Below are 261,724 nucleotides of genomic sequence, written 5' to 3'. Positions count from 1 at the left end.
TGTACAAAACCTAGGTAACAGCAAGATAAAGGGAATTTCCCAATGTAAAGAAGTTAGACTATTTAACAGGGCTTGAACTCATGAACAAAAAGTGAACATATTCGCATCACAAAGAACAGCTTTCTTAAGGAAGTGTGTCGCAGAATGAAGCAGTTAGTCCACTTTTGTGTTTGGCAATACTGTACCATCCACATGAGCCAAAGCAGAACAAAAATCACCTCAGTTGTCCCAGATGGCTCAGCCTCAGGACTTGAGATAAATTCCTTCAAGAGATGCAAATTACAGTGCATTACCCAGATGAAAAAATCAGGCACGTCATTTCATTATTTCCAAGGAGTGGAGGCTGGCATGCAGTTTTGATTGATACTTGGAAAAGGGCCAACAAAACCCTACACGAAACAAACAAACAAACAGAAGTCTAGTGTATGGCAATGCATTAAGAGAAGCACGGTGGAAACTGGTTAGGTCACAGGATTGGAGCCTCCTCCAGGAGGGACCGGGACTGTATGGTGGGGGTGTGGTAATGGAGGGCTGATGGTTCCTTTCCCTCTGAGACCAGGTCTGCACCATTTCTTACCAGTTCTTCTGCCTCATCTCATCTCTTTCAGCAACAATGGAAGAACTATAGGCAGAGGGGATCATTAACCTTTCTCATCCCAGAAATTACCTTGGGTATTTGAGTTTGGGTCTCTGTTCCAGGGCTGGGTCTCTGCTTAGTGTTATAAGCACCTCTGGTGTGATTATGAGCTTCCTGAGGGGTTCCCTACCTCGGCTTTTGTACTGAATGTGCTTCCCCAGATCTTTGAGTGCCTCGTTTCATCTTTTTCAGATCTCAGCTTGCATGTCACCTCAGAGATGTCTTGGCTGACAACGTGGCTACCCGCCCCAGTCACCCTCCCTGTCATGTTTTTGTTTTCATTGCTTCACAGCACTTATCTCTGATATTGTATTTTTGTTTAGCTGTTTACTGCCTGTCTCTCCCTACTGGGATATAAGCTTCATGAGAACAGGGGCTTGTCTAGCTTGTCCATCCTCAGGACACAGTACAGTTCCCGTTATACACTCATCATTTATTGAACTCCTGTGTGAATGAAACAGTCCCACCATCCCTGACCTATCAGTGACTTGCAAAAGGCCTTGCCTTGGGAATGCCTCAGCAAATTTTTGCTGAACTTAAGTTCATTGGTTTCCAATTTGTGAAATCAACAGGAACTACTTGCCTCATGGGAATGGTTGTAAAGGTTGGATTTCAAACAAAAACAGAGTTAGGCAGCATTATAGGTTTCTCGGAGATAAGTAATGTAGGTTCACATTGCTCCTGTAACCACATTGTCATCACTCTTCTAGACTGTTCTTTGCCAGTCTTTTCTATACATTGGAAGTCGATATACTCCCTTTAACTGAAACTGTGATTTTTAGCTTGGCTTTGGCCCCTTCTACATCACGTGCCAATTATGCACTTGGTTCCTCAACCTGTTGGAGTCTCTGACACGTGTTGTTTCTAGGTTGCCAAAATTAAGCATAAACTCAGACTCCCACAGGCAGAAAGATCTAGTCATTCCTATGTAGAAATAAACCTATGCCCAGTTTATTTTATGAACTACCTATGCTTCTCGTGCAGGTTAAACAGTAAGAATGGGTTTTAGAAATACTTTCACCAAGGATTGCAGTTACAGTCTATTAATTGAGTACAGGGAGAGGAAAGAGAAGAGAAACTGTGATTCAGAAAGATGGATGATTTGATCAAAGAACCTGAAAGGAATTGATAAAGGAGGACGTTAGCTGGTAATAAGCAGGCGAGTTTAAAAAGCCTGGCAGACAGAAAAGGCCCAGTAGAAAGAGTGACTTTGTGAAAAAGGCCAGAGCCAACTTTCCAATCCTCTATAGCCCTCCTGTAAAGCGATGGAGATTGCAAAAGGCAGTCTGTTCCATATTTGGACAGCTCTGATCATGAAAGCAGTCTCATTCTGGGCTGCATCCACCTCCCACTAGCTTCTCCTATACATTGGTTCTTGTTCAGCCCTCTGGAACAATTCTGAATAAGTTTAATTCCTCCTCTGTGTGAGATCCTTTTAAGTATTTCAAGATATCTATTGCGCTTTATAAAAGTCTCCTCTCTCAGCTAAAAAGAACAGTGGTCCCTGAGCTGTTCCTCCTGTAGCAGGAGTCTGCAACCCCTCAGTATCCTCCTTGTCCAGTCCTGGAGACACCCAATATGGAACACAAAACTCTAGGCAGTCTCGCAGTGGAGTTATCACTGTCCACCTTTGTGCTGGATGCTTGCTCCTCACACCATTTATTTGTGTTAACAATCAACTCAACACTGAGTTCTGTATATATAAACTGCAGTCATGTGAAATCTTCCCATTGTGTCCTTGAACTGTTGAATTTTTTTTAACCCAGGCACTGAACTCTGACTATTGTGTTCATTTTGGCCCATCTTTGCCGTTTGTCGTGGTCTTTTGGAGTCTTCATCTTCAAGTGATGTTTTAGCTATATGTTCTGGTTTGGGTGACACACAAATTTGATAAGCATGACTTATGACTTCTATGTCTTTACCCAATAGAACTTCTAGACATTCATTCCAGATTAGAAAATAACCAATCACCTGGATTTAGTTGTTCAACTGCTGTACGAGTTGTGATCAGATAATACGGTGAATGTTTAAATAAAAAAATTATTACAGTAAAAGGCACATTGCCATCAATCCTCCTCAAAATACTCCCCCTCACTTTGAACATGGGATAAGTCATCATTCTTGCCACTTTCTGAAGCAGTTCTGGAAGTCCTCTTTTGTGAGTGCCTTGAGTTGAGCTGCCATCGTTGCCTCGATGTCCTGAATTGATTCAAAACGTTTACCTTTCACGGTCATTTTGACTTCGGGGAAGAGCCAGGAGTCGCATGGTGCCAGATCTGGTGAATAAGGTAGATGAGGACACATTGCAATGTTTTTATTTGATAGAAATTGCTGTACCAGAAGCGGTGTGTGACATGGAGACTTTTCTTTGTGATCACAAAATATGGTGAATGCTGTTGCCAAATACCATCCCACGGAAAGGCAGGGACCTTCAATACAGGAAGCGGTGCATTGAACCTTGGTAACTGTGTGTGACGAGTTTCAACTTGTTCAGTCTGTCAGATGTGAGCTATGGTTGTCAGAAGGTGTGTTTTAAAGTGTGCTGTAAATCATCCTCCATCATGACAACTCTCCGTCACACATCACTTCTGGTACGGCAATTTCTGTCAAATAAAAACATTATGGTGTGTCCTCATCCACCTCATTCACCGGTCTGGCACCATGTGACTTGTGGCTCTTCCCCAAAGTCAAAATGATTCAGGACATCGAGGCAGCCATAAAAGAGCAACTAAAAAGACTCTCACAAAAGAGGACTTCTAGAACCGCTTCAGAAAGTGGCAAGAATGATGGGCTAAGTGTGTTCGAAGCGAGGGGGAGCATTTTGAGGGGAATTAATGGCAATGTGTCTTTTACTGTAATAATTTTTTTCATTTAAATATTCACCGTATTTTTTGATCATATCTCATAAATCAACTTCACCATAGGTTCCAAAGTCAGGAAAGTGAAAATCTTATAAGGCACTCTGCCGCCTCCTTATCTCCCATAATACTTTATTATACAGCATTAGAACCGACCATTGCTTTGGTTGAGCACCTGATGCAGCCAGCTTAAGGATTATGTTACAAGAAAAATACATATTTATGTGCTAGATTCAGAACTGGCACAGTAAGGTGTTTATAATGATAGGCAGGTGGGAGCTAAGGCCATCCAACTTAATCACATCTGCCATCTCTTACTCTGGAACACATGCTTGTTGAGTGGGCAGAGTTGCCTGCACTGTTTAAATTCTTTGTTATGTAAATTAAAGTCTCTTAAGGTGATTATGGGATGTTAGTCCACTGCACTATTAACCAGCCCACATTTCTCTACTTGTCCATAAGAACTTTCAAGGACTCTCCACTGTGTTGCTAAAATCTAGGTACATTGTCTACAACAGGCTCCAAATCCATTCTAGTGATCTTTTCACAAAATGTGTCTAGTTTAGCATGGCTGGTGTTACTGAGCACATGCCAGAATCTAGTGACTACATTTTCTACATGCCCACAAACTATAATTTTAACTTCTGAGAATTTGCCAAACTTAACAGACTGTCTTTTCTAGATTTGCCTCCCTACCTCCATTAGTAAGCATTCTTTTGATGGCTCAGGGTCAAAAAGCCGACTGACTAGCTTATGCTTTTTAAAAAAGGACTTATTGGAACTAGAACAGCTTGATCCAGCTGCTCAAATGAAGTCACTGAGAATCTCTATCTCTGGGCTCTGCTCCTTACCTTAGCTTTTTTGCTCTCAGGCGGGCGCGGGCGCTCACCAGGTGGTAGCAGACATGGTTCCCAGCATCTCCAATTTAGAGTCCACCAAGTTTAGCAACATCTATGAAGGGAAAGGCCTAATACTTTCTCAAGGCCATGAGCCCCCCACTGAAGAAGGAGCTGTGTTCAGCCCCACCTGAATTACATGGGCTGAGAGTGGGGAGGAAGTGACTTCCTAGAGCAGTGGTCATCCAACATTGGCATGCACCAACCTCACCTGGAGGACTTACGAAAACACAGACTGCTAGCCCTATGTCCAGAATTCTCATTTAGCAGGTCTGGGATGGAACTCAAGAATTTGCATTTCTAACAAGTTCCCAGGTGACATTAATCTGCTAGTTCAGGACCCACACCCTAAGAAACAACCCCCCAAAGGAAAATCATGGTGCTGGTACCAGAAGGAGGGGAATAAATGTTGGGTTGGCCAAACAAAAGATGTCCACCTCACTGAGGAAAGTCAAAGATCTAACTGGTTTGAAGGAAGCAGAAGCAAGTAGCATGGAACACTGGAAACCTGGATTGAAGACACCCTAGATTCTTCCATTGCAGTTTTCAGTTTCACCTGCCACCACATCCTTCCCTCCAGTTCTAAGCTCCTGCCATAATAAACCGTTATCCGTGCCTCTGTACCTTCGCTCAGGCTGTTCCTGCTGCTTGGATCTGCCTGCCGAGCCCCTAATCATACTTCAGGATGAAGTCTCAAATCCCACCCACTGTGGGAAGGCTTCCTTGAGAATGGCGCTCTTCATCACTTCCATCCGCACTACCCCAGGTATGGGCTGCTACTTCTATGTCCCACACAGCATTTTGTGTATCGCTCCACTATAATACTACAGTAACTCGGGCTTGCTTCCTACTTCTCTGGCTGATGCTTTCAGGCTTTTCATAAACCTCCCATCTTCTACTCCACTTGAAACGTGCAGTGGCCCAGGACTTAGCACTTGGACTTCTTTCCTACTTACAATCTTCCCTTAGGCCCATTGCTTTTAAATCCCACCTAAATATTAACATTTATAAGTCCAGACTCCTATACCCAGCTGTCTACTTGTCCTTGCCCCTTGACTGAGATGTGGACACACATGTGAGAGTGACAGGCGGGGGTGGGGCAGTAGGATGTTCTCCTCTCTCTGAGAAGGGAGCCATGACTCATATACAGTCATTTGCATATTCCGAGCTGAGAAGAACAGCATTTGGGGCAGAAGGAAGAGCAAATGGCAAACATATGAATAGTACTCTTTCTTTCACAGCACTTACCACCTCAGTCACTTATGTATTGTCTGTCCTCTTCTATCAGATTGTAAACTCCAGGAGAACAGGAATCATATGCACTTAGAAGGTGCACAACAATGAAGGAATGCATGATAATCATTTGCTTTGAGGACTTCGAGTCCCATATTTGCTTTGTGTCCCCAGTGCCTAGTGAGGGGCATGTACCAGGCGCTCATTCTGTATCCACTGAATTAATTCACTTCCTTTGCAACTACTGCTCTGAAAAAAATGTTGCCATTGAAAAAAAAAAAAAAAAACCCTGAAGAAACCCATGCAGCAGTGCCAAACAAAGTACTGTGGAATGGTTTTCAAAACCATAGCTCCCTGATGGGATAATGTAGTTTAAATATAGAAACTGTTTCCCTCCAGTCGGTTTGTTCTTTGATTTTCGGGGAAAGATTTCAAAAGTCTTCCTCCACTGCCCTCTTTCCTCACCCCTTAAGGTGCTCAGACCTTCAGCAGCAAAGCACTTAAAATGCAGGGATGGCCGGGCCTCCTGAGCTTGGTGGAAAAATGAACAGTGATTAGATGTGATTTTAATTTTAAATGACGAATTGCTCAGCCTCTCCCGTCCCTGCTGGGTGCCAGGGTGCTGCTCCAGCAGTGGCGGTGGCACAGTGAGCAGGTAGAGTTTCCATCGGGCAGACGTCCAAGGACTGAATGCAGTGGATAGGGTTGCAGTGGACAAATTCCTACAATAGGATCTTTGTTCTCAAGCTGACCAGCTCGCTCCCTTGATGTCCCACAATAGAAAAATAAAGGGGGGGGGGTGGAGTGTGGGGGGTGGAGGCATGTTTAGGTCTCCCATTGTGATCTGGCTGTAGTTACTTGATAGTTCACAAAAGGTCCCAGGAGGTTAACTGCCCTCCCAAGTCACCTTGTGATTCTCTCCTGATGTGGGAGAGGGAGAGGAAGGGGGACACGGTATCCTGAGGGAAGCATGTCTGACAAGCCTGATCTGTTCCATCTGGGAGGAGGCCCGAGGAGCCCCATGTGGCTACAGCAGTCGCTGAGGCTCAGGCCGTGGTGTCTCCCAGCACACCCCACCCGCTCCTGTCCCCCTCCAGCCCTCTCAGCCTTCACCTTCTCCTGAAAGAAGAAGCTCCCACTTTCTCTCAGTGGCAAGACTACCCTCTCTTCCTAGCCCTTGCCTTCTCTGCTGCAGTCCCCTTGGCTCCTTTCTCCATCCTTCTGCAGACGTGGGGTTAGCTGGAAGTTCTCTCACGAAGGTCCCTTGGGACAGCTCTATTCATTCACTCAGTCCTCCTGCCACCACCCAGATCGTGTCCTAATTGGAAGACAGATACACCCATCGTAAGGTCTTGTCCTGCATCTCACATGCTGGCGTCCAGAGGTACAAGACAACTGCCTCCCCTTCTTTTTGCTGCTTTCCATTTCAAACCCATGCCTTCTGCTTTAGCCTTCAAGGGCAACATTTGAAACTTCTCAGGTGGGTCCAATCTCTGCAAAGGTGGGGGATGGGTGGAGTAGGAAAAAGCAGAGGCTTGGCTGGAGACGTTTGCAAACGTTTCTCTTCCATGAGTCATATCGGAGGAGAGCAGAGTCCTCCCTCTTCCTGGAATGCAGCAAACCCATAGCCAACTCCTACCCCCACCCCACCCCCAAAATAAAACAACCCACACAGTGTCCTCAAAAATCACATTTCCCTCAAAGATCTGACATGGCTGCTTGGGGGGGGGGGAGCATTTTTGAGGCTTCACACTAACGGCCTCTAAGGGCATTCTCTGACCTGGGGACAGAGGGAGCTGCACAAACAGCCTAATCATTTGAAAGCAAAGAAAGTGTCTGTATTGTTAGGATGGGTCTTTTCGAGAAAGGTGCCTTCACCGTCCCACTCCCTTCTCCCAGCCTTTCTACTCAGTAGCTCCCTAATAGAAAACCTTGGATAGACAACCTTAGGATCATTCCAGCTTGGCTTGATTTCAGTAGTACATAAAAGAGTTCTAGGGAAAAGAAAAAAGAAAAAAAAAAAGGCTGATGCAGATAAAAAGGAAGGAAAATGATGCAGATAAAAAGAAAGGATGCAGATAAAAAGGAAGGAAAGGAGACAAAAAGGAACACATTATTTATTGAACATGCATTTGCCATGCATGCAATGTGTTAGGAACTTTTCATGTGTTGTCTCACTCCATCTTCAGGACAAGCCTGTCTGGCAGGTATCATTATCATTCCTACTTTTCCAGATACTGAAAAATGATTCTCAGAAAGCTAAAGTCATTAGCTGAAGTCACACAATTAGAAATCACTATTCAAATAAACAGTGTTGAGAATAGATTATTTGTATAGAGAAGAATTAGATTGGATCCATTCATTCCTCACACCATGAAAAGCAGTAAATTTCATATGGGAAAGAGTTAAACATTAGAAAAAAATCTGTAAAATAAAAGAAGCAACAAAAGCATATATGTATGGAAAGGAGATACATTTCTAAATACTTCAGATAAACAAATGTTTCAGATAAAGAAACATTTTAAACTTGCATAACAAGACATTACAAAATAAATGGAGGGAATAGATGCAGTTTTGGAAACAAACTAGATGATTCCTGAAAAACCTTTAATGCAAGGAGTCTGTGATTCTGTGACTTTCTCAGATAAAGACACGTGCACACAGATCTCGACTGTAGCAAACATCTCTGGGGCTGGTCCTTGGACCAGTTTAATTTCCTGGTCCCAGACTGGTCCCTTCTCCCACTATGGTAAGGGGAGGGGATCATTTTGAGTCCCACAGAACTGTGGCCTCCCCAGGGTGGGGAAGGGACATCTGTTTAATTCACTGCACATGGAGCTGAGAAAGAGGCAGAGTTCCATCCACTAAAAACTGCGCGAGAAGGCTTCCGCCAGCAGAATGCGGTGACCTGAGCTGGAATTCTGCCAGGACAATGGGATTAACTTTCCAAGCGCTGGCCAAAATGGGCCCCAGGATTTTTATTTTTATTCGTTTTCCATTACAACTGCACAGCAACGCAAACAAGCCCCAAAACAATGTGAGCCACCCAGAGTCATTTTCCCTTGCGGGGTGTCATCTCAACAGCACACACATCTTGCTGACCTTATCTTACCGAAGTTTTAAAACTGAGAGATTACTCACTTTCCCACCAATGATAATGGGGAAAAGGCATTATGATTGCCTGATTAAAGCAGTGTGCACACAAAAAGGGAAATAAAACAAGATGTGCCCATAGGAAACAGGAATAATAACTTGAGAAGTCAGTGGAAATCTAAGAAGACAGCTCTTCCAGTCCCTCAAGATCAGGGGGCCAACACATTGGTATTGAAAGAGATTTGACTGAAGGCAACTAAATGTCACTTAAGAAGATCCCAGGGTCAGGAGGGAAAGGGAAAGGCTTAGTGCCTTACACCCAGACTTCAGGCTAATGATACTCTCAGAGGATACTTTGTACTTGTCAGACATTAGGTATGTTTTCACTTGTGATTTGCTGTTCTTCCAACTGCATGATTCCATGTTATCACAGATCTTCCACGTTTCACCTTTTGGAAATTATAGGGAAACAAATTCAGAGAATTGCAGCCATCTGGTAACAAACGCATGCTCTCAGGCAAGCTACTTAACCCATGTTCCTAGTTTCTCATTAGTCAAATGTGCATAATAGAGTCTACCTCCTGTGGCTTTCGTGAGGGGTAAAGGAAAAAAGAAGCCTTGGGAAGTGCACAGCAAAGCCCTTGGCAGAGCTGGTAAGAGACTTTATTTTAGGCTCATCTTAAGATCCAGCCCTCTTAAAACAAACCATCTGGTTCAATCTCACAACAAACGCATCCATTAACATTACTGAGGATATAGATACTTCATATTTTTCCTTTTTTTAGTAAGAATTATGCCAGACATAAAAAAGTACAATAGGGGCTGGCCCGGTGGCTCAGGCGGTTGGAGCTCCGTGCTCCTAACTCCGAAGGCTGCCGGTTCGATTCCCACATGGGCCAGTGGGCTCTCAACCACAAGGTTGCCAGTTCAACTCCTCGAGTCCTGCAAGGGATGGTGGGCTGTGCCCCCTGCAACTAAGATTGAACACGGCACCTTGAGCTAAGCTGCCCCTGAGCTCCCGGACGGCTCAGTTGGTTGGAGCTCGTCCCGCAAGGAATGGTGGGCTGTGCCCCCTGCAACTAGCAACGGCATCAGGACCTGGAGCTGAGCTGCGCCCTCCACAACTAAGATTGAAAGGACAACAACTTGACTTGGAAAAAAGTCCTGGAAGTATACACTGTTCCCCAATAAAGTTCTGTACCCCTTCACCAATAAAAAAAAATTTAAAAAAAAAGTACAATAATTATAATAAACATCCAAATAGCCACCATCCAGTTCAAGATATACAACATGATTGGTATAATGGGAGTTCCTTGAGAGCTCCTTCTCCTCCTTGCTTTCCCAGTGGTAACCTCTATGCTGAATTTGGAGTTTGTCATTCTCATGCATAGTTTCATATATTTACAAACTGTAATGTTTTCATTTTTCCAACTGTACATAGACCTTACCCATTCTGTACATCTCTTTTGTTTTTACTCACCATTGTGGGGTGTTTATTTTTTTCAGGTTTATCCACATAGATATATATGTAGCTTTAGTTACTTCATTTCTGTCGTTATATAGTTACATATAATTTTTAAGTAAACAAGTGAAACAACATAGAAAATGCTAAAATCCTCATGGTTGCCTTTCTTCTGCAGTCTCTATACATGTAGTTTACAATGTTAGGTTTCCCAGAGAAAATCAAAGATGAGGATATCACTTTCTCTCTCTTCCCCAAAACACTTAGCTCTGTCTGTTCCTCTGCTTCCAAAATTGATGAGACTTCATTTACGGCTGCCAATTTTCACACAGCAGGTGCATGTAAATAGATTGGTTTGCCCTGTAGAGAATTCATCTTTGTGGCACAATCAAGTCCTACCCACCTCCTCTTTCAGACTGAAGGCTGCTCCTACCTTGAAGAAAGCTGAAGCCAGCATTGCCATGGGATCTGGGCTGATGACAAGTTCTCAATTGTCTGGCTTTTGATAGAGCCTTAGTATTAAAAGAGAATAGAGTAAAACCTGCAGGTCGGCAGGAATTTTTCACTTACAACCCCACTCCCCATTAGGAATATTTCACAGTTATCTTAAAGGGAGAATGGTATGAATGCATGAACATCTGCATATAAACTTTCTGAGATATCTCACTAATTCTAACAGTGTAGTTTGCCTGAGAATTAGTATATGGGAGGGTTGTTTACACAAAATCACATATAGTGTACTTTGTTGGCAATTTAAGGGACTTTCAGGGGTTGTTTTGACTATGGTTAATTTCCACCTTGCTCATCAGATATCACGTCATTCCAGTGTTGTAAGTTTTCAATAAATGCTAGTTATTACTATTGTGATGATTGGAGAGGCAAAGTAAGTACCAGATTTGCAAAAATATTGGAAGGACAAAACCAGTTTGGGGTATTATGGAAAATGGCCAATGGGTATGAAGATGATGCTTTGGGTCTTCTAGATAATGTGTTCTAGGGTGGAACAGGTGGCTTGGTGAGGTCTGACAGCGTGCATGTCATGCCCCGTGGGTGGGGTACACCCACACAGCAGTCAGGCTTCCGCCCCAAGAATCTGTACTGAGCTAACTAACCTTCAGCCCATGCATAATTGGAGCTTATCGTGCCCCACCTCCATTGTTTTTATTGTGGTAAAAACAATAACATACAATTTACCATCTTAACCATTTTTACATGTACAGTACAGTAGTATCGACTATATATACAATTGTCATGCGACAGCTTTCTAGACCTTTTTCATCTTGCAAAACTGAAACTCTATACCCATGGAACAACTCCTCTTTTCCCTCCTCTCCCCAGCCCCTGGCAACTACCATTCCACTTTCTGTTTCCAAGAGTGTGACTACTTTAGATACCTCAGTATTTGTCTTCTTATGATTGGCTTATTTCATTTAGCATAATGTCTTCAAGGTTCATCCATGTTGTAACATGGGACAGGATTTTCTCATTGTTTTTAAGGCTGTACAATATTCCATTGTATATATACACCACATCTGTTGATGGGCATTTTGGTTGCTTCCACCTCTTGGCTATTGTGAATAATGCCGCAATGAACAGAGGTATATAGGCAGAAGGAGGGTTGCTGGGTCATATGGTAGTTCTATTTTTAATTTTTCGAAGAACCTCCCTACTGTTTTCCACAGAGGCTGGTCCATTTTCCATTCCCCTCAAACGGAGCACCCATTTCCTTTTAGATCCTTTCTATATTGTCCTGCTTTGTCCCACCAGTTTGGTGAGCACACCTTTTTACCTGTGCTCTCTAATCCTGCTCATTCAATTCTGGGTACACTAGAGGTTCGGGGCTCTGGCAACTCCTCCCCATTCAGTCCCTTTTGGATTTGACACCAAAAGCAAAGGCAACAACAGCAAAAATAGACAAGTGGGATGACATCAAACTAAAAAGCTTCTGTGCAGCAAAGGAAACCATCAACAAAATGACTTTTCATTTCAACCTACAGAATGGGAGAAAATACATGCAAATCATATATCTGAAAACAGGTTCATATCCAAAATATATAATGAACTCATACAACTTAATAGCAGGAAAACCAAGCAATCTTGATTTTTAAATGGGCAGAGAACCTGAATAGACATTTTCCCAAAGAAGACTCACAAATTTCTAACAAGTACGTGAAAAGACACGGAAAAATCCCTAATTATCAGGGAAACGCAAATTAAAACTACAGTGAGATATGGCCTCACCCCTGTTAGAATGGCTGTCATCAGAAAGACAAGAAAGAACAAGTGTTGGTGAGGATGTGGAGAAAAGGGAACCCTTGGGCGCTGTGGTGGGAATGTAAATTGGTGCAGCCACTATGGAAAACAGTTTGGAGGTTCCTCAGAAAAATTAAAAATAGAACTGCCATATGATCCAACAATCCCACTTCTGGGTGATTATCCAAAAGAACTGGAATCAGGGTCTCAAAGAGATCTCTGCACCCCCATGCTCACTGCAGCAGCATCCACAATCGCCACGACACGGAAACAAACTACGGGTCTATCAATGGATAAAGAAGATGTAATACACACACACACCCCAGAATATTAGTCAACCATGAGAAAGAAGGAAATCTTGTAACCTGAGACAACATGGATGAACCTCAAGGGCATTATGTTAACGTGAAATAAGCCAGTAGGAAAAGAGAAATACTGTGTCGTCTCATTTATATGCATATGTGGACTCTAAAAAAAGAAGTCAAAATCAAAGAGTAGAAAAGTGGTTGCCATGGACTAGGGGGTAGGGTTAGGGTGTGAGACATAGGGACAGGTTGGTAAAAGGGTACAACCTTCCAGTTATAAGACAAATAAAGTCTGAAGATCTAATGTATAGCATGGTGACCATAGTTGATAAACACTGTTAGATAATTGAAATTTTCAAAGAGAGTAGAACTTAAATATTTGCAATATATATATGTGTGTATATATATATATATATATATATATATATATATATATATAAAAGAGAGATGATGGATATGCTAATTAACTAGATGAGAAGGAATTCTTTCACAATGTATAAGTAAACACATCAATTCGATTTGTCAATTATACCTTAGTAAAGCTGAAAAACAACAAAAACCCAGTGGACTTTAAGTAAATGAATGTATTCTAGATAACCTGGGTGGGCCTCATCCAGTTGGTTGAAAGACCTTACGAGCAGAGCTGAGGTTTCCTTGATGGAGAAGAAATTCTGCCTGTGGGCAGCAGCTTCGGTTCCTGCCCGAGTTTCCTTCCAATCTGCCCTTCCTGATGGCAGGCCCTGCGGAGTTCAGCCTTTCCTGGCCAGCTCTCACTATCACATCAGCCAATTCCTTCCAATCAATCTCTTACTGTACATCTCCCACTGGTTGTTGTTTCTCTGGTGAACCCCGATGGATATGGTACCCTGCCCGTGTGTTCTGGGGCAGCGAGAATGACTTCGCCATTCCCAAGTGTGCCAGTTGCATTTCTACCTCTGTGTTCCAGTTTGTTCCTTACCCCGCGCTGGAGAGTCCTCTTTCATGAGGCCACTTTTCAGGTCTTCCGTCTTGCCTTCAAGGTCTGGTTTGCAGAGCTGCCTCTGTGAAGACTGCCTGCTGCCTCGGATCTGCCGGCACTTCCTCCTCTGAATTCATACAGGATTGTGGGTGACTCCTTGCCTGCCCTGAAGACCAACCTGATCTTGTTACGACTCCGTAAAGGATCAGAGGCATGACTTCGACATCTTTATTTCCCTAATCTTAACTGCTGTTCTACCCAAAGATGATGCTACGAAGCTCTACCCGCATAAACAGAGGGGCATCTTGGGCTTTTTGACGCTTGTCATCATTCAGTCTCTCCACAAGTGCCATCCTTTTCAGGGTGTGGTGCACCCCACCCATCTTCTGGGGCTCTGAGATGCTAGAATAACAGAAGGGGGCCCTTTGAAACATGACCCCAAGTAGAGCTGAGGACACGACTTTGATGTAAAGACACACAGGAGTTACAGCGAGAGGCTGAGGACAGGTCTTATTGTGCCGTCCTTAGGCCAGATTTCCACTTTCTCCACTTCCCTGACCTGCGAGAATGTGAAGTCCCCTCTGGCTCATGCAGGCAAAACCTGACAGGACCTGAGCCTAAGTTCCTAGGTGGAGGTGAACAGCGGGGACAATGGGGGCTAAGAGCTGGAGCTTGCCAGAGGAAAGAGTCCACAGAAAGGAGAGTCCCAAGTTCTCCAATGACAACAAGCGGAGCACCCAAAGTGAACACACTCTGTCTGGACAGGCATTTCAGCTGAGCCTAAAGCCAGGCAGTCTGTGCAAATTTCTCCTGGACTCTGAAGGTGCACATGACTAACTGTCTCTCCCCGGGCACTGGGCTGCACCACCTCTTGCTCTAGGGAGAAGAAGGGGTTACATAACCCATCGGAGATGATGGTGCATTCCTATCTAGCTCACAGGTTGGCAGGGCACTTCAAAGACAGGGGTCCCTGTCAGAAAGCTCAGCCGGGGGCTCATGAGAAAACGAGTTTCTTCTGGCCCCCATCCCTTTCTCACCTCCACTGAGAACAAAAGGAATTGAAGTTTCTTGGGAAGAGAAAGCAGAATTCATGGGCCTTCTGGCTGTAGCTCATCTACTTCCCGAATAAAATTATACTGTCTCCAGAATGGCCTGAGATTGCAGATTGACTGAAGGGAAACCTTGAACTCTGGCCTTTCCTTTGAGGTGAGGCAACTCTGAGGGAGCTACCCAGGGTGGTGGGGGTGAGAGGCAGAAGAGAGGGGACAAAAGGGGACACAGGTCCTCATTAAGACCAAAGTTCTACTGGATATGGTAGACATGAAATTTTTCTTTGCTGATGCGCCCCTAAATTATCTGGGTCCAGAGCAAAACTCAAAATCAACAGAGAGAGTGAGTGAGAGTGAGAGAGAAGTGCCTCCAGGACTGACGAGTTGCAATCTGTGACAGTTACTCACGGATCTATGACTAATGAATGCACGAGAGAGAAGTTCAACCCCACTAGCAATCAAGGAAATGTAAATCAAAGAGATACAACTTTTACTGACCCAACTGGATTGTTCTGGAAGAGGACCTTCTCTTACACATGCTGGTGGGAGTGCATACTGGCTTTCTTGAAAGTCACTTGGTAATAAGTAACAAGGCTTTTCAAATGATGACTCAGTAATTTCACTTCTAGGAAATGATTTTAAAGGAATAACAAAAGATGTGAACACAGATGATTTTATGCATAGATGATCATTACTTCATTATGACAGCAAAAAAAAAAAGGAAACAATTGAAATGTCTAAAAGAGAATGGTTAACCATGATGAGTCCATATTGGAGAATTTATGTAATCATTAAATGGGCAATTTGATTTAAAAATATGCGTGAAATTCTGTGGGCATTTTAAGTCTTTATTAGGTAGGACAAGTTCCTTCATCTCTGTAGGGCCTCATTCCCTTTATCAGTATGTACCTGGAAGAGTTGCTGTGAGAATTAAGTGTGATAATTTAACTCCTAGCAGGGTTCCCAGCTTATGATAAGACTCAATCAATGTGAGCAATGATTACGTAGACTGGACATGGATATGATTTTAATAAGGAAAAAAATCCCAATGTGCTATTTAAAAATATTTCAGGAGAATGTTTGATGAGACAGAACACAAAAATAACATACTAAATATAAAAGCAGAACACCAACGATGCATGTGCATATAATTCCACATTTGCAAACGCACACACAGATACACACATGCATTTTAAACCACTTAAAGGAGCTACCTCAAAATATTACCAGTAGTTACATTGTGGATTATGGGTGATTTTTGTTTTCTCCTTTATGCATTAGTGTATTTTCAGAAGTTTCTACAGTAAGTACTTTATCGTTTTAAGAAGTAAAAATTGTCAGAAGATTCTGAATCTGCTGTGGGCAGAACCCAGAAGGGAAAACTGCGACCTCCAGGTGTGAGTGGCCCCTCTGTCGGTGTCATGCTCTACAAAAGCCGAGTCACCCCTGTGGGGCCAGGGTGTCCTGTGAAATATATAGACCAGGGTCAGACCAGCTCATGAGGCACGATGGCCTCGGCAGACCTTTCCGGGGAGTGGGCACTCTGCCACCGGGGCCTGTATCGTAATGAGATAATGTCTGTGAAAGCACTTTGCCAAAGAGAAAACTCTATCCAGATAGGTGATTCTGGGCTTATTCTAGAGAAAGGAGGCCTTCAGAACACATTCCATTAAGGAATTTCACACTCTGCCTTCTCCTCATCCAAACTCTTCTCCTTTTCTCCCTCCCCTGAACAGAAATATATTTAGTAACCCTATCTAAATCCCCTTCTTTCCCTTAATTTGATTAAGGAGCTAGGGGAACAAGGGATGAAGTGGGGGGTGAGGAGAGGGGGAGATTGAGTTATGGGGAAAGATTAGAGGAGCAGAATGGCTATCTCGGGCCGAGTGACGCCTGAGTGTGGACAGGACAAGGGCCTCCAGGATCTCAGTACAGAAGCGCAGAGGACAGAGGGAGGGGACACAGCTGATCACGGAGCAACCGCCTCTCTGGGAGAATGAGAACAACCAAATCAGGGAGGGTCAGGCTTTAAGGATTAACCAAGAGAATGGGGGACATTTCCTAAAGGAGGCGCTGGCATCTTCCTGAGTCTCTCCCGGCTTCCTGGAGCTTCAGGGTCTTCAGATCCTTAAGAAGTTCCAAGAGACGAATGTGTTGAACTCCTGCTGTGTGTTAGGTACTTTCACATATGCCAGCTAATTCACTCTAAAGAAGGAAATTACTATCACTCATGAAGCTGATGCTCAGGAACGATTATTTTGCCCGTAAGCCTACCGTCAGTACTGGGTGGAGAAACTGAGGTTCCAATCCAGCTCTGCCTGCTTCTACCACTCTCCCTGGCAAACATTATCCTCAGGAGGAAAATAATAACAGTCAGCATTTATTTCGCCCTAAGTGCCTTACGAATAAGTGGTTTTGTTTAATCCTCACAAGGTCTCTACGAGATTAGACACTGTTAATAACCCCATTTTACGGATGGGCAACCTGATGCTTAGAATCAAGCTGAAGTTACAGAGTGAGAGGGTGGCGTCTAGATGATCCTGGCGAAGTAAAAGAACGTTGGGTCTGAGGCATTCCGAATGAGAGGGGCCCCTGTTTTATGTGTGTCTGGTCATCCCTCAAAGACAGAGACCTTACCTTGTTTATCCTGTATTCCCAGCCCCGAACACAATGCCTGGAACAAAGGGAACATTTGCTGAAAGAACTAGTGGTACTTGATAAATTTGGCCAAGTGAGTCTCCGCTGGGGGCCAGCGTGGTGAGGATTAAGTGAGACATATTTGTCTAGGGATTTCCAAGTCTGAAATGTCACGGTACAGGGCTTCAGAAAAGGCTCCGTTGGCAGTGGGGATTCCTGTAGGAGGCTTTAAAGGTGACCAGGACCTTGACAATGGGCAGGCCCAGGGAGAGGGCTCCAGCTCCCCTTGTGGGTTTGGATTCAGACCAAAGTGACGAGGAAGGGGTCTGGCACACACTCCCCACTGGTTCCTTCCACAGGGACACCTCAAGGACATCTCCAAACCCTGGGGGATAAAACAGTACTGGAGATGGGTGGGGAAAGGGGTAGGGAGTGGCAGGAAAAGTGCCAACTGGGCAACTCAGAAAGACAGGACAGAGAGAGAAGTGGGGAGATTACTGCTTAATTAACGGAGGCCTTAGACTCTTCCTAAAATAGGTTTGAAAGAATAAAGGGCAGGAATTTGGTCTCTTCCAGAGAGAACTAATATCCTCCAGGAAGGGATGTCAGGCTTCAGCAAGAGTCTCCTTGTTTAATAAATACCCCATTGCCTTAGGGTCTACTGCAGCTTTAGATAAAGCGCTCCTGCTTTTCCTCCTTCTCTCTCCCGTGGGGAAGGCTCCCAAAGGGCAGAGAACAGAAACAGTCACCCAGTTCCTGGGCCAAGTCCAGGCTTCCTGGCCTGTATTCAGACAGCCTCGGCCTTTCTCCCCCTCTTGCAATCGTTCTTGGTGTCTTTACGTGAGCTGCTGATTAACCAGACGATATCAGGACGCTGGGAGAGGAGAGTTGGTGCTGGTTCCCAGTGCGTGTAATTCAGAAACGTAGCGCGGGGCGAAGCTGATGTGTGCAGCTATGTGACAGAGGTGGCCTGGGCAGGATGGAACCAGACTCTGGTCACCACGCTGGAGCATCAGATTGGAGGGTCCTGTGACCTAGGAGAGAGGCCAGGAGAGCCGGGGGTTCAAGGCCAACCCTGTCTGTCCATGGGAGAGTTCCGTCAGCCAGGACGAAGGACCATGGACGGCTCTGAAGGCAGCGGGAGGACTCCTAGTCGGGGTGGGACGAGGCACTGCATTGACACTCTCCTCTCAGAGCAGCACCTGGAGGGAGCTCTTTCCGTGCTATTGGAACTCATCTGCCGTCTTCCTTTCCCAGAGGCGACTTTTCAAAAAGAGGCCCCCAATTACATTCACAAACCCAGGCCATCCTCCGCTCTCTCTTCTGTAAGCTGCAACTGACAGTCCCCGTCTCAGAATTACTACACGGGCTTCATCAGCCAGCTGACCCCTTGGGTTCAAACCCAGGAAGCCGAGCCCCCTGGGGCCCTCAGATGGTTCCTTATCCTAGACCACGGAACGGCTTCCTGCTGTGTCTAAAGAAACAGGGCTTAGCCAGGCTTCAGTTAGGCTGCAGAGCTACGTGTCTTAGGTTTCAAGTTGGTACCAGCTGCATGGAGGGGAAATGGTTGGGGAAGTTCTCCCATCTGGCTTTTTTCCACATGGAGGATGGCTAAAGGAAGAGAGAGCTTAGAGCTGCTGGTGCCTTAAAAATAATGATATAAACACAGCCACAGGAGTCGGCCTGTGGAATCCCTCACGTGGACCCGAGAAGGGTTGTCCTGACTTACCCTTCAATCCATGTTCCGCAAAAAGAAAAGACCCAGCACTCATGTATCACCTCAGAGGCTAAACAACTTCCTTAGATGGCACCATGGAATATAAATCAGCAGGGCCTTAGCTTCTAAGAAACCTGTACACAATGGCAGCCCTCAGAAATACTTGTCCTAGTGGTTTTTCTTCTTCTACTTTCAGGAGAGGGTGCTAGCAAGTCATAATTGTAGATGAATACAGCAGGTTACCTTAAGTATGTTATTCAACTTCTCTGAGCCCTGGTCCTCACCTGTGAATGGGGATCCTGTCATGTCTACCTCGTGGGTTTGAGGTGGAAGTTAAAAAGAGACAATTCAAGTAGAGGGCTCAGTACAGTACGTCGGTGAATGTTAGCTGCTACATCATTGGCTGAAGGCCATTCATTCCCAGGTACAAAGGAAAACAAACAAAAAACAAAATTACCACTTCGAAGTCTAATCCCAAACAAGAAGAGCTGTGTGCCAGAGCCTCCGTGATTTCATAATGCACAAAGCTTCTTCCTCCTGCTGGCTCTCTCGCCAAATCTGTGCCAGACCTGGTTATACTTGGCAACCTCGGTGGCTTCCAACTTGTTTAAATTCTCACAGAGAATCCCAACAGATTCTTAGACCTACTGAAGCAGAGACAAATTCAGACACACTGGGGGTGGCGTGTAGTATAAGAAATCATCACAAGGCACATTTTGCTGAAATCCTGAGTGCCTGAAGAGCTGGGGTGTGCACAGAGAGCCCCCATTTTTCAGACAAGCAGGGACGCTAACTTACAAATCCTTTCCTCTCACACATACTTCCACAATAGCATCATAACATGCATAACAAACATGTTTGGCTCCCAACTGAACAGGTAAAGACACGATAGCACCTCTGTTTTAAAGCTATTGAATGCCAAAGCCTTTGCTTCTGCCCAGGTGTCCTAACCTTCCTGGCCCGGGAACTGGATCTGGGGTAATGGGTGACCCAGCAGGCACAGAGATGACAGATTCCTGCCTCACGTTGCCACACCGGGGTAACCTGGGGCATCTTGCCTGCCAGGCAGGAAGGCAGGCAGGCAGGCAGGCAGGGAGAGGCAGCCTTATGTACACTGACCTTTGTACCTGTTTGCTCTTGGCAAGGGCAGGCACTGCCAGTGCCACTCTCCTCTCTCCATGTCCACTTGGGACTCTGGCTAATCACAATGTTCTTGGGGAGAAGGCCTGACGCTGGCAGGTGGCAGGCGGAGACCTCGTCAGGCAAAGGGCGCTCAGAATCTCGTTCGAGACACGGCAGGCACAGAACTCACAGGCATGGGTGCATGTTTGCCCCCAAAAGAAATCTTTTCCCTTCTGGCTTTTTCCCCAGCTAGAAGGCTTAACATTAACTAGCCGTCCGCCCCTCTAGGAGACTCTGTCTACTCTGGGGCACTCCTTCCTTCAAACCACTAAGGGGTCCAAGGGAACATATTAAAGGACAGTACCCCTGAGTCTGAGCTCAGCAGGGCTGCTGTCCTCTTTGCAGGCTTGTCCTCTGGGGGGCAAATGCCCCTGTATCCGCCGTGCTCACTGCAAATGAGCTGGCCATTCTGAGGAACCTGTATGTTCTTCCTTCTGGCACGTTCTCCAGCCCTCCGGTTCCCCAGGTTGGACACCAGGAGGGTGATGGACACACCTGTCTGGTGGGGAGGTGGGGGCACGCTCGGGTTCTTTCATGGCAAATCCTTTTTAATTTTTTTTCTTAATTTTCCTGAATGATGCTTCTGGGGCTTGAGGCGTGTTGAGCCAGAAAAGCAACCTTTCTTGAGAAAAGTCTGAGGGTTTTCTCTTTTACGTAGGAAGATAGGTCCTGGTTCCCTACCCCCTTCACCTGATGGAGGGCACTGCGCCGGCTGGCTCCCTTCCAGCTGGCAGGGGAGCCCATGGTCCGAGAGAAGCATCCTTCTCTTTCACAAATAAACAAACCCAATCCATGTGCTAGAGGACTTAGGGTATATTAATAGCCAGATATTTTGTTTTCCTATTCTGGTGCTTATCCCCTTCCACGAGTAGGAAAGATAAGAGAACACAAAATGTTCTCCACCAGCCACCCTTCTCCCCTCCCCCACAGCGAACCAAGCCAGTGGGGGTGAGCTATTCTGTTTAAAGCCCTTGCTGATGTCTGAACTCTGAGAAAATAGACTTAAAAGTTTATATTCGGTTTCTCTTAGCTACTGTTGCCGCTCAGCAAAGAAACTCTATATTGTTTAAACCCTCCAGGCACACAGGTTGCAAAGCAACCTTCAAACAATAGAAAATACCCCAAACTAAAAATAAAGGCACCAAAGAGTGGGAAGCATGGTGGTGCTTTGGTGAAGCAATTCCAAAATCAAGGTGAAGGAGAAGTCTATCAACTAGGCTGCTTTTACTCTTGTTAATCGTGTGTCTTATAATCCAGACACACTGGGTGCCTCTTCTGTTTATTTTGGGACTCAGTTCTTCACGGTCATCACCCCATTTCTGGGGGATGGGGCTCAAAAGGCCTTTATGTCGGGCTGCCTCCTGTCCTACTGTCCTAAGTTAAGTTCCAAAGACTCTAACCAACGTACTTCTCACTGGCTCCCAGTCCTGACAATGACTGGAACTCCTGTTCCTGAGAAGTCCTTAGAAACCCAAGGGAGAAGGCCAGGACCCAACTTCATCATAAGGATCCTTGTGCAAGGGAGGAGGGCAGGAGAGTCAGAAATGTGACTACGGAAACGAGGTCGGAGTGGTGTGTGTGGAAGGCAAAGGGACCACAAGCCAAGGAGTGCAGGCGGCCTCCAGAAGCTGGAAAAGGCAAAGAGTAGGCTTCTTCCTCGGAGCCTCCAGAAGGAACCAGCCCTGCCCATACCCTGATTTTAACCTCATAGACTCTGACCTCCAGAAATGTGAGAAAATACATTTGTACGGTTTCAAGTTTGTGGTAATTTGTTACAGCAATAATAGGAGACTAATACAGCAACTGAAGACCCAAGGATCTTTTATAAGGACGAGAAGCCTGCGGGGAGTTCTTGGGCATTCTGTACTCTAGCATCGCAGGCAGATGACTGGGAAACCGAGGTATTTCCTTCCTGATGCACCTGACCATGGGTTACAAGACCATCAGAGGGCAGCGCATCAGCTGAGCTGATTTGCTGTCATATATCATGGTTTCCTTTAAACAATCAAATAAACACAAATCAATAAAAAGGTTCCTCTTGCTCTTACCCACTCACAGGGCAGGCTGATCAATGTTATTACCCGAGAAACAGATTCGAGCAGCTGGGATATTGTTTTCTCCCATAACCTACGGTCCCACCCTAACCAGTGTCAGTCAGAGAGAGATCAGGCCAGAAAGGGAAACTGGGAGAAAGAAAAATAAATCACCTCCCACTCCAGGTTGCTGGCCAGAAACTGCCGAAGGATCTCTTGAACTTCTGTCAGGCAGGAAACTCTTAAGAGACTTCAAGGCTTTCTTCTTTTGAGAGCAGTTTTGCTTTTTTTTCCAGACTATTTTCTGACTAAATGTCTTCGAGGGGCTTGCATGAGAGCCTCAGCAAAACCTATCTCAACAAAAAAGGAGAAAAAACACAGGGTTTCCCTAGTTCCTTGCCTCCTAGAAGCATAAGCACGTGATGGGCATGATTTACTCTGTTCTCATAACATTTCTAGGCGCTAAGAACCATCAGTCAGTCCCATAGTATAATTTGGGACCCTGAATTACAGCGAGGGCAAACAACAGGGAGAGTCACACAGCAAGGCGGAGGAATTCGGCCAAACCAGAACACAGCTCTCCCTCCCGCCTCCCAGACTGGCACTGCCTTCCCGTTCTCAGGCTGTCTCAGGCCCTGCCTAACCAGGTCAGTAGGCTGCGGCCTCTGGGTAGGTGGTCTCCGTCAATGCAAAGATGTAAAACCATTAAACCTGTCATCACAAGGCAAGCTCCTGACGCCCCGGGGAAAGACGTTCCAGACCAGAGCTTTGAGTTGCTGTGTGTGTCTGTTGTATGTGTGTGTGTGGGGGGTCTGGAAGGTAGACAGGGGTGAGAAACGACTGCCAGGCAAAGGTATTTACATTCTACCTTGCATTAGGAAACCCACGGAGAGTCCTCGTTGTTTTCCAGCATCAATACAAATCTTTTTCTAGATTCTCTCACATTCATCCATCCTCTTCCCTCTACCATTCTTCTCAGAGCATGGGATTTAACGTTAGGAGCAAAACTAATCTCTTCCCAGGCTCACTGCAAGGGGGATGGAGCTGGCTGACACTGAATAGCTGTGGAGGCCTCAGGGCCAGAACTCCTGCCCACAGATCTGCGGGAATTGAGACGCTCAGCACGTCCCCTGCGTTTCTACTGCCCTTTCACACACAGGGGGCTCTGCAGAGCCACGCTCATTTCTTGCCACCCACATTTGGGGACTCTCAGAAAACTGTGAAAGGATGCCCCTCTCTTTTCCTTAAGGTACAAAGGAGAATGGAGTGATTTGGTTTAAGTATCTTAAAAGTGCAACAGACTCCTAATGGGGTTGTTGTGGAGAAGTGAATGTAGAACTTAGGCTGGGGTAGCGAGATGCCGGCCCTAGGGGCCCCGAGTGGGCAGAGCCATAACATGGACCCTGCGTCACGTCAGGCAGAGGGCAGAGGACAGCAGCAGACAGAGGCCAAGTCAATGACCTTCCCAACCTGAAGGGAGGAAGGCGATAAAGCAACAGCATGGGGTCCAAGGATGCCAATACAAGAAGAAAGTTAGGACTGGTGTGACATGGCAGGTGGAGATTGGCAGCGTCTCTTTAAAATCTGAGCTATCGGTGGACTCAGGTTTGGGATTGGTTGACTATCCCTCGACATTATACGAGTCCTAAACTAAAAATAACCAATGCCCCCTAATGCCCTTCCCTTATGCTAGATACAGTATGTACACACAGGCATGGTAGGATGGAGAAATGGGTGTTATTGGCGGGGAGAAGTAGGAAGGAAAGACTGTGATCCAGGGCAAAGGGTCACATGGGGACCTTTTCATAAGGTTGACTTCTGAGAAGAAAACGACTGAGTATCCAAAAGGTCTGCCACTTAAAGGCAGACATGTCATAAAAGATGTGTGAGTCAGGTGACTGAGAACTTCAGATTACTGGGGTGACTTCTGCACGTCCCTTAGATCTTTTTATACATGACATGCCTCCCCACCATAGATAATCCAGGGAGAGTGCACCGTATTCAACCATCCTCTAATTAGACTCAAGAATGTGCACCAACAAATGAAGGGATGGCTTGCAGGACATTGACAGAAGGAGGATCACCCCCACCGCAACAGGAATTTGACAGTATTTATATAGCTTTACACAGATGAGGACAGAGACTCGGTCTCCTGGGTCAGTTTTCCCACCACCGCAGAACTGCATTTACATACTGGAAGTAAAAACACCTTGGAGTCTGCAGATACTTTTGCAGGATCCCTGTAAGAGCTTTTGATTACCAACTGGGTGTCTCAGATCCCCTGATAACTGGAAAAGAGACAGCCTGGGAACTAGATAGAAACATTCTGGGCCCTGGAATCCGCTTACTAGATCTGCAAAACAATAAAAAAATTGTGGTAAAATATAATATAAAATTTACCATTTTAACCATTTTTAAGTATAAGTTTGGTGGCATTAGTGCATTCACATTGTTGTGCAACCATCACCGCCATCCTAGATCTGCAAAACTTTTAATCAGACTCTGTAAAGTGATCACAGAAAGATATTGATTTCCCTGGGGGGCCCTTCCTGGCCCTCCTTTATGACATCTCTCTTAAGTTTGAACTATAATAGCCCCCCAAAAGGTACCCCAAATCCTTGAGCTGGAAGATCTGGAAATACTAAGGTGGATAGTAGTAATAAACCCTCTTATGTGCCGTACTGATTCCCCAGTCCACTTTCTTTTCAGGCTCCACCATCCCTACCACGTAGCAATGATTTCTGAGCCGATCCAAACCGAACCAGCCTGTTTCCAAAGTTCCCCTCTGCCAAACCTACTCCTTCCTTTTGCTTTCCCTGGGTAATTGCATATTTTAATATCTAAACGAAAAGGAACACTTGAAAGGTTGAGGGGTAAAGATTTTCAGAGAATGACAACTGTGAAAGGATGCCCCTCTCTTTTCTTTAAGGTACAAAGGAGAATGGAATGATTTGGTTTAAGTATCTTAAAAGTGCAACAGACTCCTTATGGGGTTGTTGTGGAGAAGTGGATGTAGAACTTCTCTGGTCTGGATAAGGGGGCAAACTCTGGTCTGGAGCACCTGTGAAGCTGTAAGGAAATAACTTGAGGAAGACTGGGGAGGAAACCCAAGAGAGCACAGAGGGACGAAGGGGGGGATGGGAAGGGGTGGTGAGACCTACATGGTCTCGATTCTCACATCTTTATTTATCTTTATCTGCAGCCCTGACTCTCCTTGGAACACCAGACTTCCAAATAAATGTAGCTCCTACCAGACAATTCCTCTCGTATGTCCGAAAGGCACCTCAAAAACACGGACAGAGCAGAGCTCTTCGTTTGACCCACCTTACCTAAACCTGCTTCTCTCTTCATTTTTTCTCACTCAGTACATGGCAAAAGTCTGACAGTCATCCTTGACAGCCCTTTCCCTGACCCTCTCGCCTGTGGAAAGTCTTCTTGACTCCACCTTCAAAACACGTCCCGAACCTGTCCACTTTCTCCACGTCCACTGCCCTGTCCTAGTCGAAGCCCTCATCTCTCATCTCGGCTTCTATCATGGCCTCCCTACTGTCATTCCGCAACCCCTATAATCCACTTTCTACCCAGTGGTCAGTGATCTTTTAAAATTCAAATCAGACTGCATCACTTCCTTCTCTGCTGAATAGCTTCCAAGATCTTATCAGTACTTTAAGAATAAGATACCATCTCCTTTCCCTAGCTTCCACACACTTCATAATCTGGACTCTGTATATTTCTCCCATCTCCTCCCTCCCTCCCTCCTTCCTTCCCTCCTTCCGTCTCTTTCTTCCTTCAACTGTATCCTTCTTCCCCAACTCTGTTATAGCACACAGGCTATCGTGTTCGTCCGCAAACACACAGAGCTTCTTCCTACCTTGGAGCCTCCACACTAGTAGTATACTCTGTCTGGAACACTCATCCCACGTATCTGTCCATGGCCGACTCCTGATTTGTATCTTGGCTTAAATGACACATCTTCAGAGAAACTTTCTCTGCACATCTCATCTAACGTGGGCATGAGGTAATTTCTTACTATGTGATTCTTTTTTGCTTATTTGAGGGTCTTATCACACTAGAGTATAAACTCCATAAGAGCAGGGGACTTTGTCTTTTCTATAAGGGATCCCCAGTGACTAAAATAGTGTCTGGCACAGAACAGGTATTCAATAAAAATAGTTGAATAAATAAGTCTAATGTGGAGAAACTGGAATCTTCATACTTTGCTGGTGGGAATGTAAAATGGTGCCGTTGCTTTGACAGAGTTTTGAAGTTCCACAAAAAATTTAAACACAGAGTTGCCATATGACACAGCAATTCTACTCCAAGGTATATGCCCCAAAGAGCTGAAAACATCTACACAAAAACTTGAACGTGAATGTTCACAGTAGCACTATTCACAAGAACCCAAAAGGGGAAATAAGCCAAATGTCCATCAACTGGTGAATGGATACACAAAATGTGGTCCAACCACACAATGGAATATTATTCAGTCATAAAAAGGAATGAAGCAGGAAAGAAATTCTGACACATGCTACAGCATGAATGATAAGTGAAACAAACCAGTCACAAAAGGACAAATACTGTATGATTCCACTCATGTGAAGTACCTAGAGGAGCCAAATTCATAGAGACAAAGTAGAATGGTGGGTGCCAGAGGCTGGAGAAGAGGAGAATGTGGATTTGTTGTTTAATGGGAATAGAGTTTAGTTTTACAAGATTAAGAGAGTTCTGGAGATTGGTGGCACAACAACGTGAATATACTTAAAATACTGAAATGTACACTTAAAAATGGTTAAGATGGTAAATTTTATATTATGTGTATTTTTCCACAATTAAAAAAAAGGAATGAAGTAATGATACACATTATAATATGGATGACCTTGAAAACATTATGCTATGAAAAGAAGCCAGACACAAAAGACCACATATTGGGGCAGCCGGTTAGCTCACTTGGTTGGAGCGCAGTGCTCTTAACAACAAAGTTGCCGGTTCGATCCCCACATGGGCCACTGTGAGCTGCGCACTCCACAACTAGACTGAAACAACTACTTGACTTGGAGCTGATGGGTTCTGACAAAATACACTTAAAATAAATAAAAGTTAAAAAAAAAAGACCACATATTATATAGTTCTATTTCTATGAAATTTCAGAATAGGCAAATCTATAGAAAGTTGGTTAGTGGTTGTCTAGGGCTGGAGGATCCAGGGTAAATGAGGGGTGACTGCTAATGGGTACAGGGTGTCTTTTAAGGGTGGTGAAATGTTCCCGTAATGAATGTGGTGATGATTGCACAATTCTGGTCCTATGCTATAAACCACTGAATTTTTAAACAGGTGAATTATATGGCAAGCAAAATTATATCTCAATATAGCTGTCAGAAAATTAAGATAGGAAGACTGAAAACCGAATGAACTTTTTTTTTTTTAAAGATTTTATTGGGGAAGGGGAACAGGATTTTATTGAGGAACAGTGTGTACTTCCAGGACTTTTTTTTTTTCCAAGTCAAGTTGTCCTTCCAATCTTAGTTGTGGAGGGTGCCGCTCAGCTTCAAGTTGTTGTCCTTTCAGTCTTAGTTGTGGAGAGCGCAGCTCAGCTCCAGGTCCAGTTGCCAGTTGCTAGTTGCGGGGAGGTGGGGGTGGGGGGGTGGGGGGGTGAGGTGGCGGGGGGCGCAGCCCACCATCCCTTAAGGGAGTCGAACCGGCAACCTTGTGGTTGAGAGGATGCGCTCCAACCAACTGAGCCATCCAGGAGCTCAGCAGCAGTTCAGCTCAAGGTGCCGTGTTCAATCTTAGTTGCAGGGAGCGCTGCACACCATCCCTTGCGGGACTCGAGGAATTGAACTGGCAATCTTGTGGTTGAGAGCCCACTGGCCCATGTGGGAATTGAACGGGCAGCCTTTGTAGTTAGGAGCACGGAGCTCTAACTGACTGAGCCACCAGGCAGCCCCTGAATTTGTTTTTAAAGAATTACTATGGTTAGTCTCTGTGACATAACAATACCTAGAGTTGACGGTTGCCCTCTCTGGAGCATGGAGTTGTGGAGCATGAGGCTGTTGCTGTGAGAGAACAGGGGAGGAATGTTATTCACAAACAATACAGCTAACTCAGTCTGAAGAAGTTAGAAAGATGGTCTGCAGGTGTGGAGAGAAAAAATAACCCAGCAGCAGGGATATACAGAGGGTGCTAAAAAAAAAAATGTATACGCATTTTAAGAAAGGAAAAACCTGTATTAAAATTGCAATACTCAATATATACCAATAACAAAAGATGAACAAGTCACGTTTGACTTGGGCAATTACAAGAGGTGCTCAACGTGGTTACCATCAGGGTCCAGACACTTCTGATGACGGCAAACTACTGCTTGAGCAACGTTGACCTAAGTGTCCACTTGTATATATTGTTTTAGCACCCTTGGTATTAGAAGTTACTTTGAAAAAAAATTGTAATAGGTCAAACATGTTTCCAGACAAACAAAAACAACTCAAAACCTTCAACACAAGGGCCTTGCAAAAGATCTTGCAAAAGACGTGGTTGCTAATTTAACATCAAATAGTTTTTCTCACACTGAGGAAGTCCTACAATTTTAATTACTTTATAACCTCTTGATTTCTTGACTAGAGAATTTGGAAGGATAAATGCGCATTTCAACTTGCTTCTCATCATTCTGCATTTGATTGTGCTCTCGGACATTAAAATAGACAATACCTGCAAAGATGTTTAAAATTAAAAGAGACTGCACCATAAAAATGATACTAAAAAGGACAGTGTTCAGTCTTAAAAAGGAAGGAAATCCTGTCACACGCTACAGTGTGGATGAACCTTGAGGACATCATGCTGAGTGAAATAAACCGGTCACAAAAAGATAAATATTGTACGATTCCACTTATATAAGGAAACTAGAATAGTCAAATCATAGAGGCAGAAAGAACGATGGTTGCCAGGGGTTGGGGGAAGTGGAAAGGATAGTTGTTTAATGAATATAGAGTTTCTGTTTTGCAAGATGAAAACATTCTGGAGCTATACTGTACAACAATGTCAACCTATTAACACTACTGAACTGTACACTTAAAGATGGTTAAGATGGTAAATTTTAGATTACGTGTTTTTTCACAATTAGTAAAACCATTTTTCAAAAGGACAGAGTTACAAGCCTTAATAAAAATTTCATTTTTATTCTGCTATTAAGGTATGACTGACATGGAAAGAATTTTCAAATTTGACAAAAAAAGTTGCTGGCTGTGTTTACCTTTACTTTTTATTCCTGCTGGAGAAAACAGATCCTTGGTTTAATTTTGTGATTATTTTTACTTCCTGGTTCCTGCCTGATTATGCAATGCTTTTGGTTACAAATAGGAAAAAAGTAAAGTTTATATGCTAGCCTATTATTTTTACGGTATTACATTAAAGAGGATTGGATTGAGAAATATTCCTACTTATGTCAAGTTTTTATAAAAACTTATTTCTAACTAAATTGAAATATTGAGGCCTGGGCCACGGGGTAAGCTATCTTCCCTAAGGGCTATGAGCTGATACTATTTTATATTTCCAAGCGTATTTTAACTGACTTTACAATACACTTTACAATCGCTTCCTCTTTCAACAAACTTAAAAGCTCATAGAATCTATCTTGAGTAATACATAAAATCTTTCACTGATTTTTTTTATGTGTAACCACTGCTTGGAAATTTCTCTGACAATTTGACACAAGGTAAGCCAAAAAGGACAGACGTTCATTCTAATAATGTCACTCTGAGAACAGCTACTAACTATTCCATACATATACCACGTGCTTTCCTGAGTTATCATCTCTGTTCTTAAGCAGTAATCCTACAGATGCATGTCTAAAGTGTTTTAAAGGCATGATAACATTCACTTTCTATAAACTTTATCCTAGGCCTGATGGGTGTTCTAGTATTGGATTTTGAACACTGAGAATGAGGCAGTGGTTAAGATGTCAAAGTCTTCAGAACATACTGGTGATTATTTCTAATTATAAGGCTGCATTATATTTACTTTATTCTTTATTTGGTTAGCCAAAATGATCCTTGGGCAGTTGTTACAATATGGCTTCCTTGACTAGGGCCTGAATGGCAGCTGGTTTAGCTTTGTAAAAATAATGAGGCAGTTAGCTTGGAGAGGGCTCACAGTATGACCCACCAACTTCATACATTACAGCTGTCCCTTGGCATCCGTGGGGGATTGGTTCCAGGACCCTTTCAGATACCAAAATCCACGGATGCTCAAGTCCCTTATAAAAAATGGCGTAGTATTTGCATGCAACCTACACACATCCTCCTGTATACTTTAAATCATGTCTAGATTACTTCTAATACTGAATAGAATTTAAATACTATGTAAATAAATGGCACTGTTGAAGGAATAATGACAAGAAAAAAGTCTGTACATGTTCAGTACAAATGCAACGATCAATCACCATAGCCTAACTACATATTATACGTCAGTAACAACTTAACTGTTTTTTTTATATTTTCCACCCACAGTTGGTTGAGTCTGCAGATGTAGAACCCACAGGTAAGGAGGGCCAACTGTACCTTATTTGATCCTTTCAATAATTCTTTGAAGTTATCAGAGAAAGAAACTGAGGTCCAGAGCAATTAAGTAATTTCCTCAAGGTCTCAGGCTTTCACTTTCATTCATTCGTTCTTCATTTAACTAGTATTTATTGATCAAAGTTACCTATGTGCCTCAGTAGTGAACACAAACCAATCCTGCATTCTATGCTCTTACAAGACAAAAGGAGAATCAGGTAAGGAAACATGATTACCATACAGGACTTCTGTCTTTGAATAGCTGACCCTGTATGTGAATCACTTGACTGTCTCCCAGGTGGCCACCACACTTTTTGCATGTTCCTATCCTGGCTCACTGATCTCATCTCCTGGTGTGTGTGTGTGTGTGTGTGTGTGTGTGTGTGTGTGTGGTAATTATATATATATATATATATAAACACATACATATATAACATAAACATATATATTTAAAGGACATGTTGTGTTCACTTTTTAAGCTACAGAATTCTATCTTCCATTCTATTAGGGATCATAGAGCTCCCTCTCCGCTAAAAGACCTATTGGCTCGTAGGAAATCCCATCCAGCCTGAGCTCTGGTAGTGACAGGGCAGTGCCAAGGAAAGAATGCTAATGATTTTTCCACTCACTGATCCCACTGAATATTTACACAGCACCTTGATTAAAAGAGCTCAAAGCAGTATTCCAAGTAGCTGAATTATAGCCTCAGCTACTTGGTTATATAAATATTTTGTATTTAAATTACGCAGTATTTAAATACAAAAATAAGCTCCTTTACCACTCCTAATTATTTCTTAAAAACAATCAGAAGATAAATTTCATGGAAGACTAGAAGTAAAGCTGTAAATGGTGGTCACCTCTGGTTGCTGGGATTATAGGTGACTTTAATTATTTTTTTGTTATTCAAATTTTCTACAGTTAACATTATGGACAAGTGTTACATAAGACATTTTAAAATAGGCCATAAAAAAACTCAACTTCGCTAATAATTTTAAAAATAGAAATTAAAATAATTCTTTAAACCTATCACATTGACACAGATGTTGTAAAGCCAGTATACCTAGTATAGGCAGGGGGACAGAAACTAGACAGTCATACACGACTGATGGGATTACAAACTATTACCAGCTTTCTGGAGGACAACTTGGAGATATCTATGAAAACTTCTGAACTCAACAATTTTACTTCTAAGATTTTTTTCTCTTATAGATATACTTGCATAAGGACACAAAGATATATGTAGAAGGATGTTCAATAAGGAACTTGTTAAATTGTACTATATCCAGAAAGTGAAATCCTCTGCAACTGTTAAGACAACTCTATATATACATATGATTATAATTTACTGTTTAGTGCAAAAAGCAAATTGCAGAATAGTGACTTTTTATATGCAATTAAATAGTGACTTTTGTATATACAATTGCATATACAATTAAAACATCTGGAAGACTATTCTAAAACTGAATTGAGGGGCCGGCCCAGTGGCTCAGGCGGTTGGAGCTCCGTGCTCCTAACTCCAAAGGCTGCCAGTTCGATTCCCACATGGGCCAGTGGGCTCTCAACCATAAAGTTGCAAGTTTGACTCCCACCAAGGGATAGTGGGCTGCACCCCCTGCAACTAACAATGGCAACTGGACCTGGAGCTGAGCTGCGCCTTCCACAACTAAGATTGAAAGGACAACAACTTGACTTGGAAAAAAGTCCTGGAAGTACACACTGTTCCCCGATAAAAGTCCTGTTCCCCTTCCCCAATAAAATCTTAACAAAAACAAAAAAATAAATAACTAAAACTGAATTGAAAATACCTGTGAGAAGTGAGAAGACTGAGGTAGGTGAGGGCTATTCATTTTTTAAAACTAATATTCCTTAATATTATTTGAATTTTGTTACACTGAGCATGTAGTTTTTTAACAGCTTTATTGGGACATAATTCTCATACCATACAATTCACCAACTTAAAGTGGTTCTTAGTGTGTTCACACATTAAATGTTTTTTGGTATTCTCAGAGTTAGTTGTACAATCATCTCCACAGCATGTATTTTTTTAAATGAAAAATATTTTTTGAAAGATGCTCCAAAAGTAGCAAGAGAATGTGTGTATGAGATATGATCACAATAAGTTTGAATAGTAAGGGAATGATATACATAAACAGGAAGAAAAAATGAGAACAGAAGAAGATGGAGAGGGTCAGAGACGGAAAAAAAAAGATGTTAAAATGAGTTTTAACAAGGAACATGTTAAATCTGCCTTCACTAAATAAACACATCTGGAGTTTGTAACAAAAAGATCGAGGTAAGATATTTGGTCATGATAAGAAAAAGAAAAGAAATAAAGAAACTCTTAATTTGATGGTACCGCAAATATTTGGATTCTATATAAATCTGTAGACAGCTGGATATGAATGCTGTCTACAGAAGACACAGATAAAAAGAGTTTAGAGAAATATATTTACTTTGTAGTTGCTAGAAATCTCCCGTCTTAGGGAGGATGCCAGAGAGATACTAATTCTTAAGCAAAGAGTGCTTAATGAACATCAATAATGCTCGGATTTGCTTAAGAGTATCGGAGACTATCAGGAGAGCTGGATAGAGAGAAAAGGGCACCTGAAAACACACTGACAAGCTTCAGCACACACCATGCAGGAATATTCTGACTCTTTGACTCCAAGTTTTGTATGTTTTTAAAAGAAGAATGAGAAAACATACATCTGAAAGATAACATTTTATGAACACATTTGGCAAGACTCATAATTAATCTCTGTGTTACTTAAAGTAAAATTACTTATACTTTGAGACTTTTACCTCATTTAAAACCTTCCTTGAGCACTACAGATCTTAGGAACGTTTTGTAGAATATCACTTTTATTTTTCCTTTTTCATACCTTTAAAAAGCACAGCTCAAAAGCTGTGTATTTGGAGGAGTCTCTGGCACCAGGAAAATCGATCTTCACTGCTTATCCTATAAAATCAATTAGCTTGGGTTCTATGAGCTCTTATTTACTTAATTAGGGCAGTGGTGACTGTAGCAATTGCTCTAGTTCAACAGCAATAAAATAATGGAAATGTACACAGAATAGCCACGCCCATGCAAAACCTGTTTTTATAAAGGAGTAAATGTCAGATTGAAAATAAAAGTCACCAGTTTTTGAGTTAGGAAATTGCAAAGTAATGCTGGTGTGATAATTTATAACAATTAAAAACTTAAGTTTGGTGTTATCTGATGGAACAGATCATCTTTAAAAGTATCATAAGTTAATAATAATTTTAAAATCTGTTGACTATCTCTTCAAAAATCACTCACTTTGTGGCTAAAAATTGATGTAATATTTGATTCCAAATCAAGCAATAAGGAATCCTCGAGAACAAGCCATCCTTTGAAGTATTAAAATATGATGTGTTTTTCGATTTCTACCTGTGCTTGTATGTGTGCGCATGTAAGTAACACAACATTTTATTGGGAATTAATGTACTTCCCATGCTGGAGACTGTTGCTAACAACATAATTATCTCTATAAATGCTCTGATTAACTTTTAACATCTTAGGAAACCATATGAAAATAGAAAATGTTACTATCCCTGGTAATATGCCATGTGGGACAATGATCATACTGTAATTCTTAGTTATTTATTTGCTTAAAAGTAAAATCGCTTTATCTAAAAGATTACCTAACTCTTTTCCTGTGACTGAGACAACAAATTAAAAATGGAGCTGCTTAAACCTCCAAAATGGTAACTGAAAGAATGTCACTTTAATGATAGTTAAAACCATTCATTTCCAGGGGCTAAATGTAGATACAATTGGAAGCTACCCTTGGCTTTCAGGCTTGAGGTTAGACGAGGAGGACTTGTATTGTCATCTGGACAGGTGGCAACAACCTTAGACGGGGATGTCAGCCTCCAAAGTCTTCTTTTAGCTCTTACATCAAGTTACAATGAACCCTGGCTTCAAAATAAAATTTGAATGCCAGAAAGCAAAGGTGAAGGGTTAACTGCTTGTTATTTTTTCATTTCTTAGATGCTAAAATGTTTTAAAAAGAAAGGACAGCTCAATTTAGATTACTAAAAGGCACTCTGATGAAAAGCCAATGTGTTCCTAGATATATTTTGAAGTGGATGGTTAGAAAGCTAATACAGAGTTTGTGGTCTAAATATATCATTCTTTTCGAGGCAGAACATACTGCTGGGGGGAGAAAACCCTCTGCCATACGACTTATGGCATATAGTAACTAAAATGTTTCTCCGTTAGTTGAATTTTCAATGTTGGGGAATATTATTCAGTAGACCCAGAGAGAAGTCCTAAATTGGAAAAGCAGCTGAGTCCAAGGTCATCTCTGTTGTTTCCAAATATATCTTGAAACAAATGCAAGAAGGGCACTTTGCTGAGTGTTATCTGGACATATATAGTTTCAATCAAATTCTTCAAGAAGTGTCAGAATAAAAGTTGAACATTTGTTTGACACTGCCAAGTCACTAGCAAGTGGGTCCCTTCAAGGGCTGAGGCTCTCCTTGGAGACTTGGCAATTATTACAACAAAAAGAAGTTCTTTTTCTTACTATCAAGAAGAAGAAATCAAGCACAGTTAAACAACAGCTCTGAATTTTTTCTCACATTTTTTGATATATAGGAAATCATATAAACTTATAAAAAACGTTTCCTGACAAAAATAGGACTTTTAAATATTCTGTTCCCCAGCTAAATTCCTTGGAATTATCAGATCTTTTCACATATCTGGAAATGTTATATGTAACAAAAAAGTGATGGCATAGTGATATAGAGTTGTAAACTGAATCGACAAGTAAAATGCTGATTCTCTGAGTTAGTGTAAAAAATATCCCCCAAATACAATGAAACAAATAACTGGCTTATTGTGTATACTGCTCTCCCTTGTCATAAAAAATAAACCAAACATAGTCCATGACAGCAGTCTCCCTTGGAGATGATCATTTGTCATTCTCTACAATGTATTGTATCTCTCATTTCATCAAGGGTCCAAAAAGAAGCAGGAATATTAAGGACAACTCTGATTATTATATAGCAAATAGACAGTGATTCACAATTGCAGCAACTCAAAACTTGCAGCAGTTTGGTTTCCAATTCCTTTTCCAGTTTCAACTCCCTTAGTCGCTCCAGTCTTGTCTGGCTCGTATCTCAGTGTAGTCCCTTCTTGGGGCTTCCTCTTCTGAGCGAAATTCTACCCATGCTTCCAGAAGGGTTCTAACTTGTACTGTCCAGATTGCTCCAGCCCTTTTTTCCTTTGAATTGCCTTAGGACTATTAATTTTTGATCCCATTCCAAAAAAGCTAAACTGAAACTTTTTAGAGACCCTCAACCCCAAAAAGAGTGTAGGGAAGCCCAACAGAGTTCTGATTTTTTTCTAATGAAAACTCTGAATTCTGAAATAGCAAAACACTTTCAGAAAATTCAGGGTGCATCTGTGTGCCCACTGGATAGTCCAGTGCTGGAAAGTGCTTCGACCATTGCTTACATTTCTCATCTTGATAACTAGACTCTAAGTTCCCTCAAAGGCGGAGTCATGCCTGTACCTGCTTGAACCAGAGCTGGAGGCAGGAGAGGGCCGATGAGTACTTGCTGGTTTCATTCCGGCTGTCCATCCTCTCGAGCGCTCCCATGCCTCTGTCCAAACCTTACTCATCTTCCCATGTCCAGAGCATTTCTCCCTCTTTGACGAAGACTCCTGGACTCTCCCCTCTGACCCTTTCGTTTTCCCTAGATCTCCGCTTAACTGAAGTTCAATAGCATCACAATATCGAGCATGTGGCTATTAGGTTTTGATATATTTGCTGTTGTCTGTTATATTGTTAGTCCTGTTAAATGACAGGGGCCACATCTTATATGTTTACTGTGCCTTTTCAGAGTCCAGCTGAGTGCCCAGCACATCAAACTACAGAGCACAAGAGCTTGGCACACAATTGGAACCCCTTTCCCTCCCGCATGCACCTGGGTAGCTTACTGCGCTATACTAGACTTTGTCATTTCCTGAACATGCCATGTTCTTAATGCCTTTATGGCTTCCACCGTTCCTATGCCTATCAAGTTCTTAACTCACCCTTACAAATCTAACCCAAGTCCTACCTCTTCCATCTTTCCTCAGGCCCCTATGTCAGAATTAATTGCTTTTTCCTCTGATATCCTTGCTCTTTTTATACATAAAGAAAACTTTAAAAATTTTTGCTACAGGATATTGAAGTTCTAGATAGCAAGCTCTTTGAGAGCAAAAATTTTATATTTTAGCACTTAGCACAGCATCAGGCACACAGAAGATAATAAATGCATATAAATGAACTTACAATTTCATTCTCTAATTAATCAAGCAGCATCTTGCTAATTTCCTTGGTCTAGCATGTTCATAGGGAGAAGGCAAGAAATGTGAACAAAATTATTCAGTGGGTTCTGGATTTGACCAAGTTAATTGTGTGGTTTTGCTTAATATTTCATTGTATTTCAATCTTTTTAAAAGTTTCATTGCATTACTACCCATAAAGTAAAAAAACTGGAATTGATCTGAATGTCCAGCAACAGGAGACATATGTGATTTTAACACTTTTGTAGAAAAAGATTTAATTATAACCTACAAAGCTCCCATTTGCTCTGTATCTAAAACTACTATTCATTTCTTTTATACATTTACTTGACATTCATTTTTAGTATAATTCTCTGATCTGGTTGGATGATTTTATTTTTAGTCACTTAGTAAAGTTTGTTCTTCAGGTGTGGTAGGTGAACACATTAAAAGAAAAGTTATAAGAAGCATTAAAAATAACTTCACACATATTACAGTTCATAAATGGACTTGAACCTGTCTACACTTATACAACTATATGTACATGGAACACACTGCATACAGTGCAGTAGTTAGGGGTACAGGTCTTAGACCCTAGCTCTGCCACAATTATTAGCTGTGTCATACTGTGGAAGCCTGTCTGTGCCTCAGTTTCCTCACTTATAAAATGGGATAATAGCACCTACCTCAGGCAGTTATTGGGAGAGTTACGTGAGTTCTTACACACAAAGTACTTAGGACAGGGTCTGCTATGTACTCAGTGCTCAGTGACGGGTTAGCTGCTAGCCTCCTCCTGATCACGACCGTTACAATTAGAGCTACAGGGAGTCAGCTTGTTCCATCTGGCTTTGCCTAAATGCGGTTTAATTTTTTTCTTCCTCTGTAAGTTTGCTTCAGTTTCAGACCAAGGAACGAGTCCGACTGGGCTCTTTCCCAATGTAACAGGCTCCCTCATGGGGAGTGAGCTGCCCTGTGGTTATTCCACCAAGCCTGGAAGGTGATTTGTGACGAGCCCTACAGTACCGATTCCTGCACTGTGGAGAGGCTGAAAGAGATCCTTCAAAGGTCCCAGTCTAATAACTGAGGACACGCCTCATTCTGGGGTTCCTTTCAAGCTTTGGAATTCTGTGACTGTTGATCAGGTTTTCATGTGCCGTGTTAAGCAGGGCCTTTCCAGAACCTGCTGTGACACTGAACTGAGGTGGAAACTAGTACTTTCACTGCAAAACAGGAATCTTTCATTTCCTCCTGTGCTCTGAATAGTGAATTTCCATAGCAGTGAACCAAGTTTGGTGACTCAAGTCTCTCAGCAGTTCTAGAAAGGAAATGGTGCAATTGTTTGCTGAGAAAGTACTTCCACTTGGCCAAAAGAGGGAGCACAGGAGCAGAAAGAGTTTGTGGCCCAATGTTTGAAAAAATACTTATTTGGATTCTATGTTTTCAGTGTTTAATTTCTTTTGCAAGGCTAAGATGGGACTAAACAACAGTTACAGCCAACTTTCTCTTTTCGAAGTTGTCTTAAGATCCGAGGGTCAAATCTTGAAAATATCCAGAGACCTTTGAATGATCCCTCTCTGCCCTCCCCAGACAAAGCGCTCACCTCCCCTCTGGCTTCCACACACCAATCACCTCTGATGAAACCGCTCTCATTAGAAGGAAAAGGAGGAGGAGTTAAGCCAGTAGTTCCTCCTGAGTGGAGAAACAATTGCATATTTAATAAAAATGCAACATTACTTCTCTCTTGGCTGCCATGAATTGTTAAAAAAAAAAAAAAGATTCATTGTATATATAATCTGGTTTGCACCTTCACTAACAAAGGAGAAGTTACTGATAACCAAGTTTACTGAAGGTTAATCATCAGGGTGCTAACTTACCCAGTCCCTAGGGCTAAACACTCCTTGTGCCAAGCAAGACGTATGATGCAAGCGCCTAGAACCTCTGTAGAAACAAGTCTTTGATTCACTCATTAGACACTAATATTTAGTGAGTGCCTCTGTAAGACAAGGAAGATACTATAAGACACACATCTCCACACAAAGTCATTTTTCAATACAAACTTGATTTTACCTTCGCAAAGGCAGATTTGGCTAGTTACGCATTTGTGCATATTTTCAAATTCAATTCAGAAGAATTCTGCAAATTTATATTATTTTTAGTTTGAGCAACATAGTCAATCTCTTATTTTACTCAAATTACCAGAAAGTACTCTGGTATCATGTTAGCCTAAAAACTTAAGAAACAAAACTATTTGGAAAATGCACAGAGGCAAAAAATTTCCAAAAAAATTTATATATGTTATACAAATTAATTAGGTAGAATAATACATTTGGATTTATTTGATAGTTTAATGAAATAGCTTCTTTTATTATTGCTGCCTGCTGAATTAAAGGAAAATGATAGAAAGTATTAGTCTAAAGGAGAAAGTTAAGTGTTCTGCAATTTCTTGAGCTCAGATTTGGTTTCCATATGCCTTTGAACAATGTTCTAAGTCCCTTCCGCTAGTCTGGACCTGGAAAATACATGACCTTAGATTAAATTGTCAATAGGTTTTTTTCTTTTCCCCCCTTCTCCCGCCTCCCCACCCCACCCCACCCCAGTTCAAGCTGTTGTTTCTCAGTCTAGTTGTGTAGGACATAGTTCCCAGGCCCATGCTGGTCTCTGAGCCTTCCTGCTCACGGCAGCTCTCTCCAGCTGCTGGCCACTCACACTGGCCACGGGCTGTTCCTGGCAGCACAGAGCACGCAGCAGCTCATTGCCAACCTCTGGCTGTTCACGGCAGCCCAGCTCCAGGAAGAGCCACTGTTCACAATCTTAGCTGTAGAGGGCGCAGCTCACTGGCCCATGTGGGAATCGAACCGGCGACCTCGGTGTTTGGAGCAGGGCACTCCAACCACCTGAGCCCATGGGGCCGGACCCAGTTGTCAATAGATTTATAACAGAAAAGACATTATCTATTTTGTAAGATTCTTCTTAAAGGACAACCTTTAAAATTGGATTATTTCCTGAACTAATGCAGAAAGCAAGATAAGCAGTGGCCTTTTGAAATTTACAGTTTATACAGTCAGTTCCATGCAACAGTTGGCAACACTGAGTCCTAGGAGAAGGAAATCTGTGAACACAGAAGCAGATTTCACAGACTACATTTTTCTCCTTTATTTGGGCCATCATGTGGAAGACAGATTATTTTCCAAAATGATTAAGTACTCTCATCAACCAGCCAGCTAGAGTGTCAATCCTGAAGAAAAAAATGTACTAAGCTTTTCTTCTGTTAGTGCCAGCTGTCAAAAACTGTTAAGAGTTAGTCAAAGCTTTCTAACGTCACAATCAAATCACAAAATGAGTGGAAAGTCACTGTACAAAACCCATTAAACTGCATTACTAAATGTCCAATGTCACATAAAAACTATAAATAACTTTGTACTTTTGGGCTTATTCTTTTTTTCAATTTGCTTTTCTTAAAGTAATGATGATGTTCTGCTTCAGTTAATAAAGTAATTTTGGAGCTGCTTTAGTGTTTAATCCACATACTCTTTCTCTGTGGAGTAAAGATGGCAAGCAATGATCAAATCAGAATTAAAAGAATTCCTTGGAGTATCTGTCGTTAACAATTTTAAAAATTAAGAGAAGAGCACCAAAGGCAGTGAAGGCTAAAAAAATTAAATACTAGGCATAATAATTTTACAAGTTGACTTTCCTTTGGGGAATCAAATGCTCTTTCTGTAAAGCGCATCTAGTCTTTTTCAAATATTTGCAAAGGAATTCATACTCTGGTTATGAAGGAACATTACTTACTACTGGCTTAAAAATAACAAGCCAGTAGCCAACACTGAATAAATACAGCTAGTTCAGTGTTCAAAAACTGATATTGAATTAAGAAGGTTTTGTTTCCACATACTGAAACACTGCCTTTACTCTTTTAGTATATGGTTGATCTAACAGCTGATCTAAAGGCTCAAATGAGAATGCTGGTAGTTAATACTTGCCCTTATAAGAGACTAAAGCTGAGGACCGGATTCCAACCACTTAATAACACTGAAATGCTTTTCTTCTTAAAATTTGTTAAAAATTTTTCCTTCTACACTTTCCTGGTAAGTTCTTCCTTGTTCTGATGGATCCCATCTCTTCTTGTAATAGCGCCTAGAATTACCAATAATCTCCATGCTAGTTAGTTTCTCTTATTACCAAGAAAGGAGCTTTAAAACAAAAATTAAGAGTAGAACACACTTGGGAACAAAGAGATCCAAAGCCATAATCAGGTTTGTATATTTTACAGCGGGTAGAAACAATTTTCTTCATTAATTCTTCTAACCCAAATGGACATGCTAACAATGTGAAATTTGAGTTTTCAGATCTAAATGAAAAACATTTTGAAATGTATCTGAACACTGAAATGAAGTAAATGGTGGCATATAAATTTAATATCTTTCTTTAATGAAAAATTAAAAAAAAATCTTCAAATACCTTGTACAAATGCAGAGATCAGAAGCACTTTGAACTCTTGAATTTCACTTGGAATCCTGTGCTAACTTTTTAGCACATGATAACATCTATATTCTATGACAATTTTTTGAATTTAAAATAACCGTCCCCAATACCTAAATATTCTATTAGACTTTTGGTGAAAATAAGTGGTAATCCTTAAATTTAATACAATACTATAAGATGAATACTAATTTAAAAAATAAATTTTGACACAATTATATGATTTTTAAATAAATAGCCATGATTTGTGCACTGAGTTTTATTTGCCTTTAAATAATACAAATAGAACAAATGTTATTCAAAATATTAAATTTTCTTGAATTTTACAGAAGAAAAAGAAACTGAAGTGAAACTGTAGGAATTGCTGAACTTCAGATTAATGTTTCTTCAAAACAAGAGATATTAGTTCCTAAAAGATTCTTCTAAAGTTAAAAAAAGATTAAGAAAAACATTAAGCCATTGGCTTATTACATTTAAAAAGAACTACATGTTTCTTAATGGAAATATGTTTACATTTACAGATAGTAAACTTAGTCTCCTGTCTCATAAAACTCAGAAGACACCACTGATGTCTAAACTAAGCAAAAATAAAAGCCTTTTTTTTTTCCATATTAAAAAACTTTGAAACCAAAATCTACCTTAACATTATTTTCCAAGAAGACTTAATAGGGAATGGCTAATCTGAAAGCAAAATGTTGTACAAACCACTTTCAAGAAAAGAAATACAGCATGGGATTATGATCATAGCTGGTTGTATTAACTAAAACCCCAAATGATGACACATGAATTCAGAGTATCAGCCGGTCCTCTCCTCCCTCCTGAATTACCTGACCAATGGAAGTTTGGCTTTGTTGTTTCAGAAAGCACTGCTTCTTACATTCCATCAATTGTTCAAAATCACGCCACATTTTTGCTTGTTTCATATTTGGACCATGACTTTCTCGTACAGCTTTTTGTTTTTCCCGAAGTTTCTATCATAAAAAAAAATGAGAATAATTAAATCTCAGTTACAGGGATTTACTTCTACTGCTATAATCAGAAGAATGTGGTATGCTTTGTACAACTGATGAGTAATAGTTAAGTAAACCAGGTTCTTCTGTGATGAATGAAAACTTAGATTATACAAGTTAATTAAATTTATAATAGATGTAGGAAAGCCTGAAGTTAAAAAGAACAGACAAAAATAAAGGGAATCTGGAAAGTGGAACAGTATCATGGTGTAGAAAAAGAATGCAGATTTTGGAGTCAGAAGACTTGAGTTTCAACCTTGCCTTTGCCACAAACTCTAAGTAAGATACTTAATGTCTCTGGACTTCAGTTTTCTAACTGTCGCTTAAGGCTAATAAGAGGGGATACTTATATAAGTATCTGCCTTATAAAATTATTTTTTCCCGGGACATAATTGATATAAGAATATATAATAAATTATCATTTGTTACATGTGTTATTATTATTAAATATTGTATTCTTTCCTCACTCAGTGTATGCTCTATGTATGCCCAAATAAATCGAATTGTATGCATGTATTTCTCACAGAGAAGGTGTAGTGTTTGTTTAGAAAGTACACTTATTAAACAGGCCCAAATCCTTATTAGAATTGTTGTTGTTACTACTGGCTTATGTGGTTCCATCTGCCAAAACTGTTCTACTCACTGACTCCAAAATTATAAACAGGAATACGGAAATATTTCAATAAATTGCAAAAATATACTTTGGGTCTATATTATGACAAATTGAGGAAGGGGGACTGAAAGGAGGAGTTGCATGAAGTCAGAGACAATGAGAGGAAAGAAAGTAAGGAAGGAAAAAGGGAAACAGAAGACGATAGTGTACACATAAGGGAAACACAGTGTGACCAAAATACATTCACTGACATTGAGTGTGATAAATCATCAAGGACAGAAAAGGAAGAAAAGACACAGAAACGGAGTACCCAGAAACATCCCCATCTTTTCCTCTTTTAGTGTATCGTTGATCTAATAGCTGATCTAAGGACATAAATGAGAAGGTTGAACGTTGGTACTTGCCCAAATAAGAGGCTAAACTAAGCTGAGGACCAGATTTAAACCACTTAACTTACAACTGCCCTCCCCAGCAATGGCTAATGAAAGCAAAGGTAATAGCAAACAGCAGTAGGAAACAAAACAGAATTAAGAAAACACAATTTAAATATAACCAGCAAATTTCTGACATAATACCTGGCATGCAAATACATCTATTTAAGTCTGTGTTACAAATAAAGTATTTTAGGGCAAATATTTTTATCCTCATAAACTAAAACAAAAGAGTGAGTTGGATCAAGAATTTTAAGAGTCCTGAGCATGATTTTAAGATTAAGGTACTACTTAAATGTAACTTTTTTTATATTATTGGAATAATTTCCTTGTCAAAAATTCTAACAACCTATAAAAGTTATTTAAAGAACCAAAGACAGGATGTGGGCACTGTCTTGTGTCAGAAATATTAAACTTAAGTTGCTTCACAACCACGTGTGCTTGAAACCTTTAAGTTTATGAATGCAACTGAAGTTAGTATATAATTTATTTTTAATGTTACTGTCATTTAATACAGATTCATTTTGTTGACAGTTGCAATGTATAAAAAATACCTGTCACAGATTCCATTGTTCTTTAAAGGGGGAGGTGGTAGTGTGGGGAGAAAGCAGCAATGCTCAGTACAACATTCCACAGTCCTTAGTCAGGCAAGCGCTAGTGTATGATAGTTGGAATTGTAGCACTGCTGGTTGGCCTAGTTTCAAAAACTCAGTTGGCCTGAGGAGGTCTATGGATGTCCAGTCGATGCTGGTTTGGAAGGCGTAGGCTATCATCCAGCTGAAAGGCTAGGTGTGTTCTGTTTGTCTCAAAAATGTAGACCATTTTTTTTCCTTTTGAGTATGGCATGTCATCCCATGAACGGAATAAGGGGCCTAGAACTCACAAATTCTCTGATAAAATGGAGGAATAAGCTTTAAGGTTTCCTTTTATTTTTTACTTGCACTACTGATGGACATTTATTCACAAATCGTACAGAAAGAACAGATGGACACTTTTTAGAGAAATGACGGATTCCATGTTTGGGACAGAAAATGTACAGGAACGTTTTGGAACGTTTTGTCATACCAGAAAGTAAAGAAGCCATCAAAGTCTAGCAGGATTGTTTCAAAGGGATTCAGGAGCTGATTTCAAGAGACTTCCACTGGCCAAAGATGGGGCAATTTGCCCACGGCCAGGAATAATAATTGCAGTAGATTGAAACATCAAATATGTTAAATCTGTAAGTCATAAAGATACTTTTGAAGGATGATACAGAACCAATGCATCACTTTGAAAGCCAGCAAATAAGCAAATCAAGCAGAATTCTGCCTTTCTTAAATGAACTGTACCTTAGGGTAACTAAATAGTTGATAAAAAGAAGTGGCTCTTTACAGACTTATTCAGGCCATTAAATGAAAAAGGAACAACTTAACTAGAATGTCACCTTTTTGCAACATCTAATGAATTATTGGATCTAGGAAGTGATTATTAATGGCTGCCAACATTATAAAAAGAGAGCCTCCTGATAGAAGCACATACTACCATTTATGAAGTATGCTCCGCAAATATTGAGTCATGTTTAATCAAGCCTATAGATCTAACTATCAATTCACAGGACATACTAAAAACAGAAGAACATGGTAATAACACCACAAGGATGCCATCAAAAAAGTGCAGGATGTTGGAAACCCATCAGGACAAGTAATCATGTATAAGTTTTCTTCCAACAAATCAATTGTAAAGAAGAAAGATGGAGGAGCAACCTAGAGAAAAAGAGACCTAGGTACAGCAACTAACAGCAATGTATGAATTCTTGTTAGGATCCTGATTTGAACAAATAAATCATTAAGAAATTACAAGACAGATGGTGAAACTGGAACATCGATTGGGTATTATGCAATTATTGTTAAATTATTTTTGGCATGATATGGTATTGTAGTTATGTTCAAAAAGAGTCTTTATGATACACACTGAAATATGACCACATAAAATAAGAAGATCTCTGAGATTTGCCTAAAAATGATATGGGCTGGGAAATGGATGGGATTATAGATAACAAAAGACTGGTAATGGCTACATGTGAGTTCATTACATAATGTCCTCTACTTTTTATGTAGGCTTGAAATTTTCCATAATAAAGAGTTTTAAAGTCTTTCTTTAAAAGACTTTTAAAAAGTCTAGTTAACAATTACTCCATGGTTTTTCTGAAGTTCACCTTTATTACTTACAGGTTTATGGGAGTTAATTCAGTTTTTATGTAAAAGCATAGATACATGTATGTTTCTAATAATGATTCAAACCAGAAAATGTAAATAAGAATGAATAATTTTGCCATCACCAATTTATTGAGTCAGACCAAGAGCTAAATTATGCAATGCATTAAGACTGAAACAAAGTCATATTTTTCATTTGTACTTTCAGAATGGACAAACTTCAATATATGTAATCCTTTCCAGGTTGCAGACTCAAGAATATTTAAACAATGAAATTGGACACCCATATAGTCAATATTTTAAAGAAAAACTGCAGCTAAACAACCCTTACCCATGATGCTATAAGCTTGACACTCTTGTTAGAAAAACTAATAAGAAACCTCAGTTTTCAATAGTGAAACTAAATAAGAAACAGATAAAATGGTGCATAGGGAAGCGCAGTTAGCCTGCACTATGCAACACAGACTTAAAATAACTGAGGATGATCTTGGAATTCACATAATTTAATTAAAAATTTTAATCTACCTATTTTAGTTTAAATGTGAGGAAATGAACTCCAAAGTGGTTAAGGGGTTTATTCAGAACCACAAACTTAGGACTGAAGCCAGCCTAATCCTGAGTTGTTGATAAATATAGATTGTTTTTAAAATTAAGAGAATGACAGAAATGGTGTCTTTAAAATGACTGTCAAAACGTGTTGCTTTATGAAGTCAATTAGGATAAACAACTAGTTGGTCATTTATGCCCTGATTGTCCAGGCCCTTACTGTCTACTACCTCTTCTACTTGGAGTGGCTCAGAGAACTGAGAAAACAAGATTCACTCACACGCCCCTATTTTCAGCAGCCCTCATACAAGACTGGCAGGGAAGGAGCTGATTATCTCAAGGTTTTCTGATTACTTGTATTAAATGAATTTTGCCATCACCAATTTATTGAGTCAGACCAAGAGCTAAATTATGTTTGTAAAATGCTTAGCCCAGAGCCTATGCATATTCAATAAAATAGATGAGTACATTTATACTTATCTCATAAACAGAGACACCTGAGAATAATCTGAAAACTTGGTAATTCATTACACATAGCATTTTTGTTGTGCAGAATCTTCTCATGACTTTTTGCTACTTAAAACTATGTATTTTTTTTCTCCAAAAATCCATGTGCCTTCACTTTTATAAAACTAAATTCGTAAGGAAGACTCTTCATCTTTGAAAGGGATTAAGAAGGATACAATTTCCCCTTGGGAACTGTACTATAACCTTTTAAAAAGAATGAGAATGTCAACCATGTACTGAAAGCCTGAATTAGACACATTTTAAAAAATACATTATACATTCTTACCTTTCCAAGGTTTTCCTGTTCAGCAATATTTTTGGTATACTGTTCCCTAGGGAGTCAACACAATGATTAGTTTCAATTTCCTTCAATTGATTTGATCATACAACTAAATTATAAATCAACTTATCTACCTAAACATATTAAACGATATAGTTTAGAGTACTGGAGTCAGAATGAAACCCATTATTAAATATTCTCTTTCCCCATTTTCAGTCAGTTCATCTAGTAAATAGTAATTTAAGGGGAAAAAAGGCAAAACATTGCATAAGAAATTAAGAGAATTAAAATGTTAAGTGCTATTTCTGGTTAATCTACCCTTAAAACAATGGTAACCCATTTGCTTAAATTACACTTTGTTATTGAAGAGGTTTCCAAAAGGGAGAAAGGATACACATTTTAAATAAACACTAGATAGCATCTACCCCTGGAATTCCACTTCTAGGAAGTCATCCTACAGAAAAAGTCGTAATAACGATAAAAGCAAAAACGTTTACTTCACCATTGCTTATAACAGTGCACATCTGCAAACAAACTAAAGTTGATAGATGGGGAAATGTTTGAGTAAATTATAGAACATCCATTCAAAGGACTAATTTAGAGATGTAGAAAAGAATGAGGGAGATCTGAAAATACTGAAGTGGAAATAATTCTAGATAAATTATGAAGAGAAAAACTGTACATGTAGTTTAATTTTATTTTTGTATATTCACACACAAATTTCCTATGCATATGCTACAACACACACACACACACACACACACACACACACACACACAGCAAATGAATGGGAAAAGAATATGGAATAATGTACACCAAAATATTAACAGTCGACATTTCTGAAACATGGCAATGTGGACATCATTGAATTTTTGTGTACTATATTTCATAATGGTCACTTTTTGTTTTTATAAGTATTTCTTTTGTAATTGAAAAAATCTCACAAGTTTTTAATGTAAAAATACAAATACAAATAACGTATTGTGTTTTTTTAAGTTAAATTTATTGGGATGACAATGGTTAATAAAATTACATAGGTTTCAAGTGTACATTTCTATAATACTACATCATCTATATTGTGTGCTCTCCACCCTGAGTCTGTTCTCCTACCATCACATTGTATTGTATTTTTAAACAAAAGCATTTTAACATTATGTAAGGCAAAAAGTGAAATTTAAAGTGTTAAGGACAAAGATTGAAGGATGAGGACAAAAGAACCAATGACAAAAAGAGAGGCTTTAGACGTCAAATTTGGATGGAAAAATACTATGTTTCTGTGTAAAGCTACACTGTAATATTTAAGAAGAAATTAAACACAAAATTGGGAATCTAAGAAATCATGAACCACAAAGAGAAACCTTAGCAGCTTAAGTGAAGGAAGATAAAGGTGATTAGAATAGAGAGAATGTCAATTAAAAGTAACCAAAGTCCTTACAGAGCTGAAGTGAAGGTAGAATTTTGCACAGGAATGAGGGTTGAAGGGAATACACACCATCTTGATGAACCTTCATTGTGCTCTTAAAATTTATGAGACCCTACATCAAACTGTTGGCCTTCCCAGCTCTCCAATGAAAAACAGCTAGGAGGATGTAATGCATATTGGCTCAAGAAGAATGTATGGTTACAGTTCAGATAGCTTTCAAAAATTCATTTATTACCCTAGGCCTGAGAAATGTCTAAATTGTTTTAGAATTTCCATTTATATTTTATCAAGAAATCAATAGGCTCATACTCTTTTACCATAACACTAATACGTAATTTCAATTTATTCAAGACATAATTATGGAGCACCTACTATGCACCAAGCCTGCCCTGGGATTTCAAGAAAAAAACAGGACAAGACTGGGTCTTGCTCTCCAGGAATTCACACTATGTAATTCCTAAAACACTGCTGCATACATTATATTTAACTTGATCCTCTGTAGTATATATTGTTCACCTTGTTTTATAATAAGGAAGTGATACGCTCAAGGTCACAAAACTAGGAACTAGAAAAACCAGGTTAGAAACAAATTCTGTAGTCCCGCTCTAGTATTGTGAAATAAAACAGGCTGCCTCTTTCAATAAAACTAAAATTTGCAGATGATCTTTCAAAACCAAACTAATTTCTTAGACCTTTAGCCTTCCCAGAAAGTATCTCAAAAGCAGAAAATGCAATAACAATAAAAATATTGTATCTATAATAGTAGTAACATTTTAAATATGTATCAGTGAGTTTAGAGTATAATTAACTCCATTATATTCCTAAATGTACTATTCTAGTCAGGGCCCAATATTTTTTATAGGAAAACTAAGGAATGATAAAGGTATTTTATAATAATTTTTTAAATGATGAAGATGAACATCTGGTTAGAAAACTACTCAGAGAACCAATAGTTCACCCATCACTATTGCATATTCCAAACATTTTTATCACCCTAAATAGGAACTCTTGTAATCATCAATAACTCTCCATTCCCCCACCCTCAGGAATACATATAATTTCATAGTTGCTTTTTTATAAGCACACTGTTTTCTTCTTTACTGTTTTCTTCTTTACTATTTTTGATGAGACCCTACATCAAACTGTTGGCCTTCCCAGCTCTCCAACGAAAAACAGCTAGGAGGATGTAACGCATATTGGCTCAAGAAGAATGTATGGTTACAGTTCAGATAGCTTTCAAGCTATCTGAACTACTTTCAGAGCACTGTTTTCTTCTTTACTATTTATATTGATAATTTTGGAAGAAATGGAACATGATTTCTAAAACTTTTTATTTTTAAAGAACAAAATTAACTTCTCACATTTGTGAAATATTAGCATTGACCATATAGATTTATTTGAGCTAAGTTTACAGTCAATGAAAGAATCTGAATAAGTACATTTAATATGTTTAATGTGTTAGAGTATTAGAAAAAATATTCTATTTATAGGATATCTTCAGTCTGGCTTGCATTCCAGTGTATTATACGAGTATATATAAAAAACTTAAGACTCTGCAAGATATTGTATTTCTTAGATTCCTTTTTAAAAAAATTATATATTTCTTTAGTTACAATTGACATTCAATATCATTTTATATTAGTTTCAGGCGTACAGCATAGTGGTTAGATATTCATATAATTTATGCAGTGGTCCCCCTGACTAGTCTAGTACCCACCTGGCACTATACATAGTTGTTGTTGCAATGTTATTGACTATATTCCCTATGTTGTACTTTACATCCCCATGACTATTTTGTAACTGCCGACTTGTATTTCTTAATCCCTCACCTTTTTCCCCAGATCCCCAATCCCCCTTCTCTCTGGCAACCATCGGTTTGTTCTCTGCATCTGAATCTGTCTCTGTTTTGTTTGTTCATTTATTTTTTTCTTTAGATTCCACATATAATTATAATTGAGGTCATATGGTATTTGTCTTTCTCATTCTGACTTATTTCACTTAGCGTAATACCTCCTAGGTCCATGCTTGTTGTCATAAATGGCAAGATTTCATCCTTTCTTATGGCCAAGTAATATTCCATTATATCTAAGATTCCTTTTCGTAACATCAATGTATATGCCACTAAAAATCTCAACTGAAATCTAGAATAAATGTGAATTCTATACTTTGAGTTCTTCCTGGATGATAAAAGCAAAACATTTGAAGTGTGGTAAGGGGCAAAGAAAGCTTATCTTGTTCATTTTATCACAGCTGGCAATTCAACTATAAATGTAGTTTTTATGGCATCATTTGATTTATTACAGCATGCCGCAAGCTGGGATTACACAAAAAGAAAACCCAAAAAACAAAGTCACCATCTAAGGACTAGTGATATTTACACACCTTTCCTTGTTTTGAAGGCTGACACTCTGCAATCACATGGTTTCTAGCTGAAATGCAGTCACTCAAACATTGTACAATGTCAGGCAGATGACCGGAGTCCAGGCCACGTGGGACTTTCAAAACAGACAAACTTTGTGCTTATAAAAAAGCAACTATGAAATTATATGTATTCCTGAGGGTGGGGGAATGGAGAGTTATTGATGATTACAAGAGTTCCTGTTTAGCGTGATAAAAATGTTTGGAATATACAATAGTGATGGGTGAATGACATTGTGAATGTAATCAATGTAAATGAACTGTACAATTAAAAATGGCTACAATGGAAAATTTAATGTTACAGATCTTTTGCCATAATAGAAAAAGTAAGCAAGGTAGAAAATTATATGTATTCCTATTGAGTTAGCAGGGCTGGACTATCCAGCAGATATTTAACAAGATTCAAACCTAAATAATACCTTAGTATCTGCTCATTTAAGTACTCCAGATTCTACAATTTCACCTTATTTTTAAAACTTCCATAGGTGAAAACATTAAGTAATGCAATATAAAACAATATAAAAACAGTAAAATGACTTGCCTAATTGCCTTTCTTTTTTCTTGTTGATCGGAAGAGACATATGCCTTCATCTCATCAGTAGCACGACGAAGCTGTACTTGTAGGTTCTAAGTGGAAAGACTACGTTTCAGGTTAAGTCCTTGATACACAAAAATCTCAGAGCTAAGTTTTTGATCCACTTTCTTTGTCTTACCTTAGTCATACAATTTGTATAATGGTATTTACTTTCTTCTTGAAGACATTCTTCACGGAGTCCTCTGACTTCCTACAATATATAATTTTAAATGAAAGAATAATCAGATGCAGGGAGGATGACTAGATGTACAACAGAAATACCAGCAGTCATTTCCCCGTCTGACTGTAACCTTACCTACTATAACAGACTGGCCTGCAATCTTTCCTAGAGACTACTCATATCACTCTCAAACCCCAGGCTCTGTTATTTATTTATTAAGTACTCCTGTATGCCTAGCTCTGTGTTAGGTGCTGGAGACACAGCAGGGAACAAGACAGGGTCCTGCTCTCCTTCAAGTAGAGGAAACACACCAACAAGGAAACACATGAGGTTTTAGATGGGGACAAGGGCTATGAAGAAAATGTGACAGTAGAATGGGATAGGGTGACTGAGTGGGCAGCATTAGATAGGGTGATCAGAGATCTCTAGGAGGAGGTGACATTTAGGCTGAGGTCTGCGAGATGAAAAGGAAAGATCAAAGCAAAGAGTTGGGGGCAGAGTATCCCAGACTGAGAAGAGCACACGCAGAGACCCTGAGGTGAAAACAAGCTTGGCCTGTTCAAGTCCAAGAAGGCGGCCAGTGTGGCCGGAGCCCCCTGGGGGAGGAGCAGAGTGCATGGACGTGAAGCTTACGAGGCAGGCGGGGCTTTGGAGACCATAGCGTGGAAGTGAGATTTTAAGTACAACGGGAAGCCTAAGTTTTATACAGGTTTCTTTGGCTGCTCTGTGGAGAATAAACTGCAGGAAGTCAAGAGTGGAAGTGGGAGAGCAGGTGGTGGGTTACTGTGGGATTCTAGGAAAGACATTCTGGGGCCTAGACTTTGGCAGCAGTGGTACAGATGGAGAATTCAAACATGAAGTTTGAAGAAATAAAGAGCTCTGGAACTTAAGAGAAAGACTCAGGGGATGAGGGAAAAGACTTGGGGATCCTTTGACATTGGTGTAGTGAAAATATGCATACACATGCAGTTTCTGCTAAATTGTTAAAATAAAAACTGTCTTCTTACCTGTTCTAATTTGGAACGATTGCTTTCGAGGCCTGCCGCACAGCTGTCATACTGGGATTTCTTTTCATCACACTCCTGGGTTAGTTCCTAGTATAAAAAGGGGAAATGACTGAATAAGTGAAAAACAAAGGACTTAAATGTGGCTCTGACATAATGCATGCCCTTGTCAGTCTTGTAACTTAACTCTAAGCTTCTTGGCATACTTAAGAGTTATTTATAAAACAATCAGACATTTGAGAATTGTGACAGATGAAGGTGCTGATAAAAACAATAGCTACCATGTATTAAGCTGTGTGCCAGGCTGTTTGCTAGGAGCTGGGAATACAACAGTGAACAAACAGCCCCAAACCCGTCCCCTCAAGTAATGTTCTGACAAGTAAACAGGTTGCTCAGTGCTGTGATGGGCAAATGTGAGGTGTTATAGGGGCACGTGGGACTGTCACTGGACCTGACCCAAGCTTGGGGATCAACGGGGACAACTTCCTGGAGAAACTGATGTCTAAGTTGAGGTATGAAGGATTAGTAAGAATAGTTAGGGGGAAAGTGGACAGGGGAGGAGAATGTTCATAGAAAAGGAACACTATGTATAAAGGCTTGGAAGCTAGACGGAAGAACAATTTAGGATGTACAAGTACTTTATTATGCTGGAGCGCATCTGGGAAGTGTGAGAAGAGGCTGAAGATTTCAGTAGGGGCCTGACTGGAACTTTGTAAACCATGTTAGGGCCTCTGAGTTTTACCCCTGACGATAACTAAATCTCACAAAACCCCCCTGAGGTATTAATATCCCCACATCCTGTTTGGAAAAAGTTCAGGGAGGCCAACCACCTCGCCAAAGAGTATAGTGCTTGAAAGAGGTGTTGGGATGCGAATTCAATCTGTTGGTTTCAAACTTTCTTCTAGTGTAATATTTAGAATTAGATAATCTGAAAATCTTCTACTACAAACACCTAGAAATGCCAAAAGTATCTACAATTGCTTGACTAGGTAGAGTAAACATCCTTTCAAATCCAGAGCTGAACTGAACTTTCAAGGAAGTAAGGGGAACTACCGGGGCCAGGAACAAAGGATGACATTCTGTGGCTACTCTTGGTGGAGAGCTGGGAGCGGCCCCTCTTGGTTACCAGAGTGATTATAATGTCCGGGCAGGACCGAGGACAAAGCCCTAGGCCAGTGCAGAGTGGGAGGTTAGGACCAAGGACCCACAGTAAATCCAAACTGTTTTTCAACTGAGGAACCTGTGAGTAAAGGGCCAACCCCAGGCCTGGACTGGTGCAGGCCAGCCTCAGAATGACCTGGGTTTCACACAGCACAGTCTCCTGGCGAACCAGAGAGTGAACATAATTGGGTAAGGCTGTGGGTGTTTCCTTCGTTGCGTGGGACTGCATCTGGTTTGGGTGACTAGCACAGTATAAGATTGGTGGAAAAAAGGAGCGGTGGCTTTTACGTATCAAAGCGACCTACAGACACCTAGGCTCTCCTGGGGGACAGTCATACACACCCTAAGTGGGAGAAGGGGCACCAGAGGCTGTGTGCTTAGGGAGCTTCTGAGATGAAGATACCTGCACTTGAAAGCCTTCTTTTTTGTCTGTGAGTCTGATGGCCAGACTGATCAGTCAATGCAGCTGTGCTGCTGCAGACATAGGTGGAAAAGGTGCCCATCCTGAGGCAGGTCTGGGATTCGACGTAACCCCACCAACATGATCTGAGAACTCCCCAGCTGAGACATTAACTCAAAATTAGCTCCAAGCTGTGATACTCCTAAGACACCCAGCAGAACAACTGCAAAACCAGTCTGGAGGGACACACCTTCCATCCTAGCTGCCAGAATTAAAGAAACAAAACCTCGAGATAAGCTCACAATCCAAAAGTATAAACATATAAGAAAACAATCAATCCATTATGAGTGAGAATCGGACAATATACAAAACAGGACTATACCTCCAGAAACTTTGAATACTATAGATAAGCCTATTAAATAAGTATGCTTAAAATAATTAAAGTTATAAGGGAGGAACTAAAAACAAGAGATTAAAAAAAGGTACAGTGAGTAAAAAGAGACAAAAATGAAAAGAAAGTCATTGAAATTAAAAACTAAGTAGTGGCATAAACATAAGATTAGACACAGCTCTGGAGACAAAAGAAAATAGAGCTGAAGAAATGATCCCAAATTCATCACAAAGACACAAAAAGATGAAAATACGAAAGTGAGGTTAAGCAATAGGGAACGATATAAATATGTCTAACATACATCTAATAGAAATTGCTAGAGAACAGACTAGAAAGACCATGAGAAACAATATTTGAAGATATTATACAGAATGTTTCCATAATTAATAGAAGACAAAAAGCACAAAATCCATCAGGGCAAACAAACCTAAATCTATACTTAGATCATGATGGTGAAAATGGACAACACCAAAGACAAAGATAAAAATATTAAAACCAATTATAGGGAGGGCATTACCTAAAAAGAAATGATAATTAAACTGATAGTAGACCCTTTAAGGCAACAAGAGAAATCAGAAAGCAATGAAAGAAATTTTTTCCTGACCAAGCCCTTACTTAAGAAGAAGAAAAAAGATGGTTTACTTTTACCAGTAATAATGATTCTTTACGGAGAGAATCACTAAAAGAAAACAAAACAAGGAAATTTAATTTCAGGAAGAAGGAAACTGAATCCAGAAGGAAGGATTAAAATACAAGAAGCAATGATGAGAACTGCGAAATATGTGGGTAAACCTAAACAGGAAATGATGACGAAGTAGTAATTACAACATTAACGACCACCATGACAATCACTCTTAGAAATGAAGAAACAAAATGGAAATAAAATACCAGATGATAACACACACGTAGCAGAAAGGGTGTTAAATTATGATAAGGTCCCTGTATTGTTTGAGAGATGCTGATCAACTTTAGACTTTAAGTCAGGAAAATATATGTTAAAAATTTAAGAATTAAACAATATCAGAATAGAAGACAGAAAAAAGAAAATGAAGGGGAAAAAGAAGATAAAAGAGAACGGGATTGATTACAATGGAGGGTAGGGGGGGAAGCACAGTAAATAGGATGCACAAAATAGAAATAAACCCCAATGTATCAATAATAAGAGTAAATGTAAATGGGACTAAAGTCACCAATTAAAAGATTCTCAAATTGAATGTAAAATCTATACCCACACAAAATCCAACTATATGCTATTTATGAGACATATATAGAAAAAAATAAGGACATAGAAAGCTGAAAGTAAACAAATAAAAAGATATATCAAGCAATACTAACCCTAAGAAAGCTGGCACACTCACATTAACAGCAGACAAAAGAAGACACCTAGACAAAAAGAATTACCAACAATATAGGGAGTCAGAAAATAATGATAAACCAGATAATTTACCAGGACGTTTTTTTAAACCTGGAATCTATGTAACATTGTGGTAAAATATACATAACATAAAATTTACCATCTGACCCATTTTTAAGTGTACAGTACGGTAGTGTTATATCCATCCACACTGTTATGCAGCCATCCATCTCCAGGGCTCTTTTCATCTTGCAAAAGTGAAACTCGGGACCCATTAAACAACAACTCTCCATTCACCAGGAAGTCTTGAACAACACATTGAAGAAGCTTGATGTGATGAACACATGGAGAACCCAGTACTCAACAACTGGAAAACACACATTCTTTGGAAGATCAAGTCACTAAAAAAATTAGGTTGGCTTCAGATCTCTCCATGGACACATTTAACTCTCAAAGACCATGGAGCTATACTTTAAAAATCCTCAAGGAAAGAGAGCATGATGTAAGAATTTTATGCTCAGTCAAGCTGTTGTTGAAATATTTAAGGCAACAAATTCTAGAACACGCAAGAACTGATCAGGGAACATTGTTCTTATGAGCCTGTTTTGAGGACTCTACTAGAGGACAAATCAGAGACAATAAAAAGTAGGGGAAAGGGCCGTGAAAGGATTGGTAATGAGCACTGAATCTAACAATCACAGACCTAACACTAAAAACAAAAGAGGGGACAAGGGTAAAAGAACAATGGAAATGTTCTTAACAATGTAGAAATCCTACAATAAAACCAGCAGGGAGGAGACGGGGAGAAGAAAGTGGCAGGCAGAGTAAGCAAGCTGGTTTCCTCACGCTCTAATTGCTGGGGAGAGACAGGTGGGGGATGTCAAAGGCTATAATGCGAAGCTGAGGAATCAAGGCATCGCCTACGCACATTGAAAGGATACAGCAAATCGTAAGAAAGCGTACAATGGACTAGAATCAGGTGCTAATGGAAGGGGAAGGGAGGGAGAAGGAAGAGGACATATATCAATTTCATCTCTGTTCACAGTGTGGATCAATAGATACTACCTACAGAAACAGATGATTAATGGTGGAGTTACAGAACCACTAGAGCAAAACCACAAGCTGGAATACACACACACACACACACACACACACACACACACACACACACACACACAGAGCATGGCGGTGGAGAGGAGAGAGAGAACTAGAATGAACAGAGAACTTTTTCATAGGCTTCAAAATCGAAAGCAAAACATAAAATGCACGGCTAAGGCCAAATATGTCTGCATATCAATAAATACAAACGGGCTAAACTTATCTATTAAAATCACCTTTCGGATTACATCACATAACAAAACCCAATTCAAGATCTATTCAGAGACACATCTAAAACAAGGCAATATTTTTAAAAGTTGAAAGCAAAAGATGGGCAAAAGTATAGCAGGCAAATGCAAACAAGGAAGCAGGCATTTTGATCGTGATATCAATCAAGAGTTGAATTCTAGCCACAAAAAAAGGCTTTTTTTTTTTTAATGAAGTAGAACAAAAGTGTGGAGAGCAAACTTTGGTCGCTAGTAAATAATTACCTATTCATTAATTCTCAGGAACTTTCTGTAAGATTCATAAGGAACTGTTAACAGTTATTACTTCTGGGGAGTGTACTGGTGGGGTGCAGAGAGAGAAATAATTTCTATTCTTTCTTTGAAACAATTCCTTACTGTTTGAATTCTTGCTAATAGCATGGTTTTACCTTTATAAGAAACAGTAATCAATAAGAAATCAGTAATTATCAGATTGTATACTTAAAAATGAGTATTTTAGCCCTTTCCCATGTAGTAGGAATTATATGTCTTATGTCATTTAATTACATATGACTTATAGAACTTCTCCTAAGAAAACAAACATGAAATTTTTCTAGGTGCTACTCTAATTTTAGATAATTATAAAAGATGTAAACATAAGTCATACATCTCAAGTTGCGATGCTCTAATTTTTAAATAATTGTTAATATTCATATTGAGAACAACATGCAAGTACAAAAGAAGGGAAATATAATAATACTTCATTATAAAGTTTCTTAAATATTTGAAATTTGTCCCTTAAAGCAAGAAGTGTGAAGTATTTTTAAGTACTCCTGCCCTTTAATGTATGTATGGTAATACACCTATGTAGTTCCGAGTGTTAAATACACTTAAACAAGTTAAAAATAAATAGTATTCAAAGTAGAGAACAGTTAAGAATTTCGGTTAATATTTAAAAACAGGTTCAAGTAAATGAAGTGGCTGACTTTTTTTCAGTATACTTTTTATCACAAAACGTTTCTAGGTAAAAACAGAACTATATGTGGATGTAGGCGAGTGGCAAAATGAGCATCAGGTACCCACCAACTGCACTGAACTCAAACATTAAAACAAAAGAACCAAACCAGTTAATGCGAAGGTAGGCAAATCCTGCAGTCTCTCTAGATTTTTTTTATTGTGGTAAAATATACATAATATAAAAATTACCACTTAAACCATTTTTAAGTGTGCAGTTCAGTGGCATTAAGTGCATTCACATTGTTACGCAACCATCACCACCATCCATCTCCAGAGCTCTATTCATCTCCCCAAACTGAAACTCCACACCCATTAAATACACTGACTCCCATTTCCCCCTCTTCCCTCTCCCTGGCAACCACTATCCTATTTGCTGTCTCTACAAATCGGACTATTCTAGGTGACTCATATAAATGAAACCATACAGTGTTTGTCTTTTCAACAAGGCAGAAGACAGATGAAAATGCTTAGATGGCATAGGCACCCCTTTGACTTGATGAATATGGAAAGAACTGGAGAGCTGTATTATCTGAGAATGGTGGTGAGACAGCTACATTTCTTTGTAATGGGAAAGGTAGGCAGCTTCACACAGAGAGAAATCTAGTTACATCATGGGAAAATGAATGTCAGGTGTTGGTTGCATTATAATAAATGACTTTATAGAATTTAAGGTCTAGTATATGGTTTTACTTAGAAAACAATTGGGTTGAAAAGCAGCAATATTCCTTCTTTTACAACTATTTTTAATAACTAGAAGGATAAACACCTTTTTAAAAAAGTTCTTAAGTATTAGTCATTGTTGCAAAGTGCCTTATACGTGTTATTTACTCATTACAACCACCCTGTTAAGAAGGGACTAGTTTACAGAGAAGGAAACTAAAGTTTATAAAGTCACTTGCCCAAGGTTATCTAGGGTCTGCCTGATTCTGCAGCCCATGTTCTGAATCATTCTATCTAGATTGTCTCCCTATAATTAGTGCAACTGGTATCATTTGCCTTTCACCTGCTGAAGTGTTTCCCAACCATAGCATGTTGTAAAGCTTATCCTAAATCTATGCTACATATGCCCTTATTGGTCCTGTATTGACAGATGGCACAGTTTAGTCACATACACCAAATGGTTCTTTTATTGAACTAATAAATTAATAGTATAGTTCAAAAGAATGAACAAGTATGGAGAAAAAGGGATTAGTGTGGAGAAAACGGGCTTTGGACTCACTTGGACTGTAGTTTGAGTCCCTGTGCCACCTCTTATACCATCTTAAACAAGTTATTTGAGTTCTCTAAGCCTCAATTTCCTCATCTATAGAATATCTGAAAATATCTAACATTGTGAATATTAAATGTGTAAATGAGACATTGCAAAAGCTCAATAATCATTTAATTCTGTAGAGGTATGCTTCTAGTTCTAGAAGACTCTTGACACATGTATACTTGATTTGAGTTTTTACAAATGCTCTGTTTATTAATTCAACAAATACTTATTGAGCACCTACATTGTTCTAAACTTGGTTCTATAAAACAGACACTTACAATTCTGGTAGAGATTATGGTAAGGATCTTAAAAGGGACATAGCTTTTTTTTTTTATTCCATAAAACCCCTCTAATTTAGTTCACAAAGTAATTTCATTTGCATTACATAGTGTTAAACCAAAATTCACATGGTCTTTCCTGAAGTGTTCTCCTCAGACTTCATCTACTCTCACACCACACTCTGTGGTGATCGCCCCTTCTCCTGGGCTGTGCAAACATCGGATCTAGGCAGATGCTCACATACTTCAACTTGAACCCTGATAGCTCGTCCTGAGCTCTTGTTGGATATTAATGTCTGTGTGTCTATAATGAATTCATCATTCCCTCTTCTTCACCCACTGCCACCACCAAAGTTAGCTCTTCATCATCCCTAACCTGCATTGTCAGTGGCTTCAAACCTCAAAAAAATTTTTTTGCTACCGTGTTTCCCCGAAAATAAGACCAGGTCTTATATTAAGGTTTGCTCCAAAAGATGCATTAGGGCATCTTTCAGGGGATGTCATCCTGAAAAATCATGCTAGGGCTTATTTTCCAGTTAGGTCTCATTTTCAGGGAAACATGGTATCTTTTGTTCCCTTGCCCACAATTAATGTTCTTCCTTATACAGAGGGTGCCAAAAAAATGTATACACATTTTAAGAAAGGAAAACTGTATTAAAATTGCAATAATCTGGAAATGAAGATTGGTACAGCCACTTTGGAAAGCAGTGTGGAGGTTCCTCAAAAAATTAAGAATAGAATATGACCCAGCTATCCCTCTCCTGGGTATCTACCCAAAAAATCTGAAAACATTTATCTGTAAAGATATATGTGCTCCAATGTTCACTGTAGCTTTATTTACGGTGGCCAATACATGAAAACAACCAGTGTTCTTCGATAGATGAATGGATAAAGAAAATGTGGTATATATACACAGTGGAATACTATTCTGCCATAAGAAAAGATGAAATAGTGTCCTTTGAGAAAAAATGGATGGATCTTGAGACTATTATGCTAAGCGGAAAAAAGTCAGACAGAAGAAGTCGAGAATCACATGATTTCACTGATATGTGGTATATAAAACTGAAAACAACAAAGGAACAAGACAAACAAATGAAGAAACAAAAATTCATAGACACAGACAATAGTTTAGTGGTTACCGGAGGGTAAAGCGGGAGGGGGCTGGTAGATGAGGGTAATGGGGGTCAAATATATGGTGATGGAAGAAGAATTGACTCTGGGTGGTGAATATACAATGTGATATATAGATGATGTAATACAGAATTGTACACCTGAAACCTATGTCACTTTACTAACAATTGTCATCCCAATAAACTTTAATTAAAAAAAAAAACTGCCATAATATATACCAATAACAAAGGATGAACACAAGTCATGTTTGACTTCTGCAATTACAAAAGATGCTCAAAGTGGTTCCCATCAGCGTCCAGACACTTCTGATTACGGCGAACTACTGTTTGAGCAACGCTGACCAAAGTGTTCACTTGCATACATTTTTTTTGTACCCCGGTACTGTTCAGATCTATTCCTTCTTGTCCATTTCTTGTACCCTCATTACTTCTAACCTAGACTACCAAAAGACATTTGATGCTACTTTTATTTGTTGAAAGTATAATTATAAAGCCACAGAGTGAACCTGTGAAAATCCTAACAAGAATATGACAAACAAATAAGGAAAACAAAACAGTGAACTATAGACTGGAAAGGCTCAATACATCTCAGTCTTCAAGAAAGGAGGTGCCAAGGAGTGTAATAACTATAGGATTATTACTCTAACTTCCCACACAAGTAAAGTAATGCTCAAGGTGACGCAACAAAGGCTTCTACCTTAGATGGAGGAAGAAATGCTGGATATTTGAGCAGCATTAAGGAAAAAAAAGAGGCACTTGAGACCTAATAGCAGTTATTTGCTGGATACTGGCGTGGTCCTAAGAAGTTCAGAAGAAGGTTGGTCTACATTTTATGGACCACAGGAAAGCCTTTGACTGCATCGATCCTGAAAAGCCATGGGCTGCTCTGAAAGAAATGGACACACGTCAGCAGCCAACTGTCCTGATGTGTAACCTGTGTTGTGGACCGGAAGCCGTTGTCAGGACAGAATATGGAGACAGAATGGTTTCCCACAGGCAAAAGCGTCAGACAGGGTGCATTTTGTCTTCCTATTTGTTTAATCTGTACACAGAAAACATCATAGGAAAAACTGGGCTAGACTCAGAGAAAGGAGGAGTGAAAACTGGTGCAAGAAATATCAATAACTTAAGATATGCAAATGACACCATCTTCCTGGCTGAAAGTAGCAATGACCTGAAATGACTTCTGATGAAAGTGAAAGAATAAGTGCCAAAGCAGGACTGCATTTGAACATCAAGAAGACAAAAATTATGACTACAGAAGAAATACACAGCTTTAACATAGACGATGAAGACATGGAAATTGTTAAAGATTTTGCTGACCTTGGTTCAATCATCAATTCAAATGGAGATGGCAGCCAAGAAATCAAGAGAAGGCTGAGACTCAGACAGGCAGCACTGGAAGGATTAGGAAAGATCACCAACAGCAAAGAGGTGTCCTTGAAGACCAAGGCTAAGGTCATCCACACCCTCGTCTTCCTAATTGTTGTGTATGGATGGGAAAGAAGACTGACAGGAAAGCCATTCATTCATTTGCAAGGTGGTGCTGGAGGAGAGCTCTACAGATACCCTGGACCGCCGGAAAGACGGACACGTGGGTTCTAAACTGGAAACATCGCTGGAGGCAAACATGACAAACCTGAAGCCGTCCTGCTTCTGGTACATCATGAGAAGGCAGGGCTCTTTGGAAAAGACAATAATGCTGGGAAAAATAGAAAGCAGCAGGGAAGGAGGAGGACCAAATGTGAGGTGGATGGACTCCATAAAAGAAGCCGGAGGCACGAGTCTACAGGAGCCTCAACATCCTGCTGAGGACAGGACGTTGTGGACATCACTCATTCACAGGGTTGCACGAGTCAAGCTGACTGCATGTAACACACATAACTATAAAGACTATGGCAAACAAGGGCAATATGACAGAGTAACTGCATAGAACCTTAAAGTAACTGAATGCAATACATCCTACTACGTCACATTCTAACCATGTACAAAAGTATACATGAGAGGACAAGGATAAAATGCAAAGATGAACACGGTTCAGTTGTTAGTAATAGGAGAATGGGTGGTTTACTACAGAGACCAATTAAAGTACCTGACATACGCATAGCCTCTCTAGAGGGAAAATTCTCTAGACAGCCATGCTTGGTACCATGTCACCCTCCTTTCTTCCCACCCTTACCCACAAGTATAGCTTGTTAAACTAAGGATGGACCCCTGACCTGACCTGAGGATAGCCTAACAGTCTTTCAGGTAGTCTGACATGAAAAACTGCCCCAAAAAGAGAGGAGCTGCACTAGGAATTTGAATTAGAAAATGCAGAGAAAATAGGGCAGGTAGTAGTGAAAACTCCACACAAAGGATGTGGTGAGAAAGGCCACAGTGTGAGATATTAATGACGAGGAACCAGGAGCAAGCTGAGGTTACAAGTCTGCTAATTCCAAAGAGCAAGGAGAAAGTGTGAGAGAGAGACGAGAACCAGAAGTGACAAACCTGGCTGGTGGCAGGAACAAAGGGAGACGCCACTGCAAAGAAATTCACCGAGTCCTGTTATTGTTGTAGTATTAGCGTGTAGAACTTGGCTCTGCCCTTTACCAGCTGTGGGCCCTTGGGCAAGTAAGTCCTTTCCTTCCCCGTGCCTTTATTTGTTCATTTGTGTAAAGAGGAGTCCCTACCTTACTGAGTGATTGGGAGGCCAGAATGAGGAATGTAATAGCGCTTTGCACACAGAAAGCACTCAATAAATGTTATTACTATCTTCTGCCTCATCATTATCTAAAAGCTCCTGCTGCTAAGGTTCCTGAAGTTTCCCTGAACCAAAATGCTCTGTGGTTACAGTACCTCTACCTGTTCCAGATAGACTATGCTTCTGATTCTTGGATTTAATGAAAGAGCTAATTACAAACAGATTAATTAGCTTACTGTTAGGGAGAAATGTTATCATCATTAGAAATACACATATCTGGTCCCTTGGGTCTCCAAGTTGCTCACTCAAGAAAAGCATTAAGAAAATCAATGAATTAGAAAGTGACTATGAAAATAATTGTTGATGTCCTCAATCTGAACACTTTGCTCAAAATTCTCCTTTCTGAAACCTTTCCTTTCTGACAATCACTTCATTTGCTTCCTCTTTCCTTACCAGTTAAGTATAAGATTCTGATTGTATTTTGTTCTATATTGTTCTCCAGTTGGGTTATCTTTTGTTTTTCTTGAATTTCTTCATGTGTTTGTCCCATCTCATCTATTAGAGTATGAACTCCAGAGAACAGGAACTTGTCTCTTCCGTTTCTTTTGTGATGGCACTGGTGCGTAATGGAACAAGCAGGAGGTTCGAAATAAGATGATATAGATGCTAGAGCCAGCCCCTAACTCTCACTTCCTACTTCTCTGTTTGTATACGTCACTAAAACCTGTCTCAGACTCCAGGGTATTTTCTATAAAAAGGAAATGATGTCATTCTGATTTCAAAGCCCATGTGATTTTTCACTCTGCTTCTCTGACTGACGGACGCCACTCACGAAGAGTTCTGTAGTTCCATCCTCAGGCACATGCAGTACGGCTCACAGTCAAACCTAAATTACTACAAGGAGAGTGGTAACTACTGCTAACGTCAGTTAGCCACCTGATCTGGATTTGTGAAGGGCATTACCTTCTAACAGTTTATCTTTAAAACAGTGGTTTGAACTAGCTTCCAAGTCATGGTATTTCATCACTTATCATAAGCTATCATAGTTTGCCCCCTGGCAAAGCAAGTTCATTAATCTGAAGTTAACTTGTCACCACTCGTTGGCAGACTTTGAGCTTTTACCTGGCCACAGAAGAATGTGACTTCATATTTATAGCTCTGACATGCATATGATTTAAAGCAAAAAGTTCATCTGGCTGCACTTGTGATTTCAGCTTAAAACTCCTTCTTCTCCTTCCCCCAACAATATATGACAGAACAAGCAGCATAAATTAAACAGAAACCTTTGTAGGTCATATTATTCACTCTCTTTTGCAAAATAATATCAATATGATAGTAGTAGTAATAATAATAATAATGTTTTCTATAAATTACCTAAGTAAAACATTCAGGATTCTAACTACCACATCTCAACAAGATAGAATACTAAAAATATCACAATGTCAAATTCACTTACTTGACATTTCTGACGCAGCTGTCGTAGTTCTTTTATAACTGGGGCTAAAGCTGACTTCTTTTCAGATACCAGTGAATTCAGTTTTTTTACCTGTCATTTAAACAAAACACATCACATCTAAAAAAAGAATTCAAAAGAACAAAAATACTCCATGCATACAGGTATTTACTGAAGTGTTATATATACGTAAGAGTAAAAAAAACTATAAATTACTTCAGTGCCAAACAATGGGGAAGTGATTTAGTAAATCTTGATTCCTTAGTAAGATGGAATGTCATTTAACTATTCAAAATATCAGTTATTAAGACTGCAAACCAATATGGGGAAATATTTATAATCTAACAGTGAATGACCAAAACAAATTACAAAATTGCCTATATACAACTACAATCATGTTGTATTATGTAAAAAACACATAATTACGTAGTTTATATAAAATATACACAAACATGGATGAAGTGATATTAAAAACGGTTAATAACCTGAATGGCATAAGGAATGACCAATCACAATGGACACCAGCCATAGAAGTGAACAGGGTCTCGGAGGCCTCTGCTGTGCTAAATATTCGTCTCTTTAGGAGTTAAGACTGTGGTGAGATCCAGGGGGTTCTGGGCGAGTGGCCAACATGGACAAGACAGCCAGAGGTGGGTATTCTGAGAGTTTGGGGCAGAGCTATTTACCAGTAAGTAAGGAAAGATTTCAACATTTTAATGCCTGATGAGGCTGTACCAGTGAATTCTAGTTAAATAGCAGCCTTGAATATCAAAAGAGACGAAGGACATACATAAAAATAAAACGATTTTATTTGTTAGGGTGGCATGATTTGGGAAAACTTATTTTTTATCTTGAATATTTCTTTATATCGTATAACTTTTACACACCTCAAAAAACGCAAAATATATAAACTGTTATAAGCTGAACAATCTTACTAAAATGGAAAAGTTCAAAACAGATTGATAGAATATAAAGAGATGAAAGAATATAAACAATGTGCAGAAGTGAAAATTTGAATGTTTCACTGAAAATAGGACAAACGCTAAAATATCTGCATTCTAGCTACACAATAAAAATTTTAAAAACCCTAAAAAAATGTGTAATCACCATTTCAGACATGTCATCCAGTGTTCGTCCTTTCATTTCATCAACTTCACTCTTCAGTGCGGATACTCTTTCTAGCTCTTCTTGAGTGTAACTATATCCAGATATACCCCTTTTCTCCTCAGTAGTTTGCTAAAAGTAAAGAATAAAAATAGGTGTCAAAAATGGGGTCCACAAAATGGGTATCAAAAACTTGATGATTCCATAAGAAATATATAGATTTAATACATCACAATAAAGTTGTAAATAAATTAATTTAGAATCCTAAAGGACAATCTTTATTGACTTCAACAATAATTATAAACTTTATGTCATAACCTTACACCTAATTTTATTATCCTCAGGTGCATAGGAAGTATTTCTAATTTTAGACTTTAAAATAATGCTGTGTACAAGTATTCTAATAAATCAAGTTAGAGGTGATGGTAGCATGAATCAGGCATTGAGGTTAGGGGTAATGAGAAGTGGTTCTGTGTATATTGTGAAGACAGAGCCAACAAGATATTGTGGCAGCTTGAATGTGGGGTGTGAGGGAAAGAGGGGTAAGAATGACCCAAGGCTTCTGGCCTGAATAAGATGGAGCTGTCATTTGTTGAAATGAGTACAACTTGGGAAGACCAGGTTTGAGGGAGCAGTGAAGATCAGAAGTTCAATTTTAGACATGTTACAAATGTGAGATGTCTAATAGACCCCCAACAGAGAGGTCAAGATGTTATATGTACAAGATTGGAATTCGAGGAGACATCTAGACTGGAGATACAAATTTGTGAGTTGTCTGAATGGAGAAGGTCTTTTAAGCCATGAGACACGATAAGATTGGAGTGAGGGTAAAGAAAAGATTCAAGGGCTAAGTCTAGGGAACTCCAACATTTAGATCTTGGAGAAATGAGAAGAAATCATCTATGGAGTAGAAAGAGGAATGCTAGTATTAGGTTGTTGGAGCAAAAGTAATTGCAGTTTAAAAGGTTAAAAAAAATTGCAAAACCCGCAATTCCTTTTGTACCAACCTAATATGAGGAAAACACCAGGAAAGCGAAGGGTACTAGAAGACAAGTAAAGAAAAATTTTACAGAAAGAGGGAGTCAAACACTGCTAATAGGTCAAGTAGGAAAAGAGCTAAGAACTGATCACTGGATTTGGCAATGTGAATGTATTGGAAACCTTGACAAGACAAACTTCAGTGAAATGGTAGGTGTGAAACATGATCGGAGAGGGTTCAAAAGAGGACGGAACAACCAAAAGTAAAGAAAGACAAGAAAAAAAAAAAAAAGAAAGACAAGAAGAGAGGGAATAAAATAAGAGTTGGAATTTGGGGTTGCCAATAAGATTGAAACTCCTAAGAAAAGAGTAGAGGGAACTATAAAGTATCAGCCCCAAATTCTGTATGCAATTTCCTCTTTGGCATTACCAAATCCTAAGCTGTGCAGACACAGGGTAAAACTCCCAGAAAACAAGTGGAAATCAGCAGATGGGTTACTAATGAGCTAAGCAAAGATGTCCCGTAGTGCTGGGGAGTCCGAGGTAGGAATGCAAGACTTGTCAAAGTGTAGGCGCCTTGGTAAGTGCTCCAGACTATAGCGGAAACTCCTGACGTTAGTCCTTAGGAGTAAGGGCTATAATGTAGGAGGAAAGTCCCTGCCACAAGAATAAGGGCTGCATCTTAGGGGTAAAACTGGGAAAATACCAGCTCAGCCAACGGGGGAGCACAGCAGTGGCACTAGTGTCAGTCCCTTCCTGCCTGACAGGACTCGGCTAACTGGTAACTGGCTCAGGAACTCGCCATCATCCTGACCAAGACTTTCTTAGAGCTGTGCTGCAGGCTGAGGCCTTTCCTACCCATGCTCCTTCTTGTTCCCTCTCTCTTTACAGATTCCCAGACTTGCATTAGAGCCTAAAGGCTTTCCCTGCCTCCTCCTGCTCCCTTCCCTTTATCCTTCACAACTGTTTCCTCCATTAAATCCCTTCTACATCTAATCCTATCTTGGTGTCTGCTTCTTGGAGGCCCCTAAACTGTCATAGGGATGTGCTAACTGGTACAATGTCACTAGCATTTGAGAAGTATGGAGAAATAGTAACTATACGGACTACAGAATTGGAGTGGCTGTTGCTAAGGTCCATTGACAGCTGAAGAGACAAAATGACAGGCTCAAATCCATTAATTAATCATTTAAAGCCAAGTGATAAGGTCAGAGAACCTCCTTAGGAGCTTTCATGAAACCCTCATTTCCTATGTCTAAAGGGAAGAAGGTGCGGAAAACCAGGCATAGGACTTAGTTGTAAGACTGGCAAAACTTGAGAGAAGGCTGACTATATTCCATAGCAAAGCCAGGACTCCGAAGGGAAGAGAAAGGTGCTGAATCCGGGATGCGGATAACCGGATAGACTCACTTGAGCACCTCGAGCCCCCAGATTATCCTGTATCCTTTGGGCAGTGGCAAATGGCGTGCCTTGTTGGTCAGGGGGCTGGATGAAGCAAGATAGCAAGATTGGAAGATTGGGGCCAAGGAGGTCTGGGAAAGAGGCATGTGGATGGACCCATGTGAGTAGACAGACACCAAGTGTCAAGAGCTTTCCATCACATGTTACCAGACACAGCAGAAGAGGCACTAAACAAGCAACTAGTAAAGATGGTCTGTCTAGTAGCTGTCAGCCGGCCTCTGTCACTGGCCACCCAGTGCTTGGATAATGGGCTCGTGAACAGAATGGCTATGTTGGCAAAGATGGAGGCTAAGCACGGGCAAAACAGCATGGGCTCTCCTCACTAATGCCCATCTAGTCGCTGCCGCCGTCACTACCGAATGTCGGACCTGGCAGCAACAGAGACCAATTCTGAGCTCTGGGAATGGAATCAGCCCTTGAGGAAACAAATCATCTACTTCGTGGCAATTTGATAACAGCAGATCCTTTCTGCTCTGAAAAGAACAACATTTCATTCTGACTGGGACTGGCCCATATTCTGGGTAGGGTTTGATTTTCTTTCCCGCAGCGCTTCTGCCTGCACCACTAAGGGCTCAGAGTATCTAGTCTACTGATGTGGAATCCCACATAATATCACTGAGGACGAAGGGACCTACTTTATGGCAAAGGAGGTACAATGGGATTCAGTCACTGTACCACATACCACACCATCCAGAAAGCTAACGGCCTGACAGAAGAGAGGAACAAGTCACGTGAAGGGACAGCTAAGTTGCCAGCTTGGAAATGGTAGCCTGTGAGGATGAATTCTAGTCTTCAGGATGGAGTGTACATCTTAAACCCATGCCCATTAAACGGTGCTGTGTTCCAAACAGAGAATACCTGGGTCTTGAAACCACGAGATGAACATATGAGATTGGACAATTAAGTTCGTGAACTTTGTTGCAACCATGTTGCTAACCTTTTTTGATATCAGAGGAATTATTCATTATGAATTTGTACCAACTGGACAAACAGTTAACCAACATTACTATTTGGAAGTGCTGAAAAGGCTGCATGAAAAAGCTAGACCACCTGAACTTTTCGCCAACAATTCATGGCTTTGCATCACGACAATGCACCAGCTCACATGGCACCGTCTGTGAGAGTTTTCAGCTAGTAAACAAATAACTGTATTGGAATACCCTCCCTGCTCACCTGATCTGGCCCCCAATGAGTTCTTTCTTTACCCAAAGATAAAGGAAACATTGAAAGGAAGACATTTTGATGACATTCAGGACATCAAGGATAATACGACGACAGCTCTGCTGGCCATTCCAGAAAAAGAGTTCCAAAATTGTTTTGAAGGGTGGACTAGGCACTGGCATCAGGCATAGCTTCCCAAGGGGAGGACTTCGAAGGTGACCGTAGTGATATTCAGCAATGAGGTATATAGCATTTTTTCTAGGGTGAGTTTGCAAACGTAACTGTCAGGCCCGAGGATTCCCACGTATCCACTTAGGGAATTACACTTCCCTTCTCAACAACTTTAGGCTCTGTGGGTATAGATCTTCTGGTTTCCAGAGTGGGCATGCTTCCACCAGAAGGCATATGAAGAGGCACTCTAAACTAAATGCTCTGTCTACCATCTTGTCACTTGGGCTCCTCATGCCAGTGGACCAGCAGGCAAAGAAAAGAGCTATTATACTGGCAAGACGTTATGAGGCTATATAAATGCTGTTATATACCCGGGGGCAGATAGGAACATGTCTGATGCTGAGGTGAGCCATTACGGCATATCTTGGTACTCCCAGGCCCCGCTTTAACAGTAAATGAATAAGTATAGCACCCACAGCCTGACAAGGGCATGGTTACTAGAGTCTCGTACCTCTTACGGAAGAGGCACTGAGTCACCCTACGGAGTGAGCCATCTAGAGCAGTGGAAGTGCTAGCCAAAGGTGAGGGAAATCACGAGTGGATTGTAGAGGAAGGAGATGTTGAGTATCAATTATGTCCTTGGGACCAAAAGTAGCAATGAGTTTTAATTTGTCCCAGAACCCTCCTCCTATAATTTTTCCTAGAAATTGTGACAAATCAGAGTCCTGTAGAAGCTATACCTGGATGAAGTGAATTTAACGTGAGAAACAAGTAGATTTCAGCAGGTCAAGGGGTGGGTGGATTGTAGTGGATGTTGTTGGTGCCCTACTCAGACCTCATCTGCAAGCTGCTATGAGTGTTGACTGCTCCTGGCTCATGGTTGCCCCCTTCTCCAGAGAATGCCCTTAGCCTTAGGGGAGCTGCCTCATCTAGGTGGCTGCACCCTGCCATAGCCAATGATTGATTAATATGGGAGTACCCTTGCCTCAAGGTGGAATCAGCTCTGTGATGCCATTTGTCCTCCAAAGTTCCTCATTGGATCAAAATGAAGCTGTCTATAGTTGGGACTATGTCGTTGCTTGGTTTTTTTCTGCTGCCCCATCTGTTTCCCTCACTCTCTTTCTTCTGATGGCACTCCCTCCCTCAATAAAGCACTTGTACAAAGTATTCCTTCTTAAGCTCTGCTTCTGGAAACCAACTTAATAAATAAAAGCAAAAAGTGATGGAACTAAAAGGAGATGCAGACAAAGCATGACCATAGTTAGAGATTTAAACACATCTCTATCAATAACTGATGGAACAAGTAGACGAAAATATCAATAGAAATATGGAAGATTTGAATGTTATGGTTAACACACTTGACTGAATTGACATATACAGAACACCATTCCCAACCACTGCAGAATACAGAGTCTTCCAACTGCACATGGAACAATTACCAAAACAGAACATATTCTGGGCCATAATGCAACACTCAACAAATTTCAAAGGACTAAAATCAGAGTATGTTCTCTGGTTATAGTGGAAAAATTACCTAGAAATCAGTAACAGCAAGGTAACTTGAAAACCCCCAAATGTTTGGTTTTAAGCAATAACCCATAGGTCAAAGAAATCACAATGGAAATTAGAACATATTTTGAAGTGAACAATAATGCAATTACTACATATCAATTTTAAAAGTGCTGTTAGACTCTGTATTTGATGCACAATAAATTTTCAATCTTAAGTTCCCTACAAACAAACAATATCCAACCACATTAGACAGAAAAGTTCATATTGCCAGCTAACTACAACTGGTTGAAACTTCATTTACCTCTATCAGATTATTGTTAGTTGGTAAACAAACATCCTGATGAAATAATTTCCCCATTGGAGAAAGAAATAAAGAAAGTCAAACCAAGAAAACTCAGACAAACTGGCACCCACAATGAAAACAGCTTTGCTGTTCAAGGGATTACTTTGGTTTTAACTATTCTATGACAACCTAGGCACAAACAAATATGGAACAAGCCTGCAGACAAACTTCCATATAGAACAACTTCCAGAACCTTCCCTGGATATTTCTTTCCAAAGCTCCATGGAAGTGATGGCTTAGAAATTTCTGTCCAGCAGGCCATGATAAATACATATTTTATACTCAATCCTTGGTATGATAATTTTGCTCATATTAACTAGCTACTCAAAAGAAAAAACTACTTAGAATTCAACTTTTAATTCCACCAAAGTCAGCATGCATAAAAAAGTTAGTGCTTACTGCTACATTAAAAATAAATGAATCAGTTCATATGACATCTCTAATTAATCAGAAAAAATTAATAATTTCATGGTTTTTTTCCAGCAGAAACAATGACTTCATTATAAGGCTATAACCCATAAACCTCCTGGCATTTGGACTTTTGGTACCCAAAGATAATACTGTATTACCAGTTGATGTTGAATGTTCTCATGATGTTGCTTAAGCAGTTCTTCTGTCCTCTGCAAGATACCAAACTCAGCTTTAAATTCAGCTATTATCTGATGCTTCTTTTTGAAAACTGTACTCTTGCTTCGAAGTTTACTGACATATCGTTTGAACTGTAAAAGAATACAAAATGTAGTCTAATGAGTAGAAATGTAGTTGCTAAATATCTTGTATTATCTCGATATATTAGAACATTTTTCTTTTCAATTGTCTAACACATGTGAGGTCTGACTTTGGGTGGTGAACACAACAATGCAATATACAGATGATGTATTATAGAATTTTACCCTTGAAACTTATGTAACTTTATAAACCAATGTCACCCCAATAAATTTAATAAAAATTTTTTTTAATTAGAAAAAAACATAAGAAAATAAAACTTGGAAAGACTAATTGCTCAATTAAAATACTTTGTGTATGTTTTCATTTTTTGGACCTCTTTAAATATTGTAAATCCTTTTGTAAAAGCTATTCCTTTATTGCTTCACAAATAAATATTAGGAAAACAAACTCAATCCACCAAAAGTAAAAAGGTTTAAAAAAGAAGAAAAAGAGGAAGAACAATCTGGTTGCAGTCTTAATCACGGTATCTCTTATGTACTGTACTATTTTGGTAGCGTTGGATCTACTGGGATTAATAGCGCCGACCAGAAGTCAATACTTATAGCCACTATTTATCATTTAAGAAATGTACTGTGACTATATACTCTAAGCAGCATGTGAGATTGGGGTGAAACTCATCCCAAATGTTAAAAAGCTAAGAATATTCCAAGTTACTGGGAACTCATAGTTGCTTAATTCAGCTATTTATCTACTAATGATATTAAAGTTATAATTGCTCTATTGAAATGGAAAGACCCCATTATTAAGTAAAACCAAGCAGAGTTTGAAAAAGCAAATAAAATAAATAAAGGAATTCATTTGATAAGTACTATTTATTAACTATTTGGTACTAGGCCCTGTGCCAGACACTGAGAGCACAACCCCAGACAAGATACTCACAGGTCCTGCCCTCATCAAGCTTAAGGAATAGTGGGTAACCGGTATTTACAACCATCGCGAACATTATGAAGAAGTAAAGGGGCCCTGAGAATAAATAACAGGAGTTTAACATGGGTTGGGATGAAGGTAGGAAAGGTGGGGTTGGGATTTAGGGGAGGTGGGTTATGGCAATCTTCTCAAAATAATTATATTTCAACCAAGACTACAGATGTAGGAGTATGTTAGAGGAAAGAGAAAGAGGCAGGGAAGAGCATTCCAGGTAAAAAAAACAGCAGGGGTAAAGGTCGTGAGGCTCTGGCTCAATATGAAAAGCAAATGCCAGAAGCAAATGTGAGAAATTTCTGGTATTTCTGAAACAGAACATAATACTTAAAAAAATCACTTCCTCTTATGTAACATTAGTACTAATGATTTTCAGATATTGTTTACTATATAAGTTTTACTGCTCTAACCATCCTTTTATTAACTACATTATAAAGAAAATGTCCATAGTAAGAATCCGGCCTATTAGGTTTAAACACATCACTTGAAAACAAAAGCTTCCATATTACCCCATATTACCTAATATGCGATAATTCTTTGCCAATCTTAGCCTTTTTAATGCCCAGTCCTTTTAAAGGCTAATTTTTTTTTGGGGGGGGTATTATAAATAGTTTTATAAATAATAAAAGTAATGAATATATTTCTGAAATTTTAGAAAAAAGGAAAAATTCCCTCAAAGCCACTATCCCAATGGAAGCTCTATTGCCATGTTGGTTTGTTTTTGTTTGTTTGTTTTTTCAGCTACAGCCTTGATCACATTTATTCTTCACCTTGGTCGCCCTGGTCTCAACTGAGATTGGAGTTTGACACTGGGGGAGATTTCCTCTTGTTGACCTTGACTGGAGAGGACTTCGCCCCAGGCTTCTTGGCCTGGACTGTGTTCTCTCTCATCCTGGGCGATGAAGACTCCATCATATCCTCACTGGAAGGTTCTTCCTGCCTGGGGTCACTGTAAGTGTCCTCACTCTCCAGGTCTTCCCGGCTGTGAGGCCTGGACTGACATCCTGGCCAACTAACTCCCTTGGGCTTATCGATCTGCTCAAGTCTGGAAGTGAAGATTCCGATTTAACTGGCTTTTCTTCTTACTCAGCTTGCCCTTTTTGACTTTTTTCTTCAGCTTTGCCTCTCTTCCAAGTCCTCCTCCTCGTCTGTCTCTTTTTCCTTTTTCTTCTTGAAAACCTTGCTGCCCTGGGACTTCCCGTGTGGGGCTCTCAGAGCGCCAGATGGTGATGGGAGCTGCCGAGTCCGGGCACCCGTGACTGTGCCGTTGCCTATGCCTGCGTCGGTGGGTGTGGTGCCCCACCTGAATTGGGATGGGAGGCTTGCTCTCTTCCTCCTCTTCCTCTTCCTCCTCCTCACCTTTCTCTTCACTTAGGTCAACTGCCCCCGACTTATGGTGGGTGGGGGGGTGGGTCACTGCCTATTCCTTTGGCACCAACCATACCAGAACCGCTCCACATACTCTACCCCTGGGATGAGATCAAAGCAAGGGGTCTGGATGATGTTGAAACAGGTTGAGCCCACCTCTCGGGAGTAGGTTGGGCCTACATCTCAGGAGCCACTGCTGTCTGTCTTCTCTACACACTCCTTCCCCCTAGAATCCCAGTTGCGGTGCAGGCAGATACAGGTTGTGGTGGCCACAGCCAGAGGCGAGGGGGTGGGCGATGTGCCTGGTGCACTGCTTGTGTTTCCAGCAGCCCCCGTCAACGTCCTTGGATTCACCTTCAGAGGAGAAGGCAGATGCCACAGTGCTGGACGCCAAGCGCTGGGTAACCTGTTTATATCCCTGCGGCTCTCACCCAGACGTTGGCACTGCCCTCAGTCTTTTTCTTTGTCCACTTTTCAACTGTCCTTGTCGTCCCGACCCACGTTGCTCTCAGCCCCGTCCGTCCTCTCTACAAGACTCTTCCTCGCAGAGGTCTGACCCTGAACCGCAGCTTGGCCAAGCCAACAGTGAACGCTAATCTCAGCCCTTCGCCCCCTCCGTCTCGTCCTCCTGCTTGCCCAGCCCTTTCACCACCTCCCCCGCCAGGTACTTTTTTGTTTTTTAATTTTAAGGTTAAATCTCTGGTCAGTAATTCTAAATTTGTAAGGTAGTAAAATAGAAAATATAACATTTCTAAAATATAGGTATTTTATTTTCTTAAAGACTTGATTCATTCCTGAGTATACACAGAATATCCTTAAAAATAGTTAAGATTAAAAATTCTTCACATAAAAATAACCTTCTAATTCCTAGTTTAGACATCATTTTAAACTTGACTTATACTTTGAAAGAAATAAAGAACTCATTGTGTTTTAAATGAAGTTCAAAATATTTTTCCATCCATAATGAAGTTAGTTTTAATATTAAGGAATCCCGCCCCCACACTGTAAATTATCAATGGCTGGATTACAGTAACGGTTTTAAAAATTTTTGTCATACCAATGTACCTAGAGCCTAATAACTTGAAAATTTTCCTTTTAAAGAATAAATGTGTAAGCCTGACAATAACCACAGACTTAGAATCCCTAGAGTAACTATATGTTCTATTAAAAGTGTCCTGGGCAAAATGCCCAGAATGAAATCAACACTGTTCATCTGCTGTCCTCTGTATTATCTAGGCTAATTTTCTCCTTTTCCATCTTGCATGCTCCAGAACTATTTTTAAAAGCTAAAAGCTATAAATGTTTTTGGTGAAAGAACAAAACCCACCAATTACTCAATGTGCTTTATGCTGATTGGTTATGACTTGACATTCATTGGACAAACTACCTAAGGGAAGGGTAGTTGGGGTCAGATTAATGAAGTTCCATACAATTAAGCAACAGGTGGCCATCAAAGCACTAGAAGGGCTCTACTATTATACCCCAAATGATATGGAGGAAAGAAAACACATTACCAATGTGTTTCTTCCATTGGAAGTTTCTTCAGTTAAAAAAACAGACAACAGGCCCAAAAGGAGTCCCTTATGCTCAGCCCCACTCACCAAACTAAGACTTAATACCTAACTTAATTATAGTTTCAGCCTCTCCCAGGAATGGAATCCTAAACCAGTCAATCAGGAATTACCTGGTCAGCACTAATAAGGTAATATGCTAGATCCCTGACATCCCCTGAAGGAAGGTGACCTTGCCACAAACAATCCGCTTTTTGCTAGTATAACTTCCTCGTCTGTTCCCTTCTGCCTATAAAAGTCTTCCATTTTGTAAAGCTCCTCGAGCTCCTCTCTATCTGCTAAATGGGATGCTGCCTGATTCATGAATTGCTGAATAAAGGCAATAACATTTTAAAAATATACTCAGTTGAACTTTGTTTGTTAACACTTCTAACTATAATTTGGATTTAGATTACTTCTGAATTTTCAAGTTATAAAAAATAAAACCATGAGAAACATATTGAAGATAAATCTTCAGACATGTTTGCTTAATCATTTCTATCGGACATATTTCCAGAAATGGTCAAAAGGAAACAGGGTTTTGATACATCCTGAGAAAATGCCCTTCAAAGATGATTTATAGTACTTTCTATAATTGTCAATTTTATAAATAGTATCTCACTTTTTATATGTATTTCTTTATGAAGGAACTTCACTTTTTCATCATGTTCATTGTGCATATGTGGGGATTTCTTTTTGTAATGACGTGCCTGTCTTTGGCTCACTTTTTTATTTAAGCCTTTGATGTTTTCCTGTGGATCTATAACAGCAACTCTCTAACTTTTTGGTCTCAGGAGTCCTTTATATACTTTAAAAATTATTGAAGATATCAAAGGGACTTTATTTATGAAGATTTGCCGGCATGGCAAATTTGAGGGAAAAGAATTAAATTTTCAATTAACAGACCCCTTACAGCATAACATATAAAAATCAATTTCAATTGGATTATAGATTTAAATATGAAAGACAAAACTAAAAATATTTTAGAATATAGGAAAATATCACTATGATTTTGAGATAGGAAAAGATTTCTTAAACAAGACACACAAAAAAAGTATACACTGAAAACAGATTGATAAAAACTTTGCTAAAATTAAGGACTTTGGTGCATCAAAATATATATTAAGGGATTAAGAATATAAGTCACAAGTTGGGAGAACATAGTTACAATACAGTAAGGATTTGTATCCAAAATATATAAATTAAACCTACAAATCAATGAGAGAAAAGCAGATAATCTAATAGAAAAATGGATAAAATACTTGAATAGGCACTTCATAGAAAAGAAAGCCCAAAATGGCCAATAAACATATTAAAAATGTTCAACCTCATTAGTAATCAAATTAGTAATAGAAATTAATACCACAATAAGATACCATTTTAATAGCCACCCAATCAGCAAAAAGAAAAAGTTCTTCAATGCTAATTGTTGGTAAAGATGCGGAGGAAGTGGAACGCCTATACACCCCTGGGAGTGGGGGATATAGAATTTAGAACAATAGATTGGAAAACAATATGGCATATATACTAAAGTTGACACTGTGCTCACCCTATGCCCACCAAATCCACTCCTAGGAATAGCAAGGCTTTTCAAACTTATCTATAGTGTTGGGCCAGTTTTTTAAAATTTCTAATTATTTGTGAACTGGATACTTCATAAGATAATAAAAATGTTTAGATAATATCAAATAACTATAAATGTTTCTAAATGCTTCCTCTCAACTTAAATGGTTGTGGATTAGTAACTAACAGTTTGTGGACTAGAACTGGTCTTCAGACCACACATTGAGTAGCACTACTCCAGAGCAGAGCTTCCTAAATGGGGTATATCCAGTATACTCATGTAGCACAAATATTATATGTGTGCCAAGATATTAATCCACTCAGACTTCGCAGCAGCATATGGGCAAGATATTATAAAGCACTCTCAAACCGGTCATGCTCAGCTATAAGCAGCCTTGTCCTTTTACCTCAGTATGCTAAGCAATGATCATTTTCTGTATGTGTCACATGCAAAAATAGTTAGGAAACACTGCCCTGGAAAAAGTCTTGTTCATGGTCAGTGGGAGACATACATAAGAGTGCTGATAGAAAACTGCAATAGCAAAAAACTAGAAAACAAGCCACAACAAATTACTGTATATTCACACGTATATTCATATGTTATAGTATATAGAATATATAGAGAGTATGCTTCCATTAGTATTGCTTAGGAAAACTAAATAATATATTGTGTAGGGATACAAGGGTGTCGTCAAACAGTAAATAAAAGAGAAATTGGATGGAATAGGGGAGAGGCACACAGAGAATCTCAAAGTTTCTTTTTTAAAGCTGAGTGATAAATATATATATTTTCATGACCTTATTATTCTTTACTCTTTACATATAATACACACACAAACACATTTATAAACACAATTTCACCTACACTTAACATAACACAATTTAAAAAATCAAACACTTAAAAAATAAATAAACATTAAAGAGTCAATCTATAAGGTCCCAATTCTAACCAATGAGTCCCAGGAAAAGCAAACAGAAACAAACAAACAAAAAAGTAGAAACAATACAAGAAAATTCCCAGAACTAAAGGACATAAGATTCTAAATTAAAAGGGCCAGTGAAATGCCCAGCTCAATGAAAGAAAAAAGTTATACTTAACTACATAATCTTAAAAATTTAGAAAACCAGAAGTAAAGAGAGGATCCCAAAATTTCCAGAAGAAGTAAAATAACAATAATAATAAGAGTGCACATCAAAGGACTGGGATTCAGAACAGCCTCAGACAGCAAAAATGAATATTAGAAGACAAGAGAACACCTTCAAAATTCTCAGGGAGAAAGATTTTCAACCAGAATTTATTATCTAGTCAAACTATCAATCATGTATGAGAATGGAGTAAAGACAGTTTCAAACAAGCAAGATTCTCAAAAATTTATCTTCCAAGTATCCCTTTTAAAGAACATTCTCTGTTACAACAAGGAATTAACCAAAAAAACAGAAGACTTGGGATGTAGAAAGTAGGGGGTCCAAAACAGGAGAGTAGGAAGAGAAATTCCCAGGATAATGACTGTGAAGCCCCAGATTACAGCTGTATAGCAAGCCTAGAAATTTACCTCCTCAGCCTGGAACTGAAGGATGAGAAGGGATCCAGGAAGAATGAATCCAAGGCTTAAAAAATGTAATTAACAGATTACTGCGTATGACCATATGCTACACTAAGAGAAATGGCACAGTTTTCTGGAGCTGAGTGAGTGATAGATACATAAAACACTAACCAAACAAAAATAAAAAAGTAAGGTTACAGTATTAATTTAGGGAAAAAAACTAAAGTATGAGAAAGGATATATAATCATAGTATACTACGTGGCTCAGCTATATACAATATGTTTATACGGAAGGTGCCAAAAAAATGTATACACATTTTAAGAAAGGAAAAAACTGTATTAATTGTAATACTCAATATATACCAATAACACAAGATGAATACAAGTCACGTTTGAGTTCTGCAATTACAAGAGGTGCTCAAAGTGGTTACCATCAGCGTCCAGACACTTCTTATTACGGTGAACTACTGTTTGAGCATAGATAGCGTCTCTTAAAACGTGTATACATTTTTTTGGCACCCCTGGTACAATCACCATAATTAACATACTAAATAATGATTTAACAAAAAACTATAATTATATTGGGAGGCTATAGAAAAATGGAAGGATGGGTTTAGAGTGCAGATGGGGAATAGGAGTAAAGGGCTAAATTCTCATTACCTATGGAAGTATGTCTAAAATTGAAAGAAAAAAAAAACCAACAAGAAATTTTGGCATAAACATGTTATTTAGAAACATAGAGGTAAATTCTAGAAGAAACACCTTAAAGCATTAGGAGTAGTTGCCTCTAGGAAGCATGAACTTGGAAGTATGGAAAGGACCATTACTTTCATTATGCGCTTTATAGTACTGTTTTATTTCTTAAACTACTTATTTGTATGAATCAAAGAAACTGTAATTAAATTAAAAGAACAACTCAAAAAGCCCATCACCAACGAAACCTAACAGCTGACAGATTTCATTTTGAATAGACTTTAAGTATTAAAAATTAAATGTACTCATAATTCTGTGTTGCATAACTTCTATGAACAAAAATTCACCAATAATTTCATTTAGAACTTAGTCACTAAAGGTCCTAGGAGCAATATAACAGTCACAGAGACAGTTCAGAAACTTATTAAGAGCATGGGCTTTGCAGTCTGAGAAACACAATTTCAAATCGTGGCTCCCCCACTTAAAGTGACATTGGGCAAGTTACTTCTTTTTCGTCTTTACATATCAATTGTTTCAACTGAAAGAAAAAAGGAGATAACAATACTTGGAGTGATATGAAACTGTATGTAACACAATTAGCACAATTCCTAGTGTAACAGAAGCTATCATTGTAACAATTATGCCAATAATGGTTTAATAAAACGAAACAAAATTTTGACCTAAGTGTCTGCAATTATTAACAATCATAATTGCTACTGTTTAGTAGCCAATTCTTGAATATCCTTTATTACTGTGTAAAGGGTTCTTATAACCTTTGAGAATCAAAACATGTGTTAAACATTATACAATGAATATTTGCCTATAATAAAACTAGATAGTTTTTAAATAAGACCTAAAAATGTACTAAAATTCTATAAAAATTGAATAACGGATAATGATTAATAATGTCTGCCATTCTGTTTGAATACAGTTAAAGAGTACCTAGAAAATGAGATAATCACCATTCTTTCTATGTACTAAAGAATGTCAAGTAATTCAAATAAACAGAAAAGTAAAGATCTAGGTATGATGAATATTCTTTAGAACTAAAATAGAATAATCCCTACTGCAAGCAACTACACACAAGTCTACACACTCTGAGTACAACTATGTGAAAATTTTGTATACATGTCTATAAACCAAGATTAGGAGAGAATTAAGAAATTAAAACAGCTGTTGTGTTGGGCAGGTAGAGTTATGAGTGAATTATCTGAGATTTATTTCTTAAGTATTTAAAAAATTTAAAAATATTGTTGAAGGAACTCTGGAATAGGAAATATGTAATGAATGCTTGGAACATGAAGGGGAAAGCTTTCTGTAGTGCACTACGGCAGGTCAATTAAGTAAATATGTCATTAAAATGACCTGCGAAGCCTGTCACTGTACAGGAAGGCCCATGATAGCAGCCGTTACTAATCATGTGGACCAATATACCTTTGTAATCTAACTTTGTCATTTATGAAAGAGCAGCCATCATTTTAGATGCTGAGATCAGTAAGATTAATGCTTTCTAGTGCTAGCTTCTGGCTTTGGGACCAGTTTTACAGACACAGCTCCTTTGTGATCAAAAGGGAATGTGACAGATGTTCTTTCTCCTCTTGTCCACTTAATATGTTTTCGAACCTTTAATAGAAATGATCAAAATCTAGGCTAGCTTTTTAAATGGACAAGGCAGCTTTTTTCCCTAAGTATGTAACCATTTCCAAATGCTTTCAAAGCTTATCTGGAACTCAAAAGTATTATTGGATTCCAGATATCATTCTGGATATTTATGTGGGAACAGGAATCTCTGCTCCTGCTGCAAATTTTCCACCTCAATACCTGGCGTGAAAATATTTCCACAGTAATCAGCTGTGAGGACTTTACAAGACAACACTATAATAAGGACTTCATATTGTCAAGAACCACAAAGAGCTATTTTTCTCTTTCAAAAGCACTATTCCCCTTTTACAGAGAAGGAAACCTATAGAGAAATTAATACAACTCATCCAAAGTTCAGCAAGTTAGAAAAACTGAGCTAGAATGAGTACTTTTATCCTATTAGTCCAACATCCATGCTCTTTTCCATTTCTTAATTAAATCACATCTTTGTCAGTGATTTCATCAAAATATTTTAAAGCATAGAAACCCACAAAAATAGGCCCCCAAGAATTAGGTATGAGATGACATAACACCAACTATTCAAGAGTAGCATAAAAACACCCAATGGCCACATTTTTTTCTGCCCACTTGTCAGTGTCTTGTATTCTGTCTGAATTTAGACTTGCAGAAAACCTGAAAAGGCTATCGTTGCACGTCACACTTCATGTCATAAATCATTTGGACTCCCTGAAGTCTGGTCTTAGAATTGCTATTTGTTTTAAGGCAAGAAAAATATTTCAAAGCAACCCTTGTTTTCTGCTAAAATGATAGTCGTTTCAAATCACCCATCGTAACTAGTACCACATAGCTAAACACACATACAAATACAATTCTAACCTTTTCCAACCTGTTAGTATTACATTTTTACTTTAAATTAGGAAATATCACCAAGCCAAGCATAAACAATGTAATTACCTACATAAGGTAGTGGATAGTTAACTAATTCTCTTGAGAGAGCCTATGATAAGCAATGTTATATGCTGGTAGAAAACTGGTTTAATAGAAACTTGCGCACAGGAACATCCACCTGTGAGAAACAGTTAATCATACCATCCAAGGTCTCTGTGCTTCTATTATAAATCAAGTCACCACCACACAACTGTTCCTATATCTCTAATGGGTTTTCCAACTGCTGTCCAAGCAGTTCACTCTTAAAAACAAATTCCTGTGAGAAGTTTGCAAATTTTGAGTTAAAATGGTGGCATTACCTAGATGGCATACATAATACCCTGCTTCTATTACAGTGAATTGAGCCAAAGCTGTTTGATTGTTTTGTTCCATCTCCTGGGAAATTTTAGGGGACTTAGGTCCTGCTATGAACTCTTAAGAGGGTAATATGATCTGAAAAGTTCTAAAAATATCACAGGTTTTCCTAGGCTCACTGAGAAGGGTGGATGATTCAATTACCAGTGTCAAAATTTGATTCCTAAGTTTTTGGGATCTGACAACTGCAGTAAATCTTGCCAGGATTCCCTTATTTTCATTGTGTTTGTCTTTGAAGTATTTAAAGAAGATTTCATAATCTTTGCGATTTAGCACTAGGATTTCTGTCAGTAGCTGTAGGATGAATTGGTCGGGCCTTTCTTAAGCTGCTCATAAATATTATTTGACCAAGCCCATTTTTTTAAGTAGCCATTAACTGCAAAACAGCTGATCTTCTTGTAATGGTTAGGAGAGAAAATATAATGGACTCAACACCCATGCACCATAAACCTGGAGTGACCTTGCAATGCATAAAGTGCCAATGGAACTTTAACCACAGGTTCACCTGTTGCTATCACGTTCAGACCCAGAAGGCACGCATTCATCTGAATGACAGTTCTGGGAAGGGTACTAGCACTGCACCACTGGGGCTGATTTTTTGTTTGCTTCTCAAATAATTAAAGCAGAGATTCGGAGATATCAAGGTGACTAAGATGGTAGAGGTCAGCAGTTATGTGGCACTACTACAAGCAGCATAGGCTCTGTCTTTGCTCTTCCATTAAGTGAAACAAAGTCATCCAGCTCAGACTGCTGCCTATGAAAGGGGAAAAAAATCATACCAAAGAAATTGACTGGAGGCTACCATATTACATGGGAAATTTAGGTTTGTGGCCAAGTTTTTAGAAATTACTTTATCTATACAATGAAATAAACAACTATGGTAAGAATGAAGAGTTACCTATAAATAATTTTTCTTATTAACTGAAGTGTCAAAATATTTTTAATATCGTTTCCCCAAAAAGAAGACCTAACCGGAAAATAAGTCCTAGCATGATTTTTCAGGATGACATCCCCTGAACATGAGCCCTAATGTGTCTTTTGGAGCAAAAATTAATGTAAGACCCGGTCTTATTTTCAGGGAAACACGGTAGTATCACTTTTCTAATGAAAAAAAATGTATCTACATTAGACTATACATTTTCGTTCGGGTTTTCTATACATTTACCGAGTGCCTATTACAGGCCAGCTCTAAGTAAATGGTGGCGAACATAAGACCTACCTGTCATCATGGAGCCTATTGGTTTCTCAGGGGAGGCAGAAATTGGACAAGTGATCTTAAGTGTGCTATATGTTACAATACACATGAACAGAGTGCTATGGGAATACGTTTCAGGGTTGTGGGGTGTGAGCTAGGAAAACAGTAATAGGCTGTGCTTCCTGGAAGAGATGTTACTTAAGCTCTTTCTGTTATCTTAAAAAAATCCTACTGTTCACAGCAACCTTTTATTGATAACTCAGCATCACAATTATGACCATTAACTATTCACAAGAGTCAGCATCTAGTCATACTCATGGCTATGCTTTGTAACAGTGAAAAGATACAGAGCAACACCTGCCAAGGAACAAGGGCACATGGGGTGAAGTTTGGAGGAAACCAGGGCAAGCTTCCAGGAGTCTTCCACTTAATTCCTCCAGCAATGAGTCGTAACAATACCTGTGAAATGTTGCCACCCAAGGAAGCGCATTAGAGACACAGTGCCCAGCGTTTTTACTGGATGCGGGTCACGGAGGCATACTCTGTGAAGCCTATACCAAAATTCCAGACTCCCAGAAGGAAAGCAGGCATTCAACATAAACCACACTCCCTGTACAGTGAGCCATTCTTATCAGGGAATGGTGGGCATCCTTGTAAAATCCAAGATCTCAGATGCCAGCCAAGGGCCAACCTGGCAAACAAGCTTTTCTAAGAATAGCAGTTTCAGCCCTGCTAATGTTAACTCTTTCCTGCACACCATCCTTTCCATAATCCTTTTGATATTTAAATGCAATTCTATTATACCTTTCTTTCGTTTTTTTGTTGTTGTTGTTGTTCTCAGTTAATACATAATCAACTCTTTTTATGAAAGTTTCCAGACTTTTCATCCATTTTGGTCACCGTCAACTGGACTTTGTGCCTCTTAAAACATGAAGCCAAAAATGTAAAATAATATCCCAGGCATAATTTCATGATAAATAGGGTATTACATTTTTAACAATGTAACATGGAGTATAATATTTTATTTTTTTAAAGCTGCATTACTAATGAATGATATGTTGAGTTGGCAGACAAAACCTGAATTCTACAACATTATACTTATTAATATAATCCCATTAATGGCATTTTGTTTGTTTAAGCACAAGGCTCCTACCTACCAAGATAATTTTGAATCGTAATTCTATCATCTGTCTCAGGCCGACTGTTCCTTCTAGCTTCCTGTCCTGTGCAAATGATTAAGGGTCCTGGAGCCAGACTACCTCAACTCAAATCACAGTCCTACTTACTAACAAGATCTTGGGTCAGTTAGCACAAATCCTCTGTGTGCCTCAGTCCCCTTATCTACAAAAGCTAGAAATAATAATCCTATCTATTTCATAGAGTTGTTTAAGGAAATAAATGAGATAATGGATATAATAAGCTTAGTATGGTTTCTGGCACATTATAATTGCATGATAAACATCAATTATTATTATTAATCTAAATTACTGATAAGACTAATAAACAGGTCAGGATCAAAGACCAAGCTCCATAGCATTTTTTGGGTGACTTCATTCTGAGATACAGCAATCAAAGTTCTTTGAGAATATCATTTCAACCAGATTTATGCTTAATTATTTTATACTTAAATCAATGTAGATATAAAACAGTCAGATAGTCATTATTATCAAGTTGTATTTATGTTGAGATTGTGGCATCTAAACTTAACCTTTTTATCACCTACCTGGTGTGAAGAGAAATAAATCAAGACAGATTAGACTGGCAAGAAAATCTCTATCACTGAGAAGGTAATTTCAACTACTCAAAAAATTTCTCCCTATGTCAGAAGTCTGGCAGAATAAGATACACATGTTCCTGTACTTGCTCCTATGTATGGCCTTAAGCAAGGCACAATGAAAATAAAACGTTAAAATGATAGATAACTAAAGTATAATGAAAAAAAGAAGCATCTTTAGACATTTCATCTTTCATTAATAAGAAAAACCAAGGGAATGCTAATGAAAAGTCTATGAAGAACAAATGCCTACAATACTTGTCTTCTGCAACCAGAAGAGCTCAAATTCTTAGCCAAATGTAACTTTAACGGTGGTGGGAAGCATCAAAATGCATACTTTAACACTGAACTTCAAAAACTACTAACTGACCTCTAAAAAGAAAATGACAAAGGAATAAAAATCATTATAAGCGTCAGTATCATTACATTTATCCTTATTAACACAGTCACATTCCTAAATTTTCCCAGGAAAAGATTAATCAAGCAACTACATGTGGATAACCAAGGAACGAAGGTTTCCATCCAAACAAATGACCATCACGGTTTCTAGCGAGCTAACACTTTCGGTTAATGACTTGTCTGCAACGCAGTCCTGTTTGGAGTCAAGTCTGAATCTTGAAATGAACTCATTCTAACAGCGCCCTGGAAAGCAGCATAATGTTCTCTCACGCGCACAGCTGCAGAGGCCCTGAGATCAGGGTTCAAATCCTTGCTCTGCAACTCACCGTGTGACTTTGGGAAGTCACTTGAATTCCCCTACGCCTGTTTCCTCAATTATAAAAGGAAGTTAGGATCTACCTCATAGGCTTTTTGAGGGGATTAATTAGAATATATTGTATGTGTGTTTTATTGTGGTTAAATATACAGAATATAAAGCTTACCATTTTCACCATTTGTAAGCGTATAGTTCCGTGGCATTGAGTGCATTCACACTGTTGCATTAATACAAACATCACCAATGATGTGTTTTTAAAGTGCTCAAGACTGAGCACACAGGAACTGCTCAGTGAATGGCAGCTAAAATAATTCATTAGTGCTATCTTCTCAAACCATCTCAAATCTATGTAAATTATTTATCCCTCAACAGAAACTATTTCATACCGTGTTTCCCGAAAAATAAGACCTACAAGGAAAATAAGCCCTAGCATGATTTTTCAGGATGACATCCCCTGAACATAAGCCCTAATGTGTTTTTTGGAGCAAAAATTAATATAAGACCTGGTTTTATTTTCGGGAAAACATGGTATTTCTTTCTATAGAACTGCTCCCCAATCTGGGAAATAACTAATTTCAATTTTTAAGCTATAAACTACATTCCTATCTTTCAAATTCTTCATTCAAGTGAATGACAAAAATATAAAAATGTTAAGAGCTAACACTTACTGAGCACCTGTATGTGCCTGGTACTATTCTAGGCACTTTACATGCATTCACTCATTTAATCTGCACAATACTAATTCCAGGAGGTATAAATATATACTAGCAGCAGTCACATTTCACAGCTGAGTACAAAGAGGTTAAGGAATCTGCCCAAGGTCATCAAGCTGGTAAACTGACAAAGCCAGGACATGCCCTCAAACCACCGAGTTCTGGAGCCCATGCACTTCACCATTCCACACCCTGCCTCTCACACAGGCAGTAACATGCAACCCAGAGGAATGGTTGTTTTCAGGCGTCAGATGTTATATGTTGACGGAGCCTTTGAGTTCTCGGAAGCTGTGACATCCACTATTTCGTGTGTCCTTCCTAACGACAACAAAGAGCGATCACCCCCATTTTACAAATGGGGAAGTGATTTGCTCCAGGTCAGCCGGAACATGTGAGAGAGAACTGCATCCGGCTGGGCCCTGAGCTTCACCCAGTTGTAAAATGGAAATAACATCTCTTACAAGAAGTAAAGGAGTATACGTTTGCAAAATATCTAGCACAGAGCATTGTATGAAAAGTGCTCAATCAACGTTAGCCCCACCTCGTTCTCCTATTTGTGACTCCTGGCATAGAATTCTTTCCAAACCTCATGCTACTACATCCCAATACCCTGTCACCAACTGTGTTGACAGATGGGTGGCAAAGAACTGTTTTTTGGTGATTACCATGTGGTTTTAAATGAAACCTCAGTAACGTCCAGCTATATTATATAATTATAACCAACTTCCTCACTTTTGTCCATATGGCTTATCACTTTATCAAAGTAGAAAATAAAATTGGTCTACCAAGATTTGTTCTTTATAAAATTATGCTTAATGTTCCCCAATACCTTCTGTTCTTTTAGGTGACTGCCAAATGGTTTACTTGATTTGTTCTAGTTTCTGACCACTATTTAAAAATTAAGTTGACCTTATCATTTCCAAAGCTATCTTTCCTCCCTAAAAAAAAAAAAAAAAGCATGCCTTTTTCTGTCACCAGATACTTCTCCTATTCACTACAATTTGTCAAACATAAAGGCTAACAGCTTGGCACTAGGTTTCTTGCCCTCAAATTTACAGAGGGAATAGCTAATACTGAATTATAAGCACAACTGAATTATAAGCACTACTCATGCCAAATGTGGCCATAGTAACTGGGCTATGTATTTCCTTCAGATGGGCAGCATTTTCTTAAGAAAAAGATTTAAAAAAAAAAATGCTAGGAGGTAACATGTTCTCTTATAAAGCAAAATTGCTGCATAATTAATCTTTTTTTTTCCTGGACAACAAGGATGTCATGCATGAAGTATATGTTGTTGGCTTCCAAGTATCATTTTAAATACTCCCATGTCTTAAAGCAATCTGGAAGTGGATATCAAAGGCTGACTTCTGAAATCCACCACTTACTTCCCTCTAAGCTAAAAGGCACATTGGGAGGCCACAATCCAAACTGCCACAGAAAAAAGTGTGTGGCAGTGAAGGCTCTCTGCCAGTTTGTAACAGTGAATTCAGCAACTTTCCAAAGCCAAAACGAAATCTGGACATGAGCAGCTTTTCAAAGTAGCTTTGCTGAGGCCTAGTAACTAATATAAAATTTAAAAAGCTGTAAGAGGTAGTGAAGTACAGGCAATGTTTAGGAATTAAAATATGACCTATCACTTGATTTGCTAAAAAAAAGCTATGAGCTTAAGACAACATATTTTGCTTCATTCATTCATTCATTCATTCTTTCTTGAGCTAACTTAATGAAAAGGAGATGGGGAATTATAGTTTTGGTGCTTAAGGTTAGCCATCCATGAAGGACAATATTACTTGTCCTACTGATTCATGAGTCTGACAAAAGGATCAACGAAATAACAGCTGTTTAAGCATTGTTCAAAATTTTAAGTACATAGCAACACAAGTTATAAGTGTATTTTTAAAATTTGTAAGCATCAACAATGAAGTCATTTTAATGGTGTCAGAGCAACTGGTCAAACACACACTACTGACAAAGTACTTAGTGATGATTTTTCTCAGCCCTTTACGGAATTACATTTATCAACAAATACGAATGTTTATCTTGTCTGTTCCTACTCATTTTGTTTCACTTTTATAACAATACTCAAATAAATCCAGTATAAACCCAGTTAATTAAAAAGTGAAAATTTGGAACATTAGCTCATAAAATCACTAAGATCTCTATCTATTATTATACATCACAAATATCTCAATATTACTGCAGAGTTTTCAGTTTTAAATAAATGGGTTTTATAAAATGAGATTAACTTCCCATCATTGACATTCAAAATAAAAAAATCAAAAACATTAATGGCTTCAAACAAAAACAATACTCCTACCCTTGTCTCATGAGATACCTCAACTTACCTCATCTCCCTTCAAAACTTCAGTGCCATCAAATTCCCGGGTCTGATTTGTCTTCACTGACACCTCTTTCTCTAGGCTGGCTAACTTCTCCTTTGCTTCCTGAAGTTCCTCCGCTTTTGCTTCTTTTTTACGAGAAATGATGGATGCCTAATTGAACATTAAATATGAATGTAAAATAAAACATACCATCAACTTTCTATTATCTTGTGAAATTATCTATTGTTTAGATTTTACCAAGCTAAATTTTCAGTATCATGTTGGTTTCCCCTGACCTATATATAACTTGCCCTGATGCCCACCATCACCAGTTACACATTTAGTATGAGAACGCAATGTACATTAAATATCAACCTAAAAACATTTTGGAAGATCAAAGCCCTGAAAATACAGGACATATTAGCAAAGAAACAAAAATGCAATAGTAACAATATATTAAAATCTTGTCAAGTAACACTCAAATGCTAATGAAAACACATTCTAGGTGAGTACACAGAAGCTAATACTAAGTCTATTGTTTTTCTGCATGGTGGGTTTCCTTTCGTTGGAAGAAAACAAGAACACTTTATTCTCAAACCTGCAACACAGGTCATTTAATCTAAATTCTGTAGCCATACCTTTAAAATGAAATGTTAAAACATCTATTATATATATGCATTTAGGATCTTCTAATAAATAAAATGCAGGTTCAAAGTCACACATCTAACTCACTAGAATTATGCAAATGTTTGCACAATCCAAATGGCTGCTCTTAGTTATGAATGCAGCTTTTTATGTTAGTTAGCGACTCTCGGGGGATTTCCTTAAATGAATCATGGCTGTACTCGTTTAAGACAAACGATAGCCAAACTGTCTTCTTAAGTGAAACAGTACAAATATTTTCTTCAAACAAATTTGACAGGAGAGGGGGAATTTCCAGTGCAAACCTTTTAAAAAGTTCTATTGTCCTTCCTGTTTAAAAACATGAAAAGACAGGTGATAAAGGAATGTTTCTCTTTAGGGAAGTATTCCAGCTAAAAAAAAAAAAAAGAGAGAGAGAAGGAATAAGAGTACCAGGGATTGATGGCGTACTTCCTTAACATGATAAAATAAATATAAACCTTAGCCCAAACCAGGATCTTACTTAACAAAGCAACGTGAGGGTATCTCCCACTAAAGTCTGGAACAAGATAATAATGACCACCACCTCCACTACAATTTAATACTGTGTTGAATGTATTTGCTCATACCATTGGACAAGAGAAAGCAAAAGGAGCATAAGAATTTGAAAGGAAAAATTGGAATTTTCTTAGCATATGATTATGGACCTAAAAGGCCAAAAGAATCTATGAGGAAACTACGGTAAACAAATCAATAGCTTTCATGGACAAATAAATCAGTCAGAAGATAGACATAAGGAAAGAAAAGCCCTCATTTGTAAAAGTAAAAAATAAAATATGTAAGCATAAATTTAACAAGAGAAATTCCAAAGTTTATGAGGACAACTATGAAATGCTCCTGAAAGACACAAAAATAAACTTGAACAAACAGAAGGATAATACTATGTTCTTAGACAGGAAGACAGAATATAGCAAAGATGTAAGTTCTGTGGTAATTGATAAATATAAAGCAACCCCCCAAATTAAAAATTATGTTTTTTCCCCCTAGAACTATACAAGTTGGTAATAAAGTTTATTTGGAAGAACATACAAACAAGAATTGTAAGGAAAACCCTGAAAAATTAAAGCAGTTCGAAATGAAGGTGGCTACTTCTAGTAGATATCAGAACTTGATTATAAAGCTTCTATAAATAAAACAGTTAATATGGGTCATGAACAGACAGGCCAATGGAAAAGTAGAAAATCTAGAATAATCCAATAGCATTTTTTAATTCAGAGTAAAATAAAGGCAGAATTTTAAATCCAGAGGGGAAAAATGGACTTTTTTACTAACTGGTATTGGGACAACTGGATAACTGGATAGCCATATACAACAAATACCATACATCAGAAAAATTCTACACTGATCAGAGATTTAAATATAAAAAAATAAAATCAGAAATCCAAAAAGAAAATTTGAGTAAATTTCTCTGTAACTTGCAAGAGGGAAAAATATCCCTTACTATGACTCAAAATCTGAAATAAAAAGAAAAAGAATTGATAAATTTGATTTCATACAAATGAAGACATTAAGATGACTGTTACTCATGTGAAAAGATATACAACCTTGTTTATGATAAGGTAAATAAAAATTAAAACTATCATAGGATACTATCATCTACAAGAATTGACAAAAATCCAAAAGTTCAAAAACACTGTATTGGTGAGGCTGTGAGGAAACAGGCACTTTGATATATTGCAGGTGGGAATGAAAAATGCTATAACCCCTATGGAGGTGAATTTGGCAACATCTAGCAAACTTATATATGCATTTACCCTTTGATATAGCAATCTTACTTCTGGGGCTATATCCCAAAGATACACTGGCAAAAAATATGCGAAGAAGTAAATAAAAAGCTATTCATTGAAGCACGATTTGTAACAGCAAAAGAATGGCAACAACCCAAATGTCCATTGACTGGGGATTGGTTGAATGAACTGAGGTATACCCACGCAATAGAGTACCATGTGACTGCAAACAGGAATAGCATACACACTAGGATGGTTATAATAAAAAAGACAGGAGAAATCAGAATCTTCATACACTGTTGGTGGGAATGTAAAATGGTGTAGCTGCTTTGGAAAACAGTTTGGTATTTCCTCAAAATGTTAAATACAGAATTATATGAACCAGCAATTCCACTCCTAGGAATATACTCAAGAGAAATGAAAATATATTTCCACACAAAACCTTGTACGAGAATGTTCATAACTATATTATTTATAATAGCCAAAAAGTAGAAACAACCCAAACATCCATCAACTGACGAACGGATAAACAAAATGTGATATATTCATACAATGGAATATTATTCAGTAATAAAAAGGAATGAAGTATTGATACATGCTACAACATGGATTAATTTTAAAAACAGTAGGCTAAGTAAAAGAAGACAGACACATAGGACCACAATTGTATGATTTCATTATATTAAATGTCCATGACACAATTTGATAGTTGCCTAGGGCTGGGGTTTGAGGAGAATGGGAAGTGAGTGCTAACACGTTTAGGATTTCTTTTTGGGGTGATAAAAATGTTCTAAAAATTGACTGTAGTGATGGTTGCACAACTCTGTAAATATACAAAAAAAAACCCACTGAATTGTACATTTTAAATGGGTGAATTGTATGGTATATGAATTTATCTGTTACAAAAGAAGGAATAAATATTATTCTACTATATACCAGCATATATTAAGAATAAAAAAAATCAGAGTCATACAATGTGATATATAGATGATGTATTATAGAAAAGCAGACTTGAAACCTATGTAATTTTACTAACCAATGTCACTCCAATAAATTTAATTTAAAAAATAAATAAAATACTTTTCTCCCCTTCTTCCGCTTTCCCCTTCCTCCCCCCACTTCAGTTCAGGCCGTTGCTTGTTGCTTCTAAGACTAGTTGTGTAGGACACAGCTCCCTGGCCCATGCTGGTATTATGAGCCTTGCACTCCCCCGGCTGAGGCAGTCGGTCGGCTGCTCATAGCAGCAGCTCATGGCAGCTCTCGCTGGCCGCTCATGGCAGCACACGGCAGCCCGCAGCAGCATACAGCAGCCCGCGGCAGCTCATGCCAACCTCTGGCTGCTCACCGCAGCCCAGCTCCGGGGAGAGCCATTGTTCACAATCTTAGCTGTAGAGGGCGCAGCTCACTGGCCCATGTGGGAATCGAACCAGTGACCTTGGCGTTAGGAACACAGCGCTCCAACCACCTGAGCCACCGGGCTGGCCTAAATAAAATATTTTTTTAAATTACAGAGAATAAAAATGTACATAATATGCTCTTCTTTCTCTAAGAAGGAGATATATGAATATATACATACATAATATTATTTTTAATGGAATAAACTATAAACTTCCCCTATAGGGGAAGGAAAGAATAAGGTGGATAGCACAGGGGTAGATGTTAGAAACTTCTTTGAATATGTCTTGTTTGAATATGTCTAAAGTTTGATTTTAGAATCATGTAAATATTTTAAATAATTATAAAACAAATTAATCCCTAAAAATCTAAATGATTTTATATGTATCCAGTTTAATTTGTGGCATAACCATGCAGGAAAATGATTATGACTTTAAAACAGTTATTTGACTGTATATCCCTACTAGGATATATCATAAGACAAAACAAACTAAAAAACAATTTTCAGCAGTAATCACATTCTTGGTGATAATATTGGTACTTTTATGTTGAAACTGTTGTGTATAAAGTCCCAATGAAATAAAGGAAATAATGAATTAGATTTCATTGATATCACTGAGAACCAGAATTTTCAAAGTGTAGTAAGAAGAAAGATGTGAGACTGATGAGGCAAAGGAAAAACCTAGCAGTCTTGAATCTGAACTGGAAGGATTTGTATGAAGTCACGATGTACGTTATGAGAGAGAAAGAGAAAAAATACTTCCTAGTTTTGTCCACTGAACAGACCTTAAAACAATGGCCACCCAGTAGCATTAAGAAGTCCTGATACCCAGATTGTGGTCTCTTAATATCATTTCCTACTAAAATCAAGTGCACAGAAGAAAGTCTAACTCCAGGTTTAGGACGGATAATGTAAAAGATGAGCCTAGAAATATATTACTCGCACCAGAAAGCAAGCACATTACAAAAGACAATAGAGTCCTAAAAGGACACAAACGTCAACTTGAAAAGCCTCCTATTAGCCAAAATGGGACAATTTGAGCATCACTAAAGAAAATGTTTGAAACGTATTCAAATACGGTTACACCTATGATTCATAATGATGTTAAATAAACAAGCAATCAAAAAAAACTGAAAAAACTGAACCCTAATTGATCACTTCTACTGTTGGAGGATAAAAATGAGTTAGAGGAAACCAATCATTTTGAATAAAGGTGAGAATCAAGCATGCGCCCTGTCTTTCTTATATGAACCATAGTTCAGGGTAACCGAATATTAGCTTGGTGCAAAAGTAATTGCGGTTTAAAGGTTAAAAATAATTGCAAAAACCGCAATTACTTTTGCACCAACCTAATAGTTGAGAGGAAGCTTCTCTTTATAGACGTAGTCCAGCTAATAAACAAAGAAGGAATCATAATGTCATTATTTTGTGATCCCTAATAAAATTAATGGATAGGCAAGACTAATCAATGGCTGCTAACATCACACAGAAAAAGAGACAACCAGACATTATTATCTCCAAATGAAAGTACATGATACGACTTAGAAAGTATCAACCCAGAATCTGTTCAAGCTTCCAGTTGTCATATGTAGGAAATACAGGAAACCGACCTTGTTAAAAGGATACCATAGGATCACAATCAGTAAAATACAAACTATGGGAAATGTAGTAAATAGGATAAATTGCAGTAAATAAGTTACAAGAAAATTATTAAATAAATAAATAATATGGGAAAGACAATCTATAGATTTAAAGACACTTAAATATATCAACCAAATGCAGTGTATATATCCTGTATGAATCCTAATTAAATCAAAGCAACTTAAAAAGAAAGGAAAAGAGACAATCAAGGAAATCTGAACACTGGATATTTGCCAATATTAAGAAATTACTAAAATTTTCACCTGTAATATGTTGTTCTAAGTTTTTTTAAAGCCTTTATTTTTCAGAGCTCCATTCTGAAATATTTATAGATAAAATGATATGAAGTCTAAGATTTGCTTCAAAATAATCCTGTTAACAGGGGCTAGGAGGTATACCAGTTGATGAACCAAGAATGGCCAAGAGGGTTTATTGAACTATTTTCTCTAGCTTTGCATAGAGTTGAAATTTTCCATTATAAAAAGGGTTTTACAAATCCTAATATCCTTGAATAATGCTTTGTCATGCAGCTCTCTTATGTATTTTCTGAGGTTACAGGAAGCTCTTCACACTAAAGTCCTCCTGCCTGGGTTCTTTTCAGATAACCCATGGCTTTCATTTGAATCTTTTGTCTAGAAATACATAACAACACATATACCCTCATAATCTAATAGTGTGGATAAAATGATAAAGGCCTTTGCACTAAAATTTAATTTACCTTATACCTGCAAATGAACTTTAAAACTTGAAACAGTATATGGCTTTTAATTCATAAAAGGTTATAAATGTTATGATTTATATCACTTAGAGTAAGCTTTCGCTTAAACAATCAAATTCCACACTCACAGATATAGACACAAACAGCTCTTATCACCACAGTTGGCAGACACTAAGAAAACTAAGCATTATCAGGTGGATTGCATTTCAAATTTGAACATGCGTCTTTTGTGGCTTTTTCAAATTCCTTATTATAATCTGGAGATTAGCAATGACAGAAGAACATTTATTCTTTACTTCCTTCTCACTTTAACACTATAGATAATACAGCCTGTGGTGTTTATGAACATGTTCAGATCTAAATAGGAATGGTCTTACCTGTTGCCTGTACAGTGAGAGTTTGCCCTCAATTGGCTCATTTCTCATCATTTTCTTTTCAATCAGCTGATTGATCTGTGTGTTTATTTCATTTATCTAAAACAGTATGAAAGTAAAAAAGGTTAAAATTCTCTCTATGATTACACAAAGGAAAGAACATATAGGCAAACCAAGCTTTGAATTTACAGTTCCTATCATCCGTGATTTGATGGGAGGAACAGTTCCATCAATGTTATGAGTGGACTGTTATGATTACTTCAGAAATAATGAACATTTCATTATATATTTTTACACAATTTGATTACTTATATGGATTTAATCACCCATGTCTAAATTATCCTGAAGTATTTTACATGAGATATTCATACATTATCAAAAATACAATTTCTAAAAATCGGAAGTTATCCTCTCACCTAGTTGTGACTTTCATCACAGCAAATGATAAAGCAAATCCAGACTAACATTCCTCAGGGATTTAGTACAAGGAATTCATGAACCCAGCTGTGAGTTGACATGAATGACATCTAAAAACCTTTCCTGTTCTAATAATCTGCGATTCTACCATAGCTATCATTTATCCTACTCATTAATCCAAACCTTTCCCAATGCAATAAAATAAAACTGAATAAAGCCAATAGAAGCATGCAGTCTCTCGACAAATCAAAAAAATTACATGGCTTTCAATATATATATATATGTCCTTTGAAAAGACTAGCATTCTGTTAATTCTATGAAATTAGATTTGAGCCAAATCTGACTGAGACATCTAATTTCTATAAGTAAATTAAAAGAATACACTGATCAGAATTATGTATTTAATTGTAGTGATTATTAAGCACATTAAAGGATTAGCACGTCAAGACTGTTCAATCAATTTTCATAATATTTAACTGTTATTTAAAAATATATATATCTGATTAGTGTTTATTTCTAGGGAACAAAAATGTGATAATATGACACCAGGTTTCAATGAACATTACAAGAAAGTTTAGTAATTCCAAAGCTGGCATAAAAGACTAATAACTATTATTAGTTTTAAGTATAAAATTGTTATATTATTCTTAGAAAAATTAATATTTAATATATATATATTTAAATTTGTTAATTATTATGCATCGATTATGTATTATGAATACATAAACCTATGAGTCAATTATATGCATTAATTTATATATCCAAGTTATTTAGTTTCCTAATCAGTTGACTAGATTTTTATATCATGTATATTAAGCACCAGCATTTCATGCTATAATTCCTCATAAAGAACAACTCTTTACAAGAGGTGTCAACTCTTAGCACAGATTAACTTAAGAGTCAAGAATAGGACACTATAGAAAGCAGTTCACATAATTTTTACAGGACTGGTGATAGGATAAAATTGGGAGCTGTAAAAAGATGATTGTCACTTACTTTAGATTCAAGTTCAAGAAGATCAGAATGGCCCATAGCAGGCTCTGAAACCACTTTTTGTAAAAAATGCAATTCTTTTTTCTTGTTCTCTAATTCTTTAGGAAATTTTTCAGTTACCATATATGAATTAAACTTTATCTCCTCCTCTAGTCTCTTCATTAAACCTTTAAAAATAAAATAAATGAATATTCAGCCCAAGAGAATAGATGTAGTGATATTCTGTACACTTTAAAATAAGAGACCCATATAGTAGGATGTATCTGTCAACATACCTAGTATATCTATCTGAATATCATATATGTACAATATCAAGTATAATACCATAAAAGATTGGCCACTGAAGTCTTTTGATGTTAATTAGAATGATAACAAAAAAGGACAATTTACATGGAAGAAATGTTTAAAGTTACAGGAAAAGTAATATTATGATCTTTCCAAATTGCCACCTAATTCTTTTATATTCCACAATATGCAAAAATAACATTTGCAAAGTCAGATATACTATTGGGTCATATTTTGCCTTCTAAGAAATCCACGAACCAAATGACAAAAATCTAACCCAGGTTCTTTCTTCTGTAAGTGATCATTTACTCTTTTTCTTTTGTAATAATTCTGAGGTGATTTACATTTCTATTGTAATACTTTATAAATGGTAATACATTATAATTTGTCAGCTTCAAAGCAATGAAGACATCACTAAAGGTACATGTTAAAATCCAAAAAAGAGAAATTATCTACATTCATAAATGTTTTCAATCTTCCACATTTAGTAGTTTTGATTTTGTAAAGTATTAGTTTATAGTTAGGTGGCAACTTAAATTACAGTGTTTTTTTTTTTGTTTTTTGTTTTTTTAAGATTTAATTGGGGAAGGGGAACAGGACTTTATTGGGGAACAGTGTGTACTTCCAGGACTTTTTTTTTCCCCAAGTCAAGTTGTTGTCCTTTCAATCTTAGTTGTGGAGGGTGCCGTTCAGCTTCAAGTTGTTGTCCTTTCAGTCTTAGTTGTGGAGGGCGCAGCTCAGCTCCAGGTCCAGTTGCCATTGCTACCAGGTCCAGTTGCCATTGCTAGTTGCAGGGGGCACAGCCCACCATCCCTTGCGGGATGCGCTCCAACCAACTGAGCCGTCTGGGAGCTCAGTGGCAGCTCAGCTCAAGGTGCCGTGTTCAATCTTAGTTGCAGGGGGCGGAGCCCACCATCCCTTGCGGGACTCGAGGAATTGAACTGACAACCTTGTGGTTGAGAGCCCACTGGCTCATGTGGGAATCGAACCGGCAGCCTTTGGAGTTAGGCACATGGAGCTCTAACCATCTGAGCCACCGGGCCGGCCCAAATTACAGTTTTAAGATTTAATAGTTTTCTTATTTTGGCAGAGTGCACAAATATACAACCACAGATTTTCAGTGAATAATGGTTTTGTTATAAATTCCCAGCCTAGAGAGCTTTTAAAAGTTTATTTCAGATCTTTCCATTACACATTTACAAATTCTGGCTTGACTTTTTAAAACACTGGATTTCCGGTTTAAGTAATCTACGTATGTAGATTGCATAATAAACCTGGCCCAAAGCCTTAAAATTATTTTTAGTTCTGTTATGCTAACCATATATTAACATGAAAAAATTTATTAATGGCAAATTCACCAATTTTCCATTCATCCCTACAATTTCCCCCCTTTTGTAGGGACTGGGGAAAGAGAGGGAAGAGAAAGTGTTTAATGAATCATACTATAATTAGGCAGTCATTCCTATGTGGTTTCTGATTAAATCTACATCCTGGCTTCTTTGGCTATTAGATGACTAGTTTTTCCATCTTCAAGTTCTGAAACATACTGCATATAATCAGAGATGCAAGGAATCAAAGTCTAAAATGTTTTAAAAGATTTTTAAAAAAATTTTTAGAGAATTTTTATGAGTCTATTTGAGCCAAACTGATGACATATGCCGGGGAGCAAGATCTCAAATGCTTCTGAGAAAAGATTTAAAATTATTAAATGTTCTTTTCCCTATTTTAAAAAAAGTTTCTAATTCTAGAAAACACAAACTAATCTATCGTGACAGAAAGCAAATCAACGGTTGCCTGGGGATGGGTAGAGGGACAGAGAAGGGCAGGGCAGGTATGAGATACAACAAAGAGGCATAAGGAAATGTTTGGATATATTTGGAGTGATGAATATATTTGTTATTGTGATTAGGTTGACAGTTCCATCAGTGTATACGTATGTCAACAGTTATCAAGTGTATACTTTAAATATATGCAGTTTATTATTTGTCCATTTCACCTCAATAAAGCTGTTAAAAAACATAAAAAGAGTTTCCATCACATTTTAAATTCTTCTCTTAAAAATTTTAACTTAGACCTTGAAAAGAAGTCATGCTTCTATGCAGTTTTTAAAAAATTATCTTTTGAAATCCTGGTGAAATTAAATATAAGGTCACTAAGATCTCAGAAACTTTTTGATTAAAAACCCTCTGAAAACATCTCACTGACCCTACTATATAATCAAATGAGTAGGCTCTTTTATGTAGTAAATCTCACAAATGTGTAGAGTATAAAGATGAATGTTTTATAATATGGCTGTTACTCTGAAAGAATACAAACTACATTGTTACACTAAAAATACTTTTTATGTTATCTAAGTAAATTGAAACTTCTTGTAAGCCATTTTTTTGTTACTAAAGAATTTAGATAGATACTATTAAACTAAATACCTAGATCAATTAACATATATTTAATCTACTCTTTTCCTAGGCTACTTAATACAACCCTTAAATAGTTTCCCAGAAAGATGTCAACAAAGCAAGAACTCCTTAACTTCCTGCTCCACTTCCTGTCCACCCACAAAAAACATATACATACACATAGTATCTTATTTCTATATTTCAAATATTTTTTTTTCTTTCTTGGTTCCCTTCCTGTGTGTGGAAAAGATCCTTTTCTTCCTATCCAGGGTTAAGGTCTCTGCTCCCACCTCCCATCTACCTAACAGACTATTTACTAAATGCCTGCTGAGTGTAATCTAGTGTGCTAAGGCCTGGAAACAGAAAGACCAATCACTCTCGGTGACCCGGCCTGGAGCTGAGTTGAGTCAGAGGCAGACACACCAACAATGAACACGTTGTAACTGTTACAGAACATTCAATGCAATGGGGGCCCACAGGAAAGGTCATCAATTCTCACCTTTTCCTCCTGTATCTTTCCTCCCTCATATAAAACCACTCCACACTACCCTCCCTCAATGTAGGCACAGTGCTGTCTCTCGTTGGTACTCTCTCTCTTGCCTTCTTTTCAAGGACAAGCAGTCAGAAGCTTATGCTTTTATCTCTACTTCTTCATCCGTTATTGCTCAGCCCATTATCTTTAAAAGTTCCTTCCGGTCATGGCGCCTTGGTGTGGAATGTCTTCCACTCCCTCACCTTTCCAACTTTAACTTAACTCAGTGGCCACCATGTCCCGGAAGCCATTTAACACTGTGTTAGGGTTTGCTGCTTTGCTTCTCTGTTCTCACAGAACCCTGTGCTGAGACTCCATCAGCACATTCATCACACTGCACTATAACTGTCCACTGTTTGTTATTCCTCCATCGGAGTAGGAATTAATTAATGAATTTTTTATAATTATAAAAAATTAATATTTTCCTTAAAATATTAACAGGAATATTTTTGCTTTCTATTCCTAACACTTAGGACAATACCTGATATGTAGGTGATCGATAAATACTGAATTAATGTACTATTGGTTGGAGCCGATTATTTCTATTACTACTTAACAAAGCAATTGATTTTGTTTAGCAGCATCTACTAACATGTTACTTACATTACTATTTTAAACCAATATCCCAAGAGATGCCCCAAACAGAACTTTGTCCATTTTATTACTAAATAAATAATTATGCATTTCCTGGCCCAAGTTCTATTTACACTAGAAAGCCAAAGCAAAATAAAGACTATCAATTCAAATAAAAATTACTGCTACTGGAAATATCTTTGGATATTCTGTTTAGCTGTCAGAATTAAAACATAATAGCAAGAAATATTTAAACTAATAAAATTGAGGATAATAGATATTACAGAAACACATGTTCAAGCCAACATTTTAAATTGTATCAAACTGTACTGATCAACCAATTATTTTTCTGCATACCAAAATCTTTCAATTCTTACATACATTACCTTCATTTCCCAAAATTCACTATTAGTGGTAAGTTCTAATAATTTCTTAGAAAGAATAGGCTTAGACAAACAAATTGCTTATTGATATTAATTTTTAAATGGCTGTAATTTAATGGATTTCTTTTGAAGATTCATCTCAACGTTTTTAGAGTAAAGATGTGAAGGAATCCACATCAAATCCAAAGAACATATATTAAAAAGATATATGCCAAGGAGAAAAATTATTAAAAAATTTTCTTTTGTCTTGAAAATTAACATTCCACTAAAAAGTGAAAACTTAGTGAATAAAGAATCAAATGACACCAGAAACTAACTGTATGGCAACACCCAGGTATTGCTTGAATCTCAATTCATAATGACTGAGTGAAGATTCTACGGAAAGCCACTAGTTAACATGTATTAACCGTCTTGTAGGGGGTACTGCCTCGGTTTCTTAAATATCAATTAAATATACCATGTTTCCTTGATTTATACTATGTCATCAATTTTAAGATACCATCAACTAAATCACAAATACCATGTTAAATGTACATATTATGTAAGATACATCCCAATTACAACAGGAAAGAATATGTGTCTAGAATCAAGGAAATACTATATTATCTCTTTTTACAGCTTTCTTGAGATACTATTTTCATGCCATAAAATTCATCCATTTAAGTGTACAATTCAATGGCTTTTAGTGTATTTACAGAGTTATGCAATCATCACCACAACCAATTTTAGAACATTTTATCAGCTCCAAAAGAAGCCGTTAGCAGTCACTTCCTTTCCCCCCTCAGATGTCCTTCCCTACAATCCCCAACCATAGGCAATCAATCTAGTTTGATTTCTATCTCTATAGATTTGCTTTTGCTGGACATTTCATACAAATAGGATCATATAATATGTGGTCTTTTGTGACGAGTTCCTTTCACTTAATATGTTTCTGAGGTTCATACATGTAGCATGTATCAATACCTCATTCCTTTTATTATTGAATAATATTACATTGCATGGAGAGACCACATTTTGTTTATTCATTCATCAATTTAGGGATATTTGGGTTGTTTCTACTTGTTGGCTATTATGAATAATGCTGCAATGAATATTGCTGTACAAGTTTTTGTGTGGACATATGTTTTTAGTTCTCTTGGGTACTTATTTAGAAATGGAACTGCGGGGTCGATGGTAATTCTATGTGTAACATTTTGAAGAACTGCCTAACTGTTTTCTAAAGAAGTTACACCGTTTTACATTCCCACCAGCAACATGAGGGCTCCAACTGCTCTCTACATTCTCACCAACACTTGTGATTGTCTGTCTTCATTATTATAGCCATTCTGTATATTGTATTTTAAAGTCAATATTTCATAGACTACTACAGAAAAACGAATTAACTCTCTATAGCTGGGTATTCACAGTGGAGTATTTCTCCAATTCCAGTGGGAGCTTTGCACTGTTCTTCCACTTTATGTAGTCTCCCTTCCGATGAACAAAAACACTTTAAAAATGTCTGGGATGGATTTCGGTGTGTAATCTGGGCTAGCAAAACAATTTATTCTTTATGTAAAGCTAACGTGACAACAGAGCCAGGGATACTCATGTTATTTATTAGCACGACCCCAAATATGAAAAAGCACTCAGTTTTAAGGGTCCAGCATTTTATTCTTTTTTTTTTATAGCCCTGGCTCTTAAACGATGATTCACATTTCTTCCATCCATCTGTTTCTTAACATCCATCTTAAGTACGGCACACACTACAGAGCCCCCCTCTACAACAGTTTTCATTACCTTTCATTACCTTTCAGTCTCTGACAAAACACTGAACAGGAATTTAAAAACCCAGGTGAAAACTTAAGAATGTCTTCACTAGCTAGGAAATGGTGCTCTAAATGCTGAAATATCACTTGACCAAAATTCCCATTAGTTAATTGCTTTACGGAAGATGACTGATGTAAGCTAATGTAATATTCTCTGATCATCTACACCATCTATTAATTTCCACTTACTTTCAGGCTTTGCATCGGCAGCTGCATGGCGCATACTTTTCAGCTGGTTTTGTATTCTTTGCAGTCTCTGCACTGCATGAAATAGCTTTAAAATACAATTCGATCCATTACTTGCTTAGTCTATTAAAATCTAGCACTCATATAGACAAGCAATGAAAAATACAAGTTCCACACAATTCTTGTGATATAAAAGCAATACCTTTTCATGTAAAAAAAAAAATTTTTTTTCTTTAATGATTTGTTGAATTTAATGATCAAGGAAAAATACTTTGTCAAAGAAATATATGCACCAGGCTCTTATTATAAAATGGTTTTCTTAACTTTAAGGAATATAAGCATTCTCACAAATGATGTCTCAGAATCAGAAATTGATGCTAAGCAACCATTCCAGGCCCAGGCAATGCTGTAGTGGAACTACTATGACGCCAAGTCAAGTTCTAAGACAGCCAAACACCTAAACTGTCCATTTAGAAGGAAATGGAGACAATATGAACTATATTTTTAATGTATAAGTCTACTCAGTTTTAAAACAGACTGCTAACAAAATAAAAGTAATATTTTCTGGCCAAATTATTTTTTCCTTAAGGCAAAGTCTAAAAATATGGAATACAGGTGTTTTTGAGCCTTGTCATGGTTTGCTTATTTGCCACTGGAGTGAAGTGTAAAGGATCCTATGATCATTGGAATAGAAAGGATGTTCTCATAGCCCCAGAATCTCAGGACACCCTTGAGAGATTCTAGAATTTTTATCAACAGCAATGAATATTCTGTAATGTTGAAACAACATGAGTTAAGCATAGGCCAAAAGGATAGTCTACAGTTACATACGGAGTATAAAACCCAAAAGGTGGTATTGTTGCTGGTGGCACCACAAAATACTCTTAAAAAAGTTTTTCATTGTGTTCACAATGGGAAACATAAACTACAATTCTAAAATTCTTTCTTCACATTTGAATTACCAAAAGGAACTATTTCTTTCATCATGAGAATATAAACTCTTAGGTGGATACCTGATTCTTTTGTTCCTGTTTTTGTTGTGTAAGAAGTTCTTCTCTCTCTTTTTCAACTCGAAGTTGTCTTGCTATTTTAAGCATCTGTTGATGATTCTGAACTGTCTCCACCTACAGTGAGGAAATAAGTAGTACATGTTACTGTCAGGTTTAAGAAAGAAATCATCATGTCACGTGACTCAGACATCCACTTACCATTTCCTTTTGGTAAACCATACTCCCTAGAGATTCCAGTAAAGCTCCACACCCCAGCTCCTTAAAAACATTTTGGGCTACTGCCTAGGGAGATTCCCTTTCAGTGTTATTTGAGTTCATCCTCAGATGTACACCATGCCTTGCTTAATCTTTATTTGCATTCCTAAGTCTTTGCAAGTGCTTGGGACTTGGGGCCAAAGTCTTATAGTGCTAATTCTTGCCTTACCCTTTTCTTCAAACGTTCAACTCTCTTAATGAGCTGATCCTTTTCTTCCTCCATTGCACTGATATCCTAAAAAATGGTCAAGAAGACATGATAAGAAAAAGTATTTTTTGTAGAATTCAGATAAGAATTTTATGTAATTATGGATCTACCATTTTCATCACTTATAACCAGAGCATTAAGGAACAAAGGTCCTCATTTGGATGAAGGACATTTCTATTTCCCCAAGGGTTCTTTATGCATGGTAATTTATTTGGCAGGTTGGTGTTCATCAAGCAAAGCAATTAAAACAGGTTATAATGTAGCAAGGTAAAGTTGCCAGCCAGCACATTTGTGTTCTGATTCCAAATATGGGCACATGACTTTTCAAAAATCTTCTATAATGAAAAGTGTGTAGGTCTAAAAACATGAACAACAGCTGCTGACATCCCATCTGCTCTGTTAAGTACCAAACTATATATTCTGCCAATTTTCCATTAAAATTATTTTTAAGACTATGGTGTTTTCAAGACATAACTTTGTATCTGGTTTTGTCAATTAACCAATTCCCTTCTTAAAAATAAAGACTTCAGAAATAACCTACCTTCCTTTTAACCAGTTCCATAATATTTTCTGAAGAAATCAAACAAACAAAAGAATCCTTCCTAAACCTAAAAACTAATAGCCTAACTAGCACAGTAATACTAAAAAGGAAAACTATACATAGTAGTCAGTATTGATAGAATTTGGGGAAACAGGCATTCTTACTCACTACTGGTCTCATTGTATGAAAGAACAACATCAAAAGTCTTAAAATAAATGTGTATACCTTCTAGACCAGTATTCTGCCTCTGGGAATTTGTCCTAATAACATATCCACGAAAGGTCACTGAGTTGCTATAAGGATTCTCATAGATGCTAATTATATCTAAAATTTGGAAATGACCCAAATGTCTGAGGATTGTCAAATGGAACTATGGTATAATACAATGAAAGTCATTAAAAATTATGCAGAAGAATGTCTAATGACATGAGAAAAAGTCATAATATGACATTACTTGAAAGCAGCAGATTACAACATTTATATATAATACCAAGAAAAAGATTTAAATAGATTCATTAAAATGTCAATAGCAGTTATCACTAGAGCACGGAATTATAAGTGAAGTATTTTTTTTCTTTTCCTTTTTTTTTTTTTGATGTATTTTATTGGGGAATATTGGGGAACAGTGTGTTTCTCCAGGGCCCATCAGCTCCAACTTGTTCTCCTTCAATTTAGTTGTGGAGGGCGCAGCTCAGCTCCAAGCCCAGTCCCCATTTTCAATCTTTAGTTGCAGGGGGCACAGCCCACCATCCCATGTGCGAATCGAACCGGCAACCCTGTTGTTCAGAGCTCGAACTCTAACCAACTGAGCCATCTGGCCACCCCAAATATTTTCTACCTTTTACTTAATCATATTTTCTACAAAGAATATGTTCAAAAATATTTTCTTTGGTAATAATTAGTGAAATTAAAATTACAGACTCTATGTTATCATTTTTGATTACTCATATGACATAATAGAGAAACAGTAGATGGACATTTATCACTCTTCTTCCACACTATGTTATAAGCGTCTACTTACAGGTCTTTCCCCCCCACGAGATGTGAGTTCATCTTTCATTCCTAACACATTCAGCAAACTCTTACTGAGAACCTACCATTTGCAGGGCACTAGGATAGGCAATGGGAATATAGAGGTGAACAAGATAGAGAGACATGGTTCTTGGCCTCATAGGGCTTAAGTACAGTTGGGAAGACAGAAATTAAAGTAATTATAAGTATAATGAGTGTTATAAAACAAAAAGAACTGGGGGAACTAATCTATCTAGGGAATCAGGGAAGGCCTCCCTGCAGAAGCAACTCCCAGTGTTTCCTGATTGAGTTAGAAGGTAAAGATGGCACTGATGACTCAGGAATCATAAAAACACAACATCCATGAAAGTGAGAATCAGCAAATATTTGGGGAAAGAACTTACATGCCTGGTGAGAATGTAAAACATTTTTTGGAGAACACTAAGTATCATGCATCAAAAGTCCTAAAACTTTTCATGTGCGTTAAAAAAGTAATTCCATTTCTAGAAATGTATTCTAAGAAAATAATCATAGCAAAAAAAAAAAAATTAAAAAAACCAAGAAAAACAAAAATGGTTAAACTATCCATACTATGGAGTACTATTTAGTCACTAAAAATCATCATTTTGTAGAAAGATAACATTCCACCATACAATGATTTAAAAAGCAAAACACAAATAATCATGGATAGTGTGATCCCAAACACACACCACACACATGCATACATGCCTGACAGGATATACAACAAAATGTTAACAACTGGACAATTTTTTCCTCGTTGTTCTTTTCCCTACTTTTTATAATATATATCAGATATCTTTATCTATATCCATGGTAGTGGTCTATAGTACACAAGGACTCATTGTGAATTTACTCTGGCCTCATTAATTTCTTCAGTGAAGAACTAGCAAAAGTCCTACAAAACAAAACCTGTCTTTTGCTATCACTAAGTTTCCATATTGTCTTAAAACTCATACTGAATTAACTAAAAACAAAAATGATAAAGCTAATATTATTCAAATAAAAAAATATTGTATTTTCTTTTCTTTACCCTTCTTATTTCTGCTGTAGAAAATCCAGATGTCTTAAGTTGCTGACATTCTTTATGCAAAGCTTTAAAGGCTTCCATCAATTCTTCATACTAAAAGAACAAGTTAAAAGACTTATAAACTAATGACTAGATCCAGTAGACTTTTCTTCATCAAGTTATCTATTAACTTACAGTAATTACTTAAATCATTATAAAAACAGAATTAAAAATACATCTTTAAACATTTATATAGGACACAAAAAAAGTAGGTCTGTATAATCTGGTCACTAAATACTTCTCCCACTTCCTCTTTGGTTACTTTCCTACCTCACACTCTATATTCTAGCCACATTAATCTTTTAGTCCCTGGAATATTCCATGCTCTCCCCTCCCGTTTACACACACTATTCCCTCTGAGAATATTGTATGACTCTCTCATCCTGGATAACTCCTATTCATCCTTCAGGTCTCAGCGTAAATACCATTACCTTCACGGAAGGCTTTTCTAGCCCTATATCATGATATCAGACTAGATACAATGTAAAATTACAACTGTCTAATTACTTGTCTGTCTCCCTCCCTTAGACAGTGAGAGCTAGAAAGATAAGAATCATATTGATCATGTATACTTTTGTATCCCTGGGGCCTAGCACAGTGCATAACTCATATAAGTGTTCAATAAAAAAATAGATGAATGAATGGAAAAACAATCTCAACTCTTACCCAAAGTTTAAAAAAATAGTATTTTTTTTGTGGACAATGACAGGAAATTAATATTTGTCTTGACTGATCATATCCTACAAATCTATAAATCATTTTAAAATTCTTTATTCAGAGAGATAATCTTCATTTTTTTATTAGGGTCTTGGCTAAATGAGTGGCTAATGTGTAAGCCATTTTATATACAAACCTCAGATATACTTCAAGAACAAATATGTCTTTATTATCATTAATTCTTCCATTAATTAGCTGGGCATATTTAGTAAAAACTATTAATAAACTGCCTTCAGAGGAATTCGTTTTTATCAAATTTATTGTTGGAGGAGTATAGGGAGGAGAAAATATTTCGCATTTACACTTCCCTATTTCCTACATTATATAAAGCTTTCAAAGGTAGGGGCTGAGGTGGTCTCGTTCTGCTATATTTCTCCAATGGCATCTAATATAATATTTGATGTAATATTTGCATAAACCTTTCAACCCCAGAAATGTCTTAAGAGATCAATATTGGCTCTATTTTGAGTTACTGCCATGGCTACCCAAAATAACAAAATATATGGAAGAAAAAACATAGTTATTTTGATGCAATCCAAATTTTGAGCACAGACCATATAGAAGCAACTCTACAAAATCCTGGAGGTAAAAAGAAGATAATAAGGCATGATACTTGTTTTCATAGACTTAACAGTCTATTGGGAGAGAGAGACTGACAAACCACTCACAACTGGCACAAATCAGTCTAGGTACACATTATGGAATAAAAACGCAAAGTAATAAACGCAGGCACTTTTTCGTTTTTTTAAATCAAAATCCTTTGGAATCTGAGTCCTGAATCCTCTCTTTCCATAGTCTCTGATCAGCACTGTACTTTGAATCCCAGGACACAGGAGCCAGACCAGCCAGAATCCTTAGCAGTCATGAGCTTTAAGACCTTAAGGCCCAAACCCAGTATTACCCCCAAAATTCTAGTGAGGAAAGTGTACTGAATTTTCAAAATCCTGGCCGTTTCTCTACCTTCTGCCTGACTGGAAAGTCCTTTGAGATTGCAAGCCTAGCTTCTTTATCTATATACAATCTTTCTGGGGACTTATACATCCCAGTTTATCTGGGATAGTGTCAATTTATACCTTCTGTCCTGGTGTAATTGTCCTGACAGCCCGTTTCTCTCTGATTCGGGTGACAAATTGTACAGTCATGTAACTGATCAGCAAAGTACCTTGCAGTCCCACACCCAAGATCCTGTCTACCCATAATTCTTAAGTAATAGATTATCTTCAAATCCTAACTTCAAGGTTTCTTTTTTCTATCCACAAACCCCTATCACTGAATTGGTGCAAAGTCAATATATTGATACATGATTACAGTTGAACATTAGCTGATAACTGCTTTACTTTTTGGTGCTACCTAGAAACACAGAGACAGAAAATAGAGAGCAACACGTATTTGAACATGTGCACCTTGAAATCCATTACAGATAGTCTAAAAATAATATTTATATATTGACTACCTGTTTATTGGTATCAGCCACAGTTTCATCCTGAAGAAACTCATTGGGTACCTCAAGCTTTATTAAAAAACGGGCTAAATATGCTCTTTTCTTCAGTTCATTAGTCCTCTGAAGAAGCCAGTGGAGCACTGGGTAAATTACAGGTTTACTTCCAATCACCAGACCCTGACGAAAGGTACTCCTATGGAAAGAATACACATGCGCGTGCGCGCACACACACATACACACACACACACACACACACACACACACACAGAGGCTGATAAGTAAACTTTGAAAAGAAGTCGCATTTACTCAAAATCTGATATACAATATGCTGCTTGCTTTCCATGACTATTTTAAAAAGATAAAACCAAAGCTATTCTAAAATCAGTCTGTACATCAACAATAAACATAAAATTAAGCCTTTAACATATGTATCACTAGAATATATGGGAAGGTTGTGTTGGAATCATTAACCAGGAAAGTCAGCCTTAATACTTCACTTCATTGCCTGGACAGGTTTAAGTTACTGTTTTTATCTAGGATGGCTACAGATGATAAAATGTAATAGATTTGCCTGGCTTTCTTGATTAGGAGAACAAACCGACCCTCGTAAGACTTCTGCATGACAAAATAACACGAAAAGTTCAAGATTATTTTGAAAGTCAGTGGTGTTTAGAGGCCATTGATTTGGGGAGACCAGGAATTGCCAAGGAAGACTGACAACACCCTAGGAAGGTTTGGATAGTAGAGCATCGTTTTAAGAAAGCAACAAATGGTCAGATTCTTACATGTCCGTGGCATTTCCTGGAGGTTTATATTTAAGGATACCAAGAAGGTTCAACATCCGTTTGGCTGTCTGCTCTGGCATCTCTTCTCTGATATCAACAACTTGCTAACAAAGAAAAAAATTGAAAAAATAGGTTATTGCTATTATGTCTAACAAAGAACAATATTTAAACTCACAAAATTGTTCTGCTGAAGCATAACAGGCACAATGGTCTCTTCATAGAACAGATTAAGTATGGAGGTCCCCAAATTCCATTCGACGGTGCATACAAGTCGGATCAGGATTCATATTAAAAATGTCACGCTTAAAAGTTTCCAGTGGAAAACGGTAGACAAGAGACATGAGCTGACTTGCAATACAATAAAACCTTTTATAAAAGCATTTTCATTCCAGGACCCAATCTATGTATGTCTGGAAGTAGAGTCGCTAAGGTACAAGTAGGTAATGTAATTTTTGCACTAACGGAGCAAACTTAAAGATCATTTACTACTGCACTGCAAGCATAAGGCCTGTAAAACAAGACCTTATGAAAATAAGGCCTTGATGGTTAAATAATTTGCCATCAAATTACTTGGTTAAATAATGGTTAAATAAAAAATATTTAGAGGCAGAAACTGGTTTTCCTGCTACTTTTTTCATCACAAAGGAAGGAAAAACTCTTACCTTTGGGTCAATCTCAGCCAGAACGTCATTGAGAACTTGTAACAGTTGCATTGGCTCCAGGGAATCAAATGTGATTAAATTATAGTTCTTCCTAAAAGGCTCCTTATTGAGACTGTCCACAATGAATTTGATTTGATCACTCATAATTAGGTCTAGTAACTTAAAGAGTAAAAGTAGAGAAAAAAATGTTTCTTAATATTGACACCAAAATTCTGGAAAAAAACAATACTAAGTTTACAGGAAGTGAGCATGAAAAATATAGTCTACATAACATACAAAAGCTGTGACCAGGGTTATTTTGTTGAAAGAAATCAGAGTGTGAAGACTTTATTATGAATGCTATAATATATACTGTTAATATTTAATGTCAGATGTTTTTGTACATATATCTGGTGCAATAGTAATCACCTGAATTAACACAGACAAATGAATACTAAATCCCACTCCCATTAATATCTCTCCCATTCAGCTCCACAACTTCTACTCAGGAGGAAAAACTTGTTTGTAGATATGCTTCTGATTTTATTATTATTATTATTATTTTTTAGTAGTAGCCCATGTTTAAAAATTGGGAGATATTTTTACATGAAAATCCAGATTTCCACTGTCTCTTGAAAAATCAGATCTGGCAGCCCTAGGCCCACATTTTTGCATGGCCACACCCAGCGGAAGCTGAGTAGAGGCTACAAGCTTTATTTAACCTTTCACTTATTTTGTTTTGGTTTCCTCCACCAAGCACTTTCTACTCGTAGGCATAGACTCTGTCACCATTGAGGAAGTCAGGCCTATGTTAACTTTACCTTCAATAAGGTAACAGGCTCATGCTCCAGGTCCCCACCTCTCCCATTCCAAGTCATTTGTAGGTTTCTCATTGCCTACAAAATACAGTTCAAACTTCTTGGATTTTGAGACACTTCAAGATCTAGCTCGATTTAGCCCTTCCCAACTTTATTTCCAAATCGTTACTTTCCACCCTTTCAAACTTCAGCAGATTGAAATGGTCACGGCTCTCCAGCTGTTCCACCTCTGCCTTCAGTGAATGGTGTCTTCTCTGCCTAGAACTGTTCTTCCTTCTTCCCTCTCCAGTAGTGCAAATCCTAACCGTTTCTCAAGCTCTGCGATCCAAATGCATGTTCCTCCAGGAAATCTTTCTCAAGCTATCCCCCAGGTTCTGCATCAGAATAACAGCGCCTGCCCTTCAAGTTGACCACACTTTTCTATTTTGTACTAGTTACTTATGTCCATTTTCTTTTCTCTACTAAACTGTAAATTCCTTGAGGATATATCTGTGCCTAATTCCATCTTTGAATACACTGCATCTAAAATAGTGATTTCTTCTGCTAGACTCAATGAAGTTCATAGTATGCCCAAGGTGAAAAAACACACATAAGTGTTAAGTAGGTGAGCAGTGAGGACGATCATAACTTAAAAAAAAAATGGAGTACACCTGAAACTAATAAAAAAAAAAGGAATATCTGATTATTTAATTGCTGAAACAGGTTTACCAACGTTCCTAGTGTTTCCTGCATGCAGGTATCACTTGTTTAAGGTGGGAAAAAGTAGTAGAAATTGTGCAGGCAGGCAATTTTTTTAACTAGCAATTTTAAAAAATGAATTAAAAAATGAACTGGTAAAAAAAAAGAAAAAAAATTACTTCAATACTCCTTAATAGTTTTTAACCATGTTAGTTTTTATCCAAGGCATTAGTTGGGGCAGCATGCATATTGCTCTGAAATAGGTTTCTTAAATTCAGTGGTTGGAGATGGATATTAGAAAACATTAAAATGTAAAGACATTAACATTTCTCCATAACCATAAAATTATGAGTAAATGATAATTATTGTTAAAAAGTCAGAAACAGTAGAAAGGATAACCAATGCAGTTTATAAATTTGAAGTTTTTTTTAAGCTGTGAAGAGAAAACCTTTACATAAATTAAATTAAACCCCACATTAAAGTATTTGAAGTGAAAGTCCACGTCATAACCCTCATACACCTACATAATTTTTAGTGATTCTGAAATTTTATATATATATATATATCACATTTTTCCCTTTCAAAAAAACACATTGGAATAAGCGAGTAAAACGTTATCAAGGAGAGGACAAGAAACTAGTTGGGGTTCCCCCTGGTTGCCCACCAGAGATGGTCACCCATTAAGGACAAAGATGCACTGAACAGGTAGGCTGTCTATGCCCAATGGGCTCTGTGCTCTAAAATTAGCAAAAGCAATTACTCTCCTTCTTCCAGCGGAAAGTCGCCACACTAATTCACAAGCACTTACCCTCGTAAGAACCCGAGGGGGTGGGGTGGGGGAAGAATTAAAACCAGGACAAGCGTTTATCTGGCACAACTCGGGACAGAAACCACGCTGCCCTGGTCTCAGGCTGGCACGGCCGCTGGACCAGCACACTCGTAGGATTCCCAAAACTAGTGCCCCCGACCCCGGGGCCCAGGAGAGGAGATAGGGGGCCCACCTCTGACCCAGGGCAAGGCCTGGATCACGGTGAGGCGCCGCAGTGGCCGACCCCCGATGTGGGGCTTTAACTGCTGCGACCCCTTCCCTTGCGAGATGCTGCACTGGGAAGGGGAGGGGAAGGGCGGTCTCTCCTATTTCGAGGTTCGGAGAAATTTCCGACGGCGCGTTGGAGAAGTTACCTCAAATTCTCCTCACCGAACCACTTTCCCCCACCCCCAGGAGGTATCCGGGGTCTAGTAGGTTCCTAGAGACGAACTCCTTGGCAACGGTTGCTAGGCCGTGGCGTGCGTCACTTCCGGCAGGGAGGGCCGGCGCGTTTCCGGGGCCGGGGCAGGGGAGCGCGCGCCGCGGCCGAGGCCCTAGAGAGCGAAAGGCGGAGGGATGAGGGATGCCGGGCCCTAGTGCCGAGTGGGTTCCTCGGTTCTGAGCCACTGTGGGCAGCGTAGAGAATTTGGGGTTGTTACCGATAATAAACCTTTCCGAACGTTCTGCAGTTTGCGTTTACAGATGTTCATTAACCCAAGTTAAATGAGTCTACCCCTTCCTTCCTTCCCTTTTTTCCTCCCTGCCTTGCTTCCAAAAAGGACCAGCGGAATTTAGGTTTAGGAAGCATTTGGCCTGAGCTTCATATTTAGGTTTTTGATATAAGAATCTCCAAATTAGGTCAGACATAGGAATAACTGTAGTCTCTGGCAGGATTAAAAGAAGATACATTCATCATAGATTTCAGTTTCTTTGTCACATTACTGGGCCAAATAGTCTGTACTGGGAATTAAGTTTTTTAATTCCAGTCATTTTTTTAATAGGCTGAGAGCCTGGGAAAAAAAAAAAAGGAAATGCCTAAGGCTCCTTAGGGCTTCTAAGAGCCTCTTTTTAGGCACCTGCAGAAATGAATGAAGTCCTCCTTGCGCCTTCATGGAGATAACGTCCTATGAGGTAAGCAGAAGAAAGATCTTCTGCCCAGATCATAGATGAGGCCAGGAAGTCTACCCCCCCCACCCCCAAAGGACTAACTGGCTTGGGAGAGACCTTACTTGGTGAACGGTATTTTGAACCCCTCCCCCATTAAACTGGAGACCACTGAACTTTTGTGATGTCCAGTGGCAATGAAAAAATGAGAAAAAAAATGAAATTCCTCTCACCCTGAAAATTTAGTTGCTTCCTCAAACATCTTGGAAGAAACCAACTATAGATTTAGCATCAGACTTCTAACAAAACAAATTCCCCATTAGGCTTCTATATGCCTTGTACTGTGCTGGCTACTGGGGATGCAGTCAGGGGAGAGCAGGAATTGCTGGCCCCTGTCTTCTGGAGCTGACAGTCTAGTGCAGGGAGACAAGTGAATGGGCAACACCTAAGCAACTGCGATAAATATAAAAGGACCCAATGGGGGAGCCCAGAAGTTTATTTGGGGCTGAAAAGACCATACTATCAGGAGAGATTCCATCAGACAGAGTGATGTTTAAGGATCAGTAAAAACTAGCCAAACAGGAAAGGGAAGAGTTTATCAAGCAGAGGGAACAGAACACTCCAAGATGGGTCCATTGCTGGCTGCCTTCTGCCCATTGAACTATCAAGTGAAGACACTCTGCAGGGTGCTTGGAGAGAAACTGAGCGCAGTCCCAGCTCACAGATAGATACTCATGACCAGGAGGAGGCAACACTTAAAACCTTGACAAATTACATTACTCTGGGAGAAACAATAAGTTTCATACAAGGAGTTACACAATTAATTAATCCTACTGTGTGTGTTAGGACATTCTCCTGGCTGCCCGGATTTGAATCCTGGGTCTGCCATTGTGTGGCCTTACTTCTCTGAGCTTCGCTCATCTACAAAATATGACTATAATAAAACCTTCCTAAAAAGGGTTGATGTGAGGATTAAGTGAGTTGCTACAGGTAAAGCGACTAGAATAGTGTCTGATATTGGAAGAGCTAAAAACATTTAACCTTTCTTCCCCTCCTTTTTAAAAAAGGAGATGGTTAGATTTGCTCCTTCTATAGACTCTACAGATGTAGGCTATACAAAGATAATAATGGCTTATCTAGTAGTTTCTGGTTCCTCCTCTGCTTATTATTGCTGGTACTGAAACACATAACTGAAACATAACATTTCAGTTATGAGAATACAGTCCTGTGTAAATTCCAGTAAGCAATGGAATCCACTCTTTGCACTCAAACTTGAATGGGTTTTATGCTTAATGTGATTGCTCTGGAACATGGGAAAGAATGCAAAGCACGCTTCCTGAGATCCATATACTGAGAAGTTTATATTTCAACTTGAAGCAAAAAAGAGAGACATAGAGAGGCCTGCACATTGTTGGGTCCCTACCTATATTTAGGGCCCAAACACAGGCCAAAGGAAGACCTGTGTGGGGACAGAGCCAGGAGCTGAGACTCCACATGACACCCTGCATGACAACGGGCTACCAATCGATTCACTTAAGATAAAAAGACTCAATGAGATGTCCAAAAGCTTCTCAGCAAGTTTCACAACAGTGAGGGCATCGCTATCCCAAGTCAAGCCACCCACGTGAAGACTTTCGTTTTTCCTTAGATGCTATGTTGTCTTCCTTGCAAGCTTCCAAAGATTCCTCTTGGCTGAACTATATTTGACACTTTTAATAGGTGAAGGGAAGTCCCAGTCATATGAGACAGCCCTTTGGAAAGATTCCTACTTCTACCCTCTCTCTCCTTTTTGTTTAATAGACTTAAGATATAATCACTTGCATACAATTCATCCATTTAAAGTATACATTTCAGTTGCTTTTAGCATATTCACAAAGTTATGCAACCATCACCACTATCTAACCCCAGAACATTTTTATTACCCCAAGAAGAAACCCCGTTCCCTTTGGCCATCATCTCCCAGTTTGCAATAAAAACAAAATCATGCCACTTCCAGCCCTGACAACCACTAATCTGTTTTTCTTCTCTATGGATTTGCCTTTTCTGGACATTTCCTATAAATGGAATCATAAAATATGTGGCTCTTTGTGTCTGGCTTTTTTCACTTAGTACAATGTTTTCAAGATCCATCCATGTTGCAACGTGTGTCAGTACGTCATTCCTTTTTATGGCAGAATATTTCATTGTATGAATTTTTGTTCCTCCATTTATCGGTTGATGGAAATTTGGATTGTTCCCACTTTTGAACATAATGAACAATACTGCTATGAACTTTGGTGTCCATACCTCCACTCTCTTATGAGTAAAGCACTTCCATTGACTAAGTCAGGTGAGCAGGGTGTGTAGGAGTACATCGGGGATATGGGTAAGTGTGTGTGTGTATGGGGGGGGCGTCCATTCATTCTTGGGTTTGTGTTTTTGTTTCAATTGTTGTTAATTTGTGGTCTCTTGGGTGCTCATGGTTGTAGACTACGGGATCCAAGATGTGGATTCTTCAGCAGTTTTTGGTTGTAACAACAGACTGTTGTTGAAACCTACTCATCCTTTGTTACCAAAGCACTAAAATTCCCAATCCGCTTCTCACCAGAAGCCCTCTGATAAGAAAATGATGTTATGTAGACATGAACTTTAAATGTTCACCGGCCTCCGGTGGAGGAGAGGGTGGGAAGGGGTGTGAAGGAGGTGAAAGAGAAACCGGAAGCGGCCCCTTCCAACTCCCTTAATTTAATCTTGTAGATACTTGAAGGAACATACACATCTGTGAACCTCTGCTCTGGTTATTCTGAGGGAGGGAAAAAAAAAAATCACCGATGGTCAAGGGTATTTTTCAAGACTCAGTTTAATACAAGATAAAAATAAGGAGGGGTCATTATTTCATGCAATTGTGAAGTCCCAGGATATCACTACCTTCAGGTATGGCTTGATCTATGAGCTCAGATATGCTTTGACATTCTTTCTCCATCCATCTCGCTGTCTCTTATCCCCACTTTCCTCTGAATGGGCTATTAGTAGCAGGAGGCGTACATTTTTCCAGCCTAGCAACCTCAGTAAAAGTACAGTCTTTTCTTCAATAGTTCCAACAAATTCCCAGGGCTGACTTTCATTGCTCTGAAGTGTGTTAGACCATTCTCGAATCAATTGCTATACTTTGGTGGACACAGTAATAGACTGGGTGAGGGTGACTCCGGAAAAGGAAGGGCCAAATTCTGTTACCAGAGGTAGAGATGCTATGCAAACAGGAACAACAGATGTCCTCTACAGGTGGTCAGGGAAGGTGGTTGAATCTTAAAAGCTGGGAAAGCAAAACCAGAAGAGACAGAAATGAGCCTATACTTACTGTGGGGAGTATCTGTATCAATGTGAACTTTCTCCCCGATTTCCTAGCAACAAATTATCTTTCTTCAATTGTGGGCCAAAAGGTATCGTGGGATAACAGGAGTCCCTCTAGGTCCCCACAAAAACCTGAGGATGCTGTGAACATAATGTCTCCAGCCCCTTCACATTTCAGAACTTCCAAACAAGAACTTTCCTGTGCAGAGTACAGAGAAGCCAAGCCAATTTTCTGTTTTTGGTATTAAATTTAGACCTTTCATCCTGACCATGAGATATTTCTGGATTCTGCACGAGTATTCAGCGAATGCCAGTTTTCAAGATGCTATCCCATCTGGGGCTACTCTGCACGTTGCCCACTTTATCTCATTCTTTTAAAACTGGGAAAAATGACCCAGACACAGGAACAAATTCGGAAGTGGGTTATTCTGTTATCCATTAATTGTCATTTAATGCCTTAGCCATCTAGGTTACTTGGGAGATGAAAGAAACTAAATTTAAATGGAAACCGGAATTGAGTTTTGCAGATATCCCAAATTGTCTCTGCGCTGGCAATTTAATCTTGTGGGTATGTTTAGTAGCAGAGTGTGCTTTCCTAAAAGGTAAAAAAGATAAATAATATGTGAAATATTCAACTGAATGGATGACATGGCAGAGGTCTTATTTAATATGTGCCTGGTACTACATTTTTGTCAAATTGTATTTTTAATGGGTTTGTGAGATTAATGAGCAATGTCAAGGAGTCAAGATAATATGCAATTCATATTAATTCCTCAGTTATAAATATGGATTGGAAAATAGGAAGCACCTAACATGCTTACTGGGCTCAGATAATAATCCATATCATCACTTACTGAGTGCTTACTATATGTCAGGAACTTTGTTAAATACAACACATGTGTATCAGAATTTATTAAAATATTAATTTATGTGTGTACTCCTTCTGTTTTCCCTCCTCTTGAAACAATTTGCATTGTCTTGAGTTTTGCAGGTTGGAATCAGAAGCTGCACCTCCTGTTTTTATAAAAGTTTGAAGTCTTTGGAGGAGATTACACTGGTTGTCCTCAGTGGGGGAAAAAGAGAAAAGGGTTCCTTCTAAAGTAAGAAGAGAGAAGGGAGATGCTAAGAAGGGTCACAGATTGATCATTCCAGGGCAGCTCCCGGGAAGGGGGAAATACCCTTCAAGGAGGCCACACCATGAGTCTGGTGGTTTCCACTGTGGCCAAAGCTTTCCTTGTCCCAGGCCTGACATGGAAGCATTACTGCCATTGGATCTGAAAGGACCAGGCAGCCTGGGATGACGGGTGGGTGACTGAGCAGTCACCAAGATGGGCCATTGACAGAAGACTTCAAGTGACTCTCTAAAGCTTTCCCACTGCAACAAAGCCCAGGGACTTGGCACCCCCCAGGATGTGTATGAGGGGGAGATGCCAAATAATGACAGGATGGGGGCTCAGAGTTGGATTTCAGTTGATTTTAAAATCATATACTTCCTCTTGCAGATCTGAGTAGTGGACTGAAATGGATAACCTCTGTATCAGTCAGCGTCCTGGCAGGATAAAGATGGCACACTCCGGGCAATTGAAGAGAACTTAATAAAGGACTATTTATAAAAGTGTGGACCGGGTTTAGGGAAACCAACAAGGTTACCAGCCGTTGCTACCCTAAGCCTGAAGCAGCCGGAGAAGAGAACAGGCACCAGAAGCCCAACAGAGCAACTGTATGGAGAAGGCTGCCTAGTATGAGGAGCCGTTAGATACAGCCAGTCTGACTTCACATCCCTCCCACCCTCTGATCACCCAGATTGGCTTCCCATTAGCTAAATCCAGCAGGGTGCCAAAGGGGCAGGCAACCCCTTGAGGTCATCCATGTAGACTGGCCTCCCAGGGAAGGAAATGGCAGAATGGGGACCTGGAAGGGCAGACTGAATGAATTATGAATCGAATTATCTATTGAATTACAAAAATGATGAGCAACAAGACCTCGTGAGGTCAGCTGAACTACCCCCGTCTCCCAGCCACCCCGGCTCTCTAGCCAAGTTCTAAGCATCGCATGGAGTTAGGCCTAACTTCATTTCAGCACACTGCCGCCTCCCACATCATCTCATTCAAGCCTCACAACAATGCTGAAAGGGACAGTATTGCTTTTTCCCATCTTATAATTAAGGACATTGAGGCCGGGAGAGTTAGTAAAGGACCCAAAGTCACACAGCTAGTAGCTGGCTAAGTCGAGACTCAAACACAGGTCTGCCCAATCCCAAAGCCATTCAATCAAGCTCCTAAACTGGCTGAAACCTGGCTCAGCAGAGTCTGGATGAAAGACTGTAACAGACCTCTGAGGAAGGAAGCAAAGGGATTTTCTGTGCGGGATGGCCAGGGTTAATGCGCCGTTTGGCTCTGTCTGCCTACAAGGGCTTTGTCAAGGCAACTTCTCTTACCCATGGAGGCTAATGGTTCAAAACCCCGCAATCAAAGGGGGGGACAACGGAGAGAAAACACTTGGCCAATGATGGAAAAAAGTGTATTTTCATTTCAGATGCCTTTCAAGTTCTTTTTTTCCCAGCTGAGTGTTGGTATATTTATAGAATTCAGGGGGAGTATTTAAGGGTAATCAGCAGTGGAGCTGCATTTTGGGCTATCAGGAAGCTCCAGATCATGAAGGAAAAGGTTGATGGGAGGGGAAAAGAAAAGGCCAGGAGCAGTGGGGCATTCTCCTTCATGCTGCCAAGGCCTTTTCTCCCTCCTGGGCTGATGACGTCAAATCAAGATCTGTAAGAATGCTATAGATGGAATTATAGAATCAAAATGATGGACAAACAGATGAGGTGCTAAACAAATTATGGTGCAAACATACACCAAAATATTTTTCAGGCATAAAAAGAAATAAAGTACAGGTACATGTTACAACAAGGATGAACCTTGAAAACGTGAAGCTAAGTGAAAGAAGCCAGACATAAAAAGCTACATATTGTATGATTCCATTTACATGAAATGTCCAGAACAGGCAAATCTACAGAGACAAATGCAGATTGGTGGTTGCCAGGGGCTGGGAGGGGGTGGACAAGGAGGGGTGGAGAAGGTGGAGCAACTGCTTAGTGGGTACAGGATTTCCCTTCGGGGTGATGGAAATCTTCTGGAAATAGACAGAGGTGGTAGTTGTACAATATTGTGAGTGTACCACATGCCCATGAATTTTCCCTTTAAAAAGGCTAATTTTATATTATGTGACTCTCACGTCAATTAAAACAAACCGCACCAGTCAGGGCCTTGGGAGGTCAACCGTGCTCCCCAAGCCTTCCAAGCTGTCTTTGCTCTCTACAGCTGAGGTCACATGCGTGGCATGGCATAAGGCCTAATTTCATTCCAGGCTTCCCTTCTCTCTCTACTCCCCAACCACTGGCTTCCTTTCTGTTGCTCAATCACACCAAACCCATTCCAACCTCAAGACCTTTGCACTGCTGTTTCTTCTGCCTGGCTGTTCTTTCCTCAGATCTTCCCCAGCCTGGCACCCTCTCTTCATTCAGGTCTCAGCTCAAATGTTACTTCCTCAGGGAGACCTTTTCTGACCCATTTACTAAAGTAACCCACCTACCAGTCATCCTCCATCACCGTTTTTCAGACTGTTAGTAAGGGCCTATTAGTGGGTATTGAATTCAGTTTAAGAGGTCTTGATGAACATTATTTTAAAAAATGAAGTGGAATAAAAAATATCACACAGAATAAAGGTAAATACTTCTGTGTCGGAAATACACATATTTTTTTGCTGTGTAACAAACCAACTTTATTGGCCTAAAACAACACCTTTTCCCCCCACAAATCTGTGGGGTGACTGGGCTCAGTGGGCAGGTCTGTTCAACTTGGTATCTGCTGGGATCAATCACCATGTGTCTGAGTTCAGCTGGGAGCTCATCTGGAGCTAGAACATCCAACAGGGGCTTCTCTCCTTCCCCAGCTTCAGTGCTGGCTGCCGTTTCTCCCTCATGTGAACTCTCTCTTTCTGCTTGTGGTCTCTCATCATCCAGTGGTCTACCCTGAGCTTCCTTACCTGGCATTGAAGCACTGTTAAAAGATAAACTGAGGCATATTAAAATTTTTAAGAGTTTATTTCAGCAAAAAATTGATTACCAGCGGGCAGTGGCAAACCGGAAGTGGTTAGGAGTGCATTCCGCTGACGGGAGCCAAGGGAAAGACTTCTGTAGAGAAAAATGTGGAAGCAAAGAAATTATTTGATTGGCTATAGCTAAAAGCCTAGTTGGCTGTTTGTGATTGGTTGTCCTTTGTGTTTTGATTTTGTAACCTTGAGGCATTTATAGGCTTAGATTTTGGTTTGCTTACATAGGCTGCCATGGTGGTAGAACCACATCAGTCTAACGGCCTCCTTGTTTGATTAATTTAACAGTACCAAGAGCACAAAAGTGAAAGCCATCAAGCCTCTTAAAGCTGAGGCCCAGAACAAGGACAGCATCATTTTCATCACATCCTATTGGTCAAAGCAAGTCACAAGACCCACCCAGACTCAAAGAAAGGAGAACCAGACTCTACCTCTCCATCAGGGAGTGGGATGTGCATACCAGCTAAACTGTTGGTAGACATCTTTGCAGGCAATCCACCACAATTGTTTTGTGAAAGTTTTATTTCAGTTTCGTAAACATGCATGTGTGTTCCTTGGGTCACATAATAAACATTTCTTGCTGTGTGAGTCATAGTCCACAGGTTTGAAAAACACATTTCTTCCACATCCCTTTTAACATTTCTTCCATTGCAAGTTGAATACTCTCTGAATTTAATTTACTTGATTGTATACGTCCCCCGTTAGAATATAAGCTCCCTGAGGTCTGTCTCGTTCACTGCTCTATCCCCAGCACCTATCAGGGCTTTGGCACTTAATAGGTGCTTAATAAACATCTGCCATTGTTGAATAGATAATAACAGCTATCATTTATTTGGCGTTGTGCACTTAAAAGCATCTCATTTAATTTGTTCAACACATATTTGAACACCTAATGTGTGCCAGGCACTATTCTAGGTGCTGGTAAAACAACAGTGAACAGAACAGACAATAATCGCAGAGTTCACATTTCAATGTGATACTACAATAGTTATCAAGTAGATTTGTTACTATTTTGACAGATAAGGAAACAGAGTCAGAGAGGTCGGGCAACTTGCCCAAGGTCGCACAGCTAATAATTTCACCCTGACACCTGGCTCTTCTCCACTCTGCTGCAAATGTTGGGTTTTGCCCAGCATTGGGCCTAAGTGGTTACAGATCTCAGTTCCTGCCATTGCTTCTCTGACGCATCAAACTTGACTTTCTCAGAATCAGACACGGGCTAGTGAGATGAGGTGAGTTCCATGACCTCAGAGTCCCTGCCCACCCCCAGTCTGTTACCATAGCTCACACCTGGGGTGTTGCAGATTTGAGCCACAGGTCTCAGTCACCCCTACTGTCTTATCTGCATGTGACATCCCCAAGTGGCTGGGGCCTTGCAGGCCTGGCAAAGAATGCAGCCCGAACAAAAATAAACCTGCCACATTCCTTGGCAGCCCCCTGCCCCTTCCCGCTCTCTAGCCATCCATCCTCACAGCATAGCTTGCCAGGGAAGGCTGAAAGAGGGACAGCGGGGTGGAGGAAGCAAGTGCTGCTGCCGACCAACCCCGAGAAAGAGAGGGAGAGGGGAAGAGAGGAAGAGAGAGAGAGAGAGAGAAAGAGAGATCACCTTATATGGGAACGTGCACAGACAATGTGTGGCAATGGCTTAGAGGGCAGCAGAGGTCAGATACCAGACAGATGGAAGAAATTAAACATGGGACAGAGCGTGTTCCTGGGCCCTGCAAACAGCTCTTGTTTCGCAGCGAGTTTGCACAAAGCCTGGCCCCGTTTCCTTTTTTGCCTAAGCCGAGCGAGATGTGTGTCCTAAACTACAGGACTTTGAGCCAGGCCCCGGATTTTGGCTTGGCAGAGGTCTCAATCGCCTGAAGTCATTTCTTTGGTGAACAAAACTCCTCTTTGCAAATTAAAAGGAAAAGACTGGGCCTATTTCCCAAGAGTTTCCAGTATCTCCCTAAAGCACATAAATTAGTGGTTAACGAGTAAATACTCCTTCATTTGTCATTCATTCATTCATTCAACAAATATAGAAAACCAAGTCTGCACTGAGCCAGGGACCGGGAAGACAGGGCTGCTGATGATAGTTACCATTTGTTGATTTGCACTCATCTAAATATTTCAATTCATAATAATTTACTTAGCACTTTCCATGTTCTAATCACTGGCGATACAGAACACTAATCTAGAATCATCTGGTCTCTGACCTGTGGAGTTTACCAGGCGGGATGAGTAGAAATGACAGATATAGAACAGAAGATCCCACTGGATCCTCATAACGGCCTTTTGAATTAGCTATCATTACCATTTCCATTTAACACAGGGTTTCCCCACCTCAGCACTACAGATATTTTGGTCTGGATCATTCTTTGGTGTCTGTGTGTGGGGTGGGGCTGCTTTGTGCACTTCAGGATATTTAGCAATATCCCTGGCCTCTACCCACTAGATAACCCCTCTCCCTCCAGTTCCTCTGGAGTAATAACCAAAAACTGTCTCTAGACATTGACAAATGTCCCCTGGGGGACAAAATCACTCCTGGTTGAGAATCACTGATTAACAGACGAGGAAGAAGAGGCTCAGGGCCGGTTAAGAAATGTCCTAAAGGTCATCCATTGGCAAGGAGAACTCACACCTTAGTTGCTCCAATTCCAAAGCCCGTTGGCCTGACCATTACAATGTTAAACCCTGCTTCCTTGACAACCGACTATTGTGGGTTTGGATGGTTGTAGACTTCACTGGCTCATTCTACAAAATGGACGTCATCTGTGTTAGATCAGATCTTCTGAGAAGCAGACACCAAGGCTAGCTTAGACTTGCAAAAGATTTACTGAGGATTTATTTATTCGTGCCTGTGAAAGATAAAGGGGGAGGGAGGAAGAGTAGGCAGGAGAGTCTTCAGACTGTGATGCTCGTCTGATACCTGTGAAAGGAGAGGGGGAAGGAAGGATTGGGTAGCAAGGACCTCAGACAGCAGTGCAGTTCTAAGAAAGTTTCCGTCATGTTGATGGGGAGTTCCTAAGCCAAAGTCACTTGTAAGAAGAATCCCAGGTTAGGCAGCAGTGGGGCTGCACACGCACTCCCACTGTGCTCACTCATTGGCTGTGGGCAGCCTGGAGAAGTATGGCCTTGCCATGAACTTGGTGCATCCAGAGGGATGGGAACTAGGGCTGTCAGTCAACCGTGCTCTTTGCAGCAGACTCTCCTGAAGGAGATCTGAGTGATGAGTGATTCACTCTGTGGCTGCCACGTTGTCAGAGAAGTGCTGCCCAGTAGTTACATTCACCTCAGAGCAAGGAGATTTAAAAGGCACCACAGAGGCAGTTGGGTATCAGACCCAGGCTGGCATCCTTTAAGCAAAGGGTTCATTTTCCTTGCACTGACCTGAGCTTCTTAGCGATCTTCAGTCAGCTCCAACTTGGGTATCATGAGCAAGGAGGTAAAGAGTGCAGACTTGAGGGGCTACTTGGTAGCTTGTAGATGTGAGTACTCTCCGAGCCTCAGTTTCCCCATCTGCATAATGGAATTAACCTGCCTTATCTCACAGTGTTGATGTGAGGACTGCACAAATGTTTATGGAACTGCTTTTCAGGAGAAGATGGAGGTCTTCCTGCATGAACTTTCTGCCCATCACTTTGTTTTGTATGACCATCTCCCTTCTAGCCACCGTCTCATCCTTCCAACTAAGATTCAACTTGGCACCTACACAGGGACAACAAACTAGCTTCCCAGGGCTAAATTTGACAGACAAGTTGTCTTTGGCTCACAGAGCTCTAAACAAACAGAATGCTAAACTTTTGTCCCTAGCAATAGGGAGTGGTGGGGACTGTGGCAAACTGAACAGTGCATCTCATCTGAAGCAGGCAGCCTCTTCTCAGCTGTAGCCATCTTCCACACAGCATATTCAAATTTCCTAAATTTTCAAGGAAACCCAGAAATCCAGACAGTTCCAACAAATGGAATGGAGTCACAGGTCTTGATTGGCCTGATCTAGTCATGTGCCCATCCACGAGCCAATCACTGACCAGAAGGATGGAGTGTTCTGATTGGTCAGACTAGGTCATATGACCACCTCCAAACAAGGGTATGAAGTTAGCTTCACCCAAATAGGAGCTGAGGGTTGACAATGGGGAAGAAATGAATCCCCAAAGGAAAACTGGGTGCTGCTATCAGAAAAGGGAATGAATGTAGAACAGAAAAAAAAAAGCAAATATACATAAGACCTAGAATCTTCCCTACCACTAACTCCTTCCCTCTAACCTTCCAATATGCACCAGTCTTCTCCCCTACCCCTGTCCTGCCTTTGTCCCTGGGACATGCCCTTCCTCTCATTGCAAGGCACTCCTTTTATCCTCTTTCCTCATTCAAATGGATTTCAAGGCCCAGGTCAAGCCCATTCAACCACTCCCGGCAACAATGAAGGGGTTCTTCTGCGAACTCCTAGTACAGTGAGAACCTGAACCACACACTCCAGCATTTAGCTCCATAGCTGTTGAATGAATGAATGAATGAATGTGTGATTTGCAATAATTAGAAAACAGGGCCAAGATGAGAAGGAAATAAACACAAGTGTTAACGATAGCTGTCTCTGAGTGGTGGGTTATGGGCGATTCTGGCTTTTCTTCTTTATTCCTGCCAGTATTTTCTACAATAAAAAAACACAAATGATACTAGTAAAAAGGAAGTACTGTGAGTCTGGTTTACAGCGAGACTATAAGCAAGGTGAAGAGAAGGACCAAGTGTTGATTCTGTGTTGTCCCCTAATTCCTGGCAACAGGCAACAACGTGTAAAGAGCTAGTTAGTCATTGGGAGCTCAATTACAGCCTCAGGGCTTGTAACAGAAACTGTTGATTCCCTTCCTAAAGCCAGTTCTCCTTTCCTCTTTCAGACTCTGAACCCACATTCTGTGAGGTGTCCTCCCACCTCCTCTCACTGCCATGCGCTCCACTGAGGCAGACCCCAGCCCTAACCTACACTAGAGGGTGAATCCTGGTCAGTCTATCTCAGCCGTGGTACTACTGAGCTGGAGGCAGGATCATTCTGCTGGTGTGGTTCAGTTGCTCTATGAACCAGCTTGGGGTTTACACAGATAATGTAAAATTTTCCTTAATGTCTAAGCTAATTTGAGTTGGCCTTTCTTTTACAGCATCTTAACCAACCCCGGGGTCTGATAAAGACATTGCACAAACATACATGTAGAACGACCATCATAAATCTTTGGGTGGTTGGGGTGGATATCAGAATCTGAAGTTGGGGACAGGTGTATCATTTGACAGTCCCTTTTGAGTACCACTGTTGATCTAAAGCTACTCCAGTTCCACACAGAATGTTAATAACCCAGGCAGATGCTGAGACAGAGAGAAGGGATTAATTCCTTTTGCAAAACAAGGAGCAATATTTGGACTAGACCCCATTATATCCCATCACAACAAGTTGTGTAGCTTTTAAGCTAATATTTCTGGGAATCCGCCAAACAGCTTCTAAGATAGAGCTGATTAAGAAAATGCTAAGTCAAATGGCATAACCTCTAGAAGCCTCAGTTTACTCATCTGTAAGCTGGATAGAATAGAGGAGAATTTTCTGATACAGAGAATCAGAAAGTGCTTCACGAAACATAAAGCGGGTAATGAATGGGTTATCAATGCTAAGCAGCCCAGACATACAGCAATGCATTCCTAGCATTCAAACAGTCTAAATTTAGGATATGGTATGACCAAAATTGTCAGTTAATTGTGGATTGTTTATATGTGGCTTCGTTAAGTTTCTGAGGCTCTGCTTCCTCATCTGTATGCTGTTGCAAGACCTCATTCTGACTGTGCACGGAGTATCAAATAAGGACCGTTGAAAAAGTGAAACCTATACCACTATTATCATTTCACAATTCTCTTGTCCCAGGTCAGCAGATAGCAAAACAGAAAAAAACTGAACTTTGAGGTGGACTCCAGAACGGATGTTGGTGCATCGCTGCCCTCTGCTGGTCAGTAGCGGTGCCACAGGTGGTTTCAGAGCGGAGACAGTCTTTGGAGAGGGACCCCTGGGAAATTGAGGCGCAGAGACAGGAAGAGACTTGGCCGAGGGCACTTAGCTAGTTATGGACAGTGCAAAGTCTTGAATCTGAGACTCTCGACTCTTCACTCTTTCTAGAGGGCAAAAAATGAAGACTGGAAAGTCACCCACTATGGTTTCACTCTGCTAAGCTCTCAGGAGCTTTTCTAGGTGATCTTACTAGGATTTTTCTTTCTTGCCCGCCCTCACCATCCAATCTGCTTGGACTTCCTGCCGTTTTCTTCATACCATTGTAGCCAGAGTTCTGATGGTTGCTGGGTGATTTACAAAAATGATCTCGGATCCTTACAACTGCTTTGTAAAGTGGACCAGGACCTAAAGATCAGGGTGGTTCAGACACTTTCCCAAGGTCCAACAGCTGGTAAGCACAGGAGCTGGGATCTGAACTCTAGCCGGAGACCCCCAAACCCACATTCTAACTGCCACTAAAAAACAAAACTAAGTAAAATATCAACTTGTGTTGAAATGATAATTAAAGGTAATCTTGTATTTTTGGAATGACCACAGTGGTACTCGCTGGGCAGACACACAGGAGGGAAATTTTTTGAGCACCTATCCTATTGACACATATATGATCTTGAATCCTGTCCACAATATGGAGACACAAAGGAGGAAACTGAGTTCGAAGAGGTTAAGAAATGTGCCCAAGGTCATTGGTGAAAGCTGCCATTCAGACTGTAATCCCCCTGCTTGGTGTCAGTATATAAATAAATTATGCTCTTCAAAACATAAATAGAGTAAGTATATAGTAGCCTGGGTCAGGCTAGACCACAGGCCTCTGCCACAACACCCCTCTGACTCTCCTGTAAACCATTACCTTCCTGGAGGCCTCAGGTTTCGAAGTCCTCCTGATCTGGGTTCGAACCCCAAATTTCTGACCACTGCTATGTGCCAGGCCCTGGCTGGGTATATTTTTTCATTTAATTCTTGTGCGAACACTGTGAGGTAGATACGATTATTATCCCCATGTTACAGGTGAGCAAATTGAAGCTGAGAAGTTGAGTATCTTGCTCAAGTCCATGGGTGAGCCTAGGTGTTGATAATTTGCTAACACGTTAGGAGACATTGTCTTCAGGTCGTATTCTTTCCCATTTGCAAACAGGAAAACAGGCTTACAAACAAGTGCTAGGGACTTGCGACAGGGCCTTTGCATTCACTGAGCTCTCTTCCTGCAATGCTTTTTCCAGACTTCTTGGTACCCACCCCCTTACCCTCTTAAGGTCTTCAATTAAAAATTATCTTCTCAGGGAGCCTTTTCTGACAACCCTATTTAAAAGTTCAACCCCCACTCTCACATCTCAATGACAAAAGACAAACAACCCAATTCAAAAGTGGGCAGTATGGTGATGGAAGGGGAGCTGACTCTGGGTGGTGAACACACAGTGTGATTTAAGGATGATGTGATACAGAATTGCACACCTGAAATCTATGTAATTTTACTAACAATTGTCACCCCAATAAATTTAAAAAAAAAAAAAAGTGGGCAAAGGACTTAAATAGACACTTCTCTAAGAAGATGTACAAATGGCCAACCAGCACATGAAAACATGCTCAACACCCAATGATGTGTATTAGGGGAATGGCAAATCGAAAGTATGTGAGATACCACTTCTTACCACTAGGATGGCTATTATTTACAAAATGGAAAATAACAAGTGTTGGCGAGGATGGCGAGAAATTGGCACCCTCATATATTGCTAGTGGGAAAGTAAAATGTTGCAGCTACTGTGGAATACAGTTTGGTAGTTCCCAAAAAGTTAAACATATGACCCAGAAATGCCACTCTTAGTTTTCTCCTGGAACAAGAGAAAACAGCAACTCAAATACTTCTACCAGAAACTTCACGGTAACGTTATTCACAATAGCCAAAGGTGGAAACAACCCAAGTGTCCATCAACTGATGAATGGGTATATAAAATGTGATATATCCATACAACAAAATATTATTCAGACATAAAAAGGAATGAACTACTGATATATGCTAAAACGTGCATGAACCTCAAAAAATATTACACTATGTAAAAGAAGCCAGTCATAAAAGGCCACATAGTATATGATTCCACTTGTGTGAAATACCCAGAATAGTTAAGTCCACAAAGATAGAAAGAAAATTGGTGGTTGCCAGGGATTGGTGAATCCATAGAGACAGCAGATTGATGGTTGCTAGGGACTGCGGGGGAGGAGGGCGTGACAAACTAATGGGCACAGGGTTTCCTTTTAAAGTGATGAAAGTGTTCTGGAACGAGATAGACATGGTGAAGGCACTAACTGCCACGGAACTGTACCCTGTAAAATGGTTAGTTTCATGTTATGTAAATTTCACCTCAATTTAACCACTAAGTTCAACCCCAAACACATTTTCCCTGCTTGGTTTTTCTCCATAGTGTACATGGCCCTCTCGCATTGTCTATATCAGACTTACTTATCTGTTGTTCATCCTGTTTCTTTAGAATATAAGCTCCAAGCGGGTAAGGATTTGGGTCTTTTTGTTAACTCACATGTCCCCCAAAGAGTCCCTGGCACTCAGTAAATATTTGTTACATGAATGAATTAGGAAGAGTGTGGTGATACTGCAGTCCCGCCCCCAGCCCTCTACCCTTCTCTCATCCTAATGGGCTCTTGATCCTCAAGCATGTTAACAACTACCCTTAGTCTGGGCTCCGTTTTTTTCTCTTTCCTAGATTGCTGAATCCACAGGCTCTTGCTCAGCTCAGCCCTTTAAACCCTTCTCTGCTGAGAGTTTGAGAGAAGACAATAAATCCATCACAATGTGGAGAAATACTGTCTGCCCCTCTGCTGGGTGGCTTCCCACAGAAATGTATCGTGACTCCAAACCGCAGCTGTCAGGCCATCTTGTTCCCCAGCCAGGAGGACATCATTCCCAGCTGTGCACAGGTGGCTCTTCAAGGGGAAAAATTTGCGGGAACGAGTCAATAACCTTTTACTGAACAGCTACTCTGACACAGCCCTGTACCAGGCACACGGCCAAATTACAAATGAAAGATATAACCATTCATTCATTCATTCACTCATTATCAAACATTCATTGAACACCCACTATGTGCCTTGCATTGTGGCCCTTGATTTCAGTTTACAATTGAATTTACAGCTTAGGTGCCAATACCATGCAGACCAGGGTTTCTCAGCCTTGGCACTAGTGACATTTTGGACTAGACAATTTTTGTCATGGGGGGGTTGATCTGTGCACTACAGGATATTTAGCAGCATCCCTCGTCATTATTGCCAGTAGCAAGCCCTCAGTCACAACAACAAAAAATGTCTCCAGACATTGCCAAACGTCCCCGGAGGCACACACCATCCCCAGCCTCTGGGTTTAGAATTGCAGAAGACGTCAGTTATTACCTGACGTGTTCCACTGTCTTGACTCAGAAATAGATTTTAAAAGTTCCCAAGGAGAACATATGTCTTGGGCGTGGATGGAGTGGAAAAGAGAGGAGGTATTAGGATGAAAAGAAATCCAGCATCCGTAAGAAGGATAGAACAAATATACCCAGAATAAAGTGAGTGAAGCAAGTCATTCCGGGTGCCCGGGTTGAGTTAGGGGGCACAGAGGAGCTTCCTGCCCTGTGTTGAGGGGCTGGCAAGGGATGCAAACTCCCAGGGAAGGGTGCTTTAAGGGGAGGGAAAGACAGACATGTAGCTTTGCTCAAGGTTTCAGAAACAAATGCAGAAGACCACAATAAATGTAGTACATACCAATGATTACAAATTCTGAAACCATTGGAACCACTGGGCAAGACCTGGTGGGTCTCTGGGTGTGGAGGTGGGAGGTGGACCCTGCAGGTGGGAAGGTCCCCGGCCATCCGGGCGTAACCTCAGTCACTAGCCTGTTGCAATGATAACTTTAGGGTCTTTAATTGTCGAAGCCACCCTGGAATTCCCGTTTTCCCTTTTGGCTCTCTTTTCCTGTTCACCATAGCAACTGTTTTGAACCCTCTTCACTCTCATCAAACCTCCCACCCCTCTGCCTTCGCTTTCTTTCTCATCAGGCAGCTCTGCCTGCTATCTCACACAGAAAACAGATGCCATCTGATTGCGCCCACCCTGTCCTTCCTCATTTACCTGCAACCCTACTCCCCTTTTCCTCGATCCCACGTATTTTTTTGTCAGTGGTGCGGTCTAACAGCACTTTCTATGATGGCGGAAATGTTCTCTATCTTCATCATCCAGTGGGGTGGCCATTTGCCACTTATGGATATTGACCACTTGAAAAAGGGCGGGCATGACAGAAAATCGAATTTTAAATTTCACTTCATTTTAATTCATTTAAATTTAAATAGCCACATGTGGTTAGTAGTCAGGCTGTCAGACACCACTAGTTTACTAAAACTCAAGGAAAACCATTTTTGGATACCAGGTCACTGGGTTTTCTCCTAACTCTGTGACATCCCTAAGCAGCTGACGAATTTATTATAAGAATTCTGAATTAAGTGATAAGAAACAAGGAAGAGAGGGTGAGAAACGCATGTTCAGGTGAAATTGCCATGGAGAAATATAGAGGGAAAAACCATTACTTTGACACGCTTTTTTAGTAACTCCAGTTCCCAAAGAAGAAACCACAGTGAATCCTCGCTGAAACACTGAACTCCTGAAGGAGAGTAAGAGTCTGGTATCATTGTATCGCTGCAAATCCAAGCTGCTATTGACAGCAATATGGAGTCTGAATGGGAGGAAGAACAAAATGCCAGCCAGGTGAGAGTGTGGTGTCTTATCGGCGTCCTTCAGGGATCTGCCCTCAGCCCTCCTCCATGCCATTATAGCCTCTCTGGGCAGACCCCCTTCCTCCACCCTCACCCCTTCCATTTTCCACCGGCAGCCAGAGTGATTTTACTAAAGTGCAAATGAGATCATGCCACACCTCTGCTTATAAACCCACCAATTGCTCTCAGGATAAATTCCAGACTCTTTAACAAGAGCACAGGAGACTGAAGTCTACGCATATTGGGTTTCCTTGAACCACACCCTGAGACAAGGATTCCGGTGCAAGTAGATTATTTGGGAGGCTGAGGCCAAGAAGGAGAGTGAGGAAATGAGACAGGAAGGCAGTCAATGCAGGAAGCAGGTCACTGCTGAGGGCATCAGGGGCTCAATGCCACTAGGGACCTCTGCGAGACCGCCCAGACTGCCTCAGTGTCGTGTCACCTGGGACAGAGGAGCTGGGGTATTTAACTAGAGTCCCCAGCCTTGGAGCCTCTATTCTGAGAGCCGCACCTTCCTCCCTCCCTTCCTTCCTCCTAGCTCTTCCTCCTCCCTCTCCTCACATAAGCAACCCCAATGCCTTGTTTGTTCTGTGAACCCACCCACGGCCATACCTAACCGGACCAGAAATAAATAGCTGGACCAGTCAGGTTCATTCCTCTGGAATTCTGGAACAGGGCAGTGATCTGGAGCTTTCACTTGGCACGTGGACACGTAACCATGATAGATGTGTTGGGCCACATGCCCTCAGAGAAGCAGAGAAGTCACACACACAGTGGGTGCACAGGGAGACAGGCAGAGGCGAGACTGCACAGCTTCAGACAAACTGAACGAGCAACCTCAATGCAGGACATTTTAGTTTCTGATTCTACCACCAGGTTCTTGCAAGGTTGGGCCACATTTCCTGTATTTGAGTTCTGTGACATAACAGTGTTTTCTCTAAAAATCTCCCTCTTCCACTGAAGAAAATCACTTGATTTTCTGCCCTGTAACCAGACACACACACACACACACACACACACACACACACACACACACACACACACACACACACACACACACCTTGACTAAGAAATTTACCCAAGCCTCTCCAACCCCCAATTCCATTCATGACCACCTGGCTTTCTACTTCACAAAGAAACAAAGGACCACCAATCTTGATATTCCACTTCAAGCATCTTTGAATGGCTCAGATGTTTCCATCTTAACTACCCCTCAATCTTCCCTCGAATCTGTCCCCCATTAAAAATCACCCTGGGGGCCCGGCCCGGTGGCTCAGGCGGTTAGAGCTCCATGCTCCTAACTCCGAAGGCTGCAGGTTCAATTCCCACATGGGCCAGTGGGCTCTCAACCACAAGGTTGCCAGTTCAATTCCTCAAGTCCCGCAAGGGATGGTGGGCTGTGCCCCCTGCAACTAAGATTGAACACAGCACCTTGAGCTGAGCTGCCACTGAGCTCCCAGATGACTCAGTTGGTTGGAGCACGTCCTCTCAACCACAAGGTTGCTGGTTCGATTACCGCAAGGGATGGTGGGCTGCGCCCCCTACAACTAGCAACGGCAACTGGACCTGGAGCTGAGCTGCACCCTCCACAACTAAGACTGAAAGGACAACAACTTGAAGCTGAATGGCACCCTCCACAGCTAAGATTGAAAGGCAACAACTTGACTTGGGGAAAAAAAAAGTCCTGGAAGTACGCACTGTTCCCCAAATAAAGTCCTGTTCCCCTTCCCCAATAAAATCTTAAAAAAAAAAAATAATCACCCTGACCTCTCTCCCCTCAGAGCCAAGCTGGCAGGAAAAGCAGTCCACATCTGCTGTCTGCATTCTCTCCCTCTCATTAGTCCTTCCTTGCACTATTTTGTCAGAAGGTATTCCATTCTGAAGATGTGATTTGAAGTGTCTGTGGGATATTTAGGTCTGGAGAGTCATAGACTCATACTCCATAGGTGTGGAGCTCAGAAGGCAGCAGAGATGGAAGAGCACGAGCGATCAGTGTATGAGTTCAGAGAAAGCCTAGGGGAAAGCATATGTCCTTGGGGGGTGCCACGGACAGTACTGGACAGATGTGCCCCTTCTGGACATTTCCTACCAAGTGTCTGGTTTCTTTACTTTAGCATGTTTTCTAGGCTCATCCACGGTGTAGCGTATGTCAGTACTTCATTCCTTTTTATGGCTGAATAATATCCCATTGTATGGATAGGCCACATTTTGTGTATCCATTCATCTGTTGATACACATCTGCGTTGTCTTGCCTGTTCACTGCTGTATCTGCTAGTGGCTGGTGCTTTTCGGAATGAATGAAGGAATAGCATAAATAGCGTTGTCCAATGTCACTAAGGTGGTAAGGTGTGACACCAGAATTGGAAGCTGGGCAACTAGTTCCACAGTGCCTGTATTCTAACCATCAGGCTTTACTGCCCTAATGGGAGTCCTATGGAGCTCCTCTTTTTACTGGTGAAGATGACTGTATATTCAGAGTCCCAGCAGACAAGCGATGGCATACTCCAATGGGGTAACTAATGGCGGGAAGCATTTATAAAGATGTCGGCAGAATTAAGAAAAAGCAATAAGAGATGGTGAATCACCTGGGGCTGGCAACAGCAGGAAGCCCTTACCACCCCGAGGCCTGAGGAGCAAGGAGGGAGCGGTGCCTGGAGAGGAGAGGAGCCAGGAAAACTCACATTCACCCTCACCGTCTTCCTGTTCTCCAGTCACCCAAACTGGAAACCAGGAGGTAAGGAAGCACCTGAGGCAGCTCACGTGGGTGAGAAAGGAACGTTTAGCTCAGACTGGAAAAGTAAAAACCAGCCTGGCCACTTAGCAAGCTGGAAGAGCAGAAATGGACAAAGTCAGCTGCAAAAGTAAGAGGAAACAATGTTTCTCTGGAGCTGTACAGTTCCTCCCATCTTTGAGGAAACGACTCCTGCTTTCTTACTCACTGAGAAATGCAACCCTCTAAAATCACAGACTGTCAGAAACGTTGCTATTTGAAACTGTACCAGTAAGAACCAAAGACTCCCCTTTGCCTGGAGGATCTAAGTCATTTTGTCACCAAGAAGCAGCTTCAGTGTGCACTTCAGGTGCAGAGTGTGGGATCAAGGGTTCCTGGACACAACATTCGAGAGCTATCTCAGCTTCATCGCTTCCAAGCAAACAGGGCCCTGGGTCCATTTTGCAATCCAGATCGGACATTGACTGTTTCAGATAAAACTTGCTTTTATGTAAAACCTCACCGAATGGGTCAAAACTTAGTTTTGTTGGATGGCAAGTTTGTTCCTGGTGGTCTTAGGCTGAGTGGCCTAGGTCATGGGTGGACCGCCTGGGGCACAGGGCAGGAGGAAGAGAGGGATCTAGAGGGTCACACAGGAAATATTCAGCATAGGAAGGAAATCCTCCCGCTAACCCCCTTTCAGCAAGTCTGATTCGCCCTATAGCCCGAGTAGGGAGGTGGGAGGGAAGGGGGACCTTCATTCACCCAGTATTCATATACATCTGGGGCTGAATGAAGGGTTGTAGAAATCAATCAATCTCAGAGTGGGGCTTGAGGCAATGGAAAGATCGAGGCCCTTCACTAAAGCATAATGGAAGCACTGGGTCCCCTGACATTTGAAGGGCTACCCCTTTCCCCCCAACTGAAATGAGTCAAAAAAAGTGAAAGGAAAAGGGGAAAAGGCAGAATTCTTAACATGACCTTCCTTTGAACACCGTCTTTGTGCAGGCATCTGGGGGAGGCCAGCTGGGGCGAGGTCATCTGCCAGGCAGGCCTGTAGGACTTGGCTTCTCTTGTTTATCCCTAGCCACATCTGGGCAGCTGCCAGGGCCCGCCCCCACTCTGCCATCATTGGAGGAACTCAAACTTAAAGGCTCCTGCTAAGAATCAGGATGTTTCATTTTCCTCTTGCTGGTGGGCCTGCTGCGACCCGTCCCGGAGGGTGGAGTCCTGGTCCAGCCCGGAGCAGACAGGGAGCCTCTCACCATGCCAGCCTGCTGTATATACAGTGATGTTTTCCAATACGAGACGAACAAAGTCACCCGGATCGAGAGCATGAACTATGGCACCATTAAGTGGATCTTTCACATGATCGTCTTTTCCTATGTTAGGTAAGTGGGGTGCGGGGATGACCCCAAATCTCTGCAGTGGTTGACAGCCTAGGAAACCCTAAGGTGCAGCGTCCAGTGCATATCCAGAATTCCACATGGTGTGAAAATCTGAGATGTGTGTCTCTCAGCATGCTGGGAGGGGGAATGGTGAGGAAGCTGCAGGCAGGAGGAAGCAGTGCCCGTCTGCTGCAGACAGAAGCCTCAGGAGGTGAGTGTGACACTTTGGGTTCTACCCCAGGCCTGCCTGGACGAGCCAGGCAGGGCATGCCTGGGGAAAGTGGGAAAACACAGGGCAACACCCTGGATTCCCAGGGAAAGGCAAGGAATCAGGGCCCACCTGGCGATAATGCAGGCAACTTACCTGAGTCATCACTGCTTAGGGGGAGGAACAGGGCCAGACTTGTAAATGTGACTTTAGGCCTCTCCCATGTCAGGATGACCCCACCTTGCTTTTTTTTTTAACAGCTTATTGAGATATAATTTGCATACTATACATCTCACCCATTTTTAGTGTACAATTTAGTGGTTTTTAGTATATTCATAGAGTTGTGCAATCATCACAATTTTAGAATATTTTGATCACCCCAAAAAGAAATGCCCCATTCTTAGCCATCATTCCCCTGCAGCCCCAGGCAACCACTGACCTGCTTTCTCTCTATGCATTTGCCTAGTCTGGACATTTCACATGAATGGAATCATGTAGTATTGTGGTCCTTGATGTCTGGCTTCTCCCACATAGCACCATGTTTCCAAGGTTCATTCATGTTGGAGCATGTACTTCATTCCTTTTCATGGCCAAGTAATATTCCATCGCATGGATGTGCCACATTTTGGTGGACATTTGGGTTGTTTCCAGTTTGGGGCTATGATGAATAATGCTGCTATGAACATTTGTGTACAGGTTTTTGCATTAACATGTTTTCGGTTTTCTTGGGTATGTAACTATGAATGGAACTGGTGGATCATTTAGTCACTCTATTTTCAACCTTTTCAAGAACCACCCGACTGTTTTTCACAGCGGCTGCAACAATTCATATTCCCACCAGCAATGTAATCCAATTTCTCCACATCCTCACCAACACTTGTTATTGTCTGTCTTTTGAATTATAGCCTTGAGATGTGATGTGGTATCTCTTTGTGGTTTTGATTCACATTTCCCTAATGGCTAGCTAAGGGTTAGAGCAACCTACTTTATAATCCTGGATAAGTTTCCTTGGTCAAATCACTTAAATTCTCTGAGCCTCTATTTTTGCATCTGTTCATAAAATTGTTGTGATAATTAAACCAGAAAAGGCATGCAAGCCCTTATTGATGTCTGACATAGCATAAGAGCTCCACAAATGGTAGCTATTTTTAAAAATAATCTTTTTGAACCTAACAGGTACTTTCATATACAGTACATCCCCTCTTTGGACTGTCAAAGTAACCACACTCAAGCTTGGGGTGTGAGATCTGAATGTGGATACAAAGCCCTTCACCTCTTTGAGCCTTGGTTTCCTTATGTAAAATAGGGATGATGGTTGTTGTGAGAATTAAATGAGTTAATAAATGCAGAGCTGGTAGAAAAATACCTGGCTTATGACAAGCCCTTACTAAGTGTTAATTCTTCTTATTAATATTAATTATTAGGATTATCATTATTTGATTCATACATTTACTATGCAACAAATACTGAATAAACATGTTAGAATTCTGAAAAAAGACACATAACTTAGACCATATATCACAGAACTAATGATAAAGAACATAGTTGGTAAATGTTCCCTTATGTATCAATACATAGATCATATGTCACAATTCCATGTAAGAGATGATGGAACTTCCTGGTATTCTTGGGTCCAGCACACGATTTCTTAAAAGCAGATTACTGTACATATAAGAACAGATTATTATGCAAACACTTTGCAATGATATTTTTCTTTCATATCGTGGCATCTTAACCTTACCTGCATTTAATTCCCTCAAATTCAGTTATACATGTTCCACGGGGACACGGAAAGAGAGTGCAGTTTAAACAGGACACAGATTCAGTGACTGGGGGCCCCAGCGTTAAGTGTGAGATGGGAAGCTGAGCTAGGGTTCCCCCAGTCAGTCTCTTCCCACATGCTTCTCACACAGGGAGCATTTTGCTGCCTTACCTGTGAAGCTAGATACATATTTTCACCCAACATGTCCACTAAAATAAGCCAATTCCTTCACTTTCACCTGGAGCAAAACTAGAAAAACAGCACCTTGTTCCAGAGCTGGAAAAAAAATTGGCTCTGATGGCCTCACTGGGAGGTGGGAGGTCTGTTTCCTATGCTTTGTGCACAACACAATTGTTTAGCAAAGGCAATTTTGACCAGACACAATTTTTACTTTAAGTGCTGACTTTAGAAGGTAAGCCCATGTAAGATGCTTCTCCATTATTTATATTTTAAAATATAAAGTTGAAGAGAAATTATTGCCAGCTTTGCTTTGCCCCACTATGTTCACAGAAGATTTACAGCTCACTGAATGGAGTCCCATAGAACACAGCTTGGGAAATACTGCCTTAAATTAATTGTACTGTGAGACCTCAAGTTGATATGACTGCAAGTTGGCCATCTGTGAAATTGGGGAGACCCCTGGTGCACAGGGACTGGGGGAGGTTGCTGCATCAAATAGGACTGGTGTGGACCAGATAATTATCCAGATAATTCGTGATCTACAGAAGCAGATGGTGGGTCCTGGGTTCAGAGGCTGTCCATACCAGGGCCGAAGAGACAAAGAGCCAGGATAATGAAATAAGACAAGTGCATCAGTTATTGAGACTGGGGTACAAAGCAGGGGCTGGCAATAGAGGAAATAAGACAAGAGGCTGATCAGCTTCTCAGAGTCCCTCGCAACCAAGTTCAGATTTAGAGTCAAGGGCAAGGGCTGCAGCTGCAGGCAGGGTCAAGTGGCTCCAGCTTTCAGGGTTGTAGGGGTGTGTGGACAGGATGCTAGGTAGGTCGGTGTTAGAAAGAATTATTTGGATACATTTCAGAAACCTAACTCAAGTAAGCTGCCAAGCCACACAGGGGGATTTATTGTCATGTCACTGGGGACAGGAAGAGATGGAGCTGTCCACAGACATTGATGGTTACAAAAGTTCAAACGGTGCTATCAGGGCTGGGTCTCTCTTCCCACTTCTTGGTTCTATGTGGCTTTCTTCTTGAATAGGTTCTCTATGTAGCAAGATAGCACAGTCATAGGAGCCTCACATCCTCCCCTTCTAACAACCCTTCAGGAACAAACAAGTCTTTCCTGATAGCTCTGGCAGGAAAGTCCCAGGAAAGACTCTGATTGGTTGAGCTTGAGTTACAGATCCATCCCTCAACCAATCGCTGTGGCAGGGGCATGGTGTCACCTGATTGGCCAGCCCTGGGTCATGTGCTCTCCCCCCACACACACATACACACAAGAAGTGGGGGTGGTGGAGGGGAACAGAGCAGAATGAACCTGACCTGAATCACATCCAGTGGCTTTTCCTTAGGAAAGAACAATTCTGTGGCCAGGAGAAATGGGCAAAGAAAGTGGCAGGTGGGGGTGGTAAGAGATAGACAAAAAACAAACATCGATTACAACGTCTCATGGTGGGTAATCATGATTTGAACAGCGTTTAACTATGAGGAAATCTCATATTATGGACTCTACTTCTTGACTACGTGTCATAACCTTATTTTCCCAGACTCTCTTGGAGCTAGAACACAGGCATGAGACCCAAGTACTTCAAACGTAAGCGCCACACAACACTTTAGTACACAGGGAATAACATGAGGTGCTGGGTGTGAGCAGAATTCATCATTAGGAGTTTATGGGGGCAGCACCAGCCTTGACTTACACACTGGGGACGACTTCCCTGGACCCCATGCTTTTGAAACCCTGCTCTGCTGGCTGCAAGCTTCCCCATGGAGAAAGGAGCCTGTGGGGCTGTATACTTTTCTATTGCTGGTGGACAAATTACCACAAACTTCACATCTCTGGCTTCTCTTCTGGGACCAGCCAAAGAAAACTTTGTTTTTAAAGGACTCATGTGATTCCATCAGGCCCATTCAGATAATCTTCCCTTCCCATCTTACGGCCAACTGTATAATATAACCTAATTGTGGAAGAATATCCATCATAGTCAAAGTTTGGGGGATTAGGCAGGATGTATACACCAGGATATAGGAAATATTGGGGTCCTCTTAGAAGTCTGCCTGCCACAGGGACAGAACGTGCCCATCCAGAGCTGCATTGCCCCATCCCACCATGCTCTGGGTCTGCAGAATTCTCTTCCAAATGGCTCTGAACCTCTTCGCAGCTTTCTTCTCTTGAGAGAAGACCATAGCACCCACGGGCATGGCAGCTGTATGCAGGTGGAGGGGATGGAGGGAGCGTGGGCACAGAGGAGATAGGAATACAAATGGACGAAGAGAGACCATGGAGGAGGCTATTGGGTGATCTGAGAGTGATGGTGAGCTGGACTGAGGAGGTGACAGTGGTAAAGGAGAGAAGTTGAGGGACTGGAATAACATGAGAAAGATAACACAATAGAAGGGATGGAGGAGAGTGAGGGACAGGATGAAGTAAGGAATGTGCCATGTGTCTGGCTTGGGCAACTGAAGGGTAGTGGAAGAACTTAATGGGATAGGAGCTATGGGATAAAAAGCCCATGTGGGGTGGAAGATGAGTTCAGAACTGAAGGCACTGAGTTTGACATGTCTACGGGACTACAAATGTAGGGCCATAGTAGGTGGTTGGATATATGAAACTGGAGCTGGAGATGTACATTTATGTATCATCAGCATATACATGATACACATACATATGTATGGTAACTAGAACCATGGAAGGAGCTGCAACTGCCCAGCAAGAGAAGATGTAGATGAGAAGGCAAGAGGGCTTAGAACAGACCCCTGGGGAATGCTAACCATTAAGTGAGGGGGAGCACAGAAATCCCCAGAGGATTCTCAGAAGGGTGGCCACAGAGATCCAAAGAACGTCAGGAGAATGCAGATTCCGGGGAAGCTAAGGAAAAAAGGGGAGGGAGGTTGTGCATGGATCATTGGTGGCAAATGCCGCTGAGGGTTTCAGGAAGACCAGGTCTGTGGGTGTCTGTCAAATTTAGTGAAGAGGAAGTTGTTTACTTGGCAAGATAGGCTTTGGAGGAGTGGTGGGGGCGGGAGCCAGACTGGAGTGGGCGGAGGAGTGAATGGAGATGTGGAAATGGATGTGGTGACTCACTCTTTCAGGGACTTGACTACAAAAGAGAAGAGAGGCATCAGTAGTGGCAGGAGAGGAATGTGGAGTCCAGGGAGGGTTTATTTTTAAGGTGGGAAATGATGTTGAAATGCAGATGGCAACGGGAAGGAAAGAGCGAGATGAGGCGATAAATGGAAATTACCATCATCACTGTCACCAACCAGCAAGCACAAGGAAAGCTTGTTCTGTTCTGGGACTGCTCTAATGGTTAGACGTTTCTTTTTACATTGAGTCAAAATCTATCTCCCTGCAAGTCTCCCCTTTGGTTAGAGTTCTGCCTTGTGGTTCCCTCTTTTACTTGACACTTTTCAAATGGCTCACACCTGGCTGTTGTATTTCTCCTCTTCTTCAAAACAGTAGCCCCAATCCCTCCAGCCAGGTGTCCCCAACACGGTATCCAGACCCTTTCCTGTCTCAGCCAAGCCCACACAACCACACTTGTTTGTCAAGGCCCTCTTAAAAAGTGGTGCATGCACTCTGGCTTTGCTGGTGGAAGCATGGAACAATTCAACATTTTGTGGTTTGAGATAAAATGACCACATCCAGAAGTTTATCTTAAGGTGTTAAACTTAGCTCAAGAGTGAACAGATTCTTGTACAAGTGGCACATTAGAGAGGAGAGTGGAGAGGCAATGAAGCACAGTGCTTACGAGACTAAACAGAGCCTCCATGGTGAGATTCAACGCTTCCCCTAGAAGATCAGGAACAAGCCAAGGATGCCTGTTCACCACTGCTATTCAACACGACTGCAGGTTTTGGCCTGAGCAATGAGGCAAGAAAAAAGAAATAAAAGGCATCCAAACTGAAAATAAAGAAGTAAAACCATACTCAGATAATATGATCCTGTAAGTGGAGAACCCTAAAGAATTCAGACACACAAAAAACCTGTTCAAGTTAATAAACCAATTCAGTAATGTTTCAAGGTGTAAGATGAACACACAAAAACCAGTTGTGTTTCTATATACCAACAATGAGCAATCCAAAAAGGACATTAAGAAAACAATTCCATTTACAATAGTATCTCAAAGAGCAGTAAGCTGTGGAGCCAGTGTTGTTACTTACTATGTGTCTTAGTCCCTTGGGGCCACTGTAACAAAATACCACAGACTTAATGGCTTATAAACAACAGATATTCATTTCTCACAGTTCTGGAGGCTGGGAAATCCAAGATCAATGAGCCAGCAGATATGGTGTCTGGTGAGAATCCATTTCCTGGTTCATAGATGGCCAACTTCTTGCTCTGTCCTCGTGTGATAGGAGACAGGGGTCTCTGAGATCTCTTTCATACAGACATTAATACCATTAAGAAGGCTCCACCTTCATGACCGATGAGGGTTAGGTTTCATCATATGAATTTGATGGCAGGTAGGGGAGGGGAAGGGTCACAAACATTCTATCTGTAGCACTATGTGAACCTAGGGTCACTTTCTCTGTGCGAGCTTGCTCAGCTATAAGGTGGGGTTAATACTAGTATCTTCATTAAAGGGTTGTTTTTTGGGGGGGAGGTGAGGGTTGAAAGAGTTCATATATGTTATCCATGAATGCTTAGCAGAGTGCTTGGCACATAGTAAGAGCTATGTCAGGGTTACCAGAAAAGATGTTTATAATTGGGGAAACTGACCAAAAGTTCCCGTTCAATATCCATCAGTAATAGACTGGCTGGCAATAATCACAACTCCCCCCTTAGGTGAATATTCTATTTCTCTCACCGAAGCTTAAGATCACATGAGTGGTTTTGGTTTTGTTTCTGTTTTGTTTTGTTTCTTTCCTTCCTGGATGATATAACACAGTGTCGGTTCATATGAGCTTAGGGTTATTTAAAATTTTCGAGCCTGTGACATAAACCTCTGTCAATTTGGGTGGTTCATGCCTTGCATTTGTGTAACTAAGTTTTTGGCTCAAGACCAGGACTTTCCATGTATCAATTATATTTCCTCTAATTGGTAACCATTAACTAATAGGTTAGACTCACTCCCTACTCTCCATATAGTAGAACGTGTAGTAGACTATGTTCTGGGGTAGGAGCCTTTTGAATGAGAGAGACAGAGAACTCAGGAAGTATGAAGAGGAAGAGTTTTCCAGACGTGCTAGGTAACAGAGGAGAAGTACAAGACCAAAGGGAATTAGAAGAGAAGATTATGTCTTAGTCAAGCTGTGGATGACAAGAAATGAAAACCTCCCCAGGCAGCTCAAGGAAGGTGGGGCAGAGGGTAAGGGGGGGCGGGGGGTGGATGAGGGAGGCTCTTAGAGATAAAGCTGCAACAGCCCACCATGAATATACCGGGATAGGCTGAGTAACACTCTCCCCTCCCCCGCCCCAAATCTTAAGGTCCTAATCCCCAGAACCTGTGAATACGGCACCTTATGTGGCAAAAGGAACTTGCAGATGTGATTAAATCAACGTCCTGAGAGGGGTGATTATCCTTGGTTATCTCAGTGGCCCCAATGTAATCACAAGAGTCCTTACTAGAGAGAAGCCGGAGGGTCCATGTTAGAGAAAGGAGATGTGACAACAGGAGCAAAGGTTGGAGTGGCGAGGCTATGAGCCCAGGAATGTCCAGGCGGCCTCTAGAAGCTGGAAGAAGTGGGGAGGAGGCTCTCTTATGGTTCCAGGAGGAACCAGCCCTGCCATCACCTTGATGTTAGCCCTGTAAGACTGATTTTAAGCATCTGACCCCCAGAATTTTAATAGAATAAACCTGTGTTGTTTTAAGCCACTAAATTCATGATTTGTTACAGCAGCAATGGGTAACTAATACAATCAGTATTTAACTTGCCCTGAGGGTCTAGACTCTCCCCAATTCCTTCTTTGTGCATCTCTTGCTGCCCTGGCCCTTGCTGACCTCTTCCCACAGCTGAGTGGACCAGGGATGGACATAATCTGATTCTTTTCTTGGGATTTTACACATAAAAAGCAGAGGTCTGCAGGCCCACCTTCTCCACAAGGCACAGAAGGCACAGTGTATGGGCCCACAGTTCTTCTGGGGGCTCATGAAAATGTCTGCTGCCCCTGGGGGCTAGGCTTTGGTTAGCCAGATGGGAGGTAGTTCACTTTCAGTTCGTGTACTTTCACTTTAGAGTTACCTTTGTTCAGTGAGCTCAGACTCGGTGAGGGAGAGCCAGGCTTTCCCGAGAGGCAGTTCCTCCCCATTGAACTTTGAGGACCCTCTCACCATGCCAGCAAGGGGCCAATTCCCCCTGATATGCCAGTCTGTGAAAATCACGAAAGTCATTGAGATTCAGAACACCTGGATTAGGACTCTGAAGAACCTGTTTACAGTGGGCGTCTTCGTCTACATCTGGTGAGTTGGGTGCAGTGTGCCAGCCTGAGGGCTCCGTGGGCTGACCTCACTCTCCATCCTTCCCTCCACCCCTGCCTCCCTGCCCTCCACAGCCCTCCTCTTCAGCCTGTGAGTGCCCAGCCTCCTCTCACATTAGTCTTCTCCACCTTCTCAGACTCTCTTCAGCTTTCCTCTCCCCCATCATCTCTACCCATCCTACAAGGCCCAGCTAACCTCCAGCCCCTTTGTGCCCGTTTGCTCCAGGGACCCGTTTTGCAGGCTTCAGAATGCACAGGATTGTAGCTTCTTAGAGCTGACAGGTCCTAAGGGTTAGGGAGCAAGGCAGTTATCTCATTTACTGAGTCAGGAAGAGAGCTGCTGGGTCAGTCGTTAGACTGTTCTTTCCATAGGACAGGGGACTGCAATTTCCTCTTTTTTTCCATTGATGAGGCTCTGAAGCACTTTAATTCTTTAAATGACATGTTCACTATAATACAAAGACAAGTTTTCTGATTTATGAGAGGGCTGGATTCCATTAAGGCTAATCTCTAATGTGTGCATTCTGGAATGAATATGAGAGATCCGAACTGAGCTCCCCAAATGGTGGGCCACACTAACCCAATGTTATTCTGGGGGAACGCTGCAATATCCCACACACAAAACACAGCACATACCACTACACATTGTGATGCAAGGCCGAAATGTATTTGTTGAACAAGCGTTTTCTATTTGTCTATGGAATTATATTTAATAGCTTAGTCTCATATATGCTGATTGAATCTCAAATCTGAATCTCTAGCCCAATGTCTTTCCTGATGAGCTTTCTTTTTTAATGGATGTTATAGAGATATTAAAATATATTGAGAATAATATGATAAACACCCATATACCACCGTCCAACTTAAGAAATAAAAACATTACTAATCCAGTTTTAGTTCCCTGCAAACTCAGCCTTTATCCCATTCCCTTCCTCTCCGCTTAAAAACACCCTCCTCAATTTGGTGCTTGTCAGTCTGTTTGTTTTTATATTTCTACAACATATGTTTATATCTATAAAAATATTTTCCCTTTTTTTATTGAGGTGAAATTCATAAAACATGAAAGTAACCATTTCAAAGTATACAATTCAGTGGCATCATTAGTGCCTTCGCAATGTCGTGCCACCATCACCCCAATCTAGTTCCAAAACATTTTCACCCCAAAAAACCCCACACTCATTATGCAGTTAATTCCCATTTCCCCCTCCCCCAACCCTTGGCAGCCATCAATCTATTCTCTGTCTCTATGGATTTACCTATTCTGGATCTTTCATATCAATGAAATCCTACAATATGTGACCTTTTGCCCCGGTCTTCTTTCACTTGGTGTCATGTTTTCGAGGTTCATGCACAGTATAGCAGGTTTTAGTACTTCGTTCCCTTTATGGGTGAAAAATATCAAAATATCATATGGATGGACCACATTTTGTTTATCCATTCCTCTACTGATGAACATTTGGGTTGTTTCCACCTTTCGGCTTTTGTGAATAGTGCTGCTATGAATACACATGGATGCGTATTTGTCTGAGTATATAATGTTGTTTTGGATTTCTTTAAACCTTGTACTGCAGGATGCTTTGTGTGATAAACATCATGTCATTTTCATATTGAAACAAGTAGTTCTCCTTTCATTTTCACTGCTGTAGAACAGCCCATTGTATGAATCCAACTATCTATTTACCCATTTGGTGTTCGAGGACATTTAAGTTATCTCCAGTTTTCCCTCTTACAAGTAATGCCGCCATAGATATTCTTGTACAGAACTCCTTGGGCACACGTACGAGGGTGTCTCTAGGGCATACATCTAAGTGGGACTGTTGGGTCATAGGGAATGCACTTCTTCAAGTAGATTTCATATTGCCAAATGTGAGTTGTCTTTTCATGAGTCTCCCAGGAGTTCTCAACCCTGGCTGTACATTAGAATCAGCTGAGGAACTTTTAAAAGATATATAGATACCTGGATAACCACCCATACCTATTGAATCAGACTTTCCAAGGATGGGCCTGGGGGGCTGCAATTTTCAAAGTTCCCTGGATGATTACACATCACAGCCAAGATTGAGAGCAGCTCGGGCCACGTCTTGGCCCCTCCGCTGTCTTGCTTTCCAAGGTCAGCTCCTAAAGGGCAGCCATTGGATTAGACATCCTAATAACATATTAGGGGCTAGACAGAGGGACTAGACCAAATAAATACAAGCTGAACAAATAATAAAGCATCTAGAATACACGCTTAATTATTCAAGGCAATGGGAGACCGGGAACATAGATACCTGGGCTGGGGTCTACTTTTTTTGTTTTTCAATTTGTATAGGGGAATATTGGGGGACAGTGCCTTTCTCCAGGGCCCATCAGCTCCAAGTCGTTGTCCTTCAATCTAGTTGTGGAGGGCGCAGCTCAGCTCCAAGTCCAGTTGCCGTTTTCAATTTTTAGTTGCAGGGGACGCAGCCCACCATCCCATGCGGGAATTGAACTGGCAAACTTGTTGAGAGCTCACGCTCTAACCAACTGGGCGATCCAGGCCACCCCTCTGGGGGCTCAGCGGCAGCTCAATGTCTTCAATCTAGTTGTGGAGGGCACAGCTCACTGGCCCATATGGGAATCAAACCAGCAACCCTGTTGCTCACAGCTCATGCTCTAACCATCTGAGCCATCCGGCCGCCCCTACCATTTTTACTGATCAATTCCACTCTCCCCCGCCAGTTCCCCCACCTTAATAATTTACATTTATATTCTAAATAAGGTATTAACGGCTAATGAACTGACCAAAAGGCTGGAAACCAGAGGCAGAGCCATCTCACGCATGAACAAATAGAGCAGATGATTAGAGGTCTAGCTCCAGGCTATAAGGGTGACCAAGTGAGGACTTCAGTGCTGCCACAATCTGTGTGACCTTGGGCAAGTTCCTTCACCTCTCTGAGCCCATTCCCTCATCTACAGTAACTATCTCCTATTGTGAGGATTAAAGGAGATGATGCATGCAGAACTTGGGGCACCTATTAAGTGCTCAATAAAGGGTATCTCCTATTCATGTTATTTGTAAACCAGGTGTGTCTTTCTGGCAAACAGGTGGCTGACCTGCCGGACACACCCTTAAATAGGTGCTTATGTGTTTACGGAGGCCCGGAACAAAGCTGGTGAACAACGTGGGGGTGGACTCGGGCATTTGAGAAGCTGTCCTGTAGACGAGGGTCTATATTAGGCAGTATTAGAGGCTGGCACGGGGGCCATAGTTTCCACATAGTGAGTGCTCACTGCGTGGCAGATACAATACTAAGCAGTGTGCATACATAGCTCATTTCATCCTCCAAACAGCCCCATGAGGTAGGTATGACTAGTCTTCCAATCTTACACATAAGGAAAATGAGTCCCAGAGAAGGCAAGTCACTTACCCAAAGTCACCCAGCACAGCTAGGGTTTGAATGGAGGCAGCTTTTGGCACCTGCATTCAAAACCACTGCTCTGTGCCTCTCTGGAGCAAACCACTGATGTTTTTCTGTGTCTGCCACTCAGCTTTGCTCTGGTGAGTGACAAGCTGTACCAACGGAAGGAACCTCTCATCAGCTCTGTTCACACCAAGGTGAAAGGCATAGCAGAGGTGAGAGAGGAGATTTTGGAGAATGGAATAAAGAAGGAGGTGCAGAGGGTCTTCGACCCTGCGGATTACACCTTCCTTTTTCAGGTGAGCACCTGTCAGCATCCTCCCAGGACTCATTTCTGGTCACTGTCACCAGGGCTTGCCCCGTCCATCCCCTGGGACCTAGAGCCTTACTCCAGAAAAACACTGGCCCTATTTGAAAAGCTCTGTGAAAATCCCATCTGAGAAAACCTAAAAATTGCAAAATTGGGTCAGGTCCAACAGTTCAAAAGAGATGATTCTTTGCTTTATTGAGTCCTGCAGGGTTTCTCAAAATAGCAGGATGTCCTGGTGCATTTAAAACACGATTTAATTCCCTCACACTCTCACACACCGCTTTTTAGAAGCAGAGCCATCAGTCAGCACGAAAGGGCAAAGAACTTCCTGCCTGGAGAGGTCCTGCCCTTCTATATTGTTTGTGTGGCATTTTATCAATAAAAATGTCTCCAGAAAAACTCCTGGGTATGTTTTTTCACAAAGGAAGGAAATAGATGACAAAAAAAGAGAAAGGGTGTGGGTCACAGAGAAAGGGCATGTGACTGTTTAACTCTGAAATTAGAATTGTCAAAAAAGGAGAAATCCAAGTGTGGTTGAGAACACCAAAGAACAGACAGGGGGGCGGGAGGGGCAAAGGTTCACACATGCAGCCTGGGGGAGCTGGAACGCTTTGCAAAACCATAAAACCCGAGCTGCTATCTGTTTCTAACTGCAAGCCATTAAAATCTCCAGCTACTTCCCGAGTGGTGGGATGCCCTATTGCCCTTTCATGAACAGCCTGGATAATCTGAGCAGCACGGTGACAAAGCCAACAGCCCCGCCTCCGCCTCCCCAGGTCTCTTGAGCTTCAGTATAATGGGATTTTACTGTGTCCAAAAAATGAAAAGTCTGCTCTGGAGCCTGGAATGGAAATGAATACTCAATCGGTTTCAATGTGCCTCTGCTCCCCCTTGGCTCAGCGGGGCGGCTCATCCAGCTTTGATATTCAGCCCTCCATGTCGTCCTGAGTGGCTCCTCGACCCTGATTTTCTAGATTGAAGCTTAGAAAAGTGGAAAGGTTCGCCCCGGCACTTAGCAAGCTGGATTATTGTGATTAAGTGGTTCTATTCTCAAAGGCTTGGCACTTGACTTCTCTCCTTTTCTCTACAGGGGAATTCCTTCTTTGTGATGACAAACTTTCTCAAGACAGAAGGTCAGAAGCAGGGGCTGTGTCCTGAGGTAAGGAGGGGACTCAGAATGGTTGGATGGGTGATCAGAGTTGCTGGAGAAGGCACAGGTCAGAAGAAGCAGAAATTGAGGTCAGGGGTGTCTTCGAGCCCACAAATGCTTATTGAGCCTCTTTTGTGGGGAGTAGGTCTAGGCTGGGTGGAGGAAGGGTGAGAAGACGTTGCAGTTCTCTCTCTGTAGCCACCCAATCTGTGTCTGTACCCATGGTCTCCAGCTCTGGCATTAAGAGCCTGTGCAGGCTTCGAGGCCTGCTTTCTCCATCGCTTGCTCCTGTGCAGGTCATGGCAACTGATCCTTGGCATTTGGGCAGCATTTCACATTTTAGGTGGAGCCTCACAACAACCTTAGGAGAGTAACAGCATTCCCAGCCCTATTTTACAGGTCAGAACTCAGATCAGAGAAGTTAAGTACTTCCCCCAGGTCACCCAGCTTGCTGGAGGCAGAGCCAAGCTTTGAACCCACGTATCCTCTTTGACAGTTTCTCTTACCGTGTTTCCCCGAAAATAAGACCTAGCTGGACAATCAGCTCTAATGCGTCTTTTGGAGCAAAAATTAATATAAGACCCAGTCATATTTTACTATAAGACCGGGTCTTATATAAGGCTGGGTCTTGTATTAAGTTTTGCTCCAAAAGACGCATTAGAACTGACTGTCCGGCTAGGTCTTATTTTCGGGGAAACAGGGTAGCACAGTCTGCTGAGAACTGTCTGCGGGGCCAGGCCTGGGAAGGTTGTCACAAAGCTCAAGTGTGCCTTTCCAGCCCAATCTTAGTTTTAGCCTCTAGTAGCAGCTGAATGCTCCACGTCCCCCACCACCACCACGCATGCAGTCTTTCCCAACTTGGATTCGCCCTCTCCAGACTCGCGACCTTCCCCTGTCTCTTTCTGGAAAACTTCCCTCCCTATCCAAATGTATTGGTCCTATGCTGTCCCTTCCCAGTCCTGTTCTCAGCCCTTGAAGATGATAACTAGCTATCCTGGTAAGTTTACCTACAACGATGTGTTATGTACTAGGCAATACCTGTTGCTCGCCCCCTGCCGCCCTCTCCCTCTCAGGTAACATACCTGCTCTTCACCAGGGAACATCCCAACACAGCACTGTGGCGCCATCGAGCGGGTCTCCTGCCTATGGGAGGACCAGCCTTGCCTGTGGGTCTTGCTCATCAGCCCACTCAGGTGACAAGGTCTTGAGAGCTCAGAGTAGATGTGCTCTCTGCTACTACAGTCTTTGCTGTCATTTCTACCTAAACTTGGAACCGAGCTAACATGCCCTTGGTATCTATCTCAATAACGCTCATTTAATCTTCACAATAACCACTGAAGACAACTCTGTTCATCCTCCTTCGACAGATGAGAAAACTGAGGCTCAGAGAGGTGCCGCGACTTGGCCAAGGTCACTCAGCTAGAAAATGGTGCAGCTACTGCCCAAACCAGGTGCCCCTAAGTCCTTCCGTTGGATCCCTGTAAGAGCCACACACTGACAGAAGATAATGAGCAGAGGCCATTTTCGCGGGGACTATGTCATGTTCTGGTTTCCCTAAGACTGGCCGTTAAACCTGGTCCCTGGAAAATGGGAAATCGAATACGCATAAACCACACATCTCTCTCTTCCTTACTCCGTCTAGGCCCTCAGTGCTGAGACCTGACTGCTGACCCCTATTCCCACATTTCCTGCTGAGTCTTTGTGTCTGTTCGCTTCACTCAGTTCTGCAGCCACAGGGCTGCGTGGGCCAGGCCATCTGGGCTCCACCCCAGGGCTGTCCCTGAAAGTGCTCCCAGGCTGCCCTGCTGCCCACTTCTTAGATTTTTATTTATTTTGTATTGAGATATACTTCAGACACCATAAAACCCACCATGTAAAAGTGTACGACTCACTGGTTTTCAGTATATTCACAATGTTGTGCAACCATCACCACTGTCTCATTTCAGAACATTTCCATCACCCCAGAAAGAAACCTCGTACCCATTAGCAGTCACTCCCCATGCCCCCCTCCCTCAGCCCCTGGCGACCGCTGACCTACTTTCTGTCTCTATGGACTTGCCTATTCTGGAATTTCACGTAAATGGAACCATACAATACGTGGCCTTTTGTGTCTGGCTCCTTTCACGTTCCACAGTGTTTTCAAGGTTCACTCATGTTGCAGCGCGTGTCAGTACTTCATTCCTTTTTTATGGTCAGATAATATTCCATTGTGTGAATGTACTGCATTTTATTTGTTCCTTCACTGGTTGATGGATATTTGGGCTATTTCCACTTTTTGGCTATTATGAACAGTGGTGCTATGTACATCTGTGTACAAGTTTTTGTGTGGCTATAGACATCTGCTTTTCCGCACCTTCGGGACACACGATGCTTACTCCCCACTATCCTGTCCTTTTCTCTGCAGCATCCTTCCCGCAGGACACTCTGTTCCTCTGACCGCAACTGTAAAAAGGGATGGATGGACCCACAGAGCAAAGGTATGCTCCGGTTTGGGGTGGGACCCTGGGGATGGATGGTCTGGCATCTTGGTGAATTCGCAATGTTCTAAAGTTCAAATCTTTAGCTCTGGCTCTCAGCTGCCCTCTCCTACCCTCACCAAGCCATAGGCAAGCCTGTTGTCTGTCTCATGCCTTGGCTGTCCCCAGAGGACCAGCTGCTGACTATAAATGTGACTCTAATTCCCCAGCGAGGGCAGCTCCTGAAAACCTTGCCGAATAAGCACCTTCAAGGTTCTGACAGAAAAATCAAATGACCTATAGCATCACCTGAGCATTCTAAACTTTCTCTCTTGAATTTCCCCAAAGATTGAGGAGCTTAAACTTATACCCCCAGGACACCTGGAGCCATCCCTACATCAACCTGGAGAATTTCCATATCTATTGTTTAACTTAAAGACAATAAAATAAATGACAATAAAATAAATAACTACAAAAGAAAAAGAAAAAAAGAAAAAAATCAGTGGTTGTAAAACACACATACACAAAAAGCCATATGAATGTTACATTTTTCCATCATACGTGTGTGTTGGAATTGGTATAAAGACAATTTTAACATAACTTACCATTTAACTTCCCCCTTGGAAATCTCTGACACTGATGCCCCAGGAAGATGCACCATGTTTATTCTGTGAGCTTGCACATCCATGGACATGCTGGACACTCTTAAAGGGACTCAAATGCCCATCGAGAAGCCAAGTTCTAGTTCACTTACTGCAGGCGAGAGAATACACTCTGTCCAGGTCCCCTCTCAGGACTCTTTTCTTGCAATGAAGCAAAAAAGCCACAAGCATCCATGCTCTTTCTGTGTTCTGATGCTTTAAAAAACAACAAAAAACCATGTTTGCTTTGTTGTGTATTTCGTTGACCCAATATCAGTTTGAGGTTTCATGGAAACTGAAACTGCTCAGGTTGAAAAGCATAAACGGTCTCTCGCTTGGGTAGAATTAGTAAACAAGCCTCCTGGAGTTTTCTCCCCCCATCCGCCGTTTTTTCACACATGTGCTTCTGTGACCCTTTGACCCCACAGGAATCCAGACCGGAAGGTGTATAGTGTATAAAGGGAACCAGAAGACCTGTGAGGTCTCTGCCTGGTGTCCCACCGAGGCAACGGAAGAGGCGCCCCGGTGAGTGGCAGGGTGGGGACACATACAGTGGCCCTCAGCATGGAGCAGATGAGGCCTTGCCAGGCGCTGCCCCAGCTTCTCTTCTCAGGGAAGTCCTGCAAAGACCTGGGTCCTACAGGCTTGGTGGCCCCTGTGCCAGGCACACCGGTGGCCGCTGGGAGGGCCATGCTAGTTGTTAAAATACTGAAATAATTCTGACTTGTTGGTAAATAGCTACTACCCTGAGCACTCTGGGGTCCCCCTGTCCCCCCTCTGCACCAGCACGTCCCAGGGCTCCTCCAGACCCCTCCACCAGAGCTACAGCAAGGTCCATGCTGACTAGTCAGTGTCCATGCTGAGTGATTAAGGATGGGAAGGGAGGGTGGAAAGGAAAAAGGAAAGGAGGGGGAAGGAAGGAAAAGGAACGGAAGGAAGGAAGGAAGTTTGCTTAAATTAAATGGTCACTGTGACATATAGATTTGGAGGTCCCTGTAATGATTCTTCTCTTGAACACACAAGGTCAGGTGCAGAAGGCAGAACTTGATGTTAAACCTCAGAAACCGCAGGGACTGAAGCATTTCAGCAGAGACTAGAGACCTGGATTCAAATTCTGGCTCTAATACTTCCTTGCTGGGCAAGTGGGTTAACCTCTCTGAGCTTCAGTTTCCTCATCTGTAAGCTGAGGTAATAACTGCGCCTACCTCACTGGGCTGTTGTAAGAATTAAATGAGATGACACTTGTATAGTGATTGCAACGTGAGCCCTGTGCCTGGCATATAGTAAGTGCTCACTCACACACACACAAAATCTGCCGCTAGAAGTTTGGTGGTTCTAGACTAGCACTGTCCAATGGAACTTTCTGCAATAATGGAAGTGTCCTGTGCCTATCCCGTCTAACATGGCAGCCACCAGCTACAGGTGGCTATTGAGCACTTGAAATGTGGCTACTACAACTGAGTAACTGTATCTTAAATTAAATTAAATCCAACGAAATTTAACTTACATTTAATTAGCCACACTTGCTAGGGGATGTTGGACTATCCTGGACAGCACAGCTCTAGACAAAATGTGACTCAGCCACCCCATCAGCGTCTGCGGGGCAAAGACAAGACTTTCCTCAAACTGACTTTTTAGAAGATTCAGGCAAAGGTTCCCAGTGTCAGGGTGGGAAGCACCAGGCAACGTTAGCCTGTCTGGCCCTTAATCAGTTCATGGAACCACGCAGGTTCATTTCCACGTCAAGGAAGTTTGTCACAGAAGGAATTGCTCAGGGACAGTAGCCTACACTCAAGTAGTCCCTAGTTCAAGGCAAGGGGCCTCTTGATTGCCAGTGGCTTTCAGTCCTGGCTCTGCCACCAACTCATTCATCAGATAAATACTGTGCATCTCCGATGTGCTGGTCTCTGGACTGCAGTTGTATAGGACCTTGGGCGAGCAACTTACTGAACTTCAGTTTCCTCATCTATTATATGAAGGTATTACCAGAATCATTCATGCAATCATTCATTCATTCATTCATTCAGCACATCCACTACCATGTAGTAGGTGTCAGACATTTATGTCATGTGTAACTATTCACAAGAGGCTGTGCTAAATTTTATGTAAAATACCAAAAAACCAGATATGGATCAGGTGCCAAAGCTCTTGCAATCTAATAGAAGAGATAAAATATATGCACAGAGAGCTGTAATTCAAGATAGAAAACTATACTCGAAAGTGTCATGAGAGAGGAATAAAGGGCTTTGACCCTTAAACTTTCGGGGTCCTGTAGTCCTCTGATTCTTAGAGTGCTGTATAGGAAGCATGAGCTTTAGAATGCTCTAAAGGCAAATAATCTGGCACATAGCAGGCATTTGTCATAAATAAGATTTTCTTTTATGCAAGTGACAGATATATAACCTAAAATGGCTTCAGGAACACAGGAATGTTACTTTTTGGCTTGTGTTTTTGACTCCTTTAAATGAGAAGTCCAGAAATATAGCTTCAGGCGAGGCTTGATCCAGGCTTCAAGTTATGTCATTAAGATTCTCTCTCTCTTCCTCCCCCCACCCCCCAGTTATTTTTCCTTTCATTTTGGCTGCCCTCACACTGTGGTCTGGGGAACTCCAGGTTTACACTGTCCTTACTACAAACAGTCCAAATGAAAATTAATTTTTCTTTCCCACTAGTTCCTACAAAAGCACAGGAATGTTCTTATTGGCCTAAGTCATGTGACAATCTGTGACCCAATCACTATGGCCAAGGGGATTGGATTACACTGTTTGGCCAGCTCTGGGTCACTTGCCCACACCAGCAGCTGTAGGGATGAGCAGGAGATGGACTCATTACCTCCAACCCTCTAGTCTGAGAGACCCAGCTTCGCCAAAGGGAGAAAAGTGAGGGTCTGCTGACAGAAGGGGTATGGATGCTGAACAGGCAAAAATTACACTGTTCTCTATAATTATGTCCCAAATAGAGCCAAAGTTGGGCTCTGGAAGTCCTGGAATGAAAAGCAGATCATTCTTGGTGCCTCCCCGACTCCAAATTCCCTCCACCTTTTCCTGGTGCTACTCCCAACATATTCTGCCACCTATTCAGTCAACAGGATACTGGCTGTACATTTTTATCCACAGCCAGTTCTCTCCATCTATAACAGATTGTTAAAAACCTTGACTGTATCACTATATCCACAATGCCCAGCCCCATGCCTCATACAATAAGTATCTGCTGGCTGGCTGGATGGATGGGTGGATGGCTGGATGGTGGGTAGACCTTCCTGCAGTCTAGAATTTGGGCTCAACTGACTCATGCAGAATTTTATGATACTCAGAGCCTCTAGAGAATGACTGATAGAGTCAAACGACCTGAGTGGTCCCCCATGCTAAAGGATGAGAATGTCAAGATAAGAAACCTATTCTGCCAGCCTTGCAGGAACGCCAAGCCTACTGGGAAAGATACAAGATGGGGTGTGCTGGAGCTGGCTTGTACCGGCTCTGAGCCAATTGTGCTCATCTCTTCCCAGCTCCAAGTTCAGCGATGTCCCACTGGTAGCTTGAAATCAGACACGGCGGCAGTATTTATACCACAATCATCAGTAAATGCTACATATGAGGGTTTTTTCCTTCCCCCTGGAGAGCTGGTTGGTGCACATACCTACACATTTAATTATATCAGAGTGTGAGAAGTGTCACAGTAAATGCCATCAGGTCTCAAGAAGGGAGAAATTCTTCCTGGAGAAGCTGGAGAATTTTAGAAGGTTTTGCCCACCACCTTGCATTTCTCTTCACTCCTTGCAGTGACCCAAGCAAGAAACCAGAAGCTTCTGGTCCCCCTGGACCACTGACTCCCTTGGTCCCTACAGTCACTGACCCTGGTTTGCATCTCTCTCTCTCAGGCCTGCCCTCTTGACCAGTGCCGAAAACTTCACTGTGCTCATCAAGAATAATATTGACTTTCCTGGCCACAACTACACCACGTAAGTGAATGTCTGGCCATGTTAGTTATCTACTGCTGTGAAACCAATTACTCCAAAAGTTAGAAGCTTAAAACCACAAACGCGTATCATCTCAGTTTCTGTGGATCAGGAATCTGGGAATGACTCCACTGAATGTTTCTGGCTCACCGCCTCTCAAGTTGCAGTTAAGCTGTCAACAAGGCTGGAGTCACCTCCAGGTTTGACTGGGGCTAGAGAATCCTCTTCCAGCCACTCACGTGGCTGTTGGCAGGAGGGCTCAGTTCCTCCCCACATGGACCACTCCCTAGGGCTGCTTCAGTGTCCTCAGGACATGGCAGCTGGCTTCCCCCAGCACAAAGGATCCAAGAAAGACAGAGCAAGCGAGCAACATTGTAACCAAGATAGAAGCAGTAGTCTCTTATAAACAGGTCTTGGAAGTTAACACACCATGACTTCTGCCAGATGCTATGGGCCACACAGACCCACCCTGGTACGAGATGGGAGGGGACGAGACAAGGTGTCACTATCAGGAGGTGGAGGTCAGGGGGGGCCCTCGTGGAGCCCAGTTACCACACGGGCTCACTCCTACGAGAGATGGATCCCAGTTTTCAATAGAGATATTTGTTTGTTTGCTTTCCATTATGTGCAGGAGAAACATCTTACCAGATTTAAACATCTCTTGCACCTTTCACAAGACTCAGAATCCACTGTGTCCCATTTTCCGACTGGGAGATATCTTCCGAGAAACAGGAGATAATTTTTCAGAAATGGCAATTCAGGTTGGTGGTGCCTTTGTACCATGAGGCGTGGGTGTTGGGTTGGAAGATGTCAAATGGCCAAGAGGCTGGGCCACTGGGTCTTAATACGATGGCTCCCTTTATTGAGCATTTAGTAAATCCACGCAATGTGCCAAGGATTTTCAGTACATTACCTCATCTATGTGTGACATACAACCTTATGAGTGACATACTTGGTGTATTAATTTCCTAGGGGTGCTGTAAAAACTTACCACAAATTTGGTGGCTTAAAACACACCCACTTTTTTCTTTTTTTTCTTTTAATACTTCTGCAGTCAGAAGTTCAAAATCACTTTCATGGGGCGAAATCAAGTTGTCAGCAGGGCCACTGCTTCCATCAAAGGCTCTAGGGGAGAATTTCCTTGCCTTCTCCACTTTCTAGAGCTGCATTCCTTGCCTTTCTTGGCTCATAGCCCCCTTCTTCCAGCTTCAAAGCCAGCAGCATAGCATCTTGCTTCAGTGGTCACAGTGATTTCTTATTCTGTGTCACATCTCCCTCTGCCTCCATTTACATAAGAGGCAGCATTTAGGGCCCATCCAGATAATCCAGGACAATCTTCCCATCTCAAGATCCTTTAATTTAATTGCAGCTGCAATGTCTCTTTTGCCATATAAGGTAACATATTTGGAGGTTCCAGGGATCAGGACCTAAGGTTAGGAATGTCTTTGGAGGCTATTGTTTAGACTCCCACACTTGGTTTAGTCAGGATTCTTCTAGTTGCAGTTTATAGAAATCCAACTCAAATGATGTTCGCAAAAAATTAAAAAGTAATTTTTTGGGGCAAATAACAGAAACCAAACTCAACTGGCTTAAGCCAAAAAAATGGAACCATATTTGTGTAAAAAGACCATGAGGAACAGACCTGCTAAGAGACCCAAGGCATCTTCCTACCTCGGGAATTTTCTCTTGCTGTTCCCTCTGCCTAGACCAGTCTCGACCCAGACATAGCATTAGCTGTGTCCCTCACGTACTTCCAATATTTGCTCAGATATAGGCTTAGTGACGCTTTCCCTTACCACTATATTTAAAATTACAATTAATAATTTAATTAAAATGAGATGAAATTAAATTTTATTTATTCGGTCATACTAGCTACATTTCAAGTGCCCAATAGCTGTATGTGGCCAGTAGCTGCTGTTTTGTACAGCATGAATATAGAATATTTCCATTATCATAGAAAATTCTATTGAACAATGCTTGTCTAGCCTTCCATTCTTAATAGCTAGTGGTTCCAGCGAATAGAGGACCTCTTTTCTTATGGTTCTGGCAAAAAGTCTCAGGGAGCGCTCTTATTGGTCTACCTTGAGCCACATCCCTATATCCCTGAACCAATCACCAGGTACAGAGGGACACACTTTCCTGATTGGGCCTGGGTCACGTGCCCACTCCTGGAGCTGGGAGAGAGGGCAGCCCCAGTCCTTTGAGGTGTTTCTCAAAGGAAAGTCCAGGTCCTCTTAGCAGAAGAAGGAGAATTAGATGCTGAGTGACAAAAACATGAGATATTCACTATAGTATGCAGCGTGCTTGGCTTAGTGTGTGACAATAAGTGACCGTTGTGATTCTTCTGTATTATTTCCCCTTTCTCCAAGTCAGAGCCTGCCCGTTATTCCTCTGTATCCCCAGCATCTAGCATATTGTCTGGAAATGCCGGATTTCATGATTCAAAAACATTTTTTCACATCTTAATAGTTCTGAAATCAGGAAATGCCTTCAGCTGATGGAGTCTCAGTTTAATCGGCAGTATTTTCTTCTTAGAGGAACATAAAAAAAATTATATGTCTTACAAGCAATGGTGGCATAGATTAAATGAAATATGATCATCAGTGCTCAAAATATTTGTAGAATATAAAGAACTACAAGTACAGGTAAGAGATTAAGAGATTCCTTAGAATTTCAGGGTGGGGAGGGGTGGAGGCTGAGGAAAGAGGTAAGTTGGGTCTTTCTCGGAAGATAAAGGGGATTTAGAGGAGAGGAGAGAAACATTTCATTGGGAGAAAAGGGTAAGGGCCAAGATTTAAAAGTTCAAAATGTCTCCAGCAATTCCACTCCTAAGAATATACCCAAGAGAAACGACAACATATGTTCACACAAAAACTTGGACATAAATGTTCACAGCAGCATTATTCACAATAGCCAAAAGGTGGAAACAACCCAAATGTCTATCCAAGGATGAATAGATACACAAAATGCAGCAGATCCATACAATGGAATAGTCTTCCACCACAAAAAGGACACATGCTATAATGTGGATGAACTTTAAAAACATTATGCTAAGTGAAAGAAGCCAGACACAAAAGATCACATATTATTTGACATCTTTCATATGAAAGTTCAGAATAAGGAACTCTGTAGAGACGGAGAGGAGACTAGTGGTCCCTTAGGGCTGGGAGAGGAGATACAGGGATGATGACTAAAGGTTCTTTTGGAGGAAATGAAAACATCAACATTGTGATGAGAGTTGCACATACATGTGGACATACTAAAAAGTCTTGAATCGTACACTTTAAATGGCTGAACTGTATGTCAATGAAGACGTATTTAAAAAAGAAATGAAAAGTACAAAATGTGTTCAGGGAAAAGTGTACACAGTTTGGAATAAGAGCTTTCTCTTAGGGGAGTGTTGGCAGATAAAGCAGAAGAGACATGTGATGGAGCACCCTGAATTCCAGTCTAACAAGTTTCAACTGTTTGATTATGGGAGTGGTTTGTTGAAAGTTACATTGTAGGAAAACATCTAATTTTTTCCTACAATCTGATGACGGGAGGGGCAGGGAGCTGTTTGCAGCTGCCACAGTAATAGTAATACCTGTGTGAGTGGGACAGGCTGCGCTCATGGCTCTGAAACCTGTAAGGAGCATCTTTCCTTGAAAAAGAAAACCCTCCCTTCAGTGATCACTGCTATGCAGGGAGATGTCTGGTGGCTTCATGCCACGTCCAGCAGGACTCAGAAATCGCCTATTGTTGTCTTCCCCAGGGAGGAATCATGGGCATTGAGATCTACTGGGACTGCAACCTGGACAGTTGGTCCCATCACTGCCGTCCAAAATACAGTTTCCGTCGCCTTGACGACAGGACAACCAACGATTCCTCGTACATGAGTCCAAGGAGTCCTGGCTACAACTTCAGGTAACAGCCCTCCAGGTCTGAAAGGCCACCCTGGGCTCCCCAGGGACCCAGGCCCAGCTGAACTGCATCATTTCCAGCAGTCAGTAAGACCAGATTTGGTTCCCAAGGCAACAAGATAAATGAAAAGGACTTCCTCTCAGAGTTAGGCGGTGATTGAATTTTTGTATGAATTTTTTTTTCTTTTTAATTCTTAAAGGGATGCACACTCTTAGTAAAACACAACAAAACTTTGGAAACAGAAAAAAGAACAGAAAAGAGGACAAAAATCACCTACAATTCCTCTACCTCGAGATAATCGATAACCCTCTGGTGAATTTTCCATCGTGTAACCAATTCTTTCGTGAGGCTTATGTGAGATCATATCACAGTTATGATTTGGTATTCCTATGGCTATGTTTCTCACTTATCGGATTTATATTTCTTTCTCAAAGCCATCTATTATTGTTTCAGTGAAGCCCATTCTTACCTCACGGATCCTACCGTGTTTCCTTGAAAATAAGACCTAGCCAGACCATCAGCTCTAATGCGTCTTTTGGAGCAAAAATTAATATAACACCCGGTCTTATTTTACTATAAGACCAGGTCTGTAATAATAATATAATAACATAATATAATATAGTATAAGACCGGGTCTTATATTAATTTTTGCTCCAAAAGACACATTAGAGCTGATGGTCCGGCTAAGTCTTATTTTCAGGGAAACAGGGTATTCCTCTGGTCCCTTCTGCTGTATAACCCCTTTCACACTGACCTATCACCCACAGTAACGTGGATGGAATTTCTGCTTGTGGGGCTTTGGCATCTCTGTTGGTGGGCTTCCGCTGGAATGATCTTGTGTAAAGCTGTGTGTGCCGTGGGACATGGAGGCCTTCCTCTGGGGTGATTATATCATTTTGTAGTTGTTCCCTGCCGGGACTGTTGGGCATCTAGCCATTATGACCAGGTTTTAGTTTAATCTGTGGGCACTGGATGTCTTCGTCTGCTAAAAGTCTCCCACCCCTGTTCTCTTGCTATTGTAGGGCTTCCGTAGCCTCAGCTCCCTTCCCGGGAAGTGTATTAAAACTCCAGCTCCTCAGATACAGACCTGGCCCGGGTATGCCTAGGGGTCACAGGGCTTCAGTCCCCACTCACCACTTACCTCTAGCACCTAGAAAATGCCTTTCTTTGTTTTGAGGTCAGTAATATATTGATTTTTAAATATTTTATCTTGCACTTCTTTGTGTATGGGGTGAGGGGAGGTGGGCTCCCTGTACTAGCTCAGGCTGCCATCTTGATCTGAAGTCCTTTTGGTAAGAACATCTTTAGGACTCCTGATACCTGGGCCACGTTGCTTCTTCACTGCAGTCTGGTCTCACTTTCAAGGTTCTTTGCAGTGTATCATGTGTGCTTCTGGCTTCTGGACTTCAACCCTATGAATTCACTAGAATCCTGGTTCATTTTCACTCTTAAGCTGGCTGGTGCTTGGTTTGGTGCTGATTTATTCTTGTTTTGATCCTCTGCACCGTTCACTCCTCTGATCCTGACCTGACTTTTGCCCAGTGGTCATCCCGTGCCATCCCAACTTATTTTCCACGTTACCTCCTGTGTCTGCGTCATGTTTTCAGCCTGTTCCTACAACTCTGTCCCAGCACTAACTTGGCCTTCAGTTCGAGGTTTCTAACATGGTCTCCATGACTTATCTTTGCGTATGGGAGCCAGGTAGGTTTCTGTAAGTGTGGTGATGGCTCGTCATTTAATGCCCGGGTTCCAGGAACAAAGTAAGCTTATGCTGTTCCCTTTTCAGAAAGAGTTGCCAAGTTGCCATATTCCTTACAATCATAGTTATACAATTTGCCTATAAAGCTGGCAGGAAATTGATATTGGCACACCTCATTTGTTCATTCATCAAACATATGTATATTGCAGAAAAAAGTATTAGTTGTTTTAATGGGTATATGTTGGTAAACAAAATAGACAAAATGATTTAATGGAGCTTATATTCTAGTAGGACATAAATATAAGAATATCATAAGTATAATATATGACAAAAATATAAGTAAATAAAAAACTCCAGCAAGCAGCATCATTAATCATCAGGGAAATGCAAATTTAAACCACAATGAGATACAACTACACACTCACCAGAACTGATGAAATTTGAAAAGACTGGCAATTCCAAATGTTTACACTCCGGGTGGGAGTGTAAAATGGTACAACCACATTAGAGAACTGTTGGGAAGTTTCTTACAAAGTTCAACATACATCTACCCTATAATCCAGAAATCCCATTCTTCGGTATTTACCCAAGAGAAATGGAAACATATGTCCACACAAAGATTTGTACACGAACATTCATAGCAACCTTTGTTCATAATAGCCAAAAACTGGAAACAACCCAAATATCCAACCACAGGTGGATGAAGAAATAAATTGTGATATAGGTATACAATAAAACACTACTCAGTAGAAATAAAAAAAAGGAAGTAACTACTGATACATGCAACAACATAGACAAATCCCACAGACATTATGTTGAGTGAAAGAAGCCAGACCTAAACGAGTACATACTACTATATGATGCCATTTATATGAAGTGTAAGAATAGGCAAACTTATCTATTTGATAAAAGACAGAACAGGGGTTTCTGGGCAGGGGAGTAGGGGTTATGAGGGGAGGGGGAATAGGAACTGATTGGAAAGGAGTAGGGTAATGGAATGTTCTAGATCTTGAGGGGGTATAGTTTACACAGGGTATTTGTCAAAACTCACTGAACTGAACCCCTAGGACTTGTGCATTTTACTGTATGTAAATTATACCTCAAGAGAACGATAAACAACTCCAACAAGACCATTTCAGATGATGATAAATGCAGTGAAGAAAATCAAACAAGATACTGTGATGAGGGGTGCGCAGTTGGAGACATGACCGGGGAAGGCCTCTCCAAAGCAGGCATCATGTGCTTTCCTGAGGACTGTGCTTTCTTAGTTGAGAAAAGAAACTGTACACACAGGAGTCCATGTTAGGGGAATCAACCTGCAAAACATTTTAGCATCTCCTGATACCTTCAGCACGAATGGTCTAGACCAGTGGTTCTCAAAGTGAGGTCCCCAACGTCAGCATCACACAGGAGGGAACTTGTTAGAAATGGCCATTCTCAAGCTCTACCCCAGACACCCGAGGGGATGGTCTTCACAAGCCCATGTGGTGCACACTCACGTTTGAGAACCACTGATGTGTAAAACTCAGAATATGGTCCTAGAACCAGCAGCATGGGCCTCACCTGGGAGCTTGTTATGCAGAATCTCAGGCCCCACTTACCGAATCAAAAGCTGCATTCTAACAAGATTCCCAGGAGATTTGTAGGCACATTCAAGTTTGAGAAGTGCTGGTCTAGGATACATCATCTAGCAACCCAATTACTTCCTTCTCAGATGTTACTTAAAGCAGCCTCATAAACTGGCAAGCAGCCTTCAACTATGTGGTGTTTTTTTTTTAAATTTAATTGGGGAATATTGGGGAACAGTGTGTTTTTCCAGGGCCCATCAGCTCCAAGTTGCTGACTTCAATCTAGTTGTGGAAGGTGCAGCTCAGCTCCAAGTCCAGTTGCCGTTTTCAATCTTTAGTTGCAGGAAGCACAGCCCACCATCTCATGGGGGAATCGAACTGGCAACCTTGTTGAGAGCAAGCGCTATAACCAACTGAGCCATTCGGCTGTCCAACTATGTTTTTATTTTTGTTTTGTAGCCTGCATAATGTTTGGAAAGTTGGGACATTCTACATAAAAATCTTGATTTCCTACTTTTCTTGAAAAAGTAAACTATTTGGAAAAAAATAAATTAAACCATTTGACAACTCTGGGTTTATAACTTATACAGCAGCACTCAGCCAGAGCTATTAGTGGTTCCCTTTAGAAGGGGCATGTTTTTTGATTTGCCACTGTCCCCACCATTCCTTATTGCCTGATACGTGGCCTGCATGACCCATTTCTGTTATCTGCCGGGCCTCTGTAGGAATTTGAGTTTGAGAGCCTTGACGTAAGGCTGGCTAAGATCAAGACACAAGAGGTTTTTTAGGGGGGTTTTTTTTTTGGCCTCCTCTAGGTCACCATAGTTCCATCCAGGGCTTTGAAACCAGCTCCTAGTTTATGGAATGTCTTGATCATCCCCTGCTGCTCTATTGAGTAGGCTTATGGCCATTAGCAAGAAGAAAGGATGGGATCAGTGGTCCCCTGACTGCCCTCGCAGGCTGCTTTTTTTGTTTTTTTATTTTTTTCAGCAATCAGCAGAAGCATGCAGGGCAATGTACCAACCAGATGTTAGCAAATGTCCTTCAAGTCGCTGAGTCAAGCCCAAGAACATTAGCTCCCGGAGAGATCTGAGCTTTCTGAAGAACTGAAATTGTTACGATGTTAAGTCTTTTAGAACAAAGTGTTGAGCATTTGTTGTGTAGAATGAGCACCAGAAGAAACCTTTGGCCAAAAATAAACTGTCCAGATCTGATGGGTAAAACTGGCCAAGTTATCTTCAAATAGCCACACAAAAGAAATGGTAATTGCCGGTGGTATGAGGTATATGAGAAAAAATATAACTTTCTAAAACATAGGAATTTAAAGAAGTTGATCATATTACAGATTTTTGTCCTTTACCAAAAGATGTCCTTGGCAAAAGGTCCTTATTAGGTGAACATGCAATTCAGTTTATTGACAGCATGTGTAGGTGGGGCAGACCCACACAGAGTGCCTGGTACATTTCTCTGGTTCAGAATGGGTATGTGATTGTATTAGTTTCCTGTGCCCACTGTGACAAATTACCACACACTTGGTTTAAACAACAGAAATCAGAAATGTATTCTCTCACAGTTCTGGAAGCCAGAAGTCCAAAATCAAGGTGTTGGCAGGAACACACTCTCTTTGAAGTCTCTAGGGAAGGATCTTTCCTGCCTCTTCCGGGTCTTGGTGGCTCTAGGTGTTCTTTAACTTGTGGCTGCATCACTCCAATCTCTGTCTCTGTCTTTACATGGCCTTCTCCTTTGTGTTTGTTTCAACTCTCCCTCTCCTTTCTCTTGCAAGGACCCCAGTCATTGGATTTAGGGCTCACTCTAAATTCAGGATGATCTCATCTTAAGATCCTTAATTACATCTGCACACTCTATTTCCAAAAAAGGTCACGCTCACAGGTACAGGGGTTAGGTACTTGGGTGTATTTTTTTGGAGGGGGCTATTCAACCCATTCATTACAGTGTGCAAAAAAACATGTCTGCTCACGACCTACTCTTTCTCAGAATGTGGCCCACTTAACACCTGCACGAGAACCACCTGGTACCTTTCCTGGAAATATGGATTCCTAGAAACACCTCAGACCCTCTGAAACCACCCTTTGAGAGCAACGCCCAGGGATCTGCATTTGAACACGCTTCCCAAGTGATTTTCGCCCTCAGTTTGAGAACCACGGTACCAAGACCTTGAAGGCAGAAATTCCACATTATCGCATAATATTAACCTTCCCAGTCAAACCATCTTGCATAAAATGATAATACACTCCCCGGGCATGGAGTGACCCATGCTCGCTCCGTGTATTAAAAAACAAGTCACTCAATAGAGCAGTAGAAGAAGGAACTGTCATGAAATGAGAACAATCAGATGTAAAGATATTGAAACCCCTCTGGCCGGAAACCCGCGCCTGAAAATATCTAACCCATATCAACGTCAGATTTTGAGAGTTAAAAAAAAAAAAGAGTTTCAGATGTTCCATACTGTATTGTGGCAGAGCGTCTGTCTCCTGTTGTTTTTTTCTCCCTTCACCTGTAAACAGACTGTGAATTAATAACTCGGAAAGAAAATATATATGCCCTTACCTAAAAAAAACCACCAAGAGATGGTAAGAAGGAGAGACAGATTTAAGAGTTTCTTGAGGCATGTGGTTTAAGCTTCCCTAATTACTTACAAAAAAGAAAACACACCACTTTTTCTGACTGCAGCACTGGTGAAAGATGTGTATTTGGGGTGACTGTGATTTGTGCCCCGGTCTTCACTTATAAAGGTGACTGAGTGATAACAGAGAGGTGAATGCCTTTGAAATGAGAATTTTATTCCACTCCCAAAGAGTACAGGCACGCCAGCGCACACAGGGCCACAGAGGGAAGCACCCGGTTTGGTCAGGAGGTAGCTGGAGCGAGGGGAAAGCAAGGCCCAGAGCCTTGGGGGAAAGGCAAGGCAGGGCAGGGGAAATACCTTGGGATTGGCTAGTTTGAGTCATATGGGAAGGCTCTGGGCTATCGTCGTGATCTCTAGGTGTCTGACACCTGGTCCTGGGTGATTCATTGGCCGAGTGTGTGAGACTTACATCAAAGAGGTGGTTGGGCCTATGGTCCGAGAGTCTGTAACATGATTTTCATGCACTCGCAAAAGCGGGATTACAGGGGACATGTAAACAACTTTAGTTGTTAGTTCGGCCCTATGATTATGGCTGCCAAGTAGATAAATACAGAATCTAAGAAAATAAGAGTTAGAAGAGATTGCTGAGGGGCACCTGTCCCTGATCCAGCGATTACTATCTAAGATTCACCCCGCCCCCAACAACACTTGGTTCTAGAAAACCTATTTTTCCCTCTTAAGGAATAAATCCGATTGCTTGAAGTTTTTCAATTTCTCTGCTTTTTGTTAATCCTGTGTTGGTTAAAAAGTGGTCCTTTTAATCTTCAACAATAAGCAATTTTTCATTACTCTGTGACAGCAAAAGTGGAGGAGGTGATGTGGGCAACTGGTGCTTTGGTTCCAGGTGGTCACAGAGAGTAAGCCCTAGGTTTGGATTGTGTTCTTCCCTCCGCCAACCACCGCAGAGCCAAAGGATGGATAAAGAAGACTAGATTAGCTATGGTTTTGATTTTTCTTTTCCTAAAATACCAGCACTTTCAGACAGATCTTTATAAATATGGATCCTTTTCCTCCGACAGGTACGCCAAGTACTATAAGGAAAACAATGTTGAAAAGAGGACTCTGATGAAAGTCTTTGGGATCCGTTTCGACATCCTGGTTTTTGGCACCGTAAGTCTCTGCTCCCAGCCGCTGGCACCTCCATTCCTACACCATGTCCTAATTTTTGCTGTCGTGCCTCAAGGGGTGAATGCTGGGGTGACAGTCATTAGCTGGCATTGTGCATCTCACCTGTGGGATAAGAGGCGGGGAAGAGGTGTCCTTGAGATTCTGTCCATGAACAAGTCATCTGATGAATACAAGGGTGAGAGTAGGAGGAAAAAATCTAATTGTCAAATTTAAAAGGATTCTGATGCTTAAAAAAAAGAAAGAAATCCTTCTGTAAAATACAGTAGTTAGTTAGTAACGGAATCCAACTCATATTGCCTTAGGAAAAAAAGGGTTTTGTTTGTTTGTTTGTTTGTTTGTTTGTTTAGTTCGCATAACTGACAAATCCAGGGGCAACTTCAGGCTTCCAACATGGCTGGATCCAGATGCTCAAACATCATTGTCAGAAATCTGCCTCCCTCCATCTTCTTACCAACCTCAACTAATCACTGTGATCAGGGTCATGTCACACTCTATGTGGCTGGTCTTAGACCAACCCTGAATCAGCCCCTTCCCCAAAAACTGCAAGGACCAAGTGTTAGTACACACAGACCCAGGGAAAGTTCCAGAAACTGAAAATCTACCTCTGTAAGCAGAGGGAAGGAAAAGACCGAAGAAAGAGGCAGGCCACTCCAGTCTGGTAATTAACAGAGTTTATTAAGGGAACTTACTACTTCCAAAGTGCATCTTGGGTGGCTGCAAAACAAAATGGATCCCTGCCACTTAACAGGCACCAAAGAATTACATAGGGCGAAAGGGGGACAGTCACAGGTCCTAGTACGTGAATGCTACCAGGTACGGGAAATTGCATAGTTAACGATGTCAGGACAATGGACTGTTCCAGGAACCAGCAGGTAGCAGGAGGCAGGGAGGGTGCTGAGCTATGTCAGCATGAACAGCGATTACCATCAGACAGTCTCTAACTGGGGGCTGTGGTAAGCACTATCTGTTCTGGCCCGGGTCCAGCTCTCCAGTCAGACGGCGGTCACATCACGGAACAGTCTTTCCTGCACATTGAGTACGGGCACAGATAGTTCTCCAAAGGAAAACTGGGGTGCTGTCTCCAGAAGAAGGAAGGAGGACATGGTGGGCATGTAAAAATCAAGATGCCCCCAACACCTTGTCGGGCAGCATATTATTGAGGTAACATGGTGATAAGCTTCACAAGAGTCAATGAGCTTTAGCTGAGAGGGTAGAAGGACCATTGAGAATAAAAACCACAAGGACGCCTAAGGGAAAAGTTTGTGCAGACTTTCCTTCCCTCTGCTTCCAAAGTAATCTCAAACCACTTTCAGCGAAAGCTTGCCTGAAACCAGGTGTATGGAAAAACAACCTTCAGTGGTTCTCCTGTCAAGGTGTGGGTTCCAGTGCTTCTCTATTTAAAACAGTCATGGTTTCTAGCACATCTTGGAAGGCAGAAACAGGACGATGAGAATCACATTTTCAATCGCTGCAGTTTCTGTTGCCGTGAACACCTTGGAGGCACTTACCAAAGTCACAGCACCAGACTCCGCCCTTTGTGGAAACTAACAATTACATGTTGGAGCAAAAGAACATGGCTCCGAATTTCAGCCAAGTAACCTTTCCCGCTCTGTTCTCAGGGAGGAAAACTTGACCTTATCCAGCTCATCGTTTACATCGGCTCAACCCTCTCCTACTTTGGTTTGGTAAGGCGTTCTCTTTCTCATGCTTTAGGAAAATGATTTGGGAAAAAAAAAAAAAAGTTTCACTGACATGGCCCTTGTCGGGGTTCTTCCCAGGCCACTGTGTTCATTGACTTCCTCATCAACACATACTCGAGTAAGTGCTGCCGATCCCACGTGTATCCCCATTGCAAGTGCTGCGAGTGCTGCGCAGTCAATGAGTACTACTACACGAAGAAATGTGAGTCCATTGTGGAACCAAAGCCGGTAAGTCTCCCTGTGTCTATAAGTCACCCAATACCTGGGCAGTCTGTTAGATCACCGAGAAATGGGCACCAACAAGGCCAGAATCACAGGTGTGATCTCATGGTGGACACATCTCTGGACTCTACCCTGATCCACCATCTCGCAGATGAATGCTGTGGTCTTAGAGAAGAAGGGGAACAAAAATGGAGAGGCAAGACGTAGGGAGAACAAATTTTTACGTTCTAGGACTTGTCCGTTTTGTCAGATTTACTAAATCGGGACAGTCAAAAAAATAGCATAATGACTTGGGAGAACAATTCGGCAGTATCTAATAACAAATGGGACATACGTACAGCCTGGCAGTCCCACTTCTCCATACCTGCCCTAGAGCAACGCTCACACGAGTACGCAAGTAGTACACGTGCACAAGACGTCCACTACAGCACTGTTTGTAACTGAAGAAAGAGCATCCACCCAAATGTCCTATAGGTGACGGTACTTGAAACTATGATAAATCTATAGCAAGAAATGGCAGGCACCCAGTTAAAAGAATGAGGTAGATAAAAATAGGAAACATTTATATAGCACTTTGAAGTGTTTTACCTATATTAACTCACTGAATCTTCACAACAACCCTATAGATAGGTGCTACTATTATGTCTTTCTATAGTTGAGCAAATTGAGGCACAGGAGGGTTGAACAATTTGTCCCAAGTCATACAGCTATTAAGTGGTGGAGCTGGAATCCCAACTGAGGCAGGCTGGTTTCAGAATCCATGTTCATATCCACTATGATACAGGTACTGGCACAAGCAAATATCCAAGACAGTTTCTTGTGGGGGGGGAAAGCAACCTATAGAATAACATATATGGTACACTATATAGGCTAAAAAACAACTACACATGTAAACTAATTCTGTGTGTTTTCTACATGTATATTACATATGTACATATATACACAAACACATACATACACATTCTATATATTTTCTACATGTACTGTACACACATGTGGGGAGGTGGGTAATACATATGTATACAAAAAGGCTTTGGACACATACAAAAGAGCGATAACAATGATTCCTTCTGGAAAGAAGTCTAACATGGGGGACGAGTCAAAGGGAATTTTAGCTCATCTGTACTGTACTGATTGCTCAATTTGGACTTTACTAAGCAGGTCCTCTACACTTGACTTCCCCCATCAACGAGAAATCTCTGGTCCATAAAAACAACAGAGGGTTTCTTTGTCTTTCCCTGAGCCACGAACATCACTGTCCTTTCCCAGCAGCTGAATGCACCATTCATTGTCCATTGTACGTGTATACACAATTTGAAATAAAAGTTCATCTTTGCAAGTAAAAATCATCACTATTTCATGGCCCAGGATAGGATGAAATTTAATAAAAATATAAATAATATAAATAGCAATAGTATAATTTTCTGGAGATATTCAATGTAGAGAAGCTGACACTGAGGGAACACAACAAAGAAATTTTCAATAGTCTTGGGGAACCTAAAACATTAGGCATTGGGCTGAGGATACTCTGAGTCCACAAATGAAGGTGCATGGGGTTCCGTTTCTGCTTTTCCTTTAAGCTCAGAAATCTTAAACTTTCTTGGTTGGCAAGAGATTTGGGTTAACTTGTTTAACAGTTTGTCATTTGGTAAATGGGAATAATACTTGCCTTTAGATATGTTCAGGTAGACAATTCTTGATAATTCTATGCAAAAATAGGTAACCGTTTAAACCTTCTTTCCCTAGACGTTAAAATATGTGTCCTTTGTGGATGAACTCCACCTCAGGAGGGTGGATCAGCAGCTACTTGGGAGAAGCCTGCAAGATGTCAAGGGCGAAAAAGTCCCAGTAAGTTAAAACATATGGTTGTGTGTGTGTGTGTGTGTGTGTGTGTGTGTGTGTAAGAAAACTTACTACTAAATATAAATACATCTAGAAATTTGTACAAATCACACTTGATGAATTTTAACAAAGGAAACACATGGAACCAGCAAACCAGCACCCAGGTTAAAAAAGTGGGTATTATTACTAGCAGAAGTCCCCTTTCATGCGTCTACCCAATCCCCGCTCTCCCTTAAAAGTCATCATTATCCTGTATCCAAAGGTTAATTTGATCTCTCCTAGAATTTTAAAAAACATATTTTTTATTTTTCACTTACAGATGACATCCGATATTATATTAGTTTCAGGTGTACGGCACAGTGGTTACCTCTTCTAGAATTGTATAAAATTTGAATCCTATAGTATATACCCAGCACATATATTCTGTTGCGTGTCTGCCTTCTTTCACTCAACATTATTTTGGGAAGAGTCATTCATGGCATTGCATATAGCAACAGTTCATTCTCGTTGTTGTATAATTTCTATTTTACAAACACCCAGTTTATTTATCCCTTCTATTGTTGATGGACATTTGGATAGTTTTCAGTTTGGGGCTCGTGCCAGTGATGGTAAACATATGGCACCTACAAGTGGAACTGCTGAGTCACGAGGCAGGCATACGTTCGGCTTTAGCAGATACGACCAAACCGTTCTCTAAGCGGCTGTTCTAATTCGCACTCTCCCCAGCAGTTCTGGTTGGTGGACATCTTCACTAACGGATTCATTTTCTACGGCTGCCATAATAAATTACCACAAAGTGGCTTAAAACAACAGAAATTTACTGTCTCGCAGTTCTGGAGGCTAAAAGTCTGAAACCAAGGTGTGCTGCTGTGAACATTCATGTACAAGAACTACTGAGTTGTAATGTACTTGACTCAGACTTTATCTGGTGAATGAAGGTATATGTCACGAAGAATAGACATTTATAAATGATGGCAATTATGGCAACTTCTCTTGGAGCATAACAAATGGATTCGTCAGAAGAGGGAGCCTGGTGGGAAAGGAGAGAGTGGAGTGAAGTCAACAACTATTTACTGTCTCCTATGTGCTGGGTACTGTCTGTCCTAGGCATTGGGGATGTGACAAGAAATAAAGTAGACAGGGCCCACGCTTTCATGCAGAGGGAGAATCACCAAGTAAACAGATGGTAATGAGTACTATAAAGAACGTAAAATCTCATGATGCAATAAGAGAATGACCAGGGAGGAGAGGGACTACCTAGATTGGGTGGTCAGGGCAAGAAGGTCTCTTTGAAGAGATGATATATGCATTAAGGCCTGGCTATTCTGAATTTCACTTTCTAAATATGAACAGTGGAGATAAGGACACATACTCATATCTCATGAGGTTCTTCGAAGGCTTAAATAAGACAATGCTTGTAAAAGACTTACAGTCCTGATATATGTTTAATAAATGATTGCTACTCGTATTGATGTAATATTAAATGTAATTTTATAAGTTAATAATAAAATGAAAGAACCAAGAACCCTAGGGGGCTGTCCCTGCTGATGGTTATGGAAACTTGACTTTTTCAGAGACCCTTGATGGACTTTACAGATTTGTCCAGGCTGCCGCTGTCTCTCCAAGACCCAACCTCCATTCTGGGACAACCAGAGCAAATCCAGCTGCTTAATGCAGAGGCGACTCCAAGACCCGGCAATAGCCCGGGCTGGTGCCAGTGTGGAAACTGCCTCCCGTCCCAACTGCCTGAGAGGCGCCGAAGCCTGGAGGAGCTGTGCTGTCGGAAAAAGCCGGGCGATTGCATCACTACCTCAGAGCCATTCAGGAAGCTCATCCTGTCCAGACGTGTCCTGCAGTTCCTCCTGCTGTACCAGGAGCCCCTGCTGGTGCTGGACGTGGAGTCCGCCAACAGCCGGCTGCGGCACTGCGCCTACAGGTGCTACACCACCTGGCGCTTCGGCTCCCAGGACCTGGCTGACTTCGGGATCCTGCCCAGCTGCTGCCGCTGGAGGATCCGGAGAGAGTTTCCCAAGAGTGATGGCCAGTACAGTGGCTTCAAGAGTCCTTACTGATGGCACAGGGCTGAGCCATCATTTTGACAACACCTTTGCTTACAGCTTGAGCTTTACCTGCAAAGATTTGTGGCCAGATTTTCAAAGGGAAATGTGCTTTCCCCTGCTATAGCTCTGTATGTGTCAGAGCACAGAGACCTGGGTAAACACATACACACACACCAGAATCCCTCAGCATGGACCAAGAGTCTGTCTCAATTCTGTCCCCAGGGAGTTGTGTGATCCCAGGCCTTGAGCCTCTGTACCTCAGGCACCTCCTTATCCAATCTACCATCTCACAGAGAGACTGGGAGGAAAAACTGAGACAGTATACATGAACTTTCTTGTTAATGCATGAAGAGCTACATGAATACAAAGCAGCTCATTATGAGGTCAGACTAGGATAATGGCCAACTATGAAGAAACCCTTTGGGTCCTTGTTGGAGAATGTGGAGAATCAAAAGTGACCACAAATTCTTTGGCACTTGTCCCTCAGGACCTGAGGGTTATGTCTCCTCCCCTTGTGTCTGGGCAGCTCTGATTGCTTATCCAACAGTGGAAGTGACACTGTGGCAGCTTCAAGGTCTCAGTCTTAAGAGGCTGGTAGCTACTCCCTGTCTCTTGACATTCTTGCTGTGAAGGAAGCCAGCCACCAGGTGAAAGTCGGACTGTCCTGAGACTGCGCTGCTGTGAGGAAGCCCAAGCAGCCACGTGGAGAGGAGAGATGCCCCACCAGTAACCCCAGCTGTCACACCATCCAAGCCCCGTCACTAGATGTGGGACAGAAGAAGCCTTCAGATGATGCCAGAGCCTGCTAACATCTGACTGCAACTTCACGAGACACCTCAAGTGAGAGCTGCCCAGTGAACCCACAGAACAAAATTGTTTCAAGCCACTGAGTTGTGGGTTGTTTGTTACACAGCAACAGATAACTGAGACAAGAGAGCAAGCCTGCCTCGTGGGGCCACACACTCAGCCCAGACCTTCCCTGGTTCTAAGGTTCTTAGGGAACCTGGAGCACCTCTGGAGCCCAGGTTTCTATTGGGCAGTTCTAGGAGGGCTGCAGACCAAATCAGGTACCGCACCAGCCCAGCCCTGGAATCCCATCAAATCTAACTGCCGAGCTCCCTGATACATGCCAATCTCATCACATTTCTATTGACTGGAAGTAACCACTACTGTTCAAACTGGAAAAGCCCGCCTTTATGCCTTTAACATCCTCTACTTTGCAGCCAATTAGAGTGGATACAGTCGGGATGCTACTTAAAAAGCAACCCACACCCAAACCCTTACCATTTCTATACATCAACCGCTAAGAATATGAAAATGTTGCAGGTTTGAGGATCCTCCTCCAGGATTTCCTTTTCATGGTTTTGGAACTAGAATGGATTATTTCTAAACAACTGTTTTAAAGAAGAAATACAGGCCAACACTGTGACTTCAACACTGTGACTGATGAAGGATCTGTTTTTCATACATACTCTAAGATTTACCATTTTGATACTTTTTAAAAACCAGCAGCTTTGAACTGTATTAATGTAAACTAAGATGAACAAAACCCATCTTTTTGTGACCCAGGATTTTATCTGGCTTTCAACTCAGGAATCAAGTTAACTGGGCCAGACTGAACTTTCATTTTTACTACCTTTCCGAGATATTTTTGAAAAGTGGATTATATATGACTTCTTCAGAATTGAAATTCTTACTCCTAGAATTCTAGGTAATGGCTACAGATTTCCATTCTGATGGTCTCTGAGCCTTTAAACCTTTATTTTTTTGGTGCTTAGTACTGGCATGTTTCTATCACCTTGTAGAGGCCCCAGATGGAGTCAGAATTTGCAATGACAAATAATCACTGGATCCACAAATAATCACTGGATCCACCCACGGCTTTCCCTCACCCTCACCACAGATGTTTTAGGTGAGAAAAGGATGTGTTACGCCAATGTGTGTAAAAGGTCTGCCACTTCCTCCAATAACATACATCATATTTGTATTCTTATTTTTAGTCTACTGCACAAAAAGGTGCCATGGCCAAAGGCATGCCGAAGAGAATCACATTTTGTAGGATCTGTTATCTTCTACTTAAATCTATTCTTCTTTTCTGGTCACTGCACAGTATTCGCTGCTTCGTCTGTGTGTCAGAGACCGGCTTTCTTGCAACACTGACTGATTTCAAGCAGAACTGGTAATGGACTTTCACTTCTCTTTTTGGAAGGAACCATTTTTTAAAAACACTTCTTAATTCTAGCTTGGCAATGTAGGTGTCTCTTTTCCCCCGCAATGTAGATGTCTTAACTTGACTGTTTTGATAATAAAAAGAATGTATAATTCATGATTATTGAAGTGTTCCTTTTATTTCCTCTTCTCAGAAGATCCCCAAATCACAGCTCATTCATTGACATTCATTCAACTGAGGCGCTGTGACATAACAAGATATTTGGTCTCTGCCTCCGTTTCCTGACACAGAGCTCCTAATCCCTTGGGACTTCCTGAGTGATACGAGTGTCTTGTGCTCTAATGAGGTGACTCCTGGTGGGCTCCTGGATATCTTCAGGATGGGGACTGGTCACCAGAAAGACCGAGTTATGGTTAGGATCTTGGGACTTTCAGGCCCACCCCCTCATCCCCCAGGGTGAGGAGGGCTGGAAATTGAATTAGTAATTGATTGTGTCTATGTGATAAAGCCCCCATAAAAATGCCTAAACTATGAGGTTCAGAGAGCTTCTGGGGTGAGTGACCACATCCACATGCTGGGAGGTGGTGCACCCCAACTTCACAGGTACAGAAGCTTGCGGTCAGGACCCTTCCGGACCTTGCCTTATGTAACTCTTCACACAGTTGTTCATCAGTACCTTTTATTATATCCTTTAAAATAAACCAGTAAATGTAAGTAAGGGTTTCCCTGAGGTCTAAGAGCTGTTAGAGCAAACAATTGAACCTGGGGAGGCGGTTATGGGAACGCCCAATTTATAGCCAATTGGTCAGAAGTACAGGTTACAACCTGGAACTTTTGACTGGCATCTGAAATGGGGGACCATCTGGTGAGACTGAGCCCTTAACTTCTGGAATCTGTGCTAACTCCAGGTCATTAATGTCATAACTGAATTGTAGGACACCCAGTTGGTGTCTGGAGTGTTGGCGAGTTGGTTGGTGTGGAAAGAACCCCTACACATTTGGTGTCAGAAGTGTTATGAGTAAAGGAAAACAGGAGTTCTCTTTTAGGCACTCACTGGAGGCCAACGATAGAGAAGTTTGCTGCTGTCATAAAGATGTGAGGAGACAGACATTAATCAGCTAATTCAAACAAATGTAAACTTGTGAGAAGTAGCATGAAGATAAATGATTCCGAGAGCCTATGATAGGGATATTTTCCCTCTTTGAGGAGATCAGAGAAGTCCTGAAGAAGGAGTCCTTCAGCCAAAGTCTGAAGGATAACTAGTCGATAACTAGGTGAATAGGGGAGGAAAGAGCTTTCTAGGCAGAGACACCAGCATGTGCAAAGGCTCAGGGGCAGAAAAAACACAGCAGGTTTGCAGAACTTAAAAGAGACCTATGTTGCCTGTTCCATAAATAGTAGGAGGAAGAAAGGCACGAAATAAGACTGGAGAGGCAGGCAAGGGCCAGACCGCATGGAGCCTTGTAGGCCATGGCAAGGAGTTTGGTCTTCAACCTGAGAAAGACCAACGGAGACCACTGAATAGTTTTAAGTAGGAGCCTGGTAAGATTATAGTTGCTTTTTAAAAAGGTCATTCTGATTGCTGTGTGGAGAATGAACTAGGGGTGGTGGAAAACACACATTTTCATTTTTATTTCAGTCTTTCCCTACTCCGTGAAACGTTTGCCCCAAATACGTAGCAAAGTGGACTGATTCTCCTTTCTCTCCTCCTCTTCCTCTTGGGAAGTCACAAAAAGATCAGCCGCAAGAAAAAAAGAGGGAAAGCTTTAATGTGCCTTGGGTTTAGACTATCTCTTGTACCAAGTTGGTGAGAATGAAACCGCTTGCTGAGCTTAGGGTCTGGGGCAGGAATGTGCCAAATCTAGAGATGAGGGCAGTCATCAGAGCCTGCTGATGTGTTCCACCCTGTAGTGTAAGGCCTGTAAGGTCTACTACCAGGACTAATAGCACATGCTGGCTTGACATCTGGTGATCCAGGAGGACCTAAAATGGCTTCACTACGTGTTCTTCTCCCCGTCTGCTCCTTCCTTATCAAATGGACCAGATGTGATTCCTGCTGACACCTGAACAGTGGGTCTGAGTTCCCCACCAGTCCATGGAAATTACCAAAACAATCAATCACATCTTCCTGTGGGAATCACAGGGGACCTCACCTCCTTGATACTACAAAGTAAACTTGTTTCCCTGCCTCTGGTTGTTCGCTCTGCTCCAGAATGCAACCCCATGTGACCCTGCAAGGCATGTGGTGTCCTCTTCCCTGAAGCTATGGGAACTAATAAATTAGTTACTAATATTAGTTACTAATAAAAGCATATGTAACTAATAAATTACTGCCAGCTTTAACTGTCCAGCACCGGCTGTCATGTGCTTGGCCATCCCCATAATCCTAGGTTGGGAATCCCTCACCAAAGGGGTTAACGAGGATGTGATTAACGCACCCCTAATTCCAGGCTAACGAGCTGCCCTCAAAAATTAGAGGCTTGGCTTTTGTAGTCATTGTCTACACAAAGCCCTGCTTCGGGGAACCCACAAAGAACTGAGACACCCCCCCCACCCCCGCCATTTATTCAATTTAGCCACATGAGTTTACTGGGTGTGGTTTTACTTTCTGGGGCTTGTGTATTTCTCAACCCATATTCTAATCCTGTGCAGTCATCCCAGAGTGGTTTCCTGACCCAACTCCTTCTGCTCTTTTTTGAATAGATCCAGACATCACTACCTTCTTTTGCTTTTACTGTGATATTTCAGTTTCCTCTTTGCAGTCCCAGAAGGGTTATGAATCATGTTTCTAAAATAAATGATGATCTATGGCAGGTATTTTTCATTTCAAACATCCTTAGTTCTTCTTAATGAATTATCAAGGTCACATGAGCCTGAGCCTTCGAGAATCAGAGGAGGAGGTGGCCAACTACTGCCTGGCCATTTTAACGAAATAATTGCCGTACTTGGCAGGCTTGGATAAGGGCCTTATGCAAGCCTGTTGAGAACAGAGAGTGACAAGTTATATTTTACTTCCCCAAGCAAACAATAAGCTCCTCAAAGGCAAAGGGCTCGTCTTGGTTTTGTGTCCCTTCCGTGCCTATTCCAGCACAGTGGTGCAGTGGGGAAGAGACGCTGGAAACTGACCATCTAGGTTCAAATGCTGGCTCACCCACTAATGAGCTGTGTGCGGCCTCAGACAGCTTATCCAGTCTTTAGACCCCTCAGTTGTATCTTTGTGTCCAAGGATTGCTTTAAGTCTTAAATGTTGTAAGTTTGTAAATGTTAAGTAAATGTTTGTAAAGCACTTAGCTCATAGCCTGAGTGTTTCAGAGTAAGCACTCAATAAATGTTAGCTATTATTAGTAATACTATTCTTATTATTATTATTATTAAAGTATTAATTATATGTCTAACTATGCTAGCTATTATTATTATTTGGACAGTGCCCAAGCATCCCTCCTAAGCTCGAGGCCCATATACCATGTATTTAACCACCTCAGGATATTCTTTAAATAGTTTAGAGGCAAAGCAAAAGGAGAAATCACTATCCCTGCTCCCTCCACCACACCCACAGGTGCTCGTCCCAAACTATCAAGCTCAGTTGGTAGCACCAGCTGCCATCAGCTCAGTTTCTCAAGCCAGAAATCCAAGAGACAGTCTCCACGTCCCGTCTCCCTTCTTCCCCATTCCATCTAAAATCATTAATTCATTCAGCTAACATTTACTGAGCACCCTGGCACAGTGAAGGTGCTAGGGATAAACAGGTGAACAAGATGGGCTGTGAGGTGTAGTAGGGAAGACAGACATGCAACAAATAAAGAAGTGAGAAGAGAAGAGCTTGGAATAAAAGAACCAAGCAATAATGCTGTGATAGAAACAATGGAGTTATTTCTGATGGGGGTCAGGAATCGCCTCTCCAAGGAAGTGACAGTTAAGCTTGATTTCAGTGACAAGCTGGAAGAAGGGCATTCCAGCACAGAACAGTCAAGTGGGAAAGAAATGCATGTTCCAAGAACTGTCAGATGGCCAGAATGACAGGGACCTTTAGGACATAGTCCCCACATTATAAGTCTATCCAGAGAGGGACACAGGCTTCCTTGTTTTCTTACATCTCCAGGAACTGTGTGGTCCCATCTTAGTGAAACAAAAATGCAAAGGCCAAATCCATACAAGCAAGAGTAATCACAAGGGCTTTCTGAAGCTCGTAAGGTGTGAGCTGGCCCTCGCCACATGAAGAGACCGGAAACGTGGTGGGAGGCGATGAGCTATTCCCAACAGGACCAGTGGCACGAGCCAGGTCCAGAAGGAAACGAGTAAGGTTTGTGCCGAGATTACAAATAGACTTGGCTGGCTCCCCAGATTGGAAAGACAGTGGATGGAGCTCAAATAGAGACTGATTTGGGGAAATCTTAAAAGAAAAAAAAGGTTCAAATGGTTAGCCAAGTTACAAAGTCAAGATGTAACCATTCTTGGGCTGACAGGAGACAGGAGGAAAGCAGTGAGTTAAGACATCCTTCAGACAGACATGAGAATGTGGATGGACGGGGAAACCTGGGGAAGAAAGATTACTTAGAGGTCAGCTGGGGTCATATAAGAGTGACTCAATAAGGACTTGGACTACTAATTGAGTGGTGGTGGTAGAAAGAAAAGGAAGAATCTGAAAAAGAATTTTTAAAATTCATTTAAGTCCAACAATAGAGGATTGGTTAAATAAATGATGGCACACTCACGTGACAAATGCTATGCAGCTATTTAAATGATGCCCTAGAAGGAAAGCAAATGACATGGAAAGATGTTCAAGGCAGAACACAATCTGCATGACATTTCTTCCTTAAGGATAATGTGAGCCTTCAATTAGAGCTCATTTTTTTCCCTACAAAGATTCGTATTTATTAAAAGCTTTTAACCCTGAATGCACATGTAAGGAGACAAAGAACCACCTCATTCCTTATTGGAATATGTCATGGACACTGACAGATGTAATCATTCAGAGATACCAGAAAAAGTCAATGACATTTCCTAACACCCAGAAATCAACCCTGAAAACCATCTTCTGGGTTTTTCTCTACCATGATTTATTTTGGGTAAAGTCAATTAAGAGTTGGCAAATGGCTGGCTTTATCGCTCTTGTTTGGGGCTGAATTTTGCACTTCCCTCCCCCATGCACATGGCGAAGACATAACTCCCATTATCTCAGAAAACTACTGTATTTGGAGATGGAGCCATTGGTAAGGTAACTAACATGAAAGCCCTAATCCAATCTGACTCGTATCCTTGTGGGAAGAGATTAGGACACAGGCACAGAGAGAAAAGCCAGGGAGAAGATGGCTATCTGGAAGACAAGGAGAGAAGCCTTAGAAGAAACAGATTCTGCTGACACCTTGATGTTCACTGCCAGCCTCCAGAACTAGGAGAAAAATTTGTTATTTAAACCACCCTATCGGTGGTGCTTCGTTATGGCAGCCCGACCAAATACAACCTCTCTTCTTTCTTTTTCATTGTGACAAATACATTTTGAATACAAAATCTAATGCCTGGGCGGCTTGGCAATTTCTCCAATACTTTATAAATATAGAGTTTCCATTCATTCCAGCTATTCCCAAACGAATTGAAAGCAGGGACTCAAATAGATACTTGAAAACAAATGTTCATAGCAGCCTCACTGAACAGTCATAAGATGGAAATAACCTAAGTGTCTATCAGCAGATGATTAAACAACATGCGGTCTATTCAAACAATGGAATATTATTTGGCCATAAAAAGGAATGACGCATTTATTGATTGACACATGCTACAACATGAATGAACCATGAAACATGATGCTAAGTGAAATAAGCCAGTCATAAAAGGCCACATATTGTATGATTCCACTTATATGAAATGTCCAGAATAGGCAGATCCATAGAGACAAAAAGTTGTCAGCGGTCACCAGGGGCTGAGGAAAGGGGGGTAATGGGGAGTTAGTGTTTAATGGCTACAGAGCTTCTGTTTGGGATGATAAGAACATTCTGGAGAGGGATGCTGATGATGGTTGCACAACAATGTGCATGTACTTAATGCCACTGAATTATACACTTAAAAATAGTTAGAATCATAAATTTATGTTATATATATTTACCACAATTTTTTAAATTGACAAAACCAAAAACTAGGGGCTTGGGTCAGCTTTCTGTTCGTATTTCCTCGTGTCCTCCAAATGCATATAAATGTGTCTGGTAAGAAAATGCTCCAGAGGAGATCCCCAGCATGGCCAGAAAGCCAGAACAATATTTGCGAGGATTTGCATGGAAGAAGGGATGAGCCAATGGTTGGCGGATGCAAACCTTACCTTTGGCTTTCTTAAGATGGAATGTGAGGCACTGACCTTGCCTGCGGCACTGACTTTGCCATCCACCATCAGGAAAGAAATTTCTACTTTCCTGACAGGAATAAATCTGTCTTCCAACTCAGATAAAGCTCTAAAGGACAGGTCCACAAAGGCACTTGCTGATCAGGTCGAGCCAGGTCACACGCAGGCAGACCCTGTTACTGTGCCACGCCTGGAATCAGCTTTTGCTTGCTCAGGGTACACCCAGGTTTGTTCCCGTGTCCATCCCAGGAGGGTCAGGTAGGAAAACCCGTGTGCAGCCAGGCTGTGCCAATGGGTAATTACTATGAGTGTCTTTGCAAGTGGAGGCTTTTGACTGCGCCACAGAGACCTCATCAAAAGGGCTGGGACAGGTTGTCCTGGATATGAAGGTGGCTCCCAAGAAAACGCAGCTGCTGCCTCACGGAGACACAGATCCAAATGGCGAAGTGAAACAGAGAAGAGTCAGAGTAAAGTGAGCAGAGTATTTTAGGAGAGGAAGGAATACTTGTGGGAAACTCACTTTAAATAAATCCAATCTATAAAAATTTAGATTTATAAAGTAAGTAAATAGGATGTGTGACAGTGGTTTTTGCTTCACAAAAGGGTTCATAACAAGATAAGATTCCTTTCAATAACATTTGGATGAAATTATATAAAGATGGACTCCTTCTTTTTAGGAGCTTATCTATCAGAGACACGGGGCATGTCCAGAGTCTGGCTCCCACTGACCAGCTGTGAGACCCCCCTCTATACCTCCTCTTAGTTTCCTTATTTTCAAAGGAAAAGCACTGGGCTCATTACAATCTCTAAGGTACTTTTAAGCTCAAAATGCGCCCTCCATCGTATAAAATAAGATCACTTTAAACTTGACATTAATCTTATAGGAAGTGTTTAGCACATTACCTCGTTAGTAGTAAATGAATATACTGAAAGTTAAAAATCAAAAGTCCATACCATGGCCTCTCATCAGACTCTACTTAATCTGGCCCCTGACTACCTCTCAGGACCTTAGCTCACCTCACCCTCCTCCTTACCCACTAGGCTCCCTCCATTCATACTGACCTTCTTTCTGATCCCGGAAACACCATGCTCATACCTACCTCAGGGCCTCTGCACTTGCTGTTCCCTCTTCCTGGAATCCTTTCCTCCCAGATTTCCAGAGAGTTGGCTCCTTCCTGACATTCAGATCTCAGCACAAATATACTTCCTTAGAGAGGGCCTCCCTTGAGCTAACAAATATATAGCCAACTCAATACCCAAGCAAGTATGCACATTCTTTTAGGATCCACATAGCACATTTACAAAAACAGACATGCACCAGACCAGGTATTTCCTTCAATACATTCCCAGTGATCAATATGATATAGACCAGGTTCTCCAACTGCATTTCAATGAAATTAGAAATTAATTTTAAAGAGATGAATTTTAAATTATTTGACTATCAAATAAAATATTGCTAAATGACTTGGAAATATTTAGAACTGGAAGATAGAAAACACTACATGTCAAAATTGGTGAGGCACAGTGAAATCACTACTTTAAAGGAAAATTTATAGCTTTCTATACATTTATCAGGAAACAAGAAAGGTTTAAAAAGACATAAGCTAAGCATTCAACTCAAAACATTGGAAAAAGATCAACAGAACCAACTGAAAGAAACAAGAAGGAAATAATAACTATTAGGGCAGAAATCAATGAAATACAGAACAACTGAGACAGTAACAAAAGTGGGTTCTATGAAAGATTAATAAGATAGAAGTCATGCCAGAGGTGTCAAAAAAGTAGTAACTACGGTCACAATAGAGATTTTTTTTTAAATAGTAAGACTATTACAAACAAGCATAGGCTAATAAATTTCCATGGCTTTCCTTCACTGCCCCTATTTATTATTTTATTGCCTGTCTCCTGGCCCTGGAATGTAAGCTCCTGGAGGCAGAGATATTTGTCTGTTTGGTTTACAGATAAACACCAAGCACTATAACTATTTGATGAATGCACAAATGAATGTCCTCAAAAAGCCTGCAAGACAAGGTCAGATAATTCTTCCCAACACAGATGTTTTGGGTTGTCTCCAGCAGATTCACTTAAAAACAACTGCAAAGGAATCCGGGTAAAGGTCTGTGTTATCTGATCATACCAATGGCAGTTTACTGCACCTTGGTTATTTCTGGAGCCACTCAAAGAAACTAAGACTTTTTGGCCACAACTGTGTGCACATCCTGGGTATGAAGAGTAAAAGGGGGGCCGGCCCGGTGGCTCAGGTGTGCACATCCTGGGTATGTGCACATACCAAGGAGCTCCGTGCTCCTAACTCCGAAGGCTGCCAGTTCAATTCCCACATGGGCCAGTGGGCTCTCAACCACAAGGTTGCTGGTTCAACTCCTTGAGTCCCGCAAGGGATAGTGAGCTCTGCCTTTTGCAACTAAGATTGAACATGACACCTTGAGCTGAGCTGCCGCTGAGCTCCTGGATGGCTCTGTTGGTTGGAGCACGTCCTCTCGACCACAAGGTTGCTGGTTCGATTCCCACAAGGGATGGTGGGCTGTGCCCCCTGCAACTAACAACGGCAACTGGACGTGTTGCTGAGCTGCGCCCTCCACAACTAAGACTGAAAGGACAACAACTTGAAGCTGAGCTGCGCCCTCCACAACTAAGACTGAAAGGACAACAAACTTGACTTGGAAAAAAGTCCTGGAAGTACACACTGTTCCCCAATAAAGTCCTATTCCCCTTCCCCAATAAAAAATCTTAAAAAAAAAAAGAGTAAAAGGGGAAAACAGTCTGGCAGCACCTCAAAACCTTAAACATAGAATTATCATAGGACCCAGCAATTCTACTCTAAGGCACACGCCCCCAAAAATTGAAAACAGGGACTCAAACTAATACTTGTACATGCATATTCATAGCCGCATTGTTCACAATAGCCAACAGGTAGAAGCAACCCAAATGTCCATCAATTGACAAGTGGATAAACAACATATGTGGCCTATCCATACACCAGAAAATGATTCAGCCATAAAAAGGAATGAAGTACTAATACACGCTACAACGTGGATGAACTTTGACGACATGCTGAATGAAAGAAGCCAGACACAAAGGTCACGTAACCTGATTCCATTCATATAGACTATTCAGACTAGGTGAATCCATAAAGACCGAGGGCAGTTTGGAGGTTGCCAAGGGATGGGGAGGATGGGAAATGGGGAGTGACTGCATAATGGGTTGGGGTTTCCTTTCGGGGAAATGGAAGTGTTTTGGAACCAGCTGGAATAGTGGTTGCCCAACATTGTGTGTGAGATGCCTACTTCAACATCACTTCTGGCCTCTCTGAACTTGTACGTGATCAGTGACCGTGGGATCCCGTAAGTAACCATTGTCAGAGTACCAATGTCAGTGATAGAAATGAGGCCCGCCGTTGGGATTTGTTGTTAATATGTGGATATTCACCTCTGAATGTAGGTGAGCATTCTAGTTGTAACTGCAGTGGAAAAAAAAAAATCTCTTTAGATACTCTATATGTTGAATTTCTATCAGTAGTTTAAGCATACATTGAGAATTATTATTGCTAAAATAAAATAATCATTGATTCGAAACTATTTTATTTTTATATAAATAAATAAAAGTAAAAAGAGACGACAGCACTGATCGTGATGGAGGCATCTGACTGTTTGGCCTTCCGGAGGCTGGGACCAAAACCAAAGCCAAATGGCAGATTTGGGTCAAACAGAAGACTGAGGCTGACGGGATCTCACCCGTAGTAAAGTGGTCAGCAGCAGAGAGCAGGAGGAGATGAGCATTCTGGATAATTCTCAGGGTAGGAAAGAGGCAACCTTTATCCTCAACTGACCCAAAGAAAGTGACTGCAGTTTGTCACCACACTTCTCTATGGAATTTCTACTGACTAAGAAATGGAAAAACCAGAAAAAGGGAAGCAACCAAAGAAAATGACAGGACGCTACCCTCCGCAAACATTTCCTGTTGGTTGTGCTAACTTACAACTGCACACCACACATCTCATGACATTTCATGTCACACACGCCTAACACTTGAGAGTTATAAAACTACTCTGGTGCACAGTGTCCGCTGATTTTCAGGGGCTACACTTAAGAACAGGAAATTGGGAAAATCCCAAGAGAATGCTTTGGGATTTGCTTACGTGAACTTAGAGGTCATTCTTATCGACACCCCGACAATGGAAATTTAAAATGTTATCATCGGGTTGTCAACCCTCTGTGCTTCTGTTCTCTTAGCTACCAACTGTTATCAAGAGAAATCTCTTAACAACAGATAGAGGGAGGCAAGATAACTAGAAAACGCAAGAAAACCCAGAATGTTTTATCAAACACTAATGAGGCTGAGCTCTGTCTCAAATGTAAAATGGGATTCTGAGTATCACTTACATGAAGGTGGTTTTCAAAATAGAAACTGCTGTGAGGAGCTGAAGAAACATGGATTCCCACTGCACTGGATTTAGATCTGCTAAAAACGGTTTATTTGGCTAATAACCCAATAATTGTTAAGGGAGGTATGGGAGAGATGAACACACAGTCAGTGTATTCCAGAAAACTGTCTTCACTAGATAAAAAAGCAGATGGGTTTTCATAATGGGACAAGTCCCATAAAAGCTACAACTTTATACTATTTGTTGTTTTGTTTTTATTCAAACATCTAAGTAAGCTTGAAGTTGTCTGATAAAAGATGAGAAGTACAGTTACGAGGCTACATTAGACCGCTTCTTGCAACAACCCCTTGTTGTTGTTTTTAACAGATCTATCTCAAGTTTAGTCAGTACAAGCCTCTAGAGTGAGAAGCTTGGGGTGGACAAAGAGTGCGGAAATGTGCTGATGGCCTGTGGGGTCCTGGCTCTGAACCCAGAATCATGTACTGTGTTTCCCCAAAAACAAGACCTAGCCGGACAATCAGCTCTAATGCGTCTTTTGGAGCAAAAATTAATATAGTAAAATAAGACTGGGTCTTTAATATAATATAATATAATATAATATAATATAATATAATACAATACATCAGGTCTTATATTAATTTTTGCTCCAAAAGACGCATTAGAGCTGATTGTCCGGCTAAGTCTTATTTTGGGGGAAACGGTATCATAACCATCTTGAAGCCAGCTAACTTAATCCTTCTGAAGGTGACCAACTCTTCCTGCTTGCAAGGGACTAACCCAGTTTTAGCACTGCAAGTTCCACATTCTGGGAAACGTCTCAGAGCCAGCAACACAGGACAGTTGATCATCTAAGGATTTACCTCCCTGGCTTGAAGCTGTACCATATACAAACAAGACATCCTGAGTGGCATTCAAACTGCTATACGCTTTTCAAGTTAAATCGATAAATTTTGTAGCTTTTGTCTCTTTGGTCTATTACATATCACAGCATCAGTCTTATTCTACCATTGAATATAATTCCCACCTAGTGGGATTAAGAACATTAATTAAATGTATTAAGAACATTAAATGAGGCAAACGTTTCTGCTGTTAAAAATCTTTATTTTCCACTTAATTTTTAAGGGGAAAAAATCTAAATTCACACAAATGGTCTTGAATTTTATTTTTTTTTTAAAGGAGGGCACGGCTCACAGTGGCCCACGTGGGGATCCAACCGGCAACCTTGGTGTTATTAGCACCACACTCTAACCAACTGAGCTAACCAGCTACCCAGATCTTGAAATTTTTTAAGTTCTTATTTTGTCTGGGTAAGAAATTTTCTGTGCTTATAAAAATTACTTTATGGAGAAAAAATCATGTACCTATCAGAGTTAGCTTTGTATTTCTCCCTTAAGCCCTGGTCTCTTGCCAAGTATTTGAGTGTACATAGAAAAACGTAAACCAAAATCTCCCCAAATGAAAACAAATCAAGCTATCCCAAGATTAAAGACTCAAGATAGTAAATGACATTCTTTGTGGCTTAATCTGAATTAAGAATCTTATGTTTCTAATATTTCTATGGAGCTAGTAACTGTATTAGTTTTCTATCACTGCTGTAACAGATTACCACAAATTTAGTGGCTTAAGACAACATAAACACATTCATGTATTATTTTACAGTTCTGGAGGTCAGAAGTCTGAAATGGGCCTTGTCAGCTAAAATCAAAGTGTCGGCAGGGCTGCTTTCCTTCTGGAGGCTCTGGGACAGAACCCATCTCTTGCCTTTTCCGGCATCATTCCTTGGCTCATGGCCCTAGCTAGCTTTCTCAAATCTCTGACCTGTGCTACTGTCATCACATGGCCGTCATAGTGCCAGGTAAGATAGCATATTCTGGGCATTAGAACATGAATATCTTGTGAAGGGTGGTGGTGGTTATTCTACCACAGTAATTGAAACACCATCTTAGAAAGTTACCAGATTTGACACTAATGGGACTTTTTCTTTGGGTCTCATTTTTCCGAGTCTGTTGGGTAATCCTTCCAAATATTCAGGTATCTAATAGCTTCTAAATAAATTTGAAAAATATTTGATTACACTGTACCCTAATGTCAGGAAACATGTTGAAATGTATAGGAGTTCCAATAACTATCATCTCCACAAGCAAGATTTCTCCCATTTCAAGGTGACCCCATGATCTTGATTATCCTTAATCTTGGGGCACACCAAGCAAGGCAACCATAAAAGTGGTCCCACATAATATTATACAATGTTTCAGAGGAGACAAAATGATTTCACAGCATTTTAAGGATACATAATAAAATGATCAAGAGCAAAGATTCTGGAATTAGACAGACAGTACGTGAGATCTTGACTTAACCATTTGCATGATCTCTATAAGCCTCAGTTCTATTTCTCAGTGCCTACCCCACGGTTCATGTGAGATTGAACGAAATGAAGCCGATAAAGCATTTAGCAGTGTGTCAGCTATTATCATAAAGATGTCATCCTTGACACTCAGAACAACGCTGATCCCTATTTTATATATCAAGAAACAGATTCCCGTGCACAACTAGTAAATAATCTTACATATATCCACACACAGCCTGGCACACATAGTATCCACTCCTAAATCCTGTTGTTTTCAATAAAATCAGACACAGTCCCCACAGGTGGACCTCACAACTGCTCCATCACCTCTTGTATTCGTTGCTTTTTTTCCCCTGTCTGTATTCTATTCTCCGTTGCCTATCAAAGGATGTGGTCTTTGAGGTCTTTCTATGTCCTAGAGACCCAATGCAAAATGTGCTGGAATTTCAAGACACAATTACAAAAACAGGTCCAGTTCATCTGCAAGAATATCATACATCCCATTTTCTCCACTTCAATCATCTGTAATTTGCCCTGCCCACTGAATGGGAGAAAACATTTGCAGATCATATATCTGATAAAAAATTTTATCTAGATTACATAAAGAACTCTTACAATTTAAAATAAACAACACAATTTAAAAATGGAAAAAGGAGCTGAACAAACATTTCTCCAGATATGCAAATGGCCAATAAGCACATTAAAAGCTCAACATCATTAACCATTATGAAAATGCAAACCAACGTATTTATATACACATTTACATACATACATATTTAATTGAGTACAGGAAGATTATATTCTATATTAATTTCTTTCAGGGCTACTAACGGGTATTAGAAAATATTGCCTTTTAAAGGGACATTGAGTCTCATAGGTTTGAGATCCACTGTTCTAGCAAATACCACAGAGGATTATCTGTGATCAGCATATGGCTTATTAGATAAGAGTCTGTTTTTTTCCTTCTATGTTCCACAACAGCTTCACCCTCAAGGATTCCATGGGGAAAGTAACAGCAAAATGATAACATAATTTGTAATTCCTCACTTGTGCTACCAACTTGTTCTTCACTTAGGGGATGCGCTATTTCTGGAGGTATATATAATTATACATTTGGACCACATGTACCTGTCACTATGTTATACAATGATGTATTTCACAATGAGTGCCAGATAACTGAATCTTATGTCTTTAAATGTCTGAACATTTAATTTAAACATTTTTTCCATTGAAGCTGATCCTGAATAAAGGGTACTGCTTCATCTGGCCGGCCTTTTGTGGCTCAAGGCCACGGTGACAAACATCATTGCAACATGTTATAACCAAATGACACCCTAAGGCACACAGAGGTTGGCCACTGCTGTCCTCTCAACTAAATGGTCCCAGATTGATGAGCTCTATGGAATTCTTGGCTCTGCTTTTTATAGGGCTTATTCCTTTTTATGGGCCATTATTGCTGCTCTTAATATTGGAAGCCTCTGGCAGTGCCTCCCAGGACTCTTTCTAATTTGCTATATTCCAACAAACATTCATTTTAACACCTACATTGCCGGTGAGGGTACATTTTTCATCTCTTGGAACCTAGCACTGTACCCAAAGTTATTTTCAATTCCCAGTTTCAGAAGCTTACCAGCTTAAGGAAAAAAATGAACATTTATTATAAGGGTATGAAGGTATCTTAAGAGCCAAGGTAAACCAAGAGGACAGAACCAGGAAGCAGAAACTCAGCAAATACCAGAGGCCATTTCCTTAGTCTCTCTCACCTCTGCCTCCCTTGCCGTCTGTTTCATTCTTTTGCTTCTGCAGAGTCCCTTTCTTGGCTTCTCTACAAACATGACTCTGCCACAATCTCTGAGGTTACTCAACTCAGTTCCAGTGATTTGCAGAGAACAAAGTGCTGCCTCTCTCCCAGTACAATAGTCCCAGAGGAGAGAATCAGAATGACCCTGTTTGGGTCAGGTTCCCTCTGTGGTTCAATTAATAAGGTCCCATAGTATAAAAACCGCTGCTGGGACCATCTCCTTGAGGAAGGGCAGTTTTTAGAGGAAGGATGTTGTAGTGAACTGGCTTAACATACAACAAAGGATACCAGATAAGCCAGACTGTTAGAACTTTATGTAACATAAAAATAAGCCCTGTGTGAGGGTCTGCAGTGTTCCCCCATGAAGAAAGAAAATGAGGTTTGGCCCCATTATTTTGTGGCATGTACTTTGTTTTTTTTCTGAGGACTTGGTTGTCTACTCCATTTCTTTTTTGTCATTTGATATGTAATTCACATACCATCAAATCTGCCCTTTTAAAGTGTACAATTCAGTGACTTTTCGTATATTCACAAAGGTTCTACAACTAAACTTCCAAAACATTTTCATTATTCTAAATGGACACCTCATATTCTTTAGCAATCACTCCCCATTCTCAATGCCCTTCTCCCCCTGGAAACCACTAATCTGTTTTCTGTCTCTATGGATTGGCCTACTCTGGACATTTTATATAAACAGAATTATACAATATGTGACCTTTTACGACTGTCTTCTTTCACTCAGCAAAGCATTTTCAAGGTTCACATGCATTGTAGCATGTATCGGTGTTTTATTCCTTTTTATGGCTAAACAATATTCTATTGTATAGATATACCACATTTCATGTGTCTATTCATCAGTTGATGGATATTTAAGTTATTTCCACTTTTTAGCTATTAGGAATAATGTTGCCATGAATATTCATGTACAAGTTTCTGCATGAACATATCTTTTAAATTCTCTTGGGTATATACCTAGGAGTAGAACTGCTAGGTCATATGGTAATACTGTATTTAAAGAATTGCCAAACTGTTTTCCTAAGTGGCTGTACCATTTTACTTTCCCATCAGCAGTGTATGAGGCTTCCAATTCCTCCACAGAGTTGTCATCTTTTTGATTGTCCCTTTTGATTATAGCCATGCTAGTGGGATGAAGTATCTCACTGTGATTTTGACTTGCATTTCCCGTGACTACGAAACATGTTTTAATGTCCTTATTGACCATTTGTGTTTCTTTTTTGTAGAAATATCTATTCAAATCTCTTGCCCATTTTTAATTGGGTTGCCATTTTATTGATGAGTTGTAAGAGTTCTTTAGATATTTAAGATACTAGACCATCAGATATATGATTTGCAAAAATTTTTCCCATTCGGTGGATTCTCTTTTCACCTTCTTGATGGTGTCCTTTGAACCACAAAAGTTTTAAATTTTGATGAAGTCAAATTTATCTGGTTTTTTTTTGTCACCTGTGCTATAGATGTCATATCTAAAAAACCATTGCCTAATCCAAAGATTTACACCTATATTTTCATCTGAGTCTTATAGTTCAGCTCTTACATTTAGGTCTTTGATCCAATTTTGAGTTAATTTTTCTATAAGGTGTGAGGTAGGGGGTCCAATTTGATCTTTTCGTATGTGGATATCCAGTTGCTCCAGCACCATTTGTTGAAAAAACTATTCTTTCCTCACTAAATCGTCTTGGCACCTTAATTTATGTTTTAAACTAAATCTTATTTCTTTTTAAACTAAATTCCCAAGGTTGCTCAATAACACTACACTCAGTCAAACATACTACAATATAAACTGAATGAGGTTAAGATGTATGTATGAGAAAAGCCCCAACTGTAATCATCAGTTACTTTCACTTTATATAAACCACGAGTATTCTGGCCAGTGCATTGCATAAATTCACTATCTTGACTGTGGTGATGGTTTCATGGGTGTATACATGTCAAACTTATCAAATTGTACACTTTACATATGTTCAATTTATTGTACGTCAATTACACCTCAAGCAATTTTTGGTTTTTTTTCTTTGTTTTTTTAAAGAGATAACTAAGGGCAAGAGAATAAATGAAATAACTTCTTTTCCTAATCAATTTTTAGGAGCAGCTTCTCTGGACCTAAAGCTATATTACCGACTAATAATTTACGAAAACTTGTACTTCTACATTTCTCTTAACCAGCTTTGTTTCAAAATGTAAGCAAACCATTTATATTCAATATTTGTAAGGCTCGGACCAACTCATCACTATGGGATAAGAATTAATGAGAGATGGAAATATGTTTTGACTCTTAAGGAAAAGCATTTTTAGGTCTCCTTCCAGTGAGAAGTTAGAGACTGGGTTTTCTTTTTCTACATAAAATGTAAGCCCTCCCAACGGCAGCAAGCTCCACTTTGGTAGAGACTTCATGTCTATTCACCTTCATAGTCCTATCAAGAACACGGCCAACCACACAACAGGCACTCAGTAAATAACTGCCGAATGAATGAATAAAATTCCACTTAACCTGGCACCAGTTTTTCCTGAGACCATTTTGGCCTGAGGTAGGTGGCAGCTCTGTTCCTCTCTCTAACTCAACAATTCCATCTCTTGAGTCAGATGCTGTTTTCTGCAAATTTTCTTATTATTCAACTTTTAATGTTTGGAAAAACAAGGTAATGTGGCTTAAGAATCTCACATCCAAGAAATGAACTAAAATATTGTATCAAATATTATGCATAGGATCCACATACTAGAAGCAATCAGATGAAAGCAGTTAGGGAAATCATAGCATACCCCCTGGAAGAAATAGTCCATAGACTTAAAATGATAATTATGATGAGTCTACAGTAGGCCATTTTTGGAAAACGAGTAGTGTGAATCAGGAAATGAAAAGCACCTCATTGACTATAATTACAAACTAAAATTTTATACACAATTATCTGCTAGAATTTACACTCCATGAAGGCAAGATCTTTTGGCTTGTTCTGATTATTGGACAGTGCCTGGCATATAGAAGGTGCTTATTAATACTTGCGAAGTGAATAAACTAAATATAAAAGCATACCTATGAAAACATACCTGAAGGAAATGAACAAACGTGGGAAAGTATGTTCAGGAAGTGGAAGTGAGTTGTTTCTCCCTTTCCCCTCTAGTTTCCACTTCTCCCTAAAGTTGTGATAAGACTTTTTCAGTTGAAAGGATGGCCACAGAAACACCCTACCTAGCTCTGGCTGCTTCCTTCCCTGTCCTGTAACTAAGGAAGCATTTGATTTGGAGTAGGAAGTGGCCTGGCTTCAAAACCAAGAGGGGCATTTTACAGGCTATGTGGCTCCAGCCAACGGCTCCTAGGGCACCTGGTATTTAGGCTTTTCCCCCCAGAGGTTGAGATGGCAGCGCTGCCCCTGGCTCTCCCAGTCCCCCATAAAAGCCTGAAGTTTGGACCTCCAGAGGGATCTCTCTTTCTCCTAAGCTGCCCCCACGCCCGCCACACTCCCCCGCTTCCATCGTTCGTAAATTCTTGACCCCCTAAGGGGGTCGCGCATTACCCTTGACTCGAACTAGATCCCTGAGGGGGTAACCCATTCCCAAGGGAGAAGTCACTCTCTCTTCGAGGGCTCCATCTCCCCAAAGAGGGTCATTCACTCTCCCCAGCCCTCCTGAGGGGATCGAGTGATCCCCTGTCCCCAGGCCCCTCTCAGGGGGGCGGGTCACTTGTCCTCCCCAGTCCTCTTAAAGGGGTAATTTTGTCCCCGAAAGGAAGGTCATTCCTTCCCGGTAGAACCCATCCCACTTGGGGGCGTCGCTCGTACCCGCCGGCCGTCTTGAGGGAATCATTATTCCCCCACCCGGCCCCTGAGGGGTGTCATTCGTCCCCAACGGGGAAGTTACCCCTTCCCACGGGCCCCAGTCCCACTGAGAGGGTCTATCGTCGCCCCTTTTCCCCGGGCCCGCTAGAGGTATCACTCGTACCCGAGGGGGAGGTCACGCCTTCCGCCTGGGCCCATCCCCCGAGGGCCCGCTCCGCCTCCTTCCGGCCCCCCCTCCCGCGGATGATGGCGCCGCGGGCTGGCAGGCCTGCCTGAGCTGCCTGGGCGGGGCTCCGGGAGAAGCCAGGCGGCGGGTCCTGAGGCTGGGCCCAGAGAGCGGAGCCCCGGCGTTGCGGCAGCGGCGGGCGCAGCCATGGCGGGCTGCTGCGCGGTGCTGGCGGCCTTCCTGTTCGAGTACGACACGCCGCGCATCGTGCTCATCCGCAGCCGTAAAGTCGGGCTCATGAACCGGGCGGTGCAGCTGCTCATCCTGGCCTACGTCATCGGGTGAGCGCGGCGGTGGGCGGCGACCCCGTGGGGTCCGGGGACCAGGGGTAACCCGATCGCGGGGGACTGCCCCCTTCGGGTCCTCGCCGTACGCCTGCGTATCCTGGCCTAGGTCATCCGGTGAGCCCCGCGGGCGCCCGCCAGGTGGGGTCCAGGGGGTGGCGACCTGAAGCCGGTGACACCCCTCCTGGGACCCCACCGAGGAACTGGCTCTGTGCCAGGAGACTGCTTTGATGTTGTATTTTAAGGGCAAAGCCTAGCTAGACTTTCACCCTCGCCTTTTCTGCTTGTCATTCTTATCTGCTCCATGATATCCATTGGCTGGGAATGGGGGGAGCGCTTTTCCCCCCCGAAACGTCTCAATCTGTTACTCACTTCCCATTCTGATGATCTGCTGACAGAAACCAAGGTTTGTGATTTCCACATGGTTCCTTTTGGGTCTGTGGCTTCCGGTTCTGTCCTTTCAGCACCATGTGGTAACCCAAGATAATCCAGAGGTCATACTTCCAAAAAGCATTTAAAGTTCACTTCCTTCGGTTTGTGGCGTTGTTGGTATAGGTACGTACCTGCCGTTAGCCTCATCACTCCCCATGTTGCCCTCTTAGCTTAGATATGCCCTGCCATCACATTCCTCACCGAATGTTTAATTGTAATTGAATGCACCGCTTACAATTTAATACAACTCGAGAGAGGAGGTGGAAATTAACTTACCAACTGGGCCTGCTTTCAAGGTCAGCCTGGGGTATTATGGTGTCTACAATTGCTGAGTTGACAGAGGTTATCTGCTCAGTCTTTCCTTTTCGTAAAAGGCCTCATGCAGTGGTCCCCAAACTACACATAGAACCATGTGGGAATCTTTAAAAATCACCGACTGCTGGCTCTCATCCCCAGGCCTTCTGATTTCATTGCTATAGAGTATGACCAACGACCCAGGTGATTCTGATGTGCAGCAAAGTTTGGGAACTAGCGTCCTAGTGTTTCCCAGATCCACCTGATCATGAGAGACTCACCTGAGGAATTGTTTAAAAGTAACCTGGGGTGGTGCTTGGAATCTGTTAACACTGCCCGAGGGAATTCACCTGATCAGGCAGGTTTGGCCTCTAACATCTCTGAGCCTAGCAGCAGTAGGTACTGACAGTATTCAATACAATGGATTTCCAGGTGTGGACTCTACATCAGAACCACCTAGCCAACCCCTAGGTTTGGACTTCAGTTTCATTAAGTCCTGTCATGAACTCCTCACCCCTCCAGTGATTGTGATGCCCCCTTAAATTTTGAGACCCAATACTAGCTGGTTAACAAAGCTCACATTGCTGAGTTGGACCTCAAGCATTTGGAACCAGGAGCTCTCATACAGCTTTTTCCTCTTGGCTTTTGATGCTTATCGGAGGATCAGTTTACATCTCCCTTAGGGTACCCGTAAAGTTCTAGACTGCAGAAATTACAGTTAGTCCCCCCTTATCCATGCTTTCGCTTTCCACAGTTTTAGTTACCAGAGTCCGAAAATATTAAATGGAAAATTCCAGGAAACACAATTCATAAGTTTTAAATTGCACGCACGCCGTTCTGAGTAGCATGATGAAATCTCAAAGGCCCTGCTCCATTCCACTTTGGCCATGATCATCCCTTTATCCAAGGTCTCCATGCTATATATGTCCCCTCCTGCTAGTTACTTAGTAGCCATCTCAGTTATCAGATGGGTTGTCAAAGAGCGGGAGACCACATTCACATAATTTTAATTACAGTATATTGTTATAATTGTTCTATTTTATTAATCTCTTACTGTGCCTAATTTATAAATTAAACTTTATCATAGGTATGTATCTATAGGAAAAAACACAGTATATACAGGGTTCGGTACTATCCAAAGTTTTAGGCATCCACTAGGGGTCTTGGACCATATCCCCAGCAGATAAGGGGGGAGTATTGTATCTATATCTGCACTGTGCGATATGGTAACCACTTGTCACATGTGGCTATTGAGCACTTGAAATGTTCCTACTCCAAATGGAGATGTGGTATCACAGTAAAATACACACTGGATTTCGAAGACATAGTACGAAAAAAAAACTCAGTAAAATATCACACTAACATATCTTATATTGATAACATGTTAAAATATATTGGGTTACATAAAATATATTATTGAAATTAATTTTACCTGTTTGTTTTTATTTTTTTAACATAGCTACTAGAAATTTTTACATTACATATGTGGCTCGTGTTATATTTCTCTTGGGCAGCACAGCTTTCTAGGGTTCCCGTGAAGTGGAATCTACCTGGATGATGAGAATGTTTAAAGTGGTAAATGCTTTGCTTTCATCCATCTTGCTATGATCGAAACTGACTCAGGCTTTAAATTAAGGCCTTTGTTTTTTAAAACTCATCTCTTAATTTCCTGATCCAGTTCATCTTCATGACCTACAGCAGTCCTTCCTCAAACAAAGACTGAACATGCATTTCTCAGTTAACTAATTCTGTTATAAGTCACATGATAAGGAAATTGTATGAAACAATGCGTCTCTGATTTAGCAACTCACTGTCCCAGTAGTAAAATAATAATGACCTTCCTGCCCTAAGCTTCGATGTATCCAACTAGAACTCAAGGGAAGCTTATATTGCAGCTGAATTCCTAGAATCCCTGAAGAAGAGGACTTGTTAGGGGAAAAACCCATCTCTAGGATGGGCAATGAATTTGGAGACTGCTCAGATCAGACAAACCCATAAAAAGTAACCAAAACCAGTGAATTTCTGAAGTCTCAGCATCTAGGGCTTATGAGGAGGGGAGAGGGATGCTAGCATTTCTTGACTGTAGAAAAATAACAACAACAATAGCCGCTAGTAGAGGATTAACAATAGCTCTGGAAGGGAGGAGTTCTGATTTGAAGTATTGGCCAATTTCCACGGTGTGGGAATACTCCCATCATGGCCAATTTCAGCCCTCCCCCCACCCCCACCCCCACCCCTGTCAGATGGTGACTCACAAACATTGTTCTAAGCATTTGACATGCATTAACTTATAAAACCTCCCAACAACACTCCTGCGTATGGAGTCCTGTTATCATTCCCATCTTATAGATGGGAGCAACTGAGGCACAGAATAGTTAAGCAGCTTGGCCAAAGTTATGCCTAGTGAGTGGTGGAGCTGAGACATAAACTGGAGATCCCCTGGCTTCAGCCTGTTTTCCAGTGTCCTAACCATCATGTGTCAATGCCTTTAGATTTTTAATTATTCATACTAATAGTAATGTCCCCACTTCAGAGGAAAGAAGCATACATGTGACTTGAATTCATGGAGGAAAAATAAAAACGATTCTAAAAAGCTGTTTGAGGGGTGGCCGGATGGCTCAGTTGGTTAGAGTGCAAGCTCTGAATGACAGGGTTGCCGGTTCGATTCCCACATGGGCCAGTGAGCTGCACTGTCCACAACTAGGTTGAAGACAATGAGCTGCCTCTGAGCTGCCGGAGGGGCGGCCGGATGGCTCAGTTGGTTAGAGCATGAGCTCTCAACAACAAGGTTGTCAGTTCAATTCCTGCATGGGATGGTGGGCTGCGTCCCCTGCAACTGAGATTGAAAACGACAACTGGACTTGGAGCTGAGCTGCATCCTCCACAACTGGATTGAAGAACAACGACTTGGAGCTGATGGGCCCTGGAGAAACACACTGTTCCCTAGTATTCCCCAATTAAAAAAAAAAAAATTAAGAAAGCTATTTGAAAGGTGTCTTTTGCTAGAGGGGGTATTGCATAGAGGGCTTCAGAGAGAAGAGGCTTGAGAGTCAGAAGGCTTGAAGTCAAATCCTGACTCTGCCACTCACTAGCTGTGTGACTTTCGGCAAGTGACTTAACCTCTCTGTGTCTCAGTTTCCTTCTCTGTAAAATGGAGATAATGATGCCTGCTTTACAAAGTAGTCAATTAAATTAGTTAAGACATATGATGAATTTAGATCAGTGCCTGGCACCTAGAAACACTCAAATGGTGACTATTATTATAACTTTTATTATCTCTTAGTGATTCTGCAGGTCATAGTGCATTCAAAGTGCTCAAATATCTAATAAAGACAGCGTTCATTGAGCATTTTTCTCTGTGCTGATCACTGCGCTAAGTGCTTTACTTGCATCATCTCATTAATTTCCCACAAACCACCATGTGGTTTAGGTGCTATAATGCCTATTTTGCAGAAGTGAAAATGGAGCCCCGACTCTCACCCCCCATGAAGTTAAGCAGCTTTTGCAAAGTCACATAATTAGTGAATGCAGTACCTTCAGCCTCTGGCTATCAGAAGCTCCCTAACATCAACTTAAATACACCAAATCCTAATTGCGATTCAAGAGGCCTGTTTTATTTTGTAGGTGGGTGTTTGTGTGGGAAAAGGGCTACCAGGAAATGGACTCTGTTGTCAGCTCAGTTACTACCAAAGCCAAGGGCGTGACTAGAACCAACACTTCTGACCTGGGATTCCGGATCTGGGATGTGGCTGATTACGTGATTCCAGCTCAGGTATGCCACCCGCTGTATCTGTTTAACCCTCAAGCCCCTCGTTAGCTCCTTTCTCGCTGCTGATTTTGCACACCTGATTAATGATTGGCATGGCCAGCGTTCTAACGTCACCAGTGCCCAGACTGTTTTCATCCAAGAAAGTAGTACAGATAGACTTTGGCTTACAATCTAAGAGGTCACATTCAATCAGCTATGTTTCTTTAGCTCTAGAACATGGCTGGCCTAAAACACAGAAAGCTTTCCATATGGATATTTCAATCTGTCTCAAGCCCTGAAAGTTGAAAAGGCAAATGTGTTAAATCCTGGGAAAAATTCCGGTGGAACTAACACGTTTCCACATTTTGTATTTGCTTTATGATTGTAAAGCCACAAGGTAAACCTCTTCAGATAGCCTTGAAAACTTTCACAGCAACTAGAGACCAAAAGCCAAACAAGAAGGAAACAAACATACCCGCACAGGATTCCATCAGGAACAAAGGCAAGAAAATGTTTGATGCAAGATCTTAGGCTCTAGTCTGTTAGTCCACAGAGCTCCCAGTTAAATATTGACTCTCTTTCACCTTGGTAATGGCTGTGGTCCACACAGCCAAACCCCAACATACCCCTCCAGATGGCTTATGTGTTAGGGTGACTGGGGTGGCTAAAGGCAGATAAGCTGTCAACACGGCTCTGCAATGGAAAGCAAGGACTTCAGCAACTCCTTCTTCAAGTGTGTTCATTTTCTCCCTGCCTTCTCAAGAGAGGGGTCTTGCAGGGTTTCTCAGAGAGAAGACAGAGCGAATGAGCCATAAAGGTCAAATGGAACAAGGGATTTGTAGTTGGCTGGAGGTAGCTGGTCCTGTTGGCATGCACCTGTCTCAACAGAGACCTCTGCTTCCTATGCAGGCACGGCCTCGTCCTGGCAAGCTCTGGGAATATCACTCAGTCTATTTACTAGAACCAAGGAAGGACACGGGCCCCCGGCTTCTGCCCCTCAGTGGCAAGGAACACGCAGCACCTCTGCCTTCCATCTTGGATCTGGGCTGGGGGCTGTGTGAGCTCCACAAGGTTCTCTTCTTGAGCTTTCATGACGTCCTTTGCTTCTGCAAAGTGGAACACAAACGTCTGTTTATATCACATCTACTTGTTATTTCCAGACTGAAATTTCCCTAAACTTAAGAAAAAGTAAACCATATTGAATTGTTCATATCTAACTCAGGAGAGGGGTAGGAGCAGCTTTCTGCAAACACCAGGTAAATAATAGTGTGTTTACATATGGAACACCTGGGAACCTACCAGGTGCCAGGAGAGAAACTCGGGCCTCCTCTGGTGGTCATTTCCTCGTCTCCCAACATGGTTTGTTCTGGGTCTTTCTTTGGAAAATTGCCAGCTATTCCCAAAGCTCCCACCACCTTGTCAGACCTGGGGGTGGAGATACCTACAAACCCCTTGGTACTCGAGTTACTCTGATCCCCCAGGTGGCTCCCAGCACTGGCTCCTGTCTTCCCAGGACTTTGAGATGCCGAGAGAAAGCTCCTGGCATTTCATTTTAGAATGGCAGCGCCCGAGGAAGGGGAGTCCAGCTAGAATCTTTGGGGTCTTTGTCTTTTACTCCTTATACTGGGAAGTCATGATTAGCAATTCTTCAGTCTCATCCCTAGCAAATTGCTCTTGAATTTGTTAGAAATTCTAATAAATTAATCATTTGGCACCTTCCTACTTATGAGAAAAATGGGACCTTCTCAAAGGGACAAGTGTTAGTTGCTGACCCTGACTGAGTCTTCTCTAAAATGTTTTATTTATTTTAATTCTGGTTAGGGAAGAAAACCAGCCAAATGTGAGACCTTTAAAGCCTCCTGTTTTTGTGCCTCCGAGATCATCCGGTTGGCAAAGATGTTTTGAGCACTTGTTGGCTCTTCCTTCAACAAGTCAAACTTTATTAAGGAAACATTTTAGGTGATAGACTTTTTTTTTTAATTCAGGTGAAATTCATATGTCATAATGTTAATCATCTCAAAATGAAAAACTCAGAGGCACATAACTGTCACCTCAATCTAGTTCCGGGACATTTTCATCTCCCTCAAAGGAAACCCCTTGGTCATTATTAAGCTGTCACTCCCCATTCTACCCTCCCTCTCACCCCGCAGCAACCACTAACCTATTTTCTGTCTCTATGGATTTGCCTCTTCTTAATACTTCCTATCAGTGGAATCCTTCAACACGTGGTCTTTTGTGACTGGCTTCTTTGACTTACCATCGGTTTTGAGGTTCATCCATGTTGTAGTGTGTGTCAGTGCTTCCTTCCTTTTTATGGCTTTCTCATATTCCATGTATAGGTATAGACCACAATTCTTGTATCCATTTGTCTGTTGATAGCTACGGGTTGTTTCTACCTTTGGGCTCTGATGGGTAATGCTGCTGTGAACATACGTACACAAGTATTTGTTGGAGTCCCCGTTTTCAGTTCGGTTATAAACTCTCCTAGGAGAGTACGGGAGACCATAAGATCAGTTTTTTTCGTTCTCTTCTGCATGGCATGTGGGAGAAGTGAAAGGTACGGTCCTGCTAAATGAATGTTCAGGTTTCTTTGTGGCTTCGCTTGGCTTCTCCAAAAGTGACATGGCAGCGTTCTCCCCCCTCTGCCCACTCTGCAGGAGGAAAACTCCCTCTTCATCATGACCAACATGATCGTCACCTTGAACCAGACCCAGGGCGTCTGTCCAGAGGTAGGCAGCTTCTTGGGAAGAGCCTCAGGCCTCACACCCCTTCTCCACGCCTGACCCACTGTGACTGGGGCCGGACCACGTAGAACTTGTTTTCTCTCATTCTTCTTTCTCCAGATTCCAGATAAGACCAGTGTGTGTAAGTCAGATGCTGACTGTGCTGCTGGCTCCACAGGCACCCACAGCAATGGTAGGAACACGTGGTTGCAAACCCCTCAACACATGCTTAGCCTGGGGACGGCAGCCTCGACCACACCTGTGGGCTCCCCGATAGAGAAATCTCAGGATAAAGAAATCCCCCATGTGCCCCCAATGCCTTCACATGACCTGGGGGAGCCTGGTATCCAAATTGAGATGTCCCAGGATCTTCTCGACAGACATCTGTCATCTGTGCCCCAGAGGCCATTGCAGATCTTGCCCTGTGCTGTGGCTTGGTATCACGATGTGCCTAGAACTCAGGCAGCCCTTGTCCTCCAATTCCAATTTTTGGACACAAAATCCCAGAATTGGAATAGCTCAGGACTGATTGCATAGAATGCTATGGTGAGGCTTCCACTCTCTACTTCACAAAAGTAGAAAATAGGCGCCCACCTGTGGACCTGGGTCCTCCTTGCCCCTGTAGGAGTTGCAACAGGAAGATGCGTGCAGTTCGATGAGACTGTGAAGACATGCGAGGTGGAAGCCTGGTGCCCGGTGGAGAATGACACACATGTACCCAAGTGAGTCCTGACCAGGGGAAAGAAGTGCCCTAAACTCTGATTCTCAGGCCTGAGGGAAGGCAGCAGGGGTGTGAGTGAAACCTGTGTGCTGCGGTCTTGTGCTTTTGGTGTCTGGAGTCAGGCTTCCCTGGGGTGGTTCTCAACCACAAGGCAGCAGCCATCAGTGGTGAGGTGGGTCAGTGTTTGTCTTGATAGGAGAGCAAATGACTTATTTCTGTGTTAGGACTCTGTGAATTGCAAGTCACTGACAGGAAACAGTTCTCAGTGCCTTAAATTGATTCCTCATAAAGAACAAGCCCCCACCCTCATCAGCACCTTGGACAAACAATATTTTTAACTACAACTGTTAGTAACACTGTTTTGACTTTGCTATTTTTATTTGAACAGTGATCTCTAACTTGTGGCAAATAATGTTTTTTATGGCCCAAGATGGAAAGTTTCATTTCAAAATGAATGTCGGTAAAAAAGTGAGTTGCTTCTAAAGGTGGAAACAACCCACATGTTCATCAACAGATGAAGAGATGGATCGTGCTCCACCCACACAATGGAGTATTAGTCAGCCCTAAAAAGTAATGCTGTTCCGAAATAGGTTCCCACATGAATGAACCTCGAAAACATGACGCTAAGGGAAAAAAGCCAGACACAAAAGACCGCATATGAAACATCCATACATATGAAATATCCAGAATAAATTCAGAGACAGAAAGTACATTGGTGGTGCTAGAGGCCTGAGAGGAGAAGAGAACAGAGAGTTAACTGTTTAATGGGTACGCGGTTTCCTTCTGAGATGATGAAAATGTGCTGGACCTAGATAGAGGTGATTGCCCAACACTGTGACTGTGCTAAATGCCACTGAAAGTACCGCGTGTGAGATGCACGGATATAGGGCAAAGGTTATGGGATAGGGGATGACAGAAGTTTGAAACACCCCAATATAATCCATCCCTTGGATACGAGGATGACAGAATTGGAAGCCCCCAGAGATGTGTGTTTAGCTGGTCTTTAGGTCACGGTCTTTAGCTGTCAGCAGTGCTGACAAACTCCACCCTCCTATTGTGTGGCCTTGTCATTGGCCTTGCTCCAGTCTCAGGGTTGGGAAGACTTCCGTTTATAATTTTCAAAGATTGCATGTGGGTCAGGGGAGGCCTCCCCCATGGAGGGGTCAGCCTCCAGTGCCAGATTCTCCTGTAGAAATCCATCAAAGACGTGGGGTCCCCTTGGGGACAGATTCCACTCGTATTGTCAGCCAGGAGCTGATGTGGCACTTCTGAGGAAGCTGTGGGCCAGCGGACACCACTTTTTGTGTATTTTTGAGAGGTCAGGATCCAGCCTATAGGTGAATTTACCAGGTCTGTTGAGCATTTCCCTGAACCCCAACAGCTGAGTGACTTCCAGCGAGGCCACTCCTTAGCAGTTCCTCAGGCACTTCAGTTCCCATGACTTTGGGCAAGAGGCCATGAGAGGAAGAATCCGGAAGGCTTGGTCTGTAGTCTCCTTTCTTGACCTAGTGTTTATGCAGAGGACAGCAGAAAACGCTAGAAATGTTTCACTGTTTTTTTGACAATGACATTCTAAGACACCTATGTACATGCTTTTGAAAAATATTCCATAGGTATGTGAGTGTACATATATTTGTACTTATAGTAACAATAACAATATGTTATAATTAACAGTGTAATTTTTTTTTTTCAGACCTGCTTTTCTAAAGGCTGCAGAAAACTTCACCCTTTTGGTTAAGAACAACATCTGGTATCCCAAATTTAATTTCAGCAAGTAAGTCGTGGCCAGCTGTGGGGGTTCACCAGTGTCTTGGAGAAACTTCTGGCTCTTTTTTGTTAAGATTTTCCTTGCTTTTATTTTCTGCTTCCTCCCGACTTTAGGAGGAATATTCTTCCCAACATCACCACCACCTACCTCAAATCGTGTATTTATAATGCGGTAACAGATCCTTTCTGCCCCATATTCCGTCTTGGCAAAATAGTGGAGGCGGCAGGGCACAGCTTCCAGGACATGGCTGTCGAGGTAAACACAGGCCCTGGCTTTTCTAACACAGCCTTCGACACGTTTCATTCTAGAACGGGCTCTGAGGAAAGCTTACTCTGTCCCTGCTTGTAACCCACAGGGAGGCATCATGGGCATCCAGATCAGATGGGACTGCAACCTGGACATAGCCGCCTCCCACTGCCTGCCCAAGTATTCCTTCCGCCGCCTGGACACCCGGGACTTGGACCACAATGTGTCCCCCGGCTACAATTTCAGGTGGGTGTGAGCCTGAGCCCTCATGTGTTTGGGGTGACGGTGGTGGGACCACTGCCGAGTGGGGGAATCCACGCCCACCAAAGACCAGCACTCAGGCAACCTCCCAGGGCAGGTGGCAAGGCCGTGTGCCAGGGACAGTGTTCCAAGCAGGGCCTTGTGCCTGTGGCATCCTGGCCTGTGAGGGTCTTCCTTTCCTTAAGAAACAGGTTGAGACAATTTTCAGAGCAGCCAACATAGGCTGGCTGCTTGAGCTTTCTTGAGCCAGCCTCAGCCAGGACATCCAGTCACTCATTTTGAGGAGTGGGTGAGCTTGTGACCCTCCAGCCCCAAGGCGTCTGGAGCCTGACCCAGGAATTAGTTTCTCAAAGACTGAGACTGCCCCCTGGAATCTCCAATGTGCAGAGGATACAGGTTTTAGCCTCAGGAAAAGCCTTCGCAGGTATTTTCCTGCTGAAAGTGCTATGTATTAGTTTCCGAGGGTTGCTGTAACTGATTACCACAAACTGGGTGGCTCGAAACAACAGGAATTTATTCTCACAGTTCCAGAAGCTAGAGGCCCGAAATCAAGGTGTTAGCAGGACCAGCCTCCTTCCTGGCCTCTTCCAGCTTCTTGTAGCTCCTGACAATCCTTGGTATTCCTTGGCTGGTAGATACATCACTCCTGTCATCACATGGCCTTTCCCCCCCGTGTCTGTCTCTGTGTCTTCTGTTCTTATAAGGACATTGGTCATATTGGATTCAGGGCCCATCCTAATGACTTCATCTTAACTAATTACATCTGCAAAGACCCATTTCCAAGTATGGTCATAATCACAGGTTTCAGATAGACATGAATTTGGCGGGGATAATATTTAACTCAGTACATCTGTAATCTGATGAGAGGGCAAGGGGCCAGAGTCACATCTGCCACTTTCTTGAGGCAGTAAAATCTGTAGCCACATACATTTTCATGTGCCTTTTGTGTCCTTCACACGCATAGCCAGTCTTAAAAGTAGGCCCCACGAGGGCCACTGGAGGTCAGTGGTGCTTTTATGTTGCACTTTCTCCCTCTAGTGGTGACGCACGGAATCAAATGCAGGTATGTAGGATCTGCTGTCTTTTTTGTCTTTTTTTTTTGAACCACTGACCAAAGGGCAGATAACTCGAATTTTTTCCTAGTAGGGAGTTAGATCTGTGTTGCTCTATCTCTGCTGTTACACAGTTCCTATAGAAGCCACTGTGGAAAACCTCAAGCTTGGCCTGGAACCCCAGAACAGAGAGAAGCCGATGGGGCCCTCCAGAGGACACCCGTCTCCTGGACCTCTGCCAGCATCAGGCCTCCCTGAGTCCCCCCAGGCCTGGACCATGACATGGAAGTTGTGGGCAGGACCGATCGTGGGCGAGAGTTTAGGCTCCTGGTGGCTCCCCTGCGTAACACAGGGCAGCAAATAGTGTCGTGTCTCTATCGTCCTCCTACCACCACTTCCCCTCGTGTTTTTTACATAATGGCTTTACTGATACGTAGTTCACATACCAGACAGGTCAGCCATTTAAAGTGTAGAATTCAATCATTTTAGTATCTTCAGAGTTGTGCAACCACCACCAGTCAATTTTAGAACATTTTCATCACCTCAAAACATTCCCGTCAGCCCTTTAGCTACCACCTGTCCAATCCCTTCTACCCCGCCCCTGGCGAGCACTAATCTACTTTCTGTCTCTATGGATTTGCCTGTTCTGGTCTTGGATGTGAGTAGAATCATACAATAGGTAGCCTTGTGTGACTCTTCCTTCACTTAGCCTCATGTTTTGAGGTTCTTCCTTGCAGCGCTCATCAGTACTTCATCTCTTATTATGGTCAAATAATATCCCATTGTGAAAACGTACGTTTTATTTATCCATTCACCCAGGGATGGATCGATGGTTCATTAAGGAAAAAAATGTCTGATGATGATGTGTTTCGTGACTGGTGTGGCCCCGCCCCCACCCAGTCTGGGAGCTTGCTGCTGGCCGCCTCCTCTTGTCCTTGAGAGAGGCAGGTGGCTCAGCCGCCAGGAAGGAAGGACATTTAGAGCAAGAAGTTCTGGCTGAAGCCCTCGTGATAATAGCAGGGAGCTCGTCCTGTGCCCTGGGGCCCTGGCGCCCTTTGTCAAGAGCTACCCTGCTGCTGCCTGGCCTGTGAGCCGGGAGAGTCCCCAAAATGCTCAAGGGTCATCTCCAGCAGGCAGAGCGAATCCGTGGCCAGCGCCAACTCTGCGAGGGCCTGGCGAGGCTTCTACCAGAACATCCCTCACCCGGCCCCAGAGGCTGGGTCCAGCTACTGTCTCACGCTGGCCTGTGCTTTTTCCTCTCACCTCAAACCTGTCCTCCTGTCCCCAGGTTTGCCAAGTACTACAGTGACCTGACTGGCGTCGAGCACCGCACGCTCATCAAGGCCTACGGCATTCGCTTTGACATCATTGTGTTTGGAAAGGTAGCCTGGCCACTGAGTCCTGTCGTGCAGACCGTTAGTCCTCTTCTAGGCTGGCCGGGGGCAAGGGACCCTCTCCGCACGCTTCATCTGCTCTTGCCCACCCAACGCAACTCTTTCTTCTTTTTCTCCCGTCATGTGCAGGCTGGGAAATTTGACATCATCCCAACCATGATCAACATTGGCTCCGGTTTGGCGCTCCTAGGGGTGGTGAGTGACTTGGACCTCTCCATCTGTTCCCCTGGGGCTGGGGCCTCCTCAGCAGTCGTTAGCACAGCGCACTGAGCCCCTCAGCTAACGGCCTTTTTCTTCCCCTCGACCCTCTGGGCTTTACCCCATCGCGCCTGCCCACCTTCCCTTCCCGAAGACCGTGCCCCTCAGGGCCTAGCCTTCTCCCGGGAGATGGAGGAGGCTTTCTTTTCTTTGAAAGATTCCAGACTTTGTGGGAGTAATGGACTAAAGCATCCTGGCTCATTCTTTCTCACCCTGTGCTACACGCAGGCGACAGTGCTGTGTGACATCATAGTCCTCTACTGCATGAAGAAAAGATTCTACTATCGGGAGAAGAAATACAAATATGTGGAAGATTATGAGCAGGTAGGCCACTTCCTGAACTCCGCAGGTAGGACAGTCCAAATACAAAGGTTGGCGCTATGGAGGTGTGTCGTCAGCCCAGGCAGTCACACGCCACTTGTCATCTGCTCCATTTCTAGACCATCTGTGCTAGTGTTTACTTCATACATTTCTTCAAATGGACTCCCTCTTTAAAATTGATAATGAATATTATGACAAAATCTATGTCCACATACTGCTTAAATTTGCCTCACATAGCAAGCGGGCTTGGGTACCATGCTTTGAGACCACTGCACTAGGACCCACTGAGGACATGCGGTTAAGAAGGGCTGTCCAAAATCCTCAGGAAAAGTGCCTGGCGCTCGCCTGCCCCAAGTGCTCCAGGCTTGCCTGCGAGCTGTGCAAGGTAGATGTACATTTATCCACGTCAATTAACAATAAGCTGATCGTTCTTTGCAGCCTATCATCAGTGAGACAGACCGGTGATGCCGACCCCACAGCTGGGCTCCTCACGGCCCTCATCACAGCAGTGGAGAGCAAAGAGAAAGGAGAAAAGGCTGCCATGGCACCCCAGAGAAAGTTCCAGATTGAGTCAGTCTCCACTCCACAAGTACTTCCGGGTTGCCCAGCTCTTCCCATGTTTGTGTTGTAGGATTTGCATAGGAAAGCACTCTGCAGTGGGTTACTGGTCTGTCCTTGGCTGGGTCACCTCTGTTGTTCTCTCAACTTGGGGTCCTTCCGGTGAGCTAAGGCCCAAGGGCAGTGACTGCTGTGACTGCAGGGGTGGGGCCTTCTCCAGGGCCGGCTTTCCTCAAGCTCCCTTCTACAGCCCCCTGCAAGACAGGCCCAGCAGCTTTGTTCCAGTGCTTTATACAGAAAGCAAGGACACCTGGGGGTCACTTGACTGCAGCAGCAAAAAGGACTGCTATTCCTTTTCCCCCCGACCAGAGACTTTGTCCGTGAGGCGGAGTTAGTGTTTCTCTTTTGAGAAGAGCTATCTTGAGATAACAGAGGACCAAACATTAAAACAAATGATTTTCTTCATCTTTGTCTGTGTGGTTTCATAACATGAGCTACAACTTTCCTTCTACTGTCTCTTTTATTTTCACCGTAAACCCATTCGTTGTCCCAGCTCACTGTGCTCAGAAAAGGTTCCTGAAACAGTTTGTTGCTGGAGTTCAGGCATTTCCCCACCCCCTATTTTTAACATTCTCTTCAAGGCTTAAGAATTTTGGTCTGCTCATAGAGTTGACAAGATTTTTTTCCTATTGTGACAACTTGCCTCACCTGCGCTTACATTTCACTACAGAGTGGAACACAATTTTAGGTAACATGAACACGGCTTATCCTCCCCTCTCCCCATTTGCTTTCCAGAAGTCTCCATCCAAAAGCAGCACCACCTACACCTACCTTGTCACCGGTTTGAAAGGTTAATGAAGCTATTTCTAGCTTAGCCTTCGCACTGACTTATTTCTGCATCAGGTGTTCAGGAACTCCCCTAAGAAAGTAGCTTGCCCTCCCCTTCGTCATGAATTCATTTCCAAGTACTAAAGGAACGTTTATTTTTAAAGTGCTCTGCTTCTGTTAGATAAATGACCAACCTGGGCTTTTGTTGCTTTGGGGCGGGGGGAGTTTACTGAACCCTTTTGAAAAATCTGATTCATGCTGGCTTTTTAAATAATGCCTGCTTGAACACACTGGTCAAATGGAGCAGGAATTTTTAGAAATGGCTTCTGATCTTGCAGGCAAAGGATTGATTGAGGGTTACTGGAGTGGGGGAGACTCCTTTTAGACTCCCCTTTTCAAAGATAGAACGCTAACGCCAGTATGGGGTGAGGGATGGGGGTGGCATTGTGTATTTTACTCACCAAAATCATCTTGCGTTCATCTGCACCCCCACTTGTTGGCTCCCTGGCGCTGCCTCAAGTAGGGGTCTTTCCACCTTGCATCTAGGGATGGGCTTCCGGGAGTCTCTGAAACCTTGAGAACGCTGCCAAGCGATGTACCTGTGTGCATTCTTTTAGCTTTCATCAGGTTCCCAGTGGGGTCTCTAACAGGAACACCTGCTCTTAACTCGCAGAGGCCAGTTTCAGTGTTGTGTTTCTGCAGCCATGGAACCGGAATCTTTCAGACTGTATCTGCTGTCCTTTGAAAACTGGGGTGCGAAGCCAGTGAGGCGATGCCAGGGGCTAAACTGACAGTGGAACGCAGGAAACCACTCAGCCTCTCGTCCAGAGAGAGCATCCATTCTAAAACGGTCTCCAGACACCATGAAAACCAGTGCCCATCGAGGCGCTCCAGCACACTGGCTTTGCTGACAAAACTCACACAGAGCCCTAGGACAAAGGACTTCACTTTTCTGAGCGTGTTGACAGGAGATGCCCCATACCATGGGGTTAATACCTATCACATGGGATGAAGAGTCATGTAGCATGCCTGCCCACAGGACCTGTTCAATGTGATTAAAACTGCTCCGACAGATTTGGTCTCCTCATGAAGAATCTAGCAATTACCTGCCTGCTACAGCAGGACTCCTCAACCTTCAGCGTACAGGTGAGCCACCTGGGAAGTCTTGTTTAAGTGAGGCGTGGGGATCTGCATTTTTAACCCGTTACCAGGTGCTGCTGCTGCTGCTGCTGGTCCGGGGACCACACTTTGTCACGAGACACGAACTAGAACATGCTTAAAGCGACGAATAATGTAATGCTGGGTACAGTAGCCCTGACGGGCATCTGATCTCACCATCAGCCTAAGGAAGGAAAACAGACATTAGGACAGATGTCCTAAGAGAGCACTGACTTAAACAACGACCAACAGAAAAATCCCAGAGGCCCAGGCTTTGCACCATTTTGCTGTCTGTTTATTTCAAGTTTACAGAGAAGCTTAAACATCTGTGGGAAAACACCAACGGCTTATTTTTCTCTTAAGTTCATGTATTTTTTTAAGTGATAAATACACAGTATTTAACTTTGTACACCTGATAAAAGGAAAATGCATAGTAGAAAGGATCAGGAATAAACAGAAGCATCGGGCAGTAAATCAATCAATCACAGAATAGCAAAGTCAGCAGTCCCACAAAACTCAGCCCGTAAAGCTGGGGAGAGGATGGGAACTGACAACCTTCAAACCATCCCTAGCACCTTAGAAGCAAGTGGAGGTCATCGTTCTTCCCTCCCCGCCGGCAACGTGAAGCTCCCCTTTGGAAGATGGGTGAGAGTGACAGGTCGAGCCTATGTGTCTAAATGCACAGGTATTCGCCTCCTTTTCCCAGAAAGGCTTTGAGGATGGGAGCCCTAACTCACGGGAAAGGCTGGACCAGTGGGGAGACAGCCTCTTCAGCCCCTAGTGCTGACAAGGGGCTAGATAAGGCTTTATGGGAGCCACTGGTAAGCCTACGGAATAGATGGGGGAAGTAGAACAGGGCAGAGGAAAGATGTGGAGAGCACCTGTGCTTCCTTCAAGGCCACAGGTTGCTTACACCAAATTGGACCCACAGATAAGCCAGCAATGGAGGAAACTAATGGGTCCCTTTTTGCTCACCTGATAAACTGCTCCTAACAGCTTCTCCCCTTTCCTGATAGAGCTGGCTTTTATAAAATCAATGTTTGTGCTCCAAGAGAGTGGTAGTTAATGCTGTGTGTTACAGCCCGCTCTGCTTATACTTTTTGGGGGTGGTAGTTTCTTTCCACAGCTTTCTTTGTAAAAAACAAAACAAAACAAAACAACAAAAACGTTATGAACTTGGACCTCCCTCAAACCACCCACCTAAACAGCTGGATGCTGCCTGATGGCCAGCATTCCACAGAGGAAACCTTATCCGAGTGTCGTGCGGGAGAAATAGCATTGCCCAATGCAGTCATGTAAACACAGGCGATTTGCAGAAGCTCTGCATGCTGCCCGGCCTCCCAGGGCAAGCCACTCAGCCAGGCCAGAGTCCACACAGACAGGCTGGGACCAAGGCAAAGGACCCCCTGGCTTTACCTACGGCAAGGTGCTTATTGCAAACTAACTAGACCCCCCATCTGCTCCCGGAAGGGGCGGAGCCCATAAATTTAAACAGGCGCAGGAATGCAAGAGGAAGTACTAGGTCACAAAAAGAAAAACAGCAGGCGAGAGGAACCTCCATCAGACGGTGACCTTTGCTCTAGGAAACCAGCAGTCCCTAATTCTGTACTGTTTATAAGATAGCAGGAAGTCTGGCTACAATGACATTCAAGAGCTTACGAAGATCTGTGGAAGCCAAGAACGCCTGGGCTCTGTGAACACACCGGGCATGCAAGCCCACGGCCTTCCTTCTCTGTCACTGCAAAAAGTCCTCGTACCAACGCTGATCAGACAGAAACTACAGAAACGCACATCCGAGCCCAGTAACTATTTCCGCCAAGCCAGGTTCCACAAAGCACTGGGAATGTCCTGGGGCAAAGTCCTTCCAGTTTCTTACCACTTGAACTTCAGACTCACCCATGTTTGGCTCTGGAAGAAGTTGCCCTGGAACTGCAACCAAACTTCCCAATATTAGGTGGAAGTCAAAAAACTCAACCTGTTCTCCCTGGACTTTGGGCTGTAGAAGGGAACATCCTATGCCAAGCCCTGGTTCCCTTGGACCCTAAGGACTGCTCTGGGTTTCAACAGCCTTCTCTCAACGGGTACCCGAAATTCATGTCGATCCTAACAGAGCTTTGCTGATAAGAACGATCATTTGTGTTTCAGTTGAATGAAAGTATTTTCTAACTGGCCCTCCAGAAACTGGACTAAGTGTTTCACTAACTATAGCACTTAGCTAGTATTTAAGAAGAAAACAAAACCTTAGCAGTCTCTAGAATACACAGGTTATAAACAAGCTAAGCTGCTAATATACAAGCATAGGTTTCATTGGCATTTAACTGCATTCACATGCCTGAAGCTGTGGACTATATCCTGGAAGCTCTAAATGATTTCTGAACTACTCTGGAGTTCAGTCTAGTTGGAGAATTGAAAAATTTTGTTTACTCTTAAGCCATGTAATGTACATGGAAGTGTAGATATTACCCTGAAGTTTTTGTAATTTAACAAGAGATTTACTAAGAGAGCTCAATCAACTCTTTCAGAAACCCGTTTTAAGTGGCTGTCATAAACGTGAAACTTCTCCCACCACAACCACCGAATGCCCTTCTAGGGTTGGAAAATCCCCCTTGTGAAGCAATTAAAAGTAAAGCCCTTTCTGTTTTCCTGATGACAACTCTAGTCGTAGAAAAATGTTCAAGTCCTTCTTACAAATAAGTTGCATCAAAGCTCCATGCAGCTACTGAGGGCTAGCCCTACCCTGACTCCTGAGTCCATGGTTCTGGAAGGTGGTGTGGTTTGAGGGTTGACGGTTGGGGTTTGCAGAAGTCACACGGCATTCATGCCCTGGCTTTCAAATGCAGCCACTTAACTCTGTGGTGTCAGACCACGCCCCCGGAGTTTTCTGCCAGTTCTTCACGATTTTCAAACCCCACACACATTCACGTGGTATATGTGGCATGGTTCTGAGTTCACAATGAAGGATTTTTGGCATAAAAACGTTTTAAAAAGCAATTGTCCCCAAATGCACAGGACTCCGGGTCTGCAACTCCTCACACCCGCCCGTTCAGCCAGCCAGCGGCCAAGGTCGATGTCATGGAGTCAAGTCTTTTTTTGTTTTGTTTTTTTTTTTGTTCCCTTTAAAACAACAAAGGAAAAACAAACACACAACCAGAGATGACGGCCAAGGCTCTACACACGTGCTCGGTTTCCGTAGGACATGCTGCTATGGAAACGCAGGGTGCGCAGCCCCAGAGGTGAGACGCCAGCATGCGAGGTCGACGCAGTCCCGCGGCTACTCCATGGCCTCATCCGGCCGATGCAGGCGTGCGCGGCAGTCGGGGGCCTGGGCCCCCCAACTCTCCACGCGGGGACCGCCTTTCACAAGAGTACTTCCTCCTCCCCCACGGGGGGAGGGTCGGGGCCCCGGAGGCCGTCTTCGCTGCCTCGCTTCCTGCTCAGCGAACAGAAAACCTACGTTAGGACTGGGGCAGTACTGGCACAGCCCTGCCCCAACGTCTCCTTGTTCCCGCACCGCCTGGAATGTTCTTTACTTAACCTCTTCTTATAGATTCTCTCCCCCTTTTTTCTTCCTTACATATAATTTTCAAAGGAGACTTTGTATCCCCTCTGTAAATGGAAAACCAACATCGTTTGCCAAAAATAGCAGGGAGCTATAAAAATAATCTATCTGCCTAACACCTAAACTCATGGCACATGTAAGTACTATGTGGGCCCCACTTTGCGGCCTGTTTTTTTTTTTTTAGGTATCTCAACTCCCTCCCGGCCCCACCCACCCTACCCCCACCTCCCACCCCCACACACACATGCGCCCTTTAGGCCATAAGCTCTTGCAGGGCAGGAACCATGACACTTGTCTTCAGTCACCAAGTGAACTTCTTGGGGGCAGCAAGCGGGACTGCCTGGGCTTGGCCTAGCACATAGCCAGCCTTCAGGAAACAGCTGTCAACAGAACTGCCCCAGCACACATGCCTAAGGGACACTTTGGATAGAGAGAAGGGCCCGCCTCTCGGCTATGTGAATGGTCAGTGCAGGACAGACCAAGGTGGTGGGAGGAAAGGTGACCCTATGTCCTGGAGAAGCCATATCCCAAAGCACCCCAGCTAGAGCTGCCTGGGTGACAGACATGGGCAGAGTGATGGGAGATGTGAAGGAAAATCCCTAAGGAGAGGCCCACACCCTTTGCCACTATCAGGCAAAGCTGCCTCCCCGAAGGGAAGCCACTGGGCTTGTCACACAGGACAAATGTGCACTGTGTGCCCCTAACCAGAAGGGAAACTGCCCCTGCACAAGAGAAAGGAAAGCGTGATGTCTGTACATTCCTAGGAAGAAAGCCCTCTTTGTTTAAAAATCACACTCATTGGCTTTATGTTTCTGCCAAAGAAGAAGGGGTCAAGTCTCAGGGAGGAGAGCTGTGTCACTAGATGCCCAAACGGGTCCTCAGTTTCTGCCCTAGCAGCGGCCTGCTCCTACCGGCTGCTCTTGCTGCAGACAGATGGTGGCCGTGGGACCAAGGCCTCCAACAACTGACTCAGGCCTACCATTTGGACTACCAAATGCTGGACCATTTGGACTACCAAAGCATCCCAGTCGGGCTGAGGGCAAGGGCAGGTAAGCGCCAGGTGTTGTTGGGATTGCAGGTAAGGGAATAAAAGGGCAGTAAAGCTCTTTGGGCCAATCTCAGTCTGTTGGTATCTTGCAATTTTGATCTCATTGAAAAAAACAGAAAACAAAAATGTCAGCCTGGCTCACAGATGGGAGGCAAACCCTAAAACTGAGGTTGAGAAGACAAAGGCCAAGTAAAGACCAGCCCATTATATTTCCACTCCCCGTGACCCTGTGCGGCTCAAACTGTAGGCGGGAACTGTTATCTGGCTGCACAGACATCTGGGAGCATCTGGCTGCCTTCTCAGGCTGTCAATGACTGGCACGGATTGCTAATTGCTGCTTTCCCTGCTACAGAAGAGGATAAATAATCGCCACGCAAGCGGTCCTCCTATGTTATTGTATGAGCCCCAACTCCTATGGTATGGGTGGCTAATAAATTTCCTCTCATAAACCAACTGCTAACACATAGAAAAAGCTGCCACTTGTACAGGAATATTCATGGCCACGTTACTCATTCGTGACAGTCAAAAAGTAGAAACTGTCCATTACCAGATGAATAGAAATCAAATGTGGTCCCTTCATATGGAATATTATTCAGCCATAAAAAGGAACAAGGCACTGACATCTACACCATAGATGAACCTTGCAAACATGATGGTGAGTGAAAGAAGCCAAACACGAAAGGCCACATACTGTGCGATTCCATTTATATGAAGTGTCCAGAATGGGCAAATCTGTAGAACCTAAAAGTAGATTAATGGTAGCTGGGGAATGGGAGAGTTGGATAGTGATAGCTAAGGGTGCAGGGTTTCTTCTTGGGCTAATGAAAATGTTCTAATATTGATTGTACTGATGGTTGCACAACTCTGTGACTATATTAAAAATCACTGAATTATATACTCTAAATGGGCAAATTGTATGTGATGTGAATTATGTCTCAATAAAGCTGCTTTTAAATCACAGAAATGGCTGCCTGGAGCTCCCAGCTGAGGTTGAGGTAGTAAGCTGGGCTCAGTGGGAAGAGTGCTGGGGCTGCTACCCTGCCACAGGCCCTGGGGGGACGAGTGGCAGAATGGGTGCCATGTATGTGTCACCTCAGTCTTACAGGGACAAACATGCTCATCTGTCTGGGAGGTGCTGGTAACAGTTTGGAAGAGCGCTGGCTGACTGGGACAGAGGGCTCTTACACTAATTTGCAGCAGGCCGGACGGGGACTTGTTTTCTAGGTCTTAATCCATCAGAAAAGGGCGAAGCTGGAGAGCCATAAGGGACAGCCACAGTGCAGTATGCCTGATCTGTGCTCTGACCACGCCGACCCAGAGCAGCGGCAGCCAAGGGGCCCTGTGACAGAGTTCAATGCCACTGACGTGCACTGAGCATATGTGAGTGCCTGACTGGGTCGTGAGAGCTGGGTGAATTTACAGGCAGTCGGGGTGCAGCGCCATGCACCCACAGCCCAGCTCACATGCACGACCCACTGCTGGGTCCAAGCCCCTGGATGCCCCTCTTTTTCATCCTGGGTCCAGAGGCCCAAGGTGGACCTGGGCACAGCAGGAAAGAATGTCCGCCTGGGTGGGGATGTCCCGTGCTCTGCAGCTGCTCCCGCCCCCGGGCCCCGGCAGAGGCTACTGCGCAGGCAGGCAGGTGTTACCTTGGGCTCAGACAGGGGCTCCCATTCCCTGGTTGGTTTTTTGCTGGAATCACCAGAGGGGAGGGAAAAGGGAAGTGAGAAGGGACACTTGGGATCCATGGGATGCCAGACCTCCACCCCAGAGATACTCACACCCCAAACACCAGCATCATAGAGCTGTCACCAGGGCGGTTGTGAGCAGGACTCTCTGCTCTGCCATGACACGTAGGCTCCCATAAATGACACTGGCTTGCTCACCCAGCACAGGGCCGAAAACCCCACCATCGAGCATGCCTGCTTTGGGGCCACAAAGGTGCTTTCTGATTGTTGAGAGCCCCCGGTTAAAGTACACGTCCCTCGAGAAAGGAAAAACTTCAGGGTGGAGGAGCTATCAGCAAAAGGAGGCAGGCTGAGCCCAGGGTGGGTGAAACCACCACCAGCAGCTGCTGACTTGCCCAGCGTCTGGGTCTTTCCAGATGGTACCGCTCCAGGGATGGGCCCCGGCAGAGTGGGCTGAGCGGGGCTGCCCTGTACTCAGCCTCCAGCTCCCCACCCCACAGAAAGACAGGCGGACACTCACACGAGCAGGTTTCCAGGCGCTGAAAACGAGCGCTCCTCCCGCCGGCTGCCCTCAAAGGGGTTCCCAAAGGAGCGTTTCCGTATCATAGTCTTCACCAGGATCTAAGGAGAGAAGCAGAAGCTCAGCCACCTGGAGGGAGGGATTCCAGGCAGCACCCTCCCTCATGCCGCTCCACGAGGGCTGTCTCCCTCTTCCTTCCTCCCCCAGCCCCTTGCCAGCTGCCAGGGCTTGTGGCTGATGGCAGGCCTTTGGGAGACACTGGCCAGCATGCTTTCCACCCAGGATATAGCAGTCAAAGCCATCACCAGGCCTGACTGGTCCTCTCCCAAAAACCTTCCATGGCTCCCTGGCTGCTTAGGTCCAAACTTCTTGGTCTGACACTCAAGGTCAGTCATAATCCCCGCCACTCCAGGGGACCCTGTGCTGCAGGAGAGCTGGCCCCCACTGTTCCTCCAGTGCACCTGGACCATCTGCCTCGCCTGAGCCATCTCTGGATGGGCCCCCTGGCTCATCAACCTGTCTCACCTTCAAGGGCAGGTCTTTATATTCAGTGAAAGCCATCTACAACCACCCCCACAAGAGCCAACTATGGCTTCTCAGGTGTAACTGGGGGAGAGACACTGCACTTTTTTTTTTTTAACAGAAATATAATTCCCACAGCATAAAATTCACCATTTTGAAATGTACAATTCCACGTTGTGTAGTATATTCATGTCACCACTAATTTCAGAACATTTCCATCACCCCAAAAAGAAACCCTGTCCCCATTAACAGTCACTCCCCATTTCCCCTCCCCGCTACCCCTAGCATTCGCCAATCTGTTTTCTGTCTCTGTGAATCTGTCTATTCTAAACATTTCATATAAATGGAATCATACAGCATGTGGCCTTTTGTGTCTGGCTTCTTTGACTCAGCATGTTTTCGAGATTCGTTCATGTGTGTCAGCACTTCATTCCTTCTAATGGCTGAATAATATTCCTTTGTGTGGATATATATTTTCTTTAACCATTCATCCACTGGTGGACATTTGGGTTGTTTCCACTTTGGGGCTATTGTGAATAGTGCTGCTGTGAGCATTTGTGTCCCAGTTTTTGTGTGGGTGAACCTCAAAAACATTATACTAAATGAAAAGGCACAAAAGGTTCCATATGTACGATTCCCTTTGTATGGAACGTCCAGAAGAGGCAAATCTGTAGAGACAGAAAACATTTTGGTGGTTGCCAGGGGCTGGGGGAGAGAATAGAGTGACTACTAATGGGGACAAGGTTTCTTTTGGGTGATGATATTCCGGAACTATAGAAGTGATAGTTGCATAATATTGTAAATGTTATAAATGCCACTGTATTGTTCACTTTAAAATGTTACATGAATTTTACTCAATAAAAAAGAAAGAAAAACACTGACAAAGAATGAAGACCATGCCCCCAGCAAGGCACCAGCGGCCCCTCCCTTGCCAAGGCCCGTGCTCTGTGGTTCCCAGAACACACCAGCCCCTCTCCTCTGGGCCTTGGAGGTGTCACTCCCTTGGCAAGACCACCCTGCCCTGCCCCTTCCCTGTGCCCTTGTCAAACCAGGTAACGCTTCCCACCCTCAGGACCCCATGGAAGGAACTGTTCTTGCTCCTCTCAGTGCTGGCCTGTCACCATGTCATGGCACAAGAGGGTGATTCTTTGCGGTCCATCTTTCTTAGGAGGCCGGGAACCCCAGGAGGGCTGGCACTGTACCTTGTTCATCTCTGAAATCACATGCCTGGCCCACGCTGGGTGCCAGGAGGGGGCTTGGACTTCTGAGCTCCAACTACCCCCATTCTCAGATGGCTGCGGTAGCCCCCTCTTCCTCCCTGGCCACCACAGTCCACTGTCCACGCAGGATCTTTCTAAGGCCAACCCTCATCATGCTATTCCCAATTCAAACCACTTCTTCTGGGAGGTCTTCTCCAACCCATCACCTGGGTCACATCCCCCTCTGGGGTCCGCCATGCAGCCCCTCAGTTACACTATACATTTATTTGCTGGTTGTTTGCCCAGCAACTGCCTCTCCAGGATGGCAGGTTTCATGGTGATTTTATTCATCACTGTAGACCCGCTGCCAGCACAGGGGAACACTGAGAAACCACTCAGTGCTCAAGTGCTTCCTGAATAACCAAAGACTATTTCAGACCTCCAGGGTCAGACACCTTCTCCCAAGGACATCCCGAATCTGGAACAGAATAACCCACGGTGGGCGCCAGGGTCAGATGCCAGCTGCCTCCCCCACTGTCGGCGCAGGATGTGAGTGCAGTGGGTGGATGAGAAAGAGCGAGTGGGTGTGGGTGAGTTTCCAACAGTGAAGGTCATGCAGAGGCCCCAGGTGGGGGAGGAGGAAGATGTGAATGGATGCCCCACCCAGGGGCTCAGGGTTTGGAAGAAGGAAAGTGTGTGGGGAAGCAGGAGGGAGACGTGCAAAGCTGGGAGAGGAGCAGCCAGCATTTGGGCTCCTAAAGGGGCAGTCACTCGAGGCTGGACAGTGTGTCTTTGCAGACAGTCCCACCAGTCCCCTCCAGAGCCCAGTGCCCTGAGTGTCTGCTGGGGCAGGAGCCGGCCAAGCGCAGCCCAGGGCTTTGGAGGTGGCCGTGGTGGGGTGGCCAGCAGGATTCTGCCCTAGGACTGCTACCTGGACCCGGGCCCCTGAGGGTCCTGGTCTCCCTCCTGGAGCCAGACACCCTCCAGGGCAGCGGCCTGGCAAGTGGGTGATTCCCAGAATCTCCGGGGTTAGGCCTGAAGACTCCACATTCTGGTTCCTTCAACCTGGGTCAGGACCCAAGTGTGAGGCCATAAAAGGGGCCTGGTGGCTCGTGAGCTAACTCCCACTCTCCAGAGTCGGAAAGAATTCTCAGAGGTGTGTGACGTGGCAGCCCCTGCCCCAAGCCCCAGAACTGTCCACACAGCACACGAGATAAGGTAGGCTGTCCACTCTGGAGACTGGAGATCGAGCCAGGTGAGAATCCTGTCAGAGAGACCTCAGCTACAGCTTCATTCCTGGCACCTGCCTTGGTCCTTCTCCTCTTCCAGCTCCCCGACATGCTCTGAAAGCAGGAATTCCAGAAGGGACAGTAGGATCCTGAGAGAGGGGCTAGTCCTCTCTACAGTAACATGGGACCTGACTGTAGATAGAACTAAAGCTAGAAGGTGCAGGGGCCAGCTGGCCTGATGTGTGCCCATGGCTCGGAGGCTGATGCCTATGGGTTAGAGGCAGGTCCAGCCATCTCCTGACTCTTGGGCCCAACACCTGCTTCTCAGATGCCAGCCTGTGTCGCGGCCTCGTCTCACCAGGCCTGCCTCAGGCTCTCTCTGTCCCTGCTCTTGGTCAGTGGTTCATCTGCCTTACCACGGTTGCCAGGCTGGGAATGTGTTTGACTGAATTCTCGACCTCCTCTTCGGTCACCTCGACCAGCGTGCAGTTCTCGTCCTCCGATGGCAACGGCTCCGCCCCGTGCCTCGTGACCCAGGGGTGCAGCTTCAACGAATGACAGGAGGGGTGAGGGGAAGGCGCAGCTGGCTCCCAGAGACAGGAGAGCGGAGCCAGGGAGGGGATGCAGAAAGCGAGAGGCAGTGGCCTGAGGTCAGGCATGCAACAGAGCTGGCAAGCCAGGCAAACAGTGGGGGTGAGCAAGATGACAGGAAACGTGGAGAAGACGAGAGACAGAGAATGGGAGGGAGCTACGAGGCTGGGATGTGTGCGGATTGGATTCTCCCTCTGGCCCCAAGTCTTGGCAGAAGTGACTAGAATTTGGCATCTGCCTCACACGGTTGCCCAAGGAGCACCCATCACTCCTCCGCAACACTCCCCGATGCCCGGAAGGCTCAACTCAGAGCAGGCAGCATCCTCCCCATTTCACAGAAGGGCAAACAGAGGCTCGGGGAGGCACAGAGATCACAAACCAGCTGGAAGGACACAATCAGGAGAGGACCCAGGCAGGGCTAGGCCCCCCACTATTCACCCCTGGGGTCCAAGCCCTTATCCGTAACCTTTTAGGCTTCCCCCTCTTCAAATACTAGTTAGCTAGGTACCTGGAAGTTTCCAGAGCAAATCTCTAGATTTCTTAAAGGGCCAGATGTGTGTGTGTGGCATTGGTTGGGGTGTTGGGGTTGAACAAGGGTCTCTTTTAACAATGCTTTTTTTTACAACAGGGTGGTATTGGGCAGGCCAGGGTGGGCGGTGGGGTCAAACTGTTCACTGACTTCCTCCCACCCTCACTGAAACTTCTCAAAGGGATGGGCAGGGTCAAGGCAAGGGCCCAGGCTAGGACGCGGAACACACAGAGGCCCCGGACTAGTCTGGTCCGGGGAGGGTAAATGCCATCAGCCCAAGCCAATCAGAGCAAGCGCTAACTGCCTGGCTGGCAGCAGATCCCACTTACACAATCTCATGAACACAAGCCCCAAATCCTCCACCGCCCTCCCACCCGCCCCCAACAGCCTAGAGGCCCCGGGCGGGGGCGGGGGGGGGGAGTGGTGCCAAGGAGCGTGTGGCACTGTGAACACGAGGCGCGGGGCCTGGCCAAGACAGGGTTGAGCCAAACAATCCCAAGCAGAGGACACAGGCCAAGCCCCCGGCACACACCCCACGGGGCAGTGGTGGCCCCCAGCTACCTTGATCTCCGGCACCACAATCCTCGACTCGGGGTTCTTGTCCAACATGCGGGTAATCAGATCCTTCAAGTCCTCAGCTATGTCAGGCCTGGGGGTGGGAGACGCATCAGGAGTGGGAGACGCAGGACCACCGAGGGCTCAGAGAGGGAGGTGGCTCAGAATAGCCAGGTGATACTCACTGGTCTGGAAATTCCAGGGCCTGACTCTTGATCTTACTGTGTAAACACATGATCCGCTCATCCATGAACGGGCACTGCAAACAGAGGTAAGAGCCGCTGTCAATGGCTGGTGTGCCTGTCCTGTAACGGCCACCCGGTGCTGGCATCATTTCACATGGGTTACAGCAGAGAAATAAGCAGCCCAGTCAGTGGTCTGGTCCAAGGAGGGAGCAGTTCTCCTCCCCCACAATGTTTTAGAAGGACCAGGAATGTCCTTCTAGAAGGGCTAGAGCCCTTTCCACCACATGATGGCTTTCCTCAGCAGCTGTGATTTAATTTGCCTAGTTATACAAAAGCAAACACTCTTCTTTACCCACCTGCCAGGTGAACAATAATAATAGCTAGAACAATACAAAAGATGGCACAGCTAGGGTTTCTAGGCGGGCACTCCCGCCCGTTCTCAGGATTTTTTTTTTGCTTTCCCGTTCCCGAATCCGGAGATATAAACTGGTTTCTGTTCTCCACGATGAATCTTTTCCACAAAGTGACGGCCGTTACTACCAACCACCTGGGTTCAAGGAGCCAATTTTCCCGATTTCCTGACCAACTTTCCTCGGGATTCGGGAACGGGAAAGTGAAAAAAATTCCGGAGAACGGGCAGGAATTCTCGGCTGGAAACCTTAGTCACAGCAACAGAGATTTACGAGGGCTTAGCCTGGGCCAGGCCCTGTACTGAGGTTTCTCGTGACCAACGTTTCATTGGCTGTTCCCTCTACCTGGAGTTCTTCCCATCAACATCTGCCTGGCTTGTTTTCTCCCATCATTCAGGTGTCTATCAAAGCTCACCTTCTCAGGGGGGCCTTCCTGAGCTCCTGTCTAAAACAGACATGCCCCACCCACCGCCACTGCCACGTGACTTCTCATCATAGCACCTCTCCCTGCTATTATATTGCATGCGTATTTGTTTAGTGTTTAACTCCCGCACTGGAACGTCAGCTCCAAGAGGGCCAGGATTTTTATCTGTCTTGCTCACTGCAGACTCTCCAGTACCCAGACACATCCCAGTGCCTGGGAATCAAGAGGGGGGCTCAATAATTACCTGGGGAATTAATGAGTGCTTGAATTATTTCTGTCAATCTTCTCAGAACCCTTAAGAATAAGTATTATTCTCATTTTACAGCAAAGAAAAACAAGAGCTGAGAGAGGTGATGTGTCCCAGAATGTACAAACTTGGGATTTAAGCCTCGCCTGGGCTGAATCGGCAGCCCATTTCATGTACCACCTCCTGGGTGACAAATCAATGCTCTCACCCAGCGTAGGGCCTCAACCAGGAAGAGCTCAGGTATTGTGTAGGAAAAAGAAACCTTTATGCGGGGTGCTTAGAAGGCTGGGAAAAATCTCAGAAAGTGACCTGGCCCAGTCTTGTCCAAGGAAAATTATTTCATTAAGAGCAGTAACTTGAGCTAGAAGTTTACATTACACAAGTATAGCCATTTGACAGAACTCATTAAATGGTACACTTAAGATCTGTCTGTACATTTTATTATATGTCAATTTCACCACAAAAGGAAAAAAAGAGAACCACAAACAAACAGTGAGCTTTAGCTAATGATTGCACTCTGAAGCATTTGGAAGAAGTATAGAGATGTTGGTAAGTTCCTCTGAAATGTGTAAAAAAATAAGATTGAGGATGGACAGGCATGTGATAAAGCAAGTACAATAAAATGTTTATGGTAGAATCCAGGTAGCAGCGGCATGGGTGTTTACTGTACAACCCTTTTATTTTGCTATGTGATTGAAAATTTTCTAATCGAATCTTGGGGGGAGAAGATTACAAACTCCTTTACGTCCTCACAGGACCAGTTTCTTAAGCTTTCCTCAACAGGAACACAACCTCATGAAAAGGAAAACTCCACACTTTTACTGCTCATAGTTAATCTGAACTTTAGAGTTAAAAAGAGAAGGCCCTAAATATCAGTAACATAAAAACAACAAAAGAATGATATAAAAAAAAAAGACAAACCAGCACACCCTATATCAATAAAGCTAAATGGATATTAGCTTCTAGGGACACTGTTGAGAAAAATATCAAAGCAGTGTCAGGCTCAGGAGGAAAGAGTGCAATTATTGCTTAGTGATGTCTGTCTTGGGTTTAGGAGTAGGCAAATGTGACACGTTTGCTGTCCTTGCTCTGTCAACTATTTCTAACTTCTAGAGCTTCTGCTAATCCTTCTGTTTTAACAGATGCAACTATCATACACAGATATGCACATTTGGGAAGGCATCCTTTTTCATATTCAGATCTAACTGTGGAAATAAAATTATGTAACTTTTAATGAATAAGTGCTATCTCCCCTGCAAAGGTAACTATTATTCCCAGGGGGCCACCCAGCCACACTCAGGAAGCAGGACACCCTCACCCTGTTACCTGGCCAAACACAAAGCAGTACAGCGTAACTCCCATGGCCCAGACATCCAAGGCCTGCAAGAAAAAAAAGAGCTTCGTGTGAGGGCACAAGGGGCGGTGAAGGGTGACTACTTGCTTTTGCCTGTCTAGCATCCAATCCTCCAGCTTGCCTTTGGGGAACTACCTCTCCTTGACTCTCAGTCCATGGAGCTAATCCTGCCCCTAGCTTCTGGGTCAGCACGTACCCCATGCCTGACCAAGGAGAGTACCATTTCTCCCAGCCACAGTGATTGGTTCAAAAATGGGCACATGACCCATGCTGGGCCAATCAGAGCCAATCCCAGGATTTTTGCTAGAGCTCTTCAGGAAGAGGAATGGTCTCTCTACTGAGGTTGGTAAAATGATAGAAAATAGACTGGAGCTGAAGAGACCAAGCCACCAGGGGAGGAAATCAATTCACGAGAACAGACCTAAGAGATGAAGAGACAGATTCCTATCTGAATCTCTGTAGCTCGCCAATCCCGAAGCCAAATATATCCCACTCATCTACATGATTTAATGGATTCACTGTTTAAGCCAGTCTGAGTTGAATTTTTGCACTTACAACTGAGAGGACCCTAACACAGGAAGTACTCAGCATCTCAGGCAGGTCCAAACCTACCTTCCCAGAGAAGATTTTCCGGGTTTCTGAGAGCGACTCGGGCGCCATGAAGGCGGGTGTGCCCACAGTGTTAGAGAGGAGTGCATCGCTGCCCTTGAACTCGTTGCTCACGCCAAAATCGGCAATCTTGATGTGCCCATCTTCTCCGACCAGCAGGTTGGAAGGTTTGATGTCCCGGTGGATGATCTTCTGGTAGTGTACTAGGGACGGGGTAAACACAGGATGGGAGAGAGGGGGCAGAAAAACCACGTGAGGAGCTCCAGGTGGCCCACACTGCCCGAGACACAGGCAGGGACCCCTCTATTCTCCCACGGCCCCAGGCCCTTCCCAGCCTCCCCCTCCCAGCCCTGCTGGACACCCACAGCTCTGAAAGATAAGGGGGAAAGAGTGTCTTTAAGGACATTCTCCGCCCTCCAACATGAGGAGTGAAACACAAAGTGCCAATAGTGATTAGGAACCGCCTGCTACGGTCTAAGTCACCGGTGACCGAGCATGGAGCGTTTTTGTGGAGCTTGTCTCTTGGCTGGAAGCCTTAGGACTTGTGGAAATCAAACATATTTTCATTTACCAATGCCAACACTCAACCTGTTCACCAAACCAATAATGACAGAGCAGTCGATTTGAAGTGTGGACCACAAAACAGGACTGGGGACTTGGCTAACTATCAGCCCATGAGAGGGCAGTCCTGCGGTCTGGCAGCTCCCACTGCATTTCTGTGGTGGTGACGAGGAGGAGGAGGAGGATGACGGGGGAGGAGAGGATGACATGGGTGATAGAAGCAGCAGCTCCCTGAGGCGAGTGCCTGGTCTGGGGCCTAGCCCTGGAAGTGCTTCCCATTTACCCCATTTAAGTCACCCAACATTCCTATGGGACAGGTGAGGGTAAGAGTCAAAATGTTTAACCACCAGAAGCAGAAAGGATACGTGGTGTGTACTGGCTGATTTCAGGCCTGGTGAGAGACACTTTAGTACCATTTTAGAGAGGAGAAAACTACGGTTCCAGGAGAGTAACAGTATCCCCGTCCCAGGGCTGTTGGGAATAAGGGACGATGCAGGTAGAGCCCCTAACAGTGCCTGGTACACACAGAAAGTGCTGGGTAAACAGTCCTTACTGCCATTGCTCTTCATTTTCCTGTGTGGCAGAAGGAAGGTTCCTGTTGCCGGGGCGTGGACACAGAGGGCTCTCTGCAGCTGCTCGTGACTGCCTCTCAGACGATTCTGTTTCCCACCCACCTCCTTATGCTCCAAAAGTGAAATAAGAAACTTCCCACTTTCCACCCACTACCTGGGAACGACAACCACTGCTGGGAGAGACTCCTTCCCCAGACCCCACTTACAGTACTCAATGCCTTTGATCAGATCCTGGAAGTAGAAACGGGCCTGATCTTCGGAGAGCGGTTTCAGGGTGGGCACTTCCATCACAGGCCTGAAAGGTTGACACACGCATGAGAAGCAAACCAGCACCACCTTGCTCCGCTTTGTAGCCCAAGAAGCACCAGGCATCACACCCACCGGGCATGGGGATACTCACCCCTGGTTGACCAGTTCAAACACTGTAGGGAAGAGAAGGGGTGAATTGTTACACTGGGTAATTGGAAATCCATCTCCCTCCCCATTGTCCCCAACTCCCAAACTAATATTGGACTGGAGAGAGGAACAGTCTACCAAACCAAAGCCGCTCTAAGTCCTGCTGTTCTAAGTTCCCATCAGGAGGCTAGGGGTCAGAGATTTCTGATGTTCCTGCGACCCCAACCTGTCTGGACTTCTAGTCCTCACAACAGCCAGAGAAAACAAAGCAGGGAGACAGGACACAGGTGGGGACAGCTCATGGGCCCCTCTCATTTCTCCACTCATACCTCCTCAGGGTTCCAGGGATATGACGGATGCTAAACTATGGCAGGTGTAAGGGGACACAACCCAAACTCAGGCACAAAGAAGTAGCCCTAAGGGTCTTCAGAACCCTAGGAAAGTTCCGATTCAAGAAACAGCCTGAGCAGGTTTCAACAATCCCTCCCTAGTTCTCCAAGTTGCCAGGCTGTGTCAGGCTACAGATCAAGAACGGTTCAATAATATTTTTCTAACTCCTCAACACTCTGTGGTCTGCTGGCCCTCGGAGCCTTTCCCGACTCTCCATCAATCCAAAGCAAGACTTGGAGCTAGGAGTGGGGCTAAGGATTTCCCCACCAGCTCAAAGGCCAGCTCCTCCTGTTCCTCCTAAACACAGCTCTTCCTGACTCCCAGTCACACATGACACACAAATGCCTCCTACCACGTCAGCTTCCTCCCAGCCCTGTGCATACAACGGACAACCACCCTCACCGCATACTAGATCAAGTGTTCAGGAAACACAAGTGTTTTGGTGGTTGAGTTTTTTTGTTTGTTTTGGAGTGCTTTTTTTTGCATTTTAAAAAATGGAGGTGACTTTTTCAAAATATAAAATGTCACTACTCTAAAGTATAGAGTTCAGTGGTTTTTAGTATTCACAATGTTGTAGAATCATCACTTCTGCCTAGTATATACCTAGGAGTAGAACTGCTGAGTCATATGGCATGGTCATTTTAATTTTGTTCTGCTTGGACAAACATACTATGAGGCTGCACATTTTCATCACCCAAAATTAAACCTTGTGCCCATCAGCAGTCATTTCCTATCTCCCCACGACCCCCCAGCCCCTGGCAACTACTAATCTTTCTGTCTCTACGGATTTGCCTAGTCTGGACATTTCATATATACGGAGCCAGACAATATGTGACCTTTTGTGACTGGCTTTTTCACTCAGTGTATTGTTTTCAAGGTTCATCCACATTGTAGCATGTATCAGTACTTCTTTCATTGTTATGGCTGAATTAGGCCACATTTTGTTCATCCACTCATCCACTCATCAGTTGATGGACATCTGGGTTGTTTCCACCTATTGTGAACAATGCTGCTGTGAACCATTTATGTATAGTTATGTTTTCAATTCTTTTTTTTTTCTTTTTTTTTTTTTTTCTTTTTTAAGATTTTACTGGGGAAGAGGAACAGGACTTTATTGGGGAACAGTGTGTACTTCCAGGACTTTTTTTTTTTTTCCAAGTCAAGTTATTGTCCTTTCAGTCTTAGTTGTGGAGGGTACAGCTCAGCTCCAGGTCCAGTTGCCATTGCTAGTTGCAGGGGGCGCAACCCACCATCCCTTGTGGGAGTCAAACCAGCAACCCTGTGGTTGAGAGGACTCGCTCCAACCAACTGAGCCATTTGGGAGCTCAGCTCAAGGTGCCGTGTTCAATTTTAGTTGCAGGGGGCGTTGCCCACCATCCCTTGCGGGAGTGGAGGAATTGAACTGGCAACCTTGTGGTTGAGAGCCCACTGGCCCATGTGGGAATCGGAGTCCAACCAACTGAGCCATTTGGGAGCTCAGCTCAAGGTGCCGTGTTCAATTTTAGTTGCAGGGGGCGTTGCCCACCATCCCTTGCGGGAGTGGAGGAATTGAACTGGCAACCTTGTGGTTGAGAGCCCACCGGCCCATGTGGGAATCGAACCGGCAGCCTTCGGAATTAAGAGCATGGAGCTCTAACCGCCTGAGCCACCGGGCCAGCCCGTTTTCAATTCTTTTGAGTACATATGTAGGAGTGGAATTGCTGGGTCATGTGGCATAGCTATTAGATTGAGGCAAAAGTAATTGCGGTTTTAAATGCTAAAAATTGCAAAAACCACAATTACTTTTGCACGAACCTAACATTTTAATTTTGTTCTGCTTGGACAAACATACTCGTAACTAGGAATAAGAAGCTGTACTTTGGAAAGTGAATAGCACGGTAGATTTTTGACATCCAGGAGAGAATGACTTTGGAGTTATTCTGGAATCATCTACCCACACTGCAGTAAGTGTATGGAAGAAACCAAAGGGTTTATCAAAGGTCTCCAAGGGCTGAGGTTGCCAAAGGGAAAGAGCCAGCTCCTCAGACAAAAGAAAGGCTTACGGGTTCTAATCAGAAAAGGAAGTTGACTGCCCAGGGCTCCTCCCTGCCTTCAGATTCATCAACCAGCACTGGGCAAACCTGCCATAGGGCAGATCCACGATGGCTTCAGGCTGCGGCTAAAAGCAAACTAAGGCTTTCACAGGAGCGCTGGGCCCTCAGCTCTGGCCTATCACACCTTGGGTACGTAAGTGTCAGCTTTCAAGAGCTGCTTCGTGAATTTCTGCGCCTCTCTCCCACCCACCCAAGCACCATAAGTCAGTTGACATGGAGGAAGCTGGCCTGCTGAAACAGGTCTATTTTCAGTCACTAACAGAATAACCACGCTTGGGACTGAGCAGCGAGTGGGACGTTTTTAACCTCTAGAAGTACTGATCGTGTTCTCCACCCTTTGATGGTCAGATCTGCAGCGGTAGGACCTTTGCTGATACCTGCTATGGGCCTCGCGTGCTACCCTGGAAAAATTCCCCAAACCACCAGAATCAAATACTAAAGGTCAGCATGGCTCCTTGTCACACTGGCACCTCAAGAGGTGAAATACTCTGTCCAGGAAGCTGCCTGGTTCAGACTTACAAAACTCCTCTTTAGAACTTGGGTCATGTTCTTTTTGTACTCACTGGACTCCTCTGCTCAGACCCTCCAATGGCTCCCTTCTCGCCCAGAGTTAATTACAAGGCAAGGTCTCACAATGGTATAAAATGTCTTCTGCCATCTGGTCCCCACTATCCTGCACAAATGTCACCTCAGTGAGACATCTCAAGGAGCCAGTCCCCAACCCAGACTCCTGGCTCCCCTGTCCCTGCTCAGGTTTGCTTTTCTCCATGGCATTGACAGTTTTGGCGCAATGCATAAAGCTTACATCCTGTGTGTCAGTCTGTCCTCACTAGAGCAATCAACTACCTCAAGGGCAGGGAGTTTTGAGTTTTTTTCCCTAAGGAACCTGGAACAGGGTCTGACAAACTATAATGTTTGTTGAATGAACAAACAACCTCCTTAGAAACAGCCCAAAGCTATGCAGGGTCAGGTCTGGGGTCCTAAGTGGGCGCATTAGGCTGGAGATGCCATTCTGAGTCAAAAACTATCTGTTGTTACATTTTGTGATTTCTGCTGTATTTCCCCAGACTTCACTCATTTGCCTACAATGTTCATAATCTGGCCGTATCTATTTACCATGTAAACTATTATTTGTTTGGTATTTTTCTTTAAATTGACTCCATTTTTAAATTCTTAGCCTTATCCTGTGTAATGATATCCATGAAATCATGCTTGTAGTGTGCTGGTTATAGTTGTTCTTATATAATGGTAAATTAAATCTAAAAATTGTTTTAAATGTCTGTCATGTGCCACCTAAAATCATCTCATATATTTAAAGTGGTGACGGTACCACATTTGGAGAAATACCGCAATTCTGTAATGTTTACATTTTTATGTTTCCTTCATAATTTTTTTGAAGTTAACATATCTGATGTTATTTACTGTGTAGCTTCTAAATTGTTTGTCGAGGAAGGTTTTAAAATTTGAATACGGAATTCACACTAGATGCTCTCAGGGAACCGGTGTAAACTTCTACTTTACTTTTGGACTGTTCAGCAAAAAAATACAGAGCAATGGAGGGGTGGGTGGCTAGACAGATCAAGCAAATGACAAGAAGATACTAATCTGAACCTGGGTGGTAGGGATACAGGTATTCATTCCACTTTTCTTTCAACTTTTCTGTAGGCTTAACGTTTTTCATAATAAAAACCCGGGGGACAAATGGAAAGTAAAATGTCCTAAGCAACAACAGTATCCTTGGAAACGAACCATAGCAATGACTTTAGGGGAAGGTGAACTCGGAGCTCTATTTTCAAGCCACGTGGATGACTTTACGATCCGTCACTCCTTATGCAGCAAAGGATCGTCCCTGTGCTCATTCAGGAGATTCTGGATTCCAGGCTGGACTTGGCCATGCCACCTCCCTCATCTCTTTGATCCCCCTCCTGGCTGCCATCTGTGCCTGTGCAAAATGCACAGACTCATCCGAATGCCCACCCAAGTCAGACATTACGAGGACGTGTGACCAGTCAATCACTCATTCCTGGGCCCAGCAGTCTGTTGTGCAGTTTTGAATCAGTCCTGCCCTCCCTTCCTTCATCAGCACTTATGCTGAGATCTGACTGAGGGCTGCCCCATGTCCTCACCATTTTTTTAAAATGAGGTCTCTGAGGACATGCCCGAGTCCTTGCATTTCCGTGTGCGGTGCCCAGACCCTTTGATGGTCCCTCAGGGCTCCAAATGCCCCACCATGGCCTCCCAGACCTTCCATCCTCCTCTCTGGTTTACTCTGCCTGACCCAGCCACATTTTTCTCAAACACACTAAGCTCCGACCAGCCTCAGGACTTTTATGCCTGCCATTCCCTCTGCGTGAAATACTCTTCCGTGGATGTTACAGGATTGTGTCCTTGACATTCAGGTGCTGAATGGTCACCTCCTATCAGAAGTGGTCCCTCCATCCCTCTCTCTCACATCACCCTACTTAACCCTCCTCAGAGCATCTATCTGAAGTTACCTGGTTTATTTAGTTGTTGACTGTGTGTCCTCCCCAACTAGACTGTCAGCTTTACAAGAGCAGGGCCTCATCGTTCATACTGATCACTGCATCCTTAGGGCCTAGAAAAGTGCCCAGCACAGAACACGTGCTCAATGCATATCGGCAAATGAATGACTAGGACATCCAGATAAAGGAAGTCCCAGCGAGAACTCCCTTCCACCTCCTGCTTCGAATCAGGGGTGCAGCCTTCTGTGGGCTCACTGTGGGGCCTAGCTAGAGCAGGAAAGAAGAAGCTGTCCTAGGTGGGAGATGCCAGGGGGCGGGGCTGCCTCGAGAGGACCCCTGGGCTCTGGCAGGCACAGCTGCCTGAACGAGGATGGCAGAAGGCAAGGGCTTGAGTCTTACCCATGTACAGATGGTCCTCAGTGGGGTCATCCAGAACCTGTTGGCACAGCCACGCGGAACAGGCCGGAGACAAGGAGCAGGGAGAGAAAAGGGAGAGAAAAGACATGAGCGGACAGGAAGCAGCAGCCACACGACTGCGTTGGCTACCGGGAGGGCTGTGCTTTCCACTGTTTTTCCTAGTTAAGATGCAGAGCACCGGAAAAAACCCTGTGTGTGCGATCCAAATGGCCATCTGGAAAAGCAGCACCTTCTAGCCCAACCCGCAAGGGTCCAAAACACTCAGAAAGGAGGTTACAAAAGGGAAGGGGAAAATTCCTCTCTGGGAAATGTCTCAGCTTGAATAAAAATCCCACCTGTCGCCTAGGAGAAAACAACTGGTCCACACGGTGAAAATTCAAATCCTGTCCCCATCCCACCGCCACCACCAGCAGGAAATGATGTCTCCTGGCCTGGAACTGCCACAGCACTTCCTCTCTCTGGCTTTCTTCTCTCATGACCCTCCTGCTTCCATCTTAACACTATTTCTATCTTTCTCCTTCTCTCCAAAGGGCAGGCACCAGGCTGTATCCACGTCAGTTGCTTCCGTGGTGCCCTGTACAGGCTGAGGCACACAGTAGGAGCTCAGAAAATGTCTGATGAGCAAGAGGGCTGGTAAACAACTTCATTGGGTGGAGAAGCCACATGTCACAGGGCAGCGGGGAAAAGGGAGACCGTGCCAGAACTGAGAGCCACTCGCTAACCAGCGCCCTCGGGCTTCCTCTAAGGTACCCATTCAAGCATCTGTGAGTTAAGACAGTGATGACCTGCAGCCACATCTCCCCTCTGGGAAGAAACAAAGGCAGGCTCCTTGGCTAGACTGGTCCTCCCGCCTCTTCCCGCATCACATGCACCTTCCCCAGCCATCCAAAGGCCACAGGACAAGAGCCCTGAGAAAGGGCTGCATCCTAGGCAGAGGCCTGGAGCAGCCAAGCTGGAGCCCTAAGCCTTGCCCTGTGCCAGGGCCTGGTACACCTACAGTTCTGCACCTGATGGGCCCCAGGTAGTATGGCTGCTAAGCCTCCCACCTACCAAAGGCAGGGATGTACCCCCCAAAAAGAGGCCCCCAGGCCTTTACACATACTATTCCTTCCCATGATGCCCTTCCCCATCTCCCCCATCCGGGAACAACCAGACTATCTCAAACATCACTTCCCCTGAGAAGCCCTTCCCAGCTCCTTCAGGCTGAGCTGGCTGCTCCCACTTCACACTCCTAGAGCACTCTGAACATGTGTCCATAAAGTCCTTTATCACACAGGGGTTTTTACAAGTCCTAGTCATCTAGACCGGAGGTGTTCCAAATACGGGCCCGGGGCTTCGGGGAGTCCCTAAGATGCTTTCAGGGTCCACGAGGTCAAAACTATTTTCACTCTAAAACTAAGACAATATTTGCCTTTTTCACTCGCATTCTCTATTAGTGTGGTTTTCCAGAAACCACAATGACATGTGATGTCACAACAGGTTGAATGCAGGAGCAGATATAACAATCCAGCCATCTTCTATTAAGCCAGATATTAATGACAAAACTTTGCAAAAATGTAAAACTACGCCACTCTTCTCACTACATCTTTTGTTTCAGAAAAGTTATTTTTCATCAAAAGATATCAAATTTCATAAAAAGATATCACTTATGCTAACATAAACATTATTGTTTTAAATGCACTAATAATTTTTAGATTTCTCCATTTTAAATTATAAAGTGACAAATATTAGTAAACGTAACCCACATAAGCTCTTTGGGGTCTTCAATAAATTTTAAGAGCATAAATGAGTCCTGAAACCAGAAAGTATAAGAACTGATGATCAAGAGTGGTGGTTGGCAAACCATAGCATACAGACCAGATCCAGCCCTTCAGCTGTTTTTGTAAATAAAGTTTTATCAGAACACTGTCACACTCATTTGTTTACATGTGTATGGCTGCTTTTGTGCTACAACTACACGTGTGCATTAAAAAGAAAACCAGCTCCAAAGAGACAGTAATGGGGGAAGGGCAAGCCTCGGTAACCCACTGAGACTCAATTCCTTCATCTGTAAAATAGGAGTGATAAATAGTCTGAGGGAGGGGAGAGGATTAGTGAAATAACAGGAGTGAAGGAGCCTGGAGCAATTAACCACCACTCAGTCCTGCAGTCAGCTGTCTGATGCCATGTGCTTCTCCCTGGAAACCAGTGCTGTGTGGCGGTTGGGTAATAACAGCCAGAGCCCGCCCACCATCAGCCTCCCTCCCCCCTCCAGGTCCCCCTACCTCACCTCCACCAACTTCACCACGTTGGGGTGGTCCAGCTTCTTGAGGATGGCGATTTCCTGGTACACCTGCTCAATGGGGCCCCTGGGCTGGATGCAGCCTCCTGGGGCTGGCCGGGTGCCTCGGGGTGGGGGGCGACCTAAAGGAGACACAAACCATCTCAGGGTCAGGGTAAAGAGACTTTCCCCTGCAGAGGGCCGGAGTGGCTGATGTCTCCAGGGGCTTTACACAGCCTTCCCATCCGTCTCGTCTGCGCTGAAAATCAGTGAGGCTGGAACCACAGTCCCCTTGCTCAGCCTTCTGTTAACCCCCTCCTTCCCATCCTATGCCCCAGGTCACAGTGAGTCAGGAGGTCACCAAGGGGAAAAGAAGTCGGGTCTGACTTGGCAATCTCAACATCTCAGCGTTAGCCCACCACTTCTCCTCTCTGGGGATCAGTTTTCCCACTCCATAAGATGGACGGACACATTACTCCCTTCTCCTTAACTCATGGATATAGCAGAGATATAAGATGAAGTCAGAAATAGAAATAGCTGCCTAAACGAGGAGGGAAGTGACAAGTGTAGTAATAACAGAGGAGCTAAACATCACGGTATCATTTCATCGCCTGGTTGGGAAAAGGAGGGAAGGAGTGGTTTAAGCACGCAAAATCCTCCTGTCTTCTGAGGAAGTCAGAAGTAGATGCCCAACATTGACCAATCAAGAAATAATGGCACAAGGTATCTATCTTGGCGTTCAGCTGCGCAGGATACACCAGGGTCCTGGGGACAGGATGTGGTTTACATTTTTTTCTTATCCACTTTCTCTTTTTTGGCCCCCAGCAATGCCGGCAGGGAGCTTCGCTGGAGCAGCCTCCGATCTGGTCCCCAGCAGGGCTATCATTTGGTCATGGCTGTAATTACCAGCTCCGAAAAGAGTGAAAAGTGGGGGCTGCCTGGAGGGAGTGGGAGGAGTACAGTGAGAACAGGTAGTTCTCCATTGTAAGCCCTCCTGTTCTCTGACTGCTTTTTTAGGTAGATGTAATTCAAATACCTCATGCTATTTGTTTTAAATTCATCATTTTGAAATGTAGATATAATACAGTGGTTTTTAGTACATTCACAAGGTTATGCAACCATCACCACTTTCTTATCCAGAACATTTTCATGTCCTTCCCTATCCCCCCAAAAAGCCCCATACCTATTAGCATACCTTCCCCCGTTCCTCTCACCTCCAGCCCCTGGAAACCACTAATCTGCTCTCTGTCTCTATGGATTTATGATTCTGGACATTTCCTATAAGTAGAATCATATAACATGTGACTTTTTGTGTCTGGCTTCCATCATTTAGCATCATGATTTCAAGGTTCATCCATGTTGTAGCATCTGTCAGTGCTTCATTCCTTTTTAATGGCTGAATAATATTCCACTGGATGGACAGAGCAGCTTTCGTTTATCCATTCATCCACTGATGGACACTTGGGCTGTTTCCATCTTTTGGCTATTATGAATAATGCTGCTATGAGCATTTGTGTATAAGCTTTAGTGAGAACATGCTTTCAATTCTCTTAGGTATACATACCTAGGAGGAGAATTGTTAAATCACATGATAACTCCATATTTAACTTTTTGAGGCATTGTCAAACTGTTTTTTTTTCCAATAGCTTGTTTGACTTGAAACTATAATACTTTAAGAAATATTCTTTTTAATGAAAATGAATTAAAAAAACCTCAGTAGGAGGCCCAGCACTGTCTTTGGGGTATCTAGCCAGGCAGGGCATTCTCTGCAGGGGACACCATTCAGTGGCATCTTCTCTGCCTTGCCCCAACCCCTGTATCTAAGAACAAGGTCCCACCTGGCTCATCAAACTTACGTGGAAAACCCGCCTGTCGGATCAACTTCTTTTTGGACAGCACCTTCATCGCCTGTGGGAGAGAAGATCCCACAGCCCTGTTAAAGCAGGCAGGAGGGAGGAGGGAGAGTTCCTGCCACTCCTAGACCTGCCCAAGCTCCTGACCCCTGGCAGTTTTAGGACAGTGCAATGAACGCCTCGTCACCAGAGGGGGTCAGGCAACCACTTGCTGCTTGGAGGCTGGACTTATGGAGTCCCTCCAGCTCTGATGGTCCAGGTCAGCTCTCCCAGCTGGGAGAACACAAGCCTTGAAACTCACTGCCACTGAATCAAGACACGAGTAGGGTGGGGGGGGGGGTGAGGGGATTGGAGGGCAGTCGGTGACCACAGGATGGCCACGGGGTTTGAAAATTAGTCTGGGGAACGTAATTTAGTGGTTACCAGAGGGTAAGGGGGTTAGGTGGTGGGAGATGAGGGTAAGAGGGATCAAATATATGGTGATGGAAGGGGAACTGACTCTGGGTGGTGAACACACAATGTAATTTATGGATGATGTGATACAGAGTTGCACACCTGAAATCTATGTAATTTTACTGACAACTGTCACCCTAATAAATTTAAAAAATAAAATTAAAAAAAAAAAAAGACACGAGTAAGCTGGAGTGATGGGCAGGGAGGGGTATGACTGGCTGTTTCACACATGGGGAAACTGAGGTTCAACAGTTAGGTCACTTGCCCAAAGTCACGCAGTTGGCACATGGGAGAGCCAAGATATGAACCCACAGTGGACTGACTCCAAAGCCTCAGCTCTAAGGGCCATTTGGCTCACTACCGCCTGATTCTCGGTAGGAGAATGTAGAACTGGTAGCCCAGAGTAAGGCTATAAGATGTTTGCTGAGTTTCTTTATTCATTCATTCTTCCTCAGCCATCATTTTACTCATTTCCCCACCTGTAAAATGGGAATACCACTTCCTTCCAAATGCACAAAATGAATGTGGCCTAAGAATAAAATATGACAACAGCTAAGAAAACCTTCCAGGAAGCTGAGTGCTGGAAAGAAGTCATTTTCTTTGGACAAGGATGGGAGTGGGGAGGGGGGTTTGGGTACTCACGTAGTAGGTATTGTCATTTTCATTGTAGGCCAACTTGACCACGCCATAGGAGCCCTGGATAAAGGGAGATGACCATGACATTCTATCCAGAGTTATGGGCTGCAAAATGAGGACCCTAATACAGAGGCTGCCAACGGGCAGACCATGGGCCAAATCGGCCCTACAATTGTATTTCGTTGATCTCTAGTTTTTAGAAAGTTTGCATTAGTCACCAACATTTAAAAGCGGAAAGCTTGGATATAAAAATCCAGATTCACAACCTCTTTTGGAAAAATCGAAGATGTGACCATATGGAACCGTAATCATTTCCATGTTCCAGTTTGCCACAGACCTCACTTCTCTCTACTGATAGCCTGCCTGCTACATTCACAAGCACTCGTTTCCAGGGGAGTCCACACCACTCCCTGCTGTCTTAGCCCTCACATGCTGTGCTCACTGATATTAATTACTCTCTCGCTCTCTATTGGCAAGCAAGCCTTTGACTCCTGCAAAGCACTGACCATCGGCTGAAACAAAAGCAAAAATGGATGTGGGAGTACCTTATGGGGAAAAACCAACACTAATGGGGGTGGATATAACTATCATCCTAGTGATATGGGACTTACCTGGAGGCTTTCTGTCCTTCTGCAGAAATACATTAATGTTATGATGTAAAAACAAAACAAATGGGCCATTAATCACAAAACTCCGCCCCCTAACCTTGCCTTCAAAGACTCCTCTCCCACTCCCAGCTCTAGCGGGCTCCCCTCCCCAGCCCCCATTACATGTGGAAAACCAGCCTGGCTCCTAGGATACTTACCTTTCCAATTTCATCCTTCAGTGTGTACTGATTCAGCTGTACACAATCCTGGAAAGTAAGTAGAAACACACACAGGACATGAATTGTAAGTTTGCAGCCAGACAGAATTTCCACAAATGAAATAAACACTTGTAACCAGGACCCAAATCATGAAAGAACACATTCCCAGCTCCCCGGAAGCAACTCCAGTCACTGGCCCCTCTCCAGGGGGACCGCTGTCCCAACCTCTAATAGCAGTTTTATATGACGTAAAAATGTAATCAAACAGTGTACACACTTTTAATACCCATTTTTAAAAGGTTGTCCCCACCTATAAAAAGTTAATTTTGAATTAAACATGTAATCCATGATTATGCTGCCCTGTAAAAACAAAATGATCCGATAAGAAACACTCTATGTGACCTTGGGACAAAGGTTTCTTAGATAATACACAAAAAAGTACAAAACATCAAAGGAAACAAATGATAAACTGGACTTCATCAAAATTAAAACTTTTGCACTACTAAGAAAATGAAAGGCAAGCCACAGACCGAAAGAAACTATTTGCGACACATGTATCAGACAAACGACTGGTATCCAGAATATATAAAGAAATCTTACCACTCGTTAATAAGAAGACAACCTAATTTAAAAAATGGGCAAAAGATCTGAAGAGACTTTCTCCAATGATACAAATGATCAATGGGCACATGAAAAGGTCCTCAACATCCTTAATCATGGGAAATGCAAATGAAAACCACACCCATGAGATTAGCTGAACCGCTTGATGTGGTCAGAAGGCAGTATGTGTAGAACTTTCATACACCACTGGTGGATATTTAAACTGGTGCAGCGTCTTAGGAAAACACGTGGGCAGTTTCTTAACAAACCATATGACCCAGTCATTCTACTCCTAGGTATTTACCCAAGAGAAATGAAAACACGTGTCCAGGCAAAGACTTATGTACAAATAAATGTTCCTAACAGCTTTATCTGTAAAAGTCAAACTGGAAACAACCCAAATGTCCATCAATGGGTAAATGGATAAACGAGCTGGGGCATATCTGAACAATGGAGTACTATTTTGCAATAAAAAGAAAGGAACTGCTGGTATATGGAAAAATCTCAATCACTTTACCGTGAAAGAAGCTAAGCTACAAAAGAGTACGTCCTAAACGATTCCACTTATATAAAACCTAAGAACTTGCAAACTAATCTATAATGATAACAAGCAGGAAATCCTGCGAATTGGGGTGTGGGGGGACAGACGTGTTGCTGGGTGTGCTGGAAAAGTCTGTGATGGGGAGATGGCTTTACAGATGTACACATACGTCAAAACTGATCCTATCATACACTTGAAATATGTGCAGTTTATTTTATTTCAATTATACCTCAATCTAGTTAGGGGGAAATGCTAAGTGATACAAGAAGTAACACAGGAAAGAAACATGACAGAAAACAGAACTTCGTCTTTTTGTTGACCATTGTCACTCCAATAAATTTTAATTAAAAAAAAAACAAACAAAATAAAAACAGACCTTCGAATGTTGGCAGATAAGCCCAACATTTCCCTTGCATCTCCCACCCGAATCTAACCCTCTCCTCCCCAAACCTTGGTATCAGTCTGGTGTATAAACTCCCAGGGCTTTTTCTATGTAAATGAACGCATACATGCACCAGTGTATTGCTTTGGAACGCGGGTATGGGGAGGCATAAATGGTGTCACGCTAAATCATTTCTCAGCTTCCTTTCACTAGTCACAGACAGTGTACACATGAGCTGCTGTCCAGCAGTCCATGGCCCACAGAGCCCTACCCTCACCGGTAGTCATTTTAGGTTGTTTCCAGTGTTTCTCTGCAGTCTTGCTTTCATTTCCCTGAGTCCTGGAGGGATTGGGGGTGGGGGGCGGCTGTCCTAAGGGGTCTCACTGCTTCCTAATCCAACCCCCACACAGGGCTGAATTCATCCTCCAAGAGTCCCCTCCGACCATGACAGCCCCAGCTCCCTGCTGCTTCTGGGGTCAAGTCCTGATTGCACAGCCTGGCCTTCGAAGCCCTAGTGAAAACTAGAGCCACAGCAGCCATCCTGAGACCATGAGGTTTTAAGGGCAAAAGCAACAAAAGAACCACCACTCCAATCCCTAATGCCTACTTTGACATGATAAATAAGCCTTGTTTTACATGATAAATAATTATTGTTTAAAGCCATTGTTTTGGGGGGCAGGGGTCTCTTTCTCTAAATTGACTCAGTTCTAACTGCTATAAACCCACACTCTCCTCCAGCCCTGTTGCCACAGTGCCCCTGACTGCCCTGCCCCCACCCACATCATGCCATCTACCTCTGGGCCTTTGCACATGCTGTACCCTCCCCCTGCAGTGAACTTTTCTATGTTAGCCATCTCCAACTGTGAAAGTTCTCCCTGGACTTCCAAATGTAGTTAAATATCAGCCCCTTTAGAAAACCATTCCTGATTTCCAGGCTTCTCCCAAATAAGTTCATTCATTCCGTCAACAAATATTTTCCAGCTCCTACTATGGGCAGGCACCGTGCAAGGTGCTGGGGACACAGTGGTAGCCAAGGCTATTCCTATGGAGCTTACATTGCCGCTGGGAGGAGATGACTGATAAGCAACTAAACAAACACGCAAGATAACAGATGGTGATGAGCAGGGCGTCGGGACAGGCAGGGCCTGGGGCTCAGGGCTGCTTAGGAGAGGGTAGGTCGACAGACCTTTCGGAGGTGACCTTTGAGTTCACAAGTAGACGTCAGATGGAGGTGACCTTGCAAAGATGGGAGAGGTTCCAAGCAGAGGGACAGCAAAGACACAGGCCGAAGAGGGAATGAGCGTGGGTATCTGAGGTATGTGAGGAGGTGGGTATGGATGGAGCTCTGTGACCCGGCAGCAGCAACGTCAGGGACGGGGCGGGAGCAGGGGCAGGGGCAGATCAGGCAGGGCCCTGCGAACCGGGTCAGGGTCTGGGTTCTAATCCACCTCCCAGCTTACTGAAAGGATCCCATGAGAAATGCACTCCCAGGGCCGTGCCTGGTGCAGGCACACACTTGGCTACAGGGGTCAGTCGTGCGGCTAGACGGTGAGGCCTCTGCGACCCGCCATCCCCATTTCAGAGCCCCCCACATACACACACCTTCCACCTGCAGGAACCTGTATCTCTCTGCTAGAGGCTCTCTCTGGTCCCAGAGCTGCCTTGCCCTCAATCAGGGCAAGTCACCCATCCCCAGCAGCCCTCACCTGAGAAAGCCGGGAGTTGGTGGAAAAGTGCCAACTCCCTCCGCCTCACGTCGGATAACTCTAAGACTTAACCTGTACTACCTGTCTCTCCCAGACAGATGGAGCCCCACTTGGCCACAGTGGTAACCCACTCCATAACTGCACCTTTCCGTTGACTTCCCTTCCCTCGTTCTCACCTCCCTGACCTCGGTTTCCTGGGGTCACCTCCCAAAGAGCCCACCTAACACCGGGAGACCCCCGGCCCAGCTCCCGCCTGCTCACGCACCTGCATACCAATGATGGAGACGTGGTGGGACTCCACCGTGGGCCGCCGGGGCAGCCGCGGCGAGGACTGAGGGGAGGCGACGGGCGAGGAGGGCTGGACCGAGTGGAGGCAGCGTCCGTTCGCGTCCAGCTGCGACCGCTCCTGTAGAGACAGCTTGCGACTGGCGAGGTGGGGCCGGGCCTGGGACCCGGCGTCGAGGGCGACCTCTGGACCATCCGTCTCCAGGGGCGGGTCCCGGGCCAGGCCGCGGTCCACAGCGCAACCTGGCTCACACTCGGAGACCACAATGAAGGACTCCATGCCCAGGCGGATGCTCAGGGACGAGAGACCCCGTAGGGCCTCGCACGGCTTCTGGCCTTCGCTGCTGCTGCTGCCACCCCCGCCCCCCAGCTCATCCTGGGGGGCGGCCCGGCTACTGCTGGGCTGGCTAGAGACGCATGATGACATGGTGCATGCGCCAACCTCAGCCAACACGGACACGCGGAGGCATTGCCATCGGGCAGCGGCGCCACCTGCAGAGAGAGGAGGAGTCAGCGAACCCCACCCTGGGTGCAGGGCCAGGGATGGGGTCCTTTCCCGCGGGCCCAGGCTGGGGCCCCATTCCTGCCTCGGGTTGATATCCTAAACAAATCTTGCAAAACATGTAATGTGATCTTAGTCCACACAGAAGAGCATACTCCACATTTCCTTATTTTAAAAGCCCCTCCTCACATATAAAACAAGAATTCCAAGTTCCATTCCAGTGAGAACCAATATGAGAAAAGCCCAAAACAGAGCACACATGCCTCCTAGAGAGGCCACAGCTACTTGCAGCTCAAGCCAATTGTTGCTAAGCAGGGATCTGGGCCTCGAACTACCTGGTTGCCCCTTGGTTTTCTTTTTCCTCAAGAAAAGCCCTTGGGGTGGCTGGTTAACTCAGTTAGAGCGTGGTGCTAATAACACCAAGGTTGCCGGTTCCATCCTGAACAGGCCACTGTGAGTTGCGCCCTCCTTAAAAAAAAAGAGAGAGAGAGAGAGAAAGAGAGAGAGAGAGAGAGAGAAAGAGAGAGAGAGACCCTAAACCCAGGACGTTCAATGAGATGTCTTGATCAGCTCTTGTTCATTAGCAATTATTTCAAGTATTTTTGACAGCTGGGCAGGCCCAGTGACACCCTTCTGCACGGCGCCCTCCGAGCTGCATCACCTCACCATGGCAATGATTCAGACAGCACTTCTCAGTTTACAAAACATCTTCCACACATCTGCATAATCCCACAAGCACCCTAGGCTGTTGGTTTGCTATTATACCCCCATTCTGTAAGTGGGGGAACTGACGCTTGACAGAAGAAGGAAAGCGATTTGTCCAAGGTCTCCTAATGCAAAGCCTCAACTGAGAAGTGGGGTCAGGGGTCCCATGGGAGGAAAGGCAGGCGTGCCCAGGGGGTGTGAGCCAGGACACTTCCTGTTGTCTGAAGAGCCAGGCTGGACACCTCTACTATCTAATGTTTCCCTAGTTCAGCCAGCCCCCAGCTGGTGCCTGCCAGACGTAAAGCACACGTGAGGTCAAAAACGCTCTATCAAATACCTTGGTGGGGCCTCAAAAAATTAAACAGGGAGTTACCCTATGACCTAGCAATTCTGTTCCTAGGTATATACCCAAATAGCATCCCTCACAACGGCCAAAAGGGGAAGGAAACAAGCTCTGTATCCGCCAACAGATGAATGGATAAGCAAAACCCGGTCGAGCCGCACAGGGGAATATGATTCAGGCCTAAAAGGAGCGACGCGCTGGCACGTGCTACAATCTAGATGAACCTCGAAAACATCATGCTGAGTGAAGGAAGCCAGACCCAAAAGGGCACATCTGTATGATCCTCGTTATACAAAATTTCTAGAATAGGCAAGTCCATAGACAGGAAGTAGATCAGTGGTTTCCCAGGACTGAGGAGGTGCTGGGCAGAACAGGAGTGACAGCTAATGGGGACAGGATCTCCTTTTGGGGTGACAAAAATGTTCTGGAACGAGATAAAGAGGGTAGTTGCATGACACTGAATGTGCTAAATGCCACTGAATTGTATATTTTTAAATGGTTGATTTTATGTTATGTGAATTAAAAAAAGAAAAAGATTGACACACTCCCTTAGATTGTCAATTCCTTCCGTCTCTCAGACACAATGTTCAACTTTGGTTCATGTGTTTGACAAATTCTTCTGGACAAATGTCACAGGTGCCACTGGAATTCAGGGAGACCATCTGCAGATGTGTACGGTGGCAGCTTCGTGCCAATCACCCACATCACCAAGGTGCCAGGAAAACGGTACATGCTGAGTAGAGGGATTTCATGAGTAAATAAAATCATCTCTTGATGATACTGGATGGCAGTGAGGGGACAGAGAGAAAGGTGTAGAAGGGAGCAGAAAGCCAGTGCTCCCTGGAGAAACTGGATGAGGGACACAGAAAGGCCACTTGCCCTCTTGGGACAGACCTGCAAGAAGTATTTATGGAACAATCTGGACAGTGACGTAGACAGGTGGGGTTCCTGCTCCATGGAGCACGGAAATACCAATGGACAGGCATTAAAGAAATAACCACAGCATTCCGGCCCGGATACAGGCACAATTTATGAACACAGTTCACGGTGAAAGAACACCACAAAATCCAATCATGTGACAAGACGCTCAGCCTCAGTTATAGTAAGAGAAGTGCACATTCAAACTACGATGAAATGGTTTGGTGGGTCCTCAAAAAGTGAAATGCAGAATTACCACACGACTCAGCAATTTCTCTCCTAAGTACGAGTATGTACCCACAAGAATTGAAAGCAGGGATTCAAACAGATATATACATATACCCATGTTCACAGCAGCATTATTCGCAATAGCCAAAAGGTGCAAACAACCCAGTGTCTATCAACTGATGACAGATAAACAGAATGTGGTGTATCCATACAGTGGAATATTCAGCCATAAAAAGGAATGATGTTCTAACATGTGCTACAACTTGAGAACATGCTAAGTCAAACAAGCCAGACATTCAAGGACAAATACTCTATGATTTCACTTACATGAGGTACCTAAAACAGGCAACAGTCTTTTTTTCAGAGACAGAAAGTAGAATAGAGGCTACCCGGGGCTGGCAGAGAGGGAGACTAGGAAATCATTATTTAAGGGGTACGGGGTTTCTGTTTGGGGTGATGAAAAAGTTCTGGAAATAGTGGTGATGGTTGCACAACATTGTGAATTTAACTAATGTCACTGAATCATACACCTAAAAATGGTAGAAATTGTCAATTTTGTGTTATGCACATATTACCAAAGTTAAGAAAAAAAACAGTAAAACTCCAGTGAAAACCACTGTTTTCAGCTATCAGATACGCAAAGACAAGAAATGTAATAAAAACACTGTTTAGGAGAGGCTACGAGGAACAGGAATTGGGACCATCCCTACGAAGGAAAATTCACCAATATCTAGCAAAATCGTAAATGCAGGGATTTTTGACTTGGCAACTCCGTACCTGAGTATTTATCCTACGAACAACCTCACACATGTAAAAAATGATGTACATACAAGATTGTCTAGTTTGAAAGGACCATCCATAGGGGACTAAGTAAATAAAATGAGGTGCATGCATCCATCCCAGGAGAAAAACCATGCATTTATTTTCAAAGAGGTGACGCTATACTTCCTAATATGAATTAGCTCCAAGACGCACTGCTACACGGAAAAAAACCAAAGCATTAATTACGCATCAGGATGTTGCTTGCTATTGGCGGAGGGGGAAGGCCGTGCCTGCATACATAAACGCATGTGAACAGCATATTTCTGGAAAGGTACACAGGAAAGTGGTAACAGTGGCCTCAAGAGATAAGAACTGGTTTGCAGAAGTTGGGGGACAGGGTGGGAGGGACTTATGTTTCACTGTACCTTTACTTTAAAAGTAAAAATTCAGAAATGAATTTTTTAAAAGAAAGATCACTGTTGCCACAATAGGAGTTGGGGTGAGAGGCAGGGGAGGGAGCAGTTGGTCCATCTCCTGTTCCTCTACCCCACCCTTACCGTATCTGAGAAAGAAATCACTAGCTGTGTCCCTGTCTTGGCTTCAGTATCAGTGAAAGAATACAACCCCACTTCAACGCTCTCTGTGGCCCCAGCTGCTGTTACTTTACACATCCCTCTTACGGTCCTTGTCTCTCCGGAGGGGAAAAGCAGGGCCCCTGAAGTTCGACTGCTTGGGCCCGCTATGGACAAGCCACTTAGCCTCTCGGGCTCAGTTTTCTTATCTATAAAATGGGCTCTCACCGATAGTCACGAGGATTTTATTAAATGAGCTAAGCACTCAATATTCAGTCTGGTACATGGTTAAGTGCTCAAAAAGGTATTCTTTCCACAAATACCTGTTGAATGCCTACTGCCTGCCAGGCTGTGTTCCAGAGTGTCACTATGAGGTACTGAAGTCCAAGCAAGCCAGCTAGCTCTTGGATAGGTTCCAGAGCCCTGGCCATGTGGACCTGCCTCCCCCAGGGCAGGGGAGCAACTCCACTGGTCCCTCTTCCCTCCCACAGCCACCTCTGACAGGGCTGCAAAGTTCCTGAAAAGAAAACAAGTCTGGCAGCACCTGAGAAAGTTAATGGAGAATTTCTTTTTCTTGCCAAAAGAAAAACAATTGCTTATTGATCTCCACTCTAGGCCAAGGACACCAAGCCATCCGCCTCCAGAAGAGCTGCTTTTAATCAGTCTCCTTGACAAGCGGGCATCTGGCCAGGCCTTGGCCCTTAAGGTCTGGAGGAGGGTGGGGTGGAGATATGCACAGGCTGAGACTGAGATGGGTGCCTCTGTGCAGCAGGGCCAGGTGCGGTCGGGTCTCAGACAAGAGAGCTCAGACCTCAAGGTCACCTGGAGGCCTCTGCTCTGCGGTGGGGCCTGGCAGGAATGGCCAGTCAGTCTGAGGAGTAAGTTCTGCCACTGTCCCCTGCAGAGTCCAAGCCAATGTTCTGACAGGTTGTGGGGTCACATACCCTACAAAGTCACAGGCCCTAGGAGGATTTGATGAAACCTATCAACACTCTTACCGAGAGAAAACAATTGTACAGGACAATTGTTTGCATAATAACAGCAGTAGTTAACATCCGACTGAGCACTGAGCACTTCTCATGCGCCAAGCACAGCTAACTGCTCTGCCTGGGTCATTTAATTTTCACAGGCCCTCTTCGAGGAAGGCTAAGGCTAAGCATTCGATTTCGATTTCAGGGCCCCAGAGTAAGAGGACCTTTCTGCAAAGAAGCTTGGGTTTGACAAAATGCCAAGAGCCCTCTCCCCTGAGCCTCCAGCTCCAACCCTGCGTCCTTCCCGGCCCAGAAAGCCTCCCCCACCGCCTGTGGTTGGCAACCCCGAGCTCGCCTCTGCTCTCACAGGGCAGCTCAACGGAGCCACCAGACCCTTCCTGGAGCAGATGGACCGGGGCTTAGGGCCAGGATGAAAGGAAACGTTCCTTCCTCTGGCAGGAAGCCAAGTGGCACAGGTCTCTAGGAAACACGTTCCCATTTCCTGGGGGCCGTTTCCACCCCGTGCCTGCTCACCAAATTACGAGCCACCACAGGAGCTGCAGCATGCCAGGGACGTGCCTGACCTGAAGCACACATTGTGCAGTTGTGCAGGGTCCCGTGAGGTCCCGGGCACCAAGGAACAATCAAGGGGCCCCAAACAGCTGCCAAGGCCGGGAGGACGTCCTTGGCCAGCCGCATTCTCTCTCATGTGGGGAAACTGAGGTCCTCAAGGAAATTCTCTCACCTATGTGTTCTTTCAAGTCATTTCTGAGGACCTACCATGTGCTGGATAAACAAAACAGACATGATTTCTTAACAGTAGGCACACAAGTGACTCTACAAGCACAATGGGGGAGGAAACCAGGATGAGATCAAAGAGAACAGAGGGGCGCACTTTAGATCTGAATGGGAGGGGAGTTAAGGGAGGAGGCTTCGTGTGGGGAAATTATAATTAGGTTGAGAGCTCCAAGGGAGAGTAGGTGCTGAGGGGGCAGGAAGCTGTTCCAGCGGAGGAAATAGCTTCAGATAAGGGCCTGTGGCAGGAAAGAGGCGGGAGATTGGAGGGAACAGAAAGAAGGCCCCTGGGACTGCCAGCGTGAGCAGAGGGTAGGGGGCGGGCAGGAAGGGCCAGAGTGCAAGAGCTTTGCAGGCAGCTGATGGAGAGTGGTAGGGGCATCGCTAGGCAAAGCCACAAAGCCCCCACTCAGCGCCTGTTTTGAGTTGAATTGTGACCCCCCCAAAAAAAAAAGATGTTAGAGTCCTCACCCCAGGACCTCAGAAGTGGCCTGATTTAGAAAGAGGGTATTTAGGGATCTAATCAAGTTAGAATGAGATCAGTAGAGTGGGTCCTAATCCAATACGACTGGTGTCTTTATCAAAAGGAAAAATTCTGACAGAGACCCGCACGCGGGGAGAACGCCCTGAGAATGGGAAAGCAGAGGCCAGGTGCTGCACTTACAAACCAGGGACCGCTCAAGGCTGCCCGCTAGCCACAGAAGCCGGGGGCGGGGCCTAGAGCAGATTCTCCCTCGTGGCCAGAAGGAACCAACCCTGCTGACACCTTGACCTTGGACTTCTGGCCTCTAGAACTGACAGAGAATCCATTTCTGCTGTTTAAGCGCCCCAGCTTATGGTCCTTTGTCTCGGCAACCCTAGCAAACTAACACAGCTCCCCACCCAACCAGCGAGGCTGGCTGCCTCAGTGGCCATGATTCCAAAGGAGTTTCCCAAAGCTTGACGGGGAGACCTGGGAGCCCAGCGGGACCAGCCACAGCACTGAGGTTTGACACCAGCTGGAATAGTCCAAATTCAGGACCGTGGCCCAGCCACGCCATCTTATCAGATTCAGTGACACCAACTCTTACAACCGTCTCTCCTGGAACACTCTTGCCTCTGGAGGCCCTGAACCTGACGGTCTCCCCCCGACAAAAGCCCTCCCTTGGCAGATGGCAGGAGGACGAGCTCTGGCTTCCGAGTGCGCAGACCCCATCCCCATCACAGTTCTTAAAGCAAAACGATGGCAAACGGTGATCTCAGGTGACATCTGGTCACCGGTGTATTTTGCTTGGCCTACACTGTGTTTAAAAACCATCAGAAGAAGATGCCAATATTTCAGAGCAGGGAGATTTCAGAATGAAATCAAAATTCCCAGTCTCTTCAAGAACTGGACACGGATAGCACTGGGCCTGTATTCTCTCCTGAAAACAACTTGCTGCATCTTTGGACCACACGCCACCGTCCCCACCACACCCCCTTGGCTACCGAACACCAGGACACACTGAGCACCAAGGACAGGTTGAGTGCCAGCTCACATGCCCGCCCCTTTTTCACACCTCACGGCCTGTCTCACCCCTACAAGGCCCTACTCCAAGATGAATTAGATGTTAGTGCTAAAAAGAGCACACGTCCGTGGTCACCTGCTCCAGCCATTTCTTTTCACCAATGAGAAAATGAAGGCTCCGAAAGATTTACTGATTTGCCCAAGGTCATGCCGTGGTTCTAGGCAGAGCTAAAATTGGTCTGAGTTTTTCAGGAAGGGACTGAAAATTCCACGTACAGTCTTGCAATGGCCACGTACTGTGTCCTGAATAAAGTCCAGGCTGGACCAAAATCTCTAACAAAGGAAAGCATATAGCCCATTCGTCTGGCTTCTTGAGACGGCCTCCTGTGTGAGAGGCAAGAGAGTGAAGGCAGGGTCTTACAGGGCTCAGAAAGAAATGCACAGGATTTGGACATGGAAACACTGATTTGACTTAACTTATAAGAGCCACAGCTTGGCCTTTCTTGTTTATCACTGAACTCCAGGACCTAGAACTTTCTAGAATACTACTGGCACTCAGTAAACATTGGCTAGAGGTCACTGTTTATTTCACTCATTCCAAGGCCATTCAAAAGTCAGAAGCTGTCTTTAGCTCACCGAGAATCTACACTCCTTTAGTGTGATAACAGGCAGGCTAATTTGTATCTGGGAACCCATCTTCCCGCGTGAAAGGTGATTCCATGGAGCTGTCTGCACCATCCGCTTCAGAGATCCCCATTGGACTCAAGGCTGGTCAACTGGGTATCAACTGCTCTGGTCAAGTGATTGATTCAAGAGTAGATGTGTGACCCAAGTAGTCTACCAAGCCTTATTCTAAAATTCTGTGGAAGTATTAGGAAGAAAGAATGAAGAATGTCTCTTTCTGTGGAACTTAGAGCTATGAGAATATACCATGTTTCCGCGAAAATAAGACCAGGTCTTATATTAATTTTTGTTCCAAAGACGCATTAGGGCTTATGTTTTCAGGATGTCATCCTGAAAAATGACATTAGGGCTTATTTTCCGGTTAGGTCTTATTTTCGGGGAAACACGGTACTTATAGAGTTGTCAGAGGCTGGGGAGAACCCTGCTTTAGAATGAAGTCAAGAGAGACAGAAGAGTGGCAACAGATGGGGAAGAACTCAGATTGGAGACATTGTTTTGCACCTGGATCCAGCCATGCCTGAAGCCCATGACCCCAGGAGTTTTGAACTACACGAGTCAATAAATTCACTTTTGTTTAAATGAGTTTGCCATTGGTATTCTGTCACTTCCAACCAAGCATCCTGACTAACAGATGGCACAGGGCAGAGTGACAGAAAAATCTTCTCCACTAAGCTCCCTGCCAGATAGTCCCTACACCATAAGGACCCAACCAGGCCAACACGCCAGGCACCTGCAAGTCCCCTGGTCACCCAGAAAGCCTTCACCTTGACAGCCAAGCAGAAACCAGAACTTCCAAAGTCCCTCTCTCTTTCTCTTTTTTTAAATCTTAAAGAAAAAAATCAATGATGGGGAAGGGCTAATGAACAAGACAGTGAAGGAAAGAAACTAACTAACCAGCATTTTCAACACAAGAATTGCATCACTGCAGCAGCAGCCTTGGTAGTTTTAAATGCAGTGACAGTGAGGGTTAGCCTTCTTTCATGCTTGTCAAGTGCCAGGCACGGTTCTAAGCACTTTGCATGTATCATTTCATTGAATCATCACAACAACGTTAGGAGTTAGGTACTGTGATCATGCTTATTTCCCGGGTGAGGAAACTGAAGCACAGAGAGTCTGAGCAACTCGCCCACAGTCACACAGTGCTTTGGGAGAGCACAGGTGTGAAATCAAAGGTTCCTAGAGAGGTGGGACCTTGTGACAGGCGCACATCCCTTCTCCTTAGCCATGCTACCTTGGAGACAATACCTACCTCACCTACAGCACAGGTCTCTGCACACAGAAAATGCTCCCCAAAGGGAAGCTGTTGCCAACAAAGCACTTGAGCGGCCATCAAGTTCAAGCCCTGTGATGGGTTTTAATGTATAGGAAAACACAAACATTTGTTACCTCTAATCCCACCATGCTAACTGAACTCTTTTCCTCTTCCCCTCCAAATCTTATCCCTAGGCATCCCTTTTCACAAAATGAAAGAGTGATGTAACTACAGTATCATTTCACATCCTTGCTTACTTGTGTCCTAAGAACTTGCACACACTCTCTCACGTGGCTTTCACAATCAGCACAGGAGGGCTGCAGATGGAGTAACTGAGACCCAGGGAGGTGAGATGACCTCTCCAAGGCAGCCCAGCAGGTTCCAGGATAGGCCGGGAGGAGAACCAGGTGCCCTGACCCCTGCAGCCTGTGTTCTCTGCGGCCCTGGCCACTTACAGAGCAAGACAAGCTCAGCCATCTGAAGACGCTAGGCAGCTACTGTACAGTCAGTGATGGACAGAGTGGCCCCAATCACACAGCCAGGTAGCTAAAGCTAGGTGAGCACTGGTGGCCCCACTCTGAAGAGTGGGGAAGTGCAAATGCGTGGGTGGGGTGAGGGTGGGGGCATTTGGAAAAGGGAGGTAGGAACCATCTTACTTCCTCTTCTCCCACTGAATCCCTCCCAATCTTTCACTGAACAAACCCAAGGAAGAAGCAGGGAAACAACTGGCATTGCAACTTGTAATGAAAAGAGAAAGACTCTGCCTCTACAGTTCTGCAGCTTAGCAAACCAGAGAGAGAGGGGGCCATCCCCGCATCTATAGGCACCCTGCCCGGCCCACCCACAGCCCTCCTCCCACCCTCTTCTCTGCCGGTTTGGAGGTGATGCTAAATCTAGCTCCCTCCCTCCCCAGCCTCCAGCACAAAGCAACCACAGGCAGGGGCAAAGAGGGGCTGGGAGCGGGATCTGGGGACCCAATCCTTTCCCCCACACCTGGACCTAGGCAGGGGGTGGGAGAACTGTCCGGGATGAATCCAAATAAAACCTCTTTACGCCAGAGGAACTGAAGGCAAAATGCCCAAGTACCTTTACGGCAGCATAGGGAGGTACCATTTCCTCGGCACCCTGCCCCTGACAAACCACTGGTTCCCCATTCAAACTTCTCCAGCAGAGGCTTCTCTCTGATACCACCCCCAATGCCCCTTCCCCACCCACTCACTTCCTACCTTGCGTCCAGGCCGCCCCCCCACCCCCATTTCCTTAGGGGACAGGATGCAATTAGCATTTTTCTCTCTCCTACTGCCATCTCTCAACTATTTACAGGAGCCACCAGGATAAAAAGAGACAACTTAAAAATAGTTTCCCAACAGCTTTCAGGATGGGGTGGGGGTGGGGCACCACGGACTGTTGGAATTTTTTTCCCCTCTCCTTTTCAAAAGGGAAAATTGCTAGAATCATTTATCTTTTCCAAAGCATTCCCCAACAGTTCACAGACCGCTTGCCTGGGATCTCCTCAGGGGAATGGACCAATCCCCCCCCACCCTCAGTTCCCAGGGCAGGGCTTGTCACCAGCCCCCAAAAAGTGTGGATTCAGTGAAAGCTCCTCAGGGTGCCAGAGCTAAGTAATACGGGCGCCCCCGCTCTGCCCTCTTTCCATCACCTCCTGGGCCTCCTTCCAGCCTTCCAAAAACACGAGCCAGTCAACAAAACTTTGGCTTTTCTCTGTGCTTAAAATGTTTCATAATTGAATAAAAAGAATTCAGGGGCAACTACAAACACGACTGAAATGGAAAACATCAGGGGCTAAAATAATTCCTTCCCCATTTTGGTTACTAACATCCCCCAGCAGGGATTGCCAGAGCTGGGGTTTTCCCTACGAAGTCTCAGCAAAATCACCTCCTTCTAAAATACTTTTTTCTTTTCTTTTCTTTTCTTTTTTTTTTTTGGTTTGGTTAAGGAATGGATCCAAGCATTCAAATTCATTTTTCAGAAAGCAAAACCATTTGGAAATTATTTCCACGCCATAACCTCCTGGAGAAGGTGGAGTCCACACCCTGAGAAAATGGGGTATCCTTTATCAGCAAGCGAAGGCCAAGGGAGACTCAAGAACTCAGCATTGGAAGGCCCGTCAGGAAATCATACAGATCCCAGGGGACCAGAGCCTTGATTTTCTCATCTGTAAAATGGAGCCACCACGGCCTACCTAGAGGGTAGCTGTACAGTCATTCTCTGTATGAAAGTGCCCAGCACACAGCATGGCTCACAGTCAATGCTCTGAAAAGACCCTGTTCTCCTTTCTGTACTCCACCTCCCCCAGCGGTCAAATGGGAGCGGTTGAGGGGCACCTGAGTCCTTGGTGGGCATTCCTGTCAAAGCTAGCAGGAGAGACGGGAGCTAACTGCATGCCTGGCCACAGGGTTAGGGCACCATCTGCCTGATGAGGCTTTCTTTACTTTGTGGATTTACTTACCTGGAAAAAGTCTCACAAAATATACACTGATGAAATCACATGGGGACCTACATTTAACAAATCATGGTGTCTGAAAAGAATGGAACTGCATGGAATCAAGACTTGCGCTGAAGATCACACCTGTACCACTTGTGCCTGGCCTGGGGGGGAGGGGCGGGGAGGGGCTTAGAAGGGAGCTAGGATTCTTCCATAGGAACAGGTGAGGGTGAAATTAAGGGAGTCCCGAAAACCTTGTTCTGGAAAGCTGATCCCCCACTGATTTTAGAGAACCTTTCTTCCATCACCCTCTTCCTGCAAATGGAGTGACGAAATAATGTTTCGTGCCCAGAGGTTTATCAATTGGAGGTTGCAGAGGCAGAGGAATGGATAAAGTGACCTTAAAAAGCCCTTACGGTGGAAACAACCCAAGTGCCCATCAACAGATTAATGGATAAACAAAATGTGGTCCCTCCACACAAAGAAATATTACTCAGCCTTTAAAAAGGAAGCACTGGTATATTCTACAACATGGATGAACCTTGTAAATACTATGCTCGATGGAAGAAGCCAGACACAAAAGGTCCCATATTATTAATAAAGAAGAAAGAAGAAAAGTCCATTCCACAAGGGAAATGTCATTTCCTCAACCTCCACAAAAGAAGGCACAGAAGTAAGGGTGAAGACTGCTGCAGAGCCATGGTGCCAGGCCCCTCTAACCGGGTCCAAAGGGAGGAGCTACTGGGAGAGCAAAACATCTGCGGAAACACAGCAATACAAGGCCCTCTGACACAAAGGAAAATCTGAAATAACGTTTGCCCCAAATTTCCTGGATCAGGAAAGGAAATGGGAACCATATGCTCCCCACAGCCACCAGAAGGCACGCCAGTGACCCTAAACAAGTTACTTAGCCTCTCTGAGCCCTTCCATAAAATGGGTTCACAGTGGGGTAAGGGTGACTCTGTGGCCCATGTTAAAATCTGGGCCCAAATGCCTTGAAATCAGGCTTGGCCTACCCCACCCAGACCATCACTTTCACCTAAGAGAGGTGCCTTCCCACCCACCAGCCCATTTTGGATCCAGGCTGAGGCTCTCAAGGAGTCTGCAGAAAGTGTCCTCTGCCAGGTCATCCTGTCCTAACTCCCTCCCCTCCTCCTCCCATCCAATCTCTACTTTTTAACCCATTCTTCAAGGCTCAGCACAAATGACACCTCCTTCAGGGAGCCTCCTGGATTCAGCCAGCCAGAAGGGATTTCTCCAGAACCCCCACTGCCCTCTGTTTCCTTCATTCCCACAGCACTTATTCCTCCTGGTGTTTCTCAACAGGAGCACTCCTGGCATCTAGGGCAGGGCAATTCTCCACGTCTGCCGTGGATTTGGCCTGCTTGCAGGACATTTGGCATCCCCACATCCTGCCAAACAAAAAACCAGGCATCATTTTGACAACAAAAACTCACCCCCACACTTTTCCAAACACATGCCAGGAAGGTAGGACCACCCTTGATGAGAGCTACTACATCATTATTAGTAAATATATTTGCCTACCAGCCCATTAACAAGCCGGGGAGCAAAGAAAAGCCTATGGTGATCAGCATCACCACCATACCTCCTTAGATCTTTGCCCTAATAGGCAGGTTTTGTAAACAAATCTGGACTCAAGAAACTGAGGGTGGCCTAGCAAGGGCTTCTGCTCTAGAACAGGTGGTAGAGTGCAAAGGCTCTAGGACCTAACATACTTGGGTTGGCTGTGTGACCCCGGGCAAGTTACTTAACCTCTCTGAGCCCCTCCCTAAAATGAGGCTAACTCCTAGCAACACTGCAGGATTGTTTCCAGCCTCAATCTCCTCATCTCTACAGTGGGGATAAAAATCTCCGCCTCGCAGAATTTTGGTAGGCATTAAATGAGAGAATGCATGCAACACATAGCATAGTATTTAGGGGCTCATCAAATGGTAGCTATTTTTATTACAAAAATACGACATGTGCTCTCACTACAAATGGCTGCTTTCTATACAGGAAAGATTTATGAGCAGCAGTATGGAAGGAGGGTCCAGGCTCACCAAGAGGCTTCATTTGCGGAGCATACACACTGTTTATTCTTAAGTTGCATGTTTCTGAGAGGAGGGGTCTAACTCCCCCAAAGCCCTCCCCCTGTTTGAGCCCCTGCCTCCCCCTAGGGACAACGGGCACCTATGGGGACAAAGAGCTATCCTCTTCTCTGTCCTCTGGGGGCAGAGCCAGGAGAGGGGAGTAACAAATGGCTGCACAGCGTTAGGGAACATAAAGTTTCTCTCTGTGTGGCTGTGGGGACTACCAGACTGAGAAAGGCAAAAGTTGCCTCTAAGGAGCTGGACACACTGAATGTCCCACCCCGAGGCCAGCGTGCCCCTCTCTTGCTGACAGCACTGAGTTCCCCGCCCCCCAAACGCCACCCCCACCCCCACCCCCGGCCCAATCTTCTGGGGGAGACAGGAAGGGCTGAGGTGCACCCTCTCCAGCGCTAAGTGACAGCACCAGGGCAGTTGGCAGAGCTGTGAAAACACCGTGCTTCCCAAACTGGGCAGCGGAGGGGGTGGGAAAGCCAGGAAAAAGCTCGAGGATGGAGCGGGTGAACCGCAAGCACCAAGACCCAATGGTGAGCGGGTAGAGCCCAGAATCCCCTTGCCCCGAAGAGTCAGGCAGAGGGTGCCGGTGAAGACACCTACCTCTCTGCATGCCCAGCGTGCTGCGGCCCGAGGTGAATTTAGGTCAAAAGGACCAAGCCTAAGATGTTCCGGCCGAGAGATGGGGAGAGGGAGGGGCGAAAGCAAAAAGCCGGCCGTAGAGAGGCAGCGGTCTCCGGCCCCACAGCGGCTGGCCTAGGGTCCTGCCTCCTGGTGTCCATCCCCTCAGGGCCTGGGTTTGCCCCCAAGACCAGAGAGCGGGGTGCGTAGGTGGGGTGCTCCCAGTCCGTGGGCCCTCTCCTCCCCTGCGCGCTCCAGTTTCCCCCACCTGTCAAACACGAGGCGTGGGCCTAGGCCGCCTCCAAGATTCCAGGCTGCCCCGGCCACCGGTGACCTCGGTTCCAAACTCTGGGACCGCCCCTGCCACCCCGGGCCGGGCGCGGCCCAGCCGAGCGGCAACCCCGAGGCCCCGGCACTCCAAGGATGCGGAGGAAGGGGCGCAGGGCACCACGTCCCCCACGTGGCGGGGCGTCGGGAGACGCACATGGGGTCCCCTCGGAGGAGGGAGCACGGGGTTGGCCTCAGGGCTTTGTCTGCGATCCCGGCAGTGGTTCCCCGCCCGCAGAGGCCGAGGGCGCTGACGCTGCGGCGGCTCCTTCCTCCGCCCGCGGCCCGGCTCCCACCAGCTCACCTGGGCTCCGCGCCGCCGCCGCCGCCGCCGCCTCCCGCGCTCTGCGTCCCCGGCTCAGCTCGGCGCGGCCCCGCGGGCGGCTAGGGCGGGAGGAGCCGCCCGGTCCAGGCTGGGGCGCGACGCCGCCGCGGGCTGCGCGGGGATTGGCCGCAGCCGCTGGAAACCCCGGCGCGGAGCCGCCCCGCCCGCGTCCGCCGCGCGCGGCTCTCGGCGCGCCCCCGCCGCTCGGCCCCGGGGAGGGCGGGGAGGCGGGAGCCGGCGGAGACCAAAGTACCCGCGAGGCGGAAAGAAAGGAGAAGGAAGAAAGGGGAGGAGGCGGAGGGGATGGGAGGGGAGGGGATGGGAGGGGAGGGGAGGGGAGGGGAGTGCGGTCCCGCGGGGAGGGAGGTGGGAGGAGGCCGCCGCGAGGTGGGGAGAGACCCGCCGCGGCGCACGGGCGCGGGAGGCTTTGCCGTGCAACTTTGCCCGGAGGCTGCGCTGCAACTGGGCGCACCTGTCGGGGTTCCCCCCGCGGCGGCCGCGCCACCCTCCGTTGATTTAGCTTAATTTAGCCAAACGCGGGGACTGCAGGGCGGCGGCTGAGTCGCGGAAAGTTCCCCTGAGGCAGCGGCACACCCACTCGGGAAACCCCCTTCCGCCCTCGCGCTGACTCCTAACCACTGACCACTGCTTAGGGCCCGCAGTAAATGCCGGGGGACCGTGTACCTTCCCCATCCCCACTCCACCTAGTTGTACCTGACGGCACGAAACCCAAGAAGTCAGGCTTTTCCCGAAGACTGCTTAGATGCTTTGTGTGAACATTGTACCCCTTTGGGTGCCCTACTTTGCGGGAGTCTAACTTAAGTGTGTGGATGGTCTCCCAGCTGGGTAACAGCGCTGCAGGGGTAGTGGGGGAGAGAAGACCTACATCAAGGGCTGCCTGACCTGCCGGCTTTGGGTGGTTGCGAAACCCAGTCCTGAACCGGCAGTTACCCAGGGACTGTCTCACTGACCCTGCCAAGCAGCCAAAAGGGAATCAAGAGTTGAGAAGGGAGTCAAGGGCCACACTAACTAAAGGTTCAAAGCCCTCGTATCAACTGGATGGATTTTCAGTGCCCTTCTGTTTAGCTCCTTCCAGGCTGCAGGGGCGCTCACAAACAATCCAGAGAGTTCCAATTAGGATGACCACCCCGTCCTGATGTTATTCAACATGCAAGCATTTGTTGGGAATAGTGAAAACCTGGGAACACCTACTAAATGATCACCAGGGGAATGGATAAATGAAACGTGTTACAGTCATTTGATGACTGTTGTAAAGTTTTTTGCCTTTTATTTATACATAGATTTGAAGCAAATGGCAAAATGTCAACAATTTTGAATGGGGGATGCTTAGTTCGGTATTTTTCTATTTTCTCCCCAGAAATGTGTACTGGGGCTGATGGGGGTATTTTGAACATTTCTAAATCGATGACAGGGATCAGCAAACTTCTGTAAATGACCACAGAGTAAATATTTTAGGGTTTGCGGGCATAGGGTGTCTGTTGCAGCTACTCTCTGCCATTCTAACAGCCACAGACAAAAGTAGATGCATGGGCATGGCTGTGTTCCAATAAAACTTTATTTACAACACTGAAAGTTGAATTTCATATAATTTTCACGTGTCCCAAAATACTGTTTTCATTTTTCTTCAACCATTTAAAATGCATAAACCATTCTTAACTAGAAAGCCATATAAAAACAGGTGGCATGCCAGATTCGGCCCAGGGACAATAGTTTGACAACCCACGCTTTACTAAAGAAACCAAATAGATATTGGTTGATGTATTTTCCTGTGACTTGTTAAAATATACAACTCTGTATGTTTATATCATATTACTAAATTGCCTGTTTTATTAGAACACTAGCTAACAGGCAGGAACATAGATATAAGTACAGCTGTGTAAAGTTAGAAGCCAATTATGTGAGAATAGTAAGAAAATACCCATTCAAATCCCAACTCTAGCCCACTATCGACTTCTTTCTGGAAGAATTTCCTGAAATGCTGTGACCCAGGCCCTCCTTACCCTCTCTCATCTCCTGTAGCAAGGCCGTACCATTTATCTGATGCTCAGCCACTGCGACTTCTTTATTCTTGACTCTTCACTCTTGCATTCTGACTTGCCCAGAGCTATACATTCCTGTAGTAAAGGTAAGTACCACATCTGAAACATTTGTTTACCTTCCACACTGTGTGTGAAGGCAGTGACTGTGGAGTCAGACAGGCCTAGTTCAAATCTCAGCTTCACTACTTACCAGCCCGGTGGCCCTGGACAGTGACTTTGGTTTCTTTCATCAGCTGTCGGATGGGGATAATAAACCTAGCTCACAGGCTCGGCTTGAGGTTTACATACAATTGTGTGCGAAGATAATAGCTCAGTGCCTGGCACATAAGTGCTCACAGGTGCTATTAATATACTTAGCACAGAGCTAAAAACCCCATCAACAATGTGCCTTTCTTATTAAAGTGAATTAGAACAAAGCAGAGAACATCACAATTGCCTTTCATTGCTATTCCGCCCTTCTTGTGATACAAATCATCCCACTCAAGGAGACCGTTTTCTTCTTAGAGATATGGAAATAAGAATTGGTTTTGCTTTTTGAGGTTTCTCCCCCAAGAATATCAGAAAAACTTATTCTAGGCAAACAAATTTTGTTGTGCCAACACAGACTGCCAAGAGAATAAGTAAACAAAGCATCTGAGTCTTTTTAAGAAAACTTGGACAGTACAGGGAAGGGGCTGAAAAGACAAAGATTTTAAAATTATCTCAGCCGTTAGGACAGCATCCCAAGCTCCTGCCAAGGCTTTGTCTTCTCCTTTCTTAACTGTTCTGTGTTCCACTCAAGTTGTTCACTGAAAGGTTCCACCCCCCAAACCTTGAAGGTCCAGGTAGAAATGTCAGGATTAATCACACTGTGTACTTTAGTTGTTAAGTTCTTTCCCATTCAACAGAACAGTAGAAAAATGCTGGGGGGAAAATAGACCCTGAGCAGTTTCCATTTAGCAGGCAGTGAATATGTTTGTTAGTCCCCCAAATTAACAACAAACAGCATGAAAGGGGAAGTCAGGGGCTGGGGCAGAGACGAAGTTCATTTGTCTTAGATGTACTGTAAGAAAGAACAGAATCAGTGTAACCACTCAAAAACATAAGGACAAAATTTGAAACACTCTGACCCAGTAGAAGTAGTCAAGGTATGTAGGTGAACACAAAAGCAGTCTGGTGATAGAAAGGAGGTCGGGCAGCCTGTCACACAGGGAAAGAATCCTGACTGGTCCTTACTGGTGGGGGCTGGGGCAGGCCAAATCTCTGGGGCTCAGCTTCTTTCTTATCTGTAAAATGCTATTTAGCTTACAAGCATTGGAGAGGGTATGTGGGAAGATTCCTAGCACTGTGTCGGGCCAATATTGGGCACTAGATAATGCACAAATGACAACTGAGATGATCAATTATGTGTTCCACAAAGTGGGGGAAAAAAATTCACAATAACAGTGCAGTACTTCTCAAAACTCGGGGAACAAGTAGCTCTAGGGTAATGTACCAATTACTAGCCTGGATTCCCAGCTCTGCAACCTCAACCTACTCGCTATGTGAGTGGGGGGGGAGCAAATCACTTAACCTTCTTATTCCTGTTTCTACATCTGTTAAATGGGATTAATGCTTATTGCCTCTCTTAGGATTGTAATGAAGATTAAATTTACATAAATAACTTACAACAAGGCAAGCTGTGTTATTTGTTCCCACCTGCCCCA

General features: G+C 42.8%; 4 protein-coding genes across 14 annotated transcripts; 2 read left to right on the top strand and 2 right to left on the bottom strand.

Moving 5' to 3' along the window:
- Positions 1-41,864: 41,864 nt before the first annotated feature.
- Positions 41,865-212,024, bottom strand: IFT81 (intraflagellar transport 81). Of its 6 annotated transcripts, none has more exons than XM_033097391.1 (20): positions 211,142-212,024; positions 201,026-201,656; positions 111,792-111,950; positions 111,130-111,233; positions 110,357-110,537; positions 108,151-108,240; positions 105,509-105,574; positions 105,088-105,198; positions 104,078-104,162; positions 97,918-98,081; positions 96,508-96,603; positions 89,992-90,138; positions 72,547-72,696; positions 66,355-66,483; positions 65,251-65,340; positions 52,825-52,911; positions 51,776-51,847; positions 51,604-51,689; positions 47,228-47,273; positions 41,865-42,613 (listed from the first exon to the last, which is right to left on the bottom strand). In XM_033097391.1, the coding sequence occupies exons 3-20, from the start codon at positions 111,933-111,935 to the stop codon at positions 42,431-42,433; spliced, it is 2,031 nt and encodes a 676-aa protein (XP_032953282.1). In that variant the 5' UTR covers positions 111,936-111,950; positions 201,026-201,656; positions 211,142-212,024; the 3' UTR covers positions 41,865-42,430. The 6 variants fall into 6 exon arrangements, with proteins under 6 accessions (XP_032953282.1, XP_032953284.1, XP_032953283.1 ...); XM_033097393.1 differs by lacking the exon at positions 211,142-212,024 and adding an exon at positions 202,808-203,181; XM_033097392.1 differs by lacking the exons at positions 201,026-201,656; positions 211,142-212,024 and adding exons at positions 194,839-194,925; positions 195,730-195,853.
- On the top strand, positions 137,277-176,576 carry P2RX7 (purinergic receptor P2X 7). Of its 2 annotated transcripts, none has more exons than XM_033097398.1 (13): positions 137,277-137,498; positions 149,574-149,742; positions 150,844-150,912; positions 153,308-153,380; positions 154,429-154,525; positions 157,878-157,958; positions 158,587-158,716; positions 161,710-161,861; positions 168,792-168,882; positions 170,520-170,585; positions 170,679-170,828; positions 172,569-172,670; positions 174,239-176,576. In XM_033097398.1, the coding sequence occupies exons 1-13, from the start codon at positions 137,374-137,376 to the stop codon at positions 174,734-174,736; spliced, it is 1,803 nt and encodes a 600-aa protein (XP_032953289.1). In that variant the 5' UTR covers positions 137,277-137,373; the 3' UTR covers positions 174,737-176,576. The 2 variants fall into 2 exon arrangements, with proteins under 2 accessions (XP_032953289.1, XP_032953287.1); XM_033097396.1 differs by lacking the exon at positions 137,277-137,498 and adding an exon at positions 145,379-146,046.
- P2RX4 (purinergic receptor P2X 4) lies at positions 195,908-210,317 on the top strand. Its single transcript, XM_033097404.1, has 12 exons — positions 195,908-196,073; positions 200,427-200,574; positions 203,208-203,279; positions 203,394-203,466; positions 203,899-203,995; positions 205,688-205,768; positions 205,876-206,017; positions 206,118-206,254; positions 208,610-208,703; positions 208,845-208,910; positions 209,202-209,297; positions 209,733-210,317. Exons 1-12 carry the CDS (start codon positions 195,940-195,942, stop codon positions 209,757-209,759), a joined length of 1,167 nt encoding a protein of 388 aa, XP_032953295.1. The 5' UTR covers positions 195,908-195,939; the 3' UTR covers positions 209,760-210,317.
- A 102-nt stretch (positions 212,025-212,126) lies between the features above and the next one.
- Positions 212,127-258,052, bottom strand: CAMKK2 (calcium/calmodulin dependent protein kinase kinase 2). 5 transcript variants are annotated; one of them, XM_033097399.1, is made up of 17 exons: positions 257,959-258,052; positions 242,921-243,432; positions 239,427-239,474; positions 238,628-238,681; positions 237,536-237,587; positions 235,689-235,822; positions 233,402-233,438; positions 228,041-228,062; positions 227,847-227,935; positions 226,511-226,710; positions 225,871-225,924; positions 223,464-223,537; positions 223,285-223,372; positions 222,020-222,148; positions 218,654-218,754; positions 218,095-218,137; positions 212,127-215,268 (listed from the first exon to the last, which is right to left on the bottom strand). In XM_033097399.1, the coding sequence occupies exons 2-17, from the start codon at positions 243,365-243,367 to the stop codon at positions 215,110-215,112; spliced, it is 1,731 nt and encodes a 576-aa protein (XP_032953290.1). In that variant the 5' UTR covers positions 243,368-243,432; positions 257,959-258,052; the 3' UTR covers positions 212,127-215,109. The 5 variants fall into 5 exon arrangements, with proteins under 5 accessions (XP_032953290.1, XP_032953291.1, XP_032953293.1 ...); XM_033097400.1 differs by lacking the exon at positions 257,959-258,052 and adding an exon at positions 257,596-257,845; XM_033097402.1 differs by lacking the exon at positions 222,020-222,148.
- Between the last annotated feature and the right edge of the window lie 3,672 nt (positions 258,053-261,724).

The sequence above is a fragment of the Rhinolophus ferrumequinum genome, chromosome 25 (genome assembly GCF_004115265.2).
Source record: "Rhinolophus ferrumequinum isolate MPI-CBG mRhiFer1 chromosome 25, mRhiFer1_v1.p, whole genome shotgun sequence".
Lineage (NCBI taxonomy): Eukaryota > Metazoa > Chordata > Mammalia > Chiroptera > Rhinolophidae > Rhinolophus > Rhinolophus ferrumequinum.
Note: the sequence above shows the minus strand (reverse complement) of the source record. Positions and strands in the feature narration are given on the sequence as shown.

Bases quoted from the DNA above. Each gene is read 5' to 3' on its own strand.
- IFT81 (XM_033097391.1), bottom strand. From the start codon at position 111,935: ATGAGTGATCAAATCAAATTCATTGTGGACAGTCTCAATAAGGAGCCT. The intron at 105,575-108,150 runs GTAAAGAAAAGA...ACCATTTTTTAG, and splicing joins CTACAGCAGAAATAAGAAGG to GATATCAGTGCAATGGAGGA. The intron at 105,199-105,508 runs GTAAGGCAAGAA...TCCTCACTGTAG, and splicing joins TTGAACGTTTGAAGAAAAGG to GTGGAGACAGTTCAGAATCA.
- P2RX7 (XM_033097396.1), top strand. From the start codon at position 145,919: ATGCCAGCAAGGGGCCAATTCCCCCTGATATGCCAGTCTGTGAAAATC. The intron at 161,862-168,791 runs GTAACAGCCCTC...TTCCTCCGACAG, and splicing joins AGTCCTGGCTACAACTTCAG to GTACGCCAAGTACTATAAGG. The intron at 172,671-174,238 runs GTAAGTTAAAAC...TGACTTTTTCAG, and splicing joins TCAAGGGCGAAAAAGTCCCA to AGACCCTTGATGGACTTTAC.
- P2RX4 (XM_033097404.1), top strand. From the start codon at position 195,940: ATGGCGGGCTGCTGCGCGGTGCTGGCGGCCTTCCTGTTCGAGTACGAC. The intron at 205,769-205,875 runs GTAAGTCGTGGC...TCCCGACTTTAG, and splicing joins CCCAAATTTAATTTCAGCAA to GAGGAATATTCTTCCCAACA. The intron at 208,911-209,201 runs GTGAGTGACTTG...TGCTACACGCAG, and splicing joins GTTTGGCGCTCCTAGGGGTG to GCGACAGTGCTGTGTGACAT.
- CAMKK2 (XM_033097399.1), bottom strand. From the start codon at position 243,367: ATGTCATCATGCGTCTCTAGCCAGCCCAGCAGTAGCCGGGCCGCCCCC. The intron at 237,588-238,627 runs GTGAGTACCCAA...TCTCTCCCACAG, and splicing joins AAAATGACAATACCTACTAC to GCGATGAAGGTGCTGTCCAA. The intron at 235,823-237,535 runs GTAAGTTTGATG...TGTCTCCTTTAG, and splicing joins CCGACAGGCGGGTTTTCCAC to GTCGCCCCCCACCCCGAGGC.